The 280,102-nt window shown below is 37.9% G+C and overlaps 2 protein-coding genes across 10 annotated transcripts; one reads left to right on the top strand and one right to left on the bottom strand.

Moving 5' to 3' along the window:
* The first annotated feature begins 7,445 nt into the window (after positions 1 to 7,445).
* vav2 (vav 2 guanine nucleotide exchange factor) lies at positions 7,446 to 184,571 on the top strand. Of its 8 annotated transcripts, none has more exons than XM_077585972.1 (30): positions 7,446 to 8,555; positions 59,708 to 59,824; positions 131,068 to 131,126; positions 138,928 to 138,996; positions 145,061 to 145,166; positions 146,364 to 146,378; positions 146,971 to 147,069; positions 148,860 to 148,928; positions 149,948 to 150,048; positions 160,736 to 160,835; positions 162,479 to 162,574; positions 166,500 to 166,568; positions 166,638 to 166,724; positions 167,261 to 167,349; positions 168,355 to 168,487; positions 168,784 to 168,798; positions 170,093 to 170,202; positions 170,315 to 170,416; positions 172,301 to 172,389; positions 172,464 to 172,477; positions 172,570 to 172,588; positions 172,783 to 172,910; positions 174,108 to 174,179; positions 174,256 to 174,317; positions 174,513 to 174,629; positions 176,532 to 176,619; positions 176,708 to 176,831; positions 178,412 to 178,498; positions 178,866 to 179,020; positions 180,662 to 184,571. In XM_077585972.1, the coding sequence occupies exons 1-30, from the start codon at positions 8,352 to 8,354 to the stop codon at positions 180,707 to 180,709; spliced, it is 2,643 nt and encodes an 880-aa protein (XP_077442098.1). In that variant the 5' UTR covers positions 7,446 to 8,351; the 3' UTR covers positions 180,710 to 184,571. The 8 variants fall into 8 exon arrangements, with proteins under 8 accessions (XP_077442098.1, XP_077442099.1, XP_077442104.1 ...); XM_077585973.1 differs by having other exon boundaries at positions 167,264 to 167,349; XM_077585978.1 differs by lacking the exon at positions 178,412 to 178,498.
* A 48,533-nt stretch (positions 184,572 to 233,104) lies between these two features.
* LOC144034341 (leucine-rich repeat transmembrane neuronal protein 4-like) lies at positions 233,105 to 276,980 on the bottom strand. 2 transcript variants are annotated; one of them, XR_013288204.1, is made up of 3 exons: positions 276,554 to 276,980; positions 259,234 to 260,926; positions 233,105 to 235,846 (listed from the first exon to the last, which is right to left on the bottom strand). XR_013288204.1 is itself a non-coding variant. In XM_077543106.1 (3 exons), exons 1-3 carry the CDS (start codon positions 276,555 to 276,557, stop codon positions 235,781 to 235,783), a joined length of 1,695 nt encoding a protein of 564 aa, XP_077399232.1. In that variant the 5' UTR covers positions 276,558 to 276,980; the 3' UTR covers positions 233,105 to 235,780. The 2 variants fall into 2 exon arrangements, 1 of the variants encoding a protein (XP_077399232.1); XM_077543106.1 differs by having other exon boundaries at positions 259,302 to 260,926.
* Positions 276,981 to 280,102: the final 3,122 nt, after the last annotated feature.

The following is a 280,102-nucleotide window of genomic DNA, read 5'->3' on the forward strand; positions in this document are numbered from 1 at the left end:
CAAAAAACTACAGTGGATATATATTTAAAAATAATAATAATTGTATAAAACAATGACACCAAGATAGACCATACACACACACAGTATATACACCATTCATATGACCTATAACCAATATAATGAAGCTGATAAATATATATTTTTTGAGGGGTGGGGAGGGACGCCACAAAAATAATGTGGTTGCATAAATGTGTACACCAGCGCGTAACTGGGTGGTCGTGTTCAGAATTAACCAATGACATTCAATCTTGTGTTGAATATGATTGAAAGCACACATGCCACCATGTAAGTGCCTCTATTTAACCCCCCCACCCAAAATCCCAGAGTGTTAATTAAATGTTTCCGTCGGGGATCGTAATTATTGTATTGGATAAATAATATATATATTGTAAATTAAAAATTAAAATGCATAACTTGCAACGTGATGAATGTGCTCTTGAGCTGTAGTTCTGGAATCAGCCAGAGAGTGGCAATGGTGCACCATTTTTTTTTCTCCATAATAATCCACCTGAACCTGAGGCAGGGCGACGTTACTTTTTTTGTGTGTTAATACTGTATGGCTACATGGATGAAATGTTTACATTTCAAACTGTTAATATAAGCATTCAAAACTCAAACTATTTTTACACTGTACTGCAATACGCTACCTCCTACTTTGCACAACCCTTTTAAGGGCGATTAAAACAAATATATATATTTTTATTTTATTAGAAGGAAAATAATTGACAGTAAATAACCTACTTGATTGAATAATCCCATCACTTTTCAACGTACCAATCAATTTTCATATCTGCCATCTCTATATTTTGCATCAGCATGGTACTTTTCGTTAAGATGTTCAAATTAGTCGTTAAGTGTGTCAGCTGTTAGGGATCAAAAAGCTCAAGCTTGCACGGTGTACAAAGGGAATTCATCATTGACTCCTTTGCAGTCAGAATGTGACCTGAATTCCCTTCAGCACCCAACCCACACAAACACAACCCCGGGGGGCATGATTGATCAGTGCCACAACTCCAATGACAAGTCGTCATTACGGGACCCGTGGCCATCAGTCACAGACCATGAATCTAATGCTAAAAAGACCACACGCATGCAACTTCACAATTTTCATTTACTTTTCGATGCCCCACGTTTGTGGGGAGTAGAAAAAATAAGTTCACTTTCCCAATGTCCGTTCAATTTAAAATGCTGTTGAATGTGTTTGCCTTCATTATCAACATTGTTTATGGTGCTTCTTATTAATCGATTTTAGAACCATTACTCATACGGCAGAGAATGCTGAGCATGAACTCTTGCAGCACAGAATCTCATTCATATACATTTCTGTCAGATTTGATTCAAACCAGCAACATTTACAGATCAGCTGACCTTAGAGGAGGATCACAATATGTTAGATACATTTCAATCCAGTTCTACTCGATTTGATCAATTATACAACTGGGTGGACATTTCAGCTACAACACTAAAGTGGTTTCACTCTTAACAACTATACGTTTGATTGTGTAGTCCCTCAGGGCTTCGCTCTTGAGCCAATACAGTTTTCTTTGTACATGCTGAGCTGGTTTCGTGAAGTCATACCATTGCTATGCTGATACACCCAAATCTATTTCTCTGCCAAACCGCCAAAAAATTAACCAACTTTCATCCGTCCATGATTAAAATTTTCTTCATTTTTAGCCCCACCTCTTTGGAACCACCTTCCACTATTTGTTGTTTGGACTGATTCAAGCAACACCTGAAAATGTATTTATACTGTATATATATATATATATATATATATATAAATATATACTGGGGCAGCACGGTGGCTGACTGGTTAGCACGTCCGCCTCCCAGTGCAGAGGACGTGAGATCGAGTCCGGGCTTCGGCCTTCCTGGGTGGAGTTTGCATGTTCTCCCCGTGCTTGCGTGGGTTTTCACCGGGTACTCCGGTTTCCTCCCACATTCCAAAAACATGCATGGCAGGTTAATTGAACACTCCAAATTGTCCCTAGGTGTGAATGTGAGTGTGGTTGTTCGTCTCTGTGTGCCCTGCGATTGGCTGGCAACCAGTTCAGGGTGTACCCCGCCTACTGCCCGAAGCCAGCTGGGATAGGCTCCAGCACCCCCGCGACCCTAGTGAGGAAAAGCGGCCAAGAAAATGGATGGATGGATGGAAATATATACTGTATATATATATATATATATATATATATATATACAATAAATAAATATTACAAAAATTAGTCAATTTTTTAAGCTGTCAGAAAAAAACTAGATTAAAGGTAGATGAAAAAAAATTGCGCACAAAAAAAAAGGCCTGTGCTGCTGTTATAATTTTTTTCTGACATCAAATGACACTCACAGGGGTTTGCTAGAATGATAGACCAAATGTCAGATAGATGTCACATCTCCAAAATGTCTTAAAAGGTTAAGTGATCTCATAGCTCCAAAGAACATTTGCACATCAAATTGCATTATGCACTCGACATCCATTGTCAGGCACTCCTCACATTCTCTCACATTTTCACAGCCTCTCGTTTTTTGTTTTTACATTATAGACCTTGGTTTGATTTATTTATGGTTTTATAAAACCATAACCTGTGGATGGATAATATAGAAAGTACAATATATACAGTTGGACCCTGACACAATTTGTGTAATATTGGACGTTTTGGGGGAAATTTGGGTAAAACAAAATAATTGCCTAAGGATCTGCAAGAAAAGTTGGTTGACAGGAAAAATATATAAAAAGATAGGTAAAGATTTTTAAAATGCCAATTGGTAGCATTCAAACTTAAGTTAACAATATTTCAATATTTGCCGGGGGTATGAATAATTTCCGGCTTAACTGTTAAAAATTTTGCTCCATAAGGTGCAGCTGTATACAGTATGATGCTATCTACTTGCAAATCCCTTGTTGAATACTCCTCACAACTAAAAAAGCTGAAAGGAACATAAAGACAGCTAGCATTGCGGAGGCGGACATAGTTTGGGAAGATTGACTTCCACCTGGCACATATAATCAGGCACTTCACAGTGAAGTGTGAAAACATGGATCGCTAACCTGATTATTGCGTGCATGTAAATGTACTGAGTCTGACTGTGTCAGTGAACATTATTAGACAAACTGCCTCCGGCTCGGGACAGTCCTGTCCATCATGTGAATAAGTGAGTGCAGGGTGCGGCAGGAAAAGGGACCCACTCTGTCCATGGACATTCCCCAACCGTTGCTCATGAATTGTTGCAGGTCAACCCGGGGTTTTGCTCACAGCTTCTTTATACAAGCCATGTATGCCTTTCTATATCCTTGCATAACTCTTCAGCTATGTAGAAGACAATAATTTGTCTGACCATGAAAGAAGCACTGTTCCTGTAAAATGTGTTAGTTGAAGACTCATGACCTGAAGGTCTAGACCGCTGCGTCATAATAAATGATCGAGAGCATCCAGGGGGAAAGGTGACACTGACCTTTTTTAATTTTATTTTTTTTATTTTTATTTTTTTATTTTTTATTTTTTAATTTTTTATTTTATTTTTTTTTAATTATTATTATTTTTTATTTTTTTTTTTTCCTCTGGTGACACTGACCTAAAACGTTGCCTCGTCAATAACATGATGGACCTCTTTTATGAAAAGGGAAAGAAATACACTGCTTTGAATATTTCATTTCCTCATCAGCATAACATAGCTTTGGATAATAACAATGCAAACGTACAACAGGGTTGATGTTTTATGCCGCGGGACAAGGTTTTTGCATCCGCATTCCGCAAATATACGGAGAATGTGTGAAATAATGAGGCCATTATGATTTTTAAGAGGACCTTCAAGGGTTTCAAGTAAGGCAATAAAAATCATAGCGCACATTCCTAGCAGAAGGTCCCAAATGTAATGTTTTGAGTCAGAGAAATCTCTCATGTGTCACATTCGCTGTTGGCCGCAACTTTCTTGGGAGAACATTTGCATAAAACTTCAAAGGACGGAAAGAAAATGTGTTCTTGGGTGCCGGAGTTGGCTCAATAGGTCATAATATACTGTAAGCAGAAGATCCTAAGTATTGTGGCCCAACACCGATAATGGTAATTGAATTCAAGTTTGTTGGTTCTTCTACTCACATACTCACAAATACGTTCAAACATACTCGCAAACACGCTTGAATGTACTAGTAGGCTAAATGCTACAAACAGCATAGTTAACCAGGGCTGGACTGGCACAAAAAAATCGGCAGTGGCAAATCCTGTATATTCGGGCTCCCACAGTATGCTAGCTGTTGCTAGCTTCTCCCGCTAGCCGCTCCAGCTAGTTCTTGCTAGCCACCTTTACTTGCTGCTCACGCTAGCTCCTGCTCGCCGGGTTCGCTCGCTCACTCCTAATAGTAATTGGTGGTAGAGGCTTGTGAAGTGTGGTCTGCCCTGAGGCACCTTAGTGCGTGTGTCAAAATTGTTGCATTCTATTAGTTGACCAGTAGATGACACTAAATTCTACCCTCTGCACTTTAAAAAAGACAGTGATCCAATTGCTCAAAAGCTGAGGGAAAAAAAATATTATTTTTGGATTCCGCACCGAAAAATCAGTTAAAAACAGCTGCTAGAACTAAATCAACAAAAACTGTGACTAGTTAAGACTAGTTCAAATGTTTGTTGGTGGTATTAAGATCAACCAGAACAACGCTCTTTGTACAGTATTAATATTTCTTGTTTAAAAAACAGGCATTTTGACTTCTGCCCACCGGCCCAGGCCGGTCTAACACATTGTTTTGCCACTGATATTTTGACTGATGTTGGTTCAGTTTGCTGTCTATATTCAAAAAAAGATTAATGGACTAGTCCCTCTAAATTGTGGGCCAGTCTCTTGGCGTAAAATGGAGGAAAAATAATAACTAAAACTATCATCTACGTATGCCAGATGACCAGTCCAGCCCTGGTTCAAACATACAAGTACATTTAAATTACTCAAAAGCACGTTCAAACCTACTCGCAAATACGTTCAAAAATATTGTACTTGTAAGCTAATTGCTACAAACATAGCATATTTCCCCATAATGCCACTGGGTATCACCTGCGCAAGCATTTAGCGAACATTATACCAGTATTTTATGATTTATTATTATACCTGCAATGCAGGATTTAGGTTCTATTTTTAATTTTTAAAAAATAATCGTTTTTTTTATTATTTTTTTATTTTTATTTTGTATTTTTATTCAAAAAAAAAAATTCCAACATTTTTTCTTTTTTTTTTTTTCAACATTTTTTCAAAACCGCTCCCGTAGAAATGCGACATACTATAGGTTTTAATTGTTATATACAGTAAGCATTGGGTTTCTGGTTTGCTTACCCACACAGCAATGGACAAAAACGTGTCATTTTGACAGCAGATGGAAGTGAATCTCAAGAGTCAATAAAAGCACAAGTCACTCGATTTGTCCCTCTTTTTTTTTTTTATTCAATTTTTGTATTTTTTTTTATAGAAAAAACAAACAAACGTGTAGCCGAGGGCTCAATAGTGATTAAATACAGCAGCAAAGTTGCTAAGTTGGCAAATAAAACAGTGACTTATTTGCATGACAAAGGACCGCCCCATTTAAAAAGAGGGTGAAAAGTGTGGTATAATTCTTTGCTCTTGGGTTATTTAAATGAAAGCATCCCACATAAACATTAATAAGCCCTTTGGGAACTGGTTGAAATTGTGAGGGGGGGAAATGCATATGTCTTTTTTTAAGTTCTTGTATGTAATTTGCAGTAGATGCTTGTGAATATTCTCATTCACTCCCAGGGCATTTAATCGTTCGCAACTTGACTGTTTGAGTTGTCTTAGTTGATCCTGAAAGACTTGGAGAAAATGGTGCTCACGGGCATAAACCAGAACAGACCTTAAGTTTACTTGATCAGTTTGAAAGATAAAATAAAATACAACGGCAAACAGCATGCCTCCTAATTGTCCATAATGTGAATGTGAATGTTTTTTGTCTGGTTCACCATTGCCTCTCGCCCAAAGTCAGGATTGTCTCCAGCCCAGCAAACATCCAAGTGATCCTAGTGAGGATAAGATGGATACCATAGCAAATGCACCAGCAGCGCCCACTGCTGTCTTCGGACAAGTTGCAACCTGCTTGAACCTACAACCTCCAGAATATTTGTCAGTCAGACTTAAACAGCAAAAAAAAAAAAAAAAACATGCAGGATTATCGTAGCTTCTGCCATTTTATGAGAGTATTTCATTGTTTTGCCTGCCACTATAGCGAGCTGAACAAAGATATCGTATATGTTAAATAATCAGTTTTAGAAAAATTAAGTGGAATTAGAAAATTTATTGTAGCACACCTGACCACACTAGGGTGTCATGGCAAGGAATCTCTCTCTCTCTCTCTCTCTTTATCCATCTCTCTATCTATCACTCTATCTATCTATCTATCTATGCAACTACCTCTCTATCACTCTCTCACTCTACCTCTCTCTCTATCTACCTCTCTATCTATCTATACTGTATATATATATATATATATATATATATATATATATATATATATATATATATATATACCTCTCTATCTGTCTACCTCTCTCTATCGCTCTCTCTCAATCTCTCTCTCACTCTCACTCTCACTTTCACTCTCTATCTCAATCTCTATTTTTCTCTCTCTCTCTCTCGCACGAAACTGGATGGGTACAAATGTTACTTTAAATTATATGAGTGAGTGCTGTCAAAATAGGAAAGCCCAGTTTTCTTGTGCCACCTCATGCAAGGAAATAAATTGCGTCAATGCATTATGTCCCCCGTGGAAATCCGGAGGTGGGGACGCATAATGGTCTCTGGGTTGACAAATTAATGAGACGTGAACAAAAGGCATTAACAGGGTACACGTGACACATTGATGTTAGTGGCAATCACGTTGTTAATTGACCACATGACAATTGTATTAAGAAGAGAGCGATAAAAATACAAGGATGGTAAATACTTTCAAACCAAAAATCAGTGCATTACAATAACACAGAGAGAAAAAACATATATTATTGTTATTATAATTTTTTTCTCCAATACATAAATACACGTGAAATAAAGGATTTATATATTTTTTTAATAAAATTTAAAATGTGTCTTTCCGTGCTATGAATTCCCCCCCCCCCCCACACACACCAAATTTCACTTAATTTGAAAGGGGTGGAGTTTCAAAAAGTCCTTTCAGAAATATTCATTTACATATTTAGAAACACTACAGTATATTTAAAAAAAAATTAGTAGTAGCAGCTATAGTTTTGGGTATATGCCATTGGCCGCTTAAAAATGGATGGTGGGCCACAAATGGCCCTAGTGCCACAGTTTGGACACACTGATTTACATGTAGCAATAGATGTGATGACCAAAGGAGCCAAGCCATTTAACCCTGCCCATGCAATGATAAGAATCCACCACCAGAGGGCGTGCCATGAAGCGCCATTCAGAAAAAAAGAAAAAAAGAAAGGGCAGAAACGCACGTCCACGCACAGATTGTGGAGGTTCTCTAACAAAGTGTCAACACCGTACCGACGCTTGACGGTACGAGCACGAGCTCGTTGGACCTTCGGGTCAAGAGCGCACGCTTCCCCCCTTCTGACGTTTCTATCGCTCTGCTCGGGAGTTTTGGGACTTTAACATCTCTTTAGTCGCCAGGGGTGACGAGGAGCGAGACTCGAAAGAAGGAGAAAAGAGGAAAGGACACTTGCGAGGCGGCTGAAATCACAGCAAAGCAAAAGGAAGGCACTCGGAGCGGCGTCCAGTGGTGGTTCCGAGCGCCGAACGCAGCAACGTCAACCGGATAAAGTCATTGTTCCCCTCCCGCCTGGATGTTTCCGCTGGAGCCGAGCGTGGTTTGCGCTGTGTTGTTTAAACAGGATGGTCGCGCGGTCCAAGTATTTATCTTCTTTTCTTAGCGCGTTCCCTCCTCAAATGAACTGAGGTTCGGCGAGAGAGGACGGGTCGGCTGCTTCGCTTCGACCCAGCAACTAAACAAGACGTGTGTGTTTCAGCGTGTAGTCTCCGCGCTACATGTCAAACCAATTTTGTTTGACAACATTTCCACTTTTAATGTTTGTATTTGCCTGGGAAACTTTTTAAGGATGAAGAGGAGAAAAACCCCGCGCCCGTTTTCGAGCGAGTGAAGTGGACCCACGGGAAAGGGTGGTGTTATTCCAGCTTTTATTTCAGTGCTTTGCATCTTCCACCCTGACTGGATCCGATGGCTGACATGCACCCGCCACAAAAAAAAAAAAAAAAAGTTATGAATTTGCCTGATAGTGAATGAGAAACAAGGGAGCTTCGTTTCGTGGACTGCTGACTTTTGGTTGACGTTTGTGACATTTTTAAGCGCATTTGCAGTGGAGTAAAAAGCAGAAGATATGGAGGAGTGGAGGCAATGCGGACGGTGGCTGATAGACTGCAAGGTTCTGCCCCAGAACCACCGGGTCGTGTGGCCCTCAGCTGCCGTGTTCGATCTAGCGCAAGCCTTGCGTGACGGGGTGCTCCTGTGCCAGATGTTGCACAATCTCTCCCCCGGATCCGTGGACCTGAAGGAGATCAATTTCAGACCTCAGATGTCACAGGTGAGTCTGCCCCCCCCCCCCCCCCCCCCCCCACAGCCAGATGATGTCTCAGATTGTGCACCCCACACTCCTTCTGATTCACACAAGGCAAACTGGTATTCTATGATTTCACTTTGGCCTTTTGAATGTTTCCCCCTCAATGTCACAACACACCCACTTCATTGGCCGCAGCCCAAATGATAGAGCTGCACCCCCGACTGCGTACTTCCGTGCTTAAAATATACCCAAGGTCCATTCAAGTCATGCATTGAAACAAGAAAATGTCCCGCCCCTGCACTCTCCTGCTGTTTTGCTTTCATCCGCATGCATATTTTGAACCCCTGTGCCATATCATATTACGTATGTGATGACAAGCAACATGTTTGCTAGAGATTTCAAGATGCTGTGTGTTGCTCAGTGTCTTAAGTGGAAGTAAAATGAGCATCTTCAGAAAGGAGACATTTGCAACAGTTTAAATAGTCGACTTCGAGGAGCAAATGGGTGTGGCGTGTTAGATTCAACTCAGGGGAAGGATACTGGAAAGACAGCATTGTGTGCTTTAATTTGGAGACAGGACTTCAATTTGTGGTTTAAGGGTGTGCTAACATGACAACGACGTAATAACATTCGGTTTGCAGTTACCGTTGATCATTTTTGAAAAGTTTGACACGCTTATGTCAAAATGATCTCTCTGAACGAGAACATGTAAAGCACAATGAAAACACTTGTCGAACTTAGTAGTTAGTGATGACATTTTGTAAATATACACCACATCAGAGTTTATTTGAAGTGTATGTATGCAAAGATTACACTGGGGAATAATTTATTTTTTAAAAATTTGTTAAATTTTATGCTGATTAAATATTCCACAGCTGAGGCCTTTCAGGTGGTCATTGCCCAAATCCCGTATATTCGGGCTCCCACAGTATGCTAGCTGTTGCTAGCTTCTCCCGCTAGCCGCTCCAGCTAGTTCTTGCTAGCCACCTTAACTCGCTGCTCACGCTAGCTCCTGCTCGCTCGCTCACTCCTAATAGTAATTGGTGGTAGAGACATGTGAAGTGTGGTCTGCCCTGAGGCACCTCTTAGTTCGTGTGTGTCAAAATTGTTGCATTCTATTAGTTGACCAGTAGATGGCACTAAATTCTACGCTCAAAAACTGAGGGAAAAGGTTGATTATTTTTGGATTCCGCACCGAAAAATCAGTTAAAAACAGCTGCCAGAACTAAATCAACAACAATTGTGACTAGTTAAGACTAGTTCAAATGTTTGTTGGTGGTATTGAGATCAACCAGAACAACACTCTTTGTACAGTATTAACTCTTTGACTGCCAAAAACGTTAAATAAAGTTTAGTAAAATCCTATGGAGGAGTGCCAAAGACGTTAAAAGACGTTTGTTTCAAAACAGAGGTGAAACTAACCATTTTCTATTGTTGATTACTGAAGAACGGAATAAGGTAGAAACAAACGTTTTTTTTCTGATGAAAGCTGAGAGTCCAATCTTTCATTTGGTAGTATGTGTGTTTCCATAGTCCAAACACATAATTTTCTGTGGACCTTGAAAGATCAGTCAAAATGCTTAAATCGGCTGGCACCCACGGCATCCCTTTTCTGAAAACGTCTGGCAGTCAAAGAGTTAATTAATATTTCTTGTTTAAAAAAAACAAAAAAACTTACATTTTTAAAATCGATCCTTGACTGGTTTTCTATCTATGTGGAAGAGCTGAAATCGCTTTATGAAGTTAAATAAGAAAGTGGAAATGCAGTCTTGTTTTTTGTTTTTTAACATACTGTACGTGCCTCCGGCCGGTTCTATAGTGTTCCTTTGCTGCTTCAGCTGAACTAGGTTTCCACAGCCAGCACGAGGAAGCATTGGCTGCCAGAGGAAGTTCATTTGACCACAGTGGTAGAATGAGAATGGCAGGCATTTATATTACCTCTTGTTCGCCCTCAAGTCTGGAATAGTACTGAGCTAGTGGGCACATTAGGAGTCAATTTATGTCACTTTAGTTTCAGAATATTTTACTCCATATGTGAATTATTTTTCTTATTTTAGGTAGCTGGTTGTAGTTTCCCCAAGGCTCAAAAGTTAATTGTTGAGCGTGTAGTATGTCATACCAGAGATAAGTCATTGTATCACTCATGTTTTAATGATGTACTTTTTTTTTATGAGATTGCAAGCAGTCATCATAATAGGCCAAAGGCTCATCTCGTTCCAGTTATTGCAATACAAGTCTTCTTATCTTTTTAAATGTGTGAGCGTGTCTTGCATTACGGAGTCTTCCGCAATAGCCAAATTATCCATAATTTAGAGAAGCACATTTGTGCTGACATTCAGTGTATTTGTCCCTGTAATTAGAATATTTTTGAGTTTGTATAGGTTTGTTTTGTAAAACAGTCTGGGCATGCTCAGATGTGACTCCTTTATTTCTGTTTCTCTTGGTATCCACCATTAGCCTCAAGTTATCTTTTCCACAAAGCTTTGGACTCCTTTAATTACAAGGCGAGCGAGAGGTCGGGCTGGCACACTTTGATCCTCCCACTAATCCCACGATGAGTATCTGCTGCGAGGAGGTGGGTGGGGGGGGGGGATTCAGTGACAAATTGGTTAAACAAAAAGCTGGCAGCTGAACAGAAGCAAATCACGATTTATCATAAGCAAAAGGTCAAAGCGTGTGCTTTAACACGGTCTGTGGCTTAGCTAAATAAAGAGGAGGTCAAGCACAGCTTTTGCATTATTTGTTCTCCACAAAAAAAAAAAAGTAAAAAAATTAACGGCTACACTTGCATGGTTGATTGATAGTTTCTGACACTGATTCTTCCATGTGATTATTCCTTGCAGTTAATTAAGTCATAGCCTCAAGTATGCTTGACCTGCAGGGTTTAGGGCTTTAAAATGGCACAGTGGACTCTGCTTGAATGTACCACATTCCGGAATATAAGGAAATTGTTTTCCAATAAGCCATTTGCTGCTGTTAATAGAACCCACTGACCAACATGCTTTAATGCTTGGCTGTGATCCCAGTTGGCGATTTTAGTGCAAGTCTGTAGACCAACACAGCAGCCACTCTGTCTTAGTATATCCACAAAACAGCATCGTGGAAGAGTAATATACTAACATTCTTACTAGATTGCCACCTCTGGAAATGATGTTCATGGTCCAAACCAATCATTACCATCGTTCTTACTTGGCTTGCAGTATTCCGTGACCTCAGAAATTGCTCATTTGTTTTTTAAGTCTTCTAAGCTTGGCGCTACAATGGTGAGTTGATTCTAATCTGATTACCTGCTGAATGACCAACTATGATTTTTTTTTTTGAACTAGCATCATTTTACCTCATTGACAGAGTAGTAAAATACATTTGCTTCTAGCTGTGTCTATTTCGCTGAATCCTCATTTTCAGTTTAGAATCATGCGTGTGAGAAACCCGAGACATTATTAACAAAAGCCTGAGGTTTTGTCTTGCCGCCGTGACCGTATCAATAATGGTGTTATCAAAATGTGAAAAGGCACAGAAATCCACTCTCAGCAGAGTTGGGCCAGATATATGAGACGGGAGCCGTCTAGTGCACAGTGAAGGACCATTGTGATATTCATGAAGTTAATTGTGAGCAGTGAGCTGCAAACATATTAACGTGTCTGAAATCCAAAGTGAAGGAATGTGTTGCTCGCGTACAGCAATTTCAGTGTGTCATAATGGTATCAAATTCAGTAAGTCGAATATCGGAATGAGTCTATAACAAAGCTACCCATTTGAAAAAAAGTAGCTCTTGCAATGAAGCAGCCAAGATGACCTTTTGTATGGGGGTCAAATAAATCCCTGCTTGTACTCTTAAAGGCAGCAAAGCATTAATCTTAACCTCAAGGTTTTAAGTGGATTCCTAATAAGCTCTGATGTTTGGAGATGCATCAGAGCTCCAAGTAGGTGTACATATTGTGAATTCAGCGCCTCGGGCTACCTGAAAGACGAGGCCCTCTGAGGCCTTTTTTATGTTCTGCTTTTTCTTCACCGGTTCTTTCTCATCCTTTTTTGTCTGTTAGGTAGGTGGTTGTGAATACCTTTGGGATGACTCAGGTGTGTGTGTGTATGTGTGTGCATCGCTGCTTTTGTTTCTGCATGTGCGTGTAAGTGTTCTCATCCTGCCACAGGGCTCCAAATTTTGCACAGGGTCTGCGTCTTCCTCTCACGGTAATTGAGATTCTTCCTCTTTGTCCAGATCCCACCAAAATATTTGTTGCCATGGCCTAGAAGCAAGGGCTCAGAATGATTTTTATTATTTTTATGCTACTTCATTTTCGGTCAGGGTGAAACTGGTTAAGATCTTCCAAATTTATTTTCAAGCATTTTCCGATCCTCACTGTAAACATTTGACACCCCACATGCCACAAGTATCGGCCGATACTGAGCGTGACCCGGCATCTCATAAAGCATTAAGCTGAAAAGTGCGTATGAGCACATATGATTTCTATCCATCGTAAATAAACAACGCTGAATTTAAAAGGAATGAAAGGAGCCTAAGCCACAGGAAGGAAGTCAGTTGTGTTCACTCTCACAACGGCGCAGTGGCAAAATTCTACCTTGCATGCATCTACGAAAATATCAAAAGAAAAACAATTCCACCTAGTCGCACAGTTAGACTGCACTTTGCGCTAGACTTGTATAAAAATAGGGCCCTTTCCAATTTGGACTGACTGTCGTCCATCCAAGCCAAAGCTTGTGGTCGTATATTTCCCTCTTCAAACACAAGCTTTTTCGACAAGGGTGCCACTGCGTAAAAAGTATTGTGAATTTAACTTTTTGGTTTTCATAGCTGCTATTGTCAGCGTTCTGCTTTGAGTGTGGAGGCCACTACAGATTTTAAGTCTTTTTTTGCGGAAAATTACGTGATCGAATGATGACATGCAAAAGTGTATGACACATCAAATGAAATCCATGATAAGAGAGCTATACCAAGAAATAAAATCTATCAGAGGTAATGATACACAAAACAAAATAAAATAGAAAGCAGCCCACCCGCTCTTCTCTAAAATCTCTATTTGTGAGTGGGGGAGCTCCATACTGTAGAAACCCTTCCTCCCAGTGGGGTAATTTAATCTAAGCCTTTGGTCGACTGTTGACCACTTGACCCCGGTGCTCTCCAGATGCAGGTAATACTGCTAATGGACCTTGTTAGGGACACATCCTGTGTTGAACAGCTGGGACTGCATCACAGGGGCTAATGGGATTGACAACAAAAGAACAATTCTAAGATCAGGTTTTCTAAACCTTTTGTGTCAGGCTATTCTCCTCCTGGGGGCATTGCAATCTTTTTTTAACTGTACATTCTTGGATGTATAGTAGATGTGCTGACCTTTCAATACCTGTCGGTGCTATTATTTCTTAGGGTGATAAAAATGGATGTCACAAGGACAGCTACTTTTGATATCACAATGACCACATTGACCACTGAAATACTGTTCCCGACCTCATTTCTATTCCCTCATCATGAACAATTTTAATATGTCTGTTCATTTATGGTACCATTAGGTAATTAAAATAAAACATGATTTCACTTTTTTTTTTCTGTGCATGTGCGTGTGTATTCATTAGTTCACCTAAAACCTATTAAAAAAATCCCATACCGTTCACCTAAACCGAACACTTCAGAACCCAGCCAGAGCCGTGAGGCCGTCAGGAGACCCGAGGAAGGACCAAAGAACTTTTCAATGAAACTTCATTCAAATTAAACGACAGAATGGTATCTTTTTTTTAAGATGCACTTTCTTAGATCAATAGATGTATAGTAGTGTTTTGAGTGGCATTAGACCAATAAACAATAGCATTTGTTACTAAGCGCAGATGTCATTTAGAAGCAAATCATTGTTCTATTCCTTTTTCATGTTGCTCTGTTAAAGGATAATTATCTTGACACACATTTAAATGTACTACTTGTTACGGTTATTTCCACTCATAAGAGAGGTAGTTCAGCTGTCGGAATTGTTCAAGGTCACTTTTTGAAGGGGGCTTCACAGCAGCAGTGAGCTTCACCTTTTGTCAAGTTGAAGAACCGTGTTGACTTCCACTCGACCTAGAAATAAAACTAAAGATGATCTCAGAATCAAGCAAGTTGCGACAAACTCAAAAGTCAAGTAGCTACTTATGATCTTTTTATGTTATTTTCAGTGACGTACTCCGCACCTGAAGCTCTGTCAAGAGGTGACAAAATCTTGACGGGTGTGTACTTGCATGCATCATATGTATATCTTGTTATCAGATCTTCTATGTTTTTCACATAAAAAAGAAAAAGAAAAGCAGCTGTAAAACATGAAATGCAACAAACTGAACTTTACGTACGTATATAATAAATGACCGACTTTCAGACAAAGCATGACTCCTGACATCTGTTGAAAAGGGTGCTCGCATGAAACTTCAGTGTCAAACAAAACTAAAAAAAAAATGACATGGGTTATTGTCTAAATTTGATTTGTATCCACTGAATTTGATGAGGTATGAAATCATATTTTAATTGACACAAATAAAAATGTCGAGTTTCAGCTATTTCTTCTTTGGCTAATAGCTCACAGTCAACCACAGGTTATCTTAAAGCATGAAAAAGCCACTTGTGGTATAAGAAGAAAGCCACCACAGACTTATATAACAAAACAGTTAAGTGATTGTATATTACAGTCTCTTAATGGAGAATGAATTGGGAGGTCATTTAGGTTAATATTCATTATATGCCTGCAAAAGCACGAGGTTGTATCAGAGGTATTACAGAGGTGTAATATGAATTTTAATGCCCACGACTCTTTTTTCCCCGAAAGTAGTTGTTACTGTTAATGTTGACATCACCAGACATCTGATTATGCCAATCTGCAAAGCCTTTACGCCTGTGTGAATGCACAGCTTGGACACAAAATGTCCCGCTCTGTCTGAAAGGACCAGGCGAACAAATCCCAGCTTTACTGCTACGCCTCTTTTCCGCCAATTTACCATGAAGCTAGCACAACAGCTTTTTCTGGTGAAGATCAAAATGCTCTTTTCCACAGCGCCTTGGTGTATTTTTGTTGGGGAAGATAGGAATGGGGCTTTATTTTTATTTATTTATTTTTTATTTTTTTGGGCTTTATGATGGCTTTGTCAAACTCGGTCACCATAACAGACACCAAAACAAGGCTTTAAATTACAATTCTATTTTCAATTCTTCATTATTATTTTACCAACTTCTATATTGCTAGCCTCCTCATTGGCTGGTTGTCTAAATGACAATAGGCAGTATTTGCAGTATTTTTGTGGGAAACTGTATATACACTTTATTTGAAGGCAGTTTTATGGCATACCTCAGATTTAAGCAAATAAAATGTTAAAAGTAGATAGAGTTGTTGTCTATCTCCTTGCAGAGGTGGGCACATGAACAGGGTCTTTTGCCCAGATTTAGTCATAACTGTTTTAATTTCCTTATTTCCTCAGTAGAGCTTTATTCTGCGGATGTATCTTTGTGGGTGTTATCGCAATTTCTGTCTGTCGCATGTCTGAAATACCTCCTCTTTTCCACAACAATGGGCCATTGTTGAAATCAATGTGTTTGAATGATGTCTTTAACGTCTTATCTCATGTCCGGTGAACTCCGGGTGGGGTGTTTGCTGGGGGCTTTGTGGTACCGCCCTTCAAGATAGTATAAGAATGTTGTAAGTAACTGTAATCTTGGCACTTGTGAGAGGCTGCAGCCATTGTCTGGAACTCACTTGTGCCCGGAATATTCTGTAGAAATAAAAGCTTTGAAGTAACTGTTCATCGATCTCCAGCCTGCATTCGGATAACCAACATTCTCACTACCGGAAAGAAAACAAACAGAGCGGAGGAAAAGATCTGCCTCCTAACACACATCAATGAATTTGAGCGTCCGCCATTCGGCAATCGACAACATTCAGGACACCCTTCTGTCATCGTCATTGCGTCAATATTTCAAGCCAAACCAAACTGTAATCATCAATCAGTCAACGTTATTTTAACCGGGTTTTTGTCAATGACTACGTTTACATGTAGTCAATATACGGGTTAAGGTCAGAAATCCGGTTTCTGAAACAATCGAGGTAACACGTTATCATGCGTGGCGCACCGAGTTACTCTCGTTTACATGTCATTTGTGCTCGATTGGAATATCCCGTTCGAACTGCGATGCGCGGACAACGTAATTATGTAAATAACGCCATTACTGCTTTTAACTTACTACGTTCAATAAAAGACATTATATTTATGTCACTCACCGTCTGTTTGGTGTGGTTCTTTGCTGCGAGCGTCATGTTTGTTGACACCGGTTTGAGCATTTCCGGTGGATTATACACCAGAACCACATATATACTTGTATAATAGGGACACAAAATAATGTGAAAACGCCGCGGAGAAATCAATGTATTCAAACGAGCCTCCTTTAGCGAGTGGGACGCAGCTGCACATACAAGTCGTTACTACAAAGACCAAGATTCCTTGCGAATTAAAATAAGCAAAGAAGAAAAAAAGCAAACAGAAGAAAATGGAGAGCATGCGCACATCAAAAAACAATGTGCCGTTCAATCGAGGTATTCCAAATGCATTTTATTTTTATTTATTTATTTATTTTTTGTTTTTTTTTCCTGGAGAGCTCATTATTGTTCATTTGGTGATTTTACCGATTTGACGTGTCATCATCATTGCTCTCTTTTTTAAAAAAAAATTTATTTTGAATGTGGGTGAGTATGTGTATGTGCGTGTGAGTGTGTGTATTCATTAGTTCACCTAAAACCTATTAAAAAATCCCTTATCGTTTACCTAAACCGAACACTTCCAGCCAGTCGTGAGGCCGTCAGGAGACCCGAGGAAGGACCAAAGAAAATAAATGCATTTATATGTGCAAGAATTGGGGTTTTGAAAGGGTTATTCCAGGGGTCCTATTAGTTTTTTTTGCGCGTGTTTACAAGGGCTTACAAAATATTGTCAATATTCGGGTTTTAAAAGGGTTATTGCCGGCATTTAAACATAGTCAGTGTTGATCTTGTGGTAACAACAAGACAGTTATAGATGTAGCTCTTGTGTTTCGCCTCTGCATAGGAATGTCACTTAGAAGAAACTTCACAATATGCTGCCAGTTTTTTTTATTCCACTCGACGAAGGAGTCATGGAGCCTTATGGACACCATCTGATTTCTGAAGAGGCTCCATCTGCACGGTGGTTGTTTGGGGTGATTAGCATGGGCATGCAGGGTTGTAGTGTCTCTAGTCTATCGTTCTAGAGCCAGCCATGCTCTGCTGGGTTCCATCACGCCACAGAGAAATGAGAAAGGAAGTCGCATCTTTGTTGCGATGAGCCAGATGGCTGAATATCTCCCCTGCAGTTTCTCTCATGCGAGACAACAGAAGTTTTTTTTTTTAAAATGTCTTCTCTATTAGATATTTGACTCTTTATTTGTTAATCATTTTATTTTTTTGTTTTCATTCCTTGGGCAACATCTGCCTTCAATCACTCATTGTATTGACAATGCCCGCTGCATTTTGTCACAACAGTAGTTTAGAGACTTGACTGTGGCTGTTTCATGAGGTCGGGAACAGATTAAGATCTGGACTTTGCTCGGGGGAGAGGCAAAGCAGTTCCCTTCCCCCTGCGGACACCTCCAACCCAGCTGTGCACGCACGCAGACACACACTCTAAAACAGCAGACTCTTCCGGGCAAGAAAGATAAACAACTTCATGTTTTTCTTTGCCAAAGGAAACAGATAATATGCACCCCTATGACGCATGGGAAGAAACTTTGGAGGGTTTGTTTGTATGTTTGTTTGCATTGGGAGGTTGGGGTTTTCAGGCCTTTGCCACAGAATCACATCAAGAAGTGCTGATATCCCATTGCTGACACGTATTGATCATATCACATAATTGGCTGTGGAATAGGAAGGGCACATGGGTAGGGTTACACTGTTAGGCTCAGTCTCATAAAAGACCAGCGGTTATTGATTGCTCAGTCTCTTGCTAATCAACCGTACAAAGTGGAACAGTGTAATGCGCGGATACAAAGGGCGGGAGAGGTCATTTCCTGATGCCCCATCTTTCGCTCCCCCCGCTCTCCCTTGAGCTTCTGTAACTTGCTAGAGGACATGTTGCCTTGAGGAAATGGTTGTGTAGTTCAAGGTTGGCTTCTTTTCTGTCTTGTTCATCGTTTCTTCGTACGTCAACAAAAGTCGGTGAGAATCTGTTAATAGTCAGCAAAAGCCAGCATAGTCAACTAATTTCTTTGTTTTTGTCACTGCTTACAGGTTATGAAGGTCTGTTTCATACCTTCAGTGCAGTTATTATTTATCTTGGATTATTAGTAACTCTTTGTTAGTACAATGACTCCCTCCTGTCAAACCAACCGGTCGATGCAGACAGTCGCCACACACTGAGTCTCGGGTCTGCTTGATGTTTCTTCCTTCGAGGTTGCCTCCGTCACCTTGTGCTTGTTCATGTGGGGTTCGGTTGGTCTCTGTATCCCACGAGGGGTGCATGTTTACAATGCTAGCGAATGTTGATTTCACTTCAGGCTTGGTCAGGGTTCAGTCAAGGTCGCAACATTCTCAAAACTGTTTTAATGTTTTTTTCTAGTCTTGTCTCTAGGCGAATGTTTAGCGAATGTTTGCAGACCTTGAAGAAACCCTGACGGGAGGTCACATTCGCTACCTTTACCAACACTCGCAAACATTCGCCTCTCAGTTGGATACGGGCTATGTGATTCTAGATCAGCTTTGACAACTTCTGATCAAATTTGGCATTTTATAAGTATAAGTGACTTTGCCTTAGACTAGAAACAAAAGAAGGGAAGTATTTGGGAGAAGACACCTCTGTCACCTTGTGCTTGTTCATGTGGGGTTCGGTTGGTCTCTGTATCCCACGAGGGGTGAATGTTTACAATGCTAGCGAATGTTGATTTCACTTCAGGCTTGGTCAGGGTTCAGTCAAGGTCGCAACATTCTCAAAACTGTTTTAATGTTTTTTCTAGTCTTGTCTCCAGGCGTATGTAAATATAATACATTCACTCTAATATCGTGCTATCCAATTGACTTATTTTTAGCAAGGTGTACTCTCTTCTCTCTTTCTTTTGCATTTATCATTCAGTGATGTTGAGAAGCTATTGATCCAGTATACGTCTCCCCATCATACTCCACTAAAATTCATCTTCACAGTCATACTGTTGTAATGACTGACATATATATATACAACGACACAGCAAAAAATTATTAGTTATCTAAGGGCATCACCTGTAATGTTTTTTTTTCCATAGTGAAAAATGTTGATGACCTATTGGACTTGCCCCGTTATTTATTGACATGGAAAATGCACCAGGCAATTAGTAGAGACATTGTGTCGATACAGAAATGTTTGAGTAAATACATACTACAGTAAATGGGTTTCACTTGTATGTTGTTTTTCCACCTTCAAGGTACACTAAAGTGCTTTAACAATCTTTTCATTCACCTCCACACACATCATCAAAAGCTAATGTACATGACCAGCAATTAACATTGAATTGAATTTGATGAATATAAGATACCTAAAAGTCAAAGTCGAATCTTTAGCAACAGGGTTGATTCATGGCCATGTGGCCACAAATCTATATTTTTCTCTTCTCCTCCTCAGAACAGTCCCACATTATCCCACTTCCTGCCTAGTAGGAAGCGTATCATAATCTTCTCCTAACCCATTCCCTGCACTAGGCCAGACAACAAGAAACATCTGGACGTAGAACAGAGAGTTCAAAACACACCCTTCCCCACCTTGAACAAGTCCAACAATGCTTGGCCAGGACACCCTACTGTTATTCCACCAAGCTAAGCACAAGTCTGACATTCTTTTCATGACTTTGCTCATTTCTGAGAAATCTGTGTGTGTTTTTTTTTGTGTGTGCCGTGCCTTGTGCAAAGTCTGTGATTGTGTTTCTCCGGAGAAAGGATTGAGTTATTATTATTGTTATTATTATTATTATCATTTATTTATTTAGCAGTATATTAACTTAACATGTCTCACTAGACTAACCTAAAATTTTAACTCTATATTTCTTACAATGGCACACGAGAATATTCTGCATGAATAGTCTCATGTGCATATGCAGTGCAGGTGTTGCGAATAAACTGAAAACTTAAAAGCTAACTAATAACTTCTGCATTTCCAAAAATATCTCATTTGCCTTTTCAAACTACTGTACTATATCAGTGTTTTTTCTCTGTTCACCACTCATATGGTCTGCAAATGCTATACAGATATTAGATATAGATAAAAGATACTATACAAAGGTTCACGCTAGTATATAATTTTTTTTTGCGTAATTCCCTGCCACATGTAAAATGATCTAATAACGGTATAATTTAGAATTAGCACCTCTAGATTTCAGCACAGCAATGTGAAACTGAAATTTGTCAGACCTGCCTGCCTAAAATGGTAGTTATTGGAGATGATATAAACTAAAACTTGTTTGATTAGTATTACAATGCAAAGTGGAAAATGTAACCTTTTCATTGATCACCGGTACTTTAAAATTGTCCTCTGCCATCTGTCTTAGTCTTTTAGCCTTTGGTTCAATAGCCTATATCACAATGCTTACTAACATTTGGCTGTGGGGCTGAATGACTTGTGTGCCTTTGCCCCCTGGCAGTGCTCTTTCATTTGTCTCACCTTTACCTTCTCCCCGCCCCACACCCCCCCCCCCCCCCGATATAACTCGACCTTGACAGAGGAGTGTAGATGGAGTGCAGCAGGGATGGCATTTCCCTGACCGCTAGCCTCAAATAGGCTGCTGAGTTGATGAACTGCTATTGTCACTGCCATTCATCTTTTTCCATGTGCTCTTGGTCATTGCTTTGCACTTCTGACCCATTTTGTTTATCTAGTCTAAAGTCTAAAGAAGGTAAACTAATTTGGAAAAAGTAATTGTAATTCAAAATAGGGCACTCAACCAAAGCAACTATAATAAGATGAAGGGATGATTATTGAAAAAAAAAAAAAAAAAAAATATATATATATATATATATATATATATATATATATATACACATTTTTATTTTTATTAATAAAAGTATTATATTCTGATTTTTATATTATTTATATATAATTATAAAAATATGTAATAATAATTTCATAATTATAATATCTATTTTTTTTCTAATGAACAAGAATAGTATATTTTTCATTGAATCTGGCTCTTTTCACCTTGAATTTAGAAAGTGTTCTTGTATTCCCCATCTCCATGCAGTGTGCAGTGAAAGTGCTCCTATAGTTTTGCTAGATATGCAGTTGTGCTGGACTAGAATTGCTCAACTTTGGCACTGTCTTCTATCACTCAACTCTAAGAGGCTCCAGTATTGAACCCTGTGGAACACCATACGTTCCGCTATAAATGTAAAATTGTGATTTCATATTGTCGTCCAACCACTTTCTTTTTTTTTTTTGCTAGACTTAGTTAGTATGAAAGGATTACAATAATAAAAAAAACAAATGATGTACCAACAAAACATTCACAAGTCAACTACTGAGTGCACTGAATTCCCAGCAACACAATGTGACGGGTGTGTGTCTTGACCTCCGCCGAACCCCTGAGACTTACTCACCGAACCATTGGGTGTTCTATCGAACCCAGGTTAAGAACCACTGGCTGAATAAAAACTAAGTTTTTAGAAAATGCTAATTTCAATAGAAGGGTTTTGAAGGTGGGACATGAAAATGGAAAGAATGTTAACTATGCTGTAAAAGTGGTTGCGGTGTCACTAAAGTGTCTTGTCTAATTGTCTTTTAATGTCAGCAGGAGTGATGATGGACCTCATTACAGGCTTACGCTCGTATAATTGAGCTCTGAACCTTTTTTCAATGACAACATTGGCTGGAGTTTGTAAGCACATGCGCTTTTGTTCTACTATGACCGATACTCCCAAACTGCTCCTTTTACATCAAACAATCATTTGTATTCCGATCATGTTGCCGTGTTTGTTTTGTAGCTTCGCATCCCCTTCTAATCAGCGATGTTGAATGGAATTGGGTGATATGGATGGTTGCTATCTAAAACAACAAACTGCACTCTGTATACAATGCTACATTTTTAATTACCCCACAATACGCCTCATGTTTCATTTTCTCTGTTTGCGTCCAGAGACATTTTTGGTCTGTGACCACTGATAGCACCACAAATTGTAAGTATACCTTCCCTAATGTCTAGCAGTGCCTGGCCAATTTTGTGTGTGTTACTGACAAAACTACTCCACTTTACCGTAGTAGTATAACTGTCTGTCAAATATTTAGACAGTAACACAATATACACATGCACATTGGGAGATGTATAAATAACACATTGGTTGATTAAATGTTAAGTACTGCATTTAATTATGCTGAGTTAGATCAACAGCATATCTTTGTGCTCTGGTGCATTTTAATATGATTAATGTAACCGTCTGTTCATTTGCGTTGCTAGATCAGTTGGGCCTAAAAATAATTGAGATTTTTATGAAGTGAGTTTATTTTGTGCCCTAAATTTTCATAGTTTTTCTTTTTATGCTCCTCTCTCCTGTGTGTGTGTTTTTTTTTTAAAACAATTTAACAGTTTAATTTCTAGCAACAGCAATTTGTGTCAATATAAAGTATTCACAATTGGATGTCTTAAAAACACTTTTCTAATTACAGTTTCTACTCTAGTCTCACATTATTCTACTCAATTCAATCCTGGCATATAAACACCAGTTAGGAAACCATTCTGAGAGAGGTTTTCCTATCGAGGATATGAACTGATCAGTCAATGCGTTGGGCAGCTGCACTTGAGCTTGTATTTGGATGCTAGCATGTGTGGATAGCAGATTGACAAGTGAAAAAATGTAAATCATCTCCAGCTACAAACAATTCGTTCAACCCGTGCTAATAATATTTAAAATGTTTATCAAATGCCCATCTACTCATAAACATGCCAGGTCGACCGTAGTTTGCCCTTCATAAGAAAACCATGAGAACAAATGTTAAAATGTGCAGTGCAATTCAGTTGAGCTTATGCATTAAACATCAGCTTTAAGGAAGATAAAGGCAACAAGCATGTGTTTATGGATGCGTTTGCATGTTGCTCAAAAGGTGTGTTCATATGTGAGAAACAGTGAGCATGTTTTCCTCAGTCCTTGAGGGAAGACTGCTTGAGGAAGGGTGAGGAGGTGTCGTCCTACATCTGTGAGATCAGTACAGAATCTATAGGTGGGGCGTGAAGTGTTTGAAAGTGACAATGAGATCGCTCATGGAAGAACCCTATGCGAGTAGACAGCTGGATGTTATAGGCCTCGGGCCCCTTGTACTCCTGCTGACACTGCTGTCGTCTCTGTTTCTTCCTCCAATAATTAGAGTAGACCTGGTTCCCTACGTTGACTAGAAGAGCAAATTCTAGAGTAGATGTGGTTGCCTTGGCTGACTCGTAAGTGTAAAAAATATTTCATCTCTTCAGGATTTCCACATCACGTCTGATAAATGGCATCTTGGGGAAAAAATGGTTTATCCTTCTTAACCTTGGAGAACCCAAGAACCCGTTTCTTCTTTGGAAAATTATGAATTATACATTAAATGACTGCTATAAGTTTTTTCAATTTTAACCCTTGTTTTTTGAACTAGCTCAGAGTTGCTAATTTATCAAAAATATATATATAAAACATACTCCTGGGCATTCTGCAACATGATATGAAATAGATTAACAGAGAAAAACACAATTTTACCATCTGATGGTTTCCTGAAAAGATGGTTTTGTTTGGATTGATTTCCAGCTCAACAAAACAGCATGTTGCCAGCCATCTTGTCACCACCACTCTGGCTCATGTAAGTGCAATATTCATCCACTAGATGGCCCCATGCAGGGGTCAGAAGTGGCACTCTGGACTTAGTTAAGTTAAATTTGTAAAAAAAAAAAAAAAGGTCTTTGTTATTTGAGTAGCAGAATTTATAGGGGCCAAATTTGACCCCGTGGGTTCTCCAGGGTTAATAACATGAGGAGTGGTAGACCCAACCAAGGAATGTCCGTCAATCAGTCAATGACGGAAGCCCATTTTGTAGATGATTGCGGATTGACAGGAAACTTTGAAAAATTGACAAACAAGCATTGCTGGAAGTGGTTTTTCTTCCGTCGATGTATTTGTCAATCCGTCAATAAATTCATCAATCTGTCAATGACTGACAAATGACGGAACATTGACGAATGATAACTTCGAATGACGGAAACATTGACGGACGCTCATTTTGATGAGCAATGACGAATGACGGTGATTGCAATGCGGTTTGGTTTGAAATATTGACGGAAGGATGTCTCGACTATTGACGATTGCCGAATGACGCGCTAACCTCTGGACCCAACAATGTCTCACCACCAAAATCTTCTTTCTTGGCTAACTAACCAACTATCCTAACTAGCTAGTAGAGATGGAAATTAAAAAGAATTTAATAATTCTGATTTTGTTGCAAACCGTTTCAAACATGTTCGCCAACAATTGTATAGGCTGGCTGCAAATTTTTTTCTTGTTACCAAGAAATTTTGAACATTTTCAAAACTTTCAAAAGAGGGCAATCTTAAAATCTTAAACCTAAATAAAACAGATAATTTGAAAGGTTAATGGGATATATTCTTTACGACATTCTTCACAAAAAAATGTATTGTTTTGTTTTTATTGCCATTTATTGACTGCCGAGTACGGATGGGCATCAAAATTTTTTATTTTTTTTTTAATTTGATCCATTGGAATTGTTTGTTTGCCCACCTGAGGGTTCCGCAAATCAATTCACAGTAAATAATGACACCTTTGCAATATAGCGATATATGTCGTAATACAAAAGAAAATCCTTTTTTTTTTTTTGGGGTAATACAAAAGAAAATCATCTCCGATATATTACGTTTATTTGTTTATATGGCGTTATTTTTTATTTATTATTTATTTTTATTTCACAGAGGGGATTCTATAGTTTATTTCCCTATGCTTACCAAAGCCTGTATTCCTCTGAATGGCAAACGTTTGCAAGGGTAGTGGATCAGGTGGGCAAACTATTCCTAGGGATCAGATTGAAAAGAACGATTTTTCTATTTCCATCCCTACCAGGCAGTCAATACATAGTAATAAAAACGAGAATGGCAGAAAGAATATATCCCACCAGCTATTCTAATGATCCATTTTATTAAGATTAAAGATTTTAATCTTAGCCAGGTTCAACACACCTTCAAAACTAACCCTTTATCCAGTGCAGTCATAATAAATGCAAAAATATGTTGATATGGCGGATTAAAAGCATTGAGAAAAGTGTGGGAAGACACGCTTTAAAACCGCCGCTGTAACCTTGAAGTGCTTACTTCTAATTAAAACTATAAGACTTTGGGAACAGACATCATGCACATAACTTTGTCGACAGCAGTGCTTATAAAAAAAGAAAAAGCGGAATAAAAGAAGACTTCCATTTTCTCAGCCAATTAATGACATGTTCCCTTCGCCTCAGGACAAACAGGAGCACAATAATGAGAAAAACAGTCGGATTGCTCGCACTAACAAAATGTGATGAGAATTCCCTACCATTTGTTTTATAACAACTTTAACAAGGCACCTGTTTAACTGGATTAAGTTTGCACACTGCAGAAACTTTGCCCGCTCTAACCTACTTTTTTAGCTTTATTTTCAGGGTATATCTAAAATGGCATGTTTTCAACAGCTGTTTCGGCAAAACAGTTGATGAGCAGAAAGTTGTCTCCTGAACAGCTTAACCCATCTCGATGGCATCTGCCTCCTGAATTATTCAGCTATTTTAGATCATTGGGTCTGTTTCGGGCTTGCACAGCAGCTATCGCAATTTGCAACTGTTGTTTTTAGTAGCACGGTAGTGCGTCATTTGCTTTTCACTGGTTTTTGAAGTGTAATTTAAAAAGATAGCACGTCTTATATGTTCCTTTGTTTGCACCTTCATCCAGATCTTGACCATATTTATGATTTATTTTTTGGCGTTTTTTTGTGGAAAATTATTCAAATTTTTATATTAGACCTATTATTATTATTATTATTATTATTATTATTATTATTATTATTATTATTATTATTATTCCTTATGAATGTATTTGTGGTAGTGTTAATTGTTTTGGTTTATCAGGATTTGGGAAAATGATGAGTGGGTTTTTCCACCCTATGCGGCCTAGTTTGCATGTGGGTGAGGTGAGCAGCTTCTAGCTTTGAACATAATTAATATTGATTGATAAGTGTCTGGCACCTAATGATTGATGATCTGTACAGTGCGCGCTGACGGATTGTTGTACAAGTTCTGTGTTTGTGTCGTATGTCCTTTTCAATCATACATTTAAACAACCATTTGGCATGAGAATTTGATACTTGGTAAGACTATGAAGTATTACACGCAATTCTTATTCGTCGGTTGCAATTCAATAATACAAAATGCAATTTTGAATGTCAGTGTCTACTTCATCCACAGCACAGTAAATGCTTACTCTTCATTTGTGCAACAATGTGAAAATCAATGAGGCACCTTTGAGCAACTCTACTCGGCATCTTTAGCTGTACAGTAAGTCAATGTAAATAGAGCTTGATGATGAACCTCGCACCACATTTACAGTTCTACTGTTGCTCTTCCTAAACTCCCATCTGTGATTTCAGGGAGTCTTTGAGTTATGCCGTACGCGACCTACGTCGTTTCGACTTTACGGCGCCCGTGCCTCGTTTGTAGCACCTTCTTTTTCATAAATTAGAAAAAATAAATCGACTTGCCATCAGACGTGTCGCATTTCCGTGTTTAAGTTTGAATTAGGTCCGCTCTGCCATCCGTCAGCAATGAATGTCCGTGCGGGAAATTTTTTTTTTTTTTGGAAAAATACCGTACATAGTGAGTTGAAAAGTGAGTATCCGTCAATAATGGGCCGAGCGTGAGAGGCCAACAATAAGATGCTGAAGCAGCCACAAATTCCCGTTACTAAGGCAGCTAAATATTCCCATTGCTAAAGCCCGAATCCCACTGAGGGGTGAGCGTTTGAGACTATAGCGAATGTTGCTTTCACGTCAGGGTTCATCAAGGTTCGTTCAAAATTGCAACGTTTCCTAAACGTTCGCCAAAGGGTCTAATGTTTTTTTTCTTGTGACAAAAAAAAACATTAACCCTGGAGAACCCAAGAACCCTTTTCTTCTTTGGAAAATTATGAATTATACATTAAATGACTGCTATAAATTCACTGAACACCAAAATATATGTTTTTTCAATGTTTTTTTTCAATTTATTCCCTAATTTAGGATTAGGGCGAAATTTAACCCTTTGGGATTTAGGGGTATCATTTCGAAAAATCAGAATAACAAGAACTGTCAGTAAACTATTTAGAATTTAAGAAAATAATCAATCAAATACACAGCTACATTGAACAATATATTTTTATTTGTTGCATTTTAGCCATCTTGTCACCACCACTCTGGCTCATGTAAATGCAATATTCATCCACTAGATGGCCCCATGCAGGGGTCAGAGGTGGCACTCTGGACTTTTGAAGTTAAATTTGTAAAATAAAAATAAAAAAAAAGGTCTTTGTTATTTGAGTAGCAGAATTTATAGGGGCCATATTTGACCCCGTGGGCTCTCCAGGGTTAAAACTGCAATCAAAATTTGTTAGCGTGGCAAACATTCACCCCGTCCCTTAACCTTAGTGGGAAACGAGCCAAATATTCCCGTTGCTAGGACTGTGTCAAGACTCTCTCCTATTTCCGTGTCCGGTCAAATGTCGCATGCGCAAATCCCTATGTAGAAGGGGGATGGGACATCCCATTAAATCGTTCCTCTCTGACAACACTATGCTATGTCGCATTTTGACTTCAATGGAAACTTGATGTTTTGTCAAGGAAGCCCATAAGCGACACTTGGAGCCAATATTCATTTTCAGTAAAAAGGAAAGTATTGGTGTCAAAATGTTTAAAAATATAAACTCCAACTCTTATTTTTTTAAATTTTTCTTCTTTTTTTTTTTTTTTCTCTGGAGAGCTCAGTATTGTTCATTCGGTAATTTTACCGATTTGACATGTCATCATCATTGCTCTCCTTTTTTTTTTTAATATATATATATATATATATATATATATATATATATATATATATATATATATATATATATATATTTTTAAACTCCAACTCTTAACTTTATTGATATATCGAGAAGCACTATACATTTTGTTCTAAAATTCCTAGAAACCTGCCTTATGAGCACAACATTTTAGAATCTTTTGTTGGCCCCTCTTAACATGAATTTCAACTTAATATGCGACTGAATACAAGCTGTTGCATATGTGACATCCATCTAATTTTAATTTGCACCATTTAGTAGTGCTCTAGTAAAAGCTGTCTATGTATTTGCTGGATATCAAAAGCCATCTGTTGGCTTTTGATTCCTCTTCGGGACATCGGCCTTATGTGTCTCACTCTAGCAGTCGGCAGAGTGATGCGAAAATGAGCATGCACACACATCGGCTCGCTTCAAAAAAGGTTGAGTGGGAGCGAAAGATTTGGACGTGCTTGACGATGCATACAAAGTCGAGTTATGAACGCAGATTCACACGCACGTGTCATCTGTAAATGCTGACTGTAGTCAACAGGAAATGAAATGACTTCATCCACCCAAAACTTGAATTTGGAGTGTATTTCATTCTAAAACCATAAAAGACACATTTCCAGATCCACAAGATGTAATAATTGCTTAGCTGCTTTAAAAACCACACCCCGGACATTCTTTGTAATAAGTCATGTTTACTGACCATTTCTCTCCAAACCATCCGCTTACATTGTCACATTGTGATGGATCGTGTTAGCGACGCGAGCAAACAGTATGATTGGTTATTGCTGGCTGAAGGAATGGAAGGGGAAGTGTGAGCAGGCGGATCACGGCACTATTACGCACAGAAATTGATCAGAGGGTCCGAGCAGGAGGATCCAGCTCACTGTTTAATGAATAATTTAAATGTGAATGATGACTCAGCACTAGTATGTTTACGCTACTATAAATGTATACAGTGTGGGAAAAAAACAATAACATGTTTTTGTTCAAGGGGTGATGCGTCAAAAAGACTAATGCTAATGTCTTTTGGATTAATAGTGTGTGTTCATGTTTTTGTGCTGTAACTTTACACACTGTAGTAGATTTGTGCAAACTAAAAAGTCAAGGTTAACCGCAACAGTATTTTTTATAGTTTGCCATGATATTCCTCTACTATAACTTTATGACCAACAAATGTTTTATAACCACTCTGATCTGCTGAATGTTTTTTTTTCTGCCCAAGGAGTGTTCATGTCTTCTTCCACAAGCTACATAATGTGGAAATCAAGCTAAATTTTGGTTACCCTCCAACTACAACAGTTTCCAGTCTTCTGTAAATACAAGATTTTGGGAGTGTGTATGTGGGGAATTTTTTCCCTATTCATTCAGAAGAACATTTCAGTTGTGACGTCTGAAGTCACTGATCTTGGAAGAGACGTCTGGCTTGAAATCGCTGTTTGAGTTTATCCCAAAGATTTTCATGACTCTCATCCAGCTCATTCAAAATGAAAAATCCTGGTGTATGAAAATTATCATTGTGTCAAATTTGTGCAACAAAGACATTGCATATCAAGGAACCAATTCAACTGTTTTGATAAGAGGGATTGGAAAGTTAAGTAATTAACAAATATGCATCAATCGATATACTTTAAAACATTTTGTGTTTACTTTCTGTCAATGCAAATAAACTAGGAAATGCAAACCCAAGCGCTCCTTAATAATCTCTTCACTTATGCTAAGAAACGCCTTTATGAACTATAAATTATGGAGCATCCGCTGCCTGTGTGACAGGATGGCTGCTGTGAATTAATGTGAGCAGATTTCAGTTCCTCATTCGCAGTCCTGTCCCCTGCTGCAGTGTCTTAATGGATGTGCATTGAAAAGGAGCTAGTCTATCCGATGGGCTGTATTGCTAATGTAATGCTTAAGTAGGAGGGAGCTCTTGGTGGCGGGGGGGGGGGGGGGGGTATGTTTCCACTCGATCGGGGGTAGCAAACGTTCATCCACAGATGACTGTGAATCCGGAGGCTATGACCCTCCCTTGTTGACTAGCGAGGCTGTTGACTTTGCTTGGATGATGTTGTTATGTAACTCGTAGGCCATTCCATTCATAAATCTGACTTGCTAGATTGTGTAGTGTTATGTAAATTTTGTTCTTCTGAAACTCTTTTCACGTGTGGATGGCGAGAGGAAGATTAGTACTTTGGTAAAGTCACTCCAGAAAAAAAAAAAAAAAAACCCGGTAAAGTCATTTTTGTGCAGTTATTTGTCACAGCAGGCTAACAACAGTTATTAGATTTTACCTATTCTTATGTAAGGCGTAAATGATCACTTTTTTTCTGCACTGTTGCTGTAGTGCTGCATGGGCACAAAGGAAGTCTGGACAGAATGCTGTTTATTTGAAGGGCAGGGAGGTCTTTTCCTTCTCTGACGCTCAGTCAAACATCACAAGGAAACCCCATAAATGACTTCATGTCTAGGCCTCTGACTCATTGTGGATGGTGAAATACAGTCGGTAAAAAGCTTGCATTACATCCCTGCCCTGGGAAAACCCCCATCTGCAGCTCGGGGCACTGGAAGAGTCAGATGCAAGAACTGCTCTTTTTTTTCTCTTTGGAATTGCTTTAACATTAACATTCATGAAGTTAATTTACGAATTAGCACATACCTGGGGCACGTTTGTAAAAACACGTCTGTACAGTCACGGCCATAATAATAATAATGCATGCAATGTGCACTGTTTTTGAATGAGGGCACGTTTATATTTGATAACAGCAGTTTATGAGATTTCTAATGTTTATGTTCCTCTCAGCTTCTAATGATGCGTAACAGGTGAAAAGAACAAAGTACACAATTTTTATATTTGTGATAGACTGATATGTTATTTCAGGGCCCATACTGGTACCGATTATTAGTAATCAAGGAGGCCGATAACGGATACAAAGTTGGAGGCGATATTCATTTGCAGTGAAAGAGAAAACCTTAGTGACAAAAAAACAAAAACAAACTTTATTATGTTTATTTTAAAATTATAACAACAAATTGCCGGCAGCTTCCAGGGTCATCAGTATGTGTTAAGTTAAATTAAAAACTAAGCAAGTAAATATCCCTTGAAAGTTTTCTACAGCAAATACAATTTTACAAAATGTCAACATAACTGAAATGTTAAGTTTTGACTTGTTTTTGTTTCGATTGATTATTATTATATTTTTAATTTTGAAAAGCAAAAGTGCAGTTGTTTCCAGTGTCAGCAGCGTCTTTTCTAAAGCTAAGTGAAAATTTAAATAAATACAGTACATAAATAAATAGTTAATCCAGTTTTAAATTTATATCTTAAGAAGCTATCTCACTAGGTGGTGAATGCTTGTACACATAGCTTGCTATCATGTGTTTTGGATTTTCATCTGGGTTTGTAAAAGGATTCAAAAGATGTTCGCAGATAGTGAAACATTTCTTTGTGACAACTATGTGAACATATTTGCAACATTTTACAAACCTTGATGAAAACACAAAATTCGCTAGGTTCGCAAGCATTCACCGTTTAGTAAATGCTTTATCGGCCTTCAGATTTGCAAAAAAATAAAATAAAATATTTGTCAAAATTATGTTAAAGTCTATGAATTTAACATAAGACTCTAGTGCTAAATAAATAAATAAAAGACTTACTTTTTTTTTCCTGGAAAAGAAATAAAAAAAATAATAATAAAAAAATAAATAAAAGCCTTACTCTTCAGAAAAATATTTTACTTAGTAACAGAGAGCACTGAAAGCACTGCAAGGCAAGTCGGCAGACCTCTCCGAATTTTTTTTTCTCTCTGCAGTGATGAGATCAGGGAGTTCACGCTGGCAGTTTTCTCGTGTTTAAATTGAGGTTACCATACAAGCAGTCACGCTCCGAGCTGGATGCTCCAGCTCCAGCAACCGTCACCGTGGCGACAACACTCACGGTGTTTACAATTAGCGTTTGCTGTGTCTTGAGTGATCTGCAGCACCGTGTATTGCGGTGGACCGCATTGATGCTTTGAAAGTTAGATACGCACAGCTGTCAATAAGGCAAATCAGATGTGAACAAGCATTTGCTCTGCTTTATTGTGCAAGCAAACAGTATTTCATCCCAAAAACAAAAAAGGTTAAAAAAAAGAGACAAAAATGGACATAAGTGTTTTTCAAATCACATTAAACTGAATGCATATATCCCAAAAACGTGAAAATGTAAAAAAAAAAATAAAATAAATAAATTAAAAATGGACAAATTATTTGATTTTACTTTCTGATTTTTTTTTGTAAAGCTATGTTCAAAACTGCTATGTGAAAAACACTTATGTCCATTTTTAATTTTTTTTATTTTTTTTTTACATTTTCACGTTTTGGGGATATATGCATTCAGTTTAATGTGATTTGAAAAACACTTACAGTATGTCCATTTTTATTTTTTTTAATTTTAATTTTTAATTTTTTTTTTTTTTTACATTTTCACATTTTTGGGATATATGCATTCAGTTTAATGTGATTTGAAAAACACTTATGTCCATTTAAAAAAAAATAATAATATTTTTTTTTTGTTTTACATTTTCACGTTTTTGGGATATATGCATTCAGTTTAATGTGATTTGAAAAACACTTATGTCCAGGATATTTCCATAGGTGTAAGACAGTTAGTACCATTTAGACAGATAAATAGTTAAAGGCGGACTGACACAAAGCCAAAGCTCTCTCCGCATTTGACATCCAATTATTCTTCCAGGGTGTGGCCTCTGCCGCTCGGTCATGCTCGAACCCTCCTCCAGCAGATGGAGAAGCTCTTCTATTATCGCCGCTCTCCAGTGCACCTCTGAGACTTCATCATCACCATATCTCTTGCTTCATGTGGGCCTAACCCAGTGGTGTTTTTGTGCCGTTGCCAGGTTCTTTGCATCTTCAAAAATCCTGTGTGTGCTTGCGTGTGTGTGTGATTATCACGCCTTGCTTATCTGGTCGTTTGCATTATCTGAGCACAGAGCCTGCTTTGTGCCGGATCTACTGATTGCTGGTAGAGAGAGGGTTTTCTGTGCAGATGACATGAGTGGGACAGGGTAGAAGAGTGACTTGAAAAAGCCACATGCGCCTGGGGGCGTTTTAGGCAGTTTTGTGATTGAAAACATTTTAGATTAGTTTACTTCTTTAAATGCTGCTTTATCCATTTGGTGTGCTTTATTCCATTCTTAAGTGGTTTAGTTTCAAAGCAACCACCGAAAAAACAACAACAGTGCTTTATGTGTAACTGGTTAATAATGTTGACTTTTGGGCCTGAATTGGCTGCTGATGCCAATCCACCAACTTGTCAATATGTGCACAGTGAATGCAGCCCTTGGGTTAGATCTATTGTTATTGATCAAGCAGTTTGAATAGAGACACAACCAGGAAAAACACACACTCCAGGAAAAAAAAAAAAATGAATAGAGACACAACAGGTAAAACACACACTCCAGGAAAAAAATGAAAAAAATTAAAATGAATAGAGATACAACAGGAAAAACACACACTCCAGGAAAAAAAAGAAGAAAAAAAAAGAATAGAGACATGAAAAAATAAAAAATAAAAAATAAAAAAATAAAAAAAATGAATAGAGACACAACAGGAAAAACACACACTCCAGGAAAAAAATGAAAAAAAAAATGAAAAAAATTAAAATGAATAGAGACACAACAGGAAAAACACACACTCCAGGAAAAAAAAGAAAAAAAAAAGAATAGAGACACAACAGGAAAAACACACTCCAGGGAAAAAAAATAAAAAGAATAGAGACACAACGGCGATAGCTAGCAAGAGGCACCATAGTGAGGCGAACGTAGACATCTTTGTTTTAATTTGCTCCTAATCTGAAAACTAAATATTTTATTTCTCTACAAAGTATATTCAATGACCGGAGATTGTGAAATATCTTAATGGCCAGTTGGGGGCTAAAGTAGCATTCAATGGAAATTGGTTGGTTTGTGTATGAGCCACTGTTGAGCAAAGGGTTGTTGGTTCAAATAATGCTCTAGACCACATCAATTGGGACTGATTGTTGTTACGTGTCAATTAACCAATTTTAACTTAAATCCAGAGCTCTGTTGCGAATGATGGTTTTAGCAAGGCCCTCAAACGTCAACACCGTTCAGAGGCTGTCACCTGATGGCATTTGTTCTTTGTGGTGTTTTGCATCAAATTTCAATATGGATGAGAGGTTCACGAAAACAAAATGGTAAAAAAAAAAACTGCTTAACAAAGTATAATGTGTTTGTAGCACATCTCATAATTCAAGGGAAATATTCTGAACAATTAAGAGGAAGCACCAGTATTTCTTGTAGAGAAGTAGCAATGAAAATTTCACATCTCGATTATTGCAGCAAGGCTTGCTGTGAATAGTGAAATACCAAGCGTACTTCACCCCCCCCCCCCCCCCACAAAAAAAGTCTTATTGCCCATTTTAATAGTTTAATCTGTAAATTTACCACAAACTCGAAATAACTGTCAATTGAAACTCCTCTTATTATATTACCTTAAAAATTGTGATCTGCACTGGCTGGTAAAAGCCGAAAGATAGCAACTAATATTTTAATTATCGTCAGTATTACTAAAGATTATCTATCCTAATCACACCTGTATTTATTAATTTATTAATTTATTCATAGCTGATCTTAAGCCACATAATCAAATCAAGGTGGAAGCAAACTCAAAAGCAGAGAAGCTGACAGATACTTCAGATATTTGTATTTTGCTTAATAAATGATTGAAAGCGATAAAATATCTAATTAAATGGATGTGGTTGGTTTGACAGTTTTGTCATTGTCTATTATAAAACCTTTAAACTACTAGTTGAGACACTGTGATGGCAATTTAAATGGTCTCCAAGAACTGGTTTTGTCCATCATGTCTCGCGTTTGCCGAATGTTGCTTGTGACTGAAGCAGTCAATCCACATGCCGAAGTGATGTGAAGGCGCACGGAAAGAAGCAAAGTCACGGCAGTGCACCCAGCAATTTCAATTTTAATTGGCTAGATCTATCTTCACCATACAGTGTGACAGGCTGATAACTACACTTGATAGGAAAAAAGTCAGTTTATAAAGCTTGGCAAAATCCAGATATCTGATAGGAGCCACTTGAAAGAGGAAAATGGATTAATTGCAACATTTCTTAACCGCACAAACATGCACAATACAAAGCACGGTTAAGCCAAGATTTAAGTGAAAGGTATGCAAATGGTTTGATTTTACTTTCTGAATTTTTTTTTGTAAAGCTCTGTTCAAAACTGCTATGTGAAAAACACTTATGTCCATTTTAAATTTTTTTTTTTTACATTTTCACGTTTTTGGGATATATGCATTCAGTTTAATGTGATTTGAAAAACACTTATGTCCATTTTTGTCTTTTTTTTAAAAAACCTTTTTATGTTTTTGGGATGAAATACAGACATCCCAAAAACATAAAAATGTAAAGAAAAAAAAAGAATTTTAAAAATGGACATAATTGTTTTTCACATCACATGAAACTGAATGCAGACATCCCAAAAACATAAAAATGTAAAAAAAAAAAAAAAAAAAAAAGAAGTAAAAAATGGACAAGTGTTTTTCACATTGCAGTGACGATATCCTGGAAATGGGAACGAAAAATTTGTTTTCTGGTGGTCTCTTTCTCTGCTAATCTTCCTCAATCAAGATTAATAACTTGATCACAAATTTACGTTTAACTCCGCAGACTGAGCGTAATCTAATAATCCAGTGTTTTTCCCAGTAAAAGTTTCACCAACTAAGTCATCTTCTTCTGATGCAGTTCATATCGAGAACAGAAAGTCCATGGCTTGTCATATCGCACAAACTTCATTATCTACGCCACATATCTTGTTTAATTTCAGTGCCCCCCGTTACACTGCGTTCCATCTGTTAATACCCCGTTCCTAACGGCCATTGAGATTCACTTTCGGGCAAAATTGCATCACCAAATGCAATGAAAGTGTAATTGAATAATTATCTTATGGGACACAGCGGCTTAATGTGTAATTTCCTCAGTAAATGCTGCGCCACCATGCTGTTTTGTAATATGCTTGTGCTCGATAGGCACTGTACCCAGGAGCCACTATTCAAACCGTTCAAAATGAAACAATGCGCCCGTGTCACGGCGAAGAATATGAGCAATTCCTTTTTTTTTTTCCCCGAGTCTCAAATGGATGTACTCATCTGGAATCACATCCAATCAGCTATCCTTTAATCTATTATTAGCGGTGTAATGAACCTAATCTTGCGCTTGTAAAATAACCGTGCTTGACGGACTTATCTACTTTATAGTTGCTCCTAGAGCTCAGGAGGAAAGTGTGTGAAACTTTGAGCTGTTTATTTTTTTCTATGGATAGCACTACTTATGCTTTGCATATGTAAAACATCAAAGCACTACATCAATCTAAAATATGAACTAGGCAGCGCTCGCTTATTTGATGGTGAGCTGGGAGATAAAAAGAAAATGTTGGCAGGATAAACTACTGTAACTTAAGCTGCAGTCAACCAGAACAAATACAGTCTACGTTTCATGCTCCACATCTGAGTCTCACTCATCAAAATATGTTGCCTCGATCCAAACCCTATCCTCCTCCTGCTCTCCCTTAATAACCCACTGCCAAAACACTTTATGATCTTTTACTTTTTTTGTCTTTCCATAAGTGGCCTCAATGTTTCACTCCCTGCCGCGTGATAGATGGACAAACACTAGGATATGCCTAATAATCATTTGCCTCCTGTAGAGGACTGGCCGTTGTAATGGGCCCTCTTATTACTGTAACACCTTTATGGGCAAACAGCCGAATGTCCTCCTGCTGTTAAGGTGTGCCGACATAGAGATGACTACTTGTTTTTCCAAAAAGTCGGTACTAGTTTCACTCATAACATTGCATCTAAATTGTTCATTGTAAATACAGTATGTGGATCCAAATACATGATGTTGGAAGGTATAAAAGTTGATTATCATTTTGGACATAATTGCTTTTGTATATTTTTGTTTTTAATGAGACCATTTGTTTATGTCTACATTGTGGTCCAGTGCCTTAACAAAATCCCGTATCTGGAATAGATGCCTCCTTTTACCTCACTTCCTTTCCTTTACCATGACATCTGATAATGCCATGTTTCATGGTAGACATCACACATACCGCTTACATAACATAGATTGCATCTGTATAAATGATAATTGTGGAATAAGAGTTCAAAGAAAAAGTACTAAATTAATTAGGCTCAACCCTGACTTTCTCACCCGTGCGCTACTAAATTCAAACATATTTAGTGCATCAAGACTTTTTTTAAGTGCTAGTATTAAATATGTTTGTCAAAGGATACAATGATTGTACGACAAATTGTAAGAGCTTTTTTTTTTCTTTTCTGGAGAGCTCAGTATTGTTCATTCGGTAATTTTACCGATTTGACATGTCATCATCATTGCTCTCTTTTTTTTTTTTTTGTATTGTAAGAGCTTTTTAATAATCGAGACTAGCGGGGATGTCCACACTTTTTCCTCCGAGGGCCACATATAGAAAAATTGAAGGACGCAAGGGCCACTTTGATTTTTTTTCCGACTTTAATGTATTAAACACGACAAAATCAGTCAAGCAAGTGTGTATTGTTTATATATTACAGTTACTTTGAAAACATATTGTATAATGTGATAGGGCAAATAGTTAGATAAAAAAAAAATCTCATTAGAATACAGTAGAGCATGATTAATCTGACTTTTTTTTTTTTTAACAAATACTTGGAGATCATTATTAGGTTCACAATTCGGAGGTTGTCACAGAGCAGAAGGGGGCAAGAAACAGTTTTTGCTTCAAAAAATGAATTATTTATTCACCACAGTGTTATGAAGAAAGATGTTACCATTTTACTTATAGTTAAATGTATATCTATTTATATCTAGAAAAAAAATAAATAAATATATATATATATAGTCATGTTCTTTCATGCAATTCTGCCTCAGTGATTACTCAAGAAAAGACTCTCAGGGAACAAGGGTCAGCACTTTTCCCAACCCAAACACTCTCCTTCCTGCGCTGTCAGTATTAGATGGATGCCTTCTTCACTGGTTCCTCACACGGGATACTTTGCCGCTAGCATTAGCCGCACGTCGCGCAGTGTCGGACATGGTTGTCATTTCATCCACAGTATCGTACATCTTTCTTTCTGTCATTGACATAGTAATGCTATGTCAGCACGAGGAGATGCTTGCTAGGATGTCTGTACTTTGTCTTTTCTGCTGGGCCACTTTTTTTTTTGTTTCAAAAGTGACTTACAAATTAAAAATGCCCATTATTTTTTAGTTGATGACTTGAAATATATTTCTATGCCTGAACTGGTTGGATTTGGCAAAATTCCAGCATGCTTTCAGCAATCCACGCTCTCGTAGCACATTCTTTATAAAAAAAAAAAAGCTATTTTGTGCAATGCGGCGCACGCTTATTTTTACAACTAGGCTACATATGCCCTGTGGCTGTCTTGGTTCAAACCAAGCGACATCAGAGCCAAGCGTGACAAGACAAAAGCTTTTTGTCCGGATGCAGCCTTTGCCTGCTACCGTGAGACTATTTTGTATGCTATTATTCTGAAATCAAACACTGCTCTGGATTTCAGACGCCCTTTCAATTGTGTATTTACACAAAACTTTCACCTCTCGACATTTACTCTGGACTCTTGTACGGAGTAGTTTTATGCTGAAGCAAATGTCATGTACCTCAGCTTTGAACTGTAGAGGTGATCTTTTCACAGTATTCTACCTCAGGTTTTGCTCCATTAACTATCACTCTGAGAGCTATAAAGCAAGCTTTGTGTTCAGCATGCCAGCTCAGCTCACCTGAGTATACGTGTGCATGCTCTATCGACCATTCTATTGAGTCATTAAAGAGTGTAGTTGCCTTAAGGGCTGTGTGTTGTAGGGATACAACTGTGTCTAAGTAAAATGTGTAGCTATCTAGAGATATTATCTAGGTTTTATTTGCCTTTATACATTTTGTCTTAGTCAGCGTGTTAACTTTTTCGATAAGGTTAAATGGACATTTTGTCTATTATTTGATCACACTCCTTCCTATCAGGATGCACCCGCGTGAATGAACATGCCTAGATACACTTTGGAAGCAGTGACAGTTTCACTGATTACTGTAATTAAATTTATACGAAGCATTTTGCTTATGACAAACACTTTAATAAAAGATGAGAAATTTTTGTTGTAGTTAGTTTTGCATTTTGGTTTTGTTTGTCAATTTATGTTAGTTTAATTAGTTTTTAGAGTGAGTTTGTTTTTAGAAAATGCTTAATAAATAAAAAATAATAATAAAATAAAAAAAATTATAAATAAAATGCTTAATTTTAGTAATTAGTATTAGTTTTACTTTTTTTTATACGGGGTATTATTTGTGTTCAAGATTAATACAAGGACACACAGTAAATATTGTTAGTCTAATTAGTTTTTAGAGTGAGTTAGTTTTTAGAAAAGGCTTAGTAAATAAAAAAAATAATAATAAAAAAATAAAATAAAATGCTTAATTTTAGTATTAGTATTAGTTTTACTTTTTTTATACGGGGTATTATTTGTGTTCAAGATTAATACAAGGGCACACAGTAAATATTGTTAGTTTAGTTAGTTTTTAGAGTGAGTTAGTTTTTAGAAAATGCTTAGTAAATAAAAAAAAAATAATAAAAAAATAAAATAAAATGCTTAATTTTAGTGTTAGTATTAGTTTTACTTTTTTATACGGGGTATTATTTGTGTTCAAGATTAATACAAGGGCACACAGTAAATATTGTTAGTTTAATTAGTTTTTAGAGTGAGTTAGTTTTTAGAAAATGCTTAATAAAAAAAAAAAATAATAAAAAAAATAAATAAAATGCTTAGTTTTAGTATTAGTATTAGTTTTATTTGTGTTAAAGATTAATACAAGGGCACACAGTAAATGTTGTCCAATAAAAACGCAACAAAGTATAATTAAAAAAATAACCATCCACAAGTCAAATACATGTACTATAATAATATGCAGACTTAGAAAGCAGTATTGTGTGCTTATTGCACTTAAAAGGTGAGATGCATCACAACATACTGTACCAAAAATCATTCATAAGACACATGCTGTATGGGCTTTGTTTTCAATACGACTCAAAACAGAAGTTCAGAACATCAGAGAGAAATTATTCTATCCCTCTATTACAATCCTAAAAGCTGATGAAAAGTTAGCTGCATGCTAGCCAGGTTAGCATTATGGAGACGGATCCTTTTTAAATGTGATGGTTCCTGTGATTTTGTAGATTTTTGGGCGCAGGTGTGCTTAAACTAATATGCCTTTTAAGACTTTGTCCAAAACTGACAAGGTTCCTGCTTCACTGTACACCCTACTGCACTGTATACACGCACAAGCTCTATCAGTCTTATTTTCTTCTCAGGCCAGACTTAAGCCAATAAAAAGAATGTCAGTGTCATGTCCAGCATCCATATATTACTTCCCACCATGTTTGAGCTGTAGTGTAGTGTGGCTACGCTGATCAAATATTCCATTACTCTGCCAACTCCCCTGCATGTAATAGAGTGCGCCACATCATTTCCAAATAGCTTTAGAGTCTGAACACCCCCTACTCTCGCAACAGTATGCAAATAATTACCTCTGTCTACATCTGCTCACAGATCCAGGCTTGGCCGGTCCTGTGACACATTATGTGTTCGGAGATATGATAGAAATTATTATTTTTATGCAGTGCTTGCATCTCTTTGTCAAAGCGGATGTGACTATGCAGCATATTGTTGCTTATTATTATTGTTGTCATTATTAATAGTAGTAGTGCTTTTGCGGGATTGTTGATTATTGCAAGGACGAGATGCAGAGTTAGAGGGGCGGGGGCGTGGGCGAGGGGGGGTGCGGGGGATGTGGTGGGGGCGGGGGTGTAGGATTTAGCTTCATAACTCGTATTCCACAAATATAATATTAAACAGAATGTCATGGTTAGACTAGAGAGGTCACATATATTATTGTCAAGAAATGTTTAAGGTTGACTTCCATTTTAATCTTTTTCTGCATCTTCCAGCTCATATGTCTTTATTTTATCTATATAAATATATTTTTATTAATACAATTATTATATTGTGATTTTGTTATATTATTTATATATAATTATAAAAAATATGTAATAATAATTTGACAATAATAATAAAATGATTTAATATATATATAAAATATTAAATCATTTTATTATTATTGTTAAATTATTATTACATATTTTTATATATATATATATATATATATAAAATATAAAATAATTTTACTATTATTGTTAAATTATTATTACATATTTTATTATTTTATATAATTTATAATTTATTTTAATTTTATTATTATATAAATAAAGATGCAAATTCCGTCGTGGATTTTATTGGGGTAACCTTTACAGCTTCTAATTCAAACCAGCACACACGTTTGAATAATACCGCAAGGACGCTCGTCATGATGGCTGATGTGATGATTAATGATTGTCCTTGAGGACGCCTTGTTTATGATATGATTTACCAAACGTATTGTGCATTAGCTAAACCTGCAAGGCGCAGGCATGTTAATTAATTACAGTTTGCAGATGAGAAGATTGCTTCATCTTGGGCCCATCTTATAGGCTAACAGCTTTATTAGCACCATGCGGGCTTGTCAGGTTTTTTATTGGCACTGCGGTTTATTGCGACCCGGTTTTCATGTATGGCTTACATCATACCATTAAAATGTAGCCATCCTTTCGGGCTGTTCCCACACGTGTCCCTTCTTTTGCTTCATTTACAAGAAGGTTTTTAAAGCCGCATATCTCACCTCTAAAATGGCGCAGGAAAGGTTAAGAAGGGTGTGATGATGCACTACAACGAGGCAAGATATGATAACCTCAACAGTATTTATCACCCGGCTAGTTTATAACCGCATCACCTTTTAATGACTTCAGTGTGACACTACACTGAAATATCATCTTTATAATAGCTCTAATCTGCTTTAAAATAACTGCTAACCCTTTTTTCATTGGTCACCAATCTCCACTTTGTTATTCAGCAGCCGAGTAGCCTCCCCTACTCCTCAACCAACCCCCCCCCCCCCTTTTTTTTTTTTTTGCCATCTGCTTTGAAATTAATGGCCACGTTGGAAAGTAGGCTAAATCCAGAGTGACAGCTTTTTCTGCCGCCTATTTTTAAAGAGGTGCTGCAGGCGGAGTCCAAGTGCGTGGGAGATGGAGAGGAGAAAGGGTCTATCAAGCTGCTTTTGCCTCTTTGAGTCTCACCTCTGCCCTACGGGATGATCTTGCTATCATATCTCATAGCTTCGCTTAGCTGCCGACGTTGTCCTTTACTCCCCGTTCAAGATCATCTATTGTATATTGTGAGAATGTTTAAATCTATTTGAGACTATAGACAGTGATGGATCTGGTAGAAATGATAATGGTTTAATTATGTAAGTTGTTTTCCCCAATTCAGGAATTTGGTCTCTGTGGTTTTTGTGTTGGATAAAACATAGACAGCAGTATCTACTGTAAAAAAGAGAGAGAGAAAAAAAAGAAAAAGCTTCTCCCTCCCTGGCCAATCTAAGAATTCTCACAGGGACTAAGCCAAATGAGTACAAAACTGGGCTGATTTTCTACTGCAGGGCCTTTTAATTTGTCTGAGTTCCAGCAAGGGTGGGGCTCACCGCAGACAGCAGAGATGCTGCAGAGGACCACAACACAGGAGTGATAAAAAGAGGTTGACAGCAATTAATGCAACTGAAGTATTAACCGGTGGAAATGTGTTATTTTGCAACATGTTTGTCCAGAGAAAGATTTAATAACCAACAAAGAGAAGAGATTGTTTCAAGCTGTTTATTGATAAAGTATCATTTCTGATTTATTAACTGAAATTTGCCTGAGGAGTGAAATTCAATGTTTAGTTGTGTATGAGAGGGTTGAAATCTCTTCTGTTGTTGGTTGAACATGTCATTGTTGGTATTATTATTATTATGTGCAGATTTTGGTTGCATGAAGGAAAATTCCTTTTGGCTGCTGATGTTTAAAATTTCCAGTGTATTCAAAATACGTATAGTTACCCATTTCATGTTTTTATATTAAAAGGGAAGTCAAACCAAACATTTTCTATACAATAATATGTTGTATGTGCCCCCACTAGCCCAAACACGACATTCTGATTAACTCATTCACTGCCATTGACGGCTATAGACGTAAAAAATTAATTTGAACCATTTCTATTAGTTTAAAATGTTTTCCCATTTTTGTTAACAAGAGTATGAAAACCCCCCAAAATGTTATTGTACATTTAGAACAGATATAAAATTTGTGCTTAATCGTGAGTTAACTAGTGAAGTCATGCAATTAATTATGATTAAAAAATGTAATCGCCTGACACCCCTAATTTTTAATAATCTTTTCTTTTTCAAAAAAAAAAAAGATTATTAAAAACACAAATAAAATTACTCTTTTTTTTTTTTTTTAAAGAAGAAGAAAATATTATTAAAAATTAGGGGCGTCAGGCGATTAAATTTTTTCTTAATTTATTGCATTACTTCACTAGTTAACTCACGATTAATCACAAATTTTATATCTGTTTAAATGTGCAATCATTTTTTTTCTAGATTTTCATACTCTTGTTAACAATAGTGGAAAAAAATGTTAAACTAATAGAAATAGTTCAAATGAATTTTTGACGTCTATAGCCGTCAATGGCAGTGAATGAGTTAATATTGTGTTTGTGGAATATAAATTAAGGAGTAAAATCCACCCGTTTTTCTCAGGGGACGGCCATTTTGCCACTTGATGTTGACTGGAAATTACATCACAGTTGCTCAGGGGTCAGGTGACAACCAATCATGTCCTAGCTTCAGAAAACCGAGATAGGTTGTTACCTGAGCCCTGAGTAACTTTGATGTCATTTTCAATCGACAGCAAGTAACAAAATGGCCGCCGCCCAAGATGGACAAAATGGGTGGCCATTTTGCTGCTTAACTCATATTCCATAAATGCAATATTAATCAGAATACCATGTTTTGACTAGTTGGGCTGCATATAACATACTATTCTAAACACAATTTTTGGGTTGACTTCCCCTTTAAAAAAAATTCTGAAATGCTTTTGGTGCATTCCATATTTTTGTGTTTTTAGTTATGGGAACACAGACTTGTCTTTTCCCTTAAGTGGACAGGAAGAACCATTCGTAGGGTAATTTAAGATTGCAACAGCTTGTCATTATTGGCTTGTCATATGACGGAATGTATGTGGCATGTGTTTCATTTCAAAAGGTTTACACATGTTTTGGCCTCGTTTTTTGCTGTACGAAAATCATGGTAATTATATGATTCCATGCTGAAGTTTCCAGTTTTTGTACGGTAGGTTCAAAAGCTCCAATTATAGAGTAATCAGTGTTCCATTTAAAAGCAACTACATATGGGCACACAAATCCATACGCATACATACATCCTCTTTCCCGTACTTATAGCTCTGAGCTCGGATCTTTCCGTACGTTTTGACGAGGCACTTGCGTCACCTCACCCGCTGGATGCAATAGCCAGTTAACATTTGCCTTTTCTGGTCTCCTCTTTTCCAATACTCCCCGCTGCCACCATCTTCCACCTTCCCGCCCTCCGTCTCAAGGTGGATTACGGGCAGAAAGTGGACGTTTGATCCTGCCCTTCGCTCTACTGCTTCTATATACGCCTGACAAAGCTCTGAGTATCTCTTTTCTTTCAGACGCTTCTACTCTACGCTCTTACTGTCTTTTAAAAAAAGATAAGAGTTAAGCCTTTGTACTGCTTGATGTCGAGGTCTGGTCTACCCGAGTCCGGGTGGACAGCTGGGTCAGGTGTGAGAAGTTAATTCAGTTTCAGTTTCTGGAATGAGTTTTGGAAGATCGCAAGGACAGGTGTGGCTTGTTTATCATTTTGTCCATGTTTTTTTTTTTTTTTTTTCCTGGAGAGCTCAGTATTGTTCATTCGGTAATTTTACCGATTTGACGTGTCATTATCATTGCTCTCTCTTTTTTTTTTGTATGTGGGTGAGTATGTGTATGTGCGTGCATACGAGTGTGTGTGTATTCATTAGTTCACCTAAAACCTATTTTAAAAAATCCCATACCGTTCACCTAAACCGAACACTTCCAGCCAGTCGTGAGGCCGTCAGGAGACCCGAGGAAGGACCAAAGAAAGGAAAGTGAAATCCAGCACTGAGTCCTTCACCAACCCCAGAGACATCTAACATTTTGTCCATGTTGATGGATAGATATAAAGTAATGATAATTCACTGGGTCTATGTTTTTTTTTTTTGTCAATCCCAATCAACATTCTTTGTATAATTCACATTGTAGGAGCCATTTTGTCAACACTTCAATTGTCTATTGCACCCTCAGTGGCTTTAAGATGGATTTAGCCACTACACACATTATAGCTCAAAAACATAGACATAAGGCTCCCTGCCTTCTGAATTAAATTTTTTTTCCACTGAAATGACTCACTCAAGACTGATTAAACGTAAAGGGCAGTGCCAAGAAACTTTCCAGGGCAAGTTGCGCAGGACGCATGAAAAAGGCAGCATGTTAAGGGCTGCGGCCTCACTGATGAGGGCCCGAAAAAGTTGCACTGACAAAATGTAATCTGACATTTGAATTTTTTTGCAGATGTTAAATAATAAAAAAATAAATAATGCTGATGTACAAATAAAGTAAGTTGCTTAACGGAGGGCAGATTGATGTCTTGTTTCGGCAAAGAAAGGAACAAGAAAATAGAAATTAATCAGTGGAAAGCAATGCTCATGTGACTGACTCCTTTGGAGAATAAACAGTATATTACATTGAATTAATCTACTTTGCCCCATAGCTTTCATTTAACAGTATGGTATACTATATGTGATATCGTGTAGCTACATAGTGTACAAGAACAAAGTTTGAATGCCAGTTCGGTCCTGCTGCTAAAATGGCCTACATTGCCCTAAAGCCTCCAACCATCATGAGAATGCTATAAAGATGATGGAGATGTCTCGACTGCAAGGAGCCGAGCCCTGTTTTAATCATGAGTGAGTACATTTGTTATATATATATATATATATATATATATTCATTCGGCTTTGTTGCCAGCCTTTCTGTCTGACTTCAGTTGCTGCAGTTGTGTTGCTTTCAGTGTTTGTTGTGGGCTTATGTTAATCATATTTGTCAGGGATGATGGTTAGATAAGTGTGGAGCTCCAGACCACACGTTTGGTTCTTGTCTTCACTTTCAACACCATTTTGTTTATCTGGCAAGTGATTCGGAGGCGGCAGTGGTTCAGTTTTTTTGTTTTTTTTAAATCCCACAGTGGACAGAAAGAATTGTGGAAATTGTAACTAGTTGTTACAGAGGTTAGTCTGCAAGTGCCTTATCCTTCCCTCGTCTGCATGTTTGCTCTGTTTTTTAGTTGATTGTTTAGACCTTTTTGTAAAGGGTGGAGAAATTGTTATAATTGTGTGTTTTCTCCGGATACTGTGACTTCCTCGCATATTCCAAAACATGCCTCTTTTCTTAATTGAGGGTCTAAATCTGTTCGCTGTGTGCAAGTGGGGACGCAATTTGAGAAAATAGTGGCAGCAAAATGTCAGGAAAAGGCTACTGGAATATCTGAACTCTGATTGGGGATTAATCAGAAGTAATTAAATGGTTGCAGGTATATTCTGACACATACAGTATTAAACATGTGTTTAAATGGGAGTGGTTACATTTGAACAGAGCCACATTGCCAGTTATAAGAGGGTGTGTAGACTTGTGCAACCACATATCTACTTCCCTGCCGAACAATATATATATATTTATTTATTTTTTTAGATTTTTTTTTAAAATTTTTTTAATTTTATTTTAATTTTTTTTTAATTTTATTTTAATTTTTTTTTAATTTTATTTAGTTGCACAAGTTATAGTTCTCATCAATGGTGGAAAAAGTTTTGAAATTTTTCATCTTTGGCGCAATCATGTCATTTGAACAGGGGTGTGTAGAATATTTTTTTTTAACCCACTGTATACAGTATGTGATGATTGAATGTTCATCCAAGCTGTGGGTGTGATGATTAAAGTGGGCCCCAGTGCAAGTTGGGTAATTAATTGGCTGTTCTCCGTGTTAATAGCATTAGTCACCTTGGAGATAATCACAGCCATCAAGAGCACTGAGCTGCATCCTCTTGTGTACATAATAGCTCCTTAAAACAAAGGTATGGCCAACAACCATTTCTGACAATGTGCTCCTTGGTCCTTTTTTGCTTTTGTGGTTTGGATCATATTTTTTTTCTTCTTGCTTACAAGAGAATACGAGCCAAGTGGGATTGTTTGCGATCGTTGGAATTAGTTAAATAAATACTGATTTATTGTAAATAAAAATGTGACGTCTTTATGTAGGATCATCCCCAAGACGCCGCTTCGTCAGTCGTGAAGCTAACTCACGCTTTAGCCCTTGAATCATATGTGTGTCACCATGCTCAGCCCTCGCTGAGATCTTTGTCACGGAAATGTCTCGCGTGCATATTGGATGCTGAAGGATTTATGTAGAGAAAAGTGAGAGGCAACATTTCACACAGGAGAATTGCCAAGTTTAAGCGGTAAGGGAAAGTCACTGGGGGAAAAGATGAATGTAGTCTTCTACACTGTTGTCTGATGCCATAAATTACCTGACCATTGATCCATGGCTGTCTCAGCGGACCTTCCTACATTCATCAAGCCACCAGTGTAGAATAGGCCAGAGTGAAAATACCTCACTTTATTCGTGTATTTCTGCAGCACAGCCTGTTGCTTGGATACACTGATTTGTATAAGAGTGGCTGGTAGCTGCGGGAGTGCATTATGCACATGCACAGCGGCTTTTATTTATTTTTTTAGCTCTTTTGTGGCCTCAAGTCATTTGTAAAATGGTTTGGATCACCTCCATGAACATAAAACAACTTATTTCCAAGGAATCAGGACACGACAAAGATTTGCTTTTCTTGCCAATATATAGTAATTTCACATTTTTAGTGCATCTACACTAGGTTGACTATAGGTTGACTCGACCTGGTTTTGAGATATGTAAATGATACTGAAAGTTTACTCAAAGATGTCATCGTACCTTGTCAACTATTTTAATGTATACCTCCTCTGTATGAAGTCTTACTTGACAAAAGAATAAATAATAAACTAAACTAAACCTATAAATAAACTATTGTGATAGTTTTGGGTGATGGTGACTATTAACTCATTTGCTACCCAAAACGTATAAATACGTTCTATTTTAAATGTTTTAAGTGTCCCAAAGACATACTTATACGTTTTTTTTAATGCTTGAGCATGCAGAAATCTTTCTCAACTGCAGAGAACGGTTGCGGAAATGGTAGTCATTACATAGACGGCCAGCAGGTGGCAGCAGAGCTAAAGAGATCAACCAGGGCCATGTTGAAAAAAAAGAAGCAAATTTACCCACAGTTCTAAACAGATAGAAATATACTTTTTTTTCCTGATGAAAGAAGAGACTCTATTCTCTATAACACATACATGTTCGAAGAGACAGTATTCTGTGGGCCTTGCAAAATCAGTCAAAATCCAGTAAAACAGCCGGGAGTGAAGGGGAATGTTTCAAGCGAAAATGGCTGGGAGTGAATGAGTTAATGATATGAAATTGTTCTACATTATCTCTGGAGACACTCACCGTGCCCAGTTTCTCAGGCGTATTTTAACAGAAAAGTTGGGTGAATTCAAAATCAAAGCACCTCAGGGGCGATGGATTTAGATGTTCTTCTGTAGATAATAGTATTGAATATTTCCTCGTTAACTTACTTTTCTTTTTGTCCCCTTTTGCATTATTTAAAATCTAATTGCACAGCTAAAGCAAAGAGTCTTAATCGGGATGTGGTCGATTTTGAGGGTAATTAATTAGATCTAAATGTTCATTCTCAACCCTTGGCTCAGCACTAATGGCGGTCATTTAAATGCTTCACTCATACTCATTCTCTCACCCCTTCCTGTGTTCTCAAGCAAAGATCTTATTATTTGACCCGCAGTGATTTTTTTAACATAGTTAGAAGAGATCTATATCTTGAAGACATAATGCTTCACTTGTTACATTTTCTCACAAAGCATTTATCTCGTTTTTTGTTTTTTCTGCATTCAACATGTTTCTGAGAGTGGCCCGAGGAAAGGTGAAAGTGGACCTAATTTTATAATGTAGTCATCACAGTGGTCAACACCTTTAGAGTCTATCCTCTCATTTGATTTATAATCTTTTGTAATGCAGATTAACCTCTCTAAAAAAATGCAAGTGGCCTATTTAACGTACATATTTTAACACAAACCAGGACCTCACTAATGAGGTAGTTGTGCCTTGTCTGCTGCTGGTTGTAAAACGGTGGTCAATCCTCGGCTGCTTACAGGCTTTTAGGGCTAATAGGATAAGATTAACACATTTGCATGCTTTGTAATGAATTATTCATGCATCATCTCCTCTAACTTGCCGGAGCAGGGCCTTTTTTTTTTTACTGACTTCAAGATCTGGGTGACCTGGAAGCAGATTGGGTGGGGATGAAGTCCACTGCGCTGTATTTCCAGCCAATTGCAGTTAACATTTTTTCACATTGTTTAAAATGAAGAAGTGTGTTGTTCAAGGGTTGCAATGTGATTGGTTAGGTTAGGCCAAATAAATGACAAAAAATGGCGGAGCACAAAACATCACAATACATACACATCAGGTTCTGCTGCAGTTTCACTCCAAGTTGGGGTGCTGCTACGGATGCTATTGGCTAGATTCCTCTTATTACCAATTCAGGAAGTCGTTTTTTGTTTCAGGAACAAAAAACAAAGTTGGGAGAGTTGGCTCATCACCACGGCAATTATGTAGTGCCAATTTGGAACGGGGGCGGCCGTAAACTCGCCAAAACACAATAGCCCCGTGCTTGGCGAACAGTTTAGGTTTCCCCCCATTACAAACATATATCTACACGTACAATCGTGGTCTCCCAGGCAGGAAGTAGATTTGCACCGCCTGCGCTTACAAACACAGTTCACAGTTACCTTCACGAAAAATATCCGGGGGGGTAGAGAAAAACAAATAAAAGCTAAGTACGCCATCGAAACGGACCAATCACGAGCGATGTTACGACCCGCCATCTACGGCGTTCAAGATTTGGACTACTTGACTTTAATGACTGGTGTCGATCACGTGATGTAAGCCGCTCATTAATGCAAGAGCTAACGCAGAAGTATAAACCAGGCTTTAGGACCCAAGAGCTAATTTGTGTTGCACCATAACAAAAAATATGCAGCATCCAATACTTTGAGATTCATTCATTTTCTTCTACCTTTCGTCTTCAGTTTTTGGATTTTTTGGGTGCAATTTTTTCAGACTTAGTTTTTCATACAATTTTAGACTTTTCTGCCTTTTTGTCAAATTTCTGACATTTTTGGCAATTATTTTGAACATATTGTAATTTTCTGCCTCTTCTTTCTTTTTTGGACATTTTATGGCAATTTTTTTGGCCTTTTTTCTGCCTTATTTTGCTATCTATTTTTTTGACATTTTTGGCAATTTTGTAGACATTTTGTGGTCATTTTCTGCCTTTCTTTTGTTTTTGGAAATTATATTACTTTTTGAACATTTTCTTTTCTGTCTTTTTAAAAATAAATTTTTTGATGTTTTTGGGCAATTTTGTGTACATTATACAGCATAGTAATTTTCTCCTTTAGTCTTTCTTTTTGGACATTTTATGGTCACTTTGTCACCATTTTTAGGTATTTAAAATCTACCTTTTGTCTCCCTTTTCTGACAATTTATAAATTTGGACTCTGACATTTAAAAATAAAGAAAAAAAAATAAAAATAAAATGTGTATATATATATATATATATATATATATATCTTCATCATTAATTAATCTCAATAATATTGTATCTAAAAAAAATAATAAATATGTAAAAACATATTTAATATATTTTACTTTACTTTATCTAAAAAAAAAAAATAATTTACAAATTATTTTAGCGATGCACAGGAGAGGGATGAAAGAGCCACATGTGGCTCCAGAGCCGCAGTTTGCAGACCCCTGGGCTAGGTACTAGTCCAAGGTGAAACCCGACTCTCGCCCAATGTCAGTTTGGTTCGCCTCCATTTCACCTGCAAATCTGATGTGTCGTATTGAAAATTGATCAATCATTGGGTTGAACAGTTAGTTACAGGTCACAAGTTGACATGGAGAAAATAGTGGAAACACAAAGAATCAGCTCAATTAGGTCAAACTATTGTCATGGTAAAACATTTATTAGCTACAAGGAAAATGTTCAGATTGTTGGTTTTCCAGCAAATGCTTTTTTTCCAAGATTATTGTGTGGTCATCCCCTGTGGAGAGATTGCTGCGTTGTTGCTGCCTTCTCACCTGCTGAGAAAGTCATTCCTGTGGCTCTTAAGGCCTAGAGTGATTCACTACTACCCTAGACAAAATATACAGTGTGTGTGAGTGTGTGTTGCTATTTCCAGACAGGCATCACTCTCTTTCATTGAGTCCACTTGTCCGATTGGCTGAGTATTTGATCATCTCAGTACTCGGCTCAGTCTGCTGGTTAAGCTCTCTTCAAACAGACTTGTGGTACAATCCAACACACCATTGGGAGTAGCTGTGTTTATTTTGTGTCAGTTTGAGGATAAACTGAAACATTTTTGCTGAAGTTGTCCCAGACTGGTTCTTTTTTTTTTTTTCTTCTTCTTCTTCTGCAGCTGTCTGTTTTGTGGTATCGGTGTAGTCACGCATGTGGCTGACAGGCGGTTTGTCTTTAGAGATGCGAAAGCAACGTGTTTGAATGAAATCTTAGAGTTTGAGGGTTTTCTTGCAAAATTTGGTGTCAATAGTGTAACACGTAGCAAGACTACTTCAGCAGTCATTTAAATAAAGACCTCTTCCTTGATATTGGCTTCCGTGGCAACATTCTACCGTCTCGGTTTGTATGCGCTTGCATTAACTCAACAAGATTTCACCGGATTTAAACAACACAGTCTACTTCAGTTTTATTGTTTGCCTTGCTTTAGGGATTGTATCTGAAGGCATTTTGGCACCTGACCTATGCAGGACATTTTTTTTTCCCAATTTGGTGACTGTTATACTGGTTCCTTGCTCCCAGGTTTCCAGTGTTACAAGCAGCTAGGGCCTCTTCAACTTTTTCTCTGTCGAGTTCTTTCTTCCTTCCAAACATAAACCCCTTCCTTTGACACCAAATCAGTTTGTTTTTTTTTAAATCAATTTTATTTCGAACATGTATATAAAGTAAAAAACAGACTGATTGCAAAAGTACGTGTGCAAAGACAAAATATAAACACAACATTAAAGCAACGAAAGCAACATAAGAACATTTCACAGTGTTTCGCCCAATCGTGAGCTACACATTTACACATACATGTTTGAAAAGGCGTAGGAAAAAGCATACACTTAACTCTTTGACTGCCAAAAACGTTAAATAACGTTTAGTAAAATCCTATGGAGGAGTGCCAAAGACGTTAAAATATGTTTTTTTTTTCAAAACAGAGGTGAAACTAACCATTTTCTATTGTTGATTACTGAAAAACGGAATAAGGTAGAAACAAACATTTTTTTCTGATGAAAGATGAGAGTCCAATCTTTCATTTGGTAGTATGTGTGTTTCCATAGTCCAAACACATAATTTTCTGTGGACCTTGAAAGATCAGTCAAAAATGCTTAAATCGGCTGGCACCCACGGCATCCCTTTTCTGAAAACGTCCGGCAGTCAAAGAGTTAAAAGGTCTTACCCCTTTTAACATACCGTACACAATAAATAGTAGGTATGTATAGTAAACAAAAAAAACCTGCTAGCATACAGCTAATATTTCTAACAACAAAAGTTATTATAGTAATTATTAATAATGAACACATTGATCAGTGCAACTTGTACATTGATTGTCATATTTTTACATATACATATATATTTTTTCCTTATCAATAGCAACAATACTAATACAATAATAATAATAAAATCACCCAATGTTACTTTTCATTGAAAAACACTTCTTCCCTATAGTTTTCAAAAATGTTGATTTTATATTTCCTTTTGAACTGGTCTATGTTTGGACATTGTTCTAAATTAGTACTCAGCCTGTTCCAGATTTTCACTCCACATACAGATGTACAAAAACTCTTCAGTGTTGTTCTTGGATACTTTGTCTTTAAGTTATCAATTCCCCTCAAACCATACCCTCCCTGTCTCTCTGAAAACATATTTTCAACATTGCCCGGCAGTAAATTATGTCTAGATTTATACACCGATTGTACAGTATTGAATTCATTCAACAAGATCAAAGAATTTTACAGTTTTAGATAGTAGGAACAGCGTATTGGTGTGGTCTACATTATGGATTGCTCTTATAGCTCCTTTTTTTTGCAACAGAAACAGGGGTTGTAATGATGTCATGTGTTTCCCTAAACTTCTGAACAATAATTTAAATATGGTAATACTAAACAGTACAGAATGTGTAATGATTTCTGGTTGGAAAAAATGTTCGACTTTTGTCAGAATGAAGATGCTTTTAGAAAAATTAGATGGAATATATTTAATGTGTGGTTTCCAGCAGATTTTATTATCAACAATTTTGACCAAAAAACAACATATTGCTACACCTCATTCTCCCTTCTCAGTCTAGATCGCTCACACTTCCCCCCCACATTCCTTTCTCTTATTAGCTGTTTCTCAGGTTTTATGAGAAGCCTCTAATTTGTAGCTCCTCAGATACAACATGTTGGGACCTGTGTAAAGACCACCCTTCCGGAGGGCTAACACATTATTTTCTTGTACTGCAGGAATATGGTAGATGGACCTGTCTGGGTATGACAGTTATTTATGTCATATTTTATATCTCTTTCTTGCCAAGTCCTGATCCTTACATTCCATTTCGTCCCAGTCAACTATACCTCTTCTTTGCCAATGTTTTGCTCTTGACGGTGAGATCAAAATTAGAGCCGTTATATCGATGATCATGTAACACCTGATCAAAAAAGAAGGAAAAAAATGACACCCAACCCCTAGATTTCCCCTCAAATTTTCTCCCTTTGTTTGGATTCAGCATGGCTAGGAAACAGGTGAAAAGAGGCCATAAAACGAGTTAATAATCTAAGAGCCAAAAAAAGAATAAAACACCTGCTCGCTTTTCTAATTTGCAATTGAATTTTATTGTAACACGATACTCGTAAAACCATGAATGGGTGTTTTACAATGTGGCTCGATACCAAAAAGTGCTCGGTACTGGATTAATGGACTAAATTTAAATAGTATTTCAGCAGTGATCCAATCTGTAGTTTGGAAACCCGAAAAGTGTCCACTGATTTTATTGTGTCTAAAAGCAGTTTAAACTTCTTTTCCAATAGATTGTACATACTCGCTTGGCCACAGATCAGTTGGCTGTACTTGTTTAGATTGATAGAAGTTCCACTACAAAAGTCTGCTTGTCACCATTCACAAGCGTATTGATTTGATGTATATACTGTAAATATTTATATTAGGGATGTCAGGCGATTAAAAAATTTGAATCGGAATTAATAGTTCAATAGTTAACTCACGATTAATCACAAATTTGACATCTGTTCTAAATGTACAATAAAAAGTTTTTATACACTTGTTAACATAAAAGTGGTAATTTTTTTAAAGTACTAGAAATATGGCCGCATCTTTAGTCATTGATACAGTAAATTCATAATAATTCATAACATTTTGTAAAAATTAAAAAAAATGTTCTGTAAGAAACGAGTGTTATTGATTTGCGTTGAGGTCATTTTTCTGCCACTAGATGGCATAATTGCATTTGTAAGACATTTGTGACAGCTCAGTGCATTTATCTGTTCATATTAAGAGCTATCTAGTCTTTAACATGAAATAACTAACCCCAGTCTCCACAAATACATGCATTATTCTTGTAAATTCATTCATTGGACCAAAGCTGCGAGTTTAACTCTTTGACTGCCAAAAACGTTAAATAACGTTTAGTAAAATCCTATAGAAGGAGTGCCAAAGACGTTAAAAGACGTTTGTTTCAAAACAGAGGTGAAACTAACCATTTTCTATTGTTGATTACCAAAAAACGGAATAAGGTAGAAACAAACTTTTTTTTCTGATGAAAGATGAGAGTCCAATCTTTCATTTGGTAGTATGTGTGTTTCCATAGTCCAAACACATAATTTTCTGTGGACCTTGAAAGATCAGTCAAAAATGCTTAAATCGGCTGGCATCCACGGCATCCCTTTTCTGAAAACGTCTGGCAGTCAAAGAGTTAATATGCTTTGTAGTAGTTGTGATGCACTCACAACAATGACAAATATCCTGTCCCTATGCCTGAAAGTGTTGCTGGGCACAGAGAGGTAATTCCTGATGGATTGTGCTGAACACAGGTTTACCCTAAGGAAATGACCACAGCCTATTTATTCCCAGATGCACCTAAACTCCACCAGAAATATTGTATTCCCCCCCCCCCCCACCCAGTAAGATCATAGTAATTCTGCCCAGTGCTTTCCTGCTCTCTTATCTCTAAACATGCATTAGAATGTCAGACACATCATTCTTCCCCTCCCTTCTACCCCCTCGGTCTCTAAACCACTCCAGCAAATGTTACCATTTTTTTTTTTAATATACGGGCTGGGAAAAATACTCCCTCCCCCACTGCAGGTAAGTATTCACAGACTCGATAACCTTTGCCACTGAATTGCAAATGTCAGTCCTGCAGCCAACCAATCACATTTCCTTTCAGCGAGTTAGGGCGGGCCTCTCGTGGTGTCCTCACCCGTGACACTGCGACTGAGCAGATCTGCACACTTGAATGAGAATGAGTCAGCAAGGCTCTCAGGTGTGGTCAGAAGAAGCCCGCTGAAATACCGCAAAATCCGGGAACCAAATCGGATATCAGATCCAGCCACCCTTTAGCTGAGATATAACTGAAGGGGAAGGTTTGAGTTGATTATGTTTTGCTGTTCAAACTATGAAAGCTAATTAGTTCAGCAGCCGGCACATAAGATGTCTCACTTGGTCAATTGGAGCAACAGGAAGCACTACATCTCATTAAGCTGTAGTAAAGTTTAAATGAGAACATTGTGTATTTTTCAGCGCTTGAGTAGAATAGATACTCCGGAGCATGCTTCCCGACATGAACACCTTGTGCAATGTGGGCATTAACTCAGCATGAGGTGTGATGACCAAAGCTGCTGGTAGTTTTACTCATTGAATCAAAGTGTAACTTTCAGTGAAGTGTTCATTTAAAACTTCTAACACAAGTGTAGGAAGAAGTATTTTGTTTTTCATAAATCTCTTTTGACCTGATTTATTATTATTATTATAAATAGCAGACGCTAAATTATATTTAGTGTTCACTGTAACTTTACATGGGCGTGTTGCACGGGATCTACTAGTATTGCGTTGACACAGGTGTAATAGTGGTAAAAATGAAAGTAACCAATCAAGGATGAATAGATTTGATGATTTTCACTGTTTAAAAATGTGGGAGAGCAACACAAGTGCAAAATTGACTTTGAAGTGATGGAACTGGAAATGTTAGTGGAAGGGGAAAACTAGCCAGCAAATGCACAAAACTACCAAAGAAAAATGTTTTGTTTAATTGAACTAATGCTGAGTGCATGTAATTTGCTGTATCTTTTCATTCTGTAAAAAATTGTGCTTTGGTAGAGGCCTGTACCAATTGTCATAGTTAACAGAAATGACCCTGACACAAGGAAGGCAGCACGGTGGCTGACTGGTTAGCACGTCCGCCTCCCAGTGCAGAGGACGTGAGATCGAGTCCGGGCTTCGGCCTTCCTGGGTGGAGTTTGCATGTTCTCCCCGTGCTTGCGTGGGTTTTCACCGGGTACTCCGGTTTCCTCCCACATTCCAAAAACATGCATGGCAGGTTAATTGAACACTCCAAATTGTCCCTAGGTGTGAATGTGAGTGTGGTTGTTCGTCTCTGTGTGCCCTGCGATTGGCTGGCAACCAGTTCAGGTGTACCCCGCCTACTGCCCGAAGCCAGCTGGGATAGGCTCCAGCACCCCCGCGACCCTTGTGAGGAAAAGCAGCCAAGAAAATGGATGGATGGATGGACCCTGACACAAGGATATATTGAAGACTTAAGAGGCTGATTCCAATTCAGAGCTTAGATCAGTCAGAAACTGCAAAATTTAATTGCTGAATAGATTATATGATATGTTTCTTATTTTTGTTTCTGGTATTTAAAGTGGTTACATGAGCAGAAAAAGATCTGTACCCTCTGTTGCCGCTTATTTAGCCTATGACTCTTTCTGGTCACAATCATCGTCACACACAGCATGTATTTAAAGATGCGGAAGATGGATAACCTCACAAGCCAGATTGCTAATTGTGATTCATTCAAGGGAGTTCTTCACATTGTCAATGTGGAACTTCATTCGACAGATCCGTTCGGAAAGGAGGGACTTGCTGTACAATACTGATTGATATAATCTGATTGGACGATGCGGTATCTTGTGCACGTTGTAACAGTCCGCAGTGTGGCACCACGCCACAGGGTGGCGCCTCCTTGTTTTTGTCATGCCTATGCAGCACTTTTTCGTTTTGGCCATTAATGTATTTGATGCCGTGGGCGTGTACGCGTATCGTGACACGTGGTAGCGCCGAGAAGCCGACTGTTTTGTTTCCTATTAATAAAGTAAGGCTGTGGACTTCCAGTTCCTTTTTTGCTTTACAGATTTTGCTATCCAGCTGCGCCATCCAGGGCTGATCAGCCACCGCGTGTTACGTTTCTTTTGACCAATCACGGCAACGGATGAAAATGTCGTCTACCTCTGAATGTCAACATTGACAGCATTGACAAGATTTTCACTATTATTTAACAAATTGGGAGGATTTTTCTCTGCAGCGGTTTTGTCACACTTGTTTTGTTCAAGCGTTTTTGTAATAAAGGAGAGTTACTCTTTTTACTCGATATTTTGCCAGACTGTTAAAACACTCGAGATCATACATACATTATGTGTTTGGTGAAAAATCCAAGAAATGTCTGAGGTTTTTTTTTTTGCAAGCCTTCACTTGTTACTGGCTGGGTTAACATCTTGAATGATAGTGGCTTCATGCTTTGGTATGTTCCAGATGCTCTCAGCCGATACCACAGCACCAATTTCAAACATTTTGCCTCAACATGTAAAGCTTTTCGTAAACAATAGATGAACAAATGTCTTGGTGCAAAAAGAGAAGCCCTGAGGCATAGTCTGTGCCAAGGCGCTTGTCCGATGTCAAGAGACGACTGTGACTCTGTCTTATCTTGATCAGACAGCCCATCAACCTCGGGAGCTGCAATCAGTCAGCTCACCTTGTAGTGGTGGTCGACCACACACAAATAGTAGGCCAAAAACCTGATCAACAGCCAGGAAATTGGATAGTCCATCCACCCAAGGTCTACTTAAACCTGGAGAACCCACGGGGTCAAATTTGGCCCGTATAAATTCTGCTACTCAAATAACAAAGACCCTTTTTTTTTTTTTTACAAATTTAATTTAAAAAGTCCAGAGTGCCACTTCTGACCCCTGCATGGGGCCATCTAGTGGATGAATATTGCACTTACATGAGCCAAAGTGGTGGTAACAAGATGGCTAAAATGCAACAAATAAAAGAAAAATATATATATTGTTCAATGTAGCTGTGTATTTGATTGATTATTTTCTTAAATTCTAAATAGTTTACTGACAGTTTTTGTTATTCAGATTTTTCGAAATGATACCACTAAATCCCAAAGGGCCAAATTTCGCCCTAATCCTAAATTAGGGAATACATTTAAAAAAAACATTGAAAAAACATATATTTTGGTGTTCAGTGAATTTATAACAGTCATTTAATGTATAATTCATAATTTTCCAAAGAAGAAAAGGGTTCTTGGGTTCTCCAGGGTTAAAATAGTACAGTGCTATGGGGGAATTTTTGAACGCTTTTACACTTTTTGTCTGTTTGAGTCATACTTTAGTTTTTTTCTTTTGGCCTAGTAATGGCAGTTCCAAACTCATTGTAGCCCATGTCGTCTGATACTGTATGAAAGAGTTAAATTTGATCAGGTTTTGTACAAAAATATTTAGCTGTATTTTTATGATTCATCTACATTCTCTGTCTTTTATAGTTCCTGTGTTTGAAGAACATCCGGACATTCCTCAAGATATGCCATGACAAATTTGGCCTGCGGAACAGTGAGCTATTTGACCCTTTTGACCTCTTTGATGTCAGAGACTTTGGCAAGGTGAGTGCATTTTTAACCGTCTACATTTGTAGACACTTAGTAGACGCGCCAGTACTTAACTCTTTCGCTGTTGAAACCACAGTGGGTGATCAGAAACATGATGCTGCTTGTCTCTACCATTTATTGAAGAAATTCGGATTGCTTGGAATAGTAATAGGATTTATTGAGATATATTACATAATAAATATGAGGTTAAAAAAAAATAATGAATGAATAATCTTGGCATCATTTGAACTAACCTTGGTATGAGTTGATGTGTGACATTAAATCTAGTGTTCATATCTAGTGATGGGTGTCTTTGTGATTTTAATGTTCAAAGGTAGAAGGTATGTAATAGTCTATCAGGTGCTTCAGCATCTCTTCTGGATTCCAATCTTTAAAAATGACATGGGCAGTTTGTTGGCCCAGTAGGCAATCTGAACCTGAAGGAATCTGAGGAATTTGCTTGCAACTTGATGTTTTCATATTTAACAAGTGAATTTATGTCACTGTGTAAAGGCACTTTTTATTTCCCAATGCCGCCTTAACCCTGGAGAACCCAAGAACCCTTTTCTTCTTTGGAAAATTATGAATTATACATTAAATGACTGCTATAAATTCACTGAACACCAAAATATATGTTTTTTCAATTTATTCCCTAATTTAGGATTAGGGTGAAATTTGACCCTTTTGGATTTAGGGGTATCATTTCGAAAAATCGGAATAACAAAAACTGTCAGTAAACTATTTAGAATTTAAGAAAATAATCAATCAAATACACAGCTACATTGAACAATATATATTTTTTGTTTTATTTGTTGCATTTTAGCCATCTTGTCACCACCACTGTGGCTCATGTAAGTGCAATATTCATCCACTAGATGGCCCCATGCAGGGGTCAGAAGTGGCACTCTGGACTTTTGAAGTTTAATTTGTAAAAAAAAAGAAAAAAAAAGGTCTTTGTTATTTTAGTAACAGAATTTATAGGGGCCAAATTTGACCCCGTGGGTTCTCCAGGGTTAAATTGTCATTTGTTACGAATACATCAAAGAGTAAGCTTCTCTTTTGCTAGTTTGTTCCAGTTAAAGAAAGGAGAGTGTGATATGTTGCTGAATTGACGGCTGATCATGAAGTCTCTAGTGTAGTATGAAAGTTAATTCAGTCTCTTGTCAGATGCCGGAAGAAGCGCTAGAAATTTGGATTCCAGTTGTTGGATTGCGCTGCAGAGGTGTCATCTCCATAAACTGTATCTGATTGCACCAAGATTAATTACAAGTACAAACCTGTTATCCGATCATTTCAATGACTTCACTAATGTAATACAACATTTCCATTCTGGCGAGAAAAAAATCCGAATAAATAAACTGAGAGTGAGGGGAAAAGCAGACAAGGACTCTTGGCAGTTTGTAGATAAACCACAAGACGACGTTTGGGAGTCAATGAGCTTGCAGTGAATGGTATTAAAATCAAACAGCAGTCAGAATCAATCACATCGGCCCTCCATATGTCAATTTGGAAATTGCTTTTGTATGGTCTCACTGGTGGCAGGCTTGTCCCACCATTGATTTTCCATTAAGACCAAACATCGCATTATAATATATTGAACTGAGTAGATCCCTACTAATGTGGCATACATTTAAATTAAGGAAACAACTCAGATGGAATGTTAAGATTCGAGTGTTTCTCCATTGAGAATCTATTCAGTGCTTCCTCTTCAATCTTTTTTTTTTTTTTTCATCTTTTGTTACCTTTCGTCCTTTCTTTGGGATGCTAACCATTTACAATACACCAAAACATCTTGTCATCCTATCCGATTCAATTAAAACGTTATGGTTGGTTGAAAATGAAAATTCAATTTTAATTAGGACACTCGTAATCAATGTATTTCTATCACTATTGAAACAAAAAATCCACTCATACCTCTATTAGAGCCTGAGTGACTATTCGTACCAGTATCTCACAAAAGTATTATGCTTGTGTTTTAAGTTTAATTTGTCACCAGCTAGCATAACTGGAATGAAATGATCCAAGCAGGACTGTATGGCAAAGACACAAGGGAGATGGCTTTGTAGCAGAATCCTCTTATGTTCACCGTTTAATACTTCAACAGTAGCTGCTGTGGGCCCCAGAGTTCACAACCCCTGGCCTCCTGATCACCACCTTTTGCTCTAATGATGACTTTCCTCAGTCACAAACAAATGGAGGCAGAATCGCTGGAAAAAAAAGCCATTGCCAATTCCAGTGGGAGTGAATCGCACCCTTCTCAAAAACCTCCTTTACCGTTGCTGTCCCGGGCACCCACATCATTAACTACTATGTAGTAGCAGATACTGTAGGAGACCACCTTCCTACTTTTTCTGCATCCTAACCCATCCCCCATCATTACAAATTCATTATGACACCATTAAACCAATGAAATGCAGCGTATTACAGTAGACCCCAGAGAACATTTTTATTTAAACACCTCCTTTCATCCAAACCCAGCCGTCTCGTTTCTGTTCTCCCAACCTATTTTAATTAGCCACTGAAGGAACATTGCTGTCATTTAAATGAACACGGCAATCAGTTTATTTGGCTGTTGCCATGATTAGCATAATTAGCCTGCACCTGTTAGCCATCTATCAACAGTTTGGTAATTTTCTTCTGTAACCAGTGAGCAAAGGAAAGGTAACTTTCTGTCAGATTTGCCTCCTTCATTAGGGACTGCTGCATTTGAAATGCAGATATTGTGTTCAGACTGATCTAAAACACTTTTGTCACTAGATTGTGAAGTGCTTGACTAATGTTGTACATTGCTAAGGTAAGGTGAACAGATTTAGTTCTCTCAAATAAAATAGTTTATTCGAAGGTAAGGTTGAATTGGTCAGCTAAGTTTGATCAAATATATATATTTTTAGTTGCACCCTAACTTCTCTTAACAGCTTTACTTTCAATCTCATTGCACCCATTTGTCTCTTCTTCATCATCATCACTCTCCACCATTCCCCACTCATTAATCTGAGTAGGGGTATGTTGGGATAAGACAAAGCTAGAGGCAGGGAAACCTCCACTGTTGTCAGGGTAGTGTGATTGCCATTGGTTGGAGATGTTTGATTACCCTCTGTGCTGCTCTTAATCGTTTTCAAACTGAACTCTGCTCCTTTCATTTCCGCCCTGGTCTCTGTGGCTAAAACACATCAACTCGCTCGGTATCATGAGATCCGGGATGTTTGTTGGTCATAGTCAGGCTGCCTCTGGGAATACCGGATCCAAACTCATAATCTCTGAACTGTGAGTCAGACTCGCTAAATAGTAGTTATTATTATTAATTTTCAGAGGTGGGCATTCCATCACTACTGATGGACTGTGACGATGACGCAAGGGTGCCATCGAAAGTATAATCTCGCTGTAAGCCTGATGCGTTCAATGTAGAGAGAAAAAAATCTTCTTTTAGCAATGTGCTGTTTCACATTTACAAGCTGAGATGACAAGCTAAATCGCTACTTTATATTTATCTACAGAGTGTTGAATGAAAATAAATAGCTGGAGATAAGGCAGCGGTTTGTGTCTGTCAGTCTGAGACGAGTACAGTTTAATTGATGGATGGATGGAGGCCACTGGGTCAAACAGCACCATTAGTGACCACATCCTCATCCGACATCATTTGCTGCCATTGTGAAATAAGTGATTTTGTTTTTTTTTCCTTTTTAAATCTGCCTCGAATGTTGTGATTTTGTATGTGTATAGTATGTGTCCATGTAGTGACAAAGCTGAATTAAGGGCTGTTTTCTAAGTCTAGTATTAGTTGAAGAGAAACACATTCATTTTTGGACAATATCTACTATGCAAGCTGCCTTTTGTAAATATTGAATTTGGCTAAGCGAGGCATACTTGGACTGTAGTATGACAGTGCAGCGAGTTTGTAAACACTCCGTAGTTGCACTGCAGTGCATATGTTTTATTTATTTATTTATTAAGTCATTCTTCAATAATCGGTTTTGTGATTATGTGTTTATGGTCTGTAAAATGTGGTTACGATATGCGAACCTTTGATTATCATTGCTTTAAGTTTAGACCACACTTTAGTTGACGTTGAGGCAACAACGTTGGTTACAGCCCAGTGCTACGCCATTTTGCCTCAAATTGTTCATCACGATGATTCAACACTCAATTTCCACACAATTGACTAATCAGCAGTTACTTAATAAATGATTAATCATTTGTCTTTCCCAAGAGCTAATGCAGGATTCTTATGGTCACAGTATTCCTTTTCCACCACCACTAGCACTGTAATGGGAATCTCATCAGACCAACTAAATCTTCATTAGCCACAGTGAAAACACATCCTTCTACCTTCACCAGACACTTTAGTGTCTGCTTACTCTACCCTCTTACCTCGCTCCCTGTCCATCAGGACCCCCGACTGCAAGTTCTTCCGAGACATGATCAATAATTCATTCCAAATGCCACAGTGCTGATGATAATTCATTTGACATGAATTATAAATGGGTACTTCCTCCCCCGTCTGTGCTTATACCCCCTTCCATGTCTATCTCCCATGACCTCATTATCCCTACAGCTTGTTACTGCAATTCATGTAGATACAGGTGGTTGCTGAGCAATGGGTTGTCTGGGGTACAGTCATCTAATGCTCTGTTCTGAGATTATGTTGAAAGCTGGTTTGGCTAAGCGTAGCAGAGTTAAGATATTATGGTTTGAGTCTCCTGGACCTTGGCATACTTTGTCTCCTATTTAACTGTTTGCGTGCTAGAAACGCTTGGGTTTTACATGGCCGGTGTCATTTAAATGAAATCCTGAAATCCTTGTGGTTTATTCAACAAAATATATTAGAAAATACACTATCATGAAGCAATACTTTCGTCCAAAAAATATGGAATGCTCCCAGTCAGCAATTTATTAACAATAAGCTGCAGCTCACCATTCTGTAGAAGATGCAACCGCAAAATATTTGTCACACAATGTGACATCGTAAGAATAAGCTGCTTTTCAAAAACTATGATTAAATCACAAGCTACCAAATGGTGGGTTATGTCAACAAACTCTGTTGACAAGAGGGCTGCCATTTAATCACCAAAACAGAAACACAAAAACAGAGCAGTTGTGTTCTGGCTTTGTTTGTTAACTCTTCACATGATCTACTTTTCTGGTTTGAGGAGATAAACAAATTCCAGCGAAAGGAGGTTGAATATCATACCATCAGATTATTAACAAAAGTACTGGAATGCATTACTGTTATTGGCCAGGGTCCTACAAAATAGAATGGCTTGGGGAACATATTGAAATTGTAGTAACATATTCAACCTGCCAAACTGAACACAAGGTGATCAACATTTTGTGGATTCATCTTATAATCGTTGCAACACTTTTTGAAACCACAATATTGACAGACGGATCTTAATAAAAGACATCAGCCCCACATTGCTTTTATGTAATTTACTCTCTTCTAGTTGTGCCAACCTCATCTGCCAACCTGCCAAAACCCACTGCTTTGGTCACACATCGTTCCTATGACACTTTTGTTTTGTTTGTTTAGTAGACAAGAGCAAGCAACCCTCACCATTGTCTTTTGTTCTCCCATATTACTCTTGGATGGATGGCATACTGTGGCTAACCCTGTATCCCAAAATCATGTTCTCATATAAATAAAATGCATCACTTTGGAAAAGTACACACCATTGTAGTATCACATGAAACCAAAATCACAGTGTCAGGTATTTGTGACCAAAGAAGTGGAAATAACCACCTAAGTCAATTGGATCATTGACTGCACTGTCAGGGCTGCCATTAAATGTGTTCATCAAGAGAGGCACATCCAAGTGTTGGATGACACTCAGGCAGATGGACAAACGTGCGGAATATGCACATCCACATCACCTCTCTTGCAAGCCATGGGCCATAAAGTCTCGGCTGGAGTCAGTGCTCTCTGATTTCTACTAGCAAAGGGCTGTAAAATGGAAATGAGACTGAATGGATGACATGATATCTCATTACTGGCAGCATGCATTATAGAAAGTTATAGCAACGCTTTTAAAGAGTGATATTGACAAACTGATTTTGGCAAGAAAATTTAGCCCACTTTGCTTTTACTGTAACCAGTTTTGACACCCTCATCTGCCAATGTGCCAATCCTCAATTTTAATCACTTATCCTTTCTTTTTGTACACTTTTGTGATATATCTGAGACTTTTTAAATATGTATTTAACTCATTTGCCCCCCAAAACTCATAAAAACTTCCTATTTTAAATATTGCCATGGTCCCAAAAACGTATTTCCACGTTTTTTTAATGTTTTATAATGCTAGAGCATACAGAAGGCTTTAATGCAGCTTCTGACCTGAAGAGGTCGCTTAAAGCAATGGTAGTTATTCTAAAAAAATGGCCAACATGGTATAAGAGCTCAGCCAGGGCCATGTTGCAAAAAGCTGCTTTTCCCAGTGTTTTCAACAGGTTTGTGAATAATGATGAAACTTAGCTCTATTCTAATGCTAATTGATGCACAACGGAAACGGATAAAAAAAAAAATCCCGATGAAAGAAGAGACTCTAATGTTTCTTTTGGTAGGTGCCATGTTTTATAGAAATAGAATACAATATTCTGTGGGCCTTGCAAAATCAGTCAAAATCCAGTAAAACAGCCAGGAGCGAAGGGGGTTGCTTCAGTGAAAATGGCTGGGAATTAAGGAGAAAGCACAGCAATCAGCAAAACAGATAGGTGTGAATGGTTGGTGATTGAACTTCTATGTTATTTAAACAGCGTGGTCTATAACTGAAGGATGCCCTTTGAGATTGATTTTGATGTTCTACATGATGCATTCAAATTAATATTGTGCTTTTTCCTGTGGAGCGTTGTGTTGTGCTTGTCAAACGGTACAGTGATTCAATTGTCAATAAAAGCTAGCAGTCAGGCTCCTTATTGTGTTATTAACACCCCCTGCAGTGGCCACAAAATTGAGGTCCTCCTCCAGGCTACTCGTCATTAATTTCCCTGCATGTTGCAATAAGGCACAACCCAGTTGTGGGCAGTAGAGCGGACTACTTAATGTGTGGGTAAAGTTCAGATCTTTTCCCACTTCAACTCCTAATTAAAAATACCATAGAAAACTAATAAGGTATGAAAAGACATAGATTGTGACACTTGTGTTAATAGAATATGTACCAGTAGTAATATTAAGTTTTTTGTAGTTTCTTTTTTTTTTCTTCTTCTTCTTCTGGAGAGCTCAGTATTGTTAATTCGGTAATTTTATCGATTTGACATGTCATCATCATTGCTCTCTCTTTTTTGTCTTCTTTTGTATGTGGGTGAGTATGTGTGTGTGAGTGTGTATTCATTAGTTCACCTAAAACCTATTCAAAAATCCCATACCGTTCACCTAAACCGAACACTTCCAGCCAGAGTCGTGAGGCCGTCGGGAGACCCGAGGAAGGACCAAAGAAAAGAAAGGAAAGTTTTTTGTAGTTTCAATAAGGGCAAGGTTACCTCTTTTACTTCTACTCGAGAGTTTGTATTATCACTCTCATTTAGTTGTTTCTGTTTCTACTTAAACGTCCACGCTGATTTACCTTGGTAGTTGAACTCAAACGTATTAGTTATTTTGATGCAGATCACTTAAAACCAAAAGAAAAAAAAGATGCACATGGACAGAGGACTGACTGAAGCAGATTTACGTCCGTCGATTGGTGTCGGTACACACGGATGTTCTCAGTCCATGTATTTTTACAAGACTTTGCATTATAAAACACTGGCCGAAAACACGAATGCACTCGTCAAAAGGGGGCATCCGTCAATGACGGTTTTGCCCACCTCTGGTAAAATGCATATGAATACAACAGAAAAGTTGGCAAACTCATATGCTGATGACCTGGTCTTGATGGCCTCATCAAGCTGCAACATTTAGCATTGGCAAAGCTATTGGGATGAGAATAAGTACCTCTAAATCTGAGCCCTGGCTTATCAGTCGATAAAGGTTGAATTGGATCCTGCGGGTCAGGAGTGAACTTCTACTTTAGATACAAGCGTGTCCAGATCACTAGTACGGGAACGATGACGTATCCACAGTGATGCGGCATCAATTGAAGAGAATCTTCTGTTTCAATTTAATTATGGCGTTTGGCTGTATTCTTTTGTGTGGTCCAGAAATTTCTGTAAAATAAAACTTTCGAAGGACCTGATTCACCGATCTCCAGTCTGATTCTGAAAATCAACATTACGAACACGCGGAAAACTTAAGGATCGTTTTCCAACACAATCCAACATCCGGAAAAGAGAGTTGAGCCGGAACTGTCAATTATTAGGTTGTTCCACATTTCAGCCTGTCCTATGCTTTGTGTGGTGACCTAAAAGACAAGAAACAAAAGCAGCGGAAATTAGGTTGTTTTCGAGGAAGAAAAGCCCGGTGGGCCGCCAGGCTATTAAAACGATGGGGGAAACTATTACCAAAAGACAAAAACTTTAGGTCGATTTTGACCTCCCCTTTTGTATTATCAGTTGCAAATGTTTTTTTTTTTCATTATCTATTTTTCACATATTCTGAATCATATTTTTTCCATAATGTAAAACTGAAGCCCATGTGTTAAAGAAGCACAGTGGGTCTTGTGTCTGATTATGGACTGACACATTTTTGGGGGAGGTTAGAGACTGACTGTATCTGACATTATCCACAACCTCTGACTGAGTCACTGTGTGTACTTGCATGTGTGTTTCGGCCTTGCATGCTGTGTTGTCTTCCTCAGCTGCAATTTCCAGTAGAGACAGGAGAGCGCCCGTACCTGCTCATCATCGAGCCTCGCCCTGGACAAAGCACACACAGCAGCTCCTGCCAGAGACTGCATTATGGAGATTAGGGTGAAAGATTGACAAAGAGTGAGAGGGGGGGGTGGACGAAGACGGGCTCAATGATAGCAGGTAGGTTAAGGGAAGGGAAATTTGTTTGCTGCTGGATATTCACCGAAGACACAAGGAAAAACCTGAAGCGCAGAACATAATAGAATCCCAAATAGGAGCAGTCATATATTTGGTCTGAAGATGTACTCAAATCACCAAGAAACCTCTAATGCTACCTAAAATAGCTTTTCTAACTGTATAGAGTTTAATATGGGTATTCTGCGGCATGATTTTTATGGACATATTAGTACTGGATCAGACAGAAAACAGAATGCTCGTAAAATCATTCATTAGAATTTTATTGGGCTACCGCAACAAAAACTCCAACAATGTTTCTCAACCCGGCTTTCTTTCTGCAGACTTCAGATGGGGACATTGCATCATCGAAATCAAGTGAATTCTTGCAGAGTAAAATACAGTGTAAGTCTAAACAATGATTTATGAGCTATACAAAAGAAAAGTGACAGAAACCTTAAAAAGAGGGTCATACCTCTAGCAGCGAAGAGGGTCTCAGCTTGGGCAAATCCCACCCTTTGGGATGAAAGAGCGTGGCTGGGAGGATAGCTCGCCTAAATGCCAGACACAGTACGCCTACGCTCCCTCGGCTTCCCATCATAGGACTTGCTACACATGCACTTTGTGTTGTGTCTGCTTGTGTGATGTATTGTGTTTATTTGTTCTTTTCCAGTTCATACTGACACTCTCAGTACGTGTTAGAATCACTCTGAAGTTGCATGACTTTTGAACTTAACCCTGGAGAACCCAAGAACCCTTTTCTTCTTTGGAAAATTATGAATTATACATTAAATGACTGCTATAAGTTCACTGAACACCAAAATATATGTTTTTTCAATTTTAACCCTTGTTTTTTGAACTAGCTCAGAGTTGCTAATTTATCAAAATATATATATAAAACATACTCCTAGGCATTGTGCAACATGATATGAAATAGATTAACAAAAAAAAACACAATTTTACCATCTGATGGTTTGCTGAGATGGTTTTGTTTGGATTGATTTCCAGCTCAACAAAACAGCATGTTGCCAGCCATCTTGTCACCACCACTCTGGCTCATGAAAGTGCAATATTCATCCACTAGATGGCCCCATGCAGGGGTCAGAAGTGGCACTCTGGACTTTTGAAGTTAAATTTGTAAAAAAAAAAAAGGTCTTTGTTATTTGAGTAGCAGAATTTATAGGGGCCAAATTTGACCCCGTGGGATCTCCAGGGTTAATCACTGACGTGCACAGAAAACTCCCCATAACCCAAAGGTTTTCAAATCATTAGAGCAAACTTCCAGAATTAGAGTCAGTAATGGAGCAATACGAGACTTTGAGGTCAGACCATTACTGGATTCAAAATAACCGCTCGTAGATGTGCTCCAGTTTCCTCTCAAAAAGAGAAACATTGTTAACTTCAGCTCAAGCAAAAGGCGCCAAGCTGTGAACAGCATTAACGGCCAAGTAAACTGCCCGCACCTGCAGCAGTGCGCCAATACGGACAGCGGAGGTTTTTTAAGCAGAGTGCCCCACTGACACACAGAAACGCACACTCTCACACACACAGTGGAGACTTTGTTAGTCTGCTAACACACTAGGGCTTTCCTGGTACAGCATGTTTCCACCCTGACGAGAACAGTGTGGTTGTTGTGCGTGCGGTTTCAGAATTGCCCAGACATACACACGCATGCATGCAGCCGGTCATCACACTGGATAGCTTTCATTATGGAGAGAAGCAGTGATTCATGAGAGATGGCCACAGATATTCAGCGGCAGCAGTAGTTTGTGGTCCATATAAAGTCGTTTTTAAAATGTGGAGGAATACAGTTTGTTCCTATGAGAAGTTAGTAGGATTAAATGCACTGTAGTTAGTGGAATATTGATAAAGTAGCAGGCATGTTCTCTCCCTTTGAATGCTGTGAAATTATTGCTTAGTTTGTCCATCATGTTTGGAGACATTTTTTTGTTGTTACTGGAAAAATCTCAAAATAGTCTACAGTGAGTTTGAGGCTTAGGTTTTGTCTTTAAAACTCAGTATTTGCATACAGTAGGAAAACTGAACTTGTTAAATTGTGACATTTGTAATGTATCAGATCTCTTATTGTAACAATAGAGCAACAACAAATGTTTCTGTTATCTAGAAAAGGACACACCTGAACACCAGTAACCATATCAGGTGATGTTGCTTTTTCGGATTCTGATTGACCGAAATGCACTTGTGACTTGACAAATACGTATTTGTGTGAACAAGGCTTTAAATGCACACAAAAACCGCTTACTCCCTTAGATTGACATACCAAGATAACTCACATGAAATGACTTCACGGTTGGAATTGGATCATGGATTTGCGTCACAAATTGGATTGTTTTATGGATCAGCAAAAACAATACAAATAGATAACTAGGACTTATACCCATTAAAAAAATGAAAAACAAACATTCAACTTAAAGCAAAACTAAGGAACTTTCAGTTTACGTTGATTGTGGTGGCTCCATATAGACAGAAGCGGTAATGTTATGCCTGAAAGAAGACCACATTTCCCATGAGGACAAGCTCATTGTGTCGTTTTTTAGCTCACGCTAGCGAGTGAAAGCCGGGCCAATGTTGAACCTTGACTGTCCTTTTATCCGGGCAGCTTTCCTTTTCCTTTTTTTCTATTTAGTCTCCTCAGATAAGCCTTTTCAGTTGTTTTGCAACTTCTGCCAGGAAAGCAGTAATCATGCTTCAACATTCAAATTGACTTCCATCTTTGTAACAAATAGAAAAAGGGGGAAGACAGTCAGCACATTTGTAGTTTTTTGTGTGGCAGTGTTCCTACTATGCTCCTCCAAGTTGCTTAGTGCTGTAAAAAAGTAAAAATGATACAGACCCCCTCAGGACATGGCAAAGGTACCATTCAACTAGTTTTAAGTCAATGTTTCATCAGAAAAGTTCTGAAAATAATTTATTAAGGTTGAAAGTTCCTTAGTGCTACTTTTAAATGTCAAATTTAACCATTTACCAATCAACTTGCAGACCAGGTGTGGCTCAAATCGTGGTGCTGAAAAACGATCCATTGCACCACTTATGGCAGCGACTATGATGTCTCCTGTCAACACCGAACATGTTTTGTGTGTTTTTTAGTCACACCATCCACATTCTAGCTAGTCAAGACACAATCACTTTTGCTTTGTTTTAATGAAAAAAAATGCCTACGAGGGGAAAAGGGAAAATGTAGTGACCAAGTTTTATGACAGTGATGACAGTATTTGCTGTATACTGTACCTTAAGTGCCTTGGGCAAGAAAGGAGTATGTTATGTTGCACTCTTATTAGGCCTCTTAATGTAACATCTCTTTGGCTTTTCTAGCATCACTTTGTTCTCCAAGGTGTCTCCGCAACCTGAACATATTTCTGTCATATCTTCAGGCTACAGTAGGCTGATAAAAACAAACAAACGAGGAGAAAAAAAAAAAAAGGAATGTACAGAGAGCATCTTCCTCTGTGTATTCCTACATTGTAGCAACTCCCTCCAGACATGTTCTAGTTGAGATGCACATGTTCTACTTGAGCCGAGAAACAGGTGATGACACGGTTTATAAACACGGGAAACAAACATAATATCTTTCAATGTTGCATATACAGGCAGAATGTAAACATCTAATAGATTGGCTTTGCTTCGGTGACCTATACGCATGACTTCATTCTTTCTCACTTTGCATGGCTCTTGGCAGTATTTCATCTAAAGGTCCCTTTGCACACACGTTTCAGGCTGGGAATTTGGCACCACTGCTGTCTCAATGTTCTTCATTAACTGGAAGGAAGGTTGACCTAACAGTATGTTGTTATGCCAGTAAGTGTTGCCTGTGTTGACAAATAATTTCTGTGTTCAAAAGTCAATTGAAAAGAATTCTGAACTCAGAGAAACTTTTTATTATGGGACTGCTGAAAGCAGCACATATTACTCTCCACCCTAGAAAATCCCCAGATTTTTCCGCAAAAATGCAGCCCGTACCGTAGATCGCATTGGGACAAATGAGGTATCAAACGATGCGGCTCGATCTGACTCGGTGCGGCATTACTTTTCTAAGAATACTGAGTTACCATGGCGACGCAATTCCCAAAAAAGTCCCATAGGAAATGAATGGAGAAAGGGGGAACAAATTACAGATAATGCACCTTTTTCCAAGACACGCTGCGCGCGCATACGTTAACTGACCGATATGAATTTTAGCTCATTTTGTAGCAATTTTTCCCATCTTTAGCTCAGTGTCGAAATTTATTTTAAGGAATGAAACCCTGTGCGGGTTCAAAAACAGTGAGTGAAATAGCCTTCTATTACACTAGGCTTTGAGTGGCGGGAACCAAAAAAATATATTTCCAAAAGTCAAAAGTTTCACTTCAACTCGTCACCATGGCCACTATCTTTGCTCACTAGACATCAAATTCTCACATTTTGTAGTGACAAGTCTCTTCTTTCAGACAAACTAACTTTTATTTGGCCAAGGTGTCATTTAGTACCTTTATTTTCACTTTAAGCGAGGAGAAGTCGGACTAACTCGCCTATCTTTTCCATGTTAAATTCGCCTCCTTTTTCCTCTTCATTTTGGATAAATCATAAGTTTTCAACCTGCTCTCATTTGGTCATTTTTCATCCGATTAAAAAAGTGAGAACATGCTCGCGTTCCCCAAACCCTTGCCGTTCTAACGAGCCATTTCTTGAATCTGCATCTTGAACCGTTAAGTTGTGAGATGCTTTTGTTCGAGGTGTGCGTCTCTCATACAATATCAATGGAATGTGGGTGCGTGACGTCTCCAAGTCAAATGCGTGTGAGTGAAAGTGCATTTTTCTCAAAGGGACAGTAAGATACTTTTAGTTGATGTTGATTATGGTTAACTTCCACATTTCTTGACCGATTCCAGTCGTTTGAATTTTAAACTGTTCAGCTAATTTACATTTTTTTAAATACATTTTCAGGGACAGTGAGATACTTTTAGTTTATGTTGATCATGGTTAACTTCCACATTTCTTGACCGATTCCAGTCGTTTAAATTTTAAACTGTTCAGCTAATTTACAAGAGTCAGCAGTCCCATTCAAAATTTCCGCGGGAATTTTTCTAGTTTTTTATTATTATAGTCAAATGTGAAAATGATCAAAATTTCTTGAGAATACTGATAAAAAGTGTCATCAAGTTAAAGAAAACAATTGTGTTCTCACACAATTCAGAAACCACATTATATCATATTATGGTTATTATTATTTTATTATTTTTATTTTTTATATTTTTTTTTCCTGGAGATATTCTGGTTATTATTAATGTTATTTATATACTAATTATAGCCCAGGCCAATTATCGGCGCCGATATTCAGCATTTTGGCTAATTTTAATTCGAACACAGTATAAAAGAAGCTACTCTGTAGACTCCTCTCACATACAAAATGTCTTCAGTGTTGTTGTTTTTTTTTTATCCGTCCAGGCACTTCCCCAACATTTTTCTCATCCGGGCAAAAGGGATGCATTCAAAATTTCTGCCTTAGGTGTGAATAGATTCAGCTTGAAAAATGGTTTAGGTAATGTTAGTAATTGTTCGTACTTGTCATGATAAGCGCTAAGCATATTTTGCCTTTACATCTCCTCTCCGCTGAACCAGCCTGAGAAATGGACCAGGTGCATTTGCTCCCAGAGATTCCTGATGCTAATAACGTCAGTTGCTATCCACCATTAGCTGAGGGCGGTTGTGTGCTTCCCGCAGCAACGACACAGCCCTTGGTAACGGTGACGAGAGACAAAGAGACAGCAGTGTCTCAGACCACCAAACGTTTAAATCTCAGATTCTCCTTCTTCTTTATTTAACCACCTCCTCTTCCATTCTTCTACCCCAGGCTCCTGACCTTAATAGCAACTTCTTGTATTTCTGGGAGATATATAATCCAATAAGCACAGCACCCCGCCTGTGGCTGGGGCCATCACACACAACAAATGCTCCCAAAAGTTCCCGAAGAGCGCACACTCACACAAGATTGTGTGCAATTGCTCACTAAGCTGCCGTCTGAGTACCTTTTTAGCACTGTCATATCATGTAAGTGTGCTGCACATGAGGACAAGCTCTGTAGGGGGAGAGGATGTTTTGGCGCAACTTATTTCCAAGGCTTTGCTTTTTTACCTCACGCAACGGGCTAAACAGGATGTTGCCCTTGTCTCATCTCCTAACATTTCCTACAGGATGGGGTTGGGGATGACCCGCTTGCTATTTATACTGCTGTCCTGTATTTGCCTCCTTTTGGGAAAGAGCATTTTAACTTCCTAGGAGCCCTTTGCCATCCCTCCATTTTAAGGCCAAACATTTCGGTCTTAGTCTGGGTTTGCATCGGCGCCCCACCCCCATTCCCAGTTGCAGCTGCAGAATGAGTCACAATATTAGTCAATTTTGATCTTATTGTCCAAGGGCTGTTATTCTTGTTGTTGTGCACAGATCACATTGCATCATATCAGCATGTGCGTAACATTCCTGGATGCATTAAATGTAAATTCCACTCAGTGTTATAGGCAGACAGGGGGGGTGGGGGGTTGCATGTCAATGAATTTTGACCGTCCGTTATTTGTTATTTGTCAACTGCCGGAACACCTGTTCATTATCGTTAATCCATCATTATTTCAATTATTTCCGTCATTGCTAAATTACAGTCACTATTTTTAGGACCGTCAATAAATTTCACCGGCCCGTCATTCATTGTTATTATCATGATGAACTAAATAGTGCGTGGTGAAATAATGTTTTTGCATCAAGCAAATTCTTATTGTGACGCGACCAGCTCAAATTTATTATTAAAAATGTGATTTATATTTCATCATTCTTCTCCTTCTTCTTCTCTTTTTTAATTGGTGGATTGCAGCCTTTCATACTTGCATGGCTTGCCCCCGCTGTAGTCTATATTCTCCCAGACTATAGGAGGCAGTGAAGAGCGTTTACGGCACATGAAAAACACTTCACCACAATAAAAAAATATTATTATTTTTTTCTCTCCCAATAAACTAATGACAAGAACAGTTTGGAGTTAACAGTCTACATACATTTAACAAAATTAATGAAAACAAAGTATCGGGAAGTACAAGACACTGTTTGCTCATCCCCATGTCACTTCCGTTGCCTTGACGAAACTACATAACTATACGTCCATGGTGCACGTAGGTTCCCAAGTCTTATAGGTGCACGGTGTGGAAAATGTGGGCAATGCGCAGAGGAGCTTGTGGTTGCTGAAGTCAAGTAATTTTACCACGTAGAGCCGTATGGACCTCGTGGACGTGTCGAGCATAAACCAGGCTTCAGTTGTCAGTTTAATGGGAGTACGTCAGTCGGTACTAACTCTGTTATTGATGATTACGTTGACGGAAGAAAAAACACTTCCGTCAAAGCTTATTCTGTCAATTTTTTAAAGTTTCCCGTTATTCGTTATTCTGCTTGTAAGTCATCCTGAGTAAAATTGTACTGTAGTGGCAGTGGGAAGTTGGGTGAAAATGCTAGCTAATTAAAGACATTTGGGCACCAATTACAAATTGCCAGTACACATCGCAGAGCTCAATTGAATGATTTTAAAAAGTGATTCCTTTTTTTTTTTTTGTGTTTTTTTTTCATCATTGCTAAAAAAAAAACAAAAAAAAAACAAGAGAGCAATGATGATGACATGTCAAATACAATACTGAGCTCTCCAGGGAAAAAAAGAAAAAAAAAGATTCCTTTCTCTAGAATGCTGATATAGCAATATTTGTGGCTGCTGTTTTATTTTAAAATGATCTGAAACATCAAAAATACCACAACACAAAAAGGATGTCATGGTAGAAAGTCGGTTAAACTACAAAAGAGAAGAGATTGTGAAACAGCAAAAAGCCAGGATGTCCCAGTGCTGCAGTCATCATCAGATGCATTATTAAAACCCACCCTACCTAATTTCCACTAATCTGCCTAGAATTAGTCAGGTACACAAGGGGGTTAGATTTGTTGAGCTGGGGAGCCGTCCCATAAATTGCAATGCTAATGACGTGGCTGAAAAGGCCTTTTTTTTTCCTGATAAAGGAAGATTTAATAGAGATATTTCACAGGAAATCATTTATCAGTCCATGACAGGCAGGCACCAATTCTCTTTCGCCTCTCCAACATAAACTACACAGACACAAAGCACCTTGATCGGCATGGACCACGTCAGCACTTGATCCATGACGATACAAGTTTATCTGCCACAGCAGATTAGCGCAACTCAGTTGCTGTGAAAGGAGCGAGACAAAATTGGTGGGCAAAAAGACAGCTCACATTTACATCAAGATGGATGCAAGCTAATTTTTGGCACTAGTGAACCGTCACCGTGGGCAGTCATGGAAGAACAGACTGGGAGATTTTTTTATTTTATTTTTTCCAATTCCGATTTAGATCACTGATAAGACCTGACAGCACAAATGATATGACTGTAGCAGGGAGGTAGTCATCTGTTACACAACAGTCCACTAATGCTTGGCCAAGACTCCTCCCAAAATGTAATTTGAAATTATTGAAGTAGTTACTCACTAGATTGCTATTGTACCTCTATACAAGCAAGATATACAAGATATTGTACCACACATACCTCATACATACAGTATATCATGGCAGACATTTTGCAAGCCTCTGAAGCCATTTGTTCCAGTAAAACTTGTTTTGATTTTAGTAATTGCCATCATAATGGCGACACACACACACAAATGTGAGGGCAACAACAATTTCAGTGGTTATGTGGCTGTCCGTCCATCCATCTCTAAACCATTTACCCTTTTAAGGCCCAATGGGGAAGCTGGAGTTTGTCCCGGCTGACAGTGGGCGAGAAATGGGGAACATTGTAGGCAAATTGCCAGGCAAATTGCCAGGCAAATGCAGAGCTAATCAAGGCAACCGAGCACACACACCCCTGCACAAATGGGCACATGCACGTGCACACAACAGAGGTCCCAGCTGGACCGCAGGTCTGAACTTCCACACCATCTCGCTATAGCTTACATTCGCTACAAAGACATCAAGAAAAATCTGTTACATGCATACATACTACAGACCGGATCGACAAAATTATTAGATTAAGGCAAATCAAAAACTTGACTGATCTGTGACATGGAATGATTTGACGTTTTATAATTTAGAGGGGAAAGATCAGCTTAGTCATCTTTGAATGTAGACTTTGAAACGGGTATCTTCATCATGCCTTGGGATGTCTTTGTTGTGCATGCGCTGACCTCATCTTACCAGAGCAGCCACATTATCCTTTGTTCGCCTCATCTGTCTGTCTAATAATGCTGCTCCCAGGAGACATGGCTACCCTGTGTTCTTTTTTCCAACCCTAATATTCCTCCCCCAAACCATCTATTCCTGGAAGTCGGGATTTAATGAAGAGTTTGGCTGCCGCCGTTGACCTCTCCTACCGCCAGAATCTGCTCTTTGTTGCTTTGTTTATCCCACGTTTGATTAAGCCAGCTGCGATATATTACGCTCAGAGCTCAACACCGTATCACAGAAGGAACAATTACCCTTAAAAAATTTGTTTTCACCATTTCCATCTTTTTTTATATCCAACAATATTATTAGATACTTAGCAAAGCTTATTGGCTAACTAAAAACATCCAGTGCCCTACTGTTTGTGTGTTTGAAGCTAGCTGGGTGGTAAGTTTTATGTGTAACCTAATGGTGGAAGGGATTTGGCTATCCTGCTGTCAAGCTAATGCCCTGTAATTGGCCTTCTAATTCTGTGGGATAATGAGGCTGAGAACGGTGGCAAAGGCTATGTGCTATTAGATTCGCCTTTAGCGCTAGACTGTTAGTACACGTAGAGGTAATCAAAGCATGGCAGGTAGACCCTTTTAATGAGAGTGAAAAAGGATTTGCCCTCACTTTCTGCTGTCACAAAGCCGTTGTAGTGATAATTGTACGTTAATTACCTGCACAGACTTCTGAGAGCTTTTGTGTGTAAGGCTTTGTTTCTTTGGTAGCAGTTATGCTAAACTCACAACCAGCGGTAATAGAGTGCTTAGCAATCGACTTATTAGACATTTCTTAGGGCAGAGGTTCGTTTGTACGTTTTATTTTTTTGGTTTACTGAACATTACTCTCTTTGTAACACGAGAAGATTACATATAGCTCTTGGACAAGATATGATTGTCATAATGTGGTTGATCGGTCTATGTAGTTTCTGATGCATTGCAGTGTCTCAGGAAATTATTTTTGACCAAGGTGAAAACCAATTCTGTGTGGGCTTTACAACATGTTTATGAAGTCCATCATTTAAATATTGATTAGATTACGCACCCTGGGATCTTTGAGATCACGAGATTAGGGCAGGTCTCCTCTTGTGTGTGAGTCGTTTCTGAGCACAACGCTCCTCCCAGCTAAGGATGAATAAAAATATCTCGTGAAATAATAACCCCGGGCTTAACCTCAGCACAGTGGCAGCATTTGTTTTTGTTTATTTTATATCTGTCCTCCAGAAAGGGATTCACCATCCGTGCAGGGCTATAAAGTGGAAATCAATGGCAGTCTTTAATTTGAAGCCCCAAGAAAAGATGCGATCATTCCTGTTTGTTGCCATGAAAGCACGCCATCTGGCTCCTTCAAGAAGACTTTGGATACACGGTCTAGGCTTTTCTTCTGTGTCTTACATTAGCATCACAAACTCCAGCTTAAGCGAAAAAAATGTTTGTTGTTGCTAGTGTAAAAAGCCTTGTATTGAAACCGAATAAAATCGAATAATCAAACCTAATGAAAATGCTCGTAAACACCTCAATCGGAACATACACGCCAAATACGAGTGTAATTTCATTCTGATTTTCAGGGGTGGTATATTCCTTTTGCCCAGTCAACAAGAAGTGATGTATACAATTTAATCCTTTCATATGTATGCTCTGTCTTGGCATGAATGTACCGTGACCTCATAGTTGGTATCCTTGAAAATATGGCAGATTCTAACCTTACTTGTAACTTATTTTAGCAAGGTATTGCTTAAATAAAAGTATATCTATCTTGATAAATCTTGATAAATCTTGATAAATGCGATGTTTACATAGATCAGTGCATGTTACATGCCTGTGAAACGCAGAGCTGGGTGCGTCAATTAATTTTGAGCATCCGTCATTCGGCAATTGTCAACAGTGGGGACAGCCTTCTGTCATTGTCAAGCCGAACCGCATTGTGAACATCAATCCGGCATTCGTCATTGCTCATCAAAATAAGCATCTGTCAATGTTTCAGTTATTCGAAGTGGCCATCCGTCAATCCAGCAAAATGGGACATCCGTCTTTGAGGGATTGCTGAATTTATTGACGGATCGACGATTACATTGATGGACGAAAACCCCCTTCCGGCAATGCTTAGTTTGTCAGTTTATAGAAGTTTCCTGTCAATCGACAACAAAATGGGCGTCCGTCATTAACATATTGACGGACCTTCCGTCAATATTGACGTAATGCCCACCTCTGGTTAAACGGCTGTTCCCATAAAACATAGTCACGCATGTACTGTGTACTGTGTAACTTCATGAGCCTAATCACTAGCAATTTATTCCAGTACGGAGTCTACGTACATTCTGCTCCACTTATATGCATAGTTTATATGATCCTACTAGGATCTTCTCAAGGAACAAATTAAATGAAATACTTAAACAGCACACACCAGAGAAAACAAGGAATTTAGGATATGGTGATAACATCAACTATTGCACTACCGACCACTCCTTCTCATAACAGTGATAAAAACAAGTGAACTAATACACTGGCCAAAAAAATAGACTTTAAACTGTTTATTGCCACTCTCAAGGCATCCATGTACAGTATATAATTTGCTGAAAATTCAGCATTGTAGGACTGCAGAGCATTAAGCTCTCTATATAGTTTCTGTACGTTAGAAGCATTGATATAATTCAACAAGGCAACTACTTGTCTTGGAACATCAACATATTTATCGGGAAATGATGCCGGCATTGTGATGTGCTCTAAAGTGTTACAATTATAAACATCTAATTGCTTGAAGCTAAGCTTCCTCGAAGTGTCTATGGAGAGAAATGCAAACGGCTTTTATGGGTGCAGCTTCCTCAACCGCTTACCCGTTGCCATTCTGATTGCTTTCGACACCTACATAACCTTGTAAATAGGCTATAATAACACGATGATTTCTGTGACCAATTAGGGTGCTACAGCCATAAAACAAATATTGTAAGGGATGATACACAAACAAATACAAACCTGCTACAAAACATGACCTGCTTAAAGTGAGGTTATTTGCTTGCTGCATGCTTATTTAATCTGAGAGACGATTTGTGTGTATGCAAGGATAACAGATTCTGTGTTAGCAAATGTTTCGATAATTCCATTATGACAGTAATGTAGAAATCCCAAAATCAAACTGCAAGCCATTAAAATATCACACTAATAGCCTCAGTCAATAGTGTGGTTTAGGAGATTATGTATGTTGATCACATATAGAGCCTACTCTATTCATCCATCCATCCATCTATCCATCCATCCATCTGTCCATCCATTTAGTACCACTTATCCGGGGTTGGGTCGTGGGGTCAGCAGCTTTAGGAGGGAAGCCCAGACTTTTCTGTCCCCAGCCACTTCAACCAGCTCCTCTGGCGGGATCTCAAGGTGTTCCCAGGCCAGCCGAGAGACATAGTCTCTCCAGCGTGTCCTGGGCCATCCCCGGGGCTTCCCCCTGGTGGGACATGCCCGGAACACCTCTCCAGGGAGACGTCCAGGAGGCATCCGAAACAGATGCCCGAGCCACCTCAACTGGCTACTCCCCACGTGGAGGAGCAGCGGCTCGACCCTGAGTCCCTCCCGGATGACTGAGCTTCTCACCCTATCTCTAAGAGAGAGCCCGGACACCCTACGGAGGAAACTCATTTCAGCCGCTTGTATCCGAGATCCATGGCGAGGGTAGGAACGTAGATCGAACGGTAAATCGAGAGCTTCGCCTTTTGGCTCAGCTCCTTCTTCACCACCACAGACCGGTACAGAGCCCGCATCACTGCAGACGCTGCACCGATCCACCTGTCAATCTCCCGCTCCCTCCTGCCCTCACTCGTAAACAAGACCCCAAGATACTTGTACTCCTCCACTTGGGGTAGGATCTCCTCCCTGACCTGGAGAGAGCACACCACCCTTTTTCGACTGAGGACCGTGGTCTCGGATTTGGAGGTGTTGATCCTCATCCCAACCGCTTGAAACTCGGCTGCGAACCGGCGCATATGCACAAACAACAGTCAGGACCCGTCCCCCCACCCGAATGCGGAGGGAGGCTACCCTCTCGTCGACCGGGGTAAACCCCAACGTACAGGCGCCAAGCCAGGGGGCAGTAAGTATGCCCACAGTGGAAGAGAGTGGAAGAGAATCCGACCCCTCTCGAGAGGATTGGTACTAGACCCCAAGGCGTGTGTGGAGGAGAGTCCAACTATATCTAGTCGAAATTTCTCTGCCTCACACACCAGCCAGAGAGGTGACATTCCATTTCCCAAGAGCTAGCTTCTATAGCCGGAGATTGGACTGCCAAGGTCCCCGCCCTTGGCTGCCACCCTAAATAGACATATAAAGCCTTCTCTATTCTACAATGCTATGTCAAGAGTGATAATGCTGTAACGTAGAATGTAGTTGGCGTACAATGTCCCGTTAAACATAATTAGCTTACAGCTAGCTTCTTTCATGTATCCAGATTGAGACACATGACATGACAGTTTGGAGTTTAGAAGAGGACATAAGGGCAGGAGAAGCAACAATTTAATGGACATTTTACCAGCCAGTACAAGCAGATTATGCTGAAACGCTCGGCTGGTTTCTTTCAGACTCTCAGACTCAGTCATTATGTCATTCTTTTGAATCTTTTGAATCTATATGATACATTCAACACAATCTAAATGCCTTCCTCGCTATCTTATCTTTGCTTTGCAGTTTATCTTGTTAGAGATCGTCCTACAGACACTGAAGCAATTAGTAGCTATGCTGCCTGTCTTGTTCTCTTGTCCAATTAAACACACACAACCACCGCAATGAATATTTTAAGGGCTAGTTTGTTCCTAGTTCGGTTTTGTTACTATTGAGTAATCATCACATACTGTGTAAATTGTTGCCCATTCGGCATCCATTGTTGCCTGGTCATCCTGGAAGGGGGACTTCTATATTTGCGGTCCCTTCTCAAGGTTTTTTAATTTTCCCCTGATGTTTTTTGGGGGGGATTTCCCTTGTCCTCTTGTGGTTCGATCAGGGGATGTTGTTAACATTTGTCAACTCTGGGCATGTGAAGCCCTTTGAGTCTCTAAGGGCTAAATAAATAAACTTGATTTGACTTGGCTCGAGGGACGCAGTTACACTGATTTTCATGGTCAGAAGTATCATATTGTGTTTGATAAAATAATACGATTTTCTCTACTGACTGATAGGCTACCTTGTCTGATGCTTTTATACCTACGTTCCACACTTGCCTATGGACACTCTTCAGATTTTTAAGGCATGCATAACCGTGGTTTAAAGTTGCCAAATAGAAGACCTCATTTTAAGGATGACCCACTTTTTCGACGTTAATCATTAGAACGCTTATTATAGAGCCCTTTCCAGCCAATGCCCTGTTCTTCTTCTTTTTTTTAAATTACTGGTGAATCACATCTCTATGGTGTGTATATATATAGTCCCCTCTCAATATTCACAAAAGAAGAACAGATGTAAACGGGCAGAAATCGCATGTCCGTTTTGCGCATTTTCAGTAAATTCGCTTAAAAATTTGAAACAATTGGATGGAAACCTGACTATCGCCGATGTGCATAACTCATTGCTGTAAACTGAAAACTTGTTGTATATTGTTGCATAAGGCAGAAGTTGCAGCTCTGCCTCATTGATCATCCATCCATCCATTTTCTTAACCGCTTGTCCTCACAAGGGTCGCAGTGGGCGCTGGAGCCCATCCCAGCTGGCTTCGGGCAGTAGGCGGGATACACCCTGAACTGGTTGCCAGCCAATCGCAGGCCTTCTTGATCATCTAATTGCAATTCTTGCCTTTATGATGTGGTGAAATAATTCCGAAAATTATTTCATTTTCGCCCCCCCCCCCCCCATTTTTTTTTTTTTTACAGGTTGTATGTTATTTAACAAACATTTATGTTTGTATAATCATGTCAAAATAGCTATCCACGCGATTGTTGTGCATGTTGTCCCGAGGCGGAAGTTCCCCCTATGTACAATACTGTCACCATATCACAGATACCAGAAGCAGCTACATTATATGAAATAATCTGAAAGTAGGTCACATGTCAAAACAAACTTTTGTTAACCAAGTAAATAAAGCACTACTTAGTGTTTTACTCTCCAATCCTTTAAAGTACCAGGTCATCTTTTATGTCATTTATCAAGCACTTCATTCAAAAGTAATTATCTAAGAGCTTATTCCGTGAGTGACCTTTTCTCATAATTCGTTTCTGACATTTTGTAGACTATATAAAATAATTTGAATTTAAAAGGGGTTGATTTCTAACTCAATCATGGCTGCCTTGCTTTCTACCAACTGTCATGATGATAGTTTGCGATCCTACTGTTTCTATTGCTCTCAGCTACATTATTATGCATCATGAAAAACAAAACTTTCACCAAGATAATAGCTGACGATGAGTCATTGCTACATTTAAATTGTGTCTACTGATTTTTTTTTTTTCTAAAACCATTAGCTGCCCGACTATCAATCTTAAAATGTCTAAAGGGCAGAATTCACAATTTCTAGTTCATTATGTGAAATGTTCATAGCCACTGGTTTATTTGATCCTAAAACTCTGAGACACAGACAGCAACAATTTAATGGCCTAATTTCACTTATGATGCTGATCGTTGTATATTTTTATGTTATTTTATGGGCTGCCGTGTGTTTTCCATCTCATACTCGTAGTTCTTACCTTTTTTTGGGAGCAGGTTTTCAAAGTGTTTTGATTCATTATAGATCAGTGATAATGTCATGATTCATCAGTTCCAATATAAGTCCAAGCATCACCCGCTCGCCGTGCATAACAGTCTGCAGAAGATCAATCTCTTTTAGGCAGTCAAACACCCCTTCAGGGCATCTTCTCAACAAAGCTTCACTTTCTTTATCTCATTCTGCCACAAATGAAAACCATATTTTCAACCATTGTAAAATGTGTTGAAGAGGAACATTTGTGATTTGATCAGTAATGAAAGCAGAGGTGGCAGGCTGAATGTTATCACACACTGTGAACAAAAGAGGTTGTGACTGCTGCAGTATGGCCCGGTCATTAATGCATGCTAATAAGAGAAGAGGACTCAAAGTGACTGGAGAGAAATGAGCCCGAGTCGTGTTTTGATGCCCGCATGTATAAGCCTCATTACCCAACACTGTTATAAATAGTGTCTGTGTGGATCAGTGGTCCTGAGCCATTATTTAATATCACACAAGACAGGGTTTTGCAAAGATATTAAGAGATTACCATTACGGAGCAGGTGATGCTTTCCACCCCACTTTCATTTATCCTTCACTGGAGCCTCCTTGAAATAATTTGATGAAAATAGAGGTGACAAAAATCTAAATTCTCATTATGCTCATGTCTCTTTCCTTTCTCCGTGTCCTTGGTTGATGGGTTTTTAAAACTTTGTGATGATTTAACTTATTTTTCTCCCAAATAAAGGAAAATTTAGCTTTATTTGAACAGGGATATGTTAGGATAAGAAAAATGATAACCTTACCGTCACACCGTGTAAAAATAACCCCTTTCCACTGCACAGTTACCGCACAGATTGTAGCAGGTACTACATACTCTTTCAAATTCCTGTTTAGGCAAATTTCTAAGCATTGCAGAACCAAACCACCATAAGGGTGAAGCTCATTGACTTAGTTGTGTGTTATTTAAACATTTGTTGTTGTTGTTGTTGTTGATGATGATGATGATTCATGGTTTGAAGTGCCAAAAATATAAAACCGCAAATCAATGCTGGTTGATTTGACCAAAAATAAATAATGTATAAAAAATTAACTAAATTTAAAATCAAAAACACATATTTGACAGCATTGCCTGAACTTTTGTAAAGTAGTCCCAACTAGTTTGCAGACATGTTCGTGTAAGCAGTACATGTTGCTTGGATCTACTGAATGTTAAAAAAAGAAAAGAAAAGCAAAGCAAAATTGTCCTGACAAATAAGCTAGAAAGATTTGATTAAATTGATAATGCGCCGAGCCCAACTATCACGTAAATAATAATAATAATAATAATAATAATAATAATAATATTATTATTATTATTATTATTACACAATACATTCAGTTTATTTAGAGTGGGACCAAATAGACTCAGTTTTAGAGTAATATTTACACTTGAAGATACTAAAATAAAGAATAAAAAAATTCACTCAAGGGTTGAGGAATGAACTCACAACTTTCAGCTTGGGAGGCTGCCACACTACCACCTGAGCTATGCTCCTCCTACTGTTTGCTTATATCCATGAGGTGACCAAAAACGATGTTTTTGCTCTTGGACTTACGAAGATTCCAGCTGACACAAGCGACATACTAATACACAGCAGGAGCTGCGTGGCTCAGGGAGTAGATCGGGTGTCTCCCAAGCTGAAGTTCGTGAGTTCGTTTCTCAACCCTTGAGTGACTTTTTTTTAAATTATTTGTTTTAGTATCTTCAAGTGTAAATATTACCCTTAAATTAGGTTTTTTTTTTCAATTCTTCATTTTACTCGCTTCCATGTGCAAATATTACTTTAAAACTGAGTCTATTTGGTCCCACTCTAAATAGAGTCAAATTTACTCTACAGAATTTACTGTGTATTGTTATATTTAGTAATAATACTGTGATATTATATTGATAAAGTTAAGGGAGGAAAAGCATATTTTGATGATTATATTGTAAGAATTATTTTTTTCTTCCCACCCAGTTCTGATAAGTAATATTTGTCATGATTTTGCAATGCATGACTAAAATAAAAATCTAATAACAAGAGACACTAATTTGTACTGGGGCGCTTCAGATCAGAGTCAATGACGTCAGCCACAGCGAGGTTAATGCAGCGTCACGTCATCTCTTAGGAGACACAACACATCACGATGATTCATGAGACAGCTGGAGGTCAGCCAAATGGAGAAGGGAATAAAAACAAAAAACTGTCAAGTGATGATCAACTACTCTTTTAGACAAACGCTCCGAGATGATTTGCCATGATTTCTAATAGAATCAAGAATCAGTATGAGTACATGAGGACAAACCTTTGAGTACTCAATACTGATTACCGATACTTGATAATGCCATTATATCTAACCTAACCAGGTACATTTTCTTGTTTTTTAAATACTCATATTGAATCAACAACCTCTGAATGTTTTTATGCCTGTGGCAGCTTTAGGACGCTTGTAAATTAGAATACTGCGCTACTCAATGCAAATTGATGGAATTAAAGTCAGCCAAGCAAGATTGTTATGGTCTGTTAAATTCCATGATTTATTTGATTGCTGTTTTGCCCCATCCCACCCTCGACCCACCAATAGAAGTGGGACATAAAACTCAATCTCCCATGTACAACAGTCAAACCCCTCGTGTGTTTTCCTTTTGTATCATATTTAAATACAGAAATGATTATGGTAGATTTTCATGATGTACCAGTAGCTCATCTGGATTTCACCTAGAGAGATTAATGCATTAAATACAGATACAAAAATGAAGGGAAAAAAAGCTTTTAACAGAATTGTATTTCCTGTTACATTGTTTGATTAGGCTGCATTTTGTTGAACGTACCTTTTGTTCTCGTGCTGAGTATAAAAGTACAGTGAAACTGATGAAAGGTGCGTGTCTATCCTTTGATATCCTGTGGGTCTTGAAAAAGTCAAAACGCTCTAAAATGTCTGGCAGCTAATGTAAAGATTAGATTGATTAATAAACCCCAGTCTTCAGTCACTTACCTTTTTTGTTTGTAATGTTAGGAGTGGCTCATGGTGAGGCTTTATTATTTCCAGTGTTAAATTGTGCAGCCAGCTCATTTTAATCATTTTTTACACAACTCTCTAACACTTTCACACTTGCATGCACCCACTTTCTCACCTGCCCTCTGATATCACACATCCTTCCTCCCGTACCTTAATGAGCAAGCTCATTATGGCCAAACAAGCTGATGCTCCTCAGAATAAGCAACAAGGCTGGCTCCATTGTGCAGCCAAGTGCGGCAACGCCAGCTGAATATCTTATTGATTCGGCGAGTCTGTTGATCTGTCGTGTTTACTTGTGTCATTAATGTAGTGTGTGTTAAACAAAGTGTCTCAGTGTCCGATGAGTTAATCGGGTTGCACATTCATATTAAATATGGATTAATCATCGTGTCTGTCAGTGTGTCCATAACCCACATCATTTTGAGTTATTTGAAAAAAAAGCTTTGTTATCTTGTATCTTTTTTTAAAATATGCCTAACATTTTGAAAGTGTATCAGATCATAGTGTTCCCACCTACCATATATTTAGCACATGGCTGCAACATAACCACCATGTTTTTTATTGCTTTGTCACAGGACTCACTACCATCTAGCTAGATTTAGCTATTGTTCAAGTTGATTCACTTTATTGTGTCATGTTTCGGTTCTGTGGGTGTTAGGTTTTTGTTTGATATGGGTGTTCTTGTTGTTTTTGTCTGTGGTTGCTGTTCTTTGTCTTGTGTTCCTGGTTTGTTCCCTTGTCTCGTTATGTCTAACCATGTCCACCTGTGTGTGTCTTCCCTTCCCTAGGTGTGTCTCATTAGTGTTAGTGTATTTAGTCTGTTGTGTTTGTCCAGTCGGTGTGGGTTCATGGCCTATGTCGTGTGGAAGTTTGTGCGTTAAGTCTTTGTCACAGCAAAGTAGCCATTGTCACCGCCAAGTAGCCATTGTCACCGCCAAGTAGCCTTTGCCACACAAGTCATCGCCACAGCCAACCAAGTCGTCCTTGTCACAGCTAAGCAAGTCATCCTTGTCACAGCCAAGTCATCCTCGTCACAGCCAGGAAGCCATAGCCCCAGCCAAGTCAAGTCACTCCACAGCATGTCAATGCAAATCAGGTCCTGTCACGGTCCGTTCCAGTCATGGCGACCAGTCTACTCACGTCCTGCCCCGTCATGGCGACCAGTCTACTCACGTCTTGCCCCCGTCACGGTGACCAATCATGTCTTGTCCAGTCAAGGCGACCAGTCTACTCACGTCCTGCTCAGTCATGGTGACCAGTCTACTCATGCCCTGTCCTGTCATGGCGACCAGTCTACTCAAGGCCTGTCCAGTCATGGCGACCAGTCTACTCAAGGCCTGTCCAGTCATGGCGACCAGTCTACCCACATCCTGTCCGGTCATGGTGACCAGTCTACTCACATCCTGCCTGGTCATGGCGACCAGTCTACCCACATCATGTATGGTCATGGCGACCAGTCACACCCTGTCCAGTCAAGGCGACCAGTCTACTCACGTCATGTCCAGTCATGGCGACCAGTCTACTCACGTCCCGTCCAGTCATGGCGACCAGTCTACTCAGTCCTGTCCAGTCATGGTGACCAGTCTACTCACGTCCTGTCCATTCATGGTGACCAGTCACACCCTGTCCAGTCAAGGCGACCAGTCTACTCACGTCATGTCCAGTCATGGCGACCAGTCTACTCACGTCCCGTCCAGTCATGGCGACCAGTCTACTCAGTCCTGTCCAGTCATGGCGACCAGTCTACTCACGTCATGGCGACCAGTCTACTCACACTATGTCCGGTCATGGCGATCAGTCACACCCTGCCCAGTCATGGTGACCAGTCACGTCCTATCCAGCCACGGCGACCAGTCTACTCAGTCCTGTCCTGTCCTGTCATGGCGACCAGTCTACCCACACCATGTCCGGTCATGGCGATCAGTCACTCTCTGTCCAGTCATGGCGTAAAAACACGTTATGGTACTGAAAAAGTTGAGCTGACTCATTCAATTCTCATTGGAAAGGATTTTTACAAGGATGTGACAAAATGATACTTCTGCACATTTTTCACTAGATACATTATGTATACAGTGCAAGCTTTCCTGAGGTTTGCAAAAGGCTTGATCTCGTTTACTAATGTTGTATGTCTAATATAATTAATTACAGCACTTATCTGACCAGACAAAATGCAGCTTGATGAATTACATTAGGTACACCATCTTGGCTCTGGATGGCGCCTGGGAAATGGATCAAGATTATGTCACTGTGGAACAAAACTGACACACACACACAGGCCCATCTCAATATCCAAACTTTTTTTTTTTTTGCTACACAGTGTTTAACAACTTTATTAGGCGCTTTGAGAGTTGTAATCAGTTAGGACTCAATGGGTTTATCATTTTGAGCAGGAATGAGAAAATGCAAACAATTCAGTTTATTTTATTTAATTTTTTACCCAAATCGATTGTGAATGGGTTCAATTGGAATTGCAAACATCCAGTAACCGTAACATGATATCTTCTAAGCTGCGATATTTGGAATCGTAATACAACATTGTATGATGTAGCAGCGGCTCATGCTAGACAACCAGAGCTTGTGTGTGAAAATGAAATATCTTACATTTTTTCCTCCCCTCGGGAGGAAACGGGCATCTTTACCTCATACTAACCGACACCCTCCATATTCCATCATTACATTTCTTCCTCTGTATGTGATGGAGAAGTGAAAGAAAATGATAAAAGTCTGATGGTATAAATATGAAATGTATACAGTGTTGTGTAAATGGCAGTTCCAGCCAAAGCTTCTGACTCTTTTGGAGTCCGTTGAAAATTGATAAGAGGAAATGGATCAGCAACATCCATCACCCTGTCATACAGCCCACTAACATGTCAGTAATTTATACCGACTAGGGAAACAACACATAGAAACAAAATGGTTTATTTGAAATCAATATTATAATATTGATCGAATACACACACCGTGCCGTACAATGTAACTTAAACTCCACAAAAGCTGGAAATGATACATTTATTTATTCCGTTGTTGTTGATTGCCTTTTCTTTTGCCTCGTATCCATTTTCAGCGTGTTGCTCGGTGTACTGGGATTCGCGGGCTCTTTTGTATTTAGGCTGTTGCAGCTCATTCAGCTCAGTCAACCATAGGTAAAAGTGCAAAGCAGTATTGTCCCTCTGTGCATTCCTTGAGGCATGCCTGAAAGGCGTGTGCGTGCTTGTGTGTTTCTGTGTGTGTGATTAAGTGGATCATGTTGCAGTTTGTTTGCACATGAGGTCATTTGCTCTCTTTTAAAAGTGAATTGAGCTAATCATGAAAACCCCTTCCAGACATTTCAAACGAAGTTGAATGATTCATGTTTTATTTTTATTTTTTTTGCTCATGAATATGCCACAAGTTGGCAAACATGAATTATTTGCACACACACACTGAGATTTATCTCAAAACTACCACTTGAATCAGTTCTTCTTTAGTTTGCAGATGACACTTTGATATTGAATAAGGAAATAATAAAAAAAAATACTTTAATTTAATTATAATTTTTTAATTTTACCGATTTGACATGTCATCATCATTGCTCTTTTTTTATTTTTAAATTTTTTGGGGGGTATGTGGTGAGTACGTGTGAGTGTGTGTGTATTCATTAGTTCACCTGAAACCTATTAAAAAATCCCATACCGTTCACCTAAACCGAACACTCACAGCCAGAGTCGTGAGGCCGTCAGGAGACCCGAGGAAGGACCAAAGAAAGGAAAGTGAAATCCAGCACCGACCACCCACCACCCACCGGGCCACCAACCAGAGTCCTTCACCAACCCCAGAAAAATCTAAATTCCAACAAATCAGGGAGACCTCAAGAGACCAAAGGAGGGACTAAGGAAAGGAAGGAAGGACAGACGAAGCAGAGTGAGATCCACAGACAAACAAAATACTTATTTTTTTTCCTTTTTTTTTCCTTTCCTGGAGAGCTCAGTATTGTTCATTCGGTAATTTTACCGATTTGACATGTCATCATCATTGCTCTTATTTTATTTTTATTTTTTTATATAATTTTTTTTTTTTTTGTATGTGGTGAGTACGTGTGAGTGTGTGTGTATTCATTAGTTCACCTAAAACCTATTTTAAAAAATCCCATACTGTTCACCTAAACCGAACACTTCCAGCCAGAGTCGTGAGGCCGTCAGGAGACCCGAGGAAGGACCAAAGAAAGAAAAAAGTGAAATCCAGCACCGACCACCCACCACCCACCGAGCCACCAACCCCAGAAAACTCTAAATTCCAACAAATCAGGGAGACCTCAAGAGACCAAAGGAGGGACTGAGGAAAGGAAGGAAGGACAGACGAAGCAGAGTGAGATCCACAGACAAACAAAATACTTCTTGAACTTCTTTTCAGCACTCTATCTCATTTTTACTGATACTCTGAGGAACCGCTGCTGCGTTGTCACTAGACTTGAATTTTGATGCCATCCCTTTGAGCTGGCAACAACTGGTCCTGCAGATTAGGACACACACTGGGGCGCAAGGTGTAATGTGCTTGGGGCTAATACTGCCCATCCACTCATATAAATGCCAGCCAATGCAACCTGACAACCTCTCAAAGCATCACTTTGATGACAGGCTTCAGCCATACAAACTGTACACATTTTCTGCAATAGCATCGAGATAATCCTTCAATTAATTAATTAATTATAGGAACATTAAAGCCAATAAAAAAAAAAAAGTGGGATTGACATTGAAAGAGATCATCAGTGTTTATTTCTGGGTGTTTTGAATTTTATTCAAATGGACTCTTCCTTGGGTATTGGCCATTTTTGACGTTTATCGGTATTGGCCTTTTTTCGATATCTGACGGCCGATAAAAGGAGAAGCTAAAACCATTTTAATCTCAGGTGACTATTTAGGGATTTAAATTTTCTGTTAACTTTCTAAGAGATGCTTCTGAATCTTTTGTTTTTGTTCGACTTTAAAACAAAGAAATGTGAACGTTAAAGATTTCAGGGATTTTTTTTTATTTGGGAAAATTTACTTCTTTAAGTTTACATTTAACTTTTTAAGATGTCCTAATAACTTTGGGAGAACCCTGAACATTTTTTGCTTTTTAGAAATTTGAATTGAAGTATATTGTCTTAAGATTTTAAAAGATGACTTAGAGGGACAAGTGGAGCTCAGCCACACTTATACATTTTGAAAAGCCTGAAAATTGTTCAATAAGTATTAATTAATTAATAATTAGCTTTAAGACATTACGACAAAGTCAAAATTGGCATATGTTTTTTTTTTTTTTATGACGCCAATTTACGGAAAATGAATATCGGCTTCAAATATCGGTTATCGGCCTCCTTGACTACTAATAATCAGCATCGGTATCGGCCCTGAAAAAAACCCATATCAGTCTATTTCTAATAGAGGCCTCTATATCTATTTGAATACAAAAAAAAACTTCCCTCCACTATATGAGGAAATATGCTAACTCACATTGATATTCCCTAGTGTGCTCTTGGTTGTATTTATGGTCAAGGACAAGGCATCAAGGGACACGGATGTTTCTGCCGTGCTGTTTATACAGTATGTTGTAGGAACATTGCTGCTAAGTGCTTATGGGAATAACCCTTTTTGCTATAAAGTTAGATATACAGTATGACTGACTCCCTCCGAAATCCACTTCAGTTCTGTTCTGGAGACGCCGTGGATGTCTCTATGCAGCTCAGGAGCACATTGGAGACGATATATGATATCTTGTAATGCTCTAATTAATATTGCATGGTATCATCTTGACTATTAATGGCTTTTTTTTTTGTTTCCAAGTGTGCCGTATCTCCATGGCTTATCTCTCTTAGGACTCCTCCGCTTGTTATTCCTCTGGACTGTTGTGCTGTCTGTAGGATCAGATAAGACTCGGTTCTCTCACCCAGCGTGAGTGGCATGAAGAGAAAGCATAAGTATCAAAGAAATCTCTGGGCCACCCATTTCTCTTATCAAAATGAAAAAAGTGGCCACACAATAAAAAAAGATACAGAATTGCAGCTATCAGCAAAGTCATCCGTAACTTTTCTCATCAGGAACGTTATCTTCTGCTTTTATCGTTAAACTAAACCTCAATCGGTCATAACTTGATATCTAATTTGCAGACCTACTGAAGAAAATAAGTCATGAAGGCAATCACATACTTAACAATGAGAGTATTACTGGATACGCACTCTTAATTGCAACTTTATTTAAAAACTCACAAGAGAAACTTTAAAATAATAACAGACTATTTTATTGATTTTATTGACGATTGGCAAATGGCAGCCATTACTGACTGTATACCCACCTGTGTCTGTGCTAAAAATAGTGATGACGGAGTTATGACAGGAACTAAGGCTGTCACTATTGAATATTTTTCAAATTGATTCATCCAATCGATTATTCAATCGATTACTCTAATTAAAATGTATTACAAAAGCATTTTTCACCCCGATTACGGTTTATTAACCGTTGATTAGTGTTTATTTGGTACTTCGTATTTGTATAATAATAGAAACTAGAAAAATTCCTGCGGGAATTTTGAATGGGACTGCTGACTCTTGTAAATGAGCTGAACAGTTTAAAATTTAAACGACTGGAATTGGTCAAGAAATGTGGAAGTTAACCATAATCAACATCAACTAAAAGTATCTCACTGTCCCTTTTAAGAAAAATGCACTTTTCACGCACACACATTTGACTTGGAGACGTCACGCACCCACATTCCATTGATATTGTATGAGAGACGCACACCTCGAACAAAAGCCTCTCACGGTTTAACGGTTCAAGATGCAGATTCAAGAAATGGCTCGTTAGAACGGCAAGGGTTTGGGGAACGTGAGCATGTTCTCACTTTTTTAATCGGATGAAAAATGACCAAATGAGAGCAGGTTGAAAACTTATGATTTATCCAAAATGAAGAGGAAAAAGAAGGCAAATTTAACATGGAAAAGATAGGCGAGTTAGTCCGTGAAAATAAAGGTACTAAATGACACCTTAGCCAAATAAAAGTTAGTTTGTCTGAAAGAAGAGACTTGTCACTACAAAATGTGAGAATTTGATGTCTAGTGAGCAAAGATTGTGGCCATGGTGACGAGTTGAAGTGAAACTTTTGACTTTTGGAAATATATTTTTTTGGTTCCCGCCACTCAAAGCCTAATTGCTCCACAGAGTGTAATAGAAGGCTATTTCACTCACTGTCTTTGAACCCGCACAGGGGGGAGAGCTTTCATTCCTTAAAATAAATTTCGACACTGAGCTAAAGATGGGAGAAATTGCTACAAAATGAGCTAAAATTCATATCGGTCGGATAACGTATGCGAGCGCAGCGTGTCTTGGAAAAAGGTGCTTGATCTGTAATTTGTCCCCCCTTTCTCCATTCATTTCCTATGGGAGTTTTTTGGGAATTGCGTCGCCATGGTAACTCGGAATTCCTAGAAAAGTAATGCCGCACCGAGTCAGGTCAAGCCGCATCGTTTGATACCTCATTTGTCCCGGTACAGGCCGCATTTTTGTGGAAAAATCTGGGGATTTTCTAGGGTGGAGAGTAATATGTGCTGCTTTCACTGTCTTTGAACCCGCACAGGGGGGAGAGCTTTCATTCCTTAAAATAAATTTCGACACTGAGCTAAAGATGGGAGAAATTGCTACAAAATGAGCTAAAATTCATATCGGTCGGATAACGTATGCGAGCGCAGCGTGTCTTGGAAAAAGGTGCTTGATCTGTAATTTGTCCCCCCTTTCTCCATTCATTTCCTATGGGAGTTTTTTGGGAATTGCGTCGCCATGGTAACTCGGAATTCCTAGAAAAGTAATGCCGCACCGAGTCAGGTCAAGCCGCATCGTTTGATACCTCATTTGTCCCGGTACAGGCCGCATTTTTGTGGAAAAATCTGGGGATTTTCTAGGGTGGAGAGTAATATGTGCTGCTTTCAGCAGTCCCATAATAAAAAAAAAGGTAAAAGTAAAAACAGGTGTTTGCAAATGTCTTATTTCATGAAGGACCTCAGAAATCTGCGAACAATTCCTATTGATATGCTGAAAATCCGAGGAATTTTAAATGAAAAACGGCTCCAAACAATTACTCGATTGTTAAAATAGTTGTCAATTAATTTGATAATCGATTACTTGTCGATTAATCAATTAATTTTGACAGCTCTAACAGGAGGGTGGTTAAAATAAAATGATGGTCTGATGATTACAATTTGGTTCGGTTTTAAAAAATGATGGTCCGATGATGACTAAAGGATGCTCAGGGTGCTAGCAAATGAGGGACCAGATTTTTTTTTTTTTTAAATGCCCACCTCTGCTGGTTTAATTCTTAGTGATCAGTTTAACACCCAACCTCTGGAGTTCCCCAGTACTGCTCCCAAGCCAAAATAAAATGTAAGAATTGTGTCAGGAAGGGCATCCATTGTAAAAACTGGGCCAAACAAACGATGCAAAAATACTTAGATTTACCTTTGTTAATTAACTGCTGAGTTCTTTATACTGCACAGTGATCAAGAACAGCTGTTTGAATGGCCATCCCAAATGGGTATGTAAAGTGCTATACTTTGTCCAATCCACTTTTCTTTTTCTTTTTTTCTTGTTTTACAATCGTACGTACATCACAGTTACAACTATTCTCTCAAGGGAAATAAAATGAGACATTGTTTGGCTAGAGATAGTTGTGTGTTAATTAAGTGCTGTCGACCGGAAGTGATGGGTGCAGTTTGATGGCGAGCCAGCAGTCTGCACGAGATCGCATTAGTCCCCAGGGAATTGTCATGTCTTGCCATCCCCCGTGGAGCCGCATGAGCTGCGTAAAGGAAGAAGGGGTGCACTGAGGTAGAGAGAAAACAGACATAGAGATGGACAAAGGCCAGACGACCCTTCAGGCTGTTTGGGTCGCGTGCCACCAAATACAGATGTCACTGACCCACACATGAGATGGCTTAAAGTGTTCAGATTTTATTCTATGCACTGCATGTGAAGTTTGGTAAAACATATTTCGGAATGTTTGGTTCTAAACCCCGGGCCTCTTCACTCACAGATTTTTTTTTTTGGAGAGCTCAGTATTGTTCATTCTGTAATTTTACCGATTTGACATGTCATCATCTTTTTTCTTTATTTTTAATTTTTTTGTATGTGGGTGAGCATGTGTGCGTGCGAGTGTGTGTGTGTGTGAATTCATTAGTTCACCTAAAACCTATTAAAAAAATCCCATACCGTTCACCTAAACCGAACACTTCCAGCCAGAGTCGTGAGGCCGTCAGGAGACCCGAGGAAGGACCAAAGGAAAGCAAGGAAAGTGAATCACAGATCTAATGTGATGACAAAGACACCAGAGGTTTTTAATTTGGGTTGGTCAAAGTAGATGCCCAGGCAGATAGATTTATTTTCTTGCATGTCTTGCAAATCAATTTAGCCAAACTTCAATATGACTGAATTAAAGATGGATGGAGTGATTTGAAGATAAGAAAGGGACAGCTATGGACTTAACTTCATTTTAGGAAAATATGGATTGCGCTTATCTCTGTCCCAGGGCAAATCACCATTCAATCACAAGACTGGCCTTTTTTTCTGACTGCCAAATCTAAATCCATTTTCTGTCATATCCAGATTGTATCCATCTTGATTTAATGAAGTCCGATGTTGTTTTGTATGAGGTATCACTAGTGCGCATAATAACACCTTCTTCGTTACCATAGCAACTCCTGCAGACGGGGTCAGTATACTGATGTGTGGACGCAGCAAATCTGATCTGGTAAATTGCAAAGGACAGTATTCAGTCAATATTCAGTTTCTGATTTGATCCAAAAATCGGATTTGCCTGTAGTCTGAACAAGGGTACGAGGACAACCATTCACACTCACGTTCACAACTGCAGCTAAATTTGAATTCTTCAGTTAACCTAACATACGTATTATTAACAGTGGGTACCAAAGATATCCAAACAAATATCACACCGATATTTTAACGCAGAGAATTCTTGCTGCGATGAAAAATGCTAACCACTGGAGGACATTTCTGCCAGTTCAACTCAAACCAGATAAAATCAATTTTCTTATAAATTTGATGCCTTTCCCCTCTCTAAAATTGAGTATTTTCCTGAATGATATATTTAGTTTGAAGCTCAGCTGCTCCTGAGCACCACCGTTGTTTGAGCCTTGGGTATATTACTTTTTGCAATTGCTTCCTTTTCCAATGCTGAAAGCTTATCTGACAGTGGACACCAATTGATTATTTTTTTTCTTTTATGGAGGTCCATCTCATGATTACTGAGTTTCATTTTAGTCTGAATTCACTCATATTGTTCAGGTAAGGGATTTCCTGGATGAAAATAATCCAGCCATTTGAATTTTGTTGGACAGGGACATTTTACATTGTAATAATGAACCAGCCATATTTTACGTAAGGACACTCGGTGTTTGGCAGTGAATTATTTTGTAGATGATAGAAAAGTCCACAGTGGACCCGAAAATGTGCATCCTGAGATTTTTTTGAATAAACATTGGTCATTACTGTCTATACGACGGCGTATTAGGGCCACGTATAAATATATATTTTTAGAGGGTCGGGGAAATGTACTGACCCCCCCTTACTTTCTAAAGTGGCAGATTTGTGAGAAAAAAAACCCGCAGAAACTTACGAGAAATACACGTAGCATAGCCTTAGTCTAATGTGATGATTCGTTGGTGGCAGGATGGAGACGGATTCATTCTTAATTTAAACTTTACTCGTCATTCACGGCAGCTAGAGCGACAACACTTCCTGATCCCTTTATCAGCTGACTAAACACTAACCAATCACAAGGTAGCATACTTTAGGTAAATGCAAGTGAATGACGGAGCGCAGCAGATTCGACACATCAACTTAGCTATTTGAAAAAAAAAAAAGAAGTATGAATGTATAAATAATGATTCTGGAAACATAAATGAACAAATGAATGCTACGTGTATTTCTCGAAAATTTCTTGAGTTTTTTTCTCGCAAATCTGCCACTTTATAAACTCGCAAATTTGCCACTTTATAGACTCGCAAATTTGCGATTATTTTTTTTTGCTCAAAATATTGCCCCCGCCCTCTAAAAATATATATTTATACTTTCTGAGTTTTTTTCTCGCAAATCTGCCACTTAATAAACTCGCAAATTTGCCACTTTATAGACTCGCAAATTTGTGATTTTTCTTTTTTTTTGCTCAAAATATTGCCCCCGCCCTCTAAAAAAATATATTTATACTTTCTGAGTTTTTTTCTCGCAAATCTGCCACTTTATTAACTCGCAAATTTGCTACTTTATAGACTCGCAAATTTGAGATTATTATTTTTTGCTCAAAATATTGCCCCCGCCCTCTAAAAAATATATATTTATACATGACCCTAATACGCCGTCGTGGTCTAACCACTGCAACACATCAGAATAATGTCATCACGAGGCTATATCTTGCGTATTTTCACTCCCTTATTCTTTACACCTCTCCTCTGTTTGATCAATTTGATCTTTTCACACAGAAATGTCCCCCGGTGTTTTTTCTGGGCAAACTTTCCATTCCACAGGTGACAACTCTTGTGTACTTTTGATGAATTTTTAATGGCAGGTCCATCTGGCATTACACTGGTGAGCCCTCTTTTTGGTCTCTTGCCGCGCTTGCCTCCGAGGGGAGCTCTCCCGTACGGCCGAGGGTAAATGGTATAAAGTTGAGGTCGTCCTTTCATTAAGCACGCTTCTTTGGCTGCTAAAGCTGCGCTCACCATTTTGACGGCATGATTTAAGAGTTTTGTTCCTCTCTATTTGCACACTGTGTTTATTATATTGTTCCCCACTGGAGTGCACAACCCAAATCTCACTGTTTTCATGCATTGAAAAAACTATTTATAATAGAAGAGATTAACTCATTCACTCCCAGCCATTTTCACTGAAGCAACTCTTTTCGCACCCGGCTGTTTTACTGGATTTCGACTAATTTTGCAAGGCCCACAGCATATTGTGTTCTATTGCTATAAAAACATGGAGCGTAGCAAAAGAAAGATTAGAGTCGCTTATTTCTTCAGGAAAAAAAAAGTATATTTGTATATGTTTCCGTTTTGCAGCCATTAGCATTAGAATATAGCTAGGTTTCATCATTATTCACAAACCTGTTGAAAACACTGGGGAGAAGAACTAGAGTATGCTCTGGCATAAAAAAATTAATTTTTAGGGACCATGACAATATTTAAAATAGAACGTGTTTCATCATTATTCACAAACCTGTTCAAAAAATGTAAAAAAAAAAAAGTTTGTTGCGAAATGGCCCTGGTTGATCTCTTATACTCTGCTGCCACCTGTTGGAGAAATCCCCTTCGCTCCCGGCTGTTTTACTGGATGTTTACTCATTTTGCAAGGTCCACAGAATATTGTGTTCTATTGATATAATTTTTCTTTTTATTATAAAACATGGAACCTACCAAACGAAAGATTAATGTCTCTTCTTTCATCAGGAAAAAAAAAGTATATTTCTATCTCTTTCCGTTTTGCAGCAATTTGCATTAGAATATAGCTAAGTTTCATCATTATTTACAAATCTGTTTAAATCACTGGGGAAAAGAGCTTTTTTGCAACATGGCCCTGGTTGATCTCTCATACTCCCACTTGCTGGCCGCTTTTGTAATACTACCATTGCTTTCAAGTCAGAGGCTGCATCAAAGCCTTCTGTATGCTCTAGCATAAATAACATCAACAAAATGTATAAATATGTTTTTGGGACCATGGCAATATTTAAAATAGAACATTTTTACACATTTTTGGGAGCAAATGAGTGAAGCATTCTTGAGCGGTATAAATTTTACAAGAGCTGGATTAGACTAGATTTATTGTAGTTCCTTTGTTGATTAGACGTGCCATTGTCTTCCTCACTGGCGCAGATGTCTGTCTTTACACTGCAATTTGGCACCTTAGTGTGAATGCCAACTGGTACAGCTGGCATCAGTGTACTGACAGTATATAAAGTCAGTGCCTAACCCACATGCGCACAATGCTGTGCTTTCGCTGCTTCTGAAACAAATACACATGCACACACAAACGCTATGTTGATGAGCAATAGTAGTAGAGGGAATCGAGAATCTTTCCAGCTGTTAAACACCCATGTTCGTCAGTGCTTATGTACATGTGTCTGCCAAGCTTACAGACGGTGGCTTGCACTAATTCAAAGCTGTGAAATGTTGGAACTGAGAATTTGCTTTTGGGTTGGCTGACGGGTTTATTTCCTTGGGAAGAGGCAGGGCTGTAGGCGTACACTACTGAGTAATTCGGCATGCCAAATATGTCAAGCTCCTCCAAGGCTCCCCAAAACCACACTTTCTTAAGAGTCACAACAAATCCCCGTTGCATTGTCTGATGTGTGATCGCTTGAAAAGGTGCATTTAAGGCCTTATACTTCCTGTTGTAGACACGAGTGCACACAAAACAATGCCTCAATAGTCAGGTTTACATCAAATTGTTAAGAAAATTTTAAGCAAATTTACTGAAAATGCCCAAAACGGACATGCGACTTCTTCCCATTTCCATCTGTTCTTCTTTTGCGAATATCGAGAGGGGACTCCGCCGCTGTAGGTGGCGGTATACACCATAGAGAGGTAATCCAGTAATTTAAAAGAAGAAGAACAGGAAGCGACTGCGATGAGTTTGCTTTTGTATTTCTTGATAAACCGTAGCGTTTGCTGTTTTCCATCTAATATAGCATAAATATTGATTTTTTAATTATTTCCAAAAAGATTTCTGTTTCGCCCCCCAAACATACCCCTACTTTATTGTTCGCCATTGCTTTGTGACTAAAAACGTACGTGTGACGTAATATCCGGTCAAAACGTGCGACGGTATCTGGTCTTGTCAGCGGTAATTCAGTCTGTGCTGGTTCGTTAGATTGGTCTTCTTTCCCCCAAAATTTCCACAAGGAAGGTATTAAGAAAAATGGCTGAGCCGTGATTGGTCGTTACCTGAGCCCTGAGAAACTGTGACGTAATTTTCAGTCGGCAGCAAGTGGCAAAATGTCAGATTAAAAATTGGTGGATTTTGATGCTTAGTTAATAATTCCACAAACACAATATTACCGTATTTTCACGACCATAAGGCGCACCGTATTAAAAGGCGCAGTCTCAGTTACGGGTGCTATTTCTGTATTTAACACACACATAAGGCACACCACACTATTGCGCGCAGGCACGGTTAAACATATGCTAGCTCAAAACATATGATAGCATACTTTCACTTGCTAGCGTATGGTTCTAAAAAGGCAGTGGAGCAAAACTGAGTTCTGTTGTACTTTATTGAAGTATTTAACAATGTAAACAGTTTATTCGGTTGTACTTAACAATATCCTCACGTTACTTTTGAACAATCTCATCCACAAATCAAACATGCCATGTTCCCTCTCGTCATTGTAGTATTGTCAGAGTCAGTCTCGTTAGCGTGCGTCTCCTCAGAAATGATGCCTGCTTTTGCGACAGCTCGATTAGTGCAAGCAGACACGTTTAGCCCAAGCATACTTGCACAATCTATTCACAAATTGTGGTGTAACTCGCTCTAGTCTAGCAGCTCCCTAAAGCAAAAGCAATGAGCAGCATGGGGTCCTACTGTATTTTATATATAGGAAACCCGGACTGGCAGGCATGAGAACCCAATAGACTTGCATCATCTTTCAGGTGAGTCTTTCAGGTTCTCATGCCTGCCAGTCTTCAACCAAGGCTGGATTTCCTATTTATACGCAATATGTTGGCACTGCTCAAAAGGCACACCTCACTATTAGGCACACCATTCATTTTTGAGAAAATGTTATACTTTTAAGTGCGCCTTATAGTCGTGAAAATACGGTAATCAGAATAGCATGTTTAGACAGGCGGGTCTGCATAGAACATGCCACGAGTGAAAGTTATATGACAGAGTTAGTTGACTGTTGACTAAATTTGTCAAAATCGTGATACAAATCACATGCAAAAGTAACAACAGCTCTTCCTTTGCTTTTTTCTGTACTTGGTATGCGTGAAGCCATTAATGTCTCTCCTTCGTGATTTGCAAACTTCACATCATTATAAAGCCCCATCAGTACTTCAACCCTCCTCCCATTAAAGTGCACACTTTCAATGTGTGACGGGACTGCCTGGGGCAGTTGGCTGTACATTGTAGGTTCCTCAAAAGACCAGAAATGTCACAAAGCAAGAAAAACAGCCACCATTTCTCCCTTGGCGATTTCACTGCAGATTTTCAACATTCTGTAAGCTCAAGGAAGCATTGAAGGGAGCCTGCATATAAATCCTAGAGTCTGAACCTGTCAGAAGTGTGCATTCTTGTGTGTATTTGACAAGTCCTCATTTACCATATCAGGAACCAATAGCTTCCATTTTCGAAAGGTGACAAAACAAACACAACTATCAACGGGTTTACCTTAGCTATCGAGTGAGGAAATGAAATTAGATGTGATAATAATGTCTGTTGGAACATAGGGTGATAAAAATCGAGCAATCCCAAGTTTCAGTTGTGCACTTTTTTTTTGTGTGCCTTTTCAGAGTTCCTCAAGCACATCCCTTCTTCTTCCTCACACCCTTGTCCCTCTCAGGTACATTTAAGTTAATGTACCATTTAATGAAAAGTGAGATAAAAGATATGCCTCGTCATCATGTCCTTGACCATAGCAGATATGTGTGTCATTGAAACAACCTCATTACTTCCATCAGTAGTCAATGAAGGGAATTATGAATGAACCACCCAGACCTGAAAATGTCCCCAGTGGTGGAACTTTGACTGAAAAACATTTAGATAACCCAATTTAGTCTCTTTTATGAGATATTATAGTTTCCTATGCCTGTATGACAGCTATTCTGGCGCACAAGCAGAGTAAATCACATTATTGTAATAGTGCTCCCTGCTTTTCAGGCTTGTTCGATCCTTCAAACTAAAACTGAACAAATTACCTTCGATCCCTCTGAGGTGCAGCGTGTGTTTGTTGCCGCTCCGGAATGCAAAATCAACTCTCATAAATGCTAAAGGTGTTCAAATACGGCACTCGCATCAGTAGAAAAAGAAAAATGGATCGAGAAAAATCGCAAGAGAGACAGAAAACAAAACAGGACACATTTACTAAAAAACAAGGAAAGCTAATAAAGCTAAGGAAAGCTAACAAAGATACTCAAAATGCAAGCGGTCATCCCACAGGATTGTGCCATTTTTTTGCATTTATTTTGGTGCATGAAAGAACATCTATTATAATATTGTCTTCATTCAAATTTTTCCCAAACAAAACACTCTTGCTTTGCAATATCCATTACAAATCAGCTGACCATTGCTCATTACTGAAAGTGCATTTGCGATGAATGAGGGACGGCTTACTCCCGAACCTGCTCCTGTCACGTATATTATTATTTTTTTCACACCTCTTGCATTATTCATCTGTAAGTGACTGGCTTCGTCACAGTCTTGGTGACCTTGGTCCTCCATTCTGCCGTATACAGTAGATGGTCTGTTGTAAAAAAACAAAACAAATAAAGACTTTAACGCGCTTTCTATTTTTTTATTTGATGGACCACATTTTAAGTCATATTCCCTTTCTTTTTACACTGAACATTACCAGCAAGTACAAGCAGCTCTATGAGAAACTATTTTTAGTATGTAGCCAGGTAGGGTTCCAAGTATATGAAGATGTGTATTATAAATGAGACACATTTGGCCTGGTGGGTGGTGTCTGGTCGGATTTCACTTTCCTTTCTTTTCTTTGGTCCTTCCTCGGGTCTCCTGACGGCCTCACGACTCTGGCTGGAAGTGTTCGGTTTAGGTGAACGGTATGGTATTTTTTATTAGGTTTTAGGTGAACTAATGAATACACACACACTCACATGCACGCACGCACACATGCACATACACATTTTCACCCCCAAAAAAAAAAAAAAAAGAGAGCAATGATGATGACATGTCAAATTGGTAAAATTACCGAATGAACAATACTGAGCTCTCCAGAAGAAAAATAATAATAATAAAAAAAATAAATGTATATATATATATATATTTTTTTTTTATAAAAAATATTTTTATATTTATATTTAATATTTTTTTAAAAAGAGACACAAACCACTGCTGGTATTTCACTGGTTGAGTAGACAGTGCAAAGTCAGTGACTACAGACTGAAAACCAACTGAAGCAGGTTTACGTCCATCGATCTACGTCAGTACAGATGGTCTTTCTCAGTGCGTGTATTTTTTTTTTAAGCTTCTCATCATAAAGCACTTGCCGAAAATGCAGAAGCACTCGCCGAAAGGTAGGCATCTGTGTGCCACCTGTGTCAATAAAACCTGAATATTGGCAATATTCTGGTTTTGAAAGGCAATGTAAACACAGACAAAAACCTGAATTTGTTCTGGATTACCCCTTTTCCAACCTGAATATTTAGTAATATAAACGCGATCGGTTTTACCTCCTTTGAACGGAACATTTGTTTGTGTTCTGTGTATGTTTTATTCACAAGGAATCTTGGGTCTTTTAAGTAGTGGGACTACTTGTATGCACGGTGGCCATCTTACGTTGCCACGCGTTAAGTTAACTGAACTTGAATTCACTGATTTCTCCACAACATTTTCACTTTATTTTCTGTATGTATGGCAAAAATGCCACAATGGTGAAACTCAGACAATCCACACTTTTGGAGCGAGGAGGAAACCAACTAATTTATTAGTGTGGTGAGTGACATGGATATAATGTGTTTATTGACCATGGAAAGTTAAAAGCGGAAGTGATGTCACATTAGATGGAGATCAATCACATTATCAATGATTTAGATCGAGATATGTGTACGGGTGTATAATTTGGACCTTTATCCGAATATTTACTGCATGAGGTTTAAGTCGAGAAGTTCAGTTCAAAATATGGTCAGCAAAGAAACTTCTAAAAAAAAAAAATCCAGATTCAAATGACAAATAATTGTCTGCTCTCATTGTTGTCCTTTGTTGTGCCATGATCATCTTCTCCAATTCATGGTGGGTTTCATTATGTTGCATTACACTATTTATGTGAAGACAGATTTTTTTGCTATCCGATGTAAACATTAGAAACACAACGCACAGTTCCAAACCACGATTTAAATTCATATAGTATGCACCACATTCTTGACCTATGTGGTTTATATCACCAACTGTTTCTGAGTCTTTTTGTTATTTGCTAAAGGAAGTCGTGCTTGTCAGGATAGTCCAGCAATTTTGTAGTGAGATTTCATCATCATGAGTTGCTAAGAGGGAGACAATGCTTTCCTGTAGCAATTATATATATATTTTATTCCAGTACTTTTTTTTTTTAACCTGTCTCCATGCACGCAATGTCGGTAAATAAAATATACCGTCTTGCCTGCTTGGGGTATTTCTGTGGACATTGACTGAAAAGAGTGGTGATCGCCTTTGATCCAAGTAGCCACCAACCCCCCTCCTTGGATGACAACACCGCTTGTCAGATTCCGCCACATCCTCTGGATTTCGGGTTATTGGGAGTGTCACTGTCTCTTTTGGTTTGAGCCCAGGAGTGTGTGAGGGCTTGTTTGTTCGCACACATGCACTTTGTGTTTATATGTCCATGTCGTGGTTTTCTTGTATGGATGCACTTCTTATACCGACTATAGTTGTCACAAAAAGGTTAAGCTTGCATGGAACTCTTTCTTTTTTTTTTCCTGGAGAACTCAGTATTGTTCATTCGGTAATTTTACCGATTTGACATGTCATCATCATTGCTCTACTTTTTTTTTTTTTTTTGTATGTCGGTGAGTATGTGCGTGCGAGTGTGTGTGTGTGTGTGTGTGTGTGTGTGTGTGTGTGTGTGTGTGTGTATTCATTAGTTCACCTAAAACCTATTAAAAAATCCCATACCGTTCACCTAAACCGAACACCAGCCATGGAAGTCTTTCATGGTCGCTGTCTTCTCGATTTTGGATTGTTGTGATTCGGGTCAAGTCTAAACTAATAATTAACAAAGAGGGATGCGTTGTTACACAAGCTGCCATACTAAATTGTTTGGTGTGTGAGGTCGCCCGTCCAGATGGAACTCCTGACACTAACAACACAATATAGCAACGATGAAGTGCTAGATATTGTATTCAGACTGCTGCTGCTAGATTCCGAATGCTTCAAGATTGGAGCGCAGGTGTTCTCATTTGATGACACCAAATGGACCACAACGTTGTGTGCTGTCCTGCTTGCAAATATGTGTACCGCCCTAAAACATACATCCAGGTTACAAAAGCACTTTCTGAGTGGGTGGCTGGATCCTTTGTTTCAAGTGGTGACAGCATACAGATGTTCTTATATTACTGAGTGTCGCAAACCTCTTTATCGCTCTTAAATGGTCCTGGAAAATGGCCAAATGGTGTGAAAATGGCTCTCAAGTAGGAATTGTGTTGCCATAGCCTTTCTCGTGCTATTGAGTTGAATTGACTAGATGGAAATGAGCACAATTTAGACATTAAACCAGAACGGTGGGTTGCTGACAACTTAATGGATTTCTCTAGTATGAAGATCATTTGAAGAATTACGGAATTTAACTGCGTTGAGTATGTGCTGGAGAACCTGCTTTTCTGTTTTCAGTTATATTGAATCAAGCAATAATGTTCTATTCATATTTGAAGAGGCATAATCTATTTTTCCAAAACCTTACGTTCATTTATAGGACGAGATGAAAACATTGTATTCACCTGATATTCATAGTATTGCAGCACAGTATATTAGAGCTGCCACTATTGAATCCTTTTCAAATCAATTATTCCATCAAATAAATTAAAAATCACCGGAAAGGCACCACCCCCCATAATTGATTCATTTTTGTTGATCCACCAAGGTTGAACGTGAGTTGAATTGAGTTTCATTATCTTCTGTACATATGAATTATTAAACACCAACATTAGCCTATGCTAAATGGTTAGCAACAGTGATTAACATTAGCGCGCTAGCAGTTACCATTTAAGATAAATAACTACCATTTAGTTCACACATACATCATAGAGCTCAATAACGTCCTGTCGACTAGGTGAGTCTGTAAAAAAGTGTCAGTGTCGAAACGTGGTTGACTTTTTTTCCCAAGTCCTACAACAATGAATATAATTTATGAGGCAGGATTTCCTTCTAAAATTATTCAAGAAAAGGAATGCTGCCAATCTGATCTTTTGTTGGTCACAAACATTCCTCATGAGAAACATCACTGTGGGACGTGAAGAAGGACATTAGTAAACAAACAGTGTTTGCTGATGTGCGCCTCGTTTAAACAGGAAAAACCTGACTTAATTTGTTTTGTTTTTGTGTTTTTTTGCAACAATGAGATGAATTTGAACGTTGAATAACAAAACAAACACTTGAGTTTCCCATTCTCTCACAGTAAAGCATTTGTCTACCTGACAATCAGAATGCCATGAACACGTTTGGCGTATGATGTTGCAATATTGCCGTTGTTGTTTGCTCTGTGTCGTCACGGATGATTTTTCTCAATGCAAATAAAAAAACAAGCCTATTAAAATAACTTGGTTGTGTCTAATGTTGAACATTTTAAACAATGAGGCCAATCTTGATGGAATGAAAAAATAAAACAAGAATAATCATTCCACCTTGAATCCATCTCTTTTCCATCTGTGGAACTCTTCTTGAAGTATTGATGTGGAACCACTAAGGACCATCTTCTCAATGTCTCCATGATTTTTTTTTTTTTTTGTACTGTGCAAAAAAAAATAAAAAAATCCTTATTTCAGCTCCTTGTTTCTGTCTCAGCCCTCCTCTGCCGATCTCTTCCTTGCTGCCCCTCGGTGAGATGTGGTGCGCTGAGCTCCATAATGAGCCTCTGTCTGTTCAAGTTGACACAGAGAGCTGTTTGAGGCTGTGATGTGCCACTGGTGTAGGGCTTGGCTCTCCCTACAGACGTCTGGGTGCAGAATAGAGGCATTCCTCGCTCAAAATATCACCAACTGCTTTGGGGGGATGGAAGAGGTTCTGACCTCCTTCAATCAAGTCCTGTTGCGTGGACATCACATGGGTGTTTTTTTAAAAAAAATTTATGTCGACCTTAAACACGGGTAAAAAAATTAAAATAACTGGCGGTATGTTGGGTTGATTTGTCTGTAGCCAAAATGCATGTCCATTGCTGTGTTTTGGGCTCCCTCCACCCTATTTTGAACACAGTTGTATTTTATGTTTTTTTTTTTAAAAACTACTTTTAAGGGAAGTCAATCAAAGAAAAAAATATTCTATGTAGCCCCTTTAGTCTATAAACGGCATTATGATTTCTATTAAGTTTATGGAATATGAATTATGCAGCAAAATCCACCCGTTTTTATCTAACTCAAGAGGCGGCCATTTTGTTATTTGTTGTTTTGTTGATATCACAGTTGCTCAAGGCTCAGGTAACAACCAATCACGGCTCAGCTGTTTTTCTGAGTTTGGTCATGTGATGTTCGGAAGCTAGGACATGAGCAAGTGTGATGTCATCTTCAGTCGACAGCAAGTGGTAAAATGCCCCCAGGACGGCTGGATTTTGCTGCTAATCGTCTGTAAGGGACTTTTAAGACACTATTACATGTGTAATGTGTATGTTTCATAATGTGTGAAGTAAATGGTGGTGTTTGTTTACCTTAAATGGGAATGCTAATAGCGATTGCTAACCATTTAGCATAGGTGTTGGTATTTAACATTGCCTATGAACATAAGATAATAATTGTGTAGTTATCGCTATATCCACTCAATTTAGCTCATGTTCAACCTTATTGGATTAACAACAAAATAAATAAAATATTTAAGAAATAAATAAAGATGAAGGCGTAATAATCAATAGGTTAATCAATTTAAAAAAGATTCAACAGTGACAGCCCTACGTTGTATTAACCTTCCTTGTATGTTTGGGAATGTGCAAGGAAGCCCGAGCCGTACTGCATCTTTAGTTTCCATATATTTTCATCACTGGCTATGTTTTAGAAATATTCATTTTTTTTTTTTTCAATATAATTAGCTACAACAAAACTGGATCGTTATGCCATCGTTCTCCTCAATAACATGCTGGCAGTGGCAGATAGTCAACCGCATGAGAGAGAATTATTCACCAGTAAAAAAGCACAGTTGTAGCCACCTAACTCTCAAGCCTTAGTCCAATCAGCATGCATTATTCTTTTTTTTTTTCCCTCCGTCTGTTCACTCTTTTGAGCGCAGTGGTGGCATAGCCCGGAGCTCCCACCACATCACATACATAGGCCACACATTTGCCTTGATCTCGTTCTCACTTGTTTCCATGCATGCTGTTAACAGTGTTTTCCAAAGCAGGGCCCGTGAAAACAGTTACGGGAGAAAAGCTAAAGACAGGGAAAGGGGGGAGGTTGGCTTAAACATCACACGCACTGTCACCATTGGCACATCTGCAGCATCTGGCCATGGCGAAAGGTTAACATGAAAACAAAACAGCCTTCCATCTGATGTGACATGACACTCCCTAGCCTTCGCTCATCCAAATTTAGTTAGGGTTCATACTTTTAGAGGTGTCAAAATTAATTGATTAATCGACAAGTAATGACGATTAATCATTTAGAGCCGTTGTTCAACTTAAAATGATTCAGTCCTATTTCTGTAGTCCTCCATGAAAGCAGTGTGATTATTTTTTGTTTAATAAAACACGACATTTGCTAACATTTGCTTTTATTTTGGAAAACAACGACCGCACCAGAAACTGAATCACTTTCAAAAGGTTAGCGAATACAACATCGATCCCTCTTGTTTGATATTCAACAACATTAATTGGTTAATAAACAGTAATCCGAGGGAAAAAAATGGTCTTTCGGCTACACTTTAATGTAGGGCTGTAACTAATGATTATTTTCGTAATCAATTAATCTGTCAATTATTCTGTTGATCAATCGGATTTTTAAAAAAATAATAATTTCCATCCCTTTATTTAAAAAAACAGGACTTATTTAAAGTGACAATGCAAAAAAAAATAGTTTTTATAAAAAAAATAATTTCTTTACTTCGATCGATAACATGTCACAAAAATGGCAAAAATATTGATCATTGCAACAAGTTTAAAGCAAGACATTTGTAAATAAATGTCTTATTTTGATATAACACAGCTGAAATTCTGAGGTTTTGGACAATTCTAGGCCCCTAAACGATTAATCAATTATCAAAAATTCTAAAATTGTATCCAGTTATTTGATCAACTCATTTGCTCCCAAAAACGTATCAAAACATTCTATTTTAAATATTGCCATGGTCCTTAAAACATATTTATACGTATTTTGTTTTTTTTTATGCTAGCTAGAGCATACAGAAGGTTTTGATGCAGCCTCTAAACTGAAGAGAACGCTTAAAGCAATGGTAGTTATTACAAAAGCGGCCAGCAAGTGGCAGATGAGTATAAGGGATCAACCAGGGCCATGTTGCAAAAAAACTCTTTTCCCCAGTGATTTAAACGTACTTGTGAATAATGATGAAATGTAGCTATATTCTAATGCAAATTGCTGCAAAAACGGAAAGAGATAGAAATATACTTTTTTTTCCTGCTGAAAGAAGAGACATTAATCTTTCTTTTTGTAGGTTCCATGTTTTTATAGCAATAGAACACAATATTCTGTGGACCTTGCAAAATGAGTAAAAATCCAGTAAAACAGCCGGGAGCGAAGGGGATTGTTTCAGTGAAAATGAGTTAACTGATACGATCATCGTCAAAAATAACAACTCCTCCCACCTTTTTTTGTATAATGTGTATGACGTATAACACGTAGTAACATTTATTTCTCTCCTCAACAAAATAAGCGTCTTCTCTCCTCATATATATATTATTCCTTTGTAGTCCGCTATTCCCCCCCCATCGCCAGATGCTTTCAGTTTAGCTTTAATGGAAGACATCATCTCTTTTGTTTTTGTTCTCACATTCCCAGCAGTGGTACTTTTCACTGTTGTTATTTTACTGTTAGCAAAGTTACAGCCGCTTGGATTTTATTTGGGTTTATGTGGAATTTTGTTTCTATAACGCGATTGAGAATATTTGGTTAAGAATATCTGATTTTTATACTCGTGTTTACAACAGTTTCCCCTTGCAATTTTTTTTTATTGATGCTTCTGTCAGTTGTGTAGCACATCCACCCCACGAGCCTTCTCTTGCTAACACACACGCATGCACACAAACACACGTCATGGGTTTGATCTTCAGCCCCATGCTGTGCATCCCCCCATCGTGTCATACAGTAGTCAGAGTACTTTGCTTTCAATGCCTCTATTTCGTTTTGGGAGTGAAAGGTTACCATCAGGTCACCGATGTTATTCTGATATTTTCAACTCCTTGTACGTATAATACCAGCACTAGTTTTCATTTTCATTTGCAATTTTAGCATTTGAGATATGTTATCCAATAATCTAACACCATAACTAAGTTATGCAATCATTCAAATTCTACTTTGCGGTTATTTGTTAAGGGCCAGTCAGTAGCTTGGTGTAGAATCGCCTCCAGCATACACACGGAATGTGTCTTGTATGATCCGAGAGATGAAGTTGAACGTCTCCCTCCAACCCCCGGGGCTTATTCACACTTCGTCTCTGTCAGCGATGTGTTAGATGGGGAGAAATGTCACTCGTCCCCACATCCACCTTAGCATTTGGATTGATTTTAATCTTTAAACAGTGGATGTACCTCCTCTACACTAACTCTCCGCCATATCCACCACGTTTGTTTGCGTGTGACCATGACTCGCTATTTTTGTTGGACGCGGACTCGCCCTAAAATCCCGAAGCAAAAATGCAGCATTTTGAACAAAATATGTGGTGTTGTGCTGAATATGCTCATGTGGTTGACACCCTACTTGCAAAAAAATTGTGCTGATCCATCCCATATGGGCAGAGAGTGAATAATTGATATGAAACTGGCCTATTTACATTTATAGACATTTTGAGCACCATTAGCCAACATGTGGTGTGGACGCATTTCAATTTATACTGTGCTTTGTTAAAATGCCAGTGCTAAATAAATATTTTGTAATATTATTGTAATTGTTGTTAATTATAATAAATGTAATGATAGCAAAAAATTTGCATACATTTTTTTCGCCGTTTCGGGTTTCGGCCAAGCATTTCTCATTTTCGGTTTTCGGCCAAAATGGCGGCCAGTCCAGGGTGAGCACCACCTCTCACTACCCTGCCTTCATTTGCTATGGAAAAGATAGACCTTGTTAGAAGACTATCTTTGTCTTCCGCGTGTTCGTTGTTGTAGAGAAAATGTTGATTTTCTGAATACAGACTGGAGATCGGTGAACAGGTCCTTCGAAGGATTTATTTTACAGTATATTCCGGACACAAGCAAGTTTACAGACAAATGGCTGCAGTCCTCTCGCAAGTTTGTAGTTACAGCGGACTCACAGCATTCTTATACTATCTTGAAACCCCCCCCCCCCAGGAAACAGCCCCCAGCCCTGAGTTCAATACACTTTTACAGCATATCATCCAATACACATGACTTCGACCACAAATGGTCCATTGTTGTGGAAATAGAGGAGCCCCCCCAAAACCTGTCGGCAACATGCAGAAATTGCGACCGCACTTACAAAGACACATCCACAGATAAAAGTTCTACTGAGGAAATAAGTAAATTAAAACAGTTATGACTAAATCTATGCAGAACCACTCAGAAACTCCTAATTACGACCAAGTTCAGTTCATGTGATTTTGTTGTAATAGTAAAATTGCGTATGCTATGTAATTGTGTAGATTCTGCTTTGCTAGCGGACGTTAACTCGGAAACTCGGATATCAAAATAAATTTCTCGTTATCCAGTAGATAATACATGAGTGGGCGTTCACATGCAATTTTCTACTCAACATGTGGCATTTATCATAATTTTCGATACCACATGAAGGCAGCTTTAAAAGTCAGCTGAGAGAGGCTTCAGTTACCCGAAGGGGTGTGTTAAAAAAATTGATATGGTAATATATCGTCACGGGTCTCTTTACAATGCGCATATCGATACAGAGGCGTCAGAATCGATATTACACATTCATTCATAACGTTTCCCGGCACGTCTCATTTCAACTAAGCCCGGTGCTGGTGGTAAACCGGAAGCGCTGCTAACATTACAAGAAGAAAATGTTTTTGCCATGCAATTCCAACATAAGAAAAATATCATTTGTGTATACTTATAATAGTTTTTTTGTTTTTAATAAAAATGTAAATGTAAAGTCATGTCAAATATTGGGATACGTATCGCCTTGAAGGCGTTGTTACGGGACACGCGCGTATCACGATACGTATTGTATCGTGAGGTTGTTGGCAATACAAAACAGTACAGAAAATGAACGGATGGTTTGATTGATCTTTGCAATATTTTGTTACTTTGCACATTCAATGTATTTTATGTTATACCTCACCATCTTGATTATATTTTTGTGTTTCTCAGTGATTTATCTCCGATATAAATATGTATATGTGATCTTAAAAGTTATGAGCATCTCTTGTTTATCTGTCAAGAACTTGAAAATGTATTTGGAGGGTTTCGGTGATTGTGGATTTTAATACTGACTACAGAGCTGATATGATGTTAGTTTCAATAAGATTGTATTTGCACGGTTTCATTCGGTTTTCACGTTTCGTGTCCATGAACAGTGGTCGCACTCACTTATACTGTAGATGTGAAGAGGTGGGACTGTCAAAGCATTTTCATGATGTGAAAGCCTTGATTTACTTATTCCGTGCAAAACTTGCTTTTAATCAAATATTCAGATGCAGTATTGAACAGAAAGCCTCCCAGTGATGTAGATAGCCTCACTTTGCCTTCCATCCATCAGGAACATTAGGTGTCCCGGAGACCGGCTTCTAATAGCAGCAGAGTAAAGAGGGTAGATCCACTAATGGATCCTTTTTGTTGCGTTTAAAAAAAAGTCACTGAAGGCATGCTGAACTATCTCAACTGGAAGGCTTTCATTTTCCCTTTTGAACAGCAAGTAGTTTGTCTTTCATATACTGTACTTGTATTGGAATTAGGTTTTAAAAATGTGATTTGGAAGTAGGTCACAAAAAGAAGCATTTACAATGTTGAAAGAAAATTAAAAATTCCGTATGAAGTGTCATATTTGGAGCCCCAGCTTGCAATAGATTTGGATATGCCCTAATAATAGTGTACTGTAGGGGTGGGTCTCAAGATTCAATTCGATTCGATTCCGATTTTTGGGTCTGCGATTCGATTCAGAATCAATTTTTTTATTTATTTATTCAGGATCGATTTTCGATTCTGAATGATTTAATTGACAATGATTTCTGCTTCAATTTGTAGACGTGCAAAGGAATCGTCATGATCTACTCTAGTCTGACTTGCTAGTGCTAATTAGCGCGCTACTCGCGGCACTTTTATCACTCAAAAGAACGGCTATTCATACAAAACACTTCAGGAATGTATAAAGAGTAGCATCTTAACATTACTCACCGGCATATGCTCTTCTTAAGCTGTAAAAAAAAACTTTTATTGGCATAATTCGATCTTGACTTTTTCCTTCTACTCTCTAATATAGCTAAATAATAATAGTCTTCTATTAGAACACGCGGAACCACGCTGGCCCTTAGTGGCCAAATCGTGCACAACATGAACAGCGCTCCCAATAAAGGCACACACAAACAAGGGCAAGACAGTATAAAATAATTTAAATAAAATTGATTTAGTTAGTTTTAAAAACTGATTCTGAATCATACTAAATGAGAATCGTGATTCTTACGTTTTTGGCACACCCCTAGTGTACTGGATATAATATATAATACAGTGGTTCTTAACTTGGGTTTGATCAAGCCTTTTGTGAGTTAGTCTCAGGGGTTTGGCGGAGGTCAATACACACCTGATTCAAATGATTGGCGATAACAAAAAAAGGAAAGTGGTCCGACGAACATGTGTAATATGAGAAAAGAACTATGGTATTCCACAGGGTTCATTTTTTTTTTAATGTACAATAGGGGTAAACATGTCTATCAAGTGTTAATGTGTATGAAGTGCTTTACATTTTTGGCAATAATGACTTGAAGAAGGGATTTGATTCATTTATATATCTGAACTGCAGTGAGTCGGATTCAAATCCACTGGTGGGTTCATCAACCAGAAATAAATACTCCTCGACAGATAGCAGAGCAGTACATGTATTCATTGGAGGCAAAGACATTCACTCGTCTATGAAAATCGATTTGCAATTTGATTGATTTAAAAAAGATTTGCAATCCGGAGGGATTTTAACTCATAGAATTTGGGGCACAATTATTCTGCAGGAATACGAAAAAGACAGCAGTGGCAAACAGAAGTTGATTCAAACCTTTATTTGTGTTCATTATCTTGACGATTTAAGAGTTAACATTCACAGTCTATGCAACGTTAAAAGTCATTATTGCTTGAGAGCAACTTGGTTACTCCTCTTAAACCACGCCATTAGTGGTGCTAAATGTGCAATAGTGAGAAGGAATTGATCTCCATTAAAAGCACCCTATCTTTATTAGCGGCAGTGATTTTAACAAGCGGTAAGAAGTATGAACAAATAGTTTAATTACTAACATAAAATAACTGGCATTGAAATTTACATTAGGATTTTGGTGATACTTAATCTTTTAGTGCCTATTCAATTTTTGCGACTCTATTATGTTTGAGTGAACTAACCCAGATAAAGATAAATGCCTTTAATGGCTGATTACATTGTATTGTAATTAGTTAATCATCAAGCATGTTACTAATAGTTGTGGGAATGCTGGAAGCCCACGTCCATACTGACCATCATTACCAGCTGTCTTTTACTGCCCAGCGGTGGATTTGGTAAATTGTCTTGTGCAGTAACCAGGAGGTTGCGGGTTCGAATCCCACCTCCGACTGTACATTGCAAATATATCCATGCAATTATGCTAAGGGTTATAAATATATACCAACTGACTATCATAGTTCTACTTTTCCATGTAAAAGAATGGAGGGTACTGCATGCCTAGGTGGCGCTATTGAGTGATTTAAAAAAAAATGAAGGTGCATTTTTCCATTGGATATCATTAGTTCCACTTTTCCATCTAAATAAATGGAGGGTACTGCATGTCTAGGTGGCGCTATTGAGTGATTTTTTTTCTTTTTTCATTTTTCCATTGGATATCATTAGTTCCACTTTTCCATCTAAATAAATGGAGGGTACTGCATGCCCAGGTGTCGCTATTAAGTGTTTTTTTTTTTTTTTCATTTTTCCATTGGATACCATTAGTTCCACTTTTCCATCTAAATAAATGGAGGGTACTGCATGCCTAGTTGGCGCTATTGAGTGATATTTTTTTGTGTGTGTTCATTTTTTCCATTGGATATCATTAGTTCCACTTTTCCATCTAAATGAATGGAGGGTACTTTCAGATAACACTTTTCCATATGAATTTTAACTCGCTTCAAAAATTCACGCCTCTCAGGTTCAAGTGTTCTTTTTGTTAATTTATCTTTCAACTACAATTAATACTTTGTAATTTTCACAAAATGTATCTTTCATATTACTTCATAAGCATTCATCTTAGCATTCAGATATTAGCATGCAGCTTAGCATTCAGCTATTAGCATTTACCTTCCAGCATTGCCACGCAATTTCTGCAGAAATTGCGCTTAGTTTAGTTTAAGGGTATGTTTTCTCTAAGAACAAAATGCTTTAATATCCTGACTTGAAGTTCAATTAACTTCTTAACGTATGCTTAATTCAAACTTGATGTTCATATTTATAATGCTAAACCCACATTTTTTGGGGGGTGATTCAGGGGTTTATGTTCCCCCATCCCCTTATCTTCTCAAGCAGAGGAGTGTGGGCAGATCACCTCCCCCAAAAGGGCAACTGGATTACGCCTTTTGGTTAATCCCATTTATTCTCTCAATACTCTCGCTTGGACAGTCGTGTACTGGGCAATCAAACCAAATCGACTAAGGTGCTGTGATGTGATAAGGATGTATAAGTATAGAAGTATTAGCCTCATCAACACGCTGCTCACACATTATAGGAAATCCCGTTTCCTCCCATGATCCCCAGTTTGTTCTTTAACACTATAACCCCCCTTAAACCCTTGTCTCACCATACCCCCAACAGCTTTTTCTTAGGGATCAACTCTGATGTACACCCTGCAGAGGACAAATCTAAAATCCCATTTCAAAAATAGCAAAAAAAAAAATACAAAGGGCTGTTTTCAAAGCAAGTTAAGGTCGGTATTGAGTTGATAAGTTGTTCAATTGTGTGCCACTGCACCCTGATTGGGAATCATTTTTTTGTCCAAACTACCATTTATTGCTTTGCTTGTATACTAGCATAACAGTTGACGGATTTATTATTATGACGCCATGTTTCATAATTGATTATTGCTGTGAGTTGAGTTAAATCACTTGGAATAATAATTGCAGACATTTTGCTTGTAGCGACAGCAGTTTTCCTTCTGTCCCCCCCTCAACAACTGGCGAGCAAAGGCTGTATAAATAGCTAATGGATTGGCTGAAAGCAGCCAGCTGTCTGCTGTTGAACCGTGAGCTGCACATGTTTTATGGCAACCTCTGCAGTGGCACCACAAAGCATTAGATTTTAAGATTACATGTAAGGCTACATTGTTGCTACCCTTTTGTTTCCTGGTTTCAAAGCATGATTTAGAGAAACACTTATACCGGTTGCAATTATGGTAACTTTTGTTGCACAGAGATTGAGATCAACTCAAAATTTCTCGCTCTCAGTAAGACTAATCTTAAATCCTAAATAAGTAGCAGTGGACAGATGTAGTCTTTTTTTTTTTTTTTCTCCCCAGGAGAGCTCAGTATTGTTAATTCGGTAATTTTACCGATTTGACATGTCATCATCATTGCTCTCCTTTATTTTTATTTTTTAATTTTTAATTTTTAATTTTTAATTTTTAATTTTTAATTTTTAATTTTTAATTTTTAATTTTTATTTTTTTATTTTTTTATTTTTAATTTTTAATTTTTAATTTTTAATTTTTAATTTTTTTATTTTATATTTTTTATTTTTATTTTTTTATTTTTTTTATTATTTTTTTTTATTATTATTTATTTTTTGTATGTGGGTGAGTATGTATATGTGCGTGCGAGTGTGTGTGTATTCATTAGTTCACCTAAAACCTATTAAAAAATCCCATGCCGGACAGATGTAGTCTGATAACAGATTCATTCTTGCTGCAAATAATTAATGAAGAGACAAGCTCTCAACGCCCACACCCAGACAATTTTCAAAAGAAAGGATTCCTGAAGGAAATATATATTTGCGGGTTTGTTTTCTCTCTGTCACATATTTTTCAAGGTAAGCAACCCTCTGCAGCTTGATATCAGTCCCTCATACTGCTTTGGCATCTGCCACTGCGCCGTGATCAAACTCTTTTGAACATCAAGCGAGCCAGACATCATCCTTTCACGAGTTGATTGCGACACCCGAGCCTCTCATTGACCTTGACTCGAACTCTTAACCGCACCTTTGTGGATATTATTTTGACATCCATGTGGCAGACATCTAAAGAGCCGCTGGTGTATTATCCTAAGAACAGATCAGGGCAATCATTTGTAGGAAAAAAAACTAAACAAACTTAAGCTCTAACCCACTAATTACGCCTCTCGGGTTTCTTGCGCAATACGGCAACACTCTTCATTATGTGTGAATGCTGAAAACATTCACACATGTTATTGTGATTCTTTGTTATTATTATGGTTCTTTTCCCTTTTTTTTCTCCTTTTTTTTTCTTTCTGGAGAGCTCAGTTTTGTTCATTTGGTAATTTTACCGTTTTGACATGTCATCATCATTGCTGTCTTTTTTTTTTTTTTTGTAAGTGTATGTGCGTGCGTGCGTGCGTGCGTGCGTGCGAGTGTGTGTGTCTTCATTAGTTCACCTAAAACCTATTAAAAAATCCCATACCGTTCACCTAAACCGAACACTTCCAGCCAGAGTCGTGAGTCCGTCAGGAGACCCGAGGAAGGACCAAAGAAAGGAAAGTGAAAGTTCTTTTCACTTTTTGACACATTTCAACTCGCACATACAACATTTGATTTACAGTGTTGCCTCGCTATAACGCGGTTCACTTTTCGCGGCCTCGAGAAAATGTCAATGCCTCAATGAGAAAAGTGTATCAACTTTGTGGTGAGGGGTTTTAGAGCCTTAAAACATTTATAATAAATGTAAAACATAAAGCTAACTACTACGCGGATTTCATTTATTGTGGGTATTTTTTTTAATCTAACCCAGCAAAAAGGGAGGGAACACTGTACACCATTCAAATATGTTCCAAAAATTCATGCCTCACAGGCTTGTGTTTTTCTCATTCACATATTTACAGATTCCTCACAATTTAACATTTTATATAAAAAAACGTCCCCATTCATGTTCAATGGGATATATATTCAACTTTCCAAAGTCAGCATTCCACTCCCTTATATACCACTCATCATCATTCCCAGGTGTATGATACTGCTGCAGCGGAACTGTTTTTAAGTTTTACAGTGACCAAAGGGTTGGTGGTTCAAATCCCAACTCCCACTGTAAAATTTGTCCAAAATGAGCCATACATTGATATGCATATGTACTATCACAACATACATTACTTAATCACAAAAATGTGAATTAAACACATAAAATCCACATTCATCTTCAATGTCAGTTTTCAGTATTATACCACATTATTCAATAAAATCGCATACAATGTCACTGAAATTTACAACCCCAGTTTAAAGCGTGTGTGGGAGAACTGGGTTGATTTTCTGGTTGGAGCAGATTCAATTTTGTATAATAATCACTGTACAATTATTTATACTCAATGTCGTTTCATATTATTGTTACAAGAAAGCATTTGACATGCATTCAAATATTAGCTTTCAGAATTCACAGGCATTTTTCCAGAAATTGTGCATGCAGTTATTATTATTATTATTATTATTATTATTGGTGTGTCTGTTTTGCTGCAAGGAAATGCGCAGGTGCAGCTCAGATAAATGTATCTAATATAAGCAATATAACGCTTTGTGTTTGATTTGTCTACGGGATGCAAACACACACATTTTTTGATTACCATTCCCTTAAGCATCTTGAGGTTCTTTGAAAGGTGGATGGATTATTATTATAAAGTCCACTTACTGTCCAATCGTTAAACTTAAATCAAATCCTAACATTGGAATATCTTTTTTCCTCAATGGGGGCATATTATGGAAAATTGACTTTTTAATTTCGTACACAAATAGTTGGGTATCCGGAGTGCCTGGCCAACAACTAAGTACATCTTTTGTTAGCTATTCCCGAAAACTGTCGGTAAGTGTCGCGACCCACCCATGACTGAGCAGCTAGTTTCTCTGCAACATTGTGCCCAGCTGCCAGATTGTACATGAGCATGTCAAGGCCAAAATGTAACCGTAGCTGCAGTTTTAGTATAGATTAGCTTTACAAGACGTTTATATGGGCGCGTTTTGACGATGTGCTAGCTTGTACGAGGTATTGTAATTTAACCTTGGAGAACCCAAGAACCCTTTTCTTCTTTGGAAAATTATGAATTATACATTAAATGACTGCTATAAGTTCACTGAACACCAAAATATATGTTCTTTCAATTTTAACCCTTTTTTTTTTAAACTAGCTCAGAGTTGCTAATTTATCAAAATATATATGTAAAACATACTCCTAGGCATTCTGCAACATGATATGAAATAGATTAACAAAAAAAATAATAATTTTACCATCTGATGGTTTGCTGAGAAGATGGTTTTGTTTGGATTGATTTCCAGCTCAACAAAACAGCATGTTGCCAGCCATCTTGTCACCACCACTCTGGCTCATGTAAGTGCAATATTCATCCACTAGATGGCCCCATGCAGGGGTCAGAAGTGGCACTCTGGACTTTTGAAGTTAAATTTGTAAAAAAAAAAAAATGGTCTTTGTTATTTGAGTAGCAGAATTTATAGGGGCCAAATTTGACCCCGTGGTTCACATGGTTTAGAAGTAGCTCAGGTAGACAAAAATACATTTTAGTTTGGTTATGCTAATTAGTGATATATTTTTTAGAGTTATTGCAGTTCCTCCCACAACGTCCAATGTCCCCTCATGTCCACCTGTTTGACTCCGGGATTAACTTCCCTTAACACTCATCTCCCTGATGCATGCGTATTTGCTAATATTGCACGCCCTGCGGGATCTAATGCACCATTGATTTGCGAATGTGTCCGCACAAGCTTCGCAAATGTGTACTCTATGCGCTGCACGTTGACCTTTGTGTGTGCTGATTCTGTCATGGCTGAATGCCACGTATTACACAAGTGCACACAGGTGAGCGGGTTTTGTGTGTGTGGCGATGTGGTGTGAAATGAGGCGGGTCACGGACATGGCTGCAGCACATTGGCATATGTCGTCCTGGCCGATACGATCTATGGAGTACTATTTACACAAATTAGGCACCGTTGCCCCTCTGCCTTCAAGATCGAATCAATGTTCAAGGTCCTGAAGCTAAACAAGCCTCAGATTGATCCGCGGCACTTAATAACATCAATAATTCATATTACTGGATGTAGGAAGTGTGTGCCCAAAGTCATCTACTTTATGTGAACATACAGTTTCTATCTGTGATGTGATTTGAAGTGTGGACTGAGTGCCCTCTGTTGGCTAGCAGTAATTTCATGTGGCACCAATGTTAAATGGAGTCTTTAGGTTAACAACACTCCTTTTGGCCCGTAGGCCAGACCAGGGGCTTTTCTTGTACAGTGAAATGGGCTGTAATCAAGCGGATAGAAGGTCTGCTTTGAGGGGATTTAGTGCAATGTGGCAAGTGCCAATCTGACTGCAATCAGGATTTATGCAGGAAAAAAACGCCTGATGGCATTGAGCAACTTTTTAACATGACACAACGATTGGAGACGAATCAACTTGGGATTTGTCACAGGAAATGTTTGCAAGGGCCTTTAGTGAATGCATTGGACTAAAACAACTCCCAATAGAGTTTATGCTTACTTAGACGGTTAAAACTTAAAACCCTGTAGTATTCAGAGATCTATTTTTAATGCGTTATAAATATTTTAAGATCATTGATGATAATGTGAAAAGTCTGAGAAATATGCATTACTGAATTTTGGAGATATAAAATGTTCCCCAATGTCACAATTTAGAGCAGTGATTATTTAATCGACGGAAAATGTTTGTGCCGGAAAAAATTTTTCAGACGAAAATTAAAATAGAAGCCAATCATTTAGACAATAACGATAACTAAAATTAACTGACAATTTCGTCAATGACTAAAACAAAAATGAAAACAACACAATGACGAAAATTCACACAATCAGAAGGAATGAAACGCGGGTGCGAGAAAAGAACCACTCATTCATTGTGCAGCTGTAAAATTAATCTCAAGCAATTATGCACTTTTTTTTGTTAAGGTGAAAACTAAGTTATATTGTTGTCAGTTCATTGAAATAATTATTAAAGACAACGTTGTATTAAATGTGTCTTGCGTATTAAACTACAGTGACAAATAGGTGTTATGTTTCTGTATAAAAGTTGAAATGTATGCTGAAGGAAAATAGACTAAACTGTCAATTTAATCGACTAAATTGCTCTTTTTTCGTTGACTAAAATTGCTCTTTATTTTCGTCGACTAAAATTGGATTAAAACTAAAATACAATCAGATGACTAAAACTTTATTTCATTTTAGTCAAAAGACAATACCTAAAACTAAAATTTCTTGTCAAAATTAACACTGATTCAGAGAACAGCTTGGTGTAATTTAGAGCCTGTCGCCATCCGTCAGTTGATAGGCACCTGTTAGCTAACGAGCTAGCTGGTGGCTAGCACCGCTTTTTCGCGTGGTGGGATACATTGTAGCCACCGGAGGCTTGAAAGGGACAGTGTGTAATATTTAGCGCCATCTAGTGGAGAAGTAATAATGAATTAATTTTAAAACTATTCATTTCAATAATATGAAAAATTTATATGTTCTATCACATCAACGAGCATTTAAAAAAAAAAAAGTAATCGGAGATCAAGTAATCGCTAATTATATTACATCCCGTCACACCTTACAGGAGTCTAGAATGTTTCGCTGCCATGTTTCTGCTACGGATATCTAAAGGTGAAGAATTCCCAAAAGTAGTTAGCCTCTTGTGGTGCTTGCAGCTCGTGTCCGACCCAATGGGTCAACTGCCCATTACCTTCCACAGCTGGGGCTTGCAGGTGGTCTTCGTTGAGTCCCGTGATTCGGGATCCTGCCGCTTATCGACTTCTGCTTTGCTCTTGTTAGCTTTTGCTAACTCCTGCTTGCTGGGCTGCTCGCTCACTCCGAATTGGTGGCAGCCTTGTGAGGTGTGCTTCAAAATTGTTGCATTGTATTAGTTCACCACTAGATGGCATTAAATAATACGCACTGTCACTTTAAGTGGATATATTTTCATGGATTAAATTTGTAAATTGTGTGCAGGCATAATACAGCTGCTAGATTAAGTAACATCCATTTTTTTTTTCAGCGGGGCGTGGTCTAGCGGCAAGGTCATCTTTTTGTGGCCTTTGTACTATGGAACACACAGAATATGTTAATGACAAATCATCTTAATGCTTGAAACCAAACTATAAAAGTGAGTTCCAAGCGAGAGTGTGAGAGACCAAAGTCAAAAAAGGCAACGTTTGAAAGGCCAAAACTCCCAAAGGCAGTGGGATAGTGGGACACAAACACATTGGGCTCAACCGTTGCTCCTCTGTCTGTCGATTATTTATGTTGGGCATGCAGGATTCCCACTCAGCCATCTGTTCTGGGCTCTTTTGCCGTATTCTACATTCCACTTTGGCAGGCTGGCATAAGCAGACGAACTAGACCGATGCTGTTATCAAAGTGCGAAGACTTCATAAATATACCACGCTATCAAGGCGTGAGCTATTGGAAGAGAAACCGAATGTGGGAAATGGAAAAGCAGAACGGATGACGCTGGATTACTTCCAACACGTGCATCGATTTGTGCTGCTAGTGCCATAACTGTCTCCCAAAAAAAAAAAAAAACATTGCTGGCTATGATGGACTGCCAGTAGCGCTTCTGGTCATCTTTTTCAGACTGAAATCAAATATAATGAGACATATTTGCCCTCTGACTTAATTCGAGTCAGACGAGCACGAATGCATATTTGCTAAGGCACGTCCCTGAATATCGTCTGGTTGGTTGGACAACATTGAGCGCTTGATTGTCTCTCCCTGGGACAGAGAACACATGTGGTCGATCAGGCAAGCATGTAATGGTGGAGTGTGTTTGCAAACAATTGGCCGCATCATATAGTTAATTCATACCACCCTTTTCCTGTCATCCTATTTCCCCCTGACTCATACAGTAACCATGTGATACCGTTTGCGACACCACCACAACTGAACCCTAAAGTGAACCCTCAGAGAACCAGTTCAAGTCTGACCACATAGTTGGAGAGTTACATCTTTGCATGCTGCCGTAATGTAAGAAAAAAGGAAAACACTTTACATGTGATTTTAATTATGCACACGGTCAAATGTGGGCGAGGGGAATTGCAACGGGGTTACGTGTCGGTTGATAAGGTAAAGTATTCGTTTCGGCTTTGGAAACCCAATATTTCCCTCTGTTGTGTGTCTTTTTCTATATTCCTAGAAAGGGTAAAAGAAGCTTTAGTCTCTGGCTAGCCACAGCGTTAAGACCCCCTGGGGAGAATGAGATGAGAGGGAAATTAATAATGTGTAAAGACTCCCTGGCTTTGGCTAAACCAACGGATCAGAAAAGGGGTGCGGCGAGTATATTCGAGGTGGGGAAGGATCACAGAAACTGAGGCGGACAGAAAATCACAAAAAAGTAATGTGACACCAAAATGTTTATTGAAGAAATGACCTCGTGAAGGATGCTTTGTTGAATGTAACTGAGAGCATTGTTTTTACTTATCAGCTTTCTGGCTTCATAGTATTCCAATTTCACGTCAGCTCAGCAGAATTTTAAAGGGATTTGACATTTTGTCTCGTATGGTACATCTGGAACAGATTCCAGCAAAAAGCCTCATCGCCTTGTGAGAACTGCTGGAGTGATTTCCAAACATGCCACTTTTATTGTTTACTGTAGTTATATTTGAATACACTCATTAACTCAAATACATTTATATTAGTGACTGGACTCTTACTCCAAATCAGCATTTGCAAATTAGTTTACCATTTAACGACAGAATCTTGAATCAATTTAAATGGGATTATTGCTTGTACTTGTATAACACTTTATCTACACAATATTTTGTCCAAAAGACTTTAGCAAGCCTCATCTTTATTTTTTTTTTAACATATCGGTGTGTACCAAGACTGTATGTGGCCGACACTTTAAGGCGGCCGCATTAACCTATGGAAAGGTTTTCCTAAAATCAAACGTATCATATTAAATACAAGACATTTTGAGCCCTTTATTTCATGAGTATAATTTATTTCCCCCCCCCCCCCCCCCCATTAAATCTCTGACGTATATTACCTGACATGTGCATTGCACGGATAATACATTAGATGGCAGCATCACCCAGCTGACCTTGCAAGATTGCCTCAATTGAAAAAAGGAGAGACAACCTATACTTATTTCGGAAATACTAATGTGTTTGATATGTCTGTTTATTATTATATGTTTGATAGTTATAAATGTAGGAATTTAAAGCGTTGTGACCGGATGTATCAAATATGACACAAATCAAAAGTCATATGTAATTTTGGTCTCTTGAGGTCTCCCTGATTTGTTGGAATTTATGTCTCTGGGGTTGGTGAAGGACTCTGGTTGGTGGCCTGGTGGGTGGTGTCTGGTCGGTGCTGGATTTCACTTTCCTTTCTTTTCTTTGGTCCTTCCTCGGGTCTCCTGACGGCCTCACGACTCTGGCTGGAAGTGTTCGGTTTAGGTGAACGGTATGGGATTTTTTAACAGGTTTTAGGTGAACTAATGAATACACACACACTCGCACGCACGGACACACACGTACATATACATACTCACCCACACACACACAAAAAAAAGGAGAGCAATGATGATGACATGTCAAATCGGTAAAATTACCGAATGAACAATACTGAGCTCTCCAGGAAAAAAAAACAAAAAAACAAAAGTCATATGTAATCAAAAGTCATATGTGGAAGTTAATTTTTTTTAAATGAATTGTTTGTTTGTTCAAAAGGACCAATAAATACTCTATTTACAAAGAATCTGAATTTTCTCTCATATTTCATGGTTCAGGCTTTATAGGGTTAAAATAATTTACAGAATCCCTCCCCGTTCGCTAGGCAACGACAGAATCCAGGATGTTTTTCTACTTTTGGTCAAGTTGTAAATCGATCCATGGCGTCCATCCATGTCGTGTCTGTCGTACTAGCTAGCTAGTGCTAAGCTAACCTAAGAAAGTTTATCTCTCCGATTAGCAAACTCCCTTCATGCTAGGACAGCGTCAGAGGCCGACAAAGGCATTGAAACACTACCTAGATCGGCTTTGTTGAATGAACAGAATGAAACACATCCACTTTGTCTTCAGTTAAAAGTATCCCCAAGTTGACACAAATAATGTAATCATCATTTACAACGTGACAACACATCCTACACATTCCCCGGCAAACAGATTGCAAATTAGCATTTCTTGTGACGTCACAAGTCTTAAGAACAAAGCCCCAACATGTCCACGACATGCCTTTCACATCAAACTCGGATGAAAAATTGACACTGTTACACTTGCTTAATGCCAAGGATGCTCAAGATTTAATTTGAATAGACTTTTCCCTGCGATATGTGTAAGTCACCCTAACACGCTCAATGCTGGCACGCTCAAGTCTTGTCACCTCGGGTCAAGCAGGCTTTGGCTCTGCTCTGACCTCTCTGGATCTACGCCAGCAGATTCACAGCCCAGCTGTGGCTAGCCTGATCTGCTCATCTGCCTGTCAGTCTAATTTAAATTCTTGCCGTTTGCGGCATTGCCTGTCAGTCCTTTTGGAGTTTGAAAGTGTATTGTAATTGTCTCCCATCAACAAAGAAAGATGTAAAACAAATATTGTACTATTAATAATGAGGAATTGGGTAATAACTTTATCCATCATGGTAAAAAAAAAGCCTCATCGGAAACTTCGGACGGAACCAGCTACTAGATGGTTCGATTAGTCTTTCGCCCCTATACCCGTGTCGGATGACCGATTTGCATGTCGGCACGCGCTGCTTTGATCGTATCTTTTATTTTTTATACTTTTTTTTCTCTGGAAAGCTCAGTATTGTTCATTCGGTAATTTTACCGATTTGACATGTCATCATCATTGCTCTCTTTATTTTATTTTATTATTATTTTATTATTATTTTTATTTTTTTTCAATTTTTTTTCATTTTTGTTTATTTATTATTTTTTATTTTTTTATTTTTTTATTTTTATTTTTATTTTTATTTTTATTTTTTTATTTTTTTTTATTTTTTTTATTTTTTCTATTTTTATTTTTTATTTTTTGTATGTGGGTGAGTATGTGTATGTGCGTGCGTGCGAGTGTGTCTATTCATTAGTTCACCTAAAACCTATTCAAAAAATCCCATACCGTTCACCTAAACCGAACACTTCCAGCCAGAGTCGTGAGGCCGTCAGGAGACCCGAGGAAGGACCAAAGAAAAGAAAGGAGAGTGAAATCCAGCACCGACCAGACACCACCCACCAGGCCTTGATCGTCTCTTGTTACGATGATATTGTGACAATTTTAATACACCCGAGCAACAAAATTCAGCTCGCTTGCATAATGGTATTTCATGTAGAGGTGGACCGGTCCCATTTTGGAACCATTAAGAATGAGCATGACAATTACACTGGTTTAGCCATGCCGAAATAATCACTGAATACGATGCCAGGTAAATGCTTTGTTAAGGTTTCGCTCCCTCGTTGGATGCGCGTACCATTAAATGTGTGATAAATACATACTCAACCCTCCTCGAAAACAGCTTGTTAAACATACAATCAACTTGCATCAGGGCACTCAAGACAATTAGCACCGAAGTGGCGTTCTTTGCTTTTCACATTGAACGATCAAAATGCTCCCAGCTTTGAGATGCAAGCATTGTGTGTTTAGTGACAAAAGGCTATGTATGACACACCTGCCGGGTACGAGTGGTTGAGATAACAATTTTCTCCTTTTGGTTGAGGGGGCATCTGGCATTGCCACGGTGTTGTAAGCCGAAACACACCCACGAGTGGTTAATGAGGCGTCAGAGGCAGGGTTTCTGATCTGGAGGGTCTCTGTGTGTGTGTGTGTGTGTGTGTGCGTGTGTGTCTGGTGCCGATTCCCCCGTCATCCTGAACTTGGCATCTGTAGACCGTGCAAGCACGCCATCTGTAGTCCTCAACCATAAAGGAGCTCTTGCATGAAAAATAAAGGGAGCATTCAATCATCTGAAATGAACATGAACATTTTAACCACGTACTAAATTACTTAGAGCAATTGAGCACAAACTAAGCCAGAATACACTAACTAAAAAAAAAAAACAGAAAGTGAGACAATTGTGCACGAACACTTGCAATCTACAATGTAATTTCTCCTCTGAACAACTTTTGAAAGATATGCATACAGTAGTTCATCATCAATATTATATGCATTCCCCTGACAGAGAAATATCATAAAACTTGAGTAAAGTGCGTCACAGCAATAAATAAAGCAATAGATATGACAATCAACAAAAAGTATAAAAGTCTCAAATCTACAAATCAACCCTTCCGGATTACATACAACTGAATCAGATCATCTATCTCTAAAATGAATTAATTGTGATTTATAGTTTGCGGTGATTTTAAAAGTGCCGAGGCGACACAAACGCCTCTCGATGTAATGCCATACAATTCTACCCCACTGCTCAACATGACCACAACACTGACAGTTTCAGGACAAAATGAAGATTTTTACCTTTCTTTTTTTGTTTTTTTTCTCGGATAGCTCAGTATTGTTCATTCGGTAATTTTACCGATTTGACATGTCATCATCATTGCTCTCTTTTTTTTTTTTTTGTATGTGGGTGAGATTTTTACCTTTCTAAAAGCAGAATACTCTATCTGACGTGCATGGACATGATGCTGGCGTTGTTTATGCTGTGATCATCAGCATACTATTCATGTCTGGGGAACTGCTGTATAAGGCATATTAAGGTCCAAATGTGTGCACACTGCATAGCAAGGAACGGCTTTCGGAGATACGCCAGGAGACTTTCAAACTATCATTCTGTAATGACAGATCAAGAATTCATGTCGTTGTCATTATTTGTCAGGCCAAAATATCTTTTCTTTGCAAATGTTTTTGTGCGGCTAATCACAGTGCAATTCTTCAATTATTATGTGTCTCGTTCAGAATGTAGTTTTCTCAATCGTAGATTCGTAACACTCGCCGTTTTTTATAAATATTGGTCTTTTTTTCTGCAAGATCATCAAAGGCGAGGCCACAAAGACCGGAGAGGGGATGATGCATTCACTACCATCCTGCATTTGTTACAGTCCACTCTCAGCATCTCCGAGAATTTGCACACAATCTCTCAGAGGATGACCCATTTTAACCCTGGAGAACCCAAGAACCCTTTTCTTCTTTGGAAAATTATGAATTATACATTAAATTAAATGACTATGCTATAAATTCACTGAACACCAAAATATATGTTTTTTTCAATGTTTTTTTTCAATTTTATTCCCTAATTTAGGATTAGGGCGAAATTTGACCCTTTGGGATTTAGGGGTATCATTTCGAAAAATCAGAATAACAAAAACTGTCAGTAAACTATTTAGAATTTAAGAAAATAATTAATCAAATACACAGCTACATTGAACAATATATTTTTTTTGTTTTATTTGTTGCATTTTAGACATCTTGTCACCACCACTTTGGCTCATGTAAGTGCAATATTCATCCACTAGATGGCCCCATGCAGGGGTCAGAAGTGGCACTCTGGACTTTTGAAGTTAAATTTGTAAAAAAAAAAAAAAAGGTCTTTGTTATTTGAGTAGCAAAATTTATAGGGGGCAAATTTGACCCCGTGGGTTCTCCAGGGTTAATGTGTTAATGAGTCTTAACAAGTAACTGTTTTTGTGGCTCTAACATTTCAACAAAGTTTCACATCAATGAGATTGGTGGTTGGCCGTTAAAGGCATTCCATGTTGATGCTAAGTATATTGATTTTGGTGGAGGTTGCTGGTCATTTCTTCTTACTTTGCAATGTGCACATTTGTTTTGTCGGTGTTTTAAGGATTATTTTTCAATTCAAAATCTCTTGTTTTTGTGGCTTATTCTTATCCACGTTGGCACGAGTCAAACTTTGCCCACAGCTTTTCTCGGAGATGGAGCATGTCGAATGTAATTTGTTTTGTTTTGATCTTTACTGTATGCTTCTATTCCTTTCCATATCATACATTAGCAAACATTATATTGACTGCAGTGTGAATAAACTTGTTTTTAAGTGTAGTTGATGTGACGTATCGTCTCTTTGTTTCAGGTCATCTCCACTCTGTCAAGAATCTCCCATCACAGTATTGCACAAATCAAAGGCATCAGGTAAATCTCATTTTTAACTCCTCTTCTATTGAGCTAAGTAAGTAGGATTCTTTCTTTTACTTAAAAAAAAGAGTTGCAAATTAAATCTCTCAGAGAATGACCCATTTTAAAAAAAAAAATTTTTTTTTTTGAATGAACAATACTGAATGAAATGAAAAAAAAAAAAAGAATAACCCATTTTAATGTGGTAATGAGTCATAACAAGTAACTGTTTTTGTGGCTCTAACATTGTAGATGACAATAGAACATAAAAGTTTCACATCAACGAGATTAATAGCCTATGGCTGCCATTTTAAAATTAATTTACACTTAAGACCAATTAGTGACTGTCACCTTGCTGGAGAAAAGTAAAATCACACACCCTAAGTCAGATGACTCCATTGTATGCCGCCGCCATTATTCTTATACAATAAAGAAATCATTCACACTTCTTTTATCAGCCCTAAAATGGGCTTCTGATTCCTCTTCATTTTCTCAAACGGCTTGGAGCTCGGGAGCTCCAGCACCACATAAAAAAAGCCATTTTATCTGTCTGAGTAATGAGTTGATGGCGCGCGCCCATTAGGAGCCACGCCAGGAAATGAAGGGAGAAAGAGAGTGACACAGAAAGCGAGCTCAGGTCTCGTGCTATTAATAAACACAACTCAAGCTGCTGACTTGTGGCTGTTCGTTCACGCTGCCTGTTTGTGTGAGGTGATGAAATTGATGATGTTTGACCGCAGTGGAAACTCACTTACCTTGGTACTCTAATCCTGAGCTCCGTTAAATTTCAACAATTCACGTCTTAATTAATTTGTAAAATGTTTTTAACAGTGGGAATTCTCTAGATGCTCATCAGGTGTTATTATCATAGGTGTTGTGAGTCAGAATAGAGTGTAAGGTGCTTTAGTAATTAACTTTTAAATAAAAACAAAAGTTCCCTTTAACCCAGACCTGGGTAGGATATGGCCCAGGGGCCCAATTGGGGCCTTCCACAGTCTCTGACCGGCTCTCACAAAGTCATTATGAAGTCAAAATAAAATGTAAAAATAAGTGTGATGCTTTTATTTTGAAAGTCATGCTTTTATTTTGATGAAAAATTATGCAGAATGCAGACATGTTTAAGCTATGTGTACATTTTCCAACAATAAAAACAAATGCACTCTGGTCCAATTTAAACACTTTATTTCATCACCATTTCAGGCTTGGTGTTTTGCACATATTATTAAAACCAATCCAAAAATGTGTCTATCACCCAATTACAGTGCATTCCGCTTCTTATGACATTCATTTTAATTGTGTTGATAACAGGCAGCAGAGTAGCGCGAAAAGTCAATCAGCCAAAAAGAAAATGAGGCGAAAAAATGGATTAAGCAATACACTTTTTTTAAGTTAAGGTGAAATAATAATAATAATAATGTTAAACTAGACAACTGTTAAACAAAATGCAAAAACCACAATGGCACTAAAGTGCAAAACCTCCACCAGGTTAAGCGAAGTGAAATAAAATGGCCGCCCAAGAGACAAAATGGAAACTATTGTACTCTAACCAACAGTACCAGAGAGAAAGCACAGGCACAAATATATATATATAGATAAAATACTCTCCAGTTTTATCTTCTCAAGGTGGGAGGTCTGCTGCCAGATAATTGCCCTGTTGTCTCAAATAATGCTTACAGAAAGCACATCAGGCGCCACATTGATCTTTAAAGTGACCAGAGAGCTCGTGGCTACGTTAAATTCCCCTGTATCAATGCCAGAGACGTCTCCATCGACATTCTGTCCGGGCCCATTGATCACACCTTTGATATCGGCTCAGTGCATTGTGGCCTTGGTAGTTCATGTGTCTGTCTTTGCATTGGCGATGCCAGCTCTACTTGGAAAATCAAGGCTTCCTGTTGGCTTGCTGCCATCTGCTTTTTGCTGTCCCCTATTCCCGGCGGTGGAAATTGGCCTATGAAAAATTCAAAATAAGTCAAACGAAAACTGTATTAACTCAATGAGTGCACTGACTTACTACTTTGTGTTTCATTATATTTTTTTAACCTCCACAACTAACTCTCCTTTACGTGACAAAAACATCTTAATGTCATACATAATGTGGTTTATATATTTCATTTGGTAGGGTTGTGTATTTCTCCGCAAAAGACGATTTGGTACGGTTTTCCATAAGCAAAACGAATCAAGGATGGCTCGATTTGGAAGTGGAAAGATTCGATAAGGTTTGACTCAGTGGGATTATGATTCGATTTGAGATGGCACAGCTCAATTCGAGTGCAATTTCTTTTTTTGCAGCCATTTCCTTCTAAGATACATCTCTCCAACGGAAGACGATTTGATGAGTATCTCGATATATTTAGAAATGGAATGGTTCGATTCGATGCACTCGCGTCTTTTAAATCAATAAACGATTTTCTGATTAAAAACGTTTTTTTGTTACGCCCCTAAAAATGAAGATGTTTAGAAATAACAATTACGAATAAAAATATGTCTATAACTTTTCATTATACAATGTATTGATTTATAGAGAACGATACGTAACATTATTTAAATCCACCAGTGGCGAGCGGTCATAAAAAGCTATTAATGCGGTGCATGCCCAAGCCCTTCAATAAAATCATTGAAAATATTTATCTGTCAGTGTCCTCTATTGTACAATACCTTAGTTCTACTGCTTTGGTCTTAAATTCCTGTGTAATTTGTCCTGTTTTCCTCGCGGAGAGGTGGAAAGACGACGTATAAGAAGTTGTGTTCGTTCCGAGAGGTTGTTTCTGTGCGTGTGCCTTTTGAATGGCAAAAAAGCTGTCAGTAAAGCATAATTGACAACACACATGCGCATAATTTGCTTACTTGGCTTGTTCTCCGGTAAACATTCAGCGGTTGAGAAGAGGGCCGGCAAACGCCGGATTTTTACCCGAGATGGGAACCATCGCCGGCGCGGTAATTTTTTGAAAATCCTTGGTGTCCTGGACATCTTTGGGTATTTCCTAAACCCTACGTCCTACCGGGGACATACGGCCACCCCCGGATTCGTCTCGACAAGACCTTTCCAACGGTGTACGGCCCGTTGGCGTCCACGGCCTTGCGTCCTGGAGATAGAGCAGATAGGCCGGCAAATGCCAGATTTCATGCCCGAGGAGGCTCCAGCGTTTTCAGCCGTGTTTCGCGGGCCTCTAGCCATGCCCAGGAATGCTCCAGCGAAAATATAATTTCAATTGGTCGTCCTACTGAAATAGCCTAATCATCACAAAAACAGGGAAGAATTTCGTCCCTCACTTTCAAGCAAGGACGTACGAGAAACATAAATTGCTAGCTGGCTGTCCACAGGTTAGCAAACTTTATTGTTGGTTGAAACCTCTTGCGGCTCTTCTGCAATGTCCTTTTTTCCTCTCCCGGGTTGGCACGAGCCAACTCCGAATACTGTACATTCCAACATATTGGCAAATTTGTGGGCATGTGATTTTGTCATTTCACTCACCACGGAGCTGGTTAAATTACAGTGTGTGTGCATCAACCTGCGTCAGTCCTGAATATTTCCGCTTTAATTTTATACCTACACAGTAGTATAAAATAATAATTAAAAAATATTTAATATTAAAATTAATAATAAAAACACCCCCAAATTTTTCTGCTCGCACCCTTGCGACCGCTCTCATATGTGTCACTATAGCATGCCAACTCTAAAAGACCACCGCTCGCCCTGAATTCTACAGAAAATTCAGTTACAAACCATTGCATAAAAAGTACTTCACCAGCAAAGGTGACTTTGAAGGAAGCTACCAGCCCGGATTTAAAAGCCCGGAAAGGACAGGGAATAAGTAGCAACGTGTGCAAGCTGGCTTGAGCTTTAGTGATTTATTGAGCGTAGCAGAAGCAAAGTTGCATCCAGGGACATGAAGCCTCTTCCATGGTCGCCTATTTGAGCCGTATTCCCATCTAATAACTACACCGCTGTTCTGCTCTCTGACAGTGGCTGATCAATGGCTAAGGCTCACTGCGCCTATGTCCGGCACACATGCGCCAACAATTCCCTTTATGCCGGAATTTACTTTATGGACAGTGAGGAAAATTCAACATGGTTAGGGGTTTGCTAAATTTATGGTATTAATCAAAAAAAGGGCTTGGCAGTAAGAAAGCAAAGATTGCAAGAGTTTGGATAGTTGGATTACTTCATTTTCACAGCACAAATCACTTTAAGGAGGCCCTATATAACTTGGTCAATATAAGTATTATGTTTTATAACAAAACAACAGGCATTTAACGTCAAACAGGGAAAAACTACATGTAAATCAGTTATGGATCACTACTAAAAAAAAGACCATATTAATCTGAATTTGCCATTTTAACTCAAAATAAGGCATTTATTTTTGCTGCAGATCAGAGAATATGAAATAATAGGAATTGCTATTTTAATCTTTATTTACATTTACTGGATGTACTAAATACTAGTAAATACCATAATATAATTTAGCACACATTAAGCACACGTTGACGTATCACTGTAGAATATATGCATAACATTTTTGCGAAACTATGTAAAAAAAAAAAAGTATTTATATTGAGAATGCTAAATTGGGTAGTGGCGTATGCCATACTGCTCCCTGAATTAAAATTAATTTCTTTAGGGTCTATTAAAGCTAAAATAGTTGCATTTAAATAGGGCTATCATAAACTAATCTTTTTGGAATTATTCCACCAATTACGTGGGAATCACCCCCACCCACACTTATAAAAAAATTAAATTAAAAATAAAATACACAAGACATTTCAAACATATTCAGACAATTTTTCACTGTCTGCGAAGATCTTTTGAAACCTTTTTTAAGAACCCCCCTGACGAAAACCCCAAATTAGCTACATTTGCATGCATTTGTCGCTCAGTGAGATACAGGAAACTTTTTATTTATAGATTTATTTGTATTTCCACTTTAAAAAAATAATAAAAATGATGCTGACACTGGGAACTCCCTACACTTTTTATTTAAAAATAAATAAATAAATAAATAAATATATATATATAACTTTAGGGAACTATTTACTTGCTTAGTTTTCAATTTAGTCAGCCGCAGCAACAAATGTTCATGCAGAAACACGGAACATTGGTTTCAGGCAATGCAAATTTAGTTTTAAAATTATAGGGTTATTATATAGTTTTGAGGCATTTTTTTTCTGTCCTACATTTAAATCAAAATTTTAAACCTGTATTTGCATTATTATTTTTTTTTTTTTACTAAAACATCAATCCATTCATCCTTTTCTATACCACGTGCCCTCATAAATCAGATCAAACATTCATGCCTACATTCACACTTTACAATTCATTCTTGAAAACATGTCAACGTTTTGGAGATTTTGTAAGCGTAGGGAGAAGAAGCATACTCTACACAGGAGCACCTCAGCCTAGTCATAAAGTGGCATAAGGAAAAGAGTTTTCTACTGAAGTAAAACAGTTTTACTTTTCTCCCGAAGAATGTAGAAAGTAGCACACGAAGACTGCCCAAGACTTGTAAAAAAGCATGAAGCAACAACGAGCCGCATAGCCAATAATGGCGGTGAATAGCCAAGAGACAGGCTGTTAGAGGAGATCTGATGAAATTATAAACATAGTTCAATTGCACCTTGTTGCACCATTTAGGAGAAATGAAAACAGCAGCATTAGAGAGTGCTTGGCTCCGCAAAACAACACTAAGGTGATAGATGCAAGGGCACGGCCCCACAAACTACTATGTAATTAAATTTGGCCCTGCGGGACTCCATTAATAACTCATAATATAGTGTGCATTTCATTGGAGGGGGTCGTCAAATGTGGGTGTGTTATTGCGCTCGGGAGGAAGCGCCCGGTGCTGTGTTTGTGCTCACAACAGTAGTGATGAGAGTTGCATAAATCGCAAGTTTTTGGATTGTAAGATTTTAGTCAAGTTCAACCACATTTAAGAAGTTAACTGAGCTAAGCATCTGATACAGAGAAGGTTTGACTTTGCTAAATGAATCATTGCGTAGCTGTATGATTGGGGAAGTGAGGGATGAATGACAGAAATGGCTGACCTTTGGCTCGCTTGCTGAGCACTCATTAACATGATAGCTGTCGCTCTGCTCATGTGGAGAGTGCTTCGAGTAATATATACAGTAAATACCTGTATATGTGCAATGTATGCACACTTAACTGAAAATGAACAGTTTTTTTTTAACCGAGTAAAGTTACTGTATGTAAAAAAATGTTTTTTTAAAAAACAGTTTAACAAGAACGATGTTGATAATTAATATTTAAATGTATATTCAACCACGCTTTACTAAAACAATTTTTCATCAATGCTACTCGAAGACTATGCGGACTATGCAATTCCTAACCGGATATATGGAAAAAAAAATAATGGCATATTAAATACGGGCAAAATATGTGCACATGTGCTCTTAATATAGTTAATTTTTCATAATACGTTTCTCAACGCATGTATAAAAGGTCCATTATACAAACCTAACAAATGTATGGAGTTTTTTTTTAAATTATATATATATATATATATATTTTTTTTTTTTTAAACATTTTAGTCTTTTTCAATTTTTTGGTCTTTCTGGATCCTTGTCTTTCTTTTTCTTTATTATTAATGAATTATTTATAAAATAATTGTATTTATAAATGTATAAATTATTTATATTCTTAATAAAGGATCCACATGTGGCCCACAGGCCGCCATTTGCCCACCCTTGAACCAGAACAAAGATTGTGCGCCATGTCCTCCACACAGACACCATTGCTGCTCTGGAAGAGCAAAACACAACACAATAAAAATGTTCCAATAATGAATTCAGTTTAATTACCTTATAAAGACAGCAGCATGTTTACACAATAATACCTGCAAGTAAGCCCCTGTTGTATAAAAAGAAAACTAGGAAAGGCAGCTTGGCTTTGTTGAATCTTAACAATTTCTGACAAAACCAGGTCCCTTTTAATTTAATTGAACATCGTATCTCCTTGAAAGAAGTCACATTTAGTTCTTACTGATATTTGAAGACATTTGAAGTCCTGATACTAATTTAGACCTTAATAAGTGACTCCATATTTAGCGTTGATATAAACAGCGCTGTTTCAGTTTCACCAGGGTGGTTGACATTATCACCTTAATGAGTTTAATAGTCATAAATTGCTCATGACACTGAAGTAATAGGTTCTAATTTGTGGCAATCAGCTCATCTGAGAACGACGTCAAGACCAACCAAGATCTAATCATGCACTTGAGAATGTTTGCAGAGAGCAGACATTTTAAAGATTCAAAATAAATTCCCTGTTTAATGAGCTGATCACGAAGTCATTAGTTTTTATGTGCTGTCACTTCCGACTAGTAGTTTTATAGTCGCTGCGTCAACAAGAAAGTGAAACGTATGATTTACAGCATTACGTTTACTGTCCGCTTTTTTTGTTGGCTGTGTGACTTGCAGCCTGTTTTGCTTCTGAACATCCTTGAAATGTCCATAATACGCAAAACCTATCCATCAATCTAGAAAAAGGATGTCCCCCTTGCTCAAATCTAGTTCCAGTTCCAAGTTGGCGATGGCAAGATGCTTTTTTTTTTTATCTGTCATCAGTGGGCTGACATGTTTTGACAATGCTTTTTATGACTGATGGCTTCTGCCCTGAATGTGTGATGCACAGGGGAGTGACAAAGTGACAGAGAGAAAACACCGTTTGAAAAGTGTTTTTGGCATTTCAACACCAACACAGACACACCCTAGCCCCTACCCCCACCCCAACCCACCCCACACTTTCTTGTTGGGCTTTTGATAAAGTGCATTTTACCCTCTGACTCTATGTTTTGTGTTTCAGACCTTTTCCCACAGAAGACACAGCCTTGAATGAGGATGATGTCTACCGGAGCCTTGAAGAGCTGGCAGAGTAAGTTGATATTCAATAGCATGCGCTCACACACAGACAAATATGTTGTGTATATATATATATATATATATATATATATATATATATATATATATGTTGTATATATGTCACGTTAAAAATGGAAGTGCTCCCATTCTTTATCTGGAGAAACCGCCGTGTCCATACTAAACACAATAAAATGCAAAACGCTGCTCCAAACTATAAATTATAATGGCGTAACATGCAGCTTTTCCTCTTATTTTCTTAAGCATACTCAAGTGCACAGACTGAGGCTGCAACAAAACAATTTTGGAATACATTTGTGGGTTGAATGTTTTTCTATTTTTCTCCTATTATTTGTTTGTATTTGTATTATTTATTTATTTTAAATCACCGCGGTAGATTTGTAAAACTGTTACCATAATAAATATTTCTTAACTCTATCTAGGCAAAATTATATTATTCTTAACTATCATCCAAATATTAAGACAAGGGCTGTCAAGTTTTCATTTCAGTTTGACTTGCTGTTTCCTGGGGGGGGTTCAAGATAGTATAAGAATGCTGTGAGTCCGCTGAAATAACACACTGGGCGAGGAGCAGCTGTGCTTTTGTAAACCCGCTCGTGCCCAGAATATTCTGTAAAATAAATCCTTCGAAGGACCTGTTCACCGATCTCCAGTCTGTATTCAATGAATCAACAATCTCTCTACCCGAACACGCGGAAGACAAAGAAAGTCTTCTAACACTTGCTTGTCGGTTGCTGGAGGAAATGTTAAGTAATTTGCAAACACAAACACCGTATTCGTTGTACGTCTTTGGCGTATCATCTTAAAATACCCTAGTACTTAGTCGTGATCAAAAGTTTACATACACTTGTGAAGAACATAATGTCATAGCTCTGATTTTTCTCTGATAGAGTAATTGGAACGGATACTTTTTGTCACAAAAAAAGATTCATGAATTTTTGTTATTTTATTACTTTATTCAGGATTAACAGAAAAAGTGACCAAATCTGTAGAGTCAAAAATATACATACGGCAATGTTAACGTTGTTAACGTTGTTAATGTAATCTTTTTTGTGACAAGAAAGTATCCGTTCCAATCATTCTATCAGAGAAAAATCTGAGTTGTAGAAATAACTGGAAGCTCAGGAGAGCCATGACTTTATGTTCTTTATAAGTGTATGTAAACTGTATGTAAAATGTATACAAAAAAAAGAAAATAAAAAGAAAAAAGAGAGCAATGATGATGACATGTCAAATCGGTAAAATTACCGAATGAACAATATTGAGCTCTCCAGAAAAAAATAAATATAAAAATAAAATAAAATAAGTGTATGTAAACTTTTGATCATGACTGTAAGTTCCACCACGGCACCTCACCTCAAGTCAACACTGCTGGAGTGTTTTGCTCGTGGGCAGAACTAAATCTGTAAGCGAGACATTTTGAGAATTGTTTCTATGACAAGAATATAAGAAAGATGCCTGCAAAGCTCAGTTTTGATCATTTTGCTCAACAGTTGTATTTCACGAGAGAAGAACTAGGATTAAAGAACGCTGTTAAAAAAGTCTTTGTCTGGAAATATATTTTGTATTTGATGATTTTACATTAATTATAAGATTTTACTCAAGTAAATATCAATTACAAGCTTCTTAGAAAGTAGTAAAAATAGAAGTAGAAAAATGTGATTAATCGCGATTAATTACGGAAAATTGAGTGATTAATTTACAGAAATGACTCGTTTGACAGCGCTAATTAAGACGTTCAAAAAATATAATGACAACGGTGATTTCCACCAGAAGCCCGACCCCAACTTGTCACCCTGTATAAAACAAAGAAACAGCACTGAAGTGAAGACCTGCGATACTCTGAAGTTTGGCATGACGTCATGACATGGTTCACCTTGAATAGTTGGTCAAATTCCAATTGCTTTAGGATAACAAAGCTATGGTTTCATCACATTCATATTTTATTAGTAAACATTGTTGCCCTGGTTTTATTATTGAAATAAACACTGATGAATGGACTGTATTGAATGGCTTCCTGTATACATTTTGTGACACACTTCAACCTCTAATAAAATGAGCAAAAAGCTCCCTGTCACTCCGCCCGCTGCCACTTTTTTCATGATGTGGATGTGTAGGTTTTCCGGGTGTGAAAGTGACTCATATGGCCTGCTCTGATTTGGCAGTGTTTCCCGTGGTGACAACTCAGATAAATGGAGAATAATTAGTTACCCGCTGTGAGATAGGTGCCATTCATCACATAGCAATGCTGGGAGGAGAGGGAGTTGGAAATGGAAGCATGTGATGGGTAGATATACATCCACTGAATGTGTGATTGTGACATTCTATAGGGAGCAGAAGTGTGTGTGCCAGCTCTAGAGAAGAGAAAAGGCAGCCGAGCAGGCTAATGCGGGATTAGAGTGCAGTTAACGTGACTCAAATCTGCATTGAGAGTGGCAAAAGAAATAGTAATAATAGCTCAAGGCATGTAAGTGAAATACAAATATAAAAAAACGGATGTTTTGCCTTTTTATAAAAAGAAAAAGCAAGGATGCTGCAGTGGTGTATGTACTGTATAGTATAGCAAGATGTGAAAGGGTTCTTTTCTGCATCCAACAATTAGTTCAGTATGAAGGGATTACAATAATAAAGAAATCGCATAATGTACCAACAGCCATGTGTCGACTACTGAGCGCACCAAATTCCCTGCAGCACAAAAAAAGCAGAGTCCCCAGAATTGAACCCTGTGGAACACCATAGGTTCATAGTCATATTCCGACCACTTTCTTTTTTTGCTCGACATAGTATGAAGGAATTACAATAATAAATAAATTACATGATGTACCATCACAGCAGCCACAAGTCGATTACTGAGCGCACCAAATTCCCTGCAGCACAGATAGGCCAAACAATGTAGGCACCATTGGCTGCAGGTCATCACACCTGCAGCCAATGGTGGTCAAACCCAGTGTTTTATTTTATTAAAAAAAAAAAAAAATAATAATTAAAAAAAATTAATTAAAAAAATAAATAAAATTAAAATCGTTTAAATTTTTTTTACGTATATTTATTAGTACTGTATTATTTTTTTTAATATTATTTCATTTTAATAATTAAGTTTTATAAATGTTAATAATTTTAAATTACCAGCGCCTCCAGAAAACCTGGAATCAAAGTTAATATATTTTTACTGCTTTAGTAATGTGTGATCTGTGGTCACAAATGGAAGGTGTGGATGTTATTGACTTAATTATGCGGCTCTGCTTCATGGCCGCTCTTGACCTTTTAGAAAGACCATGTATGCATTTTGTTTCGTCAATGATCACATGCGTACATAATTAATTCATCAGCAGGTCCTGCACAGAACACAGTTAGACACGTTTGGCACAAGGGCTATGCTTGTTATGAGCATGCATTTAAAAAACTATTAATTAGTCTGAAATATTGAGGCGTAGTTTAAAATAAGTGCATGACCAAACTGTAAAAATGAGAAAGAGGATAATGATGCACTTCCTGAGTAATAATCATTTATTTTACTGACATAATACTCCTCAAGAGTCTCTTAAAGGAGGAAACATGAAAGCTTCCCAACATATGGCATCATTAAAAAGCAACAGCTTGCGCAGAATATTGTCATAGAAACTCAGTGGCGTCATTTACCTAAATGTTAAGATGAAAAATGATTATGGATGTGACAGAGTCACACTCAATTGGAACATAACCCATAATTGGGCTCTCCTGTGTTAAAGTGGTATACCCAGATTGTGCTCATTCCGTTTACCTTTGTGATGTCACTTTGGAATGAGTCCATCCTGGAATTGATAAAGCATGAAATGTGGCTAGATTGGGCAAAGCCGCCAAGGGAGTTTTTCTTCTGTGTAAAAAAAAAAAAAAAGGCACACATGGGTTTCTATTCTGAAGCAAACAGCGTCACAAGCTCTTAGTGTCACCTCCTCCGCAGTTTATTTTGCTCCATTAATCCCTTGGCTTGATTGACATGAACAGTCAATTGCAAACACAACTAACCTTTTGGAGATCTGCTCTCTAGCTGTGATATGTTGAGTCGCTCTCCCATCCCCACCTCCCTAAAATCTAACTATGTCAATGAGGCCACTGAGCTACTTGACTGATTGCGTGCGGTAAACACCCAGGACACCCTGTGACTTTTCACTGCGGTAATCGGACAGAAAATGTAACCTAATTCATGAGTGCTCAGGTTTTCATTCCTTTCCTGCACTTTGCTGATGAACTGTGATGCATGCAAATGCTCATGCATACATCTGAATGTATCTCTCGCAATGTATGTCCGTATCATTTATTTTATTTTATTTTTTTCCCCGTATCATTCAATGCAGCAGATGAACACAATTATACACATACGGCGTTCAGACTAATAGCATTGTGTTTAAATTTTGCTCAGGTACAACACCAACGTATTTCAATCCATCAGTATTCTTTACTTAACCGTGTGAAAAACTCATTGAGATGTTAAAACCTCTTTCCAAAAGTGGTCTGGCCAAGACACCATTACACACAAGACACAAATAAAATATGATCACACACTACAGAAAAACTAGCGTGGGATTACGTGATTACACAGTGCAATCACAAAATCAAATTATTTCTTTGTCTTTTATAACTGTCTTGAATTCCCCCAGAGTTATAAGATGTCCCAATTCCCCCTTCCTGATTTTAATTTTTAATATCTCACAAAGACAAAACAAATCCATTTAAAATGCACTATGTACTACCTCCACGTTGTGAGGAACCAATTGAGGTGGCTCGGGCATCTGGTTCGGAGGCCTCCCTGGGGAAGTGTTCCGGGCATGTCCTACCGGCGGGAGGCCCCGGGGACGACCCAGGACACGCTGGAGAGACTACGTCTCTCGGCTGGCCTGGGAACGCCTTGGGATCCCGTCGGAGGAGCTGGGTGAAGTGGCTGGGGAGAGGGAAGTCTGGGCTTCCCTGCTAAAGCTGCTGCCCCCGCGACCCGACCCTGGATAAGCGGAATTGAAGACGGAACGGAACTATGTACTACGATGATGATATCGCGGCAATCACCGTTAGCTTTGAAAATGGTAACATTTACTGGTATTCAAGAATAATCTTTTTATTGAAGGAGAAATTGATACACAACCTTTTCAAAAATTTTTATTTTTAATAAGTATCTACAGTATTTGTAGCCTTTTTATTATTACTCATTAGGAATGCTCAATTGACGGTTTTATTTTGGGCTAGGTAAGACAAATGTATATTATTCTTTTTAATTCTACTTCTCTTCATGAATGTTTCACTCAGATTTACCCGAAGCTCCGCCTACTCTTCTATATACGTACTTGAACTGGACCTTTCTTTGTAATACATTTCTGTTGGCTATAATTTTGTGATTCAAATGTCTTGTTTCCCGGAATGCCCCACCGTGTCACACCAGAGTCTCTGTGGAGTGTGATATAATTCTAGAGTTCACAGAGAAGACACAGTCAAGACAGCGTTGGCGGGTTGTCGTCCTCCCACGCTGCCTTCTCAGTATTCAACCGCAGCTTCTTCTTCTTAATGAAGCAAAAGGAAGCACATTATTTTTAGTGAACTGAGCAACCTCAATTAAAACTTCAAACAGGTCTTGCATGAGCGTGAAGACAAAGCTGAATATTTGATTGAAAAGGCAGTTTTATCATTTTCACCCTTTTCTCAAGGAGGGTGAACTCTATGAAATATTTTAGAGCCACAACAGCAAAGGCAAAGAGCACATGTTCATCATATCATGTTCCTAATATACATGTAGAATACCAATGACTAAATATAGCTGCTGGAAATTAATTTGTGTGATAACAAAGTGGCTGGCTTGGCTCACTCTCTTCTGTTGACCGTCAATTTGGATACGATACCAAAGTTTATTTCTGCTTTTTCCTTTGGTTCAATAAGTTACCCCAATGGAAGACTTTATCCAACATAACTGCGCTTCAACTCATATTGGTCAGATAGCAAAAAAATGTATGCATAAAAAAAATCAAGCTTTTCAAAAAGGAGTACTTGGTTCTGGTAGTCCTTTGTCTAACTTGTGGTATGTTTTTTTTCTCCAGTGAGCACGACCTGGGTGAGGATGACATCTACGACTGTGTCCCGTGTGAGGACGATGGTGATGACATCTACGAGGACATCATTAAGGTGGAAGTACGACAACCCATGGTGAGGACTTTGCGCTAGACACCTAATCTAGTCTAAATTCTATGAAGAGCACTGTTAACGTAGACAAATTTTAACTGGTCTTTAGATCAGCATCAAACTGAACACTTGAGATGTCTGAATTTGCACACTAAAATTTATATATTATTAATTAAATGGATAAAAGGATAATGTTGATTAGAAAAAATAGCGGGAGGTCAGGTTAAACATTTTTAATTGCATGAGTTCCATATTTAACTCATTTAATCCCAAAAATGTATAAATACATTTGTAATACTTTGTCCTACACTCCCAAAAATGTATTTATACGTTTTTCATGTTGTTGTTTTTTAATCCTAGAGTATACAGAAGGCTTTATACAGCTTCTGACATGAAGAGGTCGCTTAAAGCAATGATAGTTTTTACAAAAAAACGGCCAGCAGGTGGCAGCAGAGTATAAGAGATCAGCCAGGGCCATGTTGCAACAAGCTCTTTTTGACAGTGTTTCAATAGGTTGAGTGAATAATGATGAAACTTATCTATATTCTAATGGTAATTGCTGCAAAAAGGAAACAGAAACAAATATAAGTTTTTTTCGGATGAAAGAAGAGACTCTAATCTTTCTTTTGGTATATTTCATGTTTTTATAGCAATAGTAATATTCTGTGGGCCTTGCAAAATCTGTCAAAATTCCTTAAAAAATTACACATTTTATATTTGTTCAAGATGTACAATAAATTAAAAATTAATACCTAATCAAATTAACTCGATATTAACGCGCTTATTTTAACACCCCTATACCAAAGTGTCCTTGATTAAATGTCAGAAAGAATTTGTTAAGTCTTAATTTCAACAGTTTTTTGTAATCAATCAGATGCCAATTTTCTTATACACTGAAAACCACACTCTTCATATCTTGACTGAATAAAATGGAATTACAACACATCAACAGGATTATTACTAAATCTGGTTTGGAAAACAGCATTAGTAATTTGAGCAATATGAAATAAAAAAAACATACCGTACCAGTCTTTCAGGTCAATAATGGACTAAGCATCACAAGTCCCCGCAACTGATACCTTATCATTGAGTAAATATTGTTTTGTGTGTGTGTAAGCCTGCTGACAATGAAACACTAAACATGCAGGTTACAACTCCTGATGTGCTTTTTGATCATTCTTTTTTAAAATTTTTGACGGATTTGCCTTTCTCATGCTGCAGATCAGATACATGCAGGTGAGTGTTGCTGTGCTTGTGATCAATCCCGGGCTTCAAAGAGAACCCAACAACCTTTCCCCTCCCCCACAGACGACACCACCACTGTGTTTACAAAAACAAAAAAAAAGGAGGATTGGCGTCCCTCAAGGATGACTTGCCAATTAGCGTGCTAATTAGATGTACAGGGCAGCTGGTCCAAGATTTGACTCAGTGCCTGTGGGAGCAAAAGTGACATCAGGGGATGACTACAATGCCATGTGGCACCGGCTATACTGCTGCAAGTCACAATGAGCGCTATCTATAGGAAATATTATCCTATTGTCTTCAATAAGAAAAGATACACATTTTGTGTGTGCGTCGGTTGGGGAGTTTAGCGGGTGCTTGGGTGATCGTTTGCATGAGATTTGTTAAATATGTATTTTATTGCATACCGTTATTCAATGTATGTCATTGTTGCAGTTGTGTTTTGGGGACTCTTGCAATATTTTCACCAGGATTTATTACCACAGGACCCCCGTCATGTAGCAAGCATGCTAAAAACAGTTAGATACTGTAGTTATCAATTATCGTGTCAAATTACTCTACTGGTTATTTACTATGTGTGTTATAGAAAATGGGCATGACAGAAGATGACAAGCGGAATTGCTGCTTAGTGGAGATCCAGGAGACCGAGGCCAGGTATTATAAGACTCTAGAAGACATCGAAAAGGTGAGTGAGCACATGTTGTGTATGAAAACATATTTGTTTATATTTATATTTGCGATCCTGGAACCACAATGTGGTGTGAGTTTCCACCTGCGCATTGAGTGGGGTTGTTCACAGCATGGAAGTGTCAGCTATTGTCAGCTTCGCTGGGGAGCACAAATGTCACAGGAAGTGATCAATAGTGGTTATTACCGAATCGGCCGCCGTGTGAGAAAACTGAATCCCTCGGGCTTTGACGTGCCACAAACACACAGACACTCAAAGCCTCAACATTAGGCACACCAGAAAAATCTAATAAAATCGACATTGCTTGGCCTACCTGTACTATGTCGAGCAAAAAAAGAAACTGGTTGGAATATGACTTCACATGTATAATGGAACCTACGGTGTTCCACAGGGTTCAATTCTGGGGACTCTGCTTTTTTTTTCAGCAAGGTTTTTTTTTAACCACTATGCCCAAACAACTGTAACAATTTGACATTAGGCACACCAGAAAAATCGAATAAAATCGACATTGCTTGGCCTACCTGTGCTGCACGGAATTTGGTGCGCTCAGTAGTCGACTTGTGGCTGCTGTGATGGTACATCACGTCATTTATTTATTATTGTAATTCCTTCATACTATGTCGAGCAAAAAAAAGAAAGTGGTCGGAATATGACTTCACATGTATAATGGAACCTATGGTGTTCCACAGGGTTCAATTCTGGGGACTGTGCTTTTTTTTCAGCAAGGTTTTTTTTAACCACTATGCCCAAACAACTGTAACAATTTGACATTAGGCACACCAGAAAAATCGAATAAAATCTTTATAGTCAGTTTTCCGGTATTTGCAGGTGATCACACTACATTGCATGGCCTACCTGTGCTGCACGGAATTTGGTGCGCTTAGTAGTCGACTTGTGGCTGCTGTGATGGTACATCACGTCATTTTATTTATTATTGTAATCCCTTCATACTATGTCGAGCAAAAAAAGAAACTGGTCGGAATATGACTTCACATGTATAATGGAACCTCTGGTGTTCCGCAGGGTTCAATTCTGGGGACTCTGCTTTTTTTTTCAGCAAGGTTTTTTTTAACCACTATGCCCAAACAACTGTAACAATTTGATTAATTGCTTAATCCAACTATTACACGTGCGGTGATTTTTTTGTGTGTACAATTGTGTTAAGCATATTTATCATGTTGTTATCGTATTATCATGCATATACAAATCGTCAAGGGATAAGAAGCAGTTTAAATAATAGTGAACATCACAAAATGCAGTTTTTGCTAATTAACAAAATTCTGAACCGTGGACCAAAAAACAAACCAAAAACCTTACCGTGGCTTACCTGCACCACCCGACTCCTAGTAAACACATCCATTTAGAAGTCCCTTCTCTCCCTTTAATAGGGAAACAAAGTGAAAATCGGCATTGCTAACGCATCAGTTATCATGTTGACAGGTTTCATTTGCAAGGTGATGGACAGAAACAAATCATGAGCCCGAGTAATTTCATTAAACAAAATGTGTATCCCGAGTTTCCTCCATCACACCGGCACGAGACTAAATGAGAATAAACAACCTCCTTATGATCATAGGACTCGTTAAGCTTAATTGAGTTGGGGTTAATAAAGCCTTCCCGCACTTTCTTGTTGATCTATTTGTTAGTATTACGATGATGGAATGTGACAGCCCGAAAACTGTAGAACGAGCAGGTTCACTTTTAGACGCAAGACTGCAATAAAACTATGTTTGTAAATATACAGGACACTATATCATTTTCATAACATTATTTTTTTTCCACTAAAGAACTACATGATCCCATTGAGGCAACTTGTGAGTCCGCAGGACATGGAGGCCATCTTCGTCAACCTTGAGGTGAGTGACGGGAGCGACACTTCTTCATTTGTTGTGCGCCCGGTAAATAATTCACAAAAGACTTCAGTTTTTATTTTGTGAATGTTGAAAGCATTCACACATATGTTAATGTGTTTCTTTGTGATAGTTTATTATTCCACCCTCTTTTTTTGTCCTCTTTGAACTCCCACATAATACATCCGATTTACATTGTTCGAATTTCAACGTGCTCCAAAAATGAACATCTCCCGGGCCATTATTTTTTTTCATTCCATTTACGTAGAGTTTTTGCACAATTTAAAAAAAAAAAAAATCTTCATTCACTCCCTTACATATACCACTCATCATCATTGCCGGGTGTTTGATACAGATTTTTTTTAGTGCTTAGGAGACCCGGGTTCATATCCCAGTTGGAGCAGATTTTAGTCCAACTTCAATTTAATATAATAACTATTGTACAATTATAAAAAAATAATTAGAGATATATTTCCATATTTCGATATAATAAAGTATTCCGTATCATTCCACATGCTTTAAAATATTAGCATTCAGCTTTCAGCAGAAATTGCACTTTTCAGTTTATGTATGAAGTGCTAATTTGCATATCCAGTATTAATTATGCTGATGCTACTACAATTGCTACTGCCCTATTTTCTATTATTATGCTATATAATACAGTCAATGTCACGATTCACCCACAAACTGTGATCTACTTCTTTGGTACTGATTATTGTGCAAAAGGGCTACCAGTTTGATACACACTTCTGAAACAACACATTTGCTTAAATTACCTTGTATTATATGCTATTATTCATCTCATCAAGATATGATTTAACAAGGTAAGAAACAGATGAATATCAATATACAACATTTTATTATTGTAAATCACAACATCCCACCACTAGTAAGCTATTTTTAGAACAGGCCACAGGCTACTGATGTGGTGTTGGGGTCCACCTGGTGCCTGCGGGCAAAAACTGGTTGTTGTTGTTCTCTAAGTGACATGCATCATTTGAAAACAAGCCTCTTCTTTTCCTCAGGATGTGATCAAAGTTCATTTTGCCCTCCTTCGAGCCATTGACCTCAACATGGTCACCGGAGGAAACGGTTTGGGAAAGATCTTCCTTGACTTCAAAGAACGGTTGGTTGATGTTTGATTTCTACCTGTGCTGATGCTGTGTTTCTTAAAGGAATGCAATTAGAATCAAATTAATACATTAATTAATAATTTGGCTTACGCCTGTGAGATGTATTTTTTGGACAAATGAACATAGGATATTCAGTAGGGGTGTGCCAAAAAATTGATTCTCATAAAAATCCCGATTCTCATTTAGTACGATTCAGAATCTATTTTAAATGTCCCAAAATCGATTTTATTTAAAAAAAATTTTTTTATAGTGTTTTCCCTTTGTTTGTGTGCCTTTATTGGGAGCGCTGTTCATGTTGTACCCGATTTGGCCATGAACAGGATATTCAGTAGGGGTGTGCCAAAAAAATCGATTCTCATAAAAATCCCGATTCTCATTTAGTACGATTCAGAATCTATTTTAAATGTCCCAAAATCGATTTTATTTAAATTATTTTATACTGTCTTCCCTTTGTTTGTGTGCGCCTTTATTGGGAGCGCTGTTCATGTTGTACCCGATTTGGCCACTTAGGGGCAGTGTGGTTCCACGCGGTCTGATACACCGTTAAGTTGTAGCCACATTAGAGAGTAGGAGGAAAAAGTTCCGATCAAGTTATTCCAATAAAAGCTGTTATTTTGCAGCGTGGAGTTGTTCTTTTACGGGATAAAAGTGCCGCGAGTAGCGCACTAATTAGCATTAGCGAGTCACACTGGAGTAGATCATTACGATTCCTCGAACATCTATAAATTGAAGCAAAAATCATTGTCAATCAAATCATTTTGAATCAAAATTTGTTCTTAATCGAAAATCGATTCTGAATCGAATCGCACACCCAAAGATCGTAATCGAATCGAATCGTGAGACATTCAAAGATTCCCACATTTAGATTTACACATACATACATTAGACATTTGTAATGTCAATGGCCTGTTCATTTCTCTTTGGAAAATAGTTCTGAGGATTAATAATTGAGACATCACAATGTCAAGCTAACAGAGACAGTTGAGGTCTTAGTCTGTGCATTTTCTTTCCGGCGGATCCGAATCTTGCACATCTCCTGAGATACAAGTATGTGTGGATAATTTGCACTCCTGAGGGGAGGAGTGATTTGCCTTTCTGCTGTGCTGAGTGAGGCTGCTTCCAAGGTAATGGTAATGTGGGTGATGATCGCTTCTGCCCCCGGTCATGATTCCACAGCGGGAGTGGATATGCCCTTTTTCCTTCAATGTTACAGTCATTACTGTGAGAGCAAGGCCCATCCACGTTTTTCAAAGTGAATGTGTGTCCAGGTATGTGTGCGCGTATCCTCTATTTCTTCGCATGATCGCAAACACAAACCTATTTTTCATTTCTTCTTAAATATACTTTTTATACTTTTTCTTTGGGTAATCAGATATCCCTTTGCATACGCGTGGGAGACGCATCAATTCTGTCTCGTTCTTATCTCACCAACAAAATCACATTCTGCTGTCTGTCCTCTGTAATCTAGTGCAGCAGCCGCTGGAATGTCATTTGCACGCGATCCAACATAAACACGCAATTTAGTTTATGAGGTGTCAAAGGTGTTTTGGCATGCTGTCATAAATTAACCGCTGTGTGGAATAACCATAAAAAGTTGCATTTTGTTGGCTTAGCTAATGAAGGATTATAATAAATTTGGTAATCTTTTGCGTGTTCAAATAAATCAAAGATGAGATTCCTGTGAAAAGGGTCCTTGCAAGGATGGATTTATTACAGAGATCTCCGGTCACACAATTGAATACCACCAAATGAAGTGTCATCCAAGAATGTGTGTCCCTCCCCCCAGGAGACACAGCCCTTTATTACAATCCGAGTTGGTACAAAAACGCCTCTTCGCCTCCCATCAAATACGAAAGTCAGATTACATTCTCACAGTATGCTAGGTTGATCTTTCACTTTTAGACAAAACAGAATCTCAATATGCCAGCTTGCACTTTCTCCAAACAGAATCTCAGTATGTCAGATTGAACTTTCTCAAGCAGGACACTGAAAGGGAATTTAGACAAAACAAGATAACAGATAGGTTAAGGTCGAGTTATATTGAGTTTAACATTATTTCACCTGCTCTACACATCTATAACTAAATTAAAAATGGTTAAAATATAAAATAAAGAATTAAAAATGTTAACAATGTTAACACTAACAAGACAAGAAATGTGTAGGTGATACTAATTTGGTTTGAAAGCTCGGTAAATGTTAATCCTTACTAACAAATTTAGGCTAATTTGTAACGTAACATTTGTTAAATATTGATGTCAAGGACTATCGGCATGTTTCTTGTGCGACATTTAATGTTAATTAGGAAACAAGTCGGCTGTGTTCATGCCCTCAACGGTATACTTTTTTTTATGTGCCATGCTGCACCTGCTTGCGCGAATCTGTGAACGTACCAAAACTTAGTCTAACCCGCCCCTGCGCAATTTTACACTGCCACCTCATGCCAGAATTGCACTAGGCACGAAAATAGCCCCAGTCAATCATCATCACCACAAAATATTGAATACAGTCATTTGTTGTATTCTTTCATATCTTTCTTTTCAAACGAACTGAGCTTATATACTTTTTTTTAGATTAATATTTTATATCCAGCTTCTATTCATAAGCAAATTGGCTGAAGACATTGTTAATATTTACATTTAGTGACATTCTCCAAAATGCGGCGCGGGGTTATTTTGAGAAGAGTTCATTAGATTTGCAGATTTTCTGCGTCACAAGCTTTGACTGCGCGGCATGTGATTGACACGCGAACCCGCCTCATTATGGAGCCGCCCGCCACTGTCTTGTCTCTCTGTGGCCATAAACAACAGTGACCAGGGGGATTTGAACTCCCTCATCAGGCATCCCGGTGATGTAACTGAGGACCTAGCTGGCTAATTAATTTGGTTATCTATGCTTGTAAGTCCCAATGACCTTTACAACAATGTGCTTGGATCATTTTTTTCTCTCTCATGTTGGCACCAAAGATGAAAAGCCCTTTTTTTCTTATTTGTCATTGAGCTGAATGCCATGCTGAAAATGTCACCGGTTTATCACGACCGCAGCTCAATTCTTAAACAGCAAGAGCGGAACTGAATGGCGACGTGCGGAAAGTGGCAGCCCTAGAAAGTAAATGGGCGTCTAAGCACCCTCGTGTTGATATCCTCATCCGCGACATTCCCCGATTCATTTCCGAAGTCATCTGGCTCCCTGATTTCCTAATCACGACCAAGCAATGAAGAGCATTTTAACACGACTTACTCCATTTCCTGTGCGTCGCATGAGTTGAATGAAGGTGAGAAGGTCCCAATGCCGTGTGTCAGAGAGTATTAGCTGTCACTACAGCTTGTCACTTCTGGTTTGCTGGGAGATTTTCCTCAGTGGTGCGCCTCCATTTGTTGTCGGCCTACGATTGTAAAGGGCGTGCCCTGGGCAAACTTATTCAAAATTGCATTCCAACAACATTTCCATTATGGAAGAGACCAGGGCAAAAATAAACAGCGCTGTCTACTTTGAGTGTATAAAAAAAAAAAAACTATCTTCTTCTCTTTAACCCTGGAGAACCCAAGAACCCTTTTCTTTTTTGGAAAATTATGAATTATACATTACATGACTGCTATAAATTCACTGAACACCAAAATATATGTTTTTTCAATTTTAACCCTTTATTCCCTAATTTAGGATTAGGGCGAAATTTGACCCTTTGGGATTTAGGGTTATCATTTCGAAAAATCTGAATAACAAAAACTGTCAGTAAACTATTTAGAATTTAAGAAAATAATCAATCAAATACACAGCTACATTGAACAATATAATTTTTTTGTTTTATTTGTTGCATTTTAGCCATCTTGTCACCACCACTCTGGCTCATGTAAGTGCAATATTCATCCACTAGATGGCCCCATGCAGGGGTCAGAAGTGGCACTCTGGACTTTTGAAGTTAAATTTGTAAAAAAAAAAAAAAAGGTATTTGTTATTTGAGTAGCAGAATTTATAGGGGCGAAATTTGACCCCGTGGGTTCTCCAGGGTTAATCCTTATAGGGCGATCTTTGGAATGCTGTTATTACATTCGTTTTTAATTAAAACTTACGTCAAATATAATGATGTTGTTTATAGGGGTGCCCCGATCTGATTTTGATATCGTCTCCCGGTCCGCTAGCAGCCAAAAAAACAGTATCAGTCTCCGATAATAGCGCTCATATCCAAGCAGTCCCAACTAACCCAAACGTTAGGAAGAAATGAGCCACATTTTCTCATACCTAATTTTGCTGACTAGTCTTCTTTGTTCAAATAGAATCACTTGATCAAGTCTCTTTGAACATTTACTAAAAAAGGAATAAGCACATATATGATTCCTGCTTATGTTGTATCAGATCGATATTGGTATTAGACAGTATTCTATGCTGTAGTATTGGTATTGGAAGTGGGAAAAAAAAGTGAAAAGATTTGGTTATTTAAAAATATTGATATCCCAATAATGTTTACTTGTATGACAGAATTCACTAGGGATTTTCTATACCACTTTCTTTCAGACTGATACCAGTAAGAGTACTCAAAACTTGAGTAGTCACCGATAACAATACCAAGTACTTTTGATGCATAAAATGTCCTCAAAATAACAGTGACAGATCATTTTAAAGAAAGACCTAATATATATATGCAAATATTAAAAAAAAAAAATCCTTAAAATTGCATAAAATAATGAAACTTTTCAATTCTTCTTCTTCCTAATGGCAAGTGCCAATACCTTGAAATAAGGCCTGGTATCGGCCTGATAACAATACCTGGTGTCGATACTTAATATATTAAGTAACTAACATATTTCTACTGCCTAAATAAAAAGCAGTCCATTTACCACTCATAATGATTTTTAGGGGCGGCATGGCTCAATGGTAGAGTAGGTGTTTCACAACCCAGTGGTTGTGTGTTCGATTCCCCGCCCTTGTGACCGTGTGGGAGTGTCCTTGAGCAAGATACTGAACCCCCAGTACTTCTTTTTATTATTATTTTTTTTCTCTTTTTCTTTTCCTGGAGTGCTCAGTATTGTTCATTCAGTAATTTTACCGATTTGACATCATCATCATTGCTCTCTTTTTTATTTTTATTTTTTTATTATTATTATTATTTTTATTTTTTTTGTATGTGGGTGAGTAGGTGTATGTGTGTGTGAGTGTGTGTGTATTCATTAGTTCACCTAAAACCTATTAAAAAAATCCCATACCGTTCACTTAAACCAAACACTTCCAGCCAAAGTCGTGAGGCCGTCAGGAGACCCGAGGAAGGACCAAAGAAAAGAAAGGAAAGTGAAATCCAGCACCCCAGTACTTCTGATGCTGTCAGTAGGTGATTGCAGGATCAGTGTGAAGCGCTTTGAGGGCCTTCTAAGGTGGAAAAGCGCCATGCAAGTGAAAGACAATTTATAATTAGTGACGCATATCGCTGTTGTCAGGTCGAAACCTTGTACCTCCAAAATTGTCGCTTTTCAGGAGACCTAAAAAACGGCATGTTTGTTTGCATCAACAAACAAGAACAAAAAATTTTTTAATAACTTGGAAAAATGACACCCACATGTGTTTTAGATTTTTGAAAAAATATTAAATTTACTTTGGGAAAGTAGGTTCTTGCAAAAATATTCTTTTGGACTATGTAATGCTGCATTATTTGTTGCAATTTATAAAATTATGTTCAAAGCATTTCACCCAGCCCTAATGTGCCCAAGTCACAAAACGAGAGACTTACAGGAGTTTACACGTTCGCAATGTGAATTTTTGTCCCTTTTAGAAACAGTGCAAACATAGAAAAGGAATTTTTGAGTGGTTACCTCCTACTGTGCGCGATGTGCCCAGACTTGGTGTCAAGTGGAGCGTATGTGATGGACTAATTATGGATGCTTGGGCCAAGCACTGGCTGCATGCTTATTAGCCCTCTGGCGCACATGGGTGGAAATACTAAGCTTCTGACGCCAATAAAAGACTGTTATTAAATTGTAAATATAGTTTGTTTTTTTGATCTCACACTACATGAAGCCTTAATGGTTATATTTCGTTGGAATGCTAATTTGTTCCAGCATACCTTGACCTTCGATATTCCTTTTTGGAATTAGTACTCATAAAATGTTGACACTTGATGTCATTTTGTTTCCTGCCTGAGACAGCATGGTAATCATTTAACTTTTCAAACTTGATGTAATACACAAGTATAGAGGACCAAAACTGCCAAAATTAAAAGTCAATTAATGAATGAATAAATAAATAAATGACTAAAAGTATAAATAAAAACGGATATAAAAATCAAATTCAAAAATTAAGTACAAAAAAATAAATATGAATGGAAATAAAAACAACAACAAAAACCAAGAAACGCTGAGAGCCGCCCCCTCATTTGAATAACAATTCGTCCTGGCAGCGTGTGTGCAACAGCGTGAAATAAATAAATGTGAGAACTGATTGATACAAATGTCATTTTTATTTATTGTGTGATATTTAATTGTATTTATATATTTATTTTTGTATTTATTTCAACATTTATATTTATTATTTTAATCTCTTTTTTATTTTTGTATTATTTTTACTTGATATATATATATATTTTTTTGGTTTTGTTTTTGTTTACATTTATATTTATTTTGTATTAAAATTTTCAATTATATTTTTTATATCATTTCATTTTAGTCATTTATTTATTTATTTTTCATTTTGGGAGTTTTTGTCCTCCACACACAAGTTCCTGTTCTACACGAATGCTGTTGGTCAACTATATGTATAAAAGTTATTAAGATATATTGCTTCTTCTTCTGATGGAATCGGTGATCGATTGTTTGTTTGTTTTTCTTTTTCCAAACTCGCTGATTGGTGATCGGTTGAAAAATCGTGATCATGTAAAGCCTACTTTAAAATGTTAGCCAAAAGAATCTTTTGTATGGAACCATAAAAAAAAAAGCTCCGTATGATGGAACACTTTCCCAAATGCGGTAAACCAGACTCGCCGCGACATGAAAATGAAGATGTGACAGTTTTTATGCCGAGCACTTTTATGAAACTAGGGCCCATCCTATTTTTACTGATTGTTGCCCAATTTACACGAATGTTCCAATCCCCAAGAACAATTTTGCAAATTTTCCATCAATACAGTCTCTTTAAGTTATGTATGAAGACATCCCCCACCACTTACAATACCTTTCAACACTGTTGTCATGGAGGAGTAGCTGAGGGGAACTGTCTCCTCGAGTGCAGAGCAGGTCTTAATCAGACGCTTGATGGAGACTAACCGCGGGGGTGCCTTGCTCAAGCTGCAGAGATGCTCCAGTGATCATCACTTGTGAAACTGTGCAGTCAAAGATGATCATCTAAAGAAATGATGTGACAGCCGTGTTGCGTGTCACCTCAAGTTTGAGGTCGGCATAACCTCACACAGCCTGGAGTAGAATTTTGCATTGCATCCTTACTGGGAAACACGGTACATAATGTTCTCATCATTTTAATGAGACAGTTTTCAATATAGAAACATTACAATAAATATTAGAAATCCTTAATTAGTTAATAATTATGTAAAATATACCACATTATTATATACAGTATGTATACATTTTTAACAATGGTTAATGGTCTTTCATTTGTATAGTACTTTTCCACCTTATTTATTTATTTATTTATTTACCGGTATTTATTTTCCCGTAAAATATGTTTTATTCTCGCTAAATTATGAAAATTGTTCATGTTTGCATGTAATCAACATAGTGTCAGGCCCATCATTAATACAAAGTCAGGTTTAAACAATTACTGTATTCTTACACTGCAATTTTAGGTTATCATAGTTAACATAAACTAATGAAATAACAACAACAAAAATTGTGAACAAAATAAATAAAAAATGTGTGTGTGTGTGTTTCTTTAAATTATAACTGAAACTGATGATAACGGAAATTGCATTTTACTATAACTAGCTAAGGTGTCATTCGTTTTTGTCCTCAATTAAATTCCTGAGCATTTGTTTTTTGTTTTTGCTTTTTAATTATTTTGTGATTATTGTACGGTCCTACAAAAGAAAGGTCGAACTGTCGTTTTGAAATTTTACTTTACTACTCAATACTTACTGGCCTTTCCGTTTAAATCTTGCACTCTTCAAATATGCTATATATAAAAAACTAAATCTAATCCTAAAACTAATAAAAACTCAACTAAATGGAAGCATTTACTTTACTACTCAATACTTACTGGCCTTTCCGTTTGAATCTTGCACTCTACAAATATGCTATATATAAAAAACTAAATCTAATCCTAAAACTAATAAAAACTCAACTAAATGGAAGCATTTACTTTACTACTCAATACTTACTGGCCTTTCCGTTTAAATCTTGCACTCTACAAATATGCTATATGTAAAAAACTAAATCTAATCCTAAAACTAATAAAAACTCAACTAAATGGAAGCATTAAAAAAAAGCTAATAGAAAATAATAAACCTGCTCTAAAAGCATAATTAAAACTAGTTGAATTATAAAAAAATTAAAGTCAAAAGAAAACTAAAAAGTAAATTTAAAAAAAACTATACTGACTAACAATGCTGAGTACGGATTTTGTTACCATGACAACTAGGAGTGCCTACTTGTTTTGTGCATTGTTTGTATTTTCATTCATGGAGTCAACATTTCATTACCAAACCACCAAATTACACTTGCCAATTAGTGTACCAATCCCCGTGCAGCCGTCGCCGCATTGCCAAAAAGGTTCCTTACGGTTAAACATAGCATGTGATTATAGTTTCCCAACCTGCCGTCATCATCCGCACAGTTGTCGCGCTGCTCTCGTCTCTGCCACGGATCTTTGAGAGGCTTGATTCGATTTCAAGGTTCCAGTGTTTAGATTACCGTGCCAGGGTGCCAACTGCCAACACCTTGCCAGCGGCCTACTTTTGTCTCAGTGAGCGAGAAGAATGTGTGCCACGTGCTGCGGGGACACGCCCATGTGGGGCTGACATTGAGGCTCCCTTGTGGCTGAACCTCTAGATCTATGTCAGGTTTCCATTATGACATCTAATGAACATGGCCTTCATTTTCTCACCGCTGAAAATTAACAGATTTTTTTTCTTCCCCTATCACATCCTGATAAGAGCAACTCAGCACAGCAACAGAATCAAGCGCTGTCTTTTATTGGGCCTCAGTCATTACATTTTATTAGCAAGACCTCTCCAAATATTGCCCTGGGATTCAAATGTAGTCATTACTTATTCATGATATTCACAATTCAGTCCAAATTGTAATACATTTATTCACATACTCATTCATCTGCTCCCCGTTGTGGGGAATTGCTCCTCGGTTCACCTCTCACATTTTGTTATAAATCTTAAAATTAATGTGTAGTACGTTGTCTTAACTACTCGGCGGGCATATAATTGGTTTAAAGCCTATTCTGGGCTGAGTGTTTCCACAAAGAGATATTTATCCCTCCCTTTGATTCGGCTTTTTTTGTATATTGGTAATTATTCATCAGGTTTTAAACAAATTTCACGACGTCATTAAAATCTGCAACACATTGTTTGTGATTTAATATTTTGTGCTTTGTGCTCAGCTGCAGTAGTTCTTGGAAAACAGTTAAATTGATATGCTTATCTTTGGAATATGTTAAATTGACATATTCCATTCATCTTTCATGTGGATATATTTATCGTTCGTCGCCTAAAATGAATCAAATGTTACCTGTCAGGTACGATATATCACAAAGACGGTACATTGCTGTTCAGTTTATGTGTCTGTAGATTGAGGTTGAAACTCTTAAGAACTCTTGATAAAATGACACCGTTTTGGACAAAAGCACACATAAAGACAAGACTTCTGGTGAAATGTTGTTTTATTGATCAATTAGAACAAAACAAATGAACATTTAAGACTCAGCGTTCAATTTACTTATTCAAATATACCAATCAAAATTCACATACTTTTTGATAAATACACCAGTTAGCATGTTGGCGTACTTAAGAGGAAGACGCAAAAGCAGTCCTGTAGCTGGAATATACCTGATACAAAGGTGCCAAAGAACTGCTTTGCGAGCTTGAGTTTACTTTCGATTCACTAGCTGGCCATCGCTAGGTAACAAAATTACACACATTGAAATCTATCAAGACTGCCAACGTTCCTTAACTCATTCACTTCCAGACATTTTCACTAAAGCAACCCCCTTTGCTCCCGGCTATAAAAACATGGAACCTACCCAAAGAAAGATTAGAGTCTCTTCTTTCATCAGGAAAAGAAAGAACATCTGTTTAGAATATAGCTAAGTTTCATCATTATTCACAAATCTGTTTATAACTATGGGTCCATGAGCTTGTTTGCGACATGGCCCTGATTGATCGCTTATACTCTGCTGCCACCTGCTGTCCGTTTTTGTAATTACTGCCATTGCTTCACCCATTCGCTGCAGTTGAAAGGCTGCATCAAAGCCTTATGTATGCTCTAGCATTAAAAAATGTATAAATACGTCTTTGGGACACTTAAAACATTTACAATAGAACGTATTTATGCATTTTGGGGAGCAAATACGTTAAGCATATTTTGCAACATAAACTTATTGATACAAATGTCAGATCCTATTCTACCTTTTTATGGTTGTCAAAAACAAGATAGGCCTAAATCCCGGCATACTCTGTTTTATTCTACTGCATGAATTATAAATTGTAATTGTGTCTGGATTTAAATTTTGTCTTCTCAGGTTATTGATCTATGGCCAGTACTGCAGTCACGTGGAGAACGCCCAGAAGACACTGGATGAACTAATAGCAACAAGGGAGGATGTGAAGATCAAAGTAGAGGTGATCACCTTCACCAATCTCGTGTTTTTATTCATACTTCACTGTCAGAAGTACAACGATGATGAGATAGAAAGATGTGACCGTCTTGTTTTTGCAGTTCTTTAAACCAACTTTTAAATAATGCTTGCAAATGCGAGACAGAGAGAGCAGTGATAGGCAAAGTGTTGTTATAAGGGCTCCTACTAGTGGAATGTGAAATAATCATTGCATTAAATACAAATCAAATTTTCAAAAACATGAAAAACAATCAAGTATTTGAATCAAACTTGTAGCTTGTAGTACATTTTTCCTAATCCATTACATTACATTTTATAAATTTCATGTATGTTTGTACATTTAAGTATAAAAATTTGTGGTGTCAGGCGATTAATTTTTTAAATCATAATTAATCACATGACTAAAATAGTTAACTCACGATTCATTGCAAATTTTATCTCTGTTCTAAATGTACAATAAAATGTAAAAAAATAATGTTTTCTTAGTTTCATACTCTTGCTGCTGTACTCTTGATTTTTTTTTGACTAATGGAAAAATGGCTGCACATTTTAGTCGATACAGTAATTTCATAAACATTCATAAAATTGAGTTAAAATTAAAAAGTGTGATATTGATTTGTGTTGAGGTTATTTCTGCCACTAGATGGCATAATTGCATTTGTTAGACGGTGGTGACAGCTCAGTGCATTTTTCTTTTCATATTAAGAGCTATCTAATCTTTAACATGAAGTAACTTGTCAAAATCTGCACATTTTTAAAATTGTAAAATACAATTTGACCCCAGTCTCGACAAATATAAGCATTATTGTTCATTTTATTACAGTTAAATTTCGACGTGGACGTGTCTGCTGCATTGCGACTGCAATTCCTCCAGTACAGGCTTTCCAAGTGAGGAGTGGTCATTAATCACTTGTTTAAAAAAAAATTGTGGCGTTAAAGGAACTTTAAATCAACTCAAAATTAACACACTAATTTTGACACCCCTAATAAAAATAAATGTTCATTTAATCTTTTAAGAACTGTTTGTTTTAAAACATTTATAAGTACAATGTCTATTTAATTTATTTTCACTATATTTGACTTTAAAAGGGATTTCAGCAAATATTTGTTAAATGTCTAATCACTTTTACTAAATCATATTTTAATTGATGATAGGTGAGTTTTTAGAGCGTCACCGAGGATTTGTTTAAAAAGAAAAGCTTTGTATGGTGCTAAAAATGCTTCTCACAGTCACGTTGCACAATAAAGTCATTTAAAGAGGATAAGCCTCCCCTGCTACTGCGGCGTTATGGAAGCTTGAAAACACGCCGAGACACACAAACCACTATGAGGGAGCCTTAAAGGCTGCCTGTTTCTTTTGGAAGCATGCCATTTGGTTTTGTCAAAGGAACCTCCAAGTTAGCATGCACGGCATTTGTGTCACAAATAGCTGGCACGGCAAGTGCTTTTGTGTGTTCAAAGAATAAACTGACCTCATTGTTGCTAATGGAATTCCACACAAAATATGGAAGCGTTGCTGCTACAGCAACCAAGTGGCATGAATTGTTAACCAAGAATGCATGTCCCTTAATTGGCGAGGAAATTCAACATGCGGCACTATGTAATGTGTGATGAACAGCCCTATTGTGTGTTGTTGTTGCTTTACAGGAATGCACTATGAAAGTGCAGGAAGGCAAGTTCAAGCTGCAGGATCTTCTGGTGTTTCCCATGCAGAGGGTACTCAAGTATCACTTACTGCTAAAGGTAGATACTCGTACTGTATAATAGAAAGTAAAAGACTGGCCAATGAACACTCACATTTAAAGCTCTGTGTTTTTTTACTTATTTGAAGTAATTGCCTACTTGTGTAAGTAACACTTAGCATCTATTAATGCCTAAGTAGAGGGCCACACAAGCCCTCACCCTTGCTCGGTGTGACCCATGAGTTGGTGGATATGTATGACGTCTAGCTCGTAAATGGGGGAAGGTCAGCAGCTTCGGCTGGTCTCTGCAGGGCAATGTGCACTCGGCCGCGGTTTGTGTTCACCATGCCTGCAGGTGGGTCAGATAGACGAGGCAATGTGCTCAGTGGCACATTGGCACACCATCTGTGACCCGCAAGTTTTCCATCGCTAGATTTAGTGGGGGGGGGTTGCTGCTAACAACTACTTAGCTTGCATTGTGGACTACACCTTGCCATCTGACTGAAGCCGCTTCATTCCCAATAGGACAAAGTAGTTTGACTGGGTTTTGGGTTGGATCACGAGGTCATTGAAATGTATATGTCACTCTTGACGGGGGTAATGATGTTATCAGTCGCGACAATGAAGTTGTTATGCAGTTGCTATGTCCCTTGTAGTGATTAAGTTGACAGTTGCTAACCCTTGAGACAATGTTGTCAGTTGCTATGCATTTGCTGTCACATGTGACAATAAAGTTGTCAGTTGCTATATCTGTTGGAGTGATTAAGTTGTCAGTTGCTAACCCTTGTGACAATGTATTTGTCAGTTGCTATGCAGTTGCTATGTCCCTTGTGACAATTAAGTTGTCAGGTGCTATGCAGTTGCTATGTCCCTCGTGACAATGAAGTTGTCAGTTGCTATGCAATTGCTATGCCCCTTGTGACAATGAAGTTGCCAGTTGACATGCAGTTGCTATTTCCCTTGCGGCATTGAAGTTGTGAGTTGCTATGCAGTTGTGATGTCCTCTTTGAGAATAAATTATGCATTTGCTGTCACCTGTGACAATAAAGTTGTCAGTTGCTATATCTGTTGGAGTGATTAAGTTGTCAGTTGCTAACCCTTGTGACAATGTATTTGTCAGTTGCTATGCAGTTGCTATGTCCCTTGTGACAATTAAGTTGTCAGGTGCTACGCAGTTGCTATGTCCCTCGTGACAATGAAGTTGTCAGTTGCTATGCAATTGCTATGCCCCTTGTGACAATTAAGTTGCCAGTTGACATGCAGTTGCTATTTCCCTTGCGGCATTGAAGTTGTGAGTTGCTATGCAGTTGTGATGTCCCCTTTGACAATAAAGTTGTCAGTTGCTATGTCCATTGTAGTGATTAAGTTGTCAGTTGCTAACCCTTGCGACAATTAAGTTGCCAGTTACGATGCGTTTGCAGTTTATATGCAGTTGCTATGTCCCTTGCAGCAATTGAGTTGCCAGTTGCTATGCAGTTGATATGTTCCTCTAATTGTGCCTTTAGGTCTTATATTTTAGGTTCAGTATGTGTGACTCTTATTTTGTCATTTAAGCCTTCATTCTGTCATATAGAATTGTGCATTGCCATTACTAGCGAGAGTTACACAATGCCCACTTTTATCAGTAGTCACATTTAAAAGTGCAGCATCAGGAAGGCACACTTTGGCAGAAACTGTTGACTGTACTGTATTTTTAAGAGTAAAGCGTTGTTGGAAAAAAAAAAATTCTAAGCATTCTAAATGTTAGCATGTTTTATTTATGGTTTAAACTATTGATGTAGGCAGGTAAAATCACTTTTAGATGAGTGTCAATTATTTGCAGAAATTCGCCATTCACATTCGGGCTCATTATGTAGCTACCGGATTCTATGTTGTGTGGGCATTGAGCAGTTTTTCACCCTTGAGAGGACTGACTGCTCTTGTTTACTGAATGATTCATAGTTGTAGCCGATTATTCATATAAATAACAAACATTTGTATGAGCATCAGGTGTGATGCTCACCTTGAGCTCTGCCAGCTTGAAATTTGCATTTGATATAACAAATAATGTAATAGTAAGAATAAAAGAAAATCATTCCCTCATGTGCTCCTCTCTCATCGCAAACATAAAAAACAAACTGAGCATTGTTACTTCTTCTATACATGAATTGACTTTGCATCTCAACTCTTGATCATTAGAGTTCATGGTGTGTTGCGTAATGGCAAGTGCTTTGTGTTAGGTGATAGAAGGTCCAGGCAGTGTGACTTCTCTATCAGTGTGAACTGCACCCCCGCAGTCCTGAGTTGCGTCAAGGCACTAAGGTCAAATCAAGCGTGCACTAATAAGATTAAGCTAGCCCCATTTCACTGCTCTTCGTTGCTTTTCAGCAAGGCGCCGCAAAAAGCTCTCCTCATGCAGTTTGGCATGTTTTTTTTGTCTTAAAGCCAAAAGATTTAAATACAAGAAACTGAAAAGTGAAGAACTTAAAAAAAAAATTGTTTTTTTTTTAGGGATGTTTGATTCCATTTTTTTCCAGTATGAACCAAGGACCGATACTTTTGATACATAAAACTCGCCACCCGCTCCCCCCAAAAAACAATGACAGATCATTTTAAAGAAAGACTATATCCCAATACAGTCAGGGTTTCCCCCAGTGCTTTATAGGCCTGGTGGGCCGCCAGGTTTTTCTCGCCACTACCCGCCAGGCTAAACTTTTTTTTTTTTTTCGACTTTACGGCGCCCGTGCCTTGTCCATAGCACTTTCTTTTTTGTTAATTTCCTACAGTAATCACGGCATTTTAAAGTTATTTAAAAAATATATACATCAATTATTTGAAGTTTTGTTGTTGTTACCTCCAGCAACGGACGTCCATCAGGTTAGTGTTAGGGGCTCGTCATCAGGCGTGTCATATTTCCGTGTTTATAAGCTTGAATCAGCTCCGCTTTGCTAACCATCAGCAATAAATGTTCGTGCGGAAACACAAAATATTGGTTCCGACGTCTTCCGGGTCGCGCAAATATGTTTTTAAAATTATTGTGCAAAGTATTTTGATGTAAACATCGACTTTAACGGGGAAATCCGACTTAAATCGAAATTGGGGTTACAGCGTAGGAACGGAACTCGACCGTAACTTGAGGACTCCCTGTATATATTAGGGGTGTCAGGCGATCATTTTTTTTAATCGTAATTAATCACATGACTTCAATAGTTAACTCACGATTAATAGCAAATTTTTAGATCTGTTCTAAATGTACAATAAAATGTACAATATTTTTTTTTTAGGTTTCATACTCTTATTAACATAAAAGTGGGGAAAAATAATAGAAATATGGCTGCAAGCCTTCCATAAAAGCATTGGTCATTAATTGCGCAACAAATTAGTGGTGTTAAAGGAACTTTAAATTAACTCCAAATTAACGCACACATTTTTTCACCCCTAATATATATATATATATATATATATATATAACTTTGGACAAGATCCATTTTATAGGTGCAATTGAGATTTGCCGTTGTTGTGACTTTATAAATTATGACATCATTTACGGTATTTTTTCAATGTCTAGAAGTATAATCCGTTGCACATCATCTCCTTTTTCCACTTGCAATGATTTATTGGTCTAAATCTCATTGCAGCTCAACGGCATTTCATACATCATTGCAGCATTTAATTACTTCCCCCTCAGAGGAACAGAAGAAAAGCAATTGCTGATCATAAAGATGTGGAATGTTTGTTTGTGGGAGACCACAGTTGCGCGTTTCTTGTTACTGCAATTTCAGAACTGGAATCTCGTTACAATTCACTCCGATGATTTCTTCAGTTTTATGTATGTTCAATGTATTCTTGGCCATATCAGTGTTGGTTCTATGATCAGAGTAAAGAGCTAATATACATCACTATCAGCAAGCATCTCTTACCATGATTGGCCGTTATCTCAATTTCACCCTCAATGTCAAAGATTCTGTTACACTGTACAACAACATAACACAAGTCTTTCCTTACAGGAACTGCTGAGTCGCTCGGCGGACCGACCAGAGAGACAACAACTAAAGGAGGCGCTGGAGGCTATGCAGGTCTGTGTTGCAAATATTTTTAACTGACTTCAAATCAGAAATAAACTTCTTTTTTTTTTGCGCTCTTAGGACTTGGCCATGTACATCAATGAAGTCAAGCGGGACAACGAGACACTGAAGAAAATAAGTGAATTCCAAAGTTCTATAGAAAATCTTGTAAGTATTTTCACTTGGTCATCGGCCTTTTTAAAGGTTGAAACACAAACTCATGTGGGACGCTGGTCTACTTTTCAAAACATTTGATTACATAAAAAATGACACTTGTCGCCATCACGAATCCTTCAACAGTTCAAGTGAAAAGGCAATGTTTTAAGTCACATTTAATGTTCTAAACTGTCATTCGAGTCTATAGTGAATGAAAAAAAAATATCATGTTTCCGAATTTCTGTTTCAATTGTTGAAATACAAAGTTGGTGATTTTCGATTAAGAGCTGTTGCCGCGGCAATGCACAGTTCACCCCAAAAATAAATTGGTGTTGTAACTCACACCACCACAATAGGCTTTTAAAAATGGATTTACATGACTTCTCTACACAAGGATGTGGAAATGTATTATATCCCAGCAGGGGCTGCATCATTTATTCTATATCTATTTGGATTCTCTGTGAGCCTCATGTGCTTGTGAATTTTTTATAAGCTCTCATTAGTTATAACAATCAGTGAATTGACCCTGACTGTATGTGTGACCTAAGCAGCAGGTGAAGCTGGAGGAGTATGGGAGGCCAAAGATAGACGGCGAGCTGAAGGTCTGCTCCATCGTCAACCGTACTAAACAGGACCGGTGAGTCTCAACTAGGGATGGTCGATACTACTTTTTCTTCAGCAGTCACCGATACCAAATACTGATACGACTCGTACGTTTGATTAGCGGTGTCAAAATTAGTGTTTTACTTAAAAAATTTAACGTGCGATTAATGACCGCCCCTTACTTGGAAAACCTGTACTGGGGGAATTTCAGTCACAACGCAGAAGACATATCCGCGTCAAAATTTATTAATCTCTCCCCCAAAAAATGATTCCCAGCTAAAATGAAAAAAAAGGGAAAAAACAAAACAAAATGGAAAAAAAATTAATATATTTTTTTTGCAGTAATAAATGTAATAATAATGCATAGATTGTTGGAGACTGGGGTCAAGTTGTATTTTACAATTTTAAAAATGTGCAGAATTTCACAAGTTACTTCATGTTAAAGATTAGATAGCTCTTAATATGAAAAGAAAAATGCACTGAGCTGTCACCACTGTCTTACGATTATGCCATCTAGTGGCAGAAAATGACCTCAACACAAAACAATATCACACTCATTTTTTACAGTACCTCTTTTTTAATTTGAACTCAATTTTATGAAATATTGTGAAATTACTGTATCAGTGACTAAAAGATGCAGCCATATTTGCAGCAGTTTAAATTTTTTTCCACTTTTATGTTTACAAGAGCATGAAAAAAAACATTGTACATTTCATTGTAATGTAGAACAGATATAAAAATATGCGATTAATCATGAGTTAACTACTGAAGTCATGCGATTAATTGCGATGCAAATTTTTAACCAGCCCTTCTTTTGATACATAACATTTCCCCCAAAATAATAATTATAATATCCTAATATAGCATTTTTCCTTAAAATTTTATGAAATTAATAACAAATTTCTGTTATCTTTTTTCCATTTGTGTATTAAAAAAACCACACAATAACTCTTATGTCTTGTCACATGACAGTTAATCTAAAAATAAATGACTGTAATGCATGAAGGAACATTCACTCCTCGCTCTGTTTCTTTTTCAGGTATATATTCCTGTTTGATAAGGTTGTCATTGTTTGCAAGAGGAAAGGTTATAGCTATGAGCTCAAAGAGATTATTGAACTCCAGTCGTATAAAATGTCCGATGACCCCATGAACAACAGGGACGTGAAAAAGGTAAGAGGTCAAATTCACAGTTTTAACGAACCCGATGATATCAAATCCAGCCGTAATCATGACCGCATTTGCCCAAAGGCTGATGTAGAAATTAGAAAAAAAAGGCTTTGACGTGCTAGTTGTGCTCATCCATGCTTGAGAAATCATGTAAATTCAACAATAGTCATTATTCATAAAAATGTACAGCAGAGCTAGTCTAACACGGCTTTTTTGTTTTCAATCTGCATGTGGTCTGTCCATGTTGCATGTGTAACTGGGTCTCCTTTATGGTGTCTTTCTTTTTGCATGCTTACCAGTCAAGTGGAAAAATGGTAAGCTCAAGTGACTCTTTTCATTCAACTCATCTTCTCATGATGGCCTAGTTCTGGTGTTTTTGGGCCGCCGTGTGGCAAATGCACGCACCTTACCCGTAATGGCTTTCAAGCGTTTGTACACGAGCATTGCCAAAGCATGCACACACATCATTTAGTTACGAAATACATGGACTGCAACAACTCAAATGTAATAGTTGATGAGTGGATATTCTTGTCTTATTTCGCTGGCGTTGGGCCGAAACCTTGTACCTCCAAAATAGTCACTTTTCAAGAGACCCCAAAAACGGCATGTTTGTTTAACCACTAACATTACATCATCATATTGAGCACGCCATTCTCAACACTTTACATTGGTCATTAATTCGGCATGTAGAGTAACGATACCTTGAAATTAGGCCAGGTTTCGGCCGATAAGTGGTATCGGTACTCGGCCATCCCTATCAATAATTTGTCCAAAAATAGCACCCACCCGTGTGGACTGACCAACAGTATAGATTTTTGCAAAAAAATATTAAAGTGGAAGTCAGTCTTAAACATTTATTAACAATAATATGTTATTTGTGACCTCACTAGTCTAAACATGACATTCTGATGAATATTACATTTTTGGAATAAGAGTTATGCAGCAAAACCCAGCCGTTTTTATCTATCTCAGAGGGCGGCCATTTTGCCACTTGCTGTCGACGTCAATGTTGCTCAGGTCTCAGGCAACAACCAATCAGTGCTCACCTGTTTTTTTTTTTGAAGCTGCTCTGTGATTGGTTGTTACCTGGGACCTGAGCAACATTGATGTTATCTTCAGTCGACAGCACGTGGCAAAATGGCCGCCCCCTGAGATGGATAAAAACGGCTGGGTTTTGCTGCATAACTCTTATTCCAAAAATGTAATATTCATCAGAATGTCATGTTTAGACTAGTGAGGTCACAAATAACATATTATTGTTAATAAATGTTTAAGACTGACTTCCACTTTAATATTTTTTGAGCAACATTGATGTTATCTTCAGTCGACAGCACGTGGCAAAATGGCCGCCCCCCGAGATGGATGAAAACGGATGGATTTTGCTGTTTAACTCCGTATTCCACTAACAAAATATTAACCAGAATACCATATTTAGGCTAGTGGGGCTGCATAGAACATATTATTGTAAAAAAAATATATGAGTTGACTTTCCCTTTAAATTTGCCAAATTGCGATTTATGAGGTTTCAGCAGATGCCAGCGACTTAATATCGCCTTTGCATCAATTTACAATATTGCCATCTGCTGCTCGCTCATGTTTTGTCTCCAGTGGTCGTACGGCTTCTACCTGATCCACCTGCAAGGAAAGCAGGGCTTCCAGTTCTTTTGTAAAACTGAAGACACAAAGAGGAAGTGGATGGAACAGTTTGAAATGGCCATGTGAGTTTTATCACAAATTATTGTTTGTGCAGCACATCATCTTGTACTTACGGTAATTACTTCAGTCAACCGGGTCACGGTTTATTATTTGTTGCTGTTATTGTTCTTGCAGGTCCAACATCAAACCAGAGAGAGCCACGGCTAACCAGCATAACTTCCAAATGCACACATTTGATAAGAACACCAACTGTCGAGCCTGCAAGATGCTACTGAGGTAACAAGAACAAACGCATTCGACCCTGCGGCTAATACAAAGGTGCAGCTTATCCATCAGATCACAAGGGGGCGCACTATAAAGGAAGCGCAAGAGCGCCACGCCAACAAACCAAGTGAGCCCAAATACAGTAGGAGAAACAGAACAAGAGCGAGACAATTTGCGCCCTCATTACGGAAAAGAAAGTAGCGGGAACCTGGTGCGGTAACATAAAACACCTGCGGCTTACAGTCGGGTGCAGCTTATATGTGTACCAAACTCGAGTACTCCCCGAATATAGCTAGCTAGTTAGCTTATAGTTAGGTGCGCCTTATAGTCCAGAAATTACTGTAGTTAGGTAACCTCATCCCGTTTTTATTTAGTCAACTTTTAATCGACTATAAATCTAGCATTTTAGTCCAACAAAACATTTTATTCGTCTAGATATAACAACAAAAACGGTCAATTTTTTTGTCTCGTTTTAGTCAAGACAATCATTTTACCCCCATATTTTTTTGTCAGCAGATAATGTGGGTCATTTTGGATCTAAAACTACTTCACAACATTTTCTCTCATCTTTTTGATGAAAAACAACTTCACACACAATTACAGTGGCTATTATGGCTCCATGCTACGAGTCCCAAAGACGTATTTATATGTTTTTAAATGTTTGTTTGTTTTCATGCTAGAGAATACAGAAGGCTTTGATACAGCCTCTGAACTGAAGAGAATGGTTGAAGCAATGATAGTTATTACAAAAATAGCCAGTAGGTGGCAGTAGAGTATGAGATCAACCAGGGCCCCACAGATTTGTGAATAATGAAGAAACTTCTTAGCTATATTCTATTGCTAATTGATGCAAAACAGAAACAGATAAAAATGTACTTTTTTTCCTGGTGAAAGAAGAGACTCTAATCTTTCTTTTGGTAGGTTCCATGTTTTTATAGCAACTATAAATATTCTGTGGCCTTGCAAAATCTGTCCAAATTCAGTGAAACAGCCAGGAGTGAAAATGGCTGTGAGTGAAAGAGTTAATGAGGGTTTTAGTCTAGTTTAGTCTAGTTTTTATCCGATGAAAAATGTCTTTTGACGAAAATATTTTTGTTTAGTTTCCGTTAACAAAATTAACACTAATGTGAATGAAAAAAAATATTAATACGGAGCCCCTAAAGTGACAAGTCGTCACCATTATGTTGTGTCTGGGAAACATTCAAAACGTCTGAAGTCTTGTCGTCCGCTAAATTAGTGACTGCTTAACATATTTCTCATCCTAATGAGAAACATATTTGACTTACCCCCCCCCCACTTCCCACCCCACCCGCCCACCCCCGATGTGAAATAAACTTCAATCTTTGACGTTTCACTGAGGCTGACAGATGATATTTTTAGACATTATCCTTCCAAACACCGCCCTCCTTCATGTAACAGTGCAGAGCCATCAGAGTGGGGGATAACCCGTGTTATGGAATCACCGCGTCTGCCTCTGTCACACCAGACGGAGCAGAGCAGAGTTGGCTTGGCTAAACTCCACTTTGTGTATTGACCCACAAATTTCATGGCTGGCCTGACCTAAATTTCCAGCCAGTGGGAAAAGGCTTGGGCCAATATTCTCGCTTCCTGCTACATGCTAATTACTCCCGTGGCCTCACCGGGTCCGATTGTGATTTATGACACTTAGCACTCAAAATGACAGTGTGTGACGAATGCAATTGTTGAAAAACAGCATGTTTAAAAAATAATTCAAATTTTTTTTTTTTTTAGTATTTAATGTATCATCAAACGGAAAAGAGAACGACTCACGGCAGTTGTTTTGTAAACAAGCATCCATGTCCATTCACATTCATAAAACTTTATTTATCCCCGCAGGACAATTGTTGTTTACTTGTATGCGTGTGTATCCATTAGGGGCATCTTCTATCAGGGTTACTTCTGCTCTCGGTGTGGAACGGGAGCACATAAAGAGTGTCTGGAAGTGATCACCATCTGCAAAATCAGTATGTCACTGTTTTTACAAGTATTTAGTTGATTAAAATATTAAATCTAAAAATGCTCTTCTGCTTCATTTCAGATCCTCTTGACTTGGTGAGTAGATGGAAATGCTGTACATTTCTGTGTATTGGAAAGACTCATGTGTAATTATCCTAGTGACCATCTATTATATTTTTCATTTGCAGGAGCCTGGAATGTCCTCTGGTAAGTGCACGTAATTGCACATGCACGTGCAGGCTGCTGATACAATGAAAACAGACTACTGTTAGAAGCGTAGCTCTTTACTGCCATCTTGTGGGAAGAGCTATTTCCTCCTTAACATGATCAAGCTCTTCTGGTTTAACATGGAAGTCCTCAATATAATGACATCAAAAAATGCATTCCCGGTGTATTTTCAGGTCCCAAAATGGTAGCCGTGAGAAACTACCACGGTACACCAGCACCGCCGGGAAAGACGGCTCTGTCCTTTCAAACGGGAGACTACATCGAGCTGCTGAAGGGGGATCCTGACACCGCGTGGTGGGAGGTAAAGCAGACACTTGCCTATTTGTCACTGAGGCACAGCATGAATAGAAAAACTCATCTTACTCCTATTTAAATTCCAGATTTTTTTTTTGGTGATATTAAAAATTTGGGACATTTTCCACCATTAATGTGATCTATAACCTGTACATCTCAAATGAAAGAAAATATCTTTTAGAGAAGGGAAGGAGAATACTCTCACCTGCCACCATTTAAATAAAGTTTGAATATGAATACACACACACTCGCACGCATGCACGCACACACGCACATACACATATTCACCCACATACAAAAAATAAATAAAAAATAAAAAATACCCCCAAAAAAATATTTAAAAAAAAAAGGAGAGCAATGATGATGACATGTCAAATCGGTAAAATTACCGAATGAACAATACTGAGCTCTCCAGAAAAAATTAATAAAAATAAATAAAGTTTGGATGTTCTATAGCACAAGCCATGGCCCACAGAAAATGTCACAGTTTAAAGGAGGAGGAGACGACAGTCATCGCCAAGTGGAGAAAATATAGAACAACATATTTAGATCCTTCCCAAATTTATGGAAAGACAAGAAAAAAAAATGGTCATGGCTTACAAGTGGCTGTCAGCAACATTGGAACAACTGCAGGAATTCTGTCAAGTATGGGCTATTTAGTAGTGATGTGGAAATGAAGCTTCATGAACCACTTGTGATATTTTTTTACTCCTCTAGATGGTGATCTTGGTTTAAAGATGCAGTGGAAATGTCATCAATTTCCATTGTACTAGCCTTTATATTTAAGACAAGACCACCATCTAGAGGTTGCAAGTGGTTCATGAAGCTTCATTATCACAGCACTAGTGATGGGAAAATGAAGCTTCATGAAGCACTTGCGATACTTTTTGACTCCTCAAGATGGCGCTCATGATTCAAAGATGCAATGCAAATGTAATCAATTCGTATTGCACTTGCCTTTATCTTTAAACCAAGAGCACCATCTAGAGGAGTCAAAAAGTATCCCGAGTGCTTCATGAAGCTTCATTTTGCCATCACTACACAGCACTACTATTTAGTACATGTGACAACAATCGACCGTCTTCTCTATTTATCTGGTCAATGGCGTATGTTCATTTTTACTGTCATTGTTCAACCTTTAAAGTTGAATTATTGCTATTTCAATATTTGCGCGAGTGTTATGTTTCATCGTCTCGTCTTCCAGGGAAGGTTGATACAAACACAAAAGAATGGCTTCTTCCCCAGTTCCTGTGTTAAACCATACCTAGATCCAAAGGTAAGTCAGCCACGTTCAGCTCCAGGTGAAAACTGTTAGCATTGCGGACGACTTCAATGTGTCCTCTTTTTCGCAGCCCTTCCAGTCATTATCCAGCAGGCAGTCGTCAAGGGATGCAGATTACTACGGCTATCCTTGGTAGGGCCCTAAACTTTATATGCGCCGTGTTCCCGTTGCATCTTAACTCCGTTTATTCTCTCAGCTCCATTAATGTTAACAAGTGATCATTTGTGTTTCGATCAAAACATGATGAACAATTTGACAGAAAGATGAATTCATTCCCGGGTCGTTACATGAAATCGCCTGGCGTTTGTTCTGGGCTCTTCTTTGTAGGTTTGCAGGAAATATGGAGCGCCAGCAGGCTGACAACCTCTTAAAATCCCACAGCAGCGGGACCTACCTCATCAGAGAGAGGACGGCGGAAGCAGAGAGGTTTGCCATCAGCATCAAGTGAGTTTGACTTTTTACAGGCCGGAAAATTAGCAAAGATCGGCTATCGAAACTAGACTCTTATATCAAGCCATAAAATTCTTATTGATTTTGTTTTGAGAATTATATACTATGCAAGAGCAGATTATTAATATTGTTTTAAGATTATTTGTCTTTTATTTCTTACTTAGTTTGTAAATCCTAAAATTTGTTAATTTTCATGCACAATAAGAGTCTCTGTTCACTGCAAAAACTGAAATCTCAAGTAAGATATAATTTCTTAAATTTAACCTAAATTTGTTTATTTTGCTCTGCCAAATTATTTTTTGTACTTAAAATAAGATTGTCAGACAAGATTATTCCGCTTATGTTAAGATACTTATTACTTAAATAACTTATTTGATCAAGCAGTTTTAAGTACTCTGAGGCTTCAAACAAGCATTTTTTTACATTTTAAGATGACAATTTACCAACATCAAAGGCCCTGAACTGGGATTTCATAAATTTAATTTTCTTATTTTAAGATTTTGCATAATCTAGTACTAAAATAAATGGAAAAAAATATAAGCAATCAATGTGCAATATAGCACTTTATTGTAAAAATCATAAGTTGGTAGTTTTGTTATATTTACTAAGCTCATTTTTTTCTTCTCTTTCCAGTAAATATAGTACCAGATAGGGATGCTCGATTATGAAGAAAATATTAAACAAGATTATTTTGGTAATAATTGAAATCACGATTAGGATGATCATTTAGTTTTTGGTACAAAACAAGAAAATGTTTAATCGTATTTAACGTTTAAACCTTATTATTAAGACAAATTAATTTATTTGAAAAAACTATAACTATGCAAGTTCCTTTTGGATGAAACAAAATTAATTAAATTAGTTATTTTAAAATGTAAAAAAAGGATCAAATGTCTAAATTTAAACAACTCAAAATTAGTATTAATCTTTTTTTTACGATTTTGCTGATTTTGCAATTTTGTAGCAATTGAAATTGCAATTGAATTTTGATTTATTGCATAGCTAAGTGGTCTAATGGTGTCCGGAGTGTCTGGAGTGTCTACCCTCAGACTTGGGAGGTTGTGGGTTCAATCAAACCCAATGCAATTAAAAATAGAACCCGTTATCTCCCTGCTTGACACTCAACTTCAATTACAAATAAAGGTCGGCACTTCATGCTCTGTTTCAGTACTTTTTTTCTAAATTTTCCATGATTACTGTATATAAATTTTTTTTTAAGAATGTTTGCCTAAGCAACAATAAAAAACATTTACTCTTTAATATGAGTGTTCCGGGCTTATTTTAAGATTTAATTTCTTTAATTTGTTGCTAAGAATAAGTGCAAAAAGCTTATTTTAAGATTAATAAAGATCTACACATGTTTCTTTTTTCTATCAAAGTTAGCAAAATGATCTTACTGCACTGGCAGATAATTTCACTTGTTTCTAGTAAATTTGCACTAAAAACAAGTTTATCTAATATTAAGGAGATGTTTGTTTGTTTTTTTGCAGTGGCAGACTTTTTATCAGACATTTTCGCGGGATGTCTGTACATGAGCATTCCACAACCCGTTTTTATTTATCTATTTGTTTATTTTCTTATTCATTCATTTATTTATTTAGGCCATTGTCCCGGAGTCGTCTCAGTTGCTTTATATGCACTGGACGAGCCACCATGTTAAGTATTTTATGTGATGACGAATTACAGCTACCCCTTTGATGAACCGATGAGTGAGGCAACCCCGACGACAAAAAAAGAAAAACAAAAAACAATTGTGTAGCCCCGGTAATTATGTTTCCGCTTTAATGCCGTTTTTAATTACTAGTGAGGTAAATACAGTGCTAGAAAGTAACACAGTCGTGATCAAGTCGTTGGCTCAACCAGGCGTGAAAAAAAAAGTGTCCTCCTGCCTCACAGGTTTAACGATGAAGTGAAACACATTAAAGTCATCGAGAAAGACAGCTGGATTCACATCACCGAGGCCAAGAAGTTTGAGAGCCTTTTGGTAAATAGCAAACACAAAAGATACGCTTAATAACAAGCGGTGATGAATTGAATGAAACTCTTCATTGATTTCCTGTGTTGCCTCGCAGGAGCTGGTGGAATATTATCAGTCCCATTCGCTCAAAGAGAGTTTCAAGCTGCTCGATACCACGCTGCGATATCCCTACAAGGCAAGGGAGCGCTCGTTAACGAGGAGCAGCTCCCGCTCGTCGGGTAAGAGTTCTGACAGTCTGTCATCATTTGGTTTGGGTCGCCGTTAATCAATCAATCAGTAACTCACTGAGGACAATAATGTATCCTACTGGTCATCTTCTGGATTTCGCCATGCATTCTAAAGGGGATGTAAAACACATCTGTAGGTTAGTTGCTCTGCTTTGTTGTGCCCAATGAGGAAATTAGACTTGTTTTATCCCTTTAGCCGCCATTTTGACAATCATAATAATTAATGTGCCATTAGCTTAAACATGAGTTACCCTTTTCTTATTTTCTCAAGTATTTAGACCAAGTACCGATGCAATTAGTACTTTTGATGCATAACCACCAACCCCCCCATAACTTTTTTTCTATAAGTTTAACATTTTTTTCCACTTTTGTTAACAAAAGTATGAAAACCTAGATTTTTTTTATTGTACATTTAGAACAGATATAAAGTTTACTAGAGAAGTCATCCGATTAATTATGATTAAAAATTTTAATCGCCGGAGGCCCTTAATTTTTAATAATCGTTTTCTTTTCTTTTTTAAGAAAATATATATATATTTTTTAAAAAGTACAATTATTTTTTTAAGAAAATATTAAAAATTTAAAAATATATATATGTATATATATTTTAAAATAGAAAAGATTGTTGAAAATTTAAAAAATAATAATTCAAAATATTTTTAAAGAAAAGATGATTAAAAACTGAAAAAATAATTAAAATAATAAAAAAGGATAAAAAAATAAAAATAATAATAATAATAATTATTTTTAAAGAAAAAAAATCAAAAATGATATAAAATATTATTAAAAAATTAAAAAATAATTAAAATATTTTGTTAAATAGAAAAGATTATTATTATTATTTTGAATGATTACATTTTTTTAAAATAGAAAAGATTATTAAAAATTAGGGGCGTCAAGCAATTACAATTTGTAATCGTAAATAATTGCATGATTTCACTAGTTAACTCACGATTAATCACACATTTTATATCTGTTCTAAATGGACAATTAAAAAAATCTAGGTTTTCATACTTTTGTTAACAAAAGTGGGAAAAAAATGTTAAACTAATCAAAATAGTTCCAATGAATTTTGACGTCTTTAACTGTCAATGGCAGTGAATGAGTTAAAGGAAGACCTATACATCCCAAAATAGCATTTTCCCTTAAAATTGCATGAAATTAATGTACCGATAAATGAAAGATAAATAATATCGATGCCTGGTAACGGAACTCACCCATTCCTATTTATTTTCCCAAATTAACTTGTAACCTACTGTGTGGCCTGCTCAAAAAATATATATATATATCGTCTTGAAAAAAATACCAAAATAACTCTTTGTCTCACAGATGCACAAATAGTCAACTTTAAATATGGGGAATGAATTATAAGTTATTTTAAAATCCAAAACACTTTTCTCTGTCTCAACATGTGTTTTTTCCCCCACAATGATTTAGTTAACAGACAAACCGAATAATAAACTTGACTTGCTGCTTTTTTTTGTCTCCGCTCTGCAAGTGCCTCAGCACATTTCCCCACTTTATTTCCTTGTTTTTTTTTTGTTGTTTTTTTCTCCATTCTCTCCTCTTAGCGGCCACCTGCGCCTCCTACAACTTCTCCTTCCTCAGTCCGCAGGGCCTGAACTTCTCCTCTCAGAGCTCGGCTCCCTTTTGGTCAGGTACCCGCTAACTCCCTTTTACTTTGCTTGGGGTTGTCGCCTGCAAACGTTGACCTGAAATGCATTACTACTGCTATGCTTTGTTGTTAATGAGACTCATCTCCAGTCTTCCCTGTGTGGTATACCCTCATTAAATCAAGGAAAGAAAACTACTACTACTACTTCTAGTCACACTGAAGACTTTTTTTGCCACTAATTTTCAACACTAATTATTACCTCCATGTGGCATATGAACTTTCACCTGTCAGCCAGAGATGGTCGTCATTAAAATTCATGATTAATAACTTGAAACTTGGCGTGCGACTTTCCAATTCCCCTCAAGCGGTGAATAAATAGAGCTTCGTTTTTATCTTTGTGACATTTTCAGTGTTTACGCCTCGCGTTGTGAGTACGGCGGTGGCCAGGTATAACTTTGCGGCGCGGGACATGAGAGAATTGTCACTGCGGGAAGGAGATGTGGTCAAAATATACAGCAAGATTGGTGGCGACCAGGGATGGTGGAAGGGCGAGGCCAATGGACGGGTGAGTGAGCCTCAGAGCTTTTACTGTCGCCATGTTTATCTTTTTAATTCACTGATATATGAATTACAGTATTTCTAAATCATTTCATTTTAAAGAATTTTTAGCTTATTGTGCATGAAAATTAACTAATTTTAAGATTTACAAACTAAGTCAGAAATAAAAGACAAATAATGTTCAAACAAAATGAATAATCGTAGAAATTCTGCTTTTGCATAATATATAATTCTCAAAACAAGATCAATAAGACTTCTAGTCTTGATAAAAAGAGTTTAAGTCTAAGTTAGATTTTTGCCAAACACAGATTATATAATTGCTTCTCAAATTCATACACAATTACAGGCTCAAAACAGCTCTCGTCGCTCCGCCATAATGACTAATAAAAAAATTACAGAGCAGAAAGTGCAAATGTTCACCAACAACAAAGCAAAGTTTTTACCTTTAATATAGAAAAGTAAGAAAATTGCATTACAAATCGAATGAAATAAAAATTGCAACTAAATAAATACATAAACTACATGATAACAAACTGATTATAATCACAGATGTATGTACTTAAAAGTTAAATACAACTGAACTTTACTTGACATATTGTATTGTACTGGATTAAAAAGAAGAAACACAAGAAAAATAAACAGAAGAAACAAACAAAGGAAGAATAAACTAAAGAAGCAGAACAAGAAAAACAAGCAAGAACAATTAAAAAAAGAAGAAACAAAAAGCAGAATATGAAAAAAAAGGTAACAAAACAAGCAGCAGAAAAAAGAAACAAAATTGGAAAAAGAAGCAGAAGAAGAAAGAGAGCTTATCTGATAGCTACATTGTGGTTATTCATTTATATTGTGGTAAATGACTTGGCAGACACCTAGCACTCTCTAGTGGCCCCGTGTGGTACTATTTTGTTCTGCCCTGAATGGAAAATATCTCAGTACTAAATAAATTAAGCAACATTTAAAAATGTTTGCCAATTTTACCATTTAGTTAGTAATTTAGAAACATTTAGTTAATTTAAGGATTTCAGAAAACCTTGTACTGAAAAATTAAGAACACCACTGACAAAAAATATAGTATCATTATGATGTTTGACCATTCATTCAAAATCAATCCTGTTCTAGCACAACATTTAAAGGAGCAGATAAAAAAAATTCAATTTGTCCATCTTTGTCATTGCTCTCATTTAAACCCACCAAGGTTCCTTCTCACAAAAATGGAAATAGACCCTGGACTCCTGCTTTGTCGGGAATATCAATGACTCAATTTCCGATATTAACTGTAATTAGCGCTACTCACTCATAATTTTATTAGTCATTCATTCTGCTTCTATTCCCATGATTTTGTGCTGTTTTTTTCCCCCCCACATTAAGTGTTCAATATTCACTTCACTCACGCAACAAGTTGGAAACTTTGTTGCTAAGCAACAGCTCAAGTACTGCTCTGTGTGAAGCCTTAAGGAAGATGAATGAGGCTGCTCCATCTGAGCATGCAGTGATATGAAAATAATGCAAATATCCTCCTGCCACATATTTAAGGGGCGGCTGATAAGTTCATACAGCAATTAGAATGCATTCATCGTTGGATGTCAGATATGGAAAGTCAAACTACTGTGCTCAAATTTCTGTCACTTGTTGATTGTTTGTTTTTCAGATTGGATGGTTTCCCTCAACCTATGTAGATGAAGAAGGAATCCAGTAAGGGCTGGATGTTGCCCACCTGGCACCCTTTAAAAAAAAAAAAAAAACGTTTTTTTTTAAATCAGGAAGCATCTTTAATGTATCTGCTGATCTCAGAGGAAAACGCCTCCCTCGCTCCAGGAAAGAAACTTTTTTGTTGTTGCTGTTGATGCTTCTGCTGGATCGCAAGCACCTCTCCACCAAGTCCCGCGTTTTCAAGTATGCCTCAGTTTTGCCTGTTTTCACGGGATTCCCCGTTTTCGTTCTGTACAGAAAAGAGGGGGAAACGTCACTCGCTGTGTGATCTTCCGAGGCTGTGACTGTTGATAGCTTTACTCTGGAAGAAGAAGAAAAAAAAAAAAAAGAACTTGCGGACCTCTGCGAGGTGAAATAAATGTACAGTATAGATAATTTATTGAATAGAGATTATTATCATGACTATGGTTATTGTGGGGATTTCGACAGCAGAAAATCTGCGAAGAAAACGAGGAGAGAGCGAGAGAGGGGAAAAAAACAGATGCTCTTTTTTTTTCTTTTTTTTCACATTGACAGATTTTGCCTTAGTTGTCATGGTGATGCCTTGTGGGCTGACTCCACTGGAGGGAAAAAGACTTTGTTGACTGGCTTGGCTTCTCATGCATGCATGTGTCCACGTGCAGCCCACACACGCACACACAAACACCAATGTACAGTTCGGTGCCTTTCAAAGACTGCTTTGAACCTCAACATCAGCCAGTAAAGAACATTTGCCATCCCTAAAAAGGACCATTTGTGCACACGCGAAGGGAAAAACTCGGCCGCTGAGTCACTGAATGCAACAAGTGGAAGAATTTAACGATAACTTGTCACAATGGAGTCACAGAATTACAGTCAAAATGTTTTTTTTTTATTTTTTTTTATTGCTTGTGTGCTTGTCCGGGATGCGTGCAAGATGTCGTGGGTTTTGGTGGTGCACTTTCCTTAGTAAATTTGGTGTGTGTTTTTCCGCACATTTTTCTCCCAGGTTAGAGATTACAGATGAGAGATCCCATTTTATTAGAGGTGTTCAGCCTGGTTTTTACAACCATTCCATCGGGCACCTGTTTATTATTTTTGTTTGTTATTTTCGGGATGAATCTTGGGTGCGTTGGCTTTTGTGCCCGGCAAATCCCAAAATACATTTTAGGTTTCGTGTTTCATCTGAGACATGTTTTGGTTGTACAGACCTTTTTGTTCTGGTTTGTATCTTAATCCCAGCCATTTTCACTGAAGCAACCCCCTTCGCTCCGGCTTTTTTACTGGATTTTGACTGATTTTGCAAGGTCCACAGAATATTATGTTCTATTGCTATAAAAACATGGAACCTACCAAAAGAAAGATTAGAGTCTCTTCTTTCATCAGGGAAAAAAATATATTTGTATCTGTTTATGTTTTGAAGCAATTAGCATTAGAGTAAAGCTAAATTTCATCATTATTCACATTCCTGGTGAAAACACTGGGAAAAACAGCTTGTTGTAACATGGCCATGGCTGATCTCTTATACTCTGCTGCCACCTGCTGGCCTTTTTATTAAATAACTACCATTGCTTCAAGACACCTCTTCATGTCAGAAGCTGCATCAGAGCCTTTTGTATGCTCTTGCATTAGAAAAAACATAAAAAATGTGTAAATATGTTTTTTACAACGGCATATTAGGGCCACGAATAAATATATTTTTTGTAGAGGGTGGAGGCAAAAAAAAATCTAAGCAATTTACAAGAAATACATGTAGCGTACTACTCGGATGTTTGTGCCGATACTTTTTGGCCGGGTTTTCAAATAAAGAGATAGTTATGGCTTTAACCATATCATGATAAGATTTCGCACTTTGATGCGTTGGTTACTGCCAGCAACAAAGACACCTCTCTTTGTATTGTGAAGGTCCACACCCTGAGGATCAAACATTTAAGTTAATTTGTTCAAATGTATATTTACTTGTACATTTTATGTTTCCAGAAATATTATTTACACAGTCATACATTTTGGTATTTTTAAATAAAGTAGCTAAATTGATATGTCGAATCTGGTGCTCTCCGTCATTCACTTGCAATTACCTAAAGTTAGCTTCTGATTGGTTCGTGTTGGTCAGCTGATAAGGGATCAGGAAGTGCTGTCGCTCTAGCTGCCGTGTATGACGAGTAAAGTTTCAATTAAGAAAGAATCGGTCTCCATCCTGCCTTTTCATTTTATAAACAGTGTCCCATTAACCACCAACGAATCCTCACATTAGACTACACTATGTTTTTTTTGCTTTTTTCTCACAAATCTGCCACTTTATAAAGTGGCAAATTTGCAAGTTTTTTCTCGGAATATTAACCCCCACCCTTTTAAATATATATTATTAAAAATATATGTTTACACGAGGCCCTAATATGCCGTCGTAGTTTTGGGAAGTGGAGGACAAAGTATTAAAAAAACGTATTTACACGTCTTTGGGTTTGAATGAGTTACGCGTGGCGTGTTACGGTCCACGGCAGTTTGTGGCCGTTTTATTTGCTTTTAACTTGTGGGTGTCAATCTGTATGTGTGCTCCTCATTGATTGGTGGCCCTCATCCCCCGACTCAGTCCACCAATTGCTTCAAGGGAAGAGCCCTGATTACCAAATTTAGACGCCGGGAAATTGTGGACAATTTGCTCCCGGACGAGCCCCCCAATCAAACCTGGCTCTAATGTCGGAATAAATAAAATGTGAAGAGAAAAAACCCCACAGCGAATTAACTGGAACAGCACCACGAAAACCCACAGCAACTCCCACACACACACGCTATGGCTACTCAAGCCCCGTGCTACGTGCCGAGGCACAAATGATGTTAGCCGGGCGGGTAAAGCATGAAGAATGCGGTGGCATTCTAACTCTAATAAGTGGACATGATTTTGGAAAACACACTCTACAAACAATCACAGTAGAAATTTGTGCAGTTTATTATCAGCAGGATGTGAAAGGGAAACAACATCACTACAGCCAATGTTCTTTCTTTTTTCTTTTTAACAAACAGCCAATGATGGCCATGTTGTACTTGTCTGCATGGCATTTTTATTTCTGTCGTATGCTGCCTTATTTTTTTATTTATTTGATTTTTTTTCTTACAGATGATCAGGTGACCAAATGTGTTTTCCTCCCAGTTGTCACATGTGAAATCCTCTTTGGCTGGTGCCGTGTCAACTGATGAGAATTAAACTGCCATAAAAGAAGAGCGTGCGTGAGTGCGTGCGCGCGCGCTAATCATCTGTAATCTGCACACACTCAGAAAACTGTGGGGGTGTGATACAGTGCCAAGTGTTTGAATTTACCTCCGGTTGATTGTTTAGCACTCTATGCATAGATCTACGGCCATGTGGAGTGTAAATGGCATATGTGTTTCCTTACTGCTGTCCCCGGGTATCACATGGTTTTGTATTTCCACTTAATCACAAATCATCATATTTATTGACAGTTTTGACTTTACGAGCTAATTTGGGGTAATTGGAAATGTTCATTCAAGTGGGGAACCAAATTAAATACCCTAAAAATGCTTACATTATTTAACACATATACAGTACATTCACTAATTAGTATTGATCTTTTTTCTTTTCTTTTTTTTATCTTTGCAAAAAGTGCACCCAGCCCCGTGAAAATTCAAATGCCAACATTGAGCAGATCAGCTCCAGATGTTTTAATTGATTTCTGTGTGCGTGTTATTGCAAAGGCGCAGTTGAAGAGGCTCTCAAGTTGTCTTGAGTCAGAACAACCCAATGCATGTAGCTGTTGATATTTCAACTCCTGTCAGTGCATCCTGGAAAAATATGTACGTCATTGTGTACATTTTTGTTGAATGGTCGAATATTTCTAAATGAGGTCTATCATGGAATAAATATTTCAAATTTTTGTTCTGAGTGTTTAGTATGATCAATATTATCATTAGTAGTATCAATACTGTAAACTTTAGTATTATATGCCTTTAAAAACTGCAGTAAATTGCTATTCAGCATTACACTGAGATTCAATATCCATGCAATTATCCACATCAAAAAATAAAATATATATTTTATTGAATTACACATGCATAATCAATACATTTTGATTTGTTTTATTTGTTGTAAAAACATATTATTATTTGTAATTATACGTATCATAACCGACAGAAGGGGGCGCCATAGAAGAATCTTGCCAAGGATGCCATTGGCTCGCCTGCCCTGCCTGCTGGTATGAAACGCCACGGGCTCACTACTGCCTCTTGAGGATCTAAGTTGTAATACAACGCAAACAAAGAGGTACAGTGATCCCCCTGCCTATTTTCGGTTTGCAATTCACAAGGTCATCTATCCCAGGGCCCCATCATAACTTTGTTGCCCCACCCACCAATAGGTGCACAGTGGCCCCTAACCTGAAATTTTGAAATCTATAACCCTAATATGCTATAAGATAGCACCAAAGTCCCGGCCAGTTGGAAAATGGTAATTAGCATGAAGAAAGTTTAAGTGGAGCTGTTTTTTCGAAATCAAAATATCTGTAAGCCATTTCTTTTAAGGCTAATGTTGCAAAAAATAGTTTAAAATGGACAGTAGCATCTTAGCTCTATGAAGACTTACTACTGCCTCTTGTGGTTTAAAGTGGTAGTACTACTTATAGACCGGCACCTGCTTGGCTACTGATTGGCTCAGATGTTGAAAATAATCGGTAGCAGGTTTTTATCAAAACCCTTGTTAAATATCTGTTATATAAATGTTGCATTTTTAACTGGCAACAAACAGTAACTCAGTAAAACAAACAAAAATAACAATATGTATAATAAATGTGATGTCACAGTGTGAATGCTGAGGTTTTGAAATGCAATTTTGACAGTCATACTCGCCTGGTATGTATTTGAGTGTTTTGTGTGCACGGTTGCTGATTGAAGCGGTTTGTGTGTTTCCATCATCCACACGATTGACCGCGTTACCGTGTAAGCGCCATGTGGACGCTGAAGTGCTGCGCCGAGTCATGTAGAGGCTCACTTGGCGGTTCTCAGGAGGAGGCGTGTCCTAACTGGGGAGGAAAAACAAACGTTGATGGAGAACATGCTTTGTTTGTTTCTTGGTTCCGAACCGTTGACGTTATGAAGGCAGTTCAAGAAATGAAAGCTCACAGTATGATGCCAACAGTCAAACCCCAAAAAATCGTTGTTATTCATTTTGATAAAACTTGGCTGAGAAATTTTGATGAATAATATTAATTTTCCATCACTGTGCGGGTCAAGAACTAAACTCTGTTGCTTAAAAAGTCTGTCTTTTGTCTAGTGTAGGTGGGAATTAAATATTAATTATTCAACCTCATTATTTAACTCAAGATGACTATTATTTATGCATGAAGGCCACAAATCAATTTATCTGAAGTTCTTGGTTCTTAACCTGGGTTCAATCAAACTTCTTTATTATTGTAATCCCTTCATAGTAACTATATCGAGCAAAAAAACTAAACAAAAAAAATGGTCGGATGAACACGTGCGATATGAATTCACATGTATAACGGAACGTATGGTGTTCCACAGGGTTCAATTCTGGGGCCTCTGCTGTTTTCATTGTATCGGCTGCCCCTGCGTTCCATCTTAAGAAGAAAAAAATGGCGGTTGTTTTAAAGTGCCATTAGTATTAATTAGGCTTCTTCACTTTTTGATTGTATCGACCGCAGAGGAATAAAAGTTCATTTTAATCCACAATTGTACGGGAGCATTGGAGCAAAAAGTCTACAGTAGACAGACAGTTTTATTTCTTACTGAAGGTGTAACATCGAAGTCAAGATCAAATTGATTGCGCCTTTGCCCTCACCGTAACTCAGACGCGGTTCGTGTGAGTTACGGTGACATCCTGCATCTCGTTATCTGCATTTTTTGTTGTCTTCTTTTATGATAGTTAATATTCAGCGGGGCCTTGAGCGTCTTATTTGTCTCCTTACTTTTTTTTTTTAGACCGAGAATACAATACCGGAACAAATTAACGCTGTATGACTCCGATTCGAGCAGTGTTGTGTTTACCTCTAAAATCTATTGTCATATGAGAGGAACGAACGTTTTCGCTCGACATCACAAAACATGGAGAAGGTCACATGTCAAGCTGGTGGCTGGAGGTGCTTCTGTCTTCTCTGTCCTCCCACGCTGCTCATCTCAATGTCTGATTTGAAAGTACGTGGGCCTTTCTCAACTTCTTGTGAACCACGACTGTTTCTTTGTCTTTTTTTTTTTTTTGCTTGGAGGACACTTATTTTGAAAATGGAGAAATGCTGTCACAAACATGTCAAAATGAGAGGTCAGCGACAGAACCTTGTCCCTGGAGGAGGAGCTTGTCTTTCTGCATTCTCTTCCAAATGTTTCCTCTTCTACTTTTTGAGGTAGCCGTGTTCCAGTGTTTGTTGTTGTTGTTTTTTTTGCTGACAAATCTCAACTAATTTCATCTAAATTGCATTTAAAACTGGTTCTTGACCTTATTGGAGTTACTGAACCCTACCAGTTTAATATGCGCATTCACCGAACTCTTCTTTATTACAAAAAATATATATATATTTTTTTTTTTCATGGCGATTTCTGTTGCTCAGCTTCCAATAGAGCAGAGTAAAAAAGACCAGCAGGATGAAGATGAAGATGAGGAGGAGACAACCCACAGCGGTGCCGAATGAAAAACAACTCTCAGAAACTGCTTGGACAAAATAACTTATCATTTTCACGTTCATCTTATGGCATAATAATTCATAAATGCATTGATGATGTGTGCATGACCTTTTCATTTAATTTTTTTTTACTATATGAGAGGGATCAACTCTTGGAAACGCCTCATGTGATCCGGACTCTGTGGTGCTATGTTTGTTTGCGATCCAACCTTGTTGTTTGATGATATCTTTTAACCTCAGCCAGATTTTCCTTTATTATCTGTCCAGCGTCCTTTCTCATGGTTATTTGGTGCCAGCTGGAAAGTCTCCATGTCAGTCAGTGGCATTCTGAATTGAAATTCATTCAAAGCTGAGAACTGATTTTTGTGTGTGTGTGTTTTTTTAATTTTTTTTTTATGATTTGACATTTCTCTGTATTATATAAGACCCTTTGATATGATAGCGGCTTTGTTCCAAAATGAATGTCCTGTTCTCAGGTGGTCGTACTTTTGTTTTTTTCACCAAGTGAATTCTGATGATCAAGCACAACCTCTGCCAAATCCCAACAACCTAAATATGCGTTTCACATACCTCAATTTTGTCATTTGACAGGTTTTTGCTCAAACAAGCAAACTAGGGATTTTCAATATCACTTTTTTCCCAAACAAAAACCAGTACGAGAACTCAACTCTTGAGTAGTCACCGATACCAAGTACCAATACCACTAGTACTTTTGATACATAAAATTTAAAAAAAGAAAACCAATGACAGATAATAATAAATAAATAAATATATATATATGTATATATATTTATATATATATATATATATATATATATATATATAGAGAGAGAGAGAGAGAGATCCCTTAAAATTGCATAAAATTAATAACCATTTTATATTCCTGTAATTTCTTATTTCTAGTTCTTGATCGTAAAATGGCCACAAGAAAACGGCCAACGTCGTGAGTACCGATACTTTGAAATAAGATGTACAATGCCCATTCCTAAATAAAACCTAGCAATGTTGTTTGACCAAGCTAAGAAATGCAAGCATTATAAAAAAAAAAAAAGTATATTATGTTTTTTTAATGACAAATGATATTTGCATGTCATTTATAACGACGTCTGAGTGAGGAATCAAATGACATTGACCTCAAAAAAAAAAAAAGGTAACAATTGAAAATTATGTGTTGATACTTGTTTTGATTTCATATCCAGTGACCTTCATCATTAGATATCATAATTCAGAACATGGCTTACTATTTACTTGCGTCTGCTCGCTTTCAGGCTGACCCAGCAACACTCAGCTCCAACGGCTTTATTGACCTTACAAAGGTAGATTGCAAAGGTCAGCGAGAGGTCACAGCATCTGAAAAAAACAACACCACATTAGCCACGTTGCTAATGGGTTTTATTGGTCAATTCAGCTCAATTAGGTTTGCTACCGTTTGGTATGGGAACTCTTGACATTGAGTATTTTGTTTTACTAGGAGATGCCCATTCTTCTCACACTGAAAAGTTCAAAATGTTATTCATGAAGTTACTTTTCAAAATGTCAGTTACAATAGTGATAGAAGTCATAGTTAAAAGGATAAATGATGGGACAGATTCACATTCCAGTTGAATCCCAAACGGGTTGTTTGTGTTTAGTGAAGGATAAAAAGCCGTCTTAATCCAGATTCTTTCATTTAGGGGCGCTATCCACTTTCCCGCATCTGAACAAAAAGAGAGACCTTCCCTTGACTTCTGTGACGTGTAGTAACATTGTGACTTCAGCAGGGGTCACACTTACTCTGTGTCGCTCCACCGGGGAGGGGTTCTCCGGTCTCTCTGCTCCATGTGTGTTTTAGGGGAGCAGACCCTTTAGCAGACTGGCAGTGCAGCGACAGACTTTCTTACCAGCTCCTGTCCTTCCACCCAGCACTGACGGCTTAGCTGCGGGGGAGAAAATACTTTTTCTTTTTTTTTTTCGGGCTGCCATGAATCCATACAAATACAAGTGAGCATATATTGTGTTTTACAACAATACTTTACTCATTTGCTCCCCAAAAGTATAAAAACGTTCTATTTTAAATATTGCCATGGTACCAAAAACGTATTTATACGTTTATAAATGTTTTATTTTTAATCAAAGCATACAGAAGGCTTTGATGCAGCCTCTGACCTGAACAGGTCGCTTAAAGCAATGGTATTTATTACAAAAGACGGCCAGCAGGTGGCAGCAGAGTAGAAGAGATCAACCAGGGCCATTTTGCACCAAACTCTTTTGCCCAGTGTTTTCAACAGATTTGTGAATCATGATGAAACTTAGCTATATTCTAATGCTAATTGCTGCTAAACGGAAACAATATACAAATATATATATATATATATATATATATATATATATATATATATATATATATATATACAAATATACTTTCTTTTCTTAATGAAAGACGAGACTCAAAATTTTTTTGGGGTAGGTTCCATGTTTTTTTTATCAACAGAACGCAATATTCTGTGGGCCTTGCAAAATCTGTCAAAATCCAGTAAAACGGCCGGAAGCGAAGGGGGTTGCTTCAGTGTAAATGGCTGGGAGTGAATGAGTTAACTATATTTATAATTAATTAATTATTTAATTAATTTCATATGTACTTGTGGATGAAATAGCAAAGCTTCCAGTCTCCCTCGCCAAAATGTACACGAGCGATATACAGTATACACAGATATATTCAAGTGAATAGGAGTTAGCCGAGCCTCTAAATATATCTCCACTCTTCCCTCTTATCCTTGCCCATGTCCTCTCTCTGTAGCAATCTGCTTCTTCCTTGACTGTTAGTCTATCTTTTTATGGTTTAATAAAAGTGATAAAGTGCAATATGCTGTATGTGCAGCCTCAAAAGCCTATACAGGCTCACCGTTTAATGTCACAGGGCGTCCTATAGATCAAATCGCTCAGTGTGCGAGTCGCCAACTGTGATATTTTTTGTGTTTGTGTGTCGAGTTCGGCAGCGTCACGTAGTGTGCCACGGGCTTAAGTGTTAGCGGATGAGTGACAAGTATAAAGCTACGCATCTCATTTAGCCTACTGTATGAACTCAAACAACACAATGGTGGTCAATGTGAGCACTGAGCAGGTCATGTATTCATACAACTTCTCACCCATGACCACCAGTGTAATATTCCGAGAAAAAACTCACAAATTTGACACTTTATAAAGTCGCAAATTTACGGGGAAAAAACGCAAAAACTTACGACAAATACACGTAGCGTAGCTATAGTCTAATGTGAGGATTCGTTGGTGTTTAATGGGACACTGTTTACTTTATAAAATGAAAAGGCAGGATGGAGACGGATTTATTCATTCTTTCAACTTGTACTCGTCATACACGGCAGCTAAAGCGACAACACTTCCTGATCCCCTATCAGCTAGCTAACCAATCAGAAGCTAGCATACTATAGGTAAATGCAAGTGAATGACGGAGAGCAGCAGATTCGACACATCAACTTTGCTACTTGTACAAAAAAATTACCAAACTGTATGAATGTGAAAAGAATAATTCTGGAAACATAAATGTGCAAGTAAATCTACATTTGAACAAATGAACTTGCTTAATCTTTAGTGTGCGGATCTTTGCAAAACCGTACCCAACGCTTCAAAAAGTGAATGCTTAACATCATATGGTTAATTTCTGCTAAAGGAATTAATTACTATCTCCTTATTTAAAAACCCGACCGAAAAGTATTGGCACAAATATCCGAGTAGAACGCTATGTGTATTTCTTGTAAGTTTTTTTGTCGGAATAATGCCCCCACCCTCTAAAAAAAAAAAGATGTATGTTTGCGTCATTAGTAAACATTTAAAATATATTACTTGCACTCAATTCTGGTTAACATGACAGAATTTGGCTTCACTTTAAGGAGTCTTTGACAGAGCACCTTCAAACTGGACTTTACATTAAAAACCTACAGTAAAAATTACTTTGTGTAATTTGATATTTTCCCAAAAGAGGAAATTGAAAAAAACATTATGCAGCATTTCTACTTACCATCTGATCTTTTTGTGTTGTGTCAGGGCTGACCACAGACCACTCGACATCAAGTTTTCCTGTGCCCAAAAATCTTGTTGTGTAAGTACAACCCAACGTCACACTCTCTCTCTCGGCTTTCCGCATAATCCAAGGACCCGTTGATGACACCTGCATTCTTTGAATACTTTTTTTTTCTTCAAAATGAAGAGTAGTCTTATATCAAATGTGTACAGTATGTACTGTTAATGCCATATTCAGTAAGGTACAGAGTCTCAGTTTGCTCAGTTGAATTGCTAGCTCGCTAACTAGCTGGCTAGTTGAATTGCTAGCTCGCTAACTTGTTGAAGAAAATAATTTTTTTCTTCGCGTGTTCGTTTTCTTTCGGGTAGAGAGAATGTTGATTATCTGAATACAGGCCGGAGATCGGTGAACAGTTCCTTCGAAGGTTTTATTTTTACAGAATATTCCGGGCACAAGCAAGTTTACAGACAAATGGCTGCATTCTTCTCGCAAGTGTGTCGATTACAGACACTTACAACCTTCTTATACTATCTTGAAGGGCGGTATCACAAAAGCCCCACCCATACAGCCCACCTGGAGTTCACCGGACATGAGATAAGACTTTAAAAACATCATTGATTACAGACACTTGGCAGAAGTTGTGACATCACTCACAAAGACGCATCCACAGATAAAAGTTCTACTGAGGAAATAAATAAATTAAAACAGTTATGACTAAATCTGGGCAGAAGACCCTCTTCACTAACTAGCCAGCTTGCTACCCTAACAACTATAGGGTATCTTATTTAAAGGTAGGTCTTAATCCAACAAAAGCATAACTAGAAAGAGCATGCACATTTTCAGATGCTATACAAGAGATGAGATAGAAAAAAAAGATATTAAGTGTAGTCTCGCAAGGTCGTACCCCAAAGAAAAACACGCATCAGCTCAAATCCCATGAAAATTAGAGCAGCAGCCGCCACAAGGAATATTCTCTTAAACTGATTGGACAAACCTGAGCGCCATGGTAACACGCAAGGTAAGTTATACCACTGAGGCTTACAATGCGCTTGTGCTGCTTAATTATGTTGTGATGTGAAAGCAGGCTTTGTTCATCGCAGCATCTTATGGCATACAGTCAACAACACATCGCAGGTATTCGCGCTATATGCTAAGAAATGTTCTCATTACTTTGTGCTCGTACCTGATCTCAAGAGATTTGTGTAAATTAAGAAGAAATACATCCAAGGTGGGCAGCTGGGGAAGAAAAGTGTTCTCGAACAACTCCGGCTTTGTTTGAAGCTCATCTTCTTGAATTCTCAGGGAAGTAGTAAAAAAGATGCTGCGGCAAAAAAAAAAAATCTTTACAGTGGTTTTGGTTTGTATCACACAAAAGTCTTACAGTTACTTTCAGCAATAGGCAAGATTGTTCATACTTGATACTGCGCGTAACCTTTAGACAAAAAACAAAATGATGTGGCTTTCCAATACACCCCTCCAACACACTCCCTCCTCTTTAATGGAACATTCTCTATTTGGTTTGTTCCACCTGCCTTACCTGTTGATCAGGAGGTCCAATTCAGCTGAAAAACGTTTCATATCCTTTGTTACACAAATCTGAGCATAAACATTTGGGTTTGCAGTACAACCTGATGAGAAAATACAACAGTTCTTTTAGATACTTCAGTCATCCGTATGTCAATGGCGCCGACAGTTTATCAATCTCCTTGAGGTCAAACAGACATCAATATGACATGCTCATTAGTCGGAAAGCCAAATCAAAAATGATCTGCATCAACCCGTATGAGGACGAATATCAGCTGCTGTGAATTCCTGCGTATACTTTCTCTTGTTAGTTGGAGCTCAGATTTCACGTGGTTTGAATGACAAAGAAAACAAACCAGGTCTAAGGTTGATGATGAACTTTTAAGTTCACCTGGAAACGCGCAAGTGTCACATAAAACACGTTGGAGGTTGCACCATGATGGTTTTGAAATCAAAATGCAGGAAAGCAGAGCATAATTGAAGAAGAACTGCTACTCCCCTTTAACCTGTACAGAAAAAACCTTTGTCATTTAAATAAGGAGTTAGTACGGGCTCAACAAAATCTTCTGAAATCATTAGTAAGAACCTCCACAATAGGCTATCTATTTGTTCTTTTTACGTTTTACCGATACATTCAAACAACCAAAAACGTTTGAACGACTTTCCCAAGACGTTCGAGCAGCCTTAATAAGGCATACGAACGACTTTAGCAAGTCGTTCGAAGGACTTTGCCAAGACGTTCAAACGACTTTGTCGAGATGTTCGAACGACTTCGCCAAGATATTCGAGCAGATTTAATAAGACGTTCGAACGACTTTGCCAAAACGCTCAACCGACCTCGCCGAGACGAGCGAACGACTTTGCCAAGATGTTTGAACAGCTTTAATAAGATGATCTAACGACTTTAGCAAGTTGTTTGAAGGACTTTGCCAAGACGTTCGAAGGACTTTGCCGAGATGTTCGAACGACTTCGCCAAGATGTTTGCCACTTTAATACGTTTAATAAGTAACCAAGTTGTTCGAAGGACTTTTCCAAGACGTTCGAACGACTTTAGCAAGTTGTTTGAAGGACTTTGCCAAGACGTTCGAAGGACTTTGCCGAGATGTACGAACGACTTTGCCAAGATGTTTGCCGCTTTAATAAGTTTAATAAGTAACCAAGTTGTTCGAAGGACTTTGCCAAGACGTTAGAATGACTTTGCCGAGATGAACGAACGATTTCGCCAAGATGTTTGAACAGTTTTAATAAGTTTAATAAGTAACCAAGTCGTTCGAAAGACTTTGCCAAGACGCTTACCAATACGTTAGAATGGTTAAAAAATAAAAAATAAACGTCCTGGTAAAGTCATTTGAACGACTTTTACGACTTTACCAACATGTTGAAATAACATAGCCCGGTCAAAACCGTTTACTCCACATTGGCAGTCCCATGTTTCCGTAGTTATGAGTCCCTGTTGAGACTTCTGGAAAATCAGTCGCCCGCCACTGGAACTGATGTGGTTTTAAAACGTGCTTACCTGTAACATTTTTAACCTGCTCAATGAACTCCTACAAGAAAAAAAAAATGACAACTGTTTTCAAGTTGTCAGATAAGATTGCTGCTTTCAAAGCCTAAGTGGAATTGCGGAGGAGAGTGAACATGAGGATTTTTGACATGCTTCACTCAGTAACGGGGATTATAGAAGAGTCTGAGTCAGACGTTCATTCTCCCAGATGGTGCACGGCCACCTGTCACAGCTTTCAAAAGAGCATTATTTCACAATCATAAAAGATCCTACCATGTGGGAAAAAAACGGATTTGTAACGCATCTGTGAATAAGCCAGGTGAATCGATTAAAATGCACAGATTTTTTTCATTAATTTGTGGAGAAATACTTTAATAGTTATTTGGCTTCCCGTCCCCTACCTAACAGCAGATTCATTTTTGACACAAGAGAAGCAAAATTTGTCTTGACAGCACCCAGCTGATACAGCAGACTTGTCTGGGACCGAGCCAGCTTAACTCGCTATCCTTCCTCCTCCTGGTTTTTAAAAGTCAGGTCCTAGCCTGTATTCCGAGATAGCGCTCTAGTAAGTTATTCCGGGGATCAATATTTGTCACGGTGAGGCCTGGATTTTACTCGACAGAATGACGTGTCACGCATCCCTCCAGATCATATAATGGCATATGTAATAAGTAGTGATGGGAAAATGAAGCTTCATGAAGCACTTGTGATGTTTTATGGCACTCTTGGTTTAAAGATGCAGTGGAAATGTAATAAAAAAAAATTATGTTGATCTTTTATTTACTTTTTGATGTATCTTTTTTTTAATGTATCTTTATCATTAAACCAAAAGCCCCATCTAAAGGAGAAAAAAATATTGCAAGTGCTTCATGAAGCCTCATTTTCCCATCACTACCAATCACGTCCTGTCCAGTCAAGGCGACCAGTCTACTCACGTCCTGCCCAGTCACGGCGACCAGTCTACTCACGTCCTGTCCAATCATGGCGACCAGTCTACTCACGTCCTCTCTGGTCATGGCGACCAGTTACGTCCTGTCCGGTCATGGCGAGCAGTCACGTCCTGTCCAATCATGGCGACCAGTCTACTCACGTCCTCTCTGGTCATGGCGACCAGTTACGTCCTGTCCGGTCATGGCGAGCAGTCACGTCCTGTCCAATCATGGCGACCAGTCTACTCACGTCCTCTCTGGTCATGGCGACCAGTTACGTCCTGTCCGGTCATGGCGAGCAGTCACGTCCTGTCCAATCATGGCGACCAGTCTACTCACGTCCTCTCTGGTCATGGCGACCAGTTACGTCCTGTCCGGTCATGGCGAGCAGTCACGTCCTGTCCAATCATGGCGACCAGTCTACTCACGTCCTCTCTGGTCATGGCGACCAGTTACGTCCTGTCCGGTCATGGCGAGCAGTCACGTCCTGTTCAATCATGGCGACCAGTCTACTCACGTCCTCTCTGGTCATGGCGACCAGTTACGTCCTGTCCGGTCATGGCGACCAGTTACGTCCTGTCCGGTCATGGCGAGCAGTCATGGCCTGTCCAATCATGGCGACCAGTCTACTCCCGCCCTGTCCAGCCATGGTGGCCAGTCCTGATGAACATGTTCGGGTGGCTTCTTTAAGTAAATAAAGAAGCCACCCGAACATGTTCATCAGGACTTTGCTTTTTTTCGATATGCGAGCGGCAAGAAAAACAGCAGAAAGTATGGAAGTTCTGCAACAGGTGAAAGTAGAACCGCAAGCAATGCAGTAAACATCATGTCAAAAAGTTGTTGGGTTTTTTTGCATCCAGAACACGAGTTTAACTTTTCCAACTGTCACTTTGATTTTCCTTTTCTTGACTCAAGTGTGTTAAACTTATAGACAAATTGCCTATCTTTTGATCGCTGTGGGGTATTTTCCAGCACGCAAAATGTCAAAGTGCAGACGATCAGTGAGGCCGAGCCTAATGTCAAATCACATTTTACTATCAGATTCATACACTGCGGGCTAAAAAAGCCGTCCGTGTTTCCAACCCTGTCTCTTAGAATTACGGATATCAAGCATGAGGAAGGGTGCAAATACGATATAGAAAATGTCACCAAGGAAACTGACAACATTGTTCAACTTGATCGACAAAGACATGTTACACTGCGTTCAACTTTGATTTTTGACGATTAACGAAACGATCAAACCCCGAGTCATTGCGGTCACCGTGCCTGCGGTTTATTGATTAGCCGGCAAAGAGTATTTTTGGCTGCGGACCACATGCTGCTGGTCAGCTATGTAATTCAACTTTTCAGAGCACTCTCATTACAGGGGACGTTATTACGGCACTCTCCCCCGTTCTTGCGGTAGAGCTCGGAACGATCCGGCAGGGCTGGTCCTTGGCCGGCGGCCACGCTTGCGGCTGTTGCTTTTGCTGAAGACTACTTAAGGTACAGCTCACATGCTTCCCAGAGTCAGGCGGGTGAATCCACAATGCCTGTATGGAAGTCAGGCAAGTGAATCACTACAACGGCCGTGACTCATGATTGTTATTTCTGCTATCACTTCCTTCAGCCGTCACCTTTTTTGTGGTGAGGGAATTGTGTGTGCCAAGTTATTAGGAGCTCACTTGTGAGGAGATTTATGGAGTGCGGCTTACATGCTTGCCCAGACTGTGTTTTGAGTGCTATATCAAGGCCTTGTTGTTATTCTTATTCTTATTATCGTCATCATTAGAGGTGGAGAATTTCCGTCTGTGCTTGACCTGGTGACTGCCGATTACACTGAAGGACAAGAACTTCCACTTCCGTCAGTGCTTCGTTCGTATATTTTATTTATTTTTTAAGTTTCTTGTCATCCGCACAGACTAGAGCTGTCAAAATGAATTGATTAATCGACAAGTAATCGATTATCATATTAATTGACAACTATTTTGATAATCGAGTAATCGTTTGGAGCCATTTTTTAAATTCAAAATTGTCCAAATCATCTGATTTCTACATATCAATAGTAATTGTTCACGGATTTCTGTAGTCCTTCGTGATGAAGAATGATTATCTTTTGTCTGTTTTGTCTTTGGAAAACAATGACCAAACCGGTAACATAGTACATCAACAACCCCCTTTTTTGTAATCGCTATACAAATACGAAATAAACAACAATCTGTGATTGATAAACCGTAATCGGGCAAAAAAATGCTTTTGTAATACACTTAAATGCAACATTAAAATGTGAACCAATTAGTCGATTAATCGATTGAATAATCAATAGATTAATCGATTCTAAAAATATTCGATAGTGACAGCAATAAAACTGATCTTCCATCAGTACTGACAGAATGCCCACTTCTGATAGTATTATTATTATTATTATTATTATTATTATTATTATTATTATTATTATTATTATTATTATCCCGGACACTTTTTAGTTTTTAGTTGGGATTTTTCCCTCATTGTGTTACCAGCACATGCCTCTCTTGTTAGGTTTATTTATTTTTGTCAGAATTTGTCCAAGGCTGAAAAGTAAGTAATTAAGTAAATATATCGTTTTGTTGTTTTGTGTCTTTGGCACATTCTCTCCTCCGGTTTTTATCTGTGGGGATTAGTTATCAGGGCGTTCAAGCTACTTCCCAGAGAAATTATTATGAGCTAAATTAGGAACGTGACAACAGGGCAGATGCAGTAAATTCAGGATTAAAAGTGGTGGACTGGAAGAGGCCTCATTTATGGTCCAGTTAAGAAAAATCATTAAATTGCGGAATAATGCATATGCAAGCATTTCTCAGGAAAATTCCCTAGGGGTTGCCATACAAAAAAAATAAATAATTTTCTTCTTCATACATTTTCTGTGGTCTTTCTACGTGGGGCCGAGGGTGGGTGGGGAGCAACGTCAAAGCTCATGAACCCATCTTGACCTCTGACATCTGTCTCTCCACAGGCGGGCACAACGTGGACATGCTAGTTCGAAACAGGCCCAAGTAGGCCATCTTGGCAGGGAGAGGACAATGACAGCTCACTCAGGGAGTAATGAAGTGTGACACAGAGATAACAGCTTCTTTGGTTCCATCTTTTTTTTCTGTGCAGGCGATGTCACTCCTGCCTCGACGGTTCCTTCGTTATTAGTGGCTGAGGGGCTACCGGGGCAGCTTCAATATAATTTTTCTTTGCTTCTACTAAAAGTGATTTTGTGTGTTTTTCAATAGTTAAAGGATATTTTGTTCAATATTGAGGCTCTCTTTTTTTTCTTTTTGCGCTAGACACAAAAATAGGGTTTGAAATAGAGCATTCTCAGTGTCAGCAGCAAAAAGGTTTATTATTGCTTTGCCCTTTGGCTTGTCTACTCTTGTCCAAATGAGCAACCCAACGTAAGTGTGTAAGTGGGTCACATCCAAGTCTTTGCGGGGGCATTTACGTTCATGCCACTTGAGTGGTCAAATAGATATAAAAAAGTAACAGCACTTCATTGATAGAAAACCTTTGCTTAGAGTTTTTTTTTTTTTTGTTTTTTACAGTTGAGAGAGCAGAACGAGGGAGAAAAACAGCACCAGGAGAAATGTTTTAGAATCGCTGAAGCATCGTACGTGTAGGATGAAACTTTAAAGATGATATGTCGGTTTTATTTTTATCGCCATGAACCACCATTAAGTTACCTTAACCCGTGGGCAGTATTTTAGTTTGAAATGGCTTGGTCAGAACCAACAAAAAGCCAAAAAATGGTCACATTAACGCCTAGGGGTTAAGTACAGACAGACAGTACTAAGTGATTCTTCAAAATAAAAGCGTTAACCCAAAACCGGAAGTGATGACTTACAACGCAAATCACAATTTACATTTTTGATTAATCACGATTAATTGCTTGATTAAAAAGGCGTTTTTATCAACATTTTTAGCCCGCCAAATTTAAAGAGCACCTTTTACGTGTTAATTTTTTCGACAATTAATTCATTCACTGCCATTGACGGCTATAGACATGAAAAATTCATTTGAACTATTTCTATTAGTTTGACATTTTTTCCCACTTTTGTTAACAAGAGTATGAAAACCTAGATTTTTTTTAAATTCTATTAGAACAGATATAAAATTAAGTTTGTGATTAATTGTGAGTTAACTAGTGAAGTCATGCGATTAATTACGATTGAAAATTGTAATCGCCTGACGCCCCTAATTTTTAATAATCTTTTCTTTTTTTTTTTCTAAGGAGAGCTCTGTATTGTTCATTCGATTTGACATCATCATTGCTCTCCTTTAAAAAAAAAAAAAAGAAATACATTTTTTTCTCTTTTTTTTTTTTTAAATATATATACACACGTATATATATATATATATATATATATATATATATTTTTATTTTTTTTTTTATTTTTTTTTTTTGTACGTGTATGTGCATGTGTGTGTGTGCGTGCGTGTGTGTATTCATCAGTTCACCTAAAGCCCATTAAAAAAAAAATCCCATACTAATAATATAATATAATAATAAATTGCCAAATGCAGAAACATCAATGTAAGTTATCACGATGTAGTGGCTCTCGCTAACAGACAGAATTAAGTAACCAGAATTAGGTTAAAAAATTCTATATACGTAGACCATGTTTCTATAAATTTTGATATTTGGTTTTTATTTGAGGCAGATATTTTTTCCATTAAAATGTGATTTATGAGGAGGTTAGACCATTGGTCGATATTCAGAGTTTGTTTATTTTTCCAGTTAACAAGAATTGTTTTTTTAGTGATAGTAAGGGCTACAAGTGTAGATTGAAATTGTTTATGTGGTAAGTCAGTTGTTGTTAGGTAATCTTTTCTTTATTAAAAAGAAGGAAGATTATTAAAAAAAAAAAACTTTTTAAGAAAATATGATTAAAAATTAGGGGCATCAGGCGATTAAAATTTGTAATCGTAATTAATCGCATGAATTTACTAGTTAACTCACAATTAGTCACAAACTTTATATCTGTTCTAAATGTATAAAAAATAATAATTTCTATGTTTTCATACTCTTGTTAACAAAAATGGGAAAAAATGGTAAATTAATAGAAATAGTTCAAATTAATTTTTGACGTCTATAGCTCTCAATGGCAGTGAATGAGTTAATCAGATCAATCACAATTTACATTTTTGATTAATCCCGATTAATTGCTTAATTAAAAAGGCTATTTTGTTTGCCCATCAAATTTGACGAGCACCTGTTATGTGTTAATTCTTTCAACAATTAACTCATTCACTACCATTGACGGCTATAGACGTCAACAATTCATTTGAACTATTTCTATTGGTTTCACATTTTTTCCCACTTTTGTTAACAAGAGTATGAAAACCTAGATTTTTTTATTCTATTAGAACAGATACAAAATTTGTGATTAATCGTGAGTTAACTAGTGAAGTCATGCGATTAATTCCGATTAAAAAAAAAAAAAAAAGATTATTAAAAAAAAAAATTCAAGTGGCCAAAATTAATAGTGCGATAATATATGATTAATGCGATTATGTAATCAATTAATTCGTTAACGCTTTAACTTTGACGGCACTAGAATTAACATTACTTACTTGCACACGGATGAACGTTTATTTACCGGATTCTTTGCAGCTCTGCGACGTGGCAGTCACTTTGGCTGGGGTAACGAATGTTACCTGGAATACTTGGAATTAGTGCGAGTTTGGACAAAACTGCTCGTGGTTGGCGGTGAGAAGCTCGTGATGATGACGCGCGTCAATGCTGACCTTTCTGTCATGAAACTACCGAGTTGCTAAAGCAAGCACTTACACAAACTGTTGAGTTTTAATTAACTCTACAAGAGTAACTCTCAAATGCCACTTTAAAGATAAAACTGGAAATATACTTTGATGAATATCACACACAGTGGCATTTCGGGCTGTAGATGTAAAATACTTAAGGGGCGGCTAAAAAAAATAAAAAAATAAAAGTCAAGAAAAAGAACAATGGCGTGAAGCATATCTTTACTTCTTTATATTTCTTAGTGTTTGTATTTTAAAGTAAAAGTGTTCTTTACCACCTCCTGATATCTTTGTTTTTTATTCATGACATGGGTCATATTTTTACCCGCCTACCCCGCTTTCGCATGCGCAAGTATTCGAGTCATTTGGCTGTTTGCTGAGCCCCCCACCCCACCCCCACCCCCCCCCCCAAAAAAAATCCATAATGTGCTCCGCCCTAACAGGAACATAGTATGGAGCTGTTTTTCCCTCCCGCCCCTTTCCTTATCATCTGAGAAATTGGGGTGCTGTTTTTGGACGACCCGTCAGGCTTCCCGTTCTGTCACCCTGTGTTGGTCATTGTTTTTTTTGTTTGTTTGTTTGTTTGTTTGTTTGTTTCTTTTACGGGCTGTAACTGTAAAGTGTAGTGCTGTACTCCTGGTATGTGCAATGACAATAAATGATACTTTTTATTTTTAATTTATCTGAAAATGGAAATAAAAAAAATTTAAGTTCATATTTTTTGCTGTTCTGAATGAAAGGGCAAAAAAAACTTATTGTCAATAATACTTGAAAAAATATACAGTATATATAATCCATACTGTTTCAAACTCATCTTACATCTTTAAAAAAAAAAAAAAATCTTACAAATAATTTGATTTTGTACATGTATGCCACCTTGGCAACACGTGAAAATACTAATTGGCATTAACAAGACCTGCATTAATAGCTAATCAACAGAGCAAAAACACACGGTGAAGAAGACTCCATAAAAAAATAAAATAAAAATAATAATAATAATTAAAAAAAAGAAGACTCCATAATTTCTGCTAGCTGCCGTAGCTAACCGTAGCTCCTCTCTGGCATGCAAAGATCAAGATCAACATACTTTCTTGACAGCAACTACTTCTTGCCTATTATTCACGTGTCACAGAAATAGCACAAAAAAACAAAATTGCAGATATCGAAGCGAATAGTTGAGGATTGGTTCCGCTCAATATAGCAAATATTGTGTTGACTTGTTGGATTCAATCTTTGAAAAGGAATCATGCTGGTTGATGGTACAACTGGATTGAAGAGTGTGTTTATTCCAGCAGTGCAAAAAGCTGAAGCTGCTGAATCTGTTGGTCGGGGTTAGCGCCTTTTTTTTTTCCTTCTTTTTTTTTTAATCTAAGCTGGCAACAGCACCGTCAGTCAAAGCCTCATACTCGGGAAGCCATGGATCATGGCCAGGAACTTTAATGAGACGGTGCTGAATTATGCAGCATGCGTGAGAAAAGGGTCTTAAAAGAAAAAATAAAGCCAATCATTGACACATTGTCACTCACAGCTAATGCTCAATTAATACATTAAATTCAAGATGGTGGTCATTGTCCAACTTTTTAAAAGATTATTAATTCTTGATAGATAGATTGATAACATGTGATGATGAAAGTGTGTCATTGTAGTCACATACAATGCAATTTAACATTGTTAGGAGGCAGATCTTTTCCTCCGCGTGTTCGTTTTCTTTCGGGTAGTGAGAATGTTGGTTATCCGAATGCAGGCTGGAGATCGATGAACAGTTACTTCGGAGCTTTTATTTCTACAGAATATTCCGGGCACAAGTGAGTTCCAGACAATGGCTGCAGCCTCTCACAAGTGCCAAGATTACAGTTACTTACAACATTCTTATACTATCTTGAAGGGCAGTAACACAAAGCCCCCAGCAAACAGCCCACCCGGAGTTCACCGGACATGAGATAAGACTTTAAAGACATCATTCAAACACATTGATTTCAACCACAGACAATGGCCCATTGTTGTGGAATAGAGGAGGTTTTTCAGACATGCCGGCACCTGGCAGAAATTGCGATAACACTCACAAAGATACATCCGCAGAATAAAGCTCTACCGAGGAAATAAGTAAATTGAAACAGTTATGACTAAATCTGGGCAGAAGACCCTCTTCAACGTCAACAAAATAGCAGAGCTAACAACACTTGCTAGCATTAGCACTATAAACAAGCCAACGTTTGCCACGGCTGCTAGCATATTGTATACAAACTTCCACGCTGCCACTGAGAGATAAAAAAACATTTAAAAGTAATGACAACTTCAGATACAGCTATCTTTTATTAAAAAGTTAAGCTACACAAAAACAGTGACGTGGCGATTCACTCCGTTCTGCCAGGCAGAGGGAGGAGCCGTCTGCTGCATTTGCCTGGCCAGCAGGTTGTGGGGGTGTCTCCTATCCATTATGGCATTTAGTTTGTTCTCTGTACAGATCTACCACAGTTTTTAACTGTACTTGGCAGCCTCCTGCCAAGCACAGCTTATCGAGCCTTTTTTCGTTTTTTTTGTCGGTCAAGCTGGTTCTCCGACACACTGCAGCTTTGAAAAAAAGGGCACTGGCCAGTGTGATGAAATGTGGAGCACCTTGCAGCAAGCATCAAAGGACAACAGTCCCCTCGAGAAAAATAGGTGACTCCGACCCTTTTTTATTGGAGTCGTCAATGTTTGGAATGCAAACCAGCTTGTCCAGGATCCTCGTTGCCATGAATCTGTATTGATGATGAAAAAAAGGTAGGAAGGTAGGAAGCAATAAGTTTGGTCATGCCAAGTTAGTTAATTTATTGCATCCTTATTAAAAAATAAAATAAAAATCTGAAAAAAAATCAAATAAAATTGTACATATAATGTCTATGCATAAATTACATTTTAAAAATGTAATAATTTGATAAAACTATATTGTTTGCCTTGTGTTTTTTGTCACTATCACTATCCTTAGCCCTCACTTAATCAGCCAAGCTAAATAACGTTTACTTGAATGAAACATGCAAATATTACGAACGTAAGCGATGAAATGCCCACGACAGTGCAAGTGTGTCACACGTCAAACCCAGAGAGTGAACAATCCGCAAATTAGTCATCTTTATTTTTTACTAAGGCTGGGTGAGGCTTATCGGTTTCGATAAGCTCGAGCTTTTGCAAAAACTTTTGAGTGATTTCTTTCCAGGTAACCAGGAAGTGTCTGAACTTGTTACCTTTTGTTTTATGCGGAGGAGACGTTAAAAAATGCTGAAGAAATGTTGATGAAACAATTTCACATACCACTTAGCATTCAGCCAAGTGCCTTTTGTTTTAGATCTGATGAATCAGGTAAACTGTGTACGCTCGCCTGTGCGGGATTCTTTCCCAAGGTGTCCTCTCGGGTTTGATGCTTGCTTCTCTCCTTTCCACATCTTCGCATACAGTGCATCATCTCAATTGGTAATATCGTCTGCTGGTCTGAACTTCCATTGTTGTTTCGATGACATTCAGATTTAAATCGCCTCTACAACCCGCTCCACTCTGACAAATTGGAATCCTGGATGCAAAAAAAAAAAAAAAAAAAAGAAGGGGAAAAAAAAGATTTGCTTTGGTAATAATATTCAATTCACGCAAGCATCTACATTTTCAAGGTATCCAATTTTTGCCTTAGTCATGTAACAGTCAGTGGGCCTAACAGTTTTTTTCCTTTCCATTCTTTGAATATCACACATAATCAACCTCAATCCACTTTGTCCACATAATGAAATAGATTTTAGTTGAAGGTCAGTCCTCTTTGACAAATTCTTTTGTCAATACAACTTACAGCAATTATTGTCAGTCAGTGCATAGAGTTCTGACCCTACTGCCTTCAATTTAAATAAACGTCAGTTTGTGCACATCATTTGATCATATTAATGTAAAGTACCCATGGCAACAGCGCTGCTCTTCAAATTTAATAGATGGATTCAGTGGTTAGTGAATGCGACGGTCTCGTGGATTGAATTGTAACTTAAAGTTCTGCAAAGTTGTCCTATTACGGTACACTTTTAACCAAATCCATTGTCAGTGCCATTTTCTTCCTCCTGCTTTTTCCACAGTAACGGAAATTAAGTTAAATCCTAATAAAATATTATTAAATTGATTCTGTGAACTGTAGTATGTCAAGAAGAAGAATTTATTTCTTACAAAGCTTTGTTGCCATGAATGAACTGCAAAATGTCTCCAGCCATGTAAAGCCAGTAGCTCGTAAGCTAGCAAGCTATGAACATTAGCCATGTTAGCTAACTGTTTAGTAATAGTAGTAGTCGTACTAGTAGTAAATATAAACCTATAGGGTCTTTAAGTGGTGATAATTATGTTCATCTTTGAATAAAAACAGTGACGTGCTAATAAGTGGAGTAAATGTCATCAAGCAATTGTCTTTGTTCTTGGAAAATTGTATTTGTTTTGATTACCGGTAATGCCCTGTAGGCTTTAGTGGAGACATTTTGCGAGCTCCAGGCAGATGCCTACAGTGCAAAAAAATTCTAATATTGATAATTATTGAACACGCTTCTGTTGAATGTTCCAAGCAATGTCTGAATGTGCTAAATTAAAGAAAGACATTGAAGTGATTTATGTATTTCTGCTCATTTCTATAGGAAAAATAAATAATAATGAAAGCGTTTGAAGTTAACTATTGGCCTCATTGAAGGAGGAGGTAAAGGAGAAGGAAGCGAATGAAGCAAGAATTACTAGTAAGCAGATTGTGTTGGGCTATCGTACTGGGTCGGCAATTGTCCTGTATTATGCGTAGAATTAACGGTTACACGATCATTTTATGTTTATGTTCCAAGTACAATAAAACCGGAATTTGGAGCCTATTCACTATTGTAGTAGTTTTGACGGCCTGATGTGTTCCTTTTTAATGTTATTGATTAGGCCTACAATCTGCAGATTGATAAAAGAATCGATTTCTAAAGGAAGGAAGGAAGGAAGGAATGTTTTCTTTACAGAATGACACAACACAAGCTATCACCTCCACAGACCAGTGGGCTGTGATCGTAAGATGTGTCACTGATGTGATCCATGAGACGCTCGTTGGAGCGGTAGACCGTGAGTCATCAAGCGGGGACTATTTTGTGGAGCTACTCAGGATGGGATATGGATGTTTTTTTGTCTCAGTATTTTGGATTTCAGAAAGCTGCTTCTTTTTCATTTCCTCTTTTATTGAGTACTGCCATTTTTGGTTAATTGTTGTTGCTTTGTTCATTGCATGTTCAGTTTTGAAGATTTGATCATGGTTATCTGATTGACATTCTGTAAATTGACAGGAAATTGACTTCTTTTTTTTTTATGTTTGTCATCATTAGAATTTGTACTATGCATGTTTGTGATCTGACTGCCTTTGATAAAACTTAGCTAGTAGCTACTATTGCATTTGCGCCACTTGGTTACTTAAAGTTTCTGGATTTTGTTTACTGAGCTTCTCAATAACCCATTTCTTTTTTTTTTTTCTTTTTTTTTTCAATAACCCATTTCTGATGTTGAAGGTTTTGAAAAGTAGTTGTCACAGTTGGTTGATTTTGTGAGAATGTCACCGATAACGTTAACGTTTTTATACCAGGTTTAGTAATGCAGGCATCAACATGGCATCCTAAAGTGTTTTGAAGGTGTTGAAGAAAATAATCATTTTCTTCGCGTGTTCGTTTTCTTTCAGGTAGTGAGAATGTTGGTTATCCGAATGCAGGCTGGAGATCGGTGAACAGTTCCTTCGAAGGTTTTATTTTTACAGAATATTCCGGACACAAGCGAGTTTACAGACAAATGGCTGCATTCTTCTCGCAAGTGTCCCGATTACAGACACTTACAACCTTCTTATACTATTTTGAAGGGGCGGTACCACAACGCCCCCTCCAAATAGCCCACCTGGAGTTCACCGGACATGAGATAAGATTTTAAAAACATCATTGATTACAGACACTTGGCAGAAATTGCGACATCACTCACAAAGACACATCCACAGTTAAAAGTTCTACTGAGGAAATAAATAAATTAAAACAGTTATGACTAAATCTGGGCAGAAGACCCTCTTCAAAGGTCAACGTCATAAGAGTCTCTTCAGTTTGTACCCCAAAAATCATGAGACCTAAATTCACTGTCACCGCTTATTGTTTTGTGATTGGAATGTTGAAACGTGGCAGGAGGAGAAAAAAAAAGGCCTTTGTTTCGTGCGCATCTCCAACTCAAATTCCCAGGCTGAATTTGGAGCCCAGTCCGTCCCTGGTCACAGCCCAAGTTGTTCCCTTAGTCATGGTAAGTCTTACTTTTTGCCTCATTTTTGCTGACATCTGGGATTTGCGACATCTGTTCTTTGCTCCCTGTCAACATTGGCTATTGTTTGCTTGGCTAGCCAGCAGCTGTTTGTCATTCTGGAACTTCATGCCCCACAAGATCTAAGCTCTCATCTTCTCAACCACTTTCCCGTTGCACGTCCCGTTGGAACTTGTAATCCGAAGTCGGCACAGATGTTCCCGTGCTCTATCCCTGCCACTTAGTGCCTCTCCGTGTATGTCTTACCTGTTTGCATCTTTGGCTGTGTTTGCATGACAGTGCATTAAAAAACTAGAAACAAAAACAAAAAAAACTTCTCTAATGCAAAAGACAGCAATAAAGCCATAATCAAATTGTAGCTATTTATGAGCCTGGAAGTGTTTTCCGGAACAAAAGGGTAATTATAAAATGGATTTAAGAAGTCGACATCCCCTTGTTAAAATGCCAGGTTTGTATGATATAAAACAATGGGACATGGATAAATAATATCCAAACTTTACAACAACCTGTACAACAACTTGTTTTATTTTTTTTATCATTTTGAAAGGGAAAGTACAAATAAAACAATAAAACAAATAATAATAATAACACTAATAAAGTCAGACTCTTATAAATTTGACGTGGCTGTTAAAAAAAAATCACATTAATAGTGGAAAATGCTTTGAAACTATCTTGGTCTCCTAATAATTTATTTATATAAAAAAAATGTATATAGACTTCATGTATTCTTATATTGATTTATTTATTATATATACTTGGTATTATATTTATTTGTTAATTTAGTTTAATTCGTTTCAAATGGTCTTTGGCTGTTTGCTTGCTTTTCAAGGCCTCATGAATTTGATCGTTGGTTATGAAACGTGAAATTTAAACTTCTTAGCACCTATGCACGCTTTGAAATTCAGATTTGATAGTTTGATCTTTTCGTTTTGTATCTTAACTTACTCACATATTGACTTATTCTTGATCATTGTTGTAACTTGTGAGCCATTGGCTATTAAACATCATTTTGACTAACTATCAGGTAAAAACAGTTTTTAAATTAGTGTGTGTCTGATTTAAAATGATTAACAATTAAAAGCCATGACCCCCTCTTGTGTATACTTCACTGTCATTTTGAAGAGAGCGTGTGAAATTCCTTTGGGGGGCCACTTCTGTCAAAGTGTTTACAATTCACTGCTTCGGGCTGGTTTTCCTGAGCATTTTAGAATCGTTTAGAAGTTCCTGTCAAAGTTTTGACACTTTTTTCAAATGCACTTGACATTTTCCTGTCGAAACGTTCTTGAAAAGTCAAATATCAGCGTGATTTCGCTTCACCTGCCAGAGCAATCACAGAGATTGGGTAGCTTCTTCTTTTCACGCGCCGCTTCTCATCATGCTACTAATGAACCCAGATTAGTCGTTTAAGAAAGATGCATTACTGGGGAACAATGGTTAATGAATTCATAATTTTGCTTTGCCACCATCAAAATCCCAGACATCCCTGCCTAAGTATATTAAGTTCTCCGTAGATGATGAGTCGTGTGAAAGCTCTAAAATGTGACTCATTCAATGTGCTGCACATCACACAAATGTTCATTAAAAAGTGGGTCATCATTTGAATTGGAAATTAAGATGAATATGTACTGGCAATAATTGTTGCAGGTTTGAAAAAATCCTTTTTTGTCCCATTTATTTTTCCGTAATCATTAAATGCATGCTGTTTTAAAGTATGAGGCTGAAATAATCATGGCACAGCATTGTATGCTGTTTGTGGCTAGTGATTAAGGAAAATCAGATAGAGTTGGAAATGAGCTGGAATAGCCACAACAGTCATGCTGTGATTGCTCCTAAAACAAAAACATACTTTTTTTTCTGGAAAAAGTATTTTTTTTTTGTTTTATTTAGATTTGCTCAGGCAAAAAGACACTTACTCACTGCAGATAAAATGAAAAGGTCTCAATTGAAATACGCAAAAAGGCGATGGGCTTGTTATGCATTTCCCCTTATGAACTGGTATATGGTGGAAGAAAGATGAGGAAACACTGAACAAGAGTATTAAAAACGTAAAAAACATTATTTTATTGTACATTTTTAGCAAATATATGATGTGCGATTAACTTCAGATTATTACGAGTTATGTGGAATCTCTCTCTCTCTCTCTCTCTATATATATATATATATATATATATATATATATATATTAGGGGTGTTAGAAAAAAATGATTCGGCAATATAGCGCGATATTACAGCGCGCAATTCTCGAATCGATTCGATATGCGGCCGAATCGATTTTTAAACATCATTTTTTTTAATGAGAATATTCAACAAAACGTCTTACTTAGGGTTAGGATTCACACATTAAGTATGGAAGAACGTTATATTAATGGAACATTAAGCCTTAATATTTTATTTCAGTGCTGTTCAAACATGAAACAGACTGCAACCTGAATTTTCAGATTAATAAATACATTTTCATACAAATCTTATAGTGTACATGTACAAATTTACTAAATAGTATTTTCTCAATTTGAGTTAAAAAATAAATAAATCGCAATAATCAATTTATAGATCCGTATCGGGATTAATCGGTATCGAATCGAATCGTGACCTATGAATCGTGATACGAATTGAATCGTCAGGTACTAGGCAATTCACACCCCTAATATATATATATATATATATATATATATATACCTAGTGTAAAATGACTTTCCCTCCGCAGTAGGTGTAGACATTGTTTTCATAAAATACTGTGACTGTAGCAGTCAGATGCCATCTCATTAACTCCGGATTCTTTATAGATCTCTGTGCTTCACACAAAAGTGCCCCAAGCATCATGAAATTTTAATTGTTTCATTTCCATTTTGCTCTTTACAACCGCACAATTAATTAACAGAATGCTTGTGCACCTTGTTAGTTGAATTGAATGTGCCTACTGTAATGAACACAAAATCATTAGCGCCCGCATACACTGTAGCATTCGTACCTTGCCAAAAAATACATTTGGTTTCTCATCTACGATGTCGTTTATTTGATACTCTCCTCTATTACCAAGTGCTGAGTTTTATATGTTTGCACTTCCTCCTTTGTCCTCTGACTATTCTGAGTCTTAGTTGGCTTTACAAATGATTGTTGGGCCGTCGTAAAAAAAGTAGCATACACAATAAAAAGACAATATAAACTATTAAATGGCTGGTATATTATGTCACATTGCCAATGAGACAATTATTAGATTAAATGACCTGGGTGGAGAATTTAATGCCACATAAACATTTTCTAATTCAACTGCGGGAGATTGTCAAATCACTTTGCACTTTGGGAACCAAATCTAATTGGAAGCCCTTTCAGACGTCCAGAATCAATGCAATTTTATCCATATAGTCAATTTCATACATAAAGATACATTTTTTTTACAAAAGGAAAATGAGGGTAAAAAATATTGAAAACATCACTGCATCACACAGAGATTCTTGAAAAAGTCAGTCTCAGTTCAAATTGCAACATTCATCATCTTAACCAAAAGTGTCAAGTGTGAAAACATCTTTTGCGGAAACCAAAAAACGCAAACCGCCAGAGAAGGCAATGAGTTCTTTGTGCTTTCACAAAATCATTTCATTTCAAATAGAACTCACTTCTTTTTATGGTCCGCTGCAGGTTCAATGGGGCCTGCTGTCAATTTAATGGCAATACTAGGCTAAGTGAATGTTGGGTACGTTTGCATATCTTAAATGAACCAGCACACTCTTCATAAGGCGAGTGAAATAAGAGCCTTTCAGTTTGGATTGTTCATATTGACACAATTGTCTTCCAACCCAGAGGTTGTGGGTTCGATCCCCAGCCCTTCAGTGTGAAGCATTTTGAGTGCCATAATAGGTAGGAAAGTGCCATACAAGTGAAAGACCAAGCATATAAAGGTCATCTAAAATATGAACATGAAGAAATTTCTGCAATGAAAGACTCTTTAAAAAAAATTTTTTTTTTTTTTTAAAACTACATTTACATGTCCCTGAGCATCATTCCTTGAAAATAGTTAAAATATAAAAAAATGCATAAATGCATTATTTGAAGTGTTTTTATGTTGTGAAAAAAATATAATTTGTGTTGTTGCCGAAGAGCTAGTAATATTCACCTGTTATTACTAATAATAATAATAATAATAATAACGCATTGGATTTATATAGCACTTTTCTAGACACCCAAAGACACTTTACAACGGAATGGATACATTATTCATGCGCTCACACATTCACACTGTGGTAAGCTACTTAAGTAGCCGCAGCAGCCCCGGGAGCAGGCTGACCGACCACCACCAAACATTCGCACCTTCCATGCGCAAGTGTGAGCAGCACTAGGAGGCAATGTGTGTGAAGTGCCTTGCCCAATGGCACAACGACACATGACTCGGGGGGGGGGGGGGGGAGAGCGGGGGAGCAATAATGTCGCTAGCGCAGTGTGAATAAACGAGTCCAATTTTTTTTTAACAGATGCCATTCAAGAAGTTAAAAAATATGTAAAATATGCCTTATGTGATTTCTTCATCCATACAAATTTGAAGTGATTTCGTTTTGATTATTGCACAATATACATTTCTCAGTCTAACTTTCCTGCCACCTGAATGTCCAAGGGCACAATGTGGTTTATGGGCCAATTTATTTCCAAAACAAACATAAACAAATTGACTGTTCTGCCTCCCAAGTTCCCAAGTCATGCCCCTTCACCCCCTTCCCTCCTCTTCTGTCACTAATCTTCCCTCAGATTCGATTTCCAGTGCCACTCTAAAAATATTTTTTACCCACACAGCAGCTCTTTAATTATTCAAACGCATTATTGTATTAATGGTATGAAATTTCCCCAACACAATTTTTGCTCGGAGGCATTCCACCCGGCCCCGAGGGTGCTTACGCTAGTCACAACCTCCTCATCGAGGATATTCGGGTTCTAATGCAATTTCAAGATAAAATGATATCATATGATATACAGTAGGCCTATGTGTCTTTCACGTGTCTTATATTCTTAAATTTACATAATGTAAGCATGCGATGCTATTACATTCTTCACCTTTAATAAACACGTTAAAACCAATCCATCAAGCAATAGGGTTGATCTCAAATGACGTCACGTTTTCCTCATTAATATTCATGAGTCAGGCAAAATAGAGTAAGACACACGCGTAGACATCATTTCGGAAGAGAATGACGTCCCGGGCGTGAAATTTCAACATGGTTTAATCGACGAACGCACTTTGGAACAGCTTAAACGGTTGGTTGACATGCGGAGACCTCAGCGGGTAGAAAGAAAGCAGTTTTCGTAGAAAGGTAAGATTTAGGCCCGGTGGGTGGTGGGTGGTGTCTGGTCGGTGCTGGATTTCACTTTCCTTTTATTCCTTTGGTCCTTCCTCGGGTCTCCTGACGGCCTCACAACTCTGGCTGGAAGTGTTCGGTTTAGGTGAACGGTATGGGATTTTTTAATAGGTTTTAGGTGAACTAATGAATACACACACACTCGCACGCACGCACTTCCAAAAGAAAAAAAAGAGAGAGAAAAAAAAGAGAGCGCAATGATGATGACATGTCAAATCGGTAAAATTACCGAATGAACAATACTGAGCTCTCCAGAAGAAGAAGAAGAAGAAAAAAAGGTAAGATTTATTGTATGATCTTTGCTGCCACTCTTGTGCCGTCGAGATAACTGCTAATATCGCGTTGGTCGCTAATTTTCACTAAAACAAAACACATTAAAGTCACGATTTTCATTTGAAGATTTTAAGACTACCTTTGGGCTGCTACTTCTGTCTAGTTACTTTTGTTAAAGTGGTGTGGTGACAAAGTGACCGCTCACTAGCATGTTGTTGTAGGCATAGGGTTCGATAGCACTAATACTGATTATTAATTTTCACATCTAAGCAATAGTGGCTTCCGTACGTAAACTGGAGGTATTTTTGGTGCATTTACATCATGATGTATAGTAGCTAGCATGTTGTAGCTGGCAAGGCTAATGCTGAGAAAGCAGACGATAAACATGCCTGCGATCGATTGATTCTGTATTTTCAGCTGCTGGTCCATCTCCACCGACGAAATGTAGAGAGAAAGCCCATGCAGGTGTCTTTTGTGACATTTTTCACATAAATCACTGCCGTTTAATTGTACATGCTTGAACTTAGCGAAGACATTACTCTGGAAACTCCCTTCATTCGATCCCGGTCTCAACATCGCCAGTCACATACCAGCAGACGCCAAAGCAGCAGATGTTTGTTGTAACCATAATGCGTCTGTTAAGTAGATTTATGGTGAAATAGCGCGTCGGTTGACAAGTTTTGAACCGTACGAATACACTCCCTCAGTCGCTTGCTTGAGTTTCTTGTCCAAAAATCAACTGGTTTTAAAAATAGCAGTTTAGGCATAGTGTTTTTTTTTTTAAACTATTATTATTATTTCTGAGAAAGTACGTTACAACTTTCCATTAAAACACAAGAGAAATAATTTTGGATTTTTCTTGCAGCTTTGTATCCCACTAGAAAAAATCCGTCCATGCCCTGCGTGGATTTCAATATGTAATAAGACCGCAATCTTTCAAGCAGTTAAATTTATTTTTTTTTTTAAGAAAAAAATCAAGGGGGCATATTATACAAGCTCACTCGAAATGACGGAAATGTGTTACATTGTATAGTTTTTTAATATATAGAAATTATGTTAATCAACAATGCAATGTATTTACAAATCTGACTGAGCGGAAAGTGGAAGAAAACTTTTTTGCTTCTTTCTATTGTAGTGACAAATAGTATCTTTGTACAGATAAAAAAAAAAGCTTTACATAAAATTTGATTATTAGTACTAATAATTGTAAGGTGTGTTACAGTTATTGTGAATGTGGGTGTGGCTACCCCCCTCTACTATTTTAACATCCACACCCAGTAGCATTGCGGGCCGTGTAGTGTTATTTTGTGAAAATTTAGGTAAAACAGAAAAAAAAATTGTCAACAAGTATACGTTGAGACGAACATATTTAATTTTCACTAAATGTTGAATAATGTTACAATACTTTGAATATGTCTCTTTAAAGTCCACATTTAAAAGACTCATACATAATACATTTTTTTTTTTTAGTGTGTTACTTTGCGAAGATGCATCGGAAGTAAAAAGAACAAAGAAAAAGAAAAAGCATGCGACATAGGCATATTTTTGGAACATCTGTCTATTCTTTCTTCCATATTTGACTCGCAGGCCTCAGCTGCTCTATACGCTCACAATGTGTCCTCTGCTGAACATGCTTGAGTTATTCAAATGGCTTCTCCCTCTGTTCAGATTGCGCTTGTCTCTATAGTATACGCATTAATTAATGTTTCATTTACCTGCTGCTTTATTTCTACGACGACTGCATTGAGACAGAAAGCGACATACATGGAAAGGCATTCTATTCGCCGAGCGCAGAAACAAGGAAACATTTTCAGTTTGGTCAAATACCAAAAGCCCCGCGGCATCATTCTTTCATGCACGATGAAGACAATGTAAGTAGTTTAGTGGCAGATGTGCGTTATAAAACTTTAATTTTAGTTTTAAGTGGAACTATTTGGTGCGAAACTTTCCACAATGCACTTACTTCCTGAGTGTCTTTTTCTCTATCAATAAAAGCATGGACCTGCATTTTGTGAGCATTTTTCTCTGGTCATAATATAAGTGGAAATAAATGTATTAGGGGTGTGAAAACACATTTACCCTTGTAAATGCTTTATCAGCTTGACACATTTTACCTTTTTTTTTTTACTCTATTCTACAAAATATTCAGCCTGCGTCTTCTTTCATATCAATGCTCAACTGATGCTCGGAAAACATTGCAGACAGCAGATTACATCAGCTCTTACTAAAGAATGTTAATCCTGAGAAAGTTCACAGGCAGTTCAACATAAATTTCAGAGATTCGCTCCCGAGTGAAAGTGTAGGAACGCGTCATTAAATTAACATATTTGTATTCCATTTCCAGGTATTCAAATCAGGATCTGGCACACGAATTAAATGAGAACACATTTTGAATTAAACATAATCATTTTTCCTTTGACCAAAAGTATTGCAACGCCAAACTAGACGTGACTCTGGGTTAAATAAATAAATAAACAAACAGTTGTTAACTTTAGACAAGATGGAAAATAAGTCAGAGAAATTGCACAAACATTGGCCAAAGTCGATAGCGTCATCCTATGCACTCATGGGCAGGATTAAAAAGCTGATTGCAAAGTGCTTTAAAAAAAGAATGATCATAAGACCAGGTAAGCATTCACACTTCACTTTGATATTGATTTTAAGTTTTGACTTCACACTTCTGTTGGCAGCTTATTCGATTTGTATGCAGCATAACAGCTAAATGCTGCTTCACCGGGTTTACTTTTCACTCTTTGCTCAACTATTTTACCTGAATCTTTAGAACTCTTATTTTGTTTATATTCCATTACCATTTCTATGTTGTATTTTGGATTTAAACAATTACTTGATTAATACATGGGCCTGGGTAACAGAAATGTGTAAATTAATAAAAAAATAAAATAAATAAAACCTGCGTCTGGGTGACCAGTCCAGGGTGTACGCTGCCTCTCCCGCCCCCAAATTCAAATAAGGCTAAGTTATAGGAAATGGATGGATGCACTCTCGAAAAACAAAGTGCATTTAAATGTTTTTGGGGATAACTCTACCTAACATTTAAACAAAGGAACTGGCGTTGAAAACATGAAACCCTCAAACAACTATTAGTGACAAGGGCAAAAATAACTTGAAGGTCTACAGAAAACTTTCATCTAGCATTTGAAGGAAACATGACAGCACCATACTGAATGAGAGGCTACTTCACCATAAAGACTGGCCAAGTTTTATTCTGCTAAAAAGAGACTGAAGTGACTAAGCCCCATAAAAAAACATTTAAACAGGCTGCAGTTAAAATGTGTAAAAGAGTCAACAAAAAGAATAATGCTTTTATCTGGTGATGTCAAAGATTAAAATATATTTCTTCACTTACAATGTTTATGCCTTGCCACAAAAATGTCGTGAATTCACTAGATTTAAATAAGTAATAGATAAATAAATTGGGAAAAACATGAATAAATTCCGTACACGTTTATAGATCATCAAAAAGAACTCATAAAGTCCTTGCACAAGCTGCTTAGTTTCAGGAACTACATTATGTGCATGTTCAGATTCTGCATAATACAGAAGGTTTGAGCATTATTTTTCCTTTGCGGAAAAAAAAATCATTGCTGACTGATGTCAAGTCCCTCATATTTCTTTTATTTCAGACGAGTACGGTTTTGAAAGGAATTGTGTTGTATAGTTAACACTTATGTCCTCCCTGGAGAATTCACGGGGTCAAATTTGGCCCCTATAAATTCTGCTACTCAAATAACAAATACTTTTTTTTTTTTTTTTTTACAAATTTAACTTCAAAAGTCCAGAGTGCCACTTCTGACCCTTGCATGGGGCCATCTAGTGGATGAATATTGCACTTACATGAGCCAGGGAGGTGGTGACAAAATGGCTGGCAACATGCTGTTTTGTTGAGCTGGAAATCAATCCAAACAAAACCATCTTCTCAGCAAACCATCAGATGGTAAAATTGTGTTTTTTTGTTAATCTATTTCATATCATGTTGCAGAATGCCTCGGAGTATGTTTTATATATATATTTTGATAAATTAGCAACTCTGAGCTAGTTAAAAAAAAAAGGGGTTAAAATTGAAAAAACATATATTTTGGTGTTCGGTGAACTTTTAGCAGTCATTTAATGTATAATTCATAATTTTCCTAAGAAGAAAAGGGTTCTTGGGTTCTCCAGGGTTAAAGGATTACAATAGTATGATGTGCATGTTCTATTCTAAATGTATTGCATGGTCACCCAAAATAAACTATAAGAAGCAAGTTGTTTGGTGTTCATCAGTTGCCTGGCAACTAAAACACATTCAAACAAAAAAAGACAATTACCAGGATCAAGACAAATGACCACTTATCCCAAATGCTATAAAGCCATTTCCGTTACTCTGAGAAAAGTGTTTACCCAAAAGTTCACTATATAAAAACAATTGTATCCAATTGGCTTAGGTCTCAACATTAACATGCCTTAAAGGAAATTTGTCATTTCGAATGAGAAAGTAAAATGGGAAAGGACGAATAATAATCATTTAAAGTAGGAAGAGCTTCCGTATTTCTAACTCGTAAGGAACATCTGTGGATGTGGCAAACCGCCGCCAAATCCTATGAATATTGTCCCTCTGCTGGGTTTTACAATTAACAATGAGTAATTCGTAGGACAATGGAAAGGAGATTTAGCTAAGCAGTGGTTACAGCGGCCTAATTATGAGGCTTGAGAAAAGGGCACATGCAGCACTTGTGCTAATAAAACAGCAAATTGGTAGGTGATAACAAGAGTCTAAGGCAGAAACGCTTTATCTTCCAAACTGTGGCAGCAATTATGCGCCATCTGAATGCAATTGTGTATTTAATAGTGACTAATGACATCAGGTGTGATTTTTTTCTTCTTCTTCTTTTCTGAAAACTCTAAAGAAAATAAACTACAATAACTTGTTTCCAATAAGTAATTCCTAACTTGAGTCAAGCTTTTACATGTAATGCTGTAAGATGATCCATTGTCGCGGATGTGTTTATAGCTTATTTGACTCTTGACATATCGCATGATTGCCCTAATTTTTCACATGACATTATGCCGTAATCAAGTCAAGCAATTTTCTTCTTGGTGTATTTTATTCTGAATTATTGCAGAAGTCGAACATTGGCGGATAGTCAATTGGGGTAAGGACATTTCTGCGAATCTACGTCTTTTTTATTGTGTCTCTGTCAATTGTAGAGCTCAAAGGAACAAATATTTACGTGCACATTTTGTGTTCTCGTAGAAATCTGCTTTGTTTGGCTCGTTAAAGATTTTCTGTCATGACAGACAATAAAGTCAGAATTGGAATCTGAATGCCTCCACTGGGTTGCCAATATTAGCCCATTTCTTCAGAAATTAAATGAGGTCATCTCAGTGTTATTCTCGTAGGAAAATGTCCTGTAATGGATTTCTAATGGCCTGTTCTAGATGCACAAAGCCGAACAAATGAAAGTGAGAGGTCGGGAGGAGGATCCAGGTAATACATTTCCTTAATGACATTAAGTCCACGGGGAGAAAAGCTAGCTCATTACATAACGTGACTTAAAGAGCAACATGGGGCAGTAGCCCTTATCCACAGTCCTACCCCCATATAGGAAATGGAAACTCAAGGGCAGGCTGTGACCTTGACACAAACCCTGCCAATGCAATGAAGACAAGTTTGAGCTTGACTGATGGAAACGTGCCAGATGATTACAACACACTGCAGCCACCAACATGTGTGCAATGGGAAAACTGATTGGCGGAGATGTGAGGCTCCACTAAAACAGGTCAAGACCAGGAAAGGAATTATATGTACTGTATATACAATATCACAGCTGCGGTCTAAATGATTATGCATGGGATTTAACCCTGGAGAACCCAAGAACCCTTTTCTTCTTTGGAAAATTATGAATTATACATTAAATGACTGCTATAAATTCACTGAACACCAAAATATATGTTTTTTAAATGTTAACCCTTTACTCCCTAATTTAGGATTAGGGTGAAATTTGACCCTTTGGGATTTAGGGGTATCATTTCGAAAAATCTGAATAACAAAAACTGTCAGTAAACTATTTAGAATTTAAGAAAATAATCAATCAAATACACAGCTACATTGAACAATACAATTTTTTTGTTTTATTTGTTGCATTTTAGCCATCTTGTCACCACCACTCTGGCTCATGTAAGTGCAATATTCATCCACTAGATGGCCCCATGCAGGGGTCAGAAGTGGCACTCTAGATTTTTGAAGTTAAATTTGTAAAAAAAAAAAAAAAAAAGGTCTTTGTTATTTGAGTAGCAGAATTTATAGGGGCCAAATTTGACCCTGTGGCTTCTCCAGGGTTAAATTACATTAACATTTTGGTTTTATTTTTAATGGTCTATTGAGAGAGACATTAATTCCATGTTATTACTCAAGCTAGTTTTTAGCGGACCTATGGTTAGAAGCCACTCAAGGTGGAGTCTGTGTAACCTATACAAGTATGCTAAAATTGTGATTGCAGGTTTCTAATGGTCTACTTTCAAGAGTCCATTCTCCATATTGTCTATCACTTAAATACAAAACTGACTTGAAGTTCCGTTACACTTTAATCAACTATTCGGGTGAGCTGCACTGTCAATATAAGCTAGCTAGCTTACTTGAGCTAACTTGTGTCAAACAGACAGAGGTAGACCTCGTAGAAGTGTCTTTGAGTTTGCTCTTGACTTTTCCCCCCCAATTTCATCAAAAAAATAATCGATGAATCCAAATGTAATCATATTTGTAGCTTTCGTCATGCAGCATACTGGTGGCAGGGGTTGTCAGATTGGTGGTACACACACTACACAAAAATGTTTTGTTTTTTTTAAAGCACAATTTATTGAAAATCTAGATTTTTAAATGTAAACATTATGGCTTGTAAAGTCATGGAGTTCAAGTTAAAGTGCTGATGAATGCCAAATTAAGTAAGCAAGTCGCAACCCATAAAATCCATCTGTCATCCAGCTCAGTGGATAGCGGTAGAGTGTCCGCTCTGCGACTGGTAGGTTGTGGGTTCAATCCCCCTCATACCAAAGACTATAAAAATGGGACCTATTGCCGCCCTGCTTGACACTCAGCACTAAGGGTTGGAATTAGGGGGTTAGATCACCATATGATTCCCGAGCGTGGCTGCTGCTGCTGCTGCTGCTGCTCACCACTCCCTCAGGGGACGGGTTAAATGCGGAGAACAAGTTTCGCCCCACTTAAGTGGGTGTGACAATCAGTGAATCTTAATCTTAAATCTGACTTGAGTCAAGTCATGTGACTCGAGTCCCCAACATCTTCTCTTTTGACTCAAAAGCAGACACAGTTTTGAAAGTACAGAAACTCAGCGTCTCTCTTCCACTGAAGTACAAATAAAAGCACCAACGGTTACTAGATATTTTCCACGAAATGAAAAACAAAACAGAAACTGGTAAATATAAAGCCTACTGACGAGTAGAGATAATTCAGAAGAATTCAACAAAGGACAAAAATGAAAGTGACTAAAAGTGGAATATTTTTATTCATGTTGTACTCCTCTTGCATTCTTCTTTTCATCCCTGATTGAGGCGGGTTCTTCTTTTGGAAAAACAACAACAACAACAAATGCCTACTTTTAAGGCCATGAGATGTCCTGCTTTTCTAATGTATTTGCTTGCCAGAATTCCTACTTTAGTATTTGTGTCTAGCATAATAATAATAATAATAATGGAGAATGATCCAATTTTGCAATGTCTGGCAATGTTTAGAAAATATATTAACACATAAAACAATACATATTATCACTTCTACCTCCAGTCACAGCATCAGCAAATATTCTGCTTTACAGCTTCATTTTCATGTTCTGTTTAAAGATGGTCACATATGAATTTGGTACTGGTTATACAGCAGAAAAAAAAAATAGATTTGCATTCCTAGATGACCAAATAGAGTATGATAGGTCTTTGTTTGTGTGATTTGGTTTGACCCTGAGAAGAGGAAAACATTTGCAAATCCTTGAGTTGCCTTGAGGAAAGAAGCAACTGTTCATGAATAAAAGCATAACTAATTTAAATGCAATTTACAAATTAAAAGTAAGGCATTTGCAATTTATAGATGGCTTAATTGTGCCATTAATGTACAGTATTCAATTAAATGCTCGAAAAAGCCAGAAGATCACTTGCTGGTTATATATACTGTATAAATGACCATATGGTCTTTCTTAGCCACTTACACCCGAGACATAGCCTACGGTGCAATTTTGATAAGACCGTCACCACGGAAACCTTGAAGCATAATGATGGCTCACAGGGATCCAATCAGAGAACACAAATGTGTGTACCCTTTGGTTTCTGGGAACAAGAACAACAATTTGACTCGGATGAGTAGTTGAAAATTCATGGCGTTCTCATTTCAAAAATTTGTATTCAATCACAGGAGCAGTAATTGTTAGCACAACCATAAAGTAAGCAAAACGAGATTACTGTTCATTCGTTGTTTTGTTTGTTGTTTTTAGGCTCATGCAAAGCTTAGTGGAGGGTCAATAATGTATTCCATTTTGGTTGATTATTTATTTTCAACTTTTTATCATTACCATCTTGTTGCATTTGGCGCCGAGTGAGATAGTGATCCAGCAGATCAAGCTGGACGTGTGGTAGTTAGCATCCATTTTATAACAAATGAAAAGAAAATGGACAGCTAGCTACAGACTGTCTGCTATTAATAATAACAATAATAATTCCCAAAGTTTTCTGCGGTCTACTTATATCTAGCGTGAATCCTGACATTTGCGAGTAGATCTCGATGTTTACAGAAGAACACTAATTAAATGGTTGAGGAAAAAAAGGTCAGCAATGGCAAAGAAGAACAGCTCTGTTCTCTATTTTGAGTCTAATAAGCCAGCGCAGACCCATGGTCTTTTGAAATTAATTTTATTCATTCGCTATTGTAATATCAGGACTGCCTACTGGGAAATGTGATTAAAATGACAAAAGCAGTGAGGTTTGTATTCGACACAGGTGAATTCATGTCTCATTCCCTCAGTGTGATCATTCCAGGCTATCTTAATTTGCAGTTTTCCCACTTTGGATTCATCTCTTAGTTGTTCACTTCTGTTACTACCTCATTTGCAGTTTAGCGAATAATGATACGATCGAAATATGCAAAATGATAGAACGCCGTCACAGTGAACTTGGAAGTCAATTGTTTAAAAAGTCAATGGCAAGGGTAAACACTTTTAAAAGGTCTGTTGGTTTTGTTGTCAACATAATCTACAAAACAGAAGGTGCTGGAAAAGGTGGCGTCCAAGACAATTTTGCATGCCCAATCGTTTGTTCTTTCTGCATTCATGAATGATTTCGTTCTTCTCAATGGCTCCCTGGTCAAAACAACAAAAGAGGCTGGAGGGAAAACAATGGCAAGTTCTTGGATTTTAGGATACAAAGGAGCTGTGGTTGCAGCACTGTTAATACTGACACTATATATATATATATATATATATATATATATATATATATATATATACTGTCACTATTACAGATCTATACACTTGTGGCCTTAAACATTACTTTTTTTTCCTTCTTTTTTTTTCTTCTGGAGAATAAACATAAACATTTCTGTCAGAAAGACAAATGTTTGTCCCGCGATTGCTGCATCGGCGGCGGCATTCGCGTTTGGTTGCTGCAGCCCAAGGCATATTAGCTAGTAGTAGGCTACATTCTAGTTCGTGTCTTTTTTTGAGTTGCCTCTAAGCTGCGGTGGCGCAGTGCTGCCACCTATCTGCTTGGCAGATTAAGATATGACAGGCTCCTCGTAAGCAGTCGGTGACAAATATTTTGGCAGGCCAAATTTTGTTCCCCAGCTCCTGGTGGTATATCACTTCAACATACCTGATACCAATTACTACTTTCCCCCTAACCAGGGCTTTAGCATCTTGTGGTATCTTTGGACAATACAGAAAATGCATAGAATCTGCAAATACAGGCAAACAGTTTCCACGGGAAAATACACAAGCTAATGAATTTGTGACTATCAAAACTGGAATTTTCACCGTTAGTGATATGTGAGCGTAAACCAGATGCGTATAAAGTTTACACAGACCGTCTTTCAGATTTGACATTTTTGTAAATGTAATCATTTGCAACTGAATAGTTACAGGCTCACATGTACTGTAAGTGCAAATGTAAAAAAAACAAAAAACAAAAATTGCACTTGCACAAGGCAATAAAAAAAAAAACACAATAAACCAAGAAGCAATACTTGCTCATAAAAATAGCATTTTAAGAGGACTGCACAACACTGCGTAATGGTCGGTATGAGACTCTGATTCCAACATAAAAACACCCCATTGGCTCAAATGTATTGAGGAAAGGTTCTCTAAAATGGGTTTCAATCTATTTTTTTAGGCATTATATTTTCCTGTGAAATTCCTTATCTCAATTCACAAAATTAGAGAAGTCTTCAGGGCGTGCAGGTTTTCCTTTGTTGGTTCTTGCTGACATGAATTAATGATCATAGTTACTGGTGCTTAGATAGACTCCATCGTTCTGCACGGGGAACCGAGGTAGACTAGACCACTTCGCTTTTTCGAGAAGCTTTATAAAAAATGTTCTCTGTCTTAGCGGAGTGCAGATATCGAGTATCGAGGTGTCTTAAGGGAAAGACGTATGGTTCACATTGGGCTCCATTTCAGCCCACCAATCAATGGACTAAGAATTAGCCAGAGAATGTCCCATTCTATCTGTGTTTGACAACAGATGCTTTTACACTTTGCCAATACCAGCAAATTGTGCTGCCAATTTTTTCCCCTCTACAATCCGGGATGAGCAAGTGCAGAGTTGTTTCTTCATCTGCTTCATTCACATAACGGCAAGTGGCTTTATTGTAGCAGGACAAGAATACAACCAGCATTAAAGGATGAATCAGTTCAAGCAACAACTTAGTCTGGCTTTTTTCCTGGCCTAAGGTTAAATGGTTTAATTAAGAAAAAAAATCCAGAAAAAAATAAATAAATAAATGGTTTAATTTAAGCTAACTTTTGTGTTAGCATGCTAAGATAGTGTGTAAGCATATCTGCCAGTGGGAAAGTTGTCTCTCTTGTGTAGCGTAGCTTGTTAAGTAAACTAAATGGATTTTAATATATCCTTTGAATCCAGTAAAATCCGTATCCCACTGAGAGATGAACTTTTGAGAGTGTTGGCGAAGGTAGCGAATGCGTATCCCCAGTCAGGGTTCGTTCAAGGTTTGCCTAACTGTATTTGTCACAAGTTAAACCATTAAGACTGTTTAGAGAAGCATTAAAATTGTTTCGAGAACGCTTAGGAAAAGTTGCGACCTTGTGTGAACCCGTCGTCGCAAATGTTCGTTCCTCAGTGGGATACGGGTTTAAAGCCAAACATTTGCCCACTGAGGGGCAAATGCTTGCGAGTGTTGGCGAATGCATGCTCCCATCATTTAAGGTTTGCTCTGCAAATTTTGAAAATGTTCAACATTGACAACAAAAAACATTGAAAATGTTTAGAGAACCATTAAAATTGTTTAGAGATGATTTGTTGGAATTTAGATGTTTCTGGGATTGGTGAAGGGCTCTGGTTGGTGGCCCGGTGGGTGGTGTCTGGTCGGTGCTGGATTTCACTTTCCTTTCTTTTCTTTGGTCCTTCCTCGGGTCTCCTGACGGCCTCACGACTTTGGCTGGAAGTGTTCGGTTTAGGCGAACGGTATGGGATTTTTTTAATAGGTTTTAGGTGAACTAATGAATACACACACACTCGCACGCACGCACACACGCACATACACATACTCACCCACATACAACATAATAAAAAAAATAAAAAATAAAATAAAACAAGAGAGCAATGATGATGACATGTCAAATCGGTAAAATTACCGAATGAACAATACTGAGCTCTCCAGAAAAAAATAAAAATAAAATAAAATAATTGTTTAGAGAACGTTTAGCGAACCCTGATGCGAAATCCACATTCGCTAGTGTTGTATCTTAAGAAAAACAACCTCAAAGCATAATACTGCCCCTGCCGTGCTTCGCTGTGGTTATTATGGCTTTCTTTCGTGTTGTTTTTGCACATCTTTTGTATCCATTTTGGAATGACAACCAAACAATTAAACCTTGATTAAATCAGGCTGTAAATCATTTCCCCCACATGCTTTTTGAGGAAATTTGATTTGGGTGTTTTAATAATGAAGGGAAAATAATATTATTTAAATGTGGGCCCAACACAGGGAAACAAGCAAACACAAGGCAAAAAAAATACTGAGGCAACAGGATAAATAGTAAATAAGAATAGCACCATCATTTAGAATGTAAGAACTGATTATATACAAAAAAGAAGTAACAACAGACAGCAGGGCTGGAAATAAAGGGAACATAACATAGCATTAAAACTGACATTGTACAGGCTACTTTTAAGGATTACTTGCTCATGACTATTTTAACCCAACATTGACCTGCAAAATACTCACACCAATCAATTAGACACATTTGCCTTGTACCAGCTTGTACGTTTCATGAACCATGAATCTAAAATGTGTTTGCAGTACCTTACAGATGCCTTACATTGTCTTCCTGAGAGCCCTGAAATTGCTTGGAATCGAGCCACACGTGTGCACGTGCACCCCCCACAATAACGTCCATCGAATGAACGCATGAGCAAAGGATGGATGAGGCTACTCATACGTACGACAATAATATCCCACGGAGGGTGAGTTAGTCGCTATCGCTTGATTGCACAGTTGATCGAAAGGATTTCGTTTTTTCTACTGAGGCTGCGGGTTAAGATTTGTGTTTGTTATCTCTGCTTATTCTCTCTGGTTTCATTTAAACCAATGCAGGCTGAATAGGAGCCAGCAGACTGACATCTCTATATTGTACATGTGTTAGGCTAGTTATTGCACCATTTGCAGCTCGTTGGCTCATTTGGTTCCAAACTCCCAGGAGTAACGGTTCGCATGGATCAGAGGTTTTTAAATACATCACACCTAATTGACAAATACTGCATATACTTCCCCTCTTTCTCCCTTGAGATAAGGGTTAAAGTGAATGAGTGTGCTATTTCAGGGACTCGGTACCGCTCGAAGGTTACTTCTTACATTACACATCATCTCCAGCTTACGGCATACATGCAGTAATGTGCCATCTGGGGGATTGGCAGCTTGTGGTGTCCGTTGCTGTGAGTCTTTGTTTCATGTTTTCCTTTTTTTCCCTAAATCAGCTTGACTGGAGTGAGAAAAGATTTTAACACCAACATGGCTTACAGTCTTCTGTTGTTGTTTTTTTTTTTCTCACGGCCACAGTGACCAAACACCTCAGCATGTTGTAAAAACACAAGGAAATCAAAACACACGAATAGTGTGAAAAACACATGCCGAGATCACATTTGAGCTGGAACTTTTTCTTCTTCTTTTCTTCACACTGAAGCTTTATCTAATCTATGTGAGTCTGATTATGGTACATTGGTATGTGAATATTGTTGGTGCAAAATGGCAGTTCAGTCAGCGTATCTAGTTTCTAAAACAGTTTTTAGTTATACTTATTTAATGCGGTGTTATTGCCACTCTGAGGCACCAGTGAGGTCAAAAATTGGAATTAAATCCATAGTGCCAGATGTGCAATTTTTTCCCAACATATGGAAGGGGGACGATAGCACTCTATAAATGTAATAGTTTCCCGAAAATGGAAGAGCTCCCTAAAATGTAATAAAATTTGTACTTACCGTAATCAAAAATGTATAAATCCATCCACCCATAATGTAAAAATGTCGCCAATGATATATGTAATAAAAAGAAAAATCCTGACTCCTATTTGAATATCATTAATATTTTTTCCTAATGTAATCCCTTATTACATTATTTGTTGATTTATTACATTTTTCAGGTGGGCCTTTTCTTCTCAAAACTGATCATGCTAAACCTGACAGAGAAACGAATGCCCTGTTTGTAAAACCCTTATGTAATTATTATTTTTTCTTTAATGTGAACGGGAGTTACAAGCACATTAAAATGCAATCCATTTCGGATAACATCAGTGTCTGTAAAAACAACAAGAAAAAAAAGTGTATTTAATAACCATCCAAATTGCTTAAGGCAACAGTAGTCAACGTTGTGTCGAGTAAGGATAAAATCTTTCCAGCCATTAGCGCACGTGGATCTGCTTAACTGCACAAACTGCGTAAGGAATACTTGGCCTGATGGCAAAACTCAAGTTTTTCACACGTGTCACAAGTGGAGTGGAAATCCTGAATGCCTGAAACACAAACAATAAAGTGTTTTATAAGTGAAAGCTAATTTACCAATGAACACAATTTAGTACATTAACAGCACAATTTATTCATCGATTTGCTTTTATTCATAAAGAGAACTACTGCTATTGCTCTAACTACTCAGCTAACTTGACTTTTTTGAAATAGGCGTATTTATTTTGAAAGGTGTCATTTGATGCTAAAAGCTAACATGCATTTAATCATTTCAGTGAATCTATATTCCATACCCTGATATGATGCCAGTTGGCACATATGCATATCATTTAGCATAATGGCCATGTATATATTTGCAATGTACAGTTAGAGGTGAGATTCGAACCTGCGACCACCTGGTTACTGGACGATGCACTTTACCAACCATGCGGTACGAGACAATTTAATAGTGGTGGAAAGTGGGACTTAGAAAAAGTTCAATGTCAATGCCCATTTAAAATGAATGGAGAAAAGTTGATATTTATCATTAAATTGTGCAAAAACTGTATGTAATGTGGAATCAGATGATACATTACCTTTTAGGCGTGAATTTTTTGAAGCAAGTAAAAAATACCAATAACATATGTGGGAATACTTTTCAGTATTCCCACGACTAGAGTAATCAAAGAATGCCAAAAAAAATTAAAAAAAAAAGAAGATTAACTACTGAGCTGCTGGTACATGTCCATTTTTCAAGCAGTGAAAGAAAACAACAGTTTCTAGGGTCGCAGGGTCAAAGCATCAAGGAGGGCGGAGCTACGAATAATGACAGTAAAGACATATAAGATCCACACACAGTCTTCAAAGTGACTCATTTACATGAAGTATGGCAAAAAACAAGAGGCAGAATGCCCCTGATCTCATATTCATTTGTTTGCCTTACAGACAATAAAAAGAACAGCAAAGTTATGCCATCTCTGCCTGGTGAGCAAATTGTTCTGTTTGACGAGTAAACAAAAGATGCCTTCATTTCAATTCAATCACTTCAATTAGCTTTTTTTTCCCCTTTGAAGTGATATTGTAAGGCAATACCTGGAGCTCTACTATATTAGAAGTTACTCTGTACTTGAGTAGTTTTTCCACAGAGTACCTATTAAGTACTTTTTGCTTTTATTCGAGTTTTCTAAAGTAACACAACTCCCACTTGTGTAAAACTTTTGGCTACTGTTACCACCTTTGACCAGTAACCCAAAGAAGTAGCTCTCATTATCAAAAGGGTCGGTGACCTTTGGTCTGCATGTTGTGTGAAGTTGCGAGAGAGAGAGAGAGAGAGAGAGAGAGTGCTGCACAAGGCCAGTGGATCTGCAAGAGGATGATGCCATTAAACCAATGACAACATAGCCGTAAGCACTCCATGTTTTGATATGGAGGGAAAATGATGTAAACCTCAATGGCCTTTGCTGGTATTTGAAATGAACCCATCTTAACAGCTTGAAAGATTCGTCACCAGCATAGACAAACAAATGACACAGAGCCGTGTTAGAAAAAAAGATGCTGCTCATCTCTCTCTGTGGATTGATGACGTTCCTGTTTTTTCAAAATCTACAAGGATTGAGATGGTTACAGGGATTGTTGTCACCTTTCCAAAATGCTTTTACTTTAATTTACTTTAATTGAATTGGCAATTTGCATGTCACTGTAATGGACGCAGTCGGAGAGACAAATAAATTGTGGGAAAGGCGAAAAGTGAGTAAGAAACACCCTAAATTTATTTTGAACTACAAATGAACATACAGTACGTTAGTATTAATTTATTTATATTGAAATAGGCCATCACTTCTCAAAATAACTTCATGACTTAAATGCTTTTTTCTTGACCCACATTATATAAATCAAATCTTGCCCTGTGTTGTTTAATGCCAGAATAGCAAATTTAGCCAAAACGACTGTTATCGTCATTGGCAAAAAAAAAAAAATCCTTGTAAATTATTTTAGTCACGTTAGAGAGTTACTTTTTATTTCTTTGCTTTGCTTTTTAATGTATTCGACTATTTTATTCTGCAAAGCACAAAACTGTCAACACAAAGGCAAAAACTTAGCAATACCAATAACTGTATTTCAGGTATTGTTGACATCATTTCATGGTGTCCATTGTGTAACAATAGAAGTTGTGATAAAACAGAGGTGGAAATAAATGTTATTTATGTCTCCAACATTTTATTTTGTGTGCTTTTTTGACGCTCTTTTTTTTTCTTTCTGGAGAGCTCAGTATTGTTCATTTGGTAATTTTACCGATTTGACATGTCAATCATCATTGCTCTCTTTTTTTAATTATTTTTTTTTTATGTGGGTGAGTATGTGTGCGTGCGTGTGAGTGTGTGTGTATTCATTAGTTCGCCTAAAACCTATTAAAAAATCCCAAACCGTTCACCTAAACCGAACACTTCCAGCCAGAGTCGTGAGGCCGTCAGGAGACCCGAGGAAGGATCAAAGAAAAGAAAGGAAAGTGAACTCCAGCACCGACCAGACACCACAAAAGTAGGAGTTGGTGTTGTGACTCAATTGGAATCCTGTTGGGAGCAGATGGGGAAAGCAGATGATGCTCCTTGTGTGGGTTGCAAAGAAGTTGCATCACTATTTTTGAGAAGAAAAAAAAAAGTGTTCATCTGCTGCTTTTGTAGACTAAACTTAAGCAGGGTATATGCACACACGCACCAATTTTCGCAATCATAACTGATATTAAAAATGTGATCCCATAGTGTGAAAAATATCGGCATGTGTGCTTACTTAACAAACACAGCAGACCATATACTGTATATAACATCTCTACTGATGTCACTTATAGAGCCCTCATTGGTCAGGTTTGTCCATACTTGGTGGATATGGTGTCATTTATTATATAAGCCCATGAAATTTATTAAAAAAAAAACAACTGCTAATACCTTTTCCATGAGAAATGGTGGGGAAAAAATCTCAGGGGGAACCCCCCCTCCCTTGCAAATATGCGAATCTGCCGGTGTCAACTGTACCTTGTTTAAGACTAAAACCCGTTAAGCTTCAAAGCTGGAGATTACACAGGTTTTGAGCGGTAATGCCTCACTCTGAGACAAGCAGGATGCCATCCCTAAACTGAAAGAAATGTCACATTTAAGTGTCATATCAAATTGAGCTGCCTTATGTACAAAATAAATAAAAAAAGATTGCGGGAAAAAAAAAATTATTTGTTGGTGAGTCAGCTCTTGCGTTAGGCAAGTTGATGCAAATTTGAAGCAAAGCCCAGAAGCAGGACGGCAAATATGAAGTCAAATGTTATTTTGCTTTGCGAGGATCTTGTTCTCCCGCAATCCTTCGCTTGGAACATTTTGATGCTGTTAATACAGTCAGATAGCAGCTTGCATTTCCATTTTTAAAATATTTTAAGCAGTTCATTACTTTTTTGAGTAGTTTGTATGTTTTCATTCATTAATTTTAGCCGACCGCATCGTCTTTCCTATCATTTGGTAGATGAAGAGTGCCGTCCTCCAAATCGTCACGTTCGCCCACATTTTACTGTGCTAAATTTAATGTCACCATTTAGCTTATAGTTTAACATCCTCTTCCAGGGGCGTCTCTGGTGAAGGACTTCAGAGCGGCAACTGTTTTTTTTTTTTTGCCGGGGAGCGGAAGCTCCATGAATAATGCATCATATCTGCTGTGAGGCATACAGCGCTGTCTGCTCTGCCACTTCACATGCCACTGATGGCGTCTGAGTTATGGAGATCATTGTGAACAGCAGCCAATCTGACAGTGACACAAAAAGAATGAAGGGATGTAGAAGCAGTACTAAGCATAGGCAAATATAAAATGTGAAAAAAAAAAATCATTTCATTCAGATGCCACAGGCAGAAGACGACATTTTGAATTCAGGCTAGGGAGTAGGACATGATATCTGGGGAGGACTGCCAGGATGGGCTCCTGTAGCGAGGGATCTGGTTGGAGCGGCTGCAGGTTCGCTCTTGGATGGAAGTCCACTTTTGCGTGCCAGCCATGAAAGTATACATAGTTACCTTTTAATCTACTTCACTTTTAGGGGTTTGTTGTTGCAAAAGGCCAGCTCTGTATAAATGCACTTTCCCTAAGCAGTAGAGTTAGGATCAGTTCAACATTATTTTTTTAATTATTTTTTTTTGTAACACTGAAATTCCATAAAAAGATACCTGATCCATTTTAACCCTGGAGAATCCAAGAACCCTTTTCTTCTTTGGAAAATTATGAATTATACATTAAATGACTGCTATAAGTTCACTGAACACCAAAATATATGTTTTTTTCAATTTTAACCCTTGTTTTTTGAACTAGCTCAGAGATGCTAATTTATCAAAATATATATATATAAATATAATAGATTAACAAAAAAAAACAGAATTTTACCATCTGATGGTTTGCTGAGAAGATGGTTTTGTTTGGATTGATTTCCAGCTCAACAAAACAGCATGTTGCCAGCCATCTTGTCACCACCACTCTGGCTCATGCAAGTGCAATATTCATCCACTAGATGACCCCATGCAGGGGTCAGAAGTGGTACTCTGGACTTTTGAAGTTAAATTTGTAAAAAAAAAAAAAAAAGGTCTTTGTTATTTGAGTAGCAGAATTTATAGGGGCCAAATTTGACCCCGTGGGTTCTCCACGGTTTAAGAGCCCTCGTTTTGAGAATATGCATCACCACGGCCACTTGTGCTCTCAAAGCAACATGGTTGTTGTCCCCTAAATAGCTGCAAAATCATACTTGCAAAAAATTGCAGATAACACAATGTACCAGTCACTGATAATCTGGAGACTTCACAGTCGGCACTTGCATTGGAGACCCCAAATTTTTTTTCTTGTTGTAGCCCAAAACAAAACACCATCCATCCCCATTATAACGAGGTGGCAGAAATCCCTGTGCTCTAAATGAAAACACAAAACAGAGTTGTTGTTTAAAGGGTACCCTTCACTGAAATTGATGTAGACATTCAAACCGCTGAATGATCGCTAGAAATGGATTGCAGAGAAGTTAACTTTCCTGAAAGATTGGAACATAGTAAGGTAGAAATGAAAATCGAGGCTGTATCCATAAAATTCTTCCCAAAAACTTTTTCAAACTTCTTAGCTACTAGAGCTTGAACTGATTAGTCAATGAGTCAACTTTGACTGATATACTATTATATAAAATATATACCTGTGTTTTGAATTTGAAATTTTATTTATTTATTTATTTTTTTTTTTTGAGAGCAATGATGATGACATGTCAAATCGGTAAAATTACCGAATAAACAATACTGAGCTCTCCGGGAAAAAATAAATAAATAAATAAATATTTATTTTTAATGCACCACATACACGGGACCTTTTCCTGCCGGGCCTGGGGTTCGGGGGGTGCCGCCCGTCATGTTGACTAGGTAAGACTGTCGAATGAACAATACTCAGCTCTCCAAAAAATCTGCTATTTTCTTTACAATAAGCTACTCTTAGCGCTAGAATTATTTGTGAATGCTGATAAAACGAGGACCAAAAGTGACAAATCAAAGGAGAAATGCAATAGAAAGGGGGGAGGAGGTGATTAACTGATCATGTCATGTAGGCGGGATTATCCAAGAGATACCATAGGGGGGGCGTTGTGAATATCAAACATCCTGACTTCGGGGGTTTACAGCTTGACATGTTCTGACCACAGTGAACATGGGAAAGGATCGATAATCACGAGTCCCTTTTGAGTTATACACCACATTTCACAAGAAGCATAATTAGGGCTGTTGCAGCTCACAGCGGGTGCGGCTGCGAATAAGAACAGTTGAGCAGAGATCAATGATCTTCCTCTCTAAATTAATGAGGCCAATGTTGATGTGACAGCTCCCGGTACTGGCGACCCCGTTGGGAATACGTTGGCCTTCACGGGGTTTGCACGCTGAAAAGCCTCGATGATTACGGAGTAGCAACAGGATATGGCTAAGTCATGTTTTATTTGATCAATTCATATTGCCGACCAATCAAGTCAATATTTTCATTTAAAAAAAACACACACAGTTGAAAGTGAACAAAAACATACAGCCGCGTACTAACCATCAACAGTGAGGAAAGCAGTACTTTACAATAGAAAATGACAATTTTTCAGTATAGAAAGGGATACATTGAAAGGGTTCGAGAAGCATGTCACAACTCAATATATAGTACCTTAAGATGAAACACGAGCACAGGAAGAACAGCGCGCAAAGATGTCCGTCTCCTGAAGGGAGAGTGAGTGGGATGGCCGTTCGAAGGGAAGTGAAACAAGTCACTTGTTGTGAAAAGTGCTCAGTTATCTCTACAGGGCAGGTTCGAGTGAACGCCATCGCTGCATGTTTCACAAAAGACGCACGTTGCACAAAAAAAAAAGTTGATACACAACGGAGCACTTTGACAGTATGAGAGGAAAAAGATGCTGCTTTTCATGTGCTAGGGGACAATCTGTTCTCAGAAGAATTTAGTAGAGTATCAAGTTTAAAACAAAAAGTGAAAAGAAGGGAAAAGTAGAAGGAAGTCAAACAGAATGAATTTGCTCAATCTCAAGTGTGGGCACACTCAAGGCAGACGGGACACTTCTTTTCGACAAGTAGTACAGTACACAATTTGTAAGAAGTATAAAAGTATAGACTGTTTGTATAGTTGCTCAATGGAAACAGAGATGCATCATGCATATGTTTCACTGTACAACAACGCTAAAATGTTATTATTGTACTTTTACTATTGTAACATAGCATGGCAATATTATATTGCAAGTTACTTTGTGAATACGACCACAATGAACAAATAATGTACATAAGTAAAAAAGATAGCATTATGGATTGTTTACGTTTTTATATCCTGCCTTCGTAAAGAGCTTCTCAGTTGCCTTTTTCAAACAATAAGGAAGAGTGACTATTGCCGCCGATGGTATGAAGGGGTATTTCTTTCTTTTCTTTGGTCCTTCCTCGGGTCTCCTGACGGCCTCACGACTCTGGCTGGAAGTGTTCGGTTTAGGTGAACGGTAGGGGATTTTTTAATAGGTTTTAAGTGAACTAATGAATACACACACACACACACACTCGCACGCACGCACCCACATACAAAAAAAAAAAAAGAGAGCAATGATGACATGTCAAATCGGTAAAACTACCGAATGAACAATACTGAGCTCTGCAGAAAAAGAAAAAAAAAAGTATGAAGGAGTATTACTTCTCTCGGTTCTGTTTGTTCTAGTCTGTACTTCCGTAATATTTCTGGCGTGACGTGCCGACAGTCAGGCCGACGGTCAGGCCGACGCCAAAGGCAGTAGGCGTCGTCACATTTGCCTTCGTCAAATTGGTGTATAGAGGAGACTTTTAACGGGATGGTGCAAAAAAAAAGAACAAGGCACCTTAAAAAGCATATTTGCTTTGCACCTTTTCACATTTTCATGCAGTCCTACTAAATTCTTGTGAGAACAGCCTTTATCATAGCACGGCATTTATATTGACATATAATTGCAACTTTTGAAAATAAAGCAGGTTGTGTCCCGCCCATCTTAAGCTTTTCTCATTCGCATTTGAAATCATGATGTCCCCACACAAATCGATACCAATAAGTTCAAATCTCATAGGAGGTCAACACATTATCATCAATACTGCCTGAAAAAAAAAACAGTAAAATGCACTGAGCGGGTGAGAGGATGAAACAATTATTTCTACTTCACACATCACATGTAATGATGATATGTTCATGATATGTTGTACGATGGCAACGGAATAAAACGTTGTGAAAAACGATTGCTTCATTGACATTTTTGAGGTTATTCGCGTGAGGGATGGAGCCGTGATCACAAGCGCCAACAGCAAAAGCAGTGCATTTGGTGTTTAAGGTTAAAAATGCCCCAAAAATATAACATAAAAAGCCTTTAAGTACATCATTAATAACATTATACGCTTAGAAAAGAACAATTCATTCATGACGAGTGTTTTACTTTTCCCACTATTTTGACATCTGATTGTTCTGTCAAATCAAACCAGATAGTTGGGGTCTGATCACCATTAGAAACCACATTGAAAATTAAACGTACAAAAAATAAAATAAATTACAAACGCACAACAACAAAAGTCATTGGCTTGGGATAGTCTCAGCTCTGGCTAATTTTAATTTCTCTCTTTCGACTTTTCTCTTGTGATCGCCTGCTGTCCGATCATCTGAAACAACAGGTGCAAAAACAGATCCTGCGAGGCACATACACACCATCCAAGCCTTGAACGAGTCTTTTTTCTCGAAGAAAGAAAAGTCTTGTATGATGACATAATGCTTCCCATGGAATCAAAATCCACTTTGAGTACACATACTCGAAGGAGTCCAATTTTAAAGCAATCTTGCATATGTACAGTCTTGATCCTGGAATTCCAACCACGTTGTCCTCATAGAGACAATAAGCGAATATGGTTGAGAGCCATCATTTCCAAGTAGTTATTATGAGTTTTCCTCCATATTAGGCCGTGATTACCAAAAACGTTTTTCCAGTAATTTTCTCGAGTGAATAATTGCAAGAGGATAAACCTGCTCTCTGCATAATACCTTTTGTAATTATATTTTGTATGTGAGATTAGTTTATTGTTCCCAGCAAGATCCAAAGCGGTTCCTTCTAATGGATGGTAGGCAGCTCGCCCAGCCACGCACCAGGTAGTGGGCGTCGACATGTATACTCGTTCTGCAAGGAAACAAATAAAAAAGATTACGTTAGAGACATCTAACAGCAGTTCCATGCCAGATTCAGAAGTGGATGCCAAAGTGTTCAATTGCAGGGACTGGTGATTTCATTATAGTGCAGTGAAAGCAAAGCAAGACAGGCAAGGTTAGTAGTAAAAGCAACATGTGGATGTAACTAAACCACCCTGAAATGACTGACTTGTGTTGTTGGATGGATTTTGGCATTTGGCTCTCATCCGAGAGGCAAGCGCTTTTTCACACAAGGGCTTACTTAGCTTGCATATCAATATTTGACTGGGAAAAAATATCTACTCTTAGAGTGGACCTAACCTTTTAAAAAAGCACATTTGGGGCTAAGGCAGAAGATAATTCCACCATTCATTCATAAAACAACGGCTGAAAATCTTTTAGTATCCGCTTGGAATGATCCCATTTTAGCTTTTGCTTCCACCCCGGAGTGATTATTATTGTCAGCGAGGAGCCGATCTAAGAAGCATAAAAGGGCTTTGATGGGATGCCCTGAGCTGAACTTCATTTTGCATTTGCCAGACTGACAAGTCTCAGAGAGGCTAAGAAAACTGTATATATATATATATATATATATATATATATATATATATATATATATATATATATATATATATATATATATATATATATATATATATATATATATATATATATATATATATATACATATATACAAGTACCACACATTGACAAAAAAAATTGTCACATGCATGTACAGACGCTCCCCTACGAGATGCTGTAAGTTAGATTTTTTTATTGCGCACCTTTTTCCGAGTACTGTAGTGCTTCTTTCCGCCGCTAATACCGACGCTTGGCGCTGTGAGAGCTCACCCAGCATTGGAGGCTCAGCAACGTGTCGAGGAGGAGGAAGAAGAAGAAACGCCTGTCGCTCATAGATAAAGCCATCGCACTCTTCGAGCAGCAAGACCCAAATATTGAACGTTGCACAAAGGTTGCAAATCAATTGAATGATGCCATACAGTGCTACCGCATCATTTATGATGAAAAAAGAAGAAAACTGTGCAATCGTCGTTAGATCGCTTCTTTCGGACAGTTTCTAGTAAATCCTCCAAGGAAGATACTCATCAACCCTCATCTTCTTCTCCTCGACCCTCAACTTCTTCCTACATTGAAGTTACGGAGGAGGAAGTAACTTTTGAAGCCCATTCCAGCGACGACGAAGAACCTCTCATGATATAAAATCCTCCTCTTCCTCCTCCTCCTCCTCCATCAAATCCTTAAGCATCGAGTAAATCTTCCAAAAGTAAGTTAAACTTCATTTTATTTATCTTATTACGTACATGTACATACTGTGTGTGTCTCTCGCTCTCTCTCTCTAACATACGTAGTACAGTATTGTACGTATTCTCTTTAAACATAAATTATAATACAAAATATAGCACTGAAGCAACTTACGAACAAATTCACCTTACGAACGATCGCTCGGAACGTAACTCGTTCGTAAATTGGGGAGCGTCTGTAATAATGCAATGTCAGCTACCTGACAGGAACAGCTTTGGAGTAGTTTTGCTATTTTCTAAATAATCCGTACACAACTCTCCAAAAATAATCTTTTTCCTCAGCAATAGTTTTGTTCTATGAGGACACATCGAAGGTGAGGCTATTTGTATCACTTCTGTAACTAATGCAATCGGTATGTTTTGCAGACTAAAGGTCTTGAGAGAGCTCTTTGCTTCTTCCCCATTATTAGTTACTTCTTGTGCGACACCTTAGTAATTAGAGACCTTTTCATAAGCCGCCGGTTCGGTCTAAGGAAGGCAATATTAATTTGTAGATTCGTCTGGTTTCTTCATATTTTCAGTATTTATTCCCTGAGCCATTTCACACTATTTAGATGCCACGGGTTCAACTCCCGGCCAGTGCCCCAATACTCGGCCTCTGCTGGTCCCAAGCCTGGATAAAAAATATGGATGGGTTTTATAGACTGACAAATGTTCAGTACATATTGTCTCTACTGTACTTAGCAACGGTAATGAAGGAAATTAAATGATGGATACAAAAAATTGCCTCAGTAGTTGTACCCACTTAGTAAATGTCTCTGCGTGGAACAATCAATAGTAGACACGTCTTTTTTTGCAACCAGTAATGAAGCAATTAGTAGTGCAGGAGTTCGCCTTGTTTTCTCTTTCTTTACTATAAATGTGTTTTCCTATTTATGATAGAAGTATTTATAATAGAAAATTGCTATGATTGAAGCCCCTCAATTTAAGCAATGTTCGTCAAATAGCAGAAACGTGCAGTCAGGGAAGGGAAAAAAAACAAAGACATTATGAAAATTATTTCCCATTTTGCGCAAGCCTCACCTCAGATTTCGCAAATCCCTCAAAAAAAAAAAAAATCGAAATCGCGCAGTGCAAGAACAAATACGTGCTATTGATTTGTTTTTGTTGTCTATTCGTGTGTGCCTGTTTGCTGAGGTTTTTGTTTTTCCAAATCCATACTGTGCTTCCCTACAAGAATCTGGGGCTGTTTCCCCCCCTCCCACTCCCCCTTTCTCATGTTTTTCTCTCATCCCCCCGTTGGTCAATGTCTGTTCCCATGTCTCTTGAACATGTTGTCTGTTCCATTTTCTTGCACCTTATGGCATAATGACACCAAAGCTATTCGGATTCTATCGATAAAATTACTGTACCGACAACAGAGAAGGCTATTGGCATCTCTCTTCATTCCAATATAAACACTTCTGGTTTTCCTTAGTCAGGGTAATGTATTTGTGTGATACAAATTTAGTTTTGCTGATCACACAAAACAGCAAAAGAAGCATGAGGTGAGGCAGACAGTATTCTGCCTCGCACCTGTGGCACAAGAGCACAAAGGTTCCCATTGTTCTTCTTCTACTCTACGTTGGCACCTCGCTAGCTTGTAGGTTCTTTGACTTCATAAAATTTAAGCCTGAGCTTTTGCATAGCTCACAAACAGTGGAGAATGAATGCTAAACTCCTCGACAGCTTCTCAGCTTTTCTTTTTTTTTATGCCAAAATGGATTTGTTCCAGACTGTAACAGAAGCAACAGTTCCGGCATCTTTCGCCGATTGCCAGCTATAACAGTGTGTGTGGAGCAACCATTCTCAATTTCTAACTATTGTTAAAAGACTCAAAACATTTATTTGGAATAGGACTGAGCAGACAAGACTTTTGTAAGTAAAATTCAAAGGAGAAAATGAGGACTTTTACGACAAAGTAAGAAATTGGTGCTTCTTCTATTAGTAAGCCGAGAACACAGTTTTAATTTGATCTGAAATGAGATCACGCTATTATAACAAATAATCAAAAAATTTAAATTAAAAATATTTTCAACAAAAGAATATTTCCAAGACAAAAAACAAAAAAGTTAAAAAATGAATATAGGCTACCAGTGAGGAACCAGTTGAGGTGGCTCGCGCATCTGGTTCGGATGCCTCCAGGACACCTCCCTGGGGAGGTGTTCCGGGCATGTCCTACCGGCGGGAGGCCCCGGGGACGACCCAGGACACGCTGGAGAGACTACGTCTCTCGGCTGGCCTGGGAACGCCTTGGGATCCCGTCGGAGGAGCTGGCTGAAGTGGCTGGGGAGAGGGAAGTCTGGGCTTCCCTGCTAAAGCTGAATTGAAGAATTGAAGACGGACGGATAGGCTACCAGTAATATTATTTAATGATTGCAGTTGCACAACAGTTAGCGATTCAATGAGCAGCTTTTAAAACAAGCAAGAAATTGCAATAGCTAATGCGCTGTCTCTAAACTCCTAGAAATGACTTTCCTTCAGGCTATATGAAACGAATGCTGACTAAAATCTGACCCCAGTATCAGTGCCTCACCAGCCACGAGCCTCGTCACAAATAACCATCATATAAACTCCTTTTCCATTGTAGAGGAATGTACCGATCTGAGGGTTGTGTCGTCACTGTCGTCCGATTGGCCGACAGATGAAGCAATGCAGCGAAGGAATTCCACAGCCATAATGTGTGTCAATGGATGAAATTGTGAATTTTCCTTCATCAAAAGTATTTATCTTTTCTTTGCTTGAGATAAAAAAATATATATATTGAATACTAATATTAATTAAAAAAAATATGAATTCATATATTAACATGCCAGATCCACCACACCAGCATCTATCGAAACTCAGACACAATCTGCTTCTTCCTCAGGTCATTGAATCGGTGGAGGCTGGTGTCTGTGGATCTCACTCTGCTTCGTCTGTCCTTCCTTCCTTTCCTCAGTCTCTCCTTTGGTCTCTTGAGGTCTCCCTGATTTGTTGGAATTTAGATGTCTCTGGGGTTGGTGAAGGACTCTGGTTGGTGGCCTGGTGGGTGGTGTCTGGTCGGTGCTGGATTTCACTTTCCTTTCTTTTCTTTGGTCCTTCCTCGGGTCTCCTGACGGCCTCACGACTCTGGCTGGAAGTGTTCGGTTTAGTTCGGTATGGGATTTTTTTAATCGGTTTTAGGTGAACTAATGAATACACACACACTCGCACGCACATACACATACTCACCCACATACAAAAAAAAAGAAGAAGAGAGCAATGATGATGACATGTCAAATCTGTAAAATTACCGAATGAACAATACTCCAGAATAATAATAAAATAATAATAATAATAATAATAAATAATAAAAGAATACTAATATTATTCTGGCCTCCTTTCGGTCTAATCATCCTGCTGCATAGACGTTTTTCGTATCTGCCACAAGAGATTACCTTGACTTTTGCGATCTTTGCATAAGTAGATGATGCATTTCACTCAACTTTAGCATTTAGAGTTTAGCTTCCAAGCTGGCAAGATCCCAGGAGAAACTCTGCAAGCCGGGTTGGCCTGAACCCTTTTTAGTTACACCAATGCAAGGTGACAGCTGGTTGGCCATTGATACCGCTGATGATCTCAGCAATCATGTTATCAGGTCATGTCAGGGATATTTTTTTGCCTGGAAGCACAGCAAGGCATTTAAAAACTAGTATGATCGCCGGAGACAAGCCATTAGCTGACATGATACAGAGATCAAAAATTGGAGTCGCTGACCGCCTAATGCTTGCCTTTCGCGTGTTCAAATGATATTCTTCCCCCCAGTTTTGGCTTTGAGATGTTCGAGAAAGACAAAATACGCTGGCAGAGATCCTGGTGGTTTCAAATTGGACCACCAGGATTTGCGCCTTTAATACTCAGTGATGGCTTGGCTTATGTAGCCACACTTGAGGGGAACCACATTATTTCCACAGTGTTCAGTCAAATATGAAAGCTTGAGCGGGGCTAGCCTCCAAGTCTAAAATAGTCTCATACAAATGTGTGTTTTGTTGGGAGCAACATGTAGAGATGAATCTTTTATGACTTATGATGGCTGGAATGATTTAATATTTTAATGTTTAAAGCTCAAAATAAATTGTACTTGAAACAACGGTTGACCACAGAAAACACTAAAAGGGGGAGGAGGGAACTGGAAGCTTAGAGAATTTGGAAGCGACCCAAAATTAACAAGGTAACTTTTTGGATTTTTAATTGATTCTACATTAAAAAATACTGACAACTAAAAAAAAAAAAAAAAAAACTAAAAGATACAAAAACTAGAATGATTGATTTGGGGACATAAATCGACAGTGTACAAGTATGATTTATTTCACAATATTTCTTCCTAGGAATCCATCAACAATGCGTGATGAATTGGCAGGGTGGAAAATTACATTTGTGATCTTTGGAGGCATCTATGCATAAACGACGACTTCTATCTCAATCTACCACAAATGCTGACATTTGAGAAAATTGCCAACTTTTTCTCACTGCATTTCCATTTCCTTTAGATCAGTACAAATGTTATTGAAAACAAAAGTACAAATGAAATTACCATTACCACACAACCTGGATAATAACCACTGATGCTGAAAAACATCAATGTGATACAACCGACCAACAGACATCATACGGTAGTTAAATGTGCCAGCTCAAATAGGCCGACTAATCGGGTTTTATCAGAATCCCAGTGGGCCAATTGGTTCAAGTTAGTTTTTGCAAGTGAGACCAAACCAGAATAATGTATTCATTTGTGCGTGCTGTTTTATCTTATAATTCAGACAATATCTTTATGTGATCACACAAAGGCAAAGAGTTTGTGTGAAAGCACAGATCTTTAATCTTCAAAAGAGTTATGTGTTTACAGCTAATTCATTTTCAAACGTTCTTTTATCTTTGGGCCAAATATCTGATGAGACTAAAATTAATGAGCAAAAGCAACTGAATTGAGTGTGCTATCATTATCATACAAAACTGAAAGTTACCAATTCCTTACTAAGCAGAAGTGAAAATAAATCAAACTGAGGATTACGACTACCACTGGTCAACATACTGTATCATCATATCATATCAATTATATACATAAAATAATATGATTTAATCTTATGGGTGTCAAAATTAGTGTGTTAACGTTGAGTTAATTTAGATTTCCTTTAAGGTCACAATTTTTTTTAACGTGCGATAAATGACGGCTCCTTACTTGGAAAACCTGTACTGGGGGAATTCCAGTCGCAATGCAGCAGACACAACCATGTCAAAATTGAGCAGTAATACATTTAATAATAATGCATATATTTGTGGAAACTGGGGTCAAGTTGTATTTTACCATTTTAAAAATGTATAGAATTTCACATTGCTTCATGTTAAAGATTAGAAAAACACACTGTCACCAACATCTTACAAATGCAATTATGCCATCTAGTGGCAGAAAAATGACCTAAACACAAATCAATATCACACTCGTTTCTTACAGTACAGTACATCTTTTAAATTTTAACTAAATTTTATGAATTATTATGCACTTAAAATTACTGTATCAATGACTGAAAGATGCAGCCATATTTCTATTAATTTAAAAAAAAAATCCACATTTTTCCTCTTTAATAAGACTATGAAAACTTAGGGGGAAAAAAACATTGTATTGTACATTGTACACAGATGTTAAAAGTAATGAATGCAATTAATTAAGATTAAAAAATGTAATCGCCTGGCACCCCTAATTAATAAATATACGATCAAGAGCTCCAGACTGCCCCTAAAAAGTCGTATTTTGCCCCCAACATTTGTGACAGTGCCAGTATATGTGTCACGTGAGGTGTCTAGTTTAGGACCCAAATGCAGGAAAGGCACACGAGTTAAGTTATAAAAACAGCCACATGCTGACACAGATCTTCTTAGATGGTGGGTGCAACTGTTGTGATAAACGTATCCATATGAATGACACATTCACCGACATTCTGTTTAAAGCTATGTTCCATTTGTACTTGGAAGCTCACTACATATGTTTTATTCATCTAGTGACGGTGTATCACTTTTTTTACACGACTACTTCCTGTGATGTACAGCAACTTCACAATAAGAGAGCATTCAGAAGTTTAAAGGTGACAGCACCATTAGCTCTCTATCTCTAAAGTTCCCCGCCAAAAAGGCTTTTCAGCGTCGGTTTGACATCGTGCCATCATGGTGTTGACAGAGTCAAAAAATGTCATTAATTCAAACCAGGTATACAAAATGAGTATTAATGTTGATTTTAGTGACATTTTCAGGGACAAAGGTTAATTTTGTATGTACCTAATGTTCAGTGAGAGTATAGTGGTTGCATATTAATCTCAATATTTTTTTTTATGTAGCATTTTTTAGCATTTGAAATGTTTTATTGAAATATATTAAGGGTTGTGTTTAGCTTGCAAATCTATAAGTTTCAAAACATAGAAGGGTCAAAACATGCCTTGTGAAAATGAAACTGCACCCAAAAAAAAAACCTAGCCACCAAAGGGTGCTAGAACTGCAAAAATGAAAATCAACCTAACTTTTTTTTTTTAACAAATGTGCTGCTTTTACCGTTGTGACATGACGAAGACAATATTGTGGAAGTTTTAATATTGCAATATCATGATATTGCCGTTGTCATTACATCCCTAGTGAGAGGACGTGAATATTTACTTCATGCGCGCTTAAAATTTAAAGTTTCAAGCGACTTTGCTCCTCGTAAAAAAAAAAAAAGTTAACACATTAGCTGCCAAAGACGACTTTAGACGTCAAAGATTCATTTTTACTGGTGAATGAGTTAATCTGGAGCCCTGGAATATCTGCCATTGAATGACTGCAACAACATTGCCTCCAGTGGTATAATCGTGAGATTTGATTTTACAAATCAATGATCAATCATTTCAGAACAAACAATAAATGTTTGGGCTGAGAGTAAAAATATGATGACTACAATTTTTATTTTTATTTTAATGTTTGTGGACATGGTAATTGTCAAAAATAGGTCTCACTTCACGTTTCATTTTTTTTAAAATGTTACTGTTAAATAACTTTTTTTTGACAATTCACTACAGTATGCCAAAGTGTTGCTCTAAACATTGCAGTTTTAGTAGGTTTATAACGGGACACCCTGTAATGGGAAATTTCAAATACTGGCATGTATCCGAGGAACAACACAGGTAATTAAAAATCCATCAAACAACTCATTGGGTTGAACTTGAGCTTCAGTATATTGAGCTCATCATTTTGTGCTTTCCAAGAAGATCGGTATCCTTACTTTCAACCACTTCAACCACCACAATGTTTTCTAGCAAAAAGCAATAATGTATGCATTAGTGCTATACACAAGTGGTGTGCATTCATGGTCAAAATAAATCATGCATGCTAGATGAAGGATGAATGACACTTTTACAAACAGCATTGGACATAATTAGCCTCTGCTCGTGTTAGTAAAAGACAAGGTTGGTCAATTAGTTACATCAAGGGCTCACTGAAAGAGGAAAGAGGAACAAGCCGTTGAGTGGGTGGGAGCACTAATTTCCCATGTAGTATCTTAGTTATATATATTTTTTAAGATCGGTTATCTTCTTCCCACTTGGGAGATGCGGGAAAATAAGCATTGAATCTCATTTGGAATCATCCATGTGCTTAATCAGAACGTTCATTTGCATATTGCATGTCTCACAGACATAAGACATTAGGTTTCGGCGCCAGTACTAACTTTTATTTTTTGCTGAAGAAAGTCAATAATTTTACAAGGAAAACCAGAGAAGCCTGTAACAGCACTTGATGGATGGTCAACAGCAACTTGCACTCTCTCTTGAGTGCTCGCTGTCAGACACACAAGCACTCAATTCTATGATTAATAAAGACTGAGTTGCATTAGCATACTATTATAAATTGGTAAACAAGGCCGCATCGGCATAACACGGCTTGGAGTAAATGAAATGATCCTGTTGACAACATTGGTTGCTCTAAATGAAAGAATTGATAATTGCACTTAATAATTATGTGGCTTCAGATTGCGTTTGCTGGTTTTAGTGAAAATGTGACGGAACTGAGTGCTGGTTATTAGCGTGACAGATGAATGAGGTAAAATATGGGTCATTTTTATACAGTTTGGTTAATAACAATACGGATATGTGTTTTCTAATCAAGCATTTTTTTTTGTTTGACCAATCACCACTCAGCTTCAACAAACAGGTGAGCCGTGATTGGTCGTTACCTGAACCCTGAGCAACTGTGATGTCATTTTGCCAAGTTGACAGGAAGTGGCAAAATGGCCGCCCCCTGAGATGGTTAAAAATGGGTGGATTTTGCTGCTTGACATATTCCACAAACGCAATATTAATCACAATACCGTGTTCAGACTTATTGTAAAGAACATTTTTGGGTTCATTTTACTTGAAAAGGGAATTAATGAATCATATTTCGCCTTAGCACTGAAAGGCTACAAAATGTTTCACAATAGCCGACGACAAAACCAAAGTCCTTGATTGATTGTAATTTCAGCAAGTGCTGATTTGCTGTGGATATTATTTCTATTAATTTTGGATTCAAAAGCAAGTACATTTTGTCAAAATGCCTGTAAATGTTGGGAGCCTTCCTGGACAACAAACCATAGATAAATAGATAAAAACACTAAATTCATGGAAGTAAATGTAATCCCCCCAAAAAATCATAACATTCAAAACGATTCAAAAGGTATCTCGATACAGTGGGTGCAATGCGACTAAAGGACGCTTCGATTTATTTTGATTCCTTGGCATGAACTTGTCAGTACGGACTGTAAATGTGGCATTTCCTTCAAAACAAGATTTTCTGATTTGAATCAGATTTTGTTACACCATTTGCACAGGTATCGATTAATCAATAAAAACTACCATACGCATACTATGTAGGTAGGTGTGGGCATAAGTGCATATTCATATATTGTATGTACAGTATAGTATAGTATGTAGTAGTCATATAGATGTATTTTGCATGACATTTTGTCGACTTATCAAGTGTAGTATTACACAGAAGATCACAAAAAAAAAAGAACAGCGAGCAATGTTTTGTGTGTACACGGCTCCAAAATCTCCCAGAGGACATCATATCCGATGGGCTTCGGATAAGAGCAAAGGCAGGCACGTCTGCGGGGAGGTGTCGTAGCGTGTGCACTTATTTACAGAGCGGGGGTGAATATGTGCATGTTTTATCTGCACTTTGGCGTAGTGATTTATGGTGGTTGTGATTTATCCAGGTGATGGATGAGCGCATTAAGCGCTACGGCTATGCCAAGCCTCTCTAAGTCTCTGTCACAATATATTGTGCGCTAGCATATAAAACAACTCAATGCAATATTAAATTATTCTCACGAGTTAAAACAAAGATGAAATACAGCGGAACCTCTAAAGTCAATCACAATCCATTCCAGGATGCTGGTTGAGCTCTCATCCTTCGTACATAATAAAGGAGGCACAAACTCCGAATTGATTTCGTCAAACGAGATATGTAAAACATTCCTACAAGGAAGCAAAGGGCATATGTAAAAACAATACAATGCGTTCTAAGCCTTAACTTGGATAAGCAATCAACACTAAAAGGTGAAATATGTTCTCCATTTAACATCCATTGATTTATATTATACCGACCACGACAACCTACCTTAACGTTTTCTATACATTCTGTGTGACTAGCGTTGAGAATCTTCTGCCCAGATTTAGTTATAACTGTTTTGATTTAGTTAGAACTGTTTAGATTTAGTCATAACTGTTTTAATTTCCTCAGTAGAGCTTGGTGAGTGTATTGAATGAGGTCTGGGGAGGGGGCCTCGTCTGTTTCCACATCAATGGGCCAGTGTCTGGGGTTGAACTCAATGTGTATAGGATGATATGCTGTAAAAGTATAAAAAGCCGTATCTACAGTACTTCCGGCTGTCGTCATGTGTATTGAAGGCTGTTTCCTGGGGGCTTGGGGGTTTGGAATACTGCTTTTCAAGATAGTATAAGAATGCTGTGAGTCCGCTGTAACTACACACTTGCGAGAGGAACTGCAGCCATTTGTCTGTAAACTTGCTTGTGTCCAGAATATTCTGTAAAATAAATCCTTCGAAGGACCTGTTCACCGATCTCCAGTCTGTATTAAAAAAAATCAACATTCTCTCTAGCCGAACAACAACGAACACGCGGCAGTCAAAGAGAGTCTTCTAACACTAGGGATGCACATGCTTTACAAAGTAGCAAAAAATAGCCTCAAAGCCTTGAAAAAATACGACTGGTTTTGACCAGCTCTGTTAAGAGTATTCTCAAATACTTTTTTTTTTGTCTTCCCATAATGCCACACGGTAATGCCACTATTGTCTGTGTAAGTCAATAATGTGGCATTGTGGGGGGAAATAATGTTTTCAGCATTTAGCCTACGCTTTACCAATATGTTCGAGCGACTTTATCAATACGTTTGAGGGAGTTTATAAATACGTTGGAATGATTTTTCCAAGATGTTAGAAAAACTTTACCAATACATTCGAACGACCTAAACAATACGCACGACTTTACAGTATGTTCGAATGACATAGCCCAGTCAAAACTCCACATTGGCTACATTGAATGATCCATTTTATTACTTTCATTTAAGCGCTGAAAGAATGTAGTGTATTATGGCATCTTCATCATCATCATCGTTATCGTGAGTCGTCGTGAGTACACGTGTTTTAAAAGTGCGTTTAAAGACGTTTAAAAATGGCCTAAGTATGTAGGTGCCGTAAATGCTATAATAACATGTCTTGGGTGTATTTCAAATTCAAAAGCACCCTAGGATTTGATATTATTTGATATTATTTATTGAGATGCTGAGTAATATGCCTTGTCTTGGAATGTTGAAAAATTAATTGGTTTCCAACCCAACAATACATTTGTTCTAGGAATATTTGTAGTTCTAATTCTGCTGTCATATAAACTTACAAAAAAGAGAAGAAAAAAGATAATAATAATAATGTAAGAAAAGACGAATGTCAAGTTTATGCACTAATTAGGCTTAAAACAAATGCTTGGATAGTTTTTTTCTGAACATAATTCCAACATAACGGCTCATTGATTCTGCGCCCTCACATCGCTAATGTTATGACAAGAATACAAAATACTGTCCCTTCATCAAATTCACAGGATATTAACAGGATCGCTACTGAGATATGCGTCAGATAAGCTACCTTCATATGCAAGCTAATGCAAAAGTTTCTGTCTCTCCATGCACACACAATATCAATATAACGATAACATGAGAGCTTTTCCCATCGCTTCCATCTCAATGCAGCGAATGCACTTTGACCTCTGCAGTGGCCAGATTCTGTTGCTTCTCCAACACTGCTGTTTTTGGATTATACAGCATCAGCATGTGCAAATATGTGGGTTGGGATTCCTTTTTTATGATATTGCTTCTTCTAGCATTTTACATGACAAAGAGACACATTTGGTAATTTAAGGTAAAGGTAATTGGGGACTACATTTGGGACAGAGATCAATCAGATGACACAGTTTTTTTTTTTTTTTTCATTCTAAAGCTGTATTTTGTAATGGGGTGTCAGGCGATTACATTGTTTAATTGTAATTAATCACATGACTTCTATAATTAATTCATGATTAATCACAATTTTATATCTGTTCTAAATATAAAATAAAAAAATGTTCCCTAAGTTTTCATACTATTGTTAAAACCCATGGGCAGTATTTTATTTTGAAATGGCTTGGTCAGAACCAGAAGCCCAAAACGGATCACACTTACCGCCGAGGGTAACATAAAAGTGGAACAAATGTTAAACTAAAAGAAATATGGTTATCTTTTAGTCATTGATACAGCAATTTCATAATAATCCATAACATTGAGTTAATATTAAAAAGATCTACTGTACTGTAGAAAAAACACGAGTGTGATATTGATATGTGTTGAGATCATTTTTCTGCCACTAGATGGCATAATTGCATTTGTAATACATTGGCGACAGCGCAGTGCATTTTTCTTTTCATATTAAGAGCTATCTAATATTTAACATGAAGTAACTTGTGAAATTTTGCACATTTTTAAAATGGTAAAATACAACTTGACCCCAGTCTCCACAAATAGATGCATTATTATTAAATTTATTACTGCTAAATTTTGACATGGGCGTGTCTGCTGCGTTGCGACTGGAATTCCCCCAATACAGGCTTTCCAAGTAAGGGGTGGTCATTAATCGCGGGTTAAAACAATTAGTGGTGTTAAAGGAACTTTAAATAGACTCCAAATGAACACACTCATTTTTACACCGCCATTTCGTATATTTCATACAGAGTACTGATGTGATTGCATAATATAAGTGGTGTGTGTTTTTGACTTTTTATTCCTCTTCCTGTTGGTTCATATTTATGGAATTGCCTCCACAAAGGATTTTCAGAACAATGTGTAAACTCAACGGTACTTCTGTGTGGATGCTTATTATAGACCTGACAGCAGATGTGAACACAAGCGGCAGCTCCACGCCAGCTCATGGATTTGTGCGCTGCCGAATAAAACGTAAATACGATCTCAGTGAAATGACACCACCTCCATTTATTTTAAAGGTGCCTGGCGTTAAATACTGGCAGCTGTTGCAAAAGGCCAGGCATTATGAAAACATAAATATGCCGAGTAAACAAATCCTCTCGGATGTGTGGAAATGATAAAGGGTGAGCAGAAGTGCTTTGCTAGAGGTAACCTCACACGGGCAATTGAAATTTTATGGAGAGATATTAACCGTTATTACCACAATATGTTTAGAAGAACAGTTTGATGCAGGCACAGCGTCACATGATACGGATACCAATCAACACTGGCCATCCATCATTCCATTTTCTATTGCTAACCCTGTTCAGGATGGTGGGGACCTTGAGCTTTTCCCAGCTGGCTTTGGGCGAAAGGCAGATTGCACCCTGGTCACCAGTCAACTACAGAGCACACATACAGGCAGACAACCTTTCATAGCCACATTCACTGAGTGGGGACTGAAATGCAAATCAGGCCAGTAAACCACTAACACGGTCAGTGAATGCGCGTTCCAAATGGCTAAACATACGGTATCCGTTGACAGAAGTCACATTTTAGGCGACATTCAAAATCTTCCACATCTTGCTGCCATACAAATCCCACACTCACCTGCCCCCTTTGCCACTGTGGGATTTCAACCAGACAATTTGTGTTTACTAACAGCTCATCCGGTTCTGCTTTTAGGATTTCCATTTCCAACTGCAAGTCAAGCGTACAGCACTGGAGAAGTTGCTCTGACAATTTGATACGGAGCTGAGCACATATGGACAACCGTTCACACTCACATCTACTGACAATTTTGAGACTTCAATTAAGCACGGGGGAGAACAGGCAAACATTTCAGAGATGATGTTCAACCCAGAGATTTGAACTGATTTGAATGCTAATCACTAATCCGCCATGTTGCCAGAAGTCAAGTAACTCAACTCAAATCTGTGTGACTCGATATAACCGTACACATGTTCGTGTTTAGATCATGACTCACTCCCGCTATGATATAAGTGGACTGACATTTATGCGAGGATGACAGCATTGTCAAAATAGTGTTTCGGTGTTATGAGTGATGATTGCCCGTAGCCATTTGTATCTGTTAAATGATGTTTAGCATGCTTATAGGTATGTTTCCCCCCCTATTTTTGTTCTATTCCACTGGTGTGATAGGACAGGCTTTTTTTGGCAGTTTTTTTTTTTTTACATTTTGGTTATTTACCCATGTATTTGAGGCCAAAGCTTTAGTACCATATTGTGGCATAGGAACAAGTAATGCTTTCCATATTCGGCAATTATATACTTTTTTTTCTTCTTTTTAACAATTACATGATGATTTTCACTAATTGCTTATCCCCTGTGAATAGTGGGGGAACACTACAGAGCACTTTTAAAAAATACATTTGTAGTTGATTTTCTTTAGTACATACGTGTGGGTAAAAAATTGCAAAAGGTGCAATAAAGTTTTTTTGTTTTGTTTTTAAAGCAATCTTTAATTAATTTGATTAACCGCTACTGATACTGTACTTCATCCTGATTACATGAAATCGGACCCGATCGCGGAAATGTTTTTAAGTGAGTGTTTTTAATTTCAATTTTTTTAAAGTTTGATTTATGTATTTGCCAAGGTATTGGATCGGGACTCGGTATCGGCAGATCCTCAAAATGAGGTGACTCGGTCCAAAAAAATGTGATTGGGACATCACTAGTTAAAATGTTACTTACAACATGGTCTTTACAGTAAATAAAGGTTTTTCTTATCGTGGTTATGTTGAAAGTTTGGACTCTGGAATTCCATCTAACAATGCATTGGGTGGAAGATTACACCCTGAAAGGGTTGCAAGATAATTTCTGGGTGACTCTGGAAGTCAGTTTGTCATTCAGCATTTGTTAGAACAAAATAATTCTACCACAAAATGACTGGAAAATTCAACAATTGGTAATGTGCAGTCAAACGTTTAGGTGTGGACTCATTTCCTATTAATAGTCACAGTCACCCTGTGTGACAGTCTAATCCAAAATGTAGTGACTACTCAATGTTCAATTTTCATCCTTTTAATCCCTAATTGATATGAAACATTTCCGCTTGCAAATTCTTCTCTTTAAATTATTCAACATTTCGCTCTCACACTATGCACATGAATATTTCGGATTCTACCTGATTCATGACTGGTGTGGCAATTCACCGATACTGTATTATCAAAACATTTGTCATCAGATTCCTCCAAAGCTTTATGAATGACATGTAAATGCCATGAGAAGACAAAGTGTGCCGATGATGCGAAAAGCAGCATGAGCAGGCGGGGTGCAAATACTAAGTTATTCAGTTTTCCCCACCCTTGAATCTGAAAACATGCTGACCTTTTCACAAAAAGGTTGCTTTGAGTAATCAATCAAATTTACCAGAATGCTGTCCTACTCTGATCCATCAACTTAGTTTGAAGAAAGGTCAAAATGTTAGCCCAACTGAATGATTATATACAGAATCATACAGCATCATTAAAACTAAACAGTGCATTTAATCTTCTTTCTTTTTTTTTATCTTTTCACCTTGATAGTTTTGTGATGTCATTTTACCTTGCACAGATTCAAGATAATCAGCCCTGTAACATAAATATGCCTTCTTTCGTATTTCACAGAAGGCACAACACAAGAAAACATGTTGCAACCATTCATTAGGATGTACTAAAACTTCAAAAATAAAGTAATCCAAAGAGCACATTAAAAAAGCTTCTGGCAGAATTTGGCAGATGAGACATCACTGGAGCATTTTGGCAAGTCACATCAGCTATGCTAACCAAGCCTCATCAAGTGTGTGTTTCACAGGAGATGCTTTACGGTTTCTGGCCCCGGGTGTCATCTGTGCAGTGAAAAATGAAGTCTATGCAAATGATTTGCTTTTATGGGCCACATAAAATGATCCGGTGGACCGCATGTGACCCCCGGGCCTTGAGTTTGATTGCCGCACTGCATGTGTGCACATTCACTCCAAATCAGCTGGGTTACAATCTGCAGTTTTCTGGCCCAGAATACATTCACCAGTAATGAGCCTTTGTTTTGACAGTTTTATTTATTGCTTCATTAATTCTTAAAGTCAGTATTTAAACAAGTCGTTCTCATGGTTTGGTTGCCGATCATGTCTTTGCACACCAGTGAAGGAAACAATTACATACTTACAAAGTGGTCAAGTTCAACTATGCCTTATTGATTTAATAAAACATAATGTTGACAAAAAGCCCAATAGCTGCAGGAGGCCTTTTTACTACTAGAATGGCACTTGACACTTGCCCAAGGAAACAGCAGCGCAAGTCAGATTCTAATGAAAGTGTCATGCTAAACCTTGGATGAATAGCAGGCGGAAAAAAAAGGCATTTAACTGGAGGAAAATCCCAACACAGCCTTAAAGTTCAACTTTAAACGGCATCACAAATCAGCTAAGATAGTGTGATGATACAATTGAGTCTACGTGATACCGATTAGGGGCAATTAAGAAAGAAATGTCATCATTCTCCAACTCCCTTTTTAAACAGCACACTTAAGGAGTCTAATATTGGAATAAAAATTAAATGGAATAGGACAATGACAGCATTTAAGATGCAGTAAATTCACCTTAATCACATTTATTTATTATCAATAGGAAGGATGGATCTACTGACATTTGAAGGATTTTGATCCAACCTTGAAAGACATTCCGTAAATAATATCCACTACCACATGACGTCGATATATTTTCTGACTGTTGTTGATTTCATGCAGCCACTTTATTCCGTCCTCGTTTGAAACCAGTTGGCCTTCTTCTCTCAGTGGGCAAAACAACTATAAACCAAATGTGGAATCCAAAGTCCAACAAGGAAAGATTTGAAATAGCAAAAGAAGATTGTGAGGAAACTTTGGCCTTGCAGGAGTATTGCGACACTTCATTTAGATCCAAAAATCCTTTTTCTATAGCGCTTGTCCTTATTAAGGTCATGGCTGAGCTGGAGCCGTTCCCAGGTGACTTTGAGCTAGACGTGGGGTATACCCTGAACTGATCGCCAGCCAATTGCAGGGAACATACGGACCCTCACCCTCAAAGTCAACCTAAAAATGGTCTGGACAGTAACATTCTGATTCATATTGCATTTGTGGTGAACTTGCTTTCGACTGAAAATGAGTGTGCTTTTTGTAAAGTTGTACCGTAAAGTGTAACATATTTATTTATTTTTGTATTTTAATTTTATTTTTTTATTTTTTCTGGAGAGCTCAGTATTGTTCATTCGGTAATTTTACCGAAGTCATCATCATTGCTCTATTAACATATTTATTTTTGGATTGCCCCATTAGTGCTGCTTTTTGGAAGGATGTTGGAAATTATTTTATGTGAGAATCCAAACACAAGGTTGTATTGAATGGTAAATACATTAGTACCCTTTTTGAATCGAAGAAAAAAATATTATTTTTATACTAATAGGAAATGTCTCTGTGGTCAAAACCAGTTACCATTGCACTATGAATTATAGATGAAAGACAAGGAAAATTTTATATACACAAATGTAAATGTCAAAATTTCAAACCTTGATTATAATTATTTTTGATTGAAATTGACAATTATTTTAAGTCTCGTAAATTTGTAACAAACAAGAAATGTCATTTGATAATTATTGTCCATGCAGAATTATTTGAAAAATAACTCTCGAAGCTAACTGAATTTTATTTTATTTTTGTATTTTTGTTTTTAATTTTAATTTTATTTTATTCTGGGATTCATGTTAATTGGCTGACTGGTAGGTATTCGTTTTATTCATCTATGTTCAAGAAATGCTAAAAAAAATTTAAACAATTAAAAATAATTTAAAAAATAAGAATTTTTTCATACACTCTGCCGCTGTAAAAAAGAAAAATAAGAATTTGTTAGCTAACGGATTATAATTGTATTTTGAATAAAATGTTTTTCCCCAAAAAAAGGCTGCTCCATGAATATGATAAAAATGGATGGGTCTTGCTGCTTAACTTTCCAAATAATATTGAGAACCAGTAACAACAGCACTATATTTCCTCTTTTCTCGCCATAATGCTCCCGCAGCTGCTGGTGTAATTTTTTTTTAAGACCATAGGTGTTCGTATTAGCCGAAGCTAGCGACGTGATGCTAACTTCGATGTTCTTTCACATTTTTTGTACTCTCAGAGTATAATAGGCAGGTTTCCTGTGAATGGCAGAGGTGAACATTATGACAGGAACAGAGTTTCAACAACAACAAACTAAAAAAAAATTTTAAAAAAATTTGTTCAGTCTCAGTCAATACAAAATTCCATTTGTTTTATGTTTCAAGGTAAACTTGAAGTTGGAGTGGCATTAAACAGCTTGAAGCCTCGAATTGTTTTACCATTGGCACAAACTGCTGCTTATTGGAGTGTCACCAGAGTATTTTAGCGTTCTGACTGTATGAATATTAAAATTGCTATCTGACACACTAATACTGTAATTGTAATTCTGTACGTATTTGAGTTTGTTTGATTTGGACTCATACCGATTTTGTACCGCAACCACTGCAAAAAGCCATGTGAGGAAGTCATAGGACGGTAAACGATATGAGATCAGGATAATATGATGTCAATGTAGTTTGGACAGGTGAAGGGGAAAAAAACATGGTTGGATATGTCCTTGTGTAACCTCTTATATAAGGATATGTTGTTGTCCTGAACTGTTGTACGAATCCAGGTGCCCAACAATTTGTAAATAAAGGGCGGGATCAGCCTGGGAACTCTTCCTTGTTTTTACTACAGTTTTCCCTGGTTTGCAAAACACGTTTTCGAAAGTGTCTGAGAGCCCAGTTTCCCACGCTAACGAATAAAAGACGGAGCGGCACACGGTCCGAACAGAGTCAGCTGTGGAACCCGTACGATTGCCCAGCCGTTTTGCAGCTCGTTCTACCCGGACCGTGGGCTCTCCGGTCTAGTGTCAAGGTAAGCGCTGTTGATGATCATATTATGCTGCTTAGCGTTGTAGTGTATTGATTGCTGTTTGCGGGGAAAAAAAGACACCATTTATTCTAGCAAAGCGAGTTGTGATTATTGCTGTTTGCGGGGAATAAAAGGTACAATCATTCTAGCAAAGCAAGTTGTGAATATTGCTGTTTGCGGGGAATAAAAGGTACAATCATTCTAGCAAAGCACAGGTGTTGATTACTGTTTGCGGGGAATAAAACGTACGATTATTCTAGCACAGTATAAAAATGTTGATTGCTGTTTGCGGGGAATAAAAGGCACAGTTATTCTAGCAAAGCATATCAGTCTCTGTGTATTCATTGTTGCCGCCGACCACTCACGATCCTGCATAAAGATATAAAAGTGAAGTAGTGTTTTCCACAAAACAACAGGCTAATGATATGCCTGTGATTGGGGATGTGCCTACGGCATGCACCCTAACTACGATTTCAAATGCAACCAATCTTTTTCACGTGAACCAACACCTGCAGTGTTGTTTTTTTATTTGTCCCACAGCTCCTCTGATAACCAGCTTACAAATTAATTCATTAGCAACATGGCACGTTGAAAGTCTGTATCTGTGTTGGCAGCATCGTTTCATACCACGTCAAAATTTTGCACGAAGGTGGGTGGGTTGATGCTTTGATCTCAAGAAGAAGAACACAATTCTACCCCAGCCGCAGGCAAGAGGAACACGGGGGTAGGTAGAGGATTATCACATTCAATTTGGGCTAGTTGAGGGGGTGGCTCTATTGTGCCACTGAGCTGCTTCCCCACATACACATATAAACACTCTCAAAGGCAACTGATCTATCTGTTATGAAAGCTACGCATTATACAGACACAACTCCAGATGCTGCCAATAATACACTCATCAGGGTTTTGTTTTGGTTGTGACAGCACTTGTGCATGCATAGGGCAGCCTTGGGTGGAAAAACAACAATTACAACAACATACCACTGCATGCATCGTCATCCAGCTCATTCTCTGCAGGGACTTATTTTGAGAATGACCTAGCAAATCGAAAGAAGAGGGCATGAAATTGTCCCGTGGTTATATAAAGAGGTTGTTGCAATGAGTAAGTGGGAATGCTTCTCAACAAGGGGTATACATGCTTTGTCGCCCAAACAGCTGCTCTCGCCATGTGCATGCATCTGTTTGCAGTTGTTATTTGCTGTGAGCTTTGTGAAACAAGAAAAGTACCGCAATCACATTTGGGTTGAAATGGATGTGATTCTGAACCAGATAGGCCACAGAAAATGGATGACAGAAAATAAAAAGAGAAAATGGATGACTTGATGGATATCGATTAATCTATTGGCTCGCAATTTTTCATGAACTTGTCACAAAGAGGTTTCTAAGTGGAAATTCTAGAAAAATGATGTGGTGAAACTAGCAACTTCAAAGTAAGTATAGTTTACAGCAGTTGCATGCCTGCTTCCACCTCGGCTCCTAATCCTTTCTTAAAAGTGACGCCGTACATGGGAGCGGAAAATGAAAGTGTTCCTCTAAATGGCTTGTGGAGCGATGCCTGTCAAGTGTAACGGGTCTAGAGGGGAAATTAGCCCGAAAACATGCCAAGCGAGCACTGCGGCTGGCTGTGTGGCATCGTTCCCTCCTCAAAGGGGAAGAGGCTACACTCACACATCTCAAACACAAGGAATGCTTAATGAAACGACCAGAGAGACAAATGTGTTCTTTTCCATTCCTGACAATTCAAAGCCACAATGTTAACAACCTTGTGTTGAATTATTTTAGACTGTCATTTGTGTTGTCTCATGCTATTACATCATCTCAAAACTTTCTTTATCTACTTCTTTGGAAGCGATATTTTGTCTTTCTCTGATGAAAGCTGTGGCACATTTCTGTTGCCGTTCAATAATTTAAAAAAAAATAATAATTTAAAAGCAAAGTTGTACCTGTAGTTTTTTTTTTTAGGATTATTTTTTGGGAAGTATTTCATGAAAATACCAACACCAGGATATTATTCTTACACGTTAGAGGCACAAATTATATATATATTTTTATATTTATATTTGTATCTTCGATGTTCAAGTGAGAATATGAGTGTATAAATGACATCATATGAAAACAATTAAGACATTTTAAAATAATGTGTAACAAAATTAATTATATGTGTCCACAAAGCTCACATTGTTATCTTACATCAGATCATGACATAATTTCCTGTGTGGTGTCCCACAGGGCTCCATGTTAGGGCATTTATAGATACTATCTAATTAAAAACCATGACAATGAGGAATCTCTCTCTCTCTCTCTCTCTCTCTCTCTCACACACTCTCTCACACACTCTCTCACTCTCTCTCTCTCTCTCTCTCTCAGAAGTTATCACCTGCATCAATTTCTATATTAGCTATATCATACAATTTTATTCCAGTGGAGCCTCTGCCTCCCACCAGCAATTAAAAACTACTCTAATGTTGATTGCATCATACAAAAGCCAGGCAAAAACAAACAAACAAACCAAACTTCAACAAAAAAAAACTTCAATTGTTGTCTTAAAAAAAAAAACTTGTTAATGCTGATTAACATCTCTTTCACCCAAAACATAATTATTTATGCCTGAAGCACAAAGCCATAAATAGAAGCCAAGTCCCACTTCCTTGAAGAGCAAGGTACCCCTTTCATGTAACTAAGGCAGTGTGCAAATAGCCTTTCAAACGTTAAACATTAAACACTTACTCAAAGCAATTGTTAGACTATTTGTCCTTGTAAGTAATTTCACTTACACATCATCTTGAGAAAACTACATCTTTAAGCCCATGAATAGCCTAGAATTATTGTACCCAGGTGGAATAACTTTATTTCAACAAAACCAATTATTCCCGCATTAATCTTGTGTCCATAATCACTATAAGACTTATCGTTGTTGTTTCACCAAATGCTTCAAAGTATGAACTTTAAAAATGCCCTATTCTCAGAGAGAACACCCACAAATGAAAAATCCACCTTCACCCAAAAAGCAGATCGCTTGTTTAGTCAGAAGGAATCCTATTTAATTTGAACTGCTACTATGTCAATATCGGCACATGCAGTATGACAGCTGACTTTTTATTTTTGAGCAAATATTTCTAGTCAAAAAGCTGATTGAATAAAGCTTGTGATGTTAGTCTCTGACATTAAATACTATAAGCTAGGGATGTTAACAAAGCTTTTTCTTCATATGCTCTCATGTAGTATGACAATCAAATAATTTCTTTCAAATTCAACGTTAAAAAAGCGGCAAACTTGTTATAAAAACAGCCTTGTTTGTTAAAATTGTGAGTCATGCAACACCGGTGCAGAATCATTTCTACTAGTGTTAGTATCCAATTATTCATGGTTTCCTTAATATTAACATAAATCCAATACTATAAATTCTGAGCTCAATGAATTAAAAATAATTATCTATTTTTTTAATTCTGAGGCTCACATATTTCAAAACCCCTGAATTAGATCATTTGATAACAAATTTAGAATGATGAGCTAAAGGTTAACTCCTGAATAATTGGAGGTATTAAGCAATGTTGCAAATCAAAACGTGAGTCAAGGTTAATTAATTAGTGTTTTGAGAGGGCATCATACTTGCTCAAATATTTACCTTTCTGACGAGCCTTTGTTTTTTTAATTTGATTTCTAGTTGTTTTAGGCCGATGCGATGGATCATACCTCACACTCCCTGGAGCTAGACATTGTGCAAGTGCAGGATCCGGTGCCGTTGCCAAGCACTTCCAATGCCTCCGGAGTGGCAGCGGGGTTGTAGCTCATGTAATACTCCTGCAGCTGCGTGCTCAGGTCCTGCTCCGGCTCGGGACTCTTTTTGCGACACTTTCTCCCCACTATGGATCTCTGGTTGAGCAACCTGGTGGCACCCGGGTAGCGCCGCCACAATACGTAGATAATGGTCAAAATGAGAGACATGCTGAAGAAGAGCGCCACGCTGCCCACTACTACTTTATGTAGAGTCATATGTTCTATCTCCGGGGGTAGAATGTGAGTGGGCCGACTACGTGCCACCGAGTCTCTTGGATCTTTGCTCATATGCCCGGGGAATGTAGGACGAGGAAGAGGTTGAGGTCTAAAAGGCGGGTGTGGACCAAAAGTTTGTGGCATGAGTGGAGACCCACTTGTGGGGGCAAATGTTGGCTCATTGGTGGCTTCGGAAAAAAGCTCCGACATTGGTGAGGGCGTCTCAGTCAGAACGTAATCAGTTTCCTCACAAATGCCGTGGTTCCTTGTGGCTTCCATAATCTTTTCTCCTTGGAGATACTTTGGGCTGCTGCATATCATCGTGGTGTCTTTGGTGCCACGGAAATTTCTCAACCAAGCCACGAGTGGACATATGCCGGTGGCACAATCCCATATGTTGCCAGCGAGGCTGACAGAAGTCAGTGAGATCCACGCCGTCACCGCCTCCTGTGATACGTTGGACAATTTGTTGGATTCCAGGTTAAGAACTTGAAGGTTCGGCAAGCAGTGGAACACAGCTGGATCCAGGGTCTGTATTTCATTTCCAGACAGGTCGAGTTTCTGCAGGGTATACCATGTCCAGGGAAGGCCTTGATTGACGACCTTGATGCGGTTCCACTGCAGATAGAGTGATCTCAGATTGGCAAGTCGAGGAAACAGGAAAAAGTTGATCCGGGTGAACTGGTTGTGCTCCAGATGCAACTCCATCAGTTTCTGTAACCCTAAAAAGGTGGTGCGGGTGAGAGCCTTGATTCGATTGTAGCCCAAATCCAGAAACTCCAAACTTCGACACTCGAGGAACGCTCGTATGGGAATGTTCGAGAGACCATTGGATCGGAGGTGTAAGTTTTGCAACTTTCGCAAACCGTGGAATTGTCCCGGCTGCAGGATTTCCAACTTGTTGTATGACAGGTCTAAACTACGAAGATTGGGAATTCCGTGGAATGTTGAATTGTGCAGAGAAGTGATCCTGTTCGAGCTCATAATAAGCTCTTTAAGCCGACGGACTCCCTGGAATGCCCGACTGTCGACCGTTGAAATCTGATTGTGATCCAAGTATATCCAGAGGAGCTGACTCAGGTGAGCGAACTGATATGGTAACAGGGTGTGCAGTTCATTGTAGCGCATGGAGAGGCCCTGGCACCCGACTGAAATGTTTTCAGGGACATCCAAGAAGCCAGACGAATCACAATTGACAGTTTTCCCCTCACATCGACAGCTATTCGGGCACGTGCGCTCGCCGAAGCTGAACAATAAGGGAACTCGCAAAAGGAGGAGGAGCGGAAAGAGGAGGTGTGTCACTCGTCCATCATTCAGCATAGGACCTAGAAGGAAAGAAAAAAAAAACATTGACTGGAATGTCATTTAAATCACATCTATGACCCATTAAGGTGACCCATTAGATCAGTGGTTCTTAACCTGGGTTCAATCGAACACAGAGTGTTCAGTGAGTCAGTATCAGGGGTTTAGTAAAGGTGATGACACACCATTGTTGGCTGCAGGTGATCACGCTACATTGCTTGGTCTATCTGTGCTGCAGGGAATTTGGTGTGCTCATATTAATGGTACGTCGTGAGATTTCTTTATTGTAATCCCTTTGTACTAACTATGTCCAGCAAAAAAAAAAAAAAAAAAGTAATTGGACAAATATGTGCCATATGAAGTCACATGCATGATGGAACGTATGGTGTTCCACAGGGCTCAATTCTAGAGCCTCTGCTGTTTTTTTATTGTATTTCCTGCTGAATGTGCAGGGGCAACCGGTGCGGTTCAGTACCGCCAACAAGGTTAAGAACCAACTGCATTAGATAATTGGTAATTGGTGGCTCACACTATGGACCTCATGGGGAGCATGGCTCAAGCTTTGTCTTTTTTACCTCCCTCTCCCTAAGCGTCTTCCTTTCTTATCTAATATGTCGGGTGTTCAAAAGCGAGGAACGGCAGGTATTTTTTGTCATTTCTCCCTCTGTTGGTCATTATTGTTGGTTATTATTATTATTATTTTTCATGTTTCTTACTCTGTGATTTGTGCATGTGCAATGACAGTAAATATTCATTCATTAATTCATATCTTTTGACATATTGTTTCAAGTTATTTTCTGACACACAAAAATACATTAGAATTTCATGGTGTATTCCTGCAACAAAGTTCAAGCAAACAATGCACACAGCACGAAACAAAAAAAAATTGTATCGCTAACCCCAATAACTCAGGCTATACTGTACTACTGCCCGTTTGGAGACCATTAAAGTAGATGATGTGGGTATTTTACGATGGCAGTGACAGAGATGTTATCCTCCTCATTACAAATTAGAGGACTGCGTATTATACAGCGGTTATTTACGGTAGAATTACCACATATTCTCTGGATGAATTAAATTGTGGCATGGCCTAAGCCCTTGCAGTTATTTTCTCTTTCTTTTGAGAAGCACATATAAAAAAAAAAATAATAATGCATTCTGTAGACACAAATGCAGACTATAATTAAGAACAGTGATAGAGAATGTGAATGATGTGAATTGATGGTGAGTAAATGAGAGTAGGGACAACGTGCCATGTGAAAATGTGTTCTATTAATAAATCTCTTGACTCCTCCAAGCCATAAATGCACTGCAGCTTCCATCTTATCCATTAGCTGCTCTGTGAAGTGGTTAAGTGTTCAATGCACCGGACCCATTCATTAGTTTTCTTAAACTGATGTTCTCATTGGAGCAGTTAGAAGGGTCTTCGGGAGCCCAAAGAGTCCAAACAGTTTTCGATGATCTAAAACCTTAGGCAATATGATGTGCATGAGAGCTTTGGCATTCAGACATTTTCTCATTGGCATTGCTGCTTGACAGCATCTGTAATTATTGTACATTGATTCAGTATAGATCCCCGCATAGACACAAGATTAAGACACAAGTGTATATAAAGTCCCCATGTGAGACTTAACTTGACTCTCTCTATAGCTTGATTCACCCGCGATTCAGTGCCGTGGTCTTATTCTTTATTTTCATGACACCAATATTAGAAAAGCTAACACTTCATACTTTGAGTGACTCTTATGTAGCAGTAGCAATATTTTAAAGGCAACATTGTGTAAAATACTTCTTCAAAAAGCCTCATCTCTGCTCATTAAAAAAAAAAACAGGCAATAAAATCTATTTAAAAAAAAAAAGACTAGTTTTGCTGACAACCAAGAGATTGAACCTAATCCGCTACACAGACATCGGATTATTTCACTTTTTTTCTTCTTGGCAAAGCTTGACCAATTGTAGCCAGAGGCTCCTACGGTTTTCTATACAAAATAACTATTGAAAATCTTGACAAATGCTGCATAAAGGGCCGGTCTGTCTGTCTGTCTATCAGTCTGTGTCATTCATTCATTCATTCATATATTGTGCATCTATGAGTCTGGAGTATTACTAGTTAGCCATCATGTTTTTTCACTTAGTAACCTTTGTGTTTGAAAGAGATGCAATTTCAGACATCCCTTCACCCATTATGTACTAATTAGTTTTGTTTGTTTGTTTTCGCCAAAAATCTAACATGCAACGGCTCATAACTCGGTAAATTGGTGAACTTGTAAATCGTGCAACCACTGTATGAACAACTAAAACTTGTGTGCAAATGCACCACCCAGTAAGGTTTCCAGAAGCTCTCACAACACATCTTTTCATATGTCACCTAAGGTTATGCACTGATGGCAAGTTTGTTTTTTTTTAATCCCCAAAAAATGAGACTACTTTCCAGCCTAAGGGAAATAGAAGGTTGTGCCAGTCCCCGAAGAGTCAGCTGTCGTGTTGCTTGGCATTGCGACGACTTGATATTTCATCTGAATGCACAACGCTCTTAGCACCGATGCAAAGGCTATTAACCAGAGTGCCTGAGTGGGTTGGCCAACAGTGTGCAGGTCAAATTCTGAAGCACTTCAAACAAATGAAAAGAGAGTCAGAAAACCAACTATATGCACTATTTATTACAAAATGTTCAACTATGCAGCACCTTATGAACATTATATTACAGTTTGCGTTTCATTGCAAAGACATTTTGGGATTAGAATCGGGCACAATAGCACAATCAACCTCCTCCATTATGCAAACAGCCATTTCCCCATTGCGTTTTTTTTTTTTTTTGACTGAGCTGGTATGCAGCAAGGAATGCATAAAGGCTGCATTTTCATGAAATCAAGTTTCAGCAAAACCAAAATGGAACCAACGCCTAATAAATGTCACTGCTGCTGTTTTAGTAGTTAGCATATTTTATTGTTCAACGACTGCAGTGAGAAAGCTCATTCAAAGAATAAAGATATAGCCTAACAGTTTTGTGCAGTATCACAAAATTATGATAATGGTGTGTGCCAGTGCAAGCCTCATATAAGGTGTATGGGAATTCGAAGGAAGATTAAACTTTAAACCTGCTGGAACCACAGCTAAATATTGGCACAGGTAGTGTTTCATATTTTTGGGTGAATTTGCTCAATTCATTAAATGCACTATTTACACACAGCTATAGACGAATCAGGGCAGAAGGTGGTCTCCAAATGTCCATTTCCCAGTAGTGATCTGTGATCTTTCTATATCCAATTTTACAATAATAATAATAATAATAATAATAATAATAATAATAATCTGCTCATTGAGGTCTGCTTGCAGTTCCTCAACATACTTTATGAATTTCAAGCTCCTCCATGGACTCCACTCCAGAAAATCAGATTCCGCTTCCACTATGTCAATGAGTATCAGCTCACCTCTAAAACAGGGCATTTAAAAAAAAATAAAAATAATAAAATGAGAGGAGATGCTTCATTTGGCTGCAAATCAAGTAAACAACGGTGCTCAAGATGTCTGTGTCTGCTTCACGATAGACTAGTGTTAATTTTATCAGCCATTTTTAAAATTTAATATCAGTTTTTTTTTGTTTTGTCAGAAGATAATGTTGAACATTTCAGATCAAAAAAATTTTCACGTAAAATGTTCTCAGATTTTGGATGAAAAACAACTTGACACACAATTACAGTATATCAACAAATGTCTACTATGGCTCCATTCTATGAGCTAGTAAATTAGCCAGCATTAGTTAGCGGTCGGATTAACATTATTGTTGGAGCGTAATAGCCATTTAGTTTCCGTTGAAGAAATTAACGAAACGAAAAAAAGAGCCCATAATGTAAAGTAAATCACTAATGTAATGGAAAAGTCAAAACGGCGTTGTTTTACACCACAGCAAATTAATCTGTGAAATTAAAACTTTTGTGCGAATCAAATCAGAGAATTATTAGAAAGTTCAGCTTCACTCGATCTCTTTGCCAGTCAGCGAAGCTGCTAGTTTGATAGTGTATGATGTGTGACTGAGCTTAGGCAAGCAGAATCCGAGATGGGCACTTTAGTATTGTGATTTACGACATAACTGACCATGCGCACTTAGATTTAAGGCACATAAAATGAAAAGCACTCCCAGGGCTTAAAGTATGTGACATATTATAAGTCACGGGGACCATCTTATGCAGCGGCGATTCGCTCGACACATTGCCATTACAATATTGAAATGAAGTATGTTTTTAGCCAACTAAAACCTAATATTTCAGAGACAATCGTTTCAAATTTAGATGTCAGGCGGATTATCAACTTAGAGCAAAAGCAGGTAGTTGTCTGAAGTGGCTTACACACACTCACACGCACACACACACACACATAACATACTCACCCACATACAAAATTAAAAAAAAATAAAATAATAAAATAAATAAAAAAATAAAAAATAAAAAAAATAAAAATATATAAAAATAAAATTAAAAATTTTAAAGAAGAGAGAGCAATGATGATGACATGTCAAATCTGTAAAATTACAGAATGAAGAATACTGAGCCCTCCAGAAAAAAAATAAAATAAAAAAATTAAAAATAAAGTGGCTTATTTATGATAAAGAGCTGTGCATAATAAACCAAATAGAAATGAGAACTTTAAATACTGTCCACGGTTTTAGACCAGAACAGCAACACAGTACTGAAGGAAAAGATTGCTGGCAAATAGCAACCAGTAATGGCAACTGGACCAATTAGATTACAAAGTGATGCGATGAACACTCAATTTTGTGAGCTCACTTTTGCTGACCGGCTTAGTGGGGGATGTTATAATCAAGGTCTCATGAGTGCATTGACCTCCTCAAGTATAAAAAGTAGATAAATGAAGGTCTGTGCTTCAGCTGCTCGTTGGCTCTTTCATCAGAAAAGAAGAAAGACTTAAATTATTAACTCGTCAAGCCCTATCGCCAACCTTAAGACATTTCTCAAAGTGCGCCCATTAGCATTCTAGATCGGTATGAATATGCAGAAGGGTATGTAGAGTAGAAGTCCAATGAATAAGTGGCTTTAACATACGTCAATTTCTCACAGTCATTAAGTGCTGTACTGCAGCGCAGGTTTAACTTGTTTATAGATTTGTTGATGATGTTTATCATGGTCACTTCCTGTACTATATGGATGGATTCTTATTGACTGGTTGGAGTGGGTTGATTATTTACTCTTTCACTGTAATATAAAGTCATCTTAAGCCCCATAAAACCTAACAAACATGTAAAATAGCAGTGTGGATTCTCAACAAACTGGTCTCCCTTTCAAAAGAAGAAAATATGGGGCTGGAATTGAGTGATTGCTTATCTTTGTGTTCATATTTCACAATCCCATGGCTTCTACTCTACTAATAAAAAAATATTCAGAACGGATGGATGACCAAATTTCAAAGTTCTGTTGTCCAATTGAAAACAACCACAGAGGTCTTAATGTTTTTTCTTGTCCTAAGGAAATTTTGAATATTTAGTTTCAAGCAAAACTTGAATAAACCATTCACGCATTCACTACCAACACTCGCAAACATTCACCCCTCAGTGTGATACGGGTTTATGCAAACAATAGTAGCATTCGTTGTTTTTTCCCGTGGTTGACTGCTCTGCAATTTATCAAAACAAACTCACATTTTGAACTGTTTATCCGCCCTGTCTGTCAAACATCACAAACTTGAAATAATCATCTGAAACAGTCAAATGATAACTTGATATCACACATTCTTGTTGATTGGATTGGGGAAAGTGAATACGGCAACGTGATTGGGTAACAGGTACGAAATTATTTTGTTTTTTGTCCCCTATGTATATTTAGACTTGAGCAAATCCACATTTGAAATTACAAGGTTGCAAGCTTTGACAGAGTGGAAAATAATAAAAGTGGACAAAATGTGTTCCTGGTGTGCGAAATGCACAAAGCAATGCGGGCCAGAAGATTATTATTTTATTTTATTTTTTTAAAGCAAGTTACTGTAATCTTCAAGCATGTTTGAACAAAGGTTTGATAATATTAGACACAGTAATAGCGTATTTCCACTCCAACCCATGCACGCACTCTGAAGAAGAACACAAACACTTTGGTAAGTTATTTTGTTTTTCCCCCTCGCCGATGTCCATTACTGATGACATCACAGGACCGACCGCCCAATCAACTGCCGTGGTGTTTTACGTCATGAGACCCAAGTTGTTTTTTATGTGTTTTTGTTACTTTTATTAGGCATGTGCCGATAACTCGTTTGATGGTGCGCCACAGTTTTAAAAATTCAGAAGGGGGGCCCCCGGTGACCCGCGTCCGGGCAAAAGAAACCCCCATCCAATATTTGTACTCATCATAAGAGGTCAGTGAGCCATGTTTTGTCTGATCCCTCACCTAGGACCTGATTGCCATGGGTGGCATAAAGCCCCAGGCAACACGATAAGGTAACTCACGGAGGTGCTTTGAAGTTAATTGCCTCTAATTAACTTTTTTTCTCCTGAATAAGCAGAGCGCAATTACGCACAGGGGATGAGAAGGAGGGAGCAAGAGAAAGCGACACTGCAAACACAGATGCATTTTTGCTCTGATTAATGTGTGTTGTCCAAGAAAAAAATAATTTTAAAATCTGTACCGAAGGTCACTAGTTAGCCCCAAGGACAATATGAGTAGCTAATGGATATTTATTAAAACTAGCTCACAAGTGATGGGACTTTATATATAGATATTTATATAGATTATATATATTTTGTGGCGGCACGGTGGCTGACTGGTTAGAACGTCTGCCTCTCAGTGCAGAGGACGTGAGATCGAGGCTTCGGCCTTCCTGGGTGGAGTTAGCATGTTCTTCCCGTGCTTGCGTGGGTTTTCCCCGGGTACTCCGGTTTCCTCCCACATTCCAAACACATGCATGGCAGGTTAATTGAACACTCCAAATTGTCCATAGGTGTGATTGTGATGTGGATGGTTGTTAGTCTCTATGTGCCCTGCGATTGGCTGGCAACCAGTTCAGGGTGTGCCCCGCCTACTGCCCGAAGGCAGCTTGTGAGGACAAGCGGTTAAGAAGATGGATGGATATATATTTTGTTTAAGAATAAAATAGATGGTGTTCAATAGGAAGAAATGTGTTGTTTTTATTTACACTAATATGTTTTAAATGGCATTTTAGAGCTATAATTTTAATACTGTGACATTGCAATATCTCTGCTCACAGTTATCATACCATCAGATCAGATCTAATATCAGCTCATGCCTAACTTTAAATTGAATTCATAAAATTAACAAATATTTTCCTCCTGTCTCAAAACAGCAAATTGGCGCTAACTATGCCATCGCTGGCTTACAACAAAACAAGAAAAGAGTGAAAAACTTGAGACCATTTCTGTGCTTTGAAGCTCAATTTGGTATTTTTAATCTTATTTTGAGAACTGTTTTGGTACGTTAGTTATTTTGTTGTTGTTGTTGCATAATAAAGGCAAACATATCCTCTTAGTTATCCCGCCAAGTACGATGCACACACTGAAGATGAAATCAAAAAGCATCTACAGCAATTTCAAGATGAGGTGAGCGCCTCAGCTCAGCAAATAAATGCGATGGAGTTTATTAGCTGATGGCTGAGAAAGCGAGCAGACTTTATTGCGCCTCTTGTCACTTCACATGTGTGTGTTGCACTTTGAAATCATAGCAGTTTACCGATCCAGACTTGGAAATATCAACTGTTTCCGACATTACCGAGCACATTTCACATCTTGTTTATAATTGAAGTCTCATGAAATATAGCTTTTGGCTGCAATGCATTGGCTTGGCAATATGTATTCAAATGCAAGCAATCAAAAATAAAAACCCGGACAGGATTCTGCTACACAACGAGATCAAAATCTAGTTTAGAGCAGACAACTGTATCTTGTTGGCACGCAGACTCATTAGTGCTGTGATTGTTTCTCTCCCTGTCACGCTGGAATCTCGGACTTTTGGTTATATTTCTTCTGTGTCCCGCCTGCAGCCTTCCCGTGGACTCAAGCAAATTAAAATGAGACTTTGTTGGATGTGGTGATTCATGCAGATATCGCAACTGTAAGTAGAAATAGTTCCCTCGGAAATTGCACGAGAATACAAGAGAAACAGATGAATCGGGAGAATCTGTTAATACATGACAACATTTGGAGCTATACTGACAAATGTGAAGATTTTTACCTTTCACGCGATGCTCGCAATACATTAACCTTATGATTTCTGAAGATAGGAGGGAGTTAAAAAAAAGTGTTGTTTTTAACCCTGGAGAACCCAAGAACCCTTTTCTTCTTTGGAAAATTATGAATTATACATTAAACAACTGCTATAAGTTCACTGAACACCAAAATATATGTTTTTTCAATTTTAACCCTTTTTTTTAACTAGCTCAGAGTTGCTAATTTATCAAAATATATATATATAAAACATACTCCTAGGCATTCTGCAACATGATACGAAATAGATTAACAAAAAAAACACACAATTTTACCATCTGATGGTTTGCTGAGAAGATGGTTTTGTTTGGATTGATTTCCAGCTCAACAAAACAGCATGTTGCCAGCCATCTTGTAACCACCGCCCTGGCTCATGTAAGTGCAATATTCATCCACTAGATGGCCCCATGCAGGGGTCAGAAGTGGCACTCTGGACTTGTGAAGTTAAATTTGTAAAAAAAAAATAAAAAAAAAAAAAAAGGTCTTCGTTATTTGAGTAGCAGAATTCATAGGGGCCAAATTTGACCCTGTGGGTTCTCCAGGTACAGCCAATAAAACACCCAAAACAGATTCTACACTATTATGACTACTGTAAGGTTGCAACATGAGCAAAAGATAACCCACAGACAACGTAAAAAATCAAATTAAAAAAAGGCTGACATCAACACAATAACAGCGATGACAAACCGAGGCGGATAGTCGCAGCGTGCAAAAATAAACAAACAGTAGAACCAATAACAGAACTAAAATAGTCAACCGTATAAGAATACACTAGTTGCGAATAACAGAAGATTAGAAAAAGTCACTACACAAGTGGGATACAGGGACAAATAAAAGGTACCGTTTCTAAACTACGCACATTTAGAAAACTGGACAAAAGACTCATCTACACAAAACAAGGAACAAAGTATGAAAAGGGATACCGGAATTACTTATACGGATGGAAAACTGGAGACCAGAAACCAGAGAATTGGGAAAAAAAAATTGAAACAGAATCATGACTGTCAGGTCATCAATACAAAATGACATGCGAAGGTGCAAAACCAATGATGGACTTTTACTTGGACTCAGTAATTCAGATACAACATATTTTAATTCTTCCACATGTGTATATTACACTCTAAAAACAGTTGGGTCAAAAGAAACCCAATTATGGATCAAAAATGGAACGATCCATTTTATGGGTCAATTTGACCCAACTTTCTCAGTTGCTTTATACGAAACGACCCAATATTTTCGGACCAATATTTATGAGTTGTTTTACACGAAAAGACCCATTTCTTGACTCAAAGTAGTCTCGAAAAAACCCAAGTAGAGGATCGGTCCGTTTTTGAACACATAGTTTGGTTATTTTTGACCAAACTGTTTTTAGAGTATACCTTCTTGAAACTTCTGGAACCCTTGCAGCTTATAACTGTGGTTTAGTAAAAGCTTCGTCTGTCAATTTAGTTTAGTAACTTACATGTCACTGTTGCCTGAAAGACCCCCCCCCCCCCCCCCCCCTCTCTCTCTCTCTGAGGCTGGGAGCATATAGGGATGACATCAGAGCAATCTAACTGGACAATCAACATTTAAGACAAAAAAAACCAATAATCATTCTATAAATTTACAAAACTCACTAGAAGCACATTTTACAACTGCGAAATTCTTTTTTTTTTTTTTCCTGGAGAGCTCAGTATTGTTCATTCGGTAATTTTACCGATTTGACATGTCATCATCATTGCTCTCTTTTTTTTTCTTTTTTTTTATATATATTTTTTTAAATAAATTTTTATTTTGTATGTGGGTGAGTATGTGCATGTGCGTGCGTGTGAGTGTGTATTCATTAGTTCACCTAAAACCTATTAAAAAATCCCATACCGTTCACCTAAACCGAACACTTCAGAACCCAGCCAGAGCCGTGAGGCCGTCAGGAGACCCGAGGAAGGACCAAAGAACACATTCAAGAGTCCATCTGAGAAATTCTGGCAGAGATGAATTTTTTCTTCTTCCTGGTTTATGCAGATGATTAATGCAAGGCTTTATTCACAATGGTTTACTCGGCGCCAGGAATCGCGAATCAAAACCATTTCACTATATTACAATGTCACTCCCCTTCCATTGTGTCCTGCTTTCATTTTGTGTAAACTCGTTAAGGATGCTTGTAATGACTGTGCGCTTGTTACTGTGACAGCGACTGTAGACGGACATAAAACTGACTGACAGTTTCCTTACAAGCAGCCAGCCTCTCCTCAAGAACTAAAGTGACCTCTGTCCCTAGCTATAAATTACGGCAATGTTGGCTAACCGTGTCCAGATCCAAGATTTCCTGGGAGGCTTAGTTTGGTGGAAGTCGATTACCATTTCCTTGGTTTTACATGAATCAATTTGCATCTGCCAAACGCTGGCTCTCTCCGCTAACTCTTTCCGACCTCTGTCCGTATCTTCTCGCAAGAGAAACATCGGTATTCCGCAGCCGGTGCTTTGTTTCCTCCTGGCTGCTACAATCATTTCAAGAGGTCACGGATCTGAATGTTACCCCCTGAGACATGCTGTCTCACCAACGTTCGCGCTTGCGTGTGTGTGGTGGACGTGTTTCGTTCTCCCCCCTGGGTGGTTTAATTACCTGTGCCAAGAAGGTTGTGTTTTCATTGCCGCTAGTTTTTCACTTTGTTTGGTTTGAAGTCCTGCAATTTGCCAGCTGGAAATCTGCATGCTGAGAATGAGTCTAATTTTAGTGAGTTGATTAACTCTTTGACTGCCATGGACGTTAAAAGGCGTCAAGTAAAAACCTACGGAGGGCCGCCAATGACGTTAAAAGACGTCATCCAATTTTTTTTATTTTATTTTTTGAAACGGGCGGAGGGAAGCCTTGGGCAGCTGTGGTGAATGTTTCAAGCAGATCTAGTTAGCCTAATGACTATTTTTGGCCCCTAGATGGCAGCAATGACTCTCTTTTGACAAGATTGGGTAGGCGTCAGTAGAAGACGTGAGGCGGAGCTAGAGGGGACAATGGCTGGGGAAGGGAAGAGAACATGGCGACCGGTTGCAAGCGGCTCACGCTCGAGCAGTTTGAAACGAAATATTGTATATTGTGGAAAAGCAGTATGTAAATTCAGTGTGATTATTTTCATAACGCTGTCCTTTGGTCAAGTGTGAACGCTCGCATCAAAAAGGTTTCAGTGCTTTTTTTTTCTTTCTTTCTAGAGCTCAGTATTGTTCATTCGGTAATTTTGCCGATTTGACATGTCATCATCATTGCTCTCCTTTTTTCTTTTTCTTTTTGTGGATCAATACCACTTGAAGCGGTGGTCTCAGTCCAATTGCAAAGTTTCCTTGAGCTGTAAGAACCGTTTTAAAAGCAACAGAAATCAAATATGTAGCAGGAAAATGTTTACACAGGCATCACAATGGCATCGTTTTTACAAGATTTCTCTCTCTCCACTTGGTTGTTATAGAGAAACTTTAAGTTTAATGATAGAGGTGTGTTAAGTAAGCTATTATTTGAGGGAGGAATAACTCGTATGATCAAAATTAGTTATCATTTCCATTGCTTTGCGAGAAAAAAAAAGCTCAGTGCTAACACAAATCGTTTTTATTTATCCAATGCAGTCGTTACGCTTTGTTAGGATGATAATAAAGCATCTCTGCTTTGATGCTGGTTTTTTATACTGTGGATGGTGCTTTAATTGAGAAGCTTTATTATTTGAGGCTTTTAGGATCATTTTAAAAATAAAAGCGCAAAAAGGAACATAACAGACCAAAAGGCAAGTGTTTATAATTTAAGTTATTCTTCAAAATGTTGTTTGCATTTATACACTCTATTGTCTATAAATCATTAATATTCCATAAAAATGTTTGTTTTCTTTCCACACAAATGTGCATCTTTCCAAAATAATGACTCCTCCTCCAAGGACCAATTACAATCTCTGGTAATGGAAGAATGTGTTTCATGGAATAAATTGACTTTTTTAATGGTCACTTTCATTATAATTCTACAAAATAGAAATGCTGCTTGACTGTACTTTTTGAACAATTCTGTTGCTATTTGAGGCGAGACAGCGTGCATAAAAGAACACGGATACTTCACTACTGCGGATGGTCGTCAAGAGACACATACTAGACAGGACATTGGATACACTGGAACAATCTAATGAGATCCAATGCAAGAGCTATAAGTGTGCGTGCGTCCCTCCCTCTCCCTCTCCCTCTCCCTCTCCCTCTCCCTCTCCCTCTCCCTCTCCCTCTCCCTCTCCCTCTCCCTCTCCCTCTCCCTCTCCCTCTCCCTCTCCCTCTCCCTCTCTCTCTCTCTCTCTCTCTCTCTCTCTCTCTCTCTCTCTCTCTCTATATATATATATATATATATAGATATATATATCTATCAGGGGTGTTAGAAAAAATTGATTCGGCAATATATCGCGATATTACAGCGCGCGATTCTCGAATCGATTCGATATGCGGTCAAATCGATTTTTAGACATAAATTTTTTATGGGAATATTCAACAAAATGTCTTACTTAGGGTTAACACATTAAGCATGGAAGAATGTTATATTAATGGAACATTAAGCCTTAATATTTTATTTCAGTGCTGTTCAAACATGAAACAGACTGCAACCTGTTTGTTAAATGCAGTGGCTCAGTTATAAGACTGAATTTTCAGATTAATGAATACATTTTCAAGTTTTCTGATTTGTATTTTCTACATTTGAATAAAAAAAAAAAATCGCAATAATCAATTTATAAATTAGTATCGGGATTAATCGGCATTGAATCGAATCGTCACCTATAAATCGTGATACGAATCGAATCGCCAGGTACTGCAGAGAGGGGGTAGGAACGGTTTTAGAGCGTGTTGCCCAATCTACGAAAACGGGCGCCCTTAAAAAAAATTGGCAAAAAATGTTGGTGGGTGGGAAGCAATAAAATCTTCCTGGTGGAAACTGACCCCAACCCCCCACCCCCCATGCATAACCCTGCATAAAATAATTACACATACACAATTTGCCCAAGTTACAAGACATTATAGGAATTCACTCAAGTTTACAAATGTGGACAATTAAGTCTTCTAATTTAGTTGATATAGGATTAGCCGATAGCAAAACCCAGAATACAATGACAATGATAAAAAAAAATTAAAAGACATCAACACAGTTTATTAATTCTGTGTCATCTGACTAAAAATAAAACCATCACCAGGCTATTGTGGTTGTGAACAAGCTAACATTGCTGAATTCCTGTATTTTTTTTTCTTTTAATTGTCGACTTTACTGAAACATTGATTTTATTTCTTTATTTTTCTTTTTTGTATTGTGGCAAAAATGCAAGTGACCTAGCATGCTAGTGGCTTACCCAACACATTCCTTTGTTTTTATAGTTTATTTTAGAATTGTGGTCTTTAATTTCAGTAACAACTTTCCTTATTAAACTTTCAGATCGCCTCTTGACTTGAGTGGTTTTTTTTTTTTTTGCAGAGTGCCCTATTCTCATACTCGCTTGTTATGTTTCTCCTAGCTTGTTTAGAGTAGCAGCACACCGCTTATACTGCAAAGCAGTGGTGTCAAAATCCGGTCCTCGAGGGCCCGATTCTTGCATGTTTTGGAGGTTTCCCCACGTTCAACACAGCTGATTCATATTTAACCTCATCAGCAAGCTCCGCAGGAGCGTGATAATTATCCTGATCATTGAAGCAGGTGTGTTGGAATAGAGTATCCTCGAAAACATGCAGGACTCAAGCCCTCCAGGACCGAATCTTGACACATGTGCTGTAAAGGAAGAAGACCAATGCTGACAAGCACAAAATTAACCCCTAGGCGTTATTGTGACCATTTTTTGGCTTTTTGTTGGTTCTGACCAAGCCATTTCAAAATAAAATACTGCCCACGGGTTAATGCAGGCACACTAAACCATATTGTTGGATGATGTCACTGGGAGTAAAAACGATCTGATTGCTGCATTTGGGCCACACGTGAATTGTTCAAGTGACACAATTCCGACTTCTCTTTCCCAATTGGCACAATTCAGATGAAAACTAGTTAATGCATGACTTTGTTGAATAAGTAGCTGTTATTAAATATTCAAAAGCATCATTTTGAGTGCAAATTAGTTGCAATAAGATGCTCGTGAAAACTTATATATATATATGTTTATATGTGTGGGCAGTGTGGAAGGCCCTCTGCCTGGGTCATGTACACTCACAACGTGTGTGTTGCAATATAATGAGATTTAGCAAATACTGTATTCTGCCTCTACCAAAATAATAATGCACAATTTAAATTGACAATGTCAGTTATTTGCATTTGTACCATAAATCACTCATTTTTACTCGATAAACTGGGATTAGAGAGATAACTGGGAACTGGTTAAAGAACTAGTTAACAAAACAAACACAATATGTTATAATGGGTGAACAGTAATCTGATAAATTTGGTATTGTTTGTGGTATACCATAGGGATCAGTGCTGAGTCCTTGGCTTTTTAATTTGTACATAAATGACAAAAAAAAAAAGACAATGTCAGTTTTCCCCCCTCTTTTTTAAAAAAAAAAAATACTTTGCTGCTCTTGTGTAGTTGAATCAGTTGACCAAAATATTTTTTCCAGCCTTTAATTACGACAGAAACAATAGCATGATGCAGTTCTGGTTTTATCACTCCTAACAAGCACAAAACTCGTGAAATACTTATAAATCAAACAAACACACAATTGTGTTTGTAAATGTAACGTTTGTAATACAGCTCATGTGGACGTATCATATTTTATTCTCACCTATTTTAAGTGTTTGTTTGGACAAACAAAAAAATGGGAAGGGTGTAAACAAATGGAGCTCTTTGCAAACACACGCATGCCGCACCACAGCGTGTGCGAGCAAACATGGAAATGAGTCCCTCACTGCATATCCAACATCATGGGCATGCAAAAATCTTGATATTTTTCATCCAAAAATTCAGCACTGTGTTTGAACCACTCTACCCCACACAGTAAAAAAAAAAATGAAGATTGATTGAAGCTGCAGAAGGCAAGGCAAGTGTGGGTTTGTGGCTCCTGAGCTGTACCTTCTGAGCACTAAAATGGAGGAGGCGTGTGGGATGAGATTGGAGGAGCTGTTTGAGGAGTAGGGGGGGGGGGGCAGCAGAAGTTAGAAGAATGACTCAAATCTGACAGTTTGCGATGCTGTGGAAAAGTGCGGACTGATCCCTGCGTTTCCATTTGGCTCGTATCTTTGGATTCACCTCAATTAAGTGCCGTTAGGTCGCATTTGTTCTACATTCCGCATCAAAATGTGACATGATCTCCCCCTTCTTCACGAATGAACCCTTGCTGCGATCATTTTGTACATAAGTGCATGGTGAAAGTATGGTGGAAGATTAGAACAATTGATGAACAATATGCAAATTGTCAACGAGATGAGCACGAGATGCACCCAACTACATTTAGTACATGTTTTACTCACCCATGTTTTCTCATCCGCGCGTCCGCTCCGTTCCCGGTAAACAGTAGTGCAATCCTATCAGCACCGATCACGACTTGCGTCGCTTGTCCAATCCAGATCCTGAAAAACCGGCGGACCCTCTCAAGCAAGCAGTGAATCACCTTCCATCACCTCGACAAAAAAAATACAAAATGAAAATCTTCCGGCGATTCAAGCCTTCAAAGTTTGTTCCAATGCGCACTGACGCTGCGTAACTTGCCACGCGCAATCGAAAACGTCTCATCAAAACCCGATTTGAGAACGGCTCTTCGGATTTGAAGCATGATTTTTAGAAAAACAAAACACAAATCAGCTCGTTTCAAAAGTGGAAAAAGAAAAAGTCAAAAAGAGCAGGCTTGTGACGCAGAGATGGGCGCAGCCTCCTTCCCGAAGCAGGTGCTCCATGCGAGCGCACGTCAGCAAGTGTGCTGGGTTTGCAGAGGGTGCGTGCTCAGCCTACCCAGATGCGTGTGCGCGCGCGGATGCGTGGGGTACGCGTGCGCGGCGCGGACAACGCGAGACAGTGAATGTGAAAGCACTCCAAGCATTGTTGAATAGCTGCAAGCGCTTTTGGTCAAATATGAGATTTGTTGTTTTGTTCCATCAAACTGAATTGTGATTGTGTTGGAGGGGGACATGCTGGAGGTTTGTAATTATTACGGGGGGGAGTGGGTGCGAGCATGAGCCAGTCTCACGTTGCATAATTAGTGCAGCTGGGAATGCTAAATGATGTGCTTCAGTTTATCAATAAGAACATATTATGTTGTCTTCAAATATATAGTGAAACGTTGAGCAAATGGTATTGATCTGTTTATTAATTCACCATCAATGTAGTCTATACTCATAATTTACTTTAGCAATTGTTTCAAAAATGCCGGTGGAACTGTGTATTTGAATATGAAATGTCAGACCACCTACTGGGAACAGTGCAGGAAAACTTTTTAAAGTCAGAGTTACTCACAAAGTCAGGGCAAATAGAAAGACTATAAAAATTAGGGATGGGCGAGTACCGATACCAGGTATCGGTATCGGGCTGATACCAGACATATTTCTAAGTATCAGTCCCGCTCTTGTGGCTATTTTTCGGTTAGGAACTGTTGAAGAAAAGCATATTTTTCTTCCGCGTGTTCGTTTTCTTTCGGGTAGCGAGAATGTTGGTTATCCGAATGCAGGCTGGAGATCGATGAACAGTAGCTTTGAAGCTTTTATTTCTACAGAATATTCCGGGCACAAGTGAGTTCCCAGACAATAGCGGCAGCCTCTCACTAGTGCGAAGATTTCAGTGGACTTACAACATTCTTATACTATCTTAAGGGCGGTACCACAAAACCCCGAAGCCCCCAGAGTTCACCAGACATGAGATAAGACTTTTACAGACATCATTCAATACACATTGACTTCAACCACAGATAAAAGTTCTACTGAGGAAATAAGTAAATTAAAACAGTTATGACCAAATCTGGGCAGAAGACCCTCTTCAGAATTAACGGCTTAAATGGTTATTTTGCATTTATTGACCGCCACAGGTACCTCGAGTACGAAAAATCTGAGGGTTTTTTCCTGCCTAGAGTACTCGTTTATTTAAGGCTTTAGCGTAGCGGAAGCGCGGGCTACTTTTAATTTAGACACTTACATCACCGACGCAAGGGAAGGAAGAAGAAGCGGATGTTACTTATTTGATTCAAGCAATAGGAACGAAGGAATTGAAGACAAATCGAAGGGGCGCATGGAATACGGAAATGGCGGTGACGACGAACAAGGTTTCCGTAGGTAAACTTGCGGAAGGATCATTACCGGCGAGCAGGTAGTCCACTCCCGCCGTTGCGGTCCACTCCCGCCCCACGTCCACTCAACCTGGTACAGGCCGGGCCGCGGGTGGCGTGGGGTAAGTTGCCGCATTTGCGCCCAAGGCTCCATGAATGGAGCAAACTATACGATACATGAATATGTGTATATGTCAATAAATGTAGAAGTGCGTATGCACAGCCTCCAATGGTTGATAAATGTTGATTAAAATTTTTTTTTTTAAGTACTTTAACTACTCTTTATCCAAGCATTAATATATTTTTTCTGAGTACTTCAGTACTCGATATAATTTTCAGTCGGGTATTGAAATAAAATAAAAAATAAAATTAAAATACTCTATAGTTGCACCCCTACTGTATTCCTTAAAAGGAAGTTGTACAACCACATATTTTGATTGGGAATTTTTTTTTTCCTGGCCACTGGAATATTTGTTTCATTTTATGTATCTATTTTTTGAAATTCATTTCATTGTGTGCTCTATGCAAAATGACTTTTATGAGCAAATTAAAAGAATATAATTGCCACTGTCAAGCAATTTTAAGGAAATTTGCTACAATTGGGATTTTTAGGTCTTTAAAAAAAATATGTCCGTTTTTTTGTGGACATTTTATGTATCAAATGTATTAATGGTATTGGCACTTGGTATCAGTATAAAAAAAGTGCTTTTGAACATCCCTAATAAAAATGCTGTTGTCGCTTCTTACAGTGATTTTGATGACTAAAAAGATTAAGAAAAAGTGAGCTGGAAACTAACCCAACGTGTTTTTGGACGTTGTTGATTTTATGTGTTTTGAAATTATTCAAGTATTTTGTTTACCTTTTCGTTTTTTTTATTTTTTATTAATTACTTTTTGAGCACCCCTGCTTCGCCGCCTTGCTTCAACTGTTTCCCTGCATTTGGGCCCACACCAACACCAGACCTGACAGTGGGCTTGCTGACCACTTCTTGATCACCCTTCAATAACTTGTCATGCAAAATATGTCTTGTAAAAATTGGACACACCACAGAGATTGTTGCCAAATTTGAACAATTAAAAAAAAAAAAGAGCCTGATGAAATGAGCCATCAAAATCAAGCTATTTTTTCCACAATCAAACGTGGTGGGCGTGTCCGTTAAACGCGCTGAAAGCACGCTGCAGACAACAGTGAATACACGCGCAACAAACTTGATGCTAGCTTACACAATATGAAATCACTTTAGGAGGCTCACCTTCAAACTGAATGGTGCACTGCTATCGACATAGACAGACAGGACACTGTCCGGCGTGGCAGAATGAAAGGCAACATCCCGGTGGGAATCTCGGTGGACTTAGTGAGCAGCTCAACTTCTTCCTTTATTTATTTGAGGAGGACAACTCATGCCTGCAGCCCACATCTGTCACTGAGTCCCGTTAGAGTCATGGAGAAGTGATGGGGAAAAAAGAAATGTTGAAAAACAGGTGAATGCGATATTGTCGCAATGCAGGACTTCTTACTTCATTATTGCTCTCCCGTGCTTCCAGGTTATTTAAGAAATAATTTAGACAACCAGTGCTGAAAGGTAATTAGTGGGTAGATGTTGACATATATTCTTTTCACTTAAGCAAAAAAAAATTCATCTTCAAGCCTGGCTGATTTATTTATTTATTTTTATTTGATTTTCTTGCAAAAGCTAGTAATAATCAATTTAGCAAGAAACAAGAAGTATAGACAAACGTAATTTGTAAATGTGAGCCACATAAACTG

This window comes from Vanacampus margaritifer, chromosome 14 (genome assembly GCF_051991255.1).
Source record: "Vanacampus margaritifer isolate UIUO_Vmar chromosome 14, RoL_Vmar_1.0, whole genome shotgun sequence".
Classification (NCBI taxonomy): Eukaryota; Metazoa; Chordata; class Actinopteri; order Syngnathiformes; family Syngnathidae; genus Vanacampus; species Vanacampus margaritifer.

Coding starts and splice junctions, on each gene's coding strand:
- vav2 (XM_077585972.1), top strand. CDS start 8,352: ATGGAGGAGTGGAGGCAATGCGGACGGTGGCTGATAGACTGCAAGGTT. Junction 170,203..170,314: donor GAACAGTTTGAAATGGCCAT/GTGAGTTTTATC, acceptor TTGTTCTTGCAG/GTCCAACATCAAACCAGAGA. Junction 178,499..178,865: donor CTCGGCTCCCTTTTGGTCAG/GTACCCGCTAAC, acceptor TGACATTTTCAG/TGTTTACGCCTCGCGTTGTG.
- LOC144034341 (XM_077543106.1), bottom strand. Junction 235,847..259,301: donor CTAGCTCCAGGGAGTGTGAG/GTATGATCCATC, acceptor GTTTCCTTGCAG/AACGAGTATACATGTCGACG.